At 42.7% G+C, this 288358-nt stretch overlaps 8 protein-coding genes and 2 long non-coding RNA genes across 43 annotated transcripts in view; 4 read left to right on the forward strand and 6 right to left on the reverse strand.

Annotated features, from left to right (window-relative positions):
- Window positions 1–1492: 1492 nt before the first annotated feature.
- LOC308470558 (uncharacterized protein) lies at window positions 1493–36037 on the reverse strand. 4 transcript variants are annotated; one of them, XR_013982476.1, is made up of 3 exons: window positions 33157–36037; window positions 31736–32006; window positions 1493–1830 (listed from the first exon to the last, which is right to left on the reverse strand). XR_013982476.1 is itself a non-coding variant. In XM_080993989.1 (2 exons), the coding sequence occupies exons 1-2, from the start codon at window positions 34014–34016 to the stop codon at window positions 31826–31828; spliced, it is 1041 nt and encodes a 346-aa protein (XP_080850115.1). In that variant the 5' UTR covers window positions 34017–36037; the 3' UTR covers window positions 29442–31825. The 4 variants fall into 4 exon arrangements, 1 of the variants encoding a protein (XP_080850115.1); XR_013982477.1 differs by lacking the exon at window positions 1493–1830 and adding an exon at window positions 29442–29988; XR_013982478.1 differs by lacking the exon at window positions 1493–1830 and adding an exon at window positions 29442–29988 and having other exon boundaries at window positions 30054–32006.
- LOC308470554 (ankyrin repeat domain-containing protein 40-like) lies at window positions 24715–106816 on the forward strand. 3 transcript variants are annotated; one of them, XM_080993986.1, is made up of 5 exons: window positions 24715–24825; window positions 101310–101458; window positions 102670–103158; window positions 104640–104815; window positions 106595–106816. In XM_080993986.1, coding segments are annotated over exons 1-5 (960 nt in total). In that variant the 5' UTR covers window positions 24715–24823; the 3' UTR covers window positions 106739–106816. The 3 variants fall into 3 exon arrangements, with proteins under 3 accessions (XP_080850112.1, XP_080850111.1, XP_080850110.1); XM_080993985.1 differs by lacking the exon at window positions 24715–24825 and adding an exon at window positions 58030–58229; XM_080993984.1 differs by lacking the exon at window positions 24715–24825 and adding an exon at window positions 96785–97222.
- On the forward strand, window positions 32807–37934 carry TOB1 (transducer of ERBB2, 1). Its single transcript, XM_080994011.1, has 2 exons — window positions 32807–33048; window positions 36044–37934. Exon 2 carries the CDS (start codon window positions 36188–36190, stop codon window positions 37184–37186), a length of 999 nt encoding a protein of 332 aa, XP_080850137.1. The 5' UTR covers window positions 32807–33048; window positions 36044–36187; the 3' UTR covers window positions 37187–37934.
- Window positions 49860–51000, reverse strand: LOC308470355. The gene is made up of 2 exons (XR_013982389.1): window positions 50866–51000; window positions 49860–50155 (listed from the first exon to the last, which is right to left on the reverse strand). It is a non-coding gene; the product is annotated as an uncharacterized lncRNA (long non-coding RNA).
- WFIKKN2 (WAP, follistatin/kazal, immunoglobulin, kunitz and netrin domain containing 2) lies at window positions 66604–73349 on the reverse strand. The gene is made up of 2 exons (XM_080993836.1): window positions 72712–73349; window positions 66604–68209 (listed from the first exon to the last, which is right to left on the reverse strand). Exons 1-2 carry the CDS (start codon window positions 72913–72915, stop codon window positions 66689–66691), a joined length of 1725 nt encoding a protein of 574 aa, XP_080849962.1. The 5' UTR covers window positions 72916–73349; the 3' UTR covers window positions 66604–66688.
- Window positions 106817–107970: 1154 nt separating the features above from the next.
- LUC7L3 (LUC7 like 3 pre-mRNA splicing factor) lies at window positions 107971–128310 on the reverse strand. 13 transcript variants are annotated; one of them, XR_013982451.1, is made up of 13 exons: window positions 128094–128310; window positions 124205–124271; window positions 122454–122493; window positions 122113–122257; window positions 120734–120811; window positions 120551–120655; window positions 119236–119397; window positions 117540–117817; window positions 116536–116696; window positions 110328–110468; window positions 110114–110222; window positions 109234–109334; window positions 107971–108632 (listed from the first exon to the last, which is right to left on the reverse strand). XR_013982451.1 is itself a non-coding variant. In XM_080993893.1 (12 exons), exons 1-12 carry the CDS (start codon window positions 128190–128192, stop codon window positions 109289–109291), a joined length of 1431 nt encoding a protein of 476 aa, XP_080850019.1. In that variant the 5' UTR covers window positions 128193–128310; the 3' UTR covers window positions 107971–109288. The 13 variants fall into 13 exon arrangements, 6 of the variants coding, with proteins under 6 accessions (XP_080850019.1, XP_080850018.1, XP_080850016.1 ...); XR_013982452.1 differs by lacking the exon at window positions 109234–109334 and adding an exon at window positions 109644–109799; XR_013982453.1 differs by adding an exon at window positions 109644–109799 and having other exon boundaries at window positions 107971–109334.
- A 2008-nt stretch (window positions 128311–130318) lies between these two features.
- ANKRD40 (ankyrin repeat domain 40) lies at window positions 130319–146743 on the forward strand. The gene is made up of 5 exons (XM_080993982.1): window positions 130319–131086; window positions 134663–134811; window positions 135321–135800; window positions 137916–138097; window positions 143296–146743. The coding sequence occupies exons 1-5, from the start codon at window positions 130953–130955 to the stop codon at window positions 143440–143442; spliced, it is 1092 nt and encodes a 363-aa protein (XP_080850108.1). The 5' UTR covers window positions 130319–130952; the 3' UTR covers window positions 143443–146743.
- Window positions 146744–149507: 2764 nt separating this feature from the next.
- ABCC3 (ATP binding cassette subfamily C member 3) lies at window positions 149508–232151 on the reverse strand. Of its 3 annotated transcripts, XM_080993584.1 has the most exons (33): window positions 231797–232151; window positions 230979–231144; window positions 228905–229057; window positions 205378–205554; window positions 201822–201947; window positions 197825–197962; window positions 195779–195904; window positions 194702–194763; window positions 191543–191674; window positions 186193–186411; window positions 183922–184099; window positions 181043–181204; window positions 179856–179948; window positions 176517–176720; window positions 173094–173240; window positions 172650–172737; window positions 171729–171795; window positions 169870–169996; window positions 169591–169767; window positions 167984–168151; window positions 167324–167507; window positions 166439–166541; window positions 166156–166303; window positions 165113–165320; window positions 163629–163939; window positions 159649–159848; window positions 159088–159214; window positions 156853–156954; window positions 156603–156749; window positions 154174–154332; window positions 152167–152333; window positions 151648–151842; window positions 149508–149984 (listed from the first exon to the last, which is right to left on the reverse strand). In XM_080993584.1, the coding sequence occupies exons 4-33, from the start codon at window positions 205498–205500 to the stop codon at window positions 149876–149878; spliced, it is 4497 nt and encodes a 1498-aa protein (XP_080849710.1). In that variant the 5' UTR covers window positions 205501–205554; window positions 228905–229057; window positions 230979–231144; window positions 231797–232151; the 3' UTR covers window positions 149508–149875. The 3 variants fall into 3 exon arrangements, with proteins under 3 accessions (XP_080849710.1, XP_080849709.1, XP_080849711.1); XM_080993583.1 differs by lacking the exons at window positions 230979–231144; window positions 231797–232151 and having other exon boundaries at window positions 228905–229063; XM_080993585.1 differs by lacking the exons at window positions 228905–229057; window positions 230979–231144; window positions 231797–232151 and adding an exon at window positions 220992–221145.
- A 3090-nt stretch (window positions 232152–235241) lies between these two features.
- On the forward strand, window positions 235242–259055 carry LOC308470683. Of its 3 annotated transcripts, none has more exons than XR_013982548.1 (3): window positions 235242–235407; window positions 252899–253069; window positions 258157–259055. It is a non-coding gene; the product is annotated as an uncharacterized lncRNA (long non-coding RNA). The 3 variants fall into 3 exon arrangements; XR_013982549.1 differs by lacking the exon at window positions 235242–235407 and adding an exon at window positions 237215–237677; XR_013982550.1 differs by lacking the exon at window positions 235242–235407 and adding an exon at window positions 248894–249495.
- Window positions 259056–260681: 1626 nt separating this feature from the next.
- CACNA1G (calcium voltage-gated channel subunit alpha1 G) overlaps window positions 260682–288358 on the reverse strand; it is a 327715-nt gene continuing 300038 nt past the window's right edge. For 6 of the 13 annotated variants that reach the window (XM_080993529.1, XM_080993524.1, XM_080993535.1 and 3 more), the window contains 11 exons: window positions 286866–286975; window positions 286481–286614; window positions 284592–284662; window positions 282623–282701; window positions 282387–282508; window positions 281595–281939; window positions 279476–279616; window positions 273650–273784; window positions 270482–270671; window positions 267676–267845; window positions 260682–261795 (listed from right to left, as the gene is read on the reverse strand). In XM_080993529.1, the coding sequence (XP_080849655.1) occupies window positions 260932–261795; window positions 267676–267845; window positions 270482–270671; window positions 273650–273784; window positions 279476–279616; window positions 281595–281939; window positions 282387–282508; window positions 282623–282701; window positions 284592–284662; window positions 286481–286614; window positions 286866–286975 (2361 nt within the window). In that variant the 3' untranslated portion in view covers window positions 260682–260931. The remainder of the gene's footprint in view (window positions 261796–267675; window positions 267846–270481; window positions 270672–273649; window positions 273785–279475; window positions 279617–281594; window positions 281940–282386; window positions 282509–282622; window positions 282702–284591; window positions 284663–286480; window positions 286615–286865; window positions 286976–288358) is intronic. The other 7 variants (XM_080993532.1, XM_080993530.1, XM_080993526.1 and 4 more) reach the window with 6 other exon arrangements.

The following is a 288358-nucleotide window of genomic DNA, read 5'->3' on the forward strand; positions in this document are numbered from 1 at the left end:
CATGCAGAGCTTTGAAATTCTCTATTATGTGCCTTCAGCAAAAGCAAATATTCAGGGAAGCATTTATTTAAAGCCAGAAAATGTCTGGCAGAAGAGAAGATGATTGAAATACGACCGCTTTGCAGAACCTGTTGTGGATTTTGATTATAACTTGGATCTCATTGACTACTATAATCACCCAGACAAATCTATACATGCCAACTCATATCTTCACTCCCCACTCCCCAGGTACACCTTTGACATGGTATTTAGAAGCAGACAGGTACATTATGAATTTCTTTGCTTTTGAAAATGCTGTACTGCATCCTTATGTGGAATTTTATGTAGCAGTTGAGCTACTTTTTTAAACGTATTCCCATACCCTCCATCTTTTCTCCAATTAAAATAGGGACATCCTATTCCATAATGATAAATTTCTACTTATACCCCACACATCTTATTGGGTTGCCCCAGCACTCTGGGCATCTTCCAGCATACATTAAAAAAATAATAAAACATTAAACATTTATTAAATTACTTATACAGGATTGCCTGCAGACAGCTCAGGGGTTGGATAACTCCATACAATCCATCATTTCTCCAATGAAAATACGGACGTTCTAAGGAAAAGTGGGACATTCCATGATCAAATCAGAAACCGGAACAGCTGCTCTAAATCAGGGATGTCCCTGGAAAATAGGGACACTTGGAGGGTCTGTACTTGCTAATATTTGATGAACACGATGATGAGAGGAAATATATGATCCATTGTAAACTTTCAGTACAATTCAATGCACGGTTTTTACTTGGGAGGGTAGTTAGATACAGTATGTCAGTGGCCTTTGTTGTAAGCATAAGAACAAAATAAGTGCCTGCTGCATGAGGCCAATGACCCATCTAGTCCAGCATCCTGTTCTCACAGTGGCCAACCACATGCCTGTGGGAAGCCTGCTAGCAGGACAGGAATGGCACAGCTTTTAAGTGGGGTAAGTAGGATTGATTCCTTTCAAATATTTTGTAAAATGAATATTTTACTTTGTGCTTGCTGCTGTTGTTATCTGATTTTAATGTCTTTGTTAGTTTATTTTTACTGTGCATGTCGCTTTAAAGCACTTAATTACAACATGTGACTAAAACAACAACTTGGATGTAAGCCCCTTTCTTCAATGAAGCTTAATATCCTAGTAAGTATGGACTGCAGGTAAGGTAAAGGTAAAGGGACCCCTGACCATTAGGTCCAGTCGTGGCCGACTCTGGGGTTGCGGCGCTCATCTCGCTTTATTGGCTGAGGGAGCCAGCGTACAGCTTCCGGGTCATGTGGCCAGCATGACTAAGCCGCTTCTGGCAAACCAGAGCAGCACACGGAAACACCATTTACCTTCCCGCCGGAGCGGTACCTATTTATCTACTTGCACTTTGACGTGCTTTCAAACTGCTATGTTGGCAAGAGCAGGGACCAAGCAATGGGAGCTCACCCCATCGTGGGGATTCGAACCACTGACCTTCTGATCAGCAAGTCCTAGGCTCTGTGGTTTAACCCACAGATGCCCTAATTTGGATTGTGATCACAGCAGAAGGAAAGGGTTAAAATTCCCCCATCTCCCCCAGGCCTCCTGCCCCAGCTGTTTACTTTTTAAAAGGTCATTCACACAGTTACATGAAAGGTGTTGCATCTAGCTTCGCCCTGTATTTTGGTGAAAATAGAAACTCTCAGCAGGGGATGTTTATAGGGCAGTCTTATAGTGTCATAACCTTTTGGGAATAAAATCCATTCATGGTGTTGCTTCTAGTAAGATCAAACACAGGCATCTGCAGAAGAATCAGAGTTCAGAAGGGGAAATCTGAGCAATACTGCCAAAAATAAAAATAAATCACTGTGTGAGGAAGAATGATATTTATTGTGTGAATGAAATTTGCAAGTGACCTGTCTAAGAAATTGCCGCTGCCACCATCCTGTGCTCTGCTTTTATAGTTGCTTTTTGGAGTGCTGGGCCCAACGTTGGAACACTGTGCTAGGTTAGGGGGCCTGATACATTCTGCACTGCAGGCAATGAGCTTTAATAAATAAATAACCTCCTGAAAAGCTATGGTTGTAGTTCAGTGTATTGCACTGGCAAATAATGAGAAACAAATTTCTATATCAAAGAGATCCAAAAATAGACCAGGGCCAGGCACAAACACAGTCATGAAATTATTTGTCCTTGATCTCCTCAGTACGTCAGATTCAAAGCCAGGCCTCCTGCTTCCACTCTGGCACCTTATCCTCTAGACCACATTGACTCTACAGAATTGTCCATATAAATTGCTTACAAATTGTTTGTCTTGCCTCCCCTGCAAATTTATAAGCAGGCCACACAATGTATTCTTCGAGTTAAAAGGAAATACCTGCAGAGGCTCCATGTTCCTTGCTCAGCAGAACATCATTCATTTTGATTTGGTTAGAACTTTGTGCAGAGGTCCTTTTTAATTTTAAAAATAAAGAGCTACAGGAGAGCTGTTGATGCAGGAGAAGTTCAACAATGAGCATTCAGCCTCTAAGGAAGTTTTATTTAAAGTGTACAGTCACAAAACGGTGTGGGCACAGGGTGAGGTGTCACTCCCAACGTCATCAAATGCTGGATAAGCCATTGTTTTCTAAATGTTTCTCCACACAGAAAACGTGACAGACGGGTAGAGGCGATTGGATTCATCTCAACTTAGTTCAGCAGACAGTTTAGTTCTGAAAGATACACCTAGCAATTTTCACAGTGATTTCTGTCTGAACCAAAATTGGCAGCCATTTCATAGAACTGCTATCTGGGTGGGTATAGTAGGACAATTATTGCCTGCACCTAACCACAGATATGAAAGGAAAGGAAAGTGGACATCTAATTTCCCTGAGAATTTTTTGTCTCATCTGTCATTTTCTGAGTCCCTAGAGAAAAGCAATGCATTCCATATGAGAGCATGGGAAATACTTTGTGCTGTTGTTTTAAAGCCAAGCTTTTTGTCCTCTGTATTTAAAAAAGTGGAACCTATTTAAAATGACATGGATATATTGAAAGTATTCAATGACCTTTGCAGGTCATTCTCTAAAAATGGATTTTATCCCTAGCATCATACCTATACATGCTCTGAGTCAGCATGAGTGGTGTGAGTGACAACTTTTCCCCACATAATGGACTGGAGCGGTGGAGAAGGACCTCTCTCTCTCTCTCTCTCTCTCTGTGTGTGTGTGTGTGGACTATTCTGCTGTTTCCAGCTTAAAAATACTAATTGCTAGAGGAGCACAGCAGGGGAGTGCATAGTTAGGAATAGTGAATCTGACATCACAGAACAGTATTTCATAGACTGTGGGCATCAAGAGATTCTTCTCACAGGTCAATCCTAAAAAGCTGAGCAGAGCCAGCTCTGCCATTAGTCAGAGTGAGGCAGCTGCCTCATTCAGCAGAAGCCCCCGAGCTAGCAGCCTCATGGCTGTGCTGTCTGCCCCACCACCGGTGCATAAGCGGCACTGGTATTGGCTGAAATCACACAAGATCTTGTAGAGCATGCAATATCTCATGCGATTTTGCTGAGATCTCATCCAAAGTGGACAAGATCTCACCCGAAACTGATGCTGATGGCAATGCCTCTTCTCTGCCAGTGGCAGAGGCGGCAGAGGTGATGGGGCAGGCAGAGAAGCGGTGCCAGCAGCTGCAGGTATGGAAGCACTGGCGGCGGCAGCAGCAGAACAAGGCAGCAATTCCTGTTTTGCCTCAAGCAGCAAAACAGGAGGTGCCGCCCTGGATCTGAGCATCTGCGGTGACATGAACAGTACTTTGCTCAGTAACAGCAACTGCCTAGGACTGGGAAGGGCAGTGCTGTCCTAGCAACTGGGATATTCACTATTAAGAAGAAAAGCTTTCTCTGAAAGCCCTTTTGGAACTGCAAGAACACCCAAACAAGCATGCAATGGGTTTGTGGAGGAAAATGTTGATTTAAGCATGTTAGGTGCTGACTAATCAATGGCAGGGCATCTGGAAAATACATTGCAACCTATGGAAGGGCAATTCTAATCCATGTTAATGATTTTGGGTGCTAAGCATGTATTAAACAATGACAGTGAAACAGACCTTCCAAGTGTCCCTATTTTTCAGGGACGTCCCTGTTAGAGAAGCCGTCCTGGTTTCTGATTTGATCCTGGAATGTCCTGCTTTCCCTTAGGACGTCCCTATTTTCATTAGAGAAATACTGGAGGGTATGGTAGGATGCTCCTATTTTCAATGGAGAAAGTTGGAGGGTATGGAGTTATCCGACCTACGAGCCGTCTGAAGGCAATCTTGTATAGGGAAGTTTTTAAATTTTTTTTTTGTTTTATTATGTTTTTATATATGTTGGAAACTGCCAAGAGTGGCTGGGGCAACCCAGTAAAATGTGTGGAGTATAGCTAGTAAAACTATTAATATGGAATGGGACGTCCCTGCTTTCATTGGAGAAATGTTGGAGGGTATGGTGAAACAGTGATGGTAGAGCTAGAGTTGGGGGTGTTTAGTTCAGATTAGTTCATACAAAAATAATACTGAAAATCTGCTAGGGAAATGATGCTCTGCCTAAGAAACTAATCTCTCTCCTTCTCCCTGCTCCATTAGTTACAGGACTAAATTTGATATAAAATGGGAAAAGAGGGAGGACCTGAGTTTGCATTGGTTGCTGGGGAATAAGCATCCCATTACCTATCACAGGTTTATAGATGACTCTCACCATTGTAGCTCATATGCTTATTACTACTCTGGCAATGCCTGCGAAGTTGCATTAGGAAGAATGGCAGTGCATCAGACACAGTCTTTTTAAAACATTACCGGAACATCCTATCCCTCAAAATATAGCTGCAAAAAATATCCATTGTGGAAAGACATGTGTCTGTGTCAAATGCTTCTTTAGGGAAGCTATGCCTCTTGCAGAGCAGCAACACACATGTGCAAACAGAGGAAGCAGAAAACACACACACACAACCCCCCACTGCTATTCTTACAAGTGTTCTGTGTCTCTCAGATGCTGAGGCTGCAGAAACAGTAGATGGTGCTGTGGGAGTGTTCCTGGAGATACAAGGGAGTGATTGTTTTTCAGCTGTAACAAATGCTGGCAGCTAGGATGTCCTTCCCACTACAAGTGGGCCTGGTAATGGATGGACATTGGGATCCCATGCTTTGAGACAGATGATATATTTCCAGGTTTCTCCTAGTCCTGAGCAGGCATGCTGATCTTCTTTCTATCATTCCATTTTTAGTTTGTGCTGCCAAAATGAGCACAATCCAAGCCAACAATATAATCTTCTTCACTGGATTTTGCATTGAACATTTTCCCCCCATAGCAGGCCTTCCACATTGTCACTATTGTGTTTGGGTTGGAAGATGTTCTCAGTTATGGAGCAATGTGGTTTTAAAAAATACAAACATGCTAAAAAATAAACAATTTCTCTTCTCCAAATGCCACAAGTCCACTTTTTATGTACCCACTAGCAGTGCAACCTAGTCATGGCTGAAGTGCAAACACAAAGATTCCAGAAGGGTTAGAGTTGCCAATTTTTGTCCTCAAAGAATCTGCCACCTTGAGGTAATCACCTCTAAACATGTCCAGAGTTTGTTTTCTCTATGGAAAGAATCTGACCTTGCTTCCGTTTCCAGAAGCTACCTGGTCATCAGTCATTAGATCTGGTATTCAGTATCTGTATTTGTTTGTTGTTATGTTATGTATTTTGTGTTTTTATAATGTAAACCGTCCTGTGATCTTTGGATGAAGGGTGCTACATACATACATATATACACCACTTCTGTTTTCCTGCCCAGGGCAAAGTAGCCACACAACTGCATTACAGGCCAAGAAGCAGCCTGGAATAAGATCAAGAGGCTTGGACTCTCTTTTAGGTGGTTGCTTTGGCTGGTAAACCAATGTTCACACTTGGTTCACACTTGTTGTAGAATAATTATTTTTATTTTTATTTTTACCCTGCCCATCTGGCTAGGTTTCCCCAGCCACTCATAAGATGTGACCTGCAAACACTATCAGCCACTTTCATACTTCTCTTTTTAATGGTTTGATCTTATGTGGTAGCATCATGCACATACATACACATTCTGAACACATAAATGCCCTATATACAAGCACTCAGGTACTCCCCACACAGTGCTTTTGTGTTAATGTGTTTATTGTGATAGCTCAGCTATATGTATCAATAGGAAAAGTGGAGTGGGGGGAAGGTCTTCTGGATTTTTTTCTCCAGCTCTGCATCCTTCAGTTATGATAAGAAGATAAAATGATGGCCCAGCTCAAGAAATTCTAGCCTGCTGGGAACCCTAAAAAAAGAATGTGAGACTTAACCCCTTATGATTCAAACCTCATTTATTAAATATGTGTTAGCCCTTATTAGTATGCTCCCTTCAGTTCTAATGATTTAAAAAAAAAACCTCATGTACTTCAGTTTCAGTTTCATAGAATATAATCATAGAGGTGGAGGCAGAAGAGTTTTCTATCTGATTTGCAATAAGTTCTCCCTGTTCTCTGGATGTGCAATGCAAACAGGCAAATCATTTGGTCACCTACTGACCCATGAAACACGGGTGCACTTCAAAGAGGAGTACTGTACTCTGCAATAAAGATTAGTTTCAGAGCAGCCAGAAAGAAAGAACGAAAGAAAGAAAGAAAGAAAGAGCAAAGTACAATGAGTGCAGTGCTCTGGGACAAGTTTGAATGAATGTTCTCTTATACCATAGCTGGACATCTCTAAGCACTAAAAGTGCAGGTCATTTGGAAATGTTCATTTTAACACCAAGTCCAACTGTGTCTAGGGTCATTGCAAGTCAATAGAAGGGGTCAGGTTTTGGGGGCCCAAGATGAGCAGGGGCCCCAGGCTCTCAGCTGTCATTTTTTAAAAAGAGAGTAAGCTGACCAGACGTTTCTCAAGAAAGTTAGTGCGCAAACCATGGAAGCAAGCACTTGGCAGGCAGCACTATTGCTAAGGACACTTAATCACTTAGTTGTTGTTGCTAAGCAATCAGCGAAAGGCACGTTGACCACTCCCACCTGCCCCCCTCCCAGAGCAGCAGAAGCTGAATGAGGGAGGATATTGGGGTATATTTCTTTAAGCACTTTCCTCATGATGTCCACATTTGCTCCCCAAGTGTGCTGCCTTTACAGAATAAAACACAACTGGCAGGTTTTAGTATGATTTACTTTAAAGTAAAAATAAGTGAGGTTGAAATGAGTTAGGTTTCCTCCCTACTGATTTTTTTTTTAAGTGACATCAAAATCATCATCTCCCCCCACCCACAATTTTCCATGTTCTCTACACAACCACAAGTGGTCTGCTTGTAATCACTGGGCTGTTATTTATTAATATACGGTAACCATAAAACAAAAATGCAAAATGAATCAGCACATACAATCATAAAATTATTAAACACCTTACTGATGCAACAAATTAAAACTCCTAGATTCTGTACTTTAACCCAAGGATGTCTATATTTCTGTACTGAGGTTGGCAAAAATTTTGTGCATATATATGTTTCGCTGAGAGTTGTGAAATTGCACATACACTTGTTCAGTTTTTGTGTTTTGGATTTTCCTCCCAGGAGTTCAAGTCTATGTACATTGTCTCCCCCCTTCACCATTTGATCTTCACAACAACCCTTTAGGGTTGGGTAGGAGAGTTGGCAGTTCAGGCATCAGAGTTGTAAAACCACACAGAGTACTTTTTGCTTGTTGTTATTTAATCAGGGTTCGTTTGGGTATTTTGCTGTAAATATCAGGACTATGAAATGTAGTCAAAGGCTGCTTTTCTAGCTTCCTTTACATCAACTGTGAATAATAATAATAATAATAATAATAATAATAATAATAATAATTTATTATTTATACCCCACCCATCTGGCTGGGTTTCCCCAGCCACTCTGGGCGGCTTCCAACAAAATATTAAATGACATTACTTAAGAATATAGGAAGAGCCCTGCTGGATAAAGCCAATGACCTATCTAGTCTAGCAACCTGTTCTCTCAATGGCCAAACCGATGCCCATGAAAAACCTGCAACCAGGACCTGAGCAGAAGAACACTCTCCCCTTCTGTGGTTTTAAGCAACTAATATTCAGAAGCATACTGTTCTAACTATGGAGGCAGAAGCATAAACATTGTACCCATTTGCCACTGAAAGCCTTATCCTCCATGAATTTGTCTTTTAAATCCACCCATTTTGGTGGCCCTTACCGCCTCCCATGGGAGCGTATTCCATAGTTCAACTATGCACTGTGTGCTATATATTTGCTTTTCCGCCCAGGAGCAGAAGGTTGTTTACATTTCCCTCCCCTCCCCACATTTCTGTTTGCAACAGCCCTGTGAGGTAGGCTAGGCTAAGTTAACAATTGTACATAAGGAGCAGCCCTTGTCCATAGATTGTAAGGGGGTGGGAGCAGAGTATAAGGTCCCTCATCCAAATACAGTATCAGTATCAAACTTTATTTTGGTCACAGACCAGCATAAGATAAAACATACGGATAAACTGAACACAGAAGACTTAAAACAGGTAAGGAATAAAAAACCTAGTAATAAAAAGGTGATTAGATCATACATACTTAAAAAGATAGAAACAGGGACAAACAGTTCAAAGTGACTATAAAGGAGGGAGTGTGAAGGAGCACAGGCCTTGCATTTTGGGCCTAGTTTGTGGCGCAATCCATCCTTTGGCGAATATCCATCACGGCAGCACAGAAACTAGCAACTCAGTATGCAACACCTGTGTTTTCATCTTGAAGTAACAGGGAGGTATAGAGTTCTTCTGTGCAACCTGGGAATTTGTGTAGTATAGGCAAGATGAACCTAGCTCGTATGTCTGTATAGTATTGGCAGTGAAAAAATACATGTTCTGTTGTTTCCAGTTGCCCAGAGCCACGTGGGTATTTCCTCTCCTCGTACACTCCAAATACAGTGTACCAGGCTAGGAAATCCTGTTGGCATCCCTGACACTGTCTGTGGTAGGCATATTCTTTCGTGCTGGCAGAAGAAGCGCTTGTCCGTTTTCAATTTGTTAGGCTAAAGTAAACAAAAGCTGCCTTTGTGGCGGAAAATACTAAAGCTGAGTGTGTTGGGTTAAGAGTTTTAGTTAGATGTCCAATGAATCTGTGATGAATTCCTTGGACTGATTTGTGTGAATTCAGTGCTCTCATTTCCAGAAAAGTTACCAGCGTGCATGTTTATCAGACCCATCATTTGGGCTGTAGCTGCAGGGGATTTTGCTCTTCTCTTGCTAGACTGATAGGCTAGGAGGACTGGTAGAGTTAGAGCCATAAATATAAGCATTGGTGCAGGCTACCCCAACCTGGTGCTCGCCATATTTTCTGGATTGCAACTTCCAGCATCCCTGACCATTGGCCATGTTGGCTAGGACTGATGGCAGTTGTACTACAAAACATCTGTAGAGCACCAGGCTGAGGAAAGCTGCATCAGCATGTTGATGTAGAAAAGTATGAGATGCCAGTGAAAAGATATACAGTGGTGCCCCGCAAGACGAATGCCTCGCAAGACGGAAAACCCGCAAGACGAAAGGGTTTTCTGTTTTGGAGGCGCTTCGCAAGACGAATTTCCCTATGGGCTTGCATCGCAAGACGAAAGCCCATAGGGAAATGCTGGCGGTCGGGAGCAAAGACTTTCGCCCACAGCCGGCCTTCAGAAGAGGACCTCTTCTGAAGGCCGGCGGGGGGCAAAAGTCTTTGCTCCCCCCCGCCTGCCTTCCCCCCCGCCTGCCCCGGGCGATCTTAAAATGCTGGCGGGCGGGAGCGAAGCGCTCGCTGCCGACCCCCAGCATTTTAAAATCTCCCCGGGACAGCAGAGAAGTCTCTGCTGTCCCGGGGAGATTTTAAAATGCTGGGGGTCGGGAGCGAAGCGTTCACCGCCGACCCCCAGCATTTAAAAATCTCCCCGGGACAGCAGAGAAGTCTCTGCTGTCCCGGGGAGATTTTAAAATGCTGGGGGTCGGGAGCGAAGCGTTCGCTGCCGACCCCCAGCATTTTAAAATCTCCCCCTGTCCCGGGGATATTTTAAAATGCTGGGGGTCGGGAGCGTTCGCTGCCGACCCCCAGCATTTTAAAATCTCCCCGGGACAGCAGAGAAGTCTCTGCTGTCCCGGGGAGATTTTAAAATGCTGGGGGTCGGGAGCTGCCGACCCCCAGCATTTTAAAATCTCCCCCTGTCCCGGGGAGATTTTAAAATGCTGGGGGTCGGGAGCGAAGCGTTCGCTGCCGACCCCCAGCATTTTAAAATCTCCCCGGGACAGCAGAGAAGTCTTCTCTGCTGTCCCGGGGAGATTTCTCTGCTGTCCCGGGGAGATTTTAAAATGCTGGGGGTCGGCAGCGAACGCTTCGCTCCCGACCCCCAGCATTTTAAAACGCTGTTCCGAAGCGGGGCGGGGGGCGGGAACACCTGCCCCAGCCGCCCCACTTCGGAACGCTGTTCCGAAGCGGGGCGGGGGGGCGGGAACACCTGCCCCAGCCGCCCCGCTTCGGAACGCTGCTCCGAAGCCGGGCGGGGGGCGGGAACACCTTCTGAAGGCGGGCGGGGGGCGAAAGTCTTTGTCCCCCCTGCCTGCCTTCCCAGGGGCTTTTAAATCGCCCCGGACAGCGGAGAAGTCCTCCGCTGTCCGGGGCGATTTTAAAATGCCGCCCGCCAGCATTTTAAGATCGCCCGGACAGCGGAGAAGTCCTCCGCTGTCCTGGGGTTTTTTAAAATGCTGGGGGTGGGAAGAAAAGCCCTTGTCCCCCCCCCCCAGCCTTCAGAAGAGGTCCGGGGACAGACTGTCCCCGGACCTGGTCTGAAGGCGGTTTCCCTAGGAACGCATTGATTGATTTTCAATGCATTCCTATGGGAAACCGTGCATCGCAAGACGAAAAACTCGCAAGACGAAGAGACTTGCGGAACGAATTAATTTCGTCTTGCGAGGCACCACTGTAATAATAATAATAATAATAATAATAATAATAATAATAATAATAGAGAGCCAGTGTGGTGTAGTGGTTAAGCGTGGTAGACTCATAATCTGGTGAACCGGGTTCGCATCTCCGCTCCTCCACATGCAGTTTCCAGTTCTGTGAAGTCTCTCAGCCTCACTCACCTCACAGAGTGTTTGTTGTGGGGGAGGAAGGGAAAGGAGAATGTTAGCCGCTTTGAGACTCCTTCGGGTAGTGATAAAGTGGGATATCAAATCCAAACTCCTCTTCTTTTCTTAATAATAGTAAATTTTATTATTTATACCCCGCCCATCTGGGTGGGTTTCTCCAGCCACTCTGGGCAGCTTCCAGCAAAATATAAAAATGCAATAATTTGTCAAATATTAAAAGCTTCTCTAAACAGGGCTGCCTTTAGATGTCTTCTGAAAGTCAGATAGTTCTTTAATTCTTTGACATCTGATGAGAGAGCGTTCGACAGGGCGGGTGCCACTACTGAGAAGGCCCTCTGCTTGGTTCCCTGTAACTTTGCTTCTCGCAGTGAGGGAACCGCCAGAAGGTCCTTGGCGCTGGACCTCAGCGTCCAGGCAGAATGATGGGGGTGGAGATGCTCCTTCAGGTATACTGGGCCGAGGCCATTTAGGGCTTTAAAGGTAAGCAACAACACTTCAAATTATGCCCGGAAACATACTGGGAGCCAGTGTAGGTCTTTCAGGACCAGTGTTATGTGGTCCCGGCGGCCACTCCCAGTCACTAATCTAGCTGCCGCATTCTGGATTATGTGTGGACAACATGATTAAAGTGAAAAGGAGCAGAAATCATTTGAGAGAAAACTGCTGCTTTGTTTTACTAAGGATCAACTACTTTTAAATTGTGTTTAATTGCCATGGAGACGTCACTGTTGCAAATCAATTACTTTGTTCATATGGAGTTGTCTAAGGCTAAAGAGCAGGAAAAAATATCCATGTTTCTCAAGTAGGGCCAGTACTTTCTTCCCCAGCTGTCAAAGTCATAGGAAAAGGCAGCTGAGGAGATGTTTTGAATAAGCAAGCCTATGACCCCATCCGCACTATATTTTTAAAGCACCATGGTGCCACTTTAAATAGCCATGGCTTGCCCCGAAGAATTCTAGGCAGTGTAGTTTGTTAAGGGTATTGAGAGTTGTTAGGAGACCCCTATTACCCTCAAAGAGTTGCAATTTCCAGAGTGGTTTAACAATCCATTTTCACAGGGAACTCTGGGAATTGTAGCTTTGAGAGGGAACCAGGGGTCTCTGAACAACTCTCAGCACCCTTTACAAACCACAGTTCCCAAGATTCTTTGGGGGAAACCATGACTGTTGAAAGCAGAATGATACTGCATTAGATGTGTAGTGCAGAGGGGGCCTATGATGTTAGAGGTGCAAACAGCTATTTCAAGTGTATGCATGTGAGGGCATGGGGAGTGGTAGTACAGACATATGATTATGATTATGATTACCAAAGTACAGCAGAAAGTGCCATATGACATTTACTGCCTCTTCCATTGCTCAAAATTTTGGAGTGGTATTCTCAATCCTAAAAACTTCCATGGATGCAATGATATATTTTGAGGGGTTTGCACTTGTAAAGTGCAAAGAGATATGCCCCGTTCCATCTTACTTATTTGCTTATACAAATTCCAGATGCTATTTTTCATACATGGCAGGGCTGTCTAGCTTACAGAGTGGATCTGCCTCAGAGGGTATTTTTGGTGTCCCTCCCAGACTCCTATAAATTTGACAGTTTAAAAACTGTTCTGCTGAGGTATCTCCCACCATAGTGTTGTAGTGTACCCACTCAGGTGCTTGCAGGGTACAGAACCAACAAAAGTTGGACACCTCTGTGTTGACTTACCTTGCACAGAAGCCTCTCCTCTCTTTGGTGCAGCACCACTGCAAGAAGATCCTAGAGCAGGCATGGCCAAACTTAGCCCTCCAGATGTTTTGGGACTACAACTCCCATCCTCCCCAGCTAACAGGACCAGTGGTCAGGGGTGATGGGAACTGTAGTCCCAAAACATCTGGCGGGCCAAGTTTGGCCATGCCTGTCCTAGAGCATATCTTTGGCTGGCTGCCTTCCTATATCTCCCCTACACACCACAGGGTGTGTCTGCTCACCCACCTGGCTGCTTGTATGGGGCATGTGCTGTCTGTATGTGTGCCTGCATTCGCCATGTCCATCTCTGGCATGCAGCCTTCGGAGGGGTGGCAAACTCTCTATGCAACCCTTGGGCCACAAATAGTGAGCCACCCCACATATACTTGAACATCCCTTCCACTGTTTATACTTGTGAATGGCATTGTTGTGTGAATCAGACTGATTAATCTGTGGAGTAAAAACATTAAAACTACGGTACTTAATTCTTTTTATAGTTTCATGGCTAATGTCACATTTTGTGGCAACAAACTCCATGCTTGCTGCTTTGTCAGTGACTCATGGAAGGCTGAGCAGCTTTAGTTTTCCACTTTGCATGAGCCCTGATTTTCAGAAGTGGCTGGCATCCTTTTCTCAACCCTGGGTATATATGTGTGTGCTTTCACTCTTAAATGTTGGGTCCAGATATATATATTTGAAGCATCTGCTTTGTTTCCTATTCCCTAGCGATACTGTGAAAGCTAGTCATTTTACAAAGTGCCATGGAGATGCATGTAGCTGTCTACATGAGCTGTACGTCATCAAATACGGAGATGAGTTTTGTTCTTTATATGAGTCATCATTCCCTTTCTGACCTACTCTTCTAATTGCTAGTCATTTATTCTTTGGGAATTCATTATCCCCGCCAGTAGCTTTTAACAAACAGGCAGCAGCCTGGAGTGGCAGGTATTTGCCTCTGAGGTACCTGATGTGTGTGACAAATTAAAAGTCGTTTAGAAACCTGACAGTACTTTGCCATGGTTCCACCACCAAAAATGATCCTCCATTCAAGCCTCATGCATTTCACATGTTGTCTTTATTCCAAGGTCAGCCCAGGGCAAGGCCATTTAACCGACTGAGAAAATTCTGATGCTGAGCAATGTTCTAGTTAAATAAGAGGCCTTGGGAAGGGATTCTCTTGAAGTCCCTTGTCTCTGTCCGTCTGCATTTCAGTCTCACTAACTGTGGTATCAGGGCAGTGATTGGACTGTGTGTGCTGAACATTGCCAAAGGTCTACACATCTTCCTTCATAGGTCTATTGCTCCCACATTCCCATGAAGGAGAAGATTCACAATATATGTTTCTTTCAGAGGAAGGAATACCAGAACTCTTAATGTTTTCAATAAACCTTTCTACTGACAAAAGTTACACAGCCGTGGGAATCAGGCGGAGACTGTTACTGCCCTAGGCAAAATCAGAGGTTATCCCCTTGCTTGGATTCATACAACCTCAGTTTCCCATTGCAGTTTTGCTCATGTCTGCCTCAGCTGCTTCTGTGGGTTCTGTAAGGGCTGCAGTCCTAACCCCACTTATGTGGGAGTAAGCTCCATTGAATTCAGTTGGACTTACTTCTGAGTAGACATGGCTAGGATTGCATTGTTAAGGGCACTTCGAGATGAAGGCAATTTAGCAGCACTTTATCATTGCTAATCTGCTTTAAGATGGAAATGGAATAGCAACTTTGCTTCCAAGCTTCTAATATGCTGTGGTCAAGTGGCAGGCTCCCTTTCCCTTGCTTGAAATATCAGAGGTGACGGTGGAGTAGGGTGAGTTATTTTCATTTTAGCCATTATATGTGAGAAAGGATTAAATGCTCCCCACCCCATGAGAAATGGCCAGCTGAACAACCCAGGAAATGGCTAGAGCAATTTAACAAGCTGCAATAGCAGTACGAGAGGACATCTATACCTGAAAAAATTGCACTGCTATTCCACTGAGTTTTGTTTTGTCAGATTTTCTGAACTTGGGGGGGGGGTCCAGAAGCTGAACTGGGAAAACATGAGAGTTGGATGTTTTGTCCCCAATGTTGTTCTTATTTCCCCTAAAAGTAAGTGAATGAAGCCTGGCTATTCCACAGTAAATGCCCAGTGTGGAACCAGGCTAAGAAACAGTCGTTTATTTCACATATCTGTGGTTTGATAAAAGGTGCAGAGGTGTTTGGAAGGTGCTTGTTTCCAAAATCCTGAAGCTTATACTGTACTGAGGTTTATACTGTAAACTGTGATCCTCAGATGAAGTGTGGTATATAAATTTAATAAATACTAATACGTAATAATATTCCTCCTTTTTAAAAAGAGTTTGCTGTGTACACCTTTAAAGCACACTCAAAACACTTTCCCTCAGAGAATTCTGGGTACTATAGTTTGTTAAAAAGTTGCTGGGAAGTGTAACTGTGAGGGGTAGATCTCAGGGCCCAGAATTCTTTGAGGGAAAGAAGATGCTTTGGATGTGCTCTAAAGATATAGTGTGCATACATAGCCTTTTTTTTTTTTTTTGGCTGCGCTATGTGTCCTTCACCAAGTTCCCAGCTGTGTCCTCATAATTCTGTCAACACAAGGACATGGTGATGTAGAGTGATCCATGCAAGAGGTTCCATGTGTTCCATGGCTAAGGTTTTATATACTCCTGTTGCTGTGCCATGATTAACTCTTGGGTGAGAAACCTTGATCATGAAGGAATCCTAACTTCTGATGATATGGGGTAGGAAAAGTGTGCTGTTGTTTTGGGCTTTTTACTGACTCCACCAGGAGTTTTTGAATTTACAATCCCTACTTTGCTGACACAGCATTAGAACAGGGCAGGGGTTACCTTTGAACAGGCATAGGATTTCATCTGAACACGATTCCATTTTTGCCACACCTCCGGCTCCACCCATTGGAGAGGACTGTTTGATGTAGTGTTCAGTTACATGACTGAGAAAATCTGGGTTCAATTCCACCTCAGCCATGAAACAAACTGTGACTCTCTCGGCCTGCCCCACCTTGCAGCAGTCTTGTGAGAATAAAAGTTGGAGACACACCACCCTGAGGAAGGGTGAGGTTAAACTATACCGTAATAAATAACACACCCACCCCTCTGCTCTGGTATTGTGTCACTGCACTCTTCCACTCATGTAACATAGGTAAAGGGTAAAGGGACCCCTGACCATTAGGTCCAGTCGTGGCCGACTCTGGGGTTGCTGCGCTCATCTCACTTTACTGGCCGAGGGAGCCGGCGTACAGCTTTCGGGTCATGTGGCCAGCATGACTAAGCTGCTTCTGGCAAACCAGAGCAGCGCACGGAAACGCCGTTTACCTTCCCGCCGGAGCGGTACCTATTTATCTACTAGCACTTTGACGTGCTTTCGAACTGCTGGGTTGGCAGGAGCAGGGACTGAGCAACGGGAGCTCACCCCGTCGCGGGGTTTCGAACCGCCGACCTTCTGATCACCAAGTCCTAGGCTCTGTGGTTTAACTCACAGCGCCACCGGTGTCCCCCTCATGTAACATATTGCCATGCAAATGTAGTTTCAATATGCAAGCATCTTTTGTGTTCCACTTTCAAAAGGGAATGTAGCAGTGATCCTGTCTCACCCAAGTGAGTAAAGTATGGAAAGACTGTAGCCCTGTACACATTTAAACAGCCATAGTGTCAGGCTGATAAATGCCTTGGTGTGATGCATTTCCAACAACAAATGTACTTGGCAAGATTAATGCCAAGTACAGCATGGCTGTTTTCTGCTGTGGTTGTGCTCTAAGATACACATCAACCAAGATCTGACCTCTCTGTTGACTGCCTGTGCATTGGGTTGTGGGCTTCCTGGTTAATGATTGCAGGTGCCCCTTCCCTCCATTATGCTAAGGTCATGGTTATTCTTCCACTCCCATTCCTTATGCTGCATTCAAAGCACAAGGTGCCTCCAGGGAGAGGTAAAAGGTCAGAGGGCTGGCATGCCTAATTGCTACAGCCAGCAGAATCTGAGATCTGTGTCCTTGCTGTTTATCTTTAATTTCATCAAGGTTGGCTGAACCAACCTCTAGGCACATACCCATGATTCTTAACATTGTTCAAATTAAAGCCTAGGCCAAAAAGAAAAATAAGTCAGAGGCCCCCTTAGTACTCTCCAAGCACAAAAGGAAAGGCAAAGGTTTTCTCAGCCAAGTGAGCTCTGCTTGTGTGATGAACAAACAGACCTTGTTCTTTCATTACACTTGAGAGTAGCCAGTTTGGCTCATTTCATTCAAAGAATCATACAAAAGCTTGATTAGGTATTTCAAGGGTTCATGTTTCCTCAGACTGCAATGTTCTTCTGAAGGGAACACACAAGGTCTCTGACATTAAGCATTCCCACTGCTGTGTTTGTTTACAACATCACAGCCCATGTTCAGTAACTAGTAAAGCCACCTATTGCACGGGATCCAAGTGTCTAAGACGGACCTCCTCCTCTAACAACATCCTCATTGTCATTACCTCCTCTTGACCATAAGATCGCAGGGTGGATTACAGCAATTAACCTGTCCAACAACTACAACTACAGTCAGAGACTACTAGGTAGCTGGGAAAGGGAAATTTTGGTCCGGTCCGACCATGAAGCAGAGTGAAGCATCTGCCATAAGCTCTGGGGCCCCTAAACTAGGATGTTCCTAGATGCAGTGGAAGTTGATATCCTGTCACCAGAGTTGAAGTAAGATTCAGCTGCCAGTTCAGTTGGATTCTGTATGTGGAATGTAAGAGCCCTATCTTGGCCTTTTCCTCAGGCAGCAAAACGACGACCCTGTTGTTTTCACATCCCTTTGTCATGCTCTCCACAGGGAAACCTACTCAGCACCAAACTTTTAGCTGCCAGGTAAAAACCTGCTTATTTTATTTTATTTTTAATAATTTTTTGTTGTTTTTTACACATATTTTCCAACATAACATCCTTTTAAACATCATTTAGAAATTTTTGGCTATCACAGCCTAAGACTTCCTTCAACCTCGACTGATGGTTTTCTAAAGTCTTTCTAATTATGCATTTTGTTACTATAATTATTGCTATAAACTCAAATTTCCAGTACATCTATTCTTAATTCTTTTCACAATAATTTATAAATTACTCCTTACAAAACTTCTTTTAACCCTACAAGCGATGTCAATTGGTAAAAACCTGTTTATTTACCTTAGCTTTTTTGTATATGTTCTGCTGAAGAGAGCACAATTTACCTTAGCTTTTTAAAATGGCTGGCATAACATAGCCTTTCCTCTGCTGCAGCCATACTTAGGTGCCCCATGCCTGCAATTTGCAGTTGGAGGGCAATTCAAATGAGGATGGTGACAAAAGCAAAAGCTAAAGTCCCTTTCCGCACATCATGGTCCTTATGCAGTTTATGCCCTCCCTCATGTACTTTCATCTTCTTTTTCTTTTTTGCATGCCATTTGTTTTTATACCAGCCACATTAGGGCCAAAGGCATTCACATGTCACATTTAATTGGGCCTTGGCTCTTCATATTTTCTCACTGTGTTTTTTTAAGCATCTGGTGTTATGTTATTGTCTTTGGTCTCTTGTTTTTAATTCCAAAATTGGAAGTGGAATATATATATAAATAAATGTGCGGATTCAGGATGTCTTAAGGGAAAGCATATAGGATTTTAAAGACAGGTTGATGCTGGCAAATTTGGCATATCCTTTCCTTTCTCTAAGCAAAAGGTAACAGCAGAACCTCCATGATTCTCGAAATTCCCTTTCAGCCACTTTTGCTGTGTCCCTTTACATTGCTCCATGTCAATACCATTCATGTAAGCAGTATTTGCTTTACTTCAAGATCTGATGGTTTGGATGTTACCCAAGTCATTTGGATAAATGAGGTTGAATTGTATAAGAATCATGGCTGTTTCCAAGCTAAATGTGAGTTTCACATGGCAAAGCATTCTCTCTCTCTCTCTCTCTCTCTCTCTCTCTCTCTCTCTCTCTCTCTCTCTCATGTTTTTGAGCATTGAAAACCCTCATCAAACCTGCCATTATAAATGAGAAGCTTCACAAATGCAAAATTAGAAGGTTACAAAAATATATCCTGGAACGAGGAAGGAGAGAGTTTGGGTGAGTCTGCCTACACAACATACATTTAAAGCTTATTTCTTCCCCCAAAGATTCCTGAGAACTGTAGTTTACGCCTCACAATTTGCAGTACCCTTAACAAACTATATGTCGCAGGAGTCCTTTGAGGAAGCCATGGGCTTTAAATATATGGTGTATACTACTGTCCCAACTGAGTGTGCATAGGACTGCAGCCCTGGGTTTTTGGGTTTTTTGTTGCAAGGTTAGAAGGCCAAAGAAAGACGATAAGCTTGGAATTGGTATAAAGGAAAGACTGCAGGGGATAGAACTCTACCAGCAAAGATAAGAGATGAAACCACAGATATGGGATTAAGCAGCAAATTGATCAAGATTCTGCAGAGGAAAAGAGATGTCTTAGATGGATTTAGCTGGATAGTAGGTGGATTTTTAGCATCCAATTCTGAGTTGTAGGAAATGGGACAGTGGCAAAAGAAAGTACATGATGTGTTTGTTTAGAGCACAGACAGATAAATAGAGAGCTTTCATCTAACATGAGGAGGGGGAGACTTTGAAGACAGCTTAAAATGCTTCACTATTTATCCTAATCACAGGGTGAGTCAGTGATAAATTATGTTTATCCAGTCCTGTATTCAGCTTTCTGTAATATGGTGAAAGAGCAGCTGATAATATAGTCATACAGTGGGAGCAGATTCTTACCCCTCTCTCCAAAAAGGGGCGGGTGGGGAGAATTGAGTCAGCCAAAATCATGTAATTATTATCTGAGGTAAGAAAGAGACATCATTTATTCCCAACCAGTTCTTAATGCAAAGTTATACACTGTGTAGAACTGCCCAGTTTTCTCTTAAGAAGCCCGTGCCAGCCACTGCTGGGCAAGTGAGGGAACAAATACAAAGGGAATAAGGAACTGAAAAAAATGAAGGTTTAGCTTGACTTGAAAAGTTTGCCATGACAAAAAAATGAAGAGAGCTCCTTATCCTTAGGCAGATGAGCTTGAAGATTTCATACAGGTTGACCCTGAATCTGAATTTATACTTAACTAAAGAAAATGCTTATCCAGATGCTAAAGTCCTGAAAGATAAAAAAAAATTAAAAAAAATTCCTTCCAGTAGCACCTTAGAGACCAACTAAGTTTGTTATCGGTATGAGCTTTCATGTACATGCAGAGTGTATCTGAAGAAATGTGCATGCACACGAAAGCTCATACCAATAACAAACTTAGTTGGTCTCTAAGGTGCTACTGGAAGGATTTTTTTATTTTTTATTTTGTTTTGACTACGGCAGACCAACACGGCTAGCTACCTGTATCCTGAAAGATACATAGCTATTCCTAACCGCCCTATGTGTCCATGTTGCAGAGGAAAAGCAGTAGCCATTAAGTCATGGTGTCCAGAAAGAAATAAGAGTAGGATGGTGTTTGAAAGTGGGGGAAGGAAATTGTTTAGTGCACTGTGAATGGTTAAGGCTAAGGCAGGGAATGGACGGCCAGCTTCTGAATTATAATGAAGTTGGAGCCATCTACCAGTAACAGCTTCATTGTTGTGGAACACATGCACTGAGGCATAGCCAGGACGTCCCACACAAAATCCAAAGGAAGAGGTAACATTGGCATGTGGGTTCCCACTCACCCTGTCTCTTCTCCATTTCTGTTGTCTGTTAGTATTTCACAAGACTAATCTAAGACGGCAACCAGAGGAGGGACTTTCCACTGGTGATGCCCTGTTCATGCAATGCCATGTAAAATTGATATCCTTCATGGAAGCCTCCACTTGGATCAAAGAGCTTCTAGGACTGATTACAATTGGGGGGGGGGGGGAGCAATGGCTAAAATGTTTTGATTTGAAAGACAGTTAAATTGATCATTTAATCTACTCCTTGATGGTACCTGATGACTGCTTATTTTTATTTGTTTATTACAAATATTGTGCATGTGTGTTTAAATTCTGTTTTCCCTCTGCGGGGTTATTGGGTTGTTTTTGTTTTTATTTTGTGATTTTATATTGTGATTTTATCCTGTGAACAGCCCTGAGACTTACGGGTTATAGGGAGGTATATAAATTCAATAATAAATAAAATAAATAAATAAGCTACTACTGATGTCAGGGAGTCCACCTTGAGTATGACTGACCCATAACAAATACATACATTTTCTCCCCCCCCCCCCACCTTGTATATTCCCCATCTTGCCCAGCTGAGTCACTCCTTTTGTTTTAACGATTTAGGAGTTTATACTCCAGAATCATTGTCTTCTTGCTCTTCCTTATAAATGCCATGAAGCCCCCTAAGTGGCTTGGGGCAACTTGCTGCCTATCAGCCTACCCTGCCTCACAGGGTTGTTGTGAGGATAAAAGAGTTAAAGTGTGCATGCCACCTTCAGCTCTTTGGACAAAAGGTGGGATATAAGTGCAATACTAAATTAACTAACTGCAATCCTATCTTGCGGGGTCGAAACATCATCTGAAGTCAAACACAATAAGATCAATATTTATTATATTCCTGCAAAATCTTCTCCTAGTAACCTAGCTGTACTTGCTATTAACCATACTTCTTTTACAACTCATTCTACTGTTTGCAGTTGAAAATGTATTAATTCGATTCTGGGTAATCTTTTCTTTCGCACATTAATTCTGTTGCAAAGACCTGCTGTTATTTCTTGTTTAACATTGCAAAAATGAAACTATATCTGCCTTTTGCTATAACTACAACTCTAGTTCAAGTGATTGTTTCTCATCTTGATTGGGTTAATATTAGGCCTGCTGGTTCCCAACTTTTCATCTTCCCCTTATTTCAGCTTTGCTGCTTGTCTGGGCTGCTGTTCTGCTCATGTGTTATCTCTTTTTTTCTTTTCTTATTTTGCTTTACTGGCCCCTTTTTTTCCTTTTTCCATACTTGCTATAAACTCATTTTTACCATTAAGGCCCGTCATGCTCTTGCGCCTTCCTTGATTTCTCCTTGTGTTCCATCTTGTTCTTCATGCTTTGTTTAATCCTATCTTCAGGCTAAGCCTCCAGCTTTCTATTGTCACTATCTTGTTGTCACTGATCCTGTGGGCCTAAAATGGTCTTTTAATAGATATATTGTACAGGTGCAGTATAAATAAAATGTAGCGACAATCATGAAAACAAGTTTTCATTTCTTTAAAAGTGAAACTGTGGCCAGATAACATTTGCCTCACCTTTATTAAAATTGTGTGGCTATATCTGTTGCTAGATTAAACTGCTTTGAGGAGCAGATCCAGGTTACACATACGAAGTTTTCTTACTCCAGGTCAGCTTATTTATCCATCTAGCCCAGTGTTGTCTGTTCTGACTGACAGCAGCATTCTGGGGTCTAAGGTAGGGGCATTTCCCCTCATCTGATGTTTGATTCTTTTAAGTAGAAATGCCAGGGATGAAACAAGATTTTATGCATGCAAAGCGTATATTCTGTCACTGAGTTATAGTCCCTCGCGAATCAATAGACAGGTTGATTATCCAATGCAGTAAGATAAGATAAACTTTAAGTATTGGTAGGAATTGAGGCGCTATTGCAGGCTGTGGAAGACACTTATTCATTCTGCTGTGTTTATTCAACCATGTGAAGAGTGAATCAGTAACAAACTGTACAATCTCGGAAATTCCTTTTGAAAAAGAGACACTTCTGAGCCATTTCAGCAACTGCTTTCTATTTTTCACTAGGAACTAAGGAGACATTGATCTCCATTTTGTGACCATTTATCTGCATTTTATGATCACACAATGCAGTTTGTGAACACATAAAATTCAAGTTCCTAAAATTTCCAGGCAGGTTTTGTTTCACCTTCATGACAGTTCTGAAATAGGTTAGATCCATTGAAGTCTAACAATGGTGGTTTTTTTAAAGGGTTTTGTCATCTTAATTGCTTGCTTGTTATATCTACTTCCGTTCTCATGCCTAAGGGATTTTATACTTCATTACAACCCTTTTTAAAGCAGATATATTTTGTGGTAAAGGTAAAGGACCCCCGACAGTTAAGTACAGTCGTAGACGACTCTGGGGTTGTGGCGCTCATCTCACTTTACAGGTCGAGAGAGCCAGTGTTTGTCTGCAAACAGTTTTTCCAGGTCATGTGGCCAGCATGACTAAGCCGCTTCTGGTGCAATGGAACACTGAAACCAGAGCAGCACACGGAAACGCCATTTACCTTCCCGTTGGAGCGGTACTTATTTATCTACTTGCACTTTTGGTGTGCTTTTGAACTGCTAGGTTGGCAGGAGCTGGGACCAAGCAACAGGAGCTCACCCCATCGCAGGGATTTGAACCTCCAACCTTCTGATCAGCAAGCCCAAGAGGCTCACGGGTTTAGACCACAGCGCCACCCTCAGCCTATGTATTTTGTGGTAGTTTCCATTGAACTGGGAGAAGCCACCATTGAGTTGAATCCATACTGAGTCGTGCTTAACCTTAACAGCTTAAAAATATATTAAAACATCAGCCATCAAAAACTTCCCTAACAGGGCTGCCTTCAGATGTCTTCTAAATGTTATATAGTTGTTTATTTCTTTGACATCTGATGGAGGGCATTCCACAGGGCGGGCGCCACTACTGAGAAGGCCCTCTGCCTGGTTCCCTGTAACTTTGCTTCTCACAGTGAGGGAACTGCCAGAAGGCCTCGGAGCTGGACCTCAGTGTCCGGGCTGAACAATGGGGGTGGAGATGCTCCTTCAGGTATACTGGACTGAGGCCGTTTAGGGCTTTAAAGGTCAGCACCAACACTTTCAATTGTGCCCAGAAACATACTGGGAGCCCGTGTAGGTCTTTCAAGACCAGTGTTATGTGGTCTGTCGCCGCTCCCAGTCACCAGTCTAGCTGCCACATTCTGGATTAGTTGGACTTTCTGGGTCGCCTTCAAAGGTAGCTTCACATAGAGCATGTTTCAGTAGTCCAAGCAGGAGATAACTAGAGCATGCACCACTCTGGTGAGACAGTCCGTGGGCAGATAGGGTCTCAGCCTGCGTACCAGATGGAGCTGGTAGACAGCTGCCCTGGACACAGAATTGACCTGTGCCTCCATGGACAGCTGTGAGTCCAAACTGACTCCCAGGCTGCACATCTGCTCCTTCAGGGGCACAGTTACCCCATTTGGGACCAGGGAGTACCCCACACCTGCCCGCCCCGTCTCCCCAAAGCAGTACTTCTGTCTTGTCAGGATTTAACCTCAACCCAGTAGCCGCCATCCATCCTCCAACTGCCTCCAGGCACTCGCACAGGACCTTCACGGCCTTCACTGGTTCCAATTTGAAAGAGAGGTAGAGCTGGGTATCATCTGCATACTGATGAACACCCAGCCCAAACCTCCTGATTAGATCTCTTGTTATGAAATTCAAGTAATTGCAGGTAGATCCAAGTGGGATATACCCTTGGAATGCTGGCATTGACCAAATGCATCCTTGGAAAAATCAGTGGGCTAACATCTTCACCTATGTATTATTACTGAAGGGTGAGGGAAATGCTGTATAGTCTGAGCACAGGAAGAGAAATCAGATCCTCTCTCCTCTTATCGTTGTTGCTTTCTATAAGTCCTTCGTCTCCTGTATGACTTAGTAGAATAAATCATTAGGGATGTTGACACTTTGCAAGGGTTACTGGGGCTATGGTAATAAGAGATGACATGTGTGCTGATCTTCCCCTACCATGCAATTATTAAAAGCAGGGTGGCTCCGTTGGGACCATGAGCTGACAACCATGTATATGAATGAAGCATGAGGTTGGTTCAAGTTTTGCTAATATCTAGGGAAGAAATAATTCAACACCTGAAGCCTGTGATGAGCATCACCATGACTGATCTCTCAACCTTTCCAGAATGAACACAGGAAGAGCTCTGCTGGATCACACCAAAGATCTAGCTAAGCCAGAATCCTATTGACTGCATTGGACAACCAGATGAGTCCAGTAAACCAACAAGCAAGACATGTAAGTAACAACCCTTCTCTTCCTATTTTCCCTCTTTTCCTGTAATAATTGGTATTTGGAGGCATAAGTTTGCCCTTGAACCTGCAGGTTCCATTTAGCTTTTCAGCTACTAGCTGTTAACCGGCCTGTTCTCCATTCATTTCACTAGTCTCTGTTTGAAGCCATTTAAGCCAGTGACCCTCACAATATCTAGCGGCAGATGATTTTGTCAGCTAATTATGTGTTGTGCAAATATGAATTTCCATTTGCCATCCTAAGTCTATTGCCAGTCAGGTTCACCAAGTGACCCCAAATTCTTCTGTTATGAGAGAGGAAGAAAAATGATCTCTTTTCACTTTCTACACACTGCACACTTTTTTTTACAAACCTCTTATCAGTTATTATTGTTGTTTTATTGATTTATCCCCTGCCTTTTTCCATGACGGACTCAAGGCGGCTTATAGATAAATAGAAACAGCCAAAAATATTTGGGAGGGGGAACAATCATTTAAAAACAATTGAATAGAATTAAAACTATATATAACTATAAAATATCTATTAAAAACACACAGGTAGTTACAATCAAAACTGCACGGCACCAGCCCTTTCTTTAAAAGTGGTCAGTTCCCCAAAGCCTGTTGAAATAAGAAGGACCTGCCAGCAGAAGGACAAGGAGGGAGCCAGTCTAACTTCTCTAGGGAAGGAGTTCCAAAATTTGGGAGCCACCACTGAGAAGGCCCTCTCCTGCTTTGACAGTTGGTATCCTTTTAGGCTAGAATAGGGCTGCTTTCTTAAATCAGGTGGTTTCAACTGGCAGCACACTGGCAATTCAACTCACACCACCAGAGGCATTCATGTAGCACTGGTGGAAAAGAAACAGCACCAGCGACAGCTAGCAGTGCTTATTTGTTACTATTTTTTCCACCAACTGAATGAGCTACTGTAACTGCAGAATACTTAATGCTATGCTGTTTTGTGGCACTTCCAAAAAACAACAACCATACAAATAATCCTGGTGCACTCTGCCCTTGTAGGTAAGCCTAACAACTCCATAAAAGCCATATATTTTCCAAAATTAGTAATCACTTATTGGAGAGGATGATTATAAAGGTCTTTACTGATGGATGAAGAAGTGGCACAGCTACTTTTAGATAAATTGTCCCTTCATTCTGTTGCCAAAAACGTCACTAATATTTTATTATAAAATACCTGGTTTGTGTGGACTCCTGAGATAACATAGTATATTAAGAACTTGACAAATGAAAAGTCTTTCCCATATGCCACAGTTTGTCATTAGTGGTATTAGTAATTATTATCATGGATGGTAACATAAGCACACACTTCATGTAGTCCAACAGTCATAGAGGCATGCTGAAAGCTTGAAAAAGTACTGGTATTAATTAAACTTGGATGACTACGTTATGTACTGCCATTTTCCCTCCACATGATTGACACCTGTGTTCACCAGAAAGACTGTCCAAGGACCACAGCTGATATATTATTACTGAAAAGAATAGCTATCATGATTAATCACATAGATGAATAACAATGATGAAATATCACCAGATAAAATGTGGTTATCATAGCATGTGTGAAATTAAAGTAGTTGACTTGAAGTTAACAATTTATGTACTTCCTTTGGGTGTTCAGTGTTACATTATTATTATTTTTAAAGTACTCTCCCTTTTCTGTAATACAACATTGGCTTTTCTTCCATAAAGAGGTCAAAATGTATTGCTCAGCCCACTTTATACAATGGGAGCAATTGTCAAGGTGTTCACAGTACACTATTGCTCCTGACTGTGAGGTGTTTTGAAAGACCAAAAGATATCTGGGAAACCAGGTAGGAAAGGGTAGCTAATAAACTTCAAGAAAAGAGCTGTGGCTCAGTGTTTAAGACAAAAAAAAAAATGTTTTGCATGCAGAAGGTCACAGGTTCAAGCCCCAGTGAGGAAATAGACATGGCTGAGTCCTTGAGAGCTCCAATATTTATAGTACTACAATCCTCTGGTTTGATATAAGGTGGCTGCGTATTTCCATAGTATGGGAGTTCAGAGATATGAAAATCCGAGTGACAGATCATAGGCTGTCTCTAGTAAGTTCAGTTATATCATACTTATTGCCCACTAGACAAGAAATAGTTGGAATTAACATTTTAAAAGGCCTACATGGGTAGCTCATTGGCTGACCCTGCACCAGTCATTCTCTTTTGGTTCGCTTAATCTGCATCAAAGTGTTGATGTAACAAAATGGTGGAAGAGGAAAGAACCTTATATGCTGCCTTCAGCACCTTGGAGATAGGGTGGTATAAAAATTGGGAAATTTCCAGAATCGTTATATTCATATGCAAATTTAAACAAATGTAATTGATTAAGGCTCAAATCTTAACTCTGCTTAATAGAGAATAAGTGTCATTGAAGACAGTGGGACATATCTGAGTAGAATTGCCCTGCACAATTTCTTTGATTAAGCAACTAAGATAATTGATGATAGCCCTGCTTATTTTCTTCTTTCTTTTCTGTCAAACTTTAGTTCCTAAGATCTTGGGAAGAGGGACCTTTTTTGCTTTAACGTATGGTATAAAACAAGGATAGGGAACCTGTGGCCCTCCAGATGTTGTTGGACTTCAACTCCCATCATCCCATTGGCTGTGCTGGCTGGGGCACATGGGAGTTGGGAGTCTAACTACAGGTTTCCATCCCTGCTATGTAGCAGGCACCTGGATGCCTGGTGACCCACCAGCCCTACTAATTCTGCTATGTGCAGTTCAGCTTGAAGTTTTGTATTTAGGAAGTCCTGATGCTGCTCAGGGACACAACACATGCCTTGCATGCAAAAGGTCCCATATTCAGTGCCCAGCATCTCTAGGTAGGGCTAGGAAAGAGCTGAAACCTTGAACAGTCACTATCAGTCTGTGTGCAAACAATGTTTATTTCAGAAATGTATTTCCCATTTTCTCCTCCTAGAGGAGCCACTCAAAGCAACTTACGAAATATAAAAACAAGCACAAAATAAAAACAAGAATTCAACATTAGAACAAATTACCAACAACAAACAAGACTAAAAGCATCATCAGAGAACACAGGGGCTAGAGCTAAAAGCAAGCAAGCAGGCAAGCAAGATACAGCAGAGTCAAAGGCTTCAAAGGCTGGCAGAGCACAAGAGAAAAAATAAGCTAATTTCTTAAGGCAGGGAATTCAATGTGCAGGGTGCTGCTATAGAGAAAGCCCTTTCATGCATTGCCACCCCACCAACTGTAACTCAGAAAGCAAATGGATGACACAACAGGGCTATGTTCTCTGAATACTGGTTGCTGGAAAATCACAAGCAGGGAGAGCAAGGTTGTGCTAAGGTCCTGCTTGTGGGCTTCCCACAGGCATCTGGTAGCCATTGTGAGAACAGAATGCTGGACTGTATGAGCTTGATCCAGCAGGCCTTTTATAAGTGACACATTCACCTTGGAGCAGACAGTCTTTCAAGTAGCTTGGGCTGAAGCTATTTAGGAATTCAAAGGTAATTACTGAGCCAGGTGGACCAGTGGTCTGACCCAGTATAAGACAGCTTCCTATGTAACACCAGCGTTGGCTTTTTTAATTTACAAAAGGAAACTTTTAAAAGTTGTACAATATATTATATGGTTATCCAAAGGAACTCACAGCTATACATCTCCTTCCTGTCCCCATTTTATCACCACAACAATCTTGTGAGGTTAGGCTGAGATAAAAGGAGGTTCCAACAACCCCACCCCCTGTATTCAAGGATTGTGCGAGGTGGGTTGTGGGGCAACGCAGGCTAGTCTCATCACTACCACACCCAGCAGCCATGCCCCTTCCCTGCCACCCACACATTTGGCATGCATGCACATAGAGATCCTTCATGCAAACATTGTGTGTGCACACATATCACCTGGCATGTGCCCCACAACCCACTTACACTTTCCTTGAACGCATGGCTTCCCACACCCCACCACTACCAACAGCACCATATAAACTCCCCAATAGTGGCTGGCCAAATCCTGTGAGCTCCCTGGCTGGATTAGGCGGCCTTGTCTAATATTTTAACCATTTAAGAATGCTGGCCTCATTTTTATGCTTAGGACATGTTTGCTTGCCTATGTACCCCTTCCAACGGAAGCAGTTTTACAATCCCCCCTCCCTTTTCTTAAAAACATATGGGTGACCACTAGTTTTCACAGGAGCACCACTCGTTTTAGGAGAGTTGTGCTTTAAATATATATTTTTCTTGAATTACTCTGAGGCCAGCTATCCTGGAGGGGGGGCTGTTTGCTCTCTCTGCCTCCTTCCACCACGTGCCCCCAGTTAAGTGCGTCCTTTGACGTTGCTGAAGCAGGTAAGTGAGGCAATGGCTTGCTGCGCTCCAGTCACGGTTATTTTCTTTCACAGTAACCTCCATTAACTTATTCGCCGCCATCCCCCTCCCAAAAAACCCGACTTTGACGTATTCCTCCTGGATACTGAGTGACCAATCAAGCAGTGACAGAGGAGGGAATGTAGCCAATCGGTCATCGTTGCTACCTGTGGGCAATATTTTTAGCTCAAAGGGAATTAAAAGAAGGGCGGCGAGAAGATGAGAAGGGAGAGAAAACAAAAGGAAGTATTTTTGCGCATACAACTGTAACGTTTTTGCGTACGTTTTATTATTAAAAAAACCCAGTAAGTTACGTATTACCGTGAAAAACAAAAGAGAGGCATCTATGCGCATAAAGGCAAAGAAGGTTTCAAATATGGAATCGGACACAAACGCAGAAATCCGGTTGCTTTTCTTCCAGTCTTGTTGGCGACGCTCGCACGATTCATAACCCCCACCCACCACCCCGGCCTCGCCTGGTTTTACGTGCTTTGCCTGGACGCTGCACAGCCCCATAAGTCCCCCATGCAGCACTTCAGGCTGATTTCAGTCATCTTCGTGGAGAAAGAAACCAACGCAGTTCCCTCCCTTCTTGCGAAGATGGCAAAGCTCCACAGGGAAGGGCTGCCTGGCAAACGGCAGATATCCTGCCTGGTTCAGCAAAGCCTCGCCGTCGCTACTACGGAAACCGGACCCCGCAAGTCCCTTCGCTGTTCCTCCCTTTGAGTGGCAGATTCCCGCGCCCAATGACTTTCTCTTCCTTCTCCCAGCTCCAACCAACGCAGTAAGACTGGAAAGATTGCGCTTTGCCTCCGCCTATAGAAAAGGGCAAAATTGCAAAGCGAAGTTTCCCTCCTCACCCACCCCCTCGTTTGCTTTACCTGCAAGGCCTCCCCCTCCGCTTCCTTTCATCTCTCTGCTTTAACTTCTCTTCTCCCGCTTCCTTTGCATTGCTTTTTTCGTCCCTAATAATAATTTTTAAAAACCCAGGGACTACCAGGAGCAGCGCAGACGCATGCGTTTCAGCAGCGGGGTGGGGTGTGCGAGATTGGCACGCAGCCTGGTCACCGGTGAGTGACCAGCTTGGGAACCAATGATAAGAGGAAAGGGGGCGGGGATTAGAATTGGTGGATCTAAGATTACTCAACCGCTGCTCTGTGGTAGGAAGCTTGCCCACCCAATGCCCCCCTCCCGCTTTCACTGTTTATACGTCAAAAAGAGCTAGAGATGAAGGTAACTCCCACCACCACAAATATCCCCGAGTTTTCCTCCTTTTTTGCCATCCCAGATCACCATCATCATCAACAATTAACTAGGCATGCTGGGTGCCTATTACCTTCATCATCATCATCATCTGACACTTTAGAAGTGTTACAATCAAGCGGTATATAAATAAGCAACACTAAATTATTTGCCACGCTGGATACTTATTCCCTTCAACATCATCATCATATGACGGTTTTAAGAGTTGTTACTACAATCAAGCGGTATGTAAATAATGAACACTAATTATTTACCACGCTGGGTACTTAAATCCCATCTTTTAAAATTCCTTCGCAAGATCCAAAGGCCAGAACTTGAATATATCCAACACAATTTTTCCAAAACAACACCAAAACCTTTGTGTTTTTCTATGAGTGTTCGTTGCGGTTGGTGTCTCGCTAGTAAAAATGTATGTCGCTATGACTGACATGGGTGTGTTTAAAGGGAGTGTATTATGCTATAGTGTATGTTATGTGAGGCAGTGCATCGCTGCGCCCATTGAGGAACACTGCACCACCCGCGGGGATCAGTCCATCCAGTTTTAGGGTAGGATGGAAGACAAATTAAAGGAGTGCATTTAGGAGCACTATTTGGGTGAGGATAAAATTGCTGCCTCCCTTTTGGGAACTCAGCCCGTGAAATTCAAACAACTTCCCCGCCACATAGCCCTGCCTTGGGATTTGTTTGTTTGACAGGTTTCTGAGTATGACGATGTGTTAGGAGCTGTGCTGGGTTTTCTTTTTTAACCCAATATAGATAGTAACTATAGCAACTATCGATTCAAATCACACCCTCGCTTTTTGATAAGCCAGGTTGTGGTTTTTTTTTAAAGGCGTTGTGCCTTAGGTTTAGGCTCTTCTCAATTACAGAGGACTATTTAATGGTCTGTATCAGTGGTCAAGGCTAGAGACAGGGGAAAGAACGCAGGTATTCAGAGTACAGTCGCGTTTCTTTGGACCCACGCTGATACTTTTGAAGAATCAGGAATTTTAAAGCAACGCAAAAGCCTGCAAAACCTGCTTTGCCAAAGACAAAAGGTGTCAGCAGCAATCTCCATTTCCATTTGCCTTCATTCCGGGGAGGGGGCACCGGGACCCCCTGACTGGATGTAGAAGCATTGAGTTTGCCTGGGATATATTCTTCGGGAATAATTACGGGCGGAGAAATCCCATCCCTGGTTAAACCAGGTAAGTCTAATGCTAGCATTGCTTTCTATCAAAGGTATGTCAGTGAATTAATTCTCCTCCCAAAAGGGAAGAAGCGCGAGTGCTCCCTGCCCGTGTAGTTAGTGTCGGGTCACCTTAGACAGGAGGAGGCTGAGGAGCTGTTGGCCTTTGATGCCTCGCAATTCTCCCTTTCAGGTTCGGGCACATTTTTCCCCTCGGTGACGTCAAAAATCAAGGAGCATCCTGGGAAACGTAGTTTCGTTCTTCCTGGAAGGGAGGGAGGGGGTGTGATCAAAGGAGAGTGACGTAGACGTTTGACGTAACCGCAAGCCTCGCAGCAGCAGGGGGTGGGGATGAGGGAAGGCGTGAGCGTAGCCGTAGAGAGAGCCCGTTTCCCATTGGCTCCTGAGAGGAAAGAGTGGGGGGGGTAGGGGAGGGGGAGGCACAGAAAGCAAGATGGCGATGAGCAGAATATATCAATACACTAAAGATGTGTGCATAAGAAGGGTGGGAGGGGGACCCGGAGCGGACGTATAGGCAGGGGAGGAGCATCTGCAAAGATGGGGAAGGAGGAGGCGGTGGCAGCAGCAGAGGACGACGCTGTTGGCAGGAGAGTTAAAGGAAAAGCAAACAGCAGAAGAAATGTGGGAAGAGGAGGGAACAGCTGCCAGAGGAGAAAAAGGGAAGCCTGAGGACGACGGCAGAAGGGAGAAAAGAAAAGGCGAGGCGTAACTCAGACCTCGAATGCAATGCAGAGCTACGTCACTGCCGAAATATTAAACAGAATAGAACAACTGGGCGGGGAGGGGGAAATGTGTGTCGCAAAGTGAAACCTACAGCAGAGAGACATGGGGAGGGCACTCTTAGTCTGGGGGTTGGGAGTGATCTGTGAGTCCACCTGGAGAAGGGAAAAGGGCAACGATAGGAACCCTCTGCTGGGGGGAGAGCGAAGACAAGGGGAGGGGGAAGTGGGAATGTGATGGGACCGAGGGGTTAGGAGTAGGTGGGGGAACAGAGGCGGGTGGGGACTGTGCCTTATTGGCAAGCCCAATGCCCCAATCAGGAGCAGCGCCCGGGACAGGGGACGGCCGATTGGTAGGTTGGTGGGTGGGGCCAGAGAGAGCTGTGGGCGGAGAGTGGGTGGGCGTAGCCACACGGGATGAAGGGGCGGGGCAAGGGAAGGCATATATAGAGGAGCGGCGAGCGCTCGGGCGCTACAAGAAGGCGTCTAGCAGCTGCTGAGGCGGAGCGCGCTGTCTCTCTCGTCCCGGGGTGTGAGAAGCGCCATCCTCCCTTTTTCTCCCCCCACCCTTTCCTAGCGCTCTTCCTGGGGTTATGGGGCTTCGGTACTGAGCTCCTCCCGCCTTTCCTTCAACCCCAACCCCCGGGACTGCCACCGGGATTTGTTTGCACTATTCACATCACCTTCTTCCCCCACTCACCCCGGGTGAGTATCTCTCCCTCCCTCCTTCCTTCCGTGTGGGGCGAGCGGTGGGGAGCTGCTGCTTCTGTCAAGACCCGGCTGTGAGGGAGGAGGTGGAGGTCGGCGACTTGCCATAGGCCGGCGGGGCTTGGAGGGACGACAGCGGCCGAGAAGATAGATTCGGGGGGGGGGGGTGGAGGAGGGCGGCTTACCGCACCCTCGCCTGGTCGCCCAGCCCCATAGAGCAGGGCCGGCGGTGTGCGTGAGGGGTGGCGGTGGGGGGCTTTTGTGCCAGCGCCTCTGGAGGAGGAGAGACTGAAGAGTTGGCGCAGCTCGACTGGGAGGAGGGGAGTATTGGGGGGGGGGGGAGAGGCTGGGGGAGCCTTCGTGGGGCCGCCCCACGGAGGTCGGCGAAGGGGGCGTCGGACCAGGGCTGGCTGGCTGGCGTTGCTGGTGCGGAGGCAGAGGGAGGGTGTTGGCAGAAGGGCTGACAGGGCAGCGCCGGCTGAGGGTGTTGACACAGCCCTGCAGAGGGAGGCGGGGAAGCGAGCGAGAGGCGCTGGCAGGCGCAGCCCCTCCGAGGCAGCGGCTGGGGAAAGGGGGCTGGCGGGGGGGGGGCGTCGGTGGCACAAGGCAGCCTCGTACAGCAACCGTGTGTCTCTGGAAGGGGGGGAGGATTCGGGTGCCAAGTGTGTGTGGGGGGGTTGTTGTTGGTTGGCACAGCTTTTCTCCCCCCACCCCACCCCCCAATCCCGCCGTGGCTGGGGAGGGAGAGGCTGCTTAGGTTGTCTGGCACAGCCCCGCCTCTGGGGGCGGGGGGAGGAGGCGGGGGAGGAGGCAGAAGTGTTGGGACGGCCCTCTTGAAGGTTGGCGGGGGAGGGAGGGGAGGCGCAAGTGTAGTTGGCACAGCCTGTTCGGGGAGGGGAGTGCAGTTGGGGTGGGGGTGGGGGTGGGGAGAAGGGGGTCGGCATAATCCCACCCAGAAGAGACATTGTTTGGGGGGTGATGGGGATTCAGTGCATTGGCAGCAGTCTTAAGATGGATGTGGTTGTTGTGAGGCTGTGGTGGCAAGGGCTGAGAGAGAGAATGTAGATTATAGTATGGTGCTGAGAGAAACACACCAGCTATAACTGGAGGGGGGGCCCTTTGGGCAGGGAGCCTGTCTTTACAGAGTAGAGATCCAGACAATACCAGGTCAGAATGGGAGAGCGATTATAAGGCGATAAGTTCCTACATATGTTCGATCAGGTTGAAAACTCACTTTTAAAGGTAGTGGTTGCCCTTCTGGCTCAAAATCTTGTTCCTAGCACAAGGAGATGAGAGGGAAGGCCACTGGGAGTGACACAGTGGAGAACTGGGCCTGGCTTGACCAGGGGAGAGAGGACTTGGCCAATCATCTTGCTTTTCATAGAAAGCACTTTTTCTCCTGCTGCTGGAGCTCCAAGAGCTGTGAGCAGAAATCTAATGAGACCCAACTGCCTGGTTATGTAACGCCCATATACCCCGCTTAAAAGTTCCACCTTTTCCCCTCTTGTCTCCAATTCCTTGACTAACGTAATTAACATATATAATTAATTTTAAAAGGTTCTTTTTTAAAAGCTAGAAAACATTTGAACTGTTGCAGGTTGTTTTGTTTAATCAGGTCTTTGTGCCAGGGAAAGGATGCCAATTTAATTTCTGTTCTTCTTGAAAGGGTAATATATTTCCTATGTGCAGGGGTGGTTAAACAGATGGATTAATAAATCATTTTGTATGTTTGATGTAGCTAGTCCAATCAGATCATCTGTACTTTTATATGTTGCATTTGTAAATATCTTCTGTTTGCCCTTGATCTTTCATTATCCCCACCCAGTGCTGATCCAGCAATCGTTTAAAGGTCGCCTTATCGTACAGCTGGTAGTTCTCTTATCATGTAAAGAGGGCAAAAGGAAAGGGAAATGTCTTTAAAAGCTGGGTTAACCTCTGAAAGCTAATTATTTAGGGCAAGGAAATAGAATCTACTCATTATGAGTGCATTTTTGCTTTCTAGCTTATGAACTTACTAGATTTCAAAACTACTGTTGCGATGCAATGCAGTGCAGTTGAAAAACAATGTTAATGAGTAAACATAACTTTATTAAATTTTGTAGTAACTTTTTAAAGATAGAAACCTTGTCTTTACAGGCTTTTAATCTGAGCAGTATGATTTTTCAGTAGTATGTTAATGTTATTGATTTAGCATTGTATTTTGTATTACAATTTATTATTAACTCTATAGAGCTGCTACATTGATTTCATTATAAACGAGAATACCATCTATGTAAGGAATTTGGCTAACAGCTTTTTCAATTTTCCCAGTACACTGAAGATTTTAATACATTCTCTTTATAGTGTAATGTATTCATAATTAAAAATTGGTTGTCTGGTAAGGATGGACTTCTTACTTGATACCTCATAATGAACTTCATGTGTGACTATTGTAATAAAATTATAATTCTGGAATTTTATGTAGATTTTTTTTTTTAAGTATCAAAATATAGGAATTACTTCTCTTTTCTTTGAGCTCAAGCAATTTTGAAATTCTACCAGTATTGAAAACTACATGTTACACTTCAAACTAAGAGTTTTATAGCCTCAAAATGAGGAATTCCTTTTTAGTCTATTAGCATTATTTTCAAATATCTTAATGTTATGGCTGGCTTCTGTCAGTCACCAAACTATAGGTGGTAGCAGAAACATTTACAGGACAACTACCACTGTTTAGTTTATGTCCTAGACTCTTGCTCTTCTCTCCACATTACTTAAGTACCTGAGCTGCAAACTCAGAACTTGAAATGCATCCATGGTGATCTTGCATTTGTTCTCTGTGTATTTAATCTGCTTAGCTTTTAAGTTGCATATACAGTGCCAGTGTGTTGCAAATGTCTGTAGTTGGGAAATATAACCTATTTTAGGGAAAGTGTGATGCTAAAATAAGAGGCCTAGTTGACTTGCTTGTGCACTTTCCTTATTTGGATCTTTGCTTTTGTTTTTCTTAAAGGAACAACACTACACAAGGTGAAGAATAATAATCTTCTAGAATCAGCACTTTGAACAAATTTTTGCTTTCCTGTGGTATTTTGAACATTTCTCCCATTCTTTGTGGTTTGAAACGGAGACTTTGTAATTCTGTGTTGTAGCAGCTATGCAGCTTGAAATACAAGTAGCACTCAATTTCATTATTTCGTATTTGTACAATAAGCTTCCCAGACGACGTGTGAACATTTTTGGTGAAGAGCTGGAAAGACTACTCAAGAAGAAGTATGAAGGGCATTGGTATCCGGAAAAGCCATACAAAGGATCAGGGTTTAGATGTATACATGTAGGGGAGAAAGTGGACCCAGTTATTGAACAAGCATCCAAAGAGAGTGGTTTGGACATTGATGATGTTCGTGGCAACCTGCCTCAGGATCTTAGTGTCTGGATTGACCCGTTTGAAGTTTCATACCAAATTGGTGAAAAGGGACCAGTGAAAGTGCTTTATGTGGATGATTCCAATGAAAATGGATGTGAATTGGATAAGGAAATCAAGAATAGCTTTAACCCAGAGGCCCAGGTGTTCATGCCAATTAGTGACCCAGCATCTTCTGTCTCGAGTTCTCCTTCGCCTCCCTTTGGTCACTCTGCTACTGTGAGCCCAACCTTCATGCCCCGTTCCACCCAGCCTTTAACGTTCACCACTGCCACATTTGCTGCCACCAAGTTTGGCTCAACCAAAATGAAGAACAGCAGCCGCACCAACAAGGTCGCCCGCACTTCTCCCACTAACCTTGGCTTAAATGTCAACGATCTGCTGAAACAGAAAGCTCTTTCCTCCTCCATGCACTCTCTCTATGGTCTTGGCCTAGGTAGCCAGCAGGTTCCACAACAGCAGCAACCACCACAACAGCAGCAGAAAACGTCTGCTCTTTCTCCTAATGCAAAGGAGTTCATTTTCCCCAATGTACAGGGCCAAGGTAGTACAAACAACCTATTCCCTGGCGACAGTCCCCTTAACCTTAGCCCTCTCCAGTACAGTAATGCCTTTGATATGTTTGCGGCCTATGGAGGTCTAAATGAGAAGTCTTTTGTGGATGGCTTGAATTTCAGCTTAAATAGCATGCAGTACTCTAACCAGCAATTCCAGCCTGTTATGGCTAACTAAAACAAAATACAAATCATATTGTACAAGTTGAAATGCACGTACCCAAGGGTGTATCTTTTCCACCTCTTGAGTTTTTTTAAAAAAGCTTGTAGTATGAATACATTCAAGCTTGGTTAGATAAGGACAACATGCATCATTTTTTCATTTGCCAACCAAGCACAAAGTTATTTTTTACTGACTGTACATTAAATATACTCGAGATATGGCCTCTTACAGTATTTAAGATATAGCAAGGACATGGCTGATTTTTTATATATATAAAAAATTGGCACTAATAAGTGGGTTTATTGGTCTTTTCTAATTGTATAATTTAATTTAGTACAAAGTTTGTAAAATATCAGAGTATATATTGTTTCTACAACATGGTATTGCATTTTTATCTTTTTACTACAGTGATCTGTGACAACTGCAGCAGCTTCATGTTGTATTTTTTTTACTGAAATTATAAAATTCATCTTAAAAAACATCAATTCTAAAAAGTGTGCAAAATATTCCTTAAGCGGTGGAATTCAAATTGTATGGAATACTTTTTTCCAAGAAAGAAACACAAATTGTATTTTCTGTTAAAAAGTTTAAAGATTTTTTGCTATATATTATGGAAAAAAATGTAATCGTAAATATTAATTTTGTACCTACATTGTGCAATACTTGAAAAAGGTATAAAAGTATTTTGAGTCAGTGTCTTATGTTAAAGAGAGGGACTGAAATAGTTTATATTAAGTTTGTATTAAAATTCTTTAAAATTCAACTGGTGTTGTGGATTTTTTAAATGGTCAAATAACATTGCAGTGTTAATGCTGGGTAGCAGCCTTTATTAACATGGATCTTATAATATAAAGCAGTCTGCTGTGTTGATGCAAGCTGATAATTTTCTGTGCTACTTACTATTCTAACACAGTGTGCTGTTGTATTAAGTTTATACTTCATCAACTAATTTTCATCCTAAAGCTCTTCCTATATGACTCCCCTTTCCATACTGCAATCAGTTAGCGTTAAAACATTTATTCCTAAACAGTGAAAGCTCTATATTATTTAATGCTGGATTTCTGAGAATAGTTTATTAAATCTATAGAGAACTGGGGAGGGGTTATAATGAAACTCATGTGAATCCAATCAGTTTTTTTAAATCTTGTGTTAAACTTTAGAGCTCAGAAAGCTACCTGAAAACATGCTTTTTAAGGAAAACCAGTTCTATAAATATATTTCACCATTGTTTGATCCATTCTGTTCTGATAAATATTGCAAGATAGAAATTGTAAAATATCATTTAATGGGTATTTGAAGAAACACACTCCCGCACTCCTTCCCTACCCCAAATAATAAGAAAAGGTGGTTTGTAGAGGCTAGTGAAATTTACACAGGCAGCTTAACACATAAAGTTAGTTCTGCAGAATTTCTCTGGAGCCTGTTTGAAAAGTAAAATATGGAGCAAGATAGCAGCTGTGGTTTTCCAAAGCCTGACAACTAATTTGACTGACATTTTCTTGCCCCATATTGTCATTCTTGCATTACACAATTCAGGGTCAGTTTTGTAGTATGTGTATATATAATTAAGTTCTGGTGTTCTGCAGGCTCCATTGAGATAAATGCCTTGAGTCATCACTGCTCCTGGTTTTAAGTTGGGATGGGGGTGGGTGTTTCCAAGTTCTTGGAACAGAATCAAGCATGCTGCTTAGCACCATTGTACACTTTGTTTTGGGGAGGCTGGAATCAGGCTGTGGAGGAAAAGAAGGCCAGCAAGAGTAGGAAGACTGAATCCTGACATAGATTTTACTTTCTGTGTGTGCTAAAGTTCAATAGCTGTAATAGGGCTTGGGATTTTTGTCCCTTTATCACTCCTCCTATCTGGTCCGCTTGTATCGACCTCAGGATCTGCTTCACCTTGGCATCCAGCAAATAGTACTGAATGTGTAAAGCAACTTTGTCAGATCAGATCTGGCATAGCATTGTCTACTTTCACAGGGCATAGCTTTCACACAAGAATCTTCCAAATCCTGCTACCAGAGATTATGCTGCATATGCCATGGATGAAGCTGTGGCCATCTTCCTGTGTGATAATTATGTGCCTTTCTGCACTCCCATTAAGCTGCTCCCATTTGCCCACTAAAAGCAACACGGTCATATAAATGATGGAGCTCTCTGTTAGCATTTAAATTATTAACTGAACAATGCCGTTATTGTTCAATTGAAGTTAATGTCCCAGGAATTAAGGTCAGACTCCTTTCAATTTGCCATATAGCACCAAGATCACTATCAGCTTAGCAAACTTCCATGACACAAATAATGACACGATTGGATAATGTGTTCATATAATCAAGGTACAAGATATGCACATGCAGCCTAGTTGAGCTAACACAAAAGTAGGGTTGAATTGCATCTTTTGGAGTAGGTTATTTTTTTATTCACCCTCTTAAAACTGAAGGCATTGTTCTAACTGATGTACTTAATTCTGTCCAGATCCATACCATACATTTATAGCACATGACAGTTCCCAGGATTTTTCAGGGCAAACCATTTCTCCCCCAGAGCTACAGTTCCCAGCACCTTAAACAAACTACAAGTCCCAGGATTCTTTGAAGTTTTGTGCTTTAAATGTACATTGGAGGTAGTGTGGATCTGGTTGGAAGAAAGACTGCAGATAAGGATGGGCAGTTTTGATGAATGCCTTTATTTTTCTCCTAAAGACGAACCCTTGGTGTATTATTTATGGCTGCAAAGTGGTCTAGAAATCCTTTAATAAATAAATGCTCAAATAAAAAAGAAAAGGTTTGAGTATTTAGGGCTTGCATTGTGAGTTTATTGTAGGTCAATGCAGAATTGAAGTGTGACTAATCACGAAGACACTATGATGATTACATATTAGATTCAACATAGGTACTACTAGGTTTTATGTTTTTGCTTAGGAAGAAATGCAGGGTTTCTGCTTAACCCAAGTAAGGTTCAGAGTAGTAGTAGTAGGAGGATTTATAGTCTGCTTATATACCACAATGGCTTGTAAGTGATTTACAACTATAAAATCAATACATAATTAAAATACACAAAAACAGTTCCATTGGAATGTTAGAGGAGATGTGTGTCAGGCAAGTTCCTTTTCCTCATTTTCTTTTGTCATTTGTGCAGTTGCATTAGTGTGTGTGTGTCCTTGCAATGTTATGCAATTGCACATTATTCAGATATTTTTCAGTTGGACCCATGACTTCTGGGCAAAATCTTTTCCAATATAGGTAGAAAATAAAATTAGGCTGAAATCAGGACCAGCCAATGCAATGTCAAGTTGGCCACTGCTGTTTGAACTTGAAGGATGTGCTCATAATTTGGCATCAAATAATAATTTGGAATCCAATAGAGAAGTGGAACATGCCTTCCTTAGCCTACACGTATTGTATCAGGAAAGTACTGTATAGTACTGTTGATTTCATCAGGACTTGATTTGTAATATGTTTCCACTTAATGCATTTGAGAACTTATGTCAAAATGTACTCTGTGCACCAGAAAGTGCTCACTTTTGAGATGGGAAATGTCAAATTGAATCATGCATTGCAAAATTATGCGACTTACCTGACCAGATTACTAAATCAAATGTCACTGTGGCTGCAAGTCCTGAATCTAATTACATTGCCTATGAGGTGGAACACTGCTGTATCCCTGTAATTTTTAAACAATGGCCTCATCTCATGAACAGTCTGCATTTCTCTCTCTGTGCATATTGTATCATTGGCAGAAAATAATACAGTGGTACCTCGCAAGACGAAAAACTCGCAAGACGAAAGAGTTTTTCGTTTTTTGAGTTGCTTCGCAAGACGAATTTCCCTATGGGCTTGCTTTGCAAGACGAAAAACGAAAACGTCTTGCAAGTTTGTTTCCTTTTTCTTAAAACCGTTAATACCCAGGGTGACTTCGAGGAGCAACTCATAGCACGCGGTGTGGTAGCCTTTTTTGAGGTTTTTGAAGACTTTGGTGATTTTGAAGACTTTGGGAAACCGTGCTTCGCAAGACGAAAAATTCGCAAGACGAAAAAACTCGCAGAACGAATTAATTTCGTCTTGCGAGACACCACTGTAATAATGTGCTTACTAATTTTGTGTTATATCAATCTCAATGTAATCTCAGGACTGCAGTCTTAAGCACACTGATCATGGACAGGGAGCAAATCCCACTGAACTCAAAGACAAGCTCAGGATTGTGCAGTATACGGCTGAGTTTCTCTTACAGCCTCCATCACTGCCATTTGGCTCTGAAATGTAGTTACGAAGATTAGTGGGAGAGAAATTGTAACTTGTGTTTCAAAAACTGTATAGCAGTACAGAGTATTTGGCTACTTAGGCTGCGCATGCATCATCTCTGACACTGCTCAAAGTAAGCAGGTCACTTTTTTGTACATACAGTGGTACCTCGGGTTACATACACTTCAGGTTACATACGCTTCAGGCTACAGACTCCGCTAACCCAGAAATAGTGCTTCAGGTTAAGAACTTTGCTTCAGGATGAGAACAGAAATCATGCTCCGGCGGTGCGGCAACAGCAGGAGGCCCCATTAGCTAAAGTGGTGCTTCAGGTTAAGAACAGTTTCAGGTTAAGTACGGACCTCCGGAACGAATTAAGTACTTAACCCGAGGTACCACTGTAATTGCATTTTATAGGTTTTTAGCAAGCTGTTTTAAAACAGAATCTTAGAATGGTAGAGTTGGAATGGGACCATGAGAGCCATCTAGTCCAGCCCCCTGCAATGCAGGAACCTTTTGCCCAACATGGGGCTTGAACCCATGACCCTGAGATTAAGAGTCTCATGCTCTACAGACTGAGCTTAAAATAGGTTTGTAAAAGGGTAGATCAGCCACGTGACTTCTAGCATGACTTGAGTCTAGTGTATAAAATATATTTCCTCTTACAGGAAAGTGTCAGCTTTTGACCTGATGTGCTTTCAAGATACATGTTAGAAATATATTTCCTCCACATTTTATTTTCTATGTAGTTACCAGCCCAAACTTTTTCGGGTGAAAGCACACACATGCAAAATTGACAGGCAGAGATACGCCAAAACTGAAGAAGGGCAAATCATTCACTGTCTCAATTGCCTAACCCAGATCTGTGGCCCTTGAGCTGCATGCAGTCTGCAGTTTCCTCCAGGTCTGCCCTTGGCTTTCTAGATTGTTGTTGTTGTTTAGTCGTTTAGTCGTGCCCGACTCTTCATGACCCCATGGACCAGAGCACGCCAGGCACTCCTGTCTCCCACTGCCTCCCGCAGTTTGGTCAGACTCATGTTTGTAGCTTCAAGAACACTGTCCAACCATCTCGTCCTCCATCGTCCCCTTCTGCTTGTGCCCTCCATCTTTCCCAACATCAGGGTCTTTTCCAGGGAGTCTTCTCTTCTCATGAGGTGGCCAAAGTATTGGGGCCTCAGCTTCAGGATATGTCCTTCCAGTGAGCACTCAGGGCTGATTTCCTTCAGAATGGATAGGTTTGATCGTCTTGCAGTCCATGGGACTCTCAAGAGTCTCCTCCAGCACCATAATTCAAAAGCATCCATTCTTCAGCAATCAGCCTTCTTTATGGTCCAGCTCTCACTTCTGTACATCACTACTGGGAAAACCATAGCTTTAACCATACGGACCTTTGTTGGCATGGTGATGTCTCTGCTTTTTAAGATACTGTCTAGGTGGCTTTCTAGATGCTACAAGCCTATTTTTGCCCTCAGGCTTCAGTTTCTTTTAGCCTCGTGTGTTTTTCCCAAGAAAAAGCAAACTTGAGCTGAACTGAGAGAAGGAAGGAGAGGGCTGAGGTTACAGTGGCCTGGCTGGTTTATACAGCGCCAGTGCATTGTGATTATGAATTCTGGGTACATGGCGGCAGCTCCAGGGAAGATGGTGATTTCTAAATCGAAGCAGAAATCATTCTGTGTGGTGTGTGGGTGTATGTGTGTTAAAAAAAGGGAGGGTTTGTTGTTCGTGTGTGTGAGGAACTACCTACCTGATCCCTACATTCTAAGCATAAGCAGAAATTGGTGGTAATGGTAAAAAAAAAAAAGGACACCATGCTATTCCCACCATAACTCCCCCCCAATTCTTTACTCAGAGCAAGCACTTCTGTGCAGCCATTCCCTTCCTTGTTCCAGAAAATGAGAGAGAAAATAAGTGGATCCACCCACCTTTGACCCTGGATTTGCCTTCCATCAGGTGAAGTCCCTGACTGATGCTTCCTGTAGGTCAACAGCCCTTCAAAGTTCTGTACCCTTGGTGTAGTCAGTAAAATAATACAGGTAAAGGTAAAGGGACCCCTGACCACTAGGTCCAGTCGTGGCCGACTGGTGTTGGGGCGCTCATCTCACTTTACTGGCCGAGGGAGCCGGCGTACAGCTTCCGGGTCATGTGGCCAGCATGACTAAGCTGCTACTGGCAAACCAGAGCAGCGCACGGAAACGCCGTTTACCTTCCCGCTGGAGCGGTACCTATTTATCTACTTGCACTTTGACGTGCTTTTGAACTGCTAGGTTGGCAGGAGCAGGGACCGAGCAACGGGAGCTCACCCCATCACGGGCATTTGAACCGCTGACCTTCTGATCAGCAAGTCCTAGGCTCTGTGGTTTAACTCACAGCGCCACCCGCGTCCCTAAAATAACATAGACACAGGCTTATTTCTTGGAAGAGGGGCACCCACCATGTTGTGCCTTTTCTCACATTCTAGTCAACAGCACTTACGTGTTCCACAGCCCTAAAAGGGGTACAAAAATCTGATGGTCAATACAGTACCAGGACTGCCAGGTGCCAGCAGGCTTATGTGATTCCATCCCCCTCCCCCTCCTATCCACTTCTCTCTCATCTCCACTCTAAAAGCCTCATTCGCTTATTTTTGCCACCGCACTGGCACATTCTGTCCCTTCTCCCCGCCATGCTCTGCATGCACACCTTCACCTGCCGTGAACTGTGTGCCACCATCTGTTGTGCGCAGAACCGCTGCCACCCTTGCTCTGCTCCACAATTTGAATTTCCTGCCAGTGCTGGTGTGAAGTTGAAATGCCAAAGGGAAGTTCTTCCTCTGACTCTGGTCACCGTCATGGCCCTCAGAGGAGCCACACCTTGAGACTGTGGGCCCTATCTGAGTTTTTGGCTGCTATTGCCTGCTGCTACCTCTGCACATCTGCTGGCGTGTACGGGGAATGTGGCTATCCCAATTAGCAGTTTTGCACTCTTTGTGCATTAACTGAAACATCAAAATAGCTGACTTCTGTACTAGCCAGTGGTGCTTTGGAAACAAGGACAGCTAGTTTATGTAGTATCTGTTTGCACATAATACGTGATCAGGTTGGTTTTAGAACTCTGTACTGTTCTATAATGTTTGAATAAGAAATACCTCAGAGTTTGTATGTCTCGTTTGGAAACCGATGAAGCAAACTGTCTGGTTCAGCACTCTCCCCCCCCCTTTTTTTTTGGTCATCAGCAAGCTGATTTAAATTGAATGAACAATGTTGACTGCATTCCTCTCGTGAGTAGCATTAAAAAAAATAATTGCTAAACTGTAAAATCCTGCTGAAGTGATTGTTCCAGAAAAGTGTAGTGGTGGCTGGGCATAGTCAAACAGACTGTGTTCCTGTGGCTTTTTGCCCTGTTGGCTTTATATATTAGTGGAGAAAGCTTGCTGCACAGAAGTGAGGGGGGGCATTTAGCAGGATAAAGCACACTGCCCTCAGTATTCTCAGACATTTACCTCACAGATAAAGCATGATCAGTGTGCAGAGCTGAGAACAGTTGTAAAATATTTTTAGAAAAATCTTGGCATGCAGCAACGCAGAGTTACAGACCCTTTTACCCCCCATCTCTCTGCCCTTGTTTTGTTACTTTCAGATTTGACCCAACAGGCTCTGTTTTGATTGGATTTGTGTAGCTGACTTTGAAAAACCAAGCTTCAGATGAATAATCTGATAAACTACTAGGCTGACCTCATTTGTAGAATGCAGGCCCCCATAGGAAAACATGCCCTGTCTCTTACAACAAGGGGCCTCAATCTCAAGGTCTTGCCGAACCTCTTCCAGGTTCATTGAGCACCAAGGGGCAGTCCATAAAATATATGCCCTTTATTATGTATGTGTAGTAGATTTGTGGAAAAGACATGACTGGGCAATGGTTAAAATAGGACCAAGCATGAGAAGACGATCTTTCTTTCTTTCTTCCTCTTAAAAGGATAACTTTCTTTTTGGACGGTCCCAAAATGCTGGCCTGTTTATAGGACATACAGTACACAGAATATGAGAATAACAGCATCCTTTCTCTGCTCTGTTTCCAACACCACAGCAAGGTGCTATGAGGACAGGTGCAGGAAGGACAGAGAGAAGCTTTAGGAAAGGCAGTGCTGTTGTGAATGGGAGTTGTAGTCCAACACTTGGAAAGCATCATGTTGGGTATTCGTGCGCTAACCAGTACACCACCCTGACCAACCTCACTATTCTTTCACCATCAGCTCAGCCTGATAAATTGGGTTTGATGTCATGTAATGCTGTTCTTTCTTGTTCTCTGTGTTTTGGATCAAGACAGCTGCCAAGGTTTTGGGCATGTCTATGGACTCTATTTGTGGGATGTGGCTATGGGCTTTTTGGGGGGGAGGGGGGAGGACTTTGTGGGGGGGGCAGAACTGACGTGATTGTTCAGTTAGTTAAATATTTCTATTGTTTTACTTGATGGGGGGCAGCTGCCCCTCCCTGCCCCCAGCTACTCCCATGGCTATGGTGGCTGTCAAAATTAACACCTGCACCAACAGTTCCCATTTTGCCACTGATAAAAAGTTGGCCATGGATCCACAGAGAGATACTCACAGTGGTGTTTGCATAAATCATTCTGTTTGGCTGCATCCCTGTTGACTCTATGCTTATGCTGTAAATCAGCTCCCTTGGGAATTTGGAGGAGGGTTTTGGAGATAAGACTGTACCTCACTGGGTAGAGGGCACCGTTTTCATGCCAAAGGCCCAATCTCATTCCCTGGCATCTCCAGTTTCAAAAAGTCAGGTAGCTGTTGATAAGAAAGAGGGCTGCTGCCAGCCAGAGTGGGTAATATTGTGTGTGCTAGATGGACTAGCAGTCTGACCTGCTTTACAGTAGCTCCCTTGTGCACCTGAGACTGATGTTCTTAGCCTGCAGATCACGAAGCACTGCAAATCATGACGCAGGATTAGAGTGGAATTACGTTACAGTGAAGCCTTTAAGTGATCTGCTTCATGAATATGGCTGTGGATGTGCGGCTAAGGTGTGCTTTTGGCTGTTTGTTACACAGACTCAAGTTCCACAGTAATTTTGTGGCTCACCTATAGAAATCAAGAGATTCCCCCCCTGAGCATCTTTCCATTTGCCAGAACAAGAGAGCTTGATTTGAGCAGCACATGATTAGGAAGCTCACGTCACACCCACCCACTGAATTTCAAATTGTCTTTTCTGGAAACAACAAGCTGCTCTGGGAATAATCTAGTCCTGGATGACACTGGAGAGTGCCACTCTGGCGTTTTCCTGTCAGAGGCCTTTTAGGCTTTTGTTGGATGCTGCAGACTATTTTCATTACAAGAGCAAGAGCTGTATACTTGCTACAATACGCTCGGTTTGAAGAATCATTTGGCTTTTCATTGACAAGAAGGAAAAATACTACAGTATACCGTCCCATTTCTAGATTATGATGATTTTCTGCCTGCTTTTATGGATGCAGAACTAAAATGTGCTGCTCAGTCTGTATATTCCTCATCAGTCAATTTTTAAAAATTCCCTTTTTATGTTAAAAAATGTAATTCAAATTCTAAATAACAAATGAGACCTGAAATAATGAGCTGTATCCAGTGCTAGCCCCAGAGTAGACCCAGTGAAAGTTAATGGGCACGACTAACTTAGATTTATTAATTTAGATAGGCCTACTCTGAGAACTAGTGATGTATGGAAGTGAGAGCTGGACCATAAAGAAGGCCGAAGAATTGATGCTTTTGAATTATGGTGCTGGAGGAGACTTGAAAGTCCCATGGACTGCAAGAAGATCAAACCTATCCATTCTTAAGGAAATCAGCCCTGAGTGCTCACTGGAAGGACAGATCCTGAAGATGAGGCTCCAATACTTTGGCCACCTCATGAGAAGAGAAGACTCCCTGGAAAAGACCCTGATGTTGGGAAAGATTGAGGGCACAAGAAGAAGGGGACGACAGAGGACGAGATGGTTGGACAGTGTTCTCGAAGCTACCAGCATGAGTTTGACCAATCTGTGGGAGGCAGTAGAAGACAGGAGTGCCTGGCGTGCTCTGGTCCATGGGGTCATGAAGAGTCGGACATGACTAAACGACTAAACAACAACAACACTCTGAGAACATGTTGCAATGTGAGGTGAAGTTGTTCAGTGTTTCAGCCACTCCAACCTCCCCACCCCAGTTTTCTGTCTCCCCTCAACCATCTGATAGCACCAGTGAGGTGCATGTTGGTGCAAATGGTGACAATGACCTCCTCCAGTGGCCTTGAGACTTTTGCAGCGCCTCCATTTTTTCTCCCTTTGGCTGTACTAGCAAGGCCAGATTAAGGTGGTTGGGGGCCCTGGAGGAATTCCAGAAATAGGACTCTCCTTCCCCTTCCAAAAGCAATGCATGAAATAAGGCACCAGAAAATCCATATTGATGTATCTTAAAGGCTATTGGTAGGATTCACCTAACAAACACCATCAGCAGAGGCCCTGCACAAGGCATCTGCATAATTGACTCTGGGGTGACTGGGGGAACCCCCAGGACAGTACATGGGGTCATTCTGTTTGGGTAACTGATAGGCTTGCACAGATAGAACATTAAACATAGTGTGAATTACCCCCCCCCCCAAATATTATTAATCAAACTTGCATTGACTACGAAAAAAAATACTCTGAGGCTGTACTGTTTCACATCTCTCAGCAAAACGCAAACATCTGGGCAACCTTAACAAACAAAAAGAGAATACTCTGAGCACATGCAGTCAGTTTCATATTTTAAATTCACTTATTTTTGTTCACTTCCCATCTTAGGTCAGTCATCAGCTCTCAGCCTAACCTACCTTACGTAGCTGTTGTGAAGATATACGACATGGGTAGGCAAACTAAGGCCCGGGGGCCAGATCCAGCCCAAATGCCTTCTCAATCCGGCCCACAGACAGTCCGGGAATCAGTGTGTTTTTACATGAGTAGAATGTGTCCTTTTATTTAAAATGCATCTCTGGGTTATTTGTGGGGCCTGCCTGGTGTTTTTACATGAGTGGAATGTGTGATTTTATTTAAAATGCATCTCTGGGTTATTTGTAGGGCATAGGAATTTGTTCATTTATTTATTTTTCCAAAATATAGTCTGGCCCCTCACAAGGTCTGAGGGACATTGGACCGGCCCCCTGCTGAAAAAGTTTGCTGACCCCTGATATGGGAGGAGGCAAAAAATCTCCACATGTAACTATGTGTGGCTGGTGGTGGTTGCCTTTGTTCCAATGAACTGATGCTTTGTAAGTTAATTTTACACTGAATTCTTAATGGCTACCTGGACCCCAGCTACTTATTGTGTAGTAGCATTTGCAGTAAATAACTTGTAGAGAGCATCTGATCTCTTATGAAACCACCATAGGACAGGTTGCCAAGAAGAAAGGAATCAAAGGGGAAATCTGGGCAATTCCAGGGATTAGAAAGGGATTCTTGCAGGGATTCTTGCAACATGTCAGCCAAATCAATTAATCACAGTTCTGACTTTACTCATTGGTTAAAAATACTGGAAGGCAAGGAACAGCCTGGCTGGCTTCCCTCCCAGAAATACAGTGGCTTAGAAGTATGCCTGTAGATTTCGCTTTATAACTTTTCTTCTAGTGTGGTTAGAGGTTTACTCTCCCCCCGCCCAAAGAAAGCTCAGAGTCTGGGTCCCCTTAAGGCATTGGCCCTGGTGCAATTAACTGCACATTATCCAGCTGATCACAGGCAGCAGGCAGGGGCCAATCACACCCTTTAAAAAGCACATAGAAGTGAAGAAGGAAGTGAAAAAAGGGCACTTCCTCTCTCAACTCCATGACCTTTTCCAGGCTGAGACCAGGACTCAACCTCCCAAGGAAATGTGGGGAAGGGGCCTGCATAAACGTTGAAAGAAGCAGACAGAAAAAGGTGAGGTTGTGGGGAGGGCAGCAGCAACCACCACCAACCCATTGCTATTGTGGGAGGGAGTGTGTAGCTTGTAGGTTTGCTTTTTTTTGGTTTTGCCTCTTGAGTTTCTCCCTCTCTCTAGGGCTGATTTTGTCTCTCTGGTTGGGTTTGTCTGTGTTCCTTTTTATTTTGCTAGGCCTGTGTATATTGGAAGAAGAGGAGTTTGCCTTCTGTAAAAGTGGCGTTCGTGTGGCTGGCCGCATGTAATAATATAAATTTTATTTATACCCCGCCCTCCCCGGCCAGAGCCGGGTTCAGGGCAGCTAACAACAGTAAAAATTACAGTAAAAACAGAATGGGGGGGGGGGAACCAATTTAAAATACAGGTTAAAATGCAATTTAAAATGCAGGCTCATTTTAAAAGTAGCCCATAGATCAAAAATGTCCTACTACCGCAGTCGTTTTGGTGAATGGGCAGCCCCCCAACCCATTAACAGTCATTTTTGTGAGGGTGCCCATGGCCCACTCCCAAGGTTGTAAACATGCCCATGGGCCTCAAATGATTTAATTAGGCTGGATTTAAAAAAAAACAAAAACTTTTCCTTTTTTTAAGGAGGAGGAGTGTACTTTATTCATTCATTTATTGCATTTATATCATATCTTTTTCTCCAAAGCGTTCAAGGTAGTGGACATGGCACTCCCCTTCCCCCATTTAATCCCCACAACAACCCTGAGAGGCAGAGCCTGGTGCAAGGTCACCCAGTGAGCTTCATGGCCGAGTGGGGATTTGAACCCTGGTCTCCCAGGCAGAGATGATGCGTCTCTCATTTGTGGGTGGTGCCATTTGGGCTACAGTAAGCAATGTCACTCCCAGCCTGGACACTGGAAATAGAAAGGATGGTCATAATCTCCACAGAAAAGTAATTGTTTACAATATGTAACGGCAACCTTAATATTTCCCCCTAAACTTCAGTCCCAATACTTGCCCAGCATCTCCAGCTAAAATATATAAGGTAGAAAGCAAAACTGGGAATTATCCCTTCATCAGAGCTTGAAAAAAAGACTGCTGCTCTTGTTTTAGACAGTCCTGGGTTTGATTGGGCCAATGGCGGATTACTATTTATATGTTCTTAGTATTAATCTTAGGGTAGCCAAATGCAAAAGAGAACATGGCTGCTGCCCCTTTAATAGTTGGACAGAAGAGGGGATTTCAGCAGATACAGTTCCCATTACAAGCTACACCTGCTGAACTTTCCTCTTTTCTACAACTATGAAAGGTGCAGGGCTCTTTTCCGGTACCCAGGCAGCCTAATCCTTCTCCACAGAAATGTAGCTGAAGTTGAGGACGCTAAGATAGGCACAGAGCAGTAGAGGTTGCTTGAAAATTTCAAAAACACCATTTGGCACTTTAAAATAAATCATTTACTACTTGTCATACCCAATTATCTAACAGAGTCAAAATGAGCAATTCCCCCCCAATTCCATTTAGGAAAAAGGACGCTGCTAAGGTAATGTCAGTGCTTCCTGATACTGGCTTTTCCTATTGATTTTAGTGCTTTTGCAAATAATTGGTACACTGTAGTGTTGCTTACCTGCAAGCCAGGTGTTAATTGTGTGCCAGATTCCAAATCCCATGCAGATAGTTGCAAAGGACTACTGGTGTGTGTGTCTGTGTGAGGGAGCAATAACAGAATCCACTGCGCAAAACTAGAAATGGTATCTCTAAGCCCCATGATAATGTGAGGCGCTTCCTGTTTTCCTCTCAGTTTTGCACACAGCTACTGTTGCTGGGGAAGCTGACATCTAGGAGCGCCCTTAGCAATTAAGGCAGGAGCCGGTATGGACACGCTTTCCCTTGTGTGTCACTAAACTCATTATATTGGCAGTCAAACAGGAAATAAAAGCCGGGCAAGCTTCTCCCGTTCCTCAGCAATGGAGTCACTGCAAGGAGGAGTGCTAGGATTAGGAAGAGCAGCCCAGAGCGTCTCTTTTCCTTTCACCTTCCCATAGACACAAAACTCAGAGGTGTAGCCGTGTTAAGTCCATTGCAGCAATAACAACAGTGGAGTGATTGCACCAGAAGCTTTCCTGGGCCATAACTAAGTTTGTCCAATGAATGAAGCATTACTCAAATTTGGCCCATTACACAAAACACCCTCACATGGGTGCGGAGGGGAAATGTTGTAAGCAGTGAGGGCGAAAAGGCCACAAAATGTAAGGAAGCAGAAGGCTTCTAAGATTGCTTTACAGCACCAAAATGTATACAGTGGTACCTCTGGTTACGAACTTCATTTGTTCCGGAGGTCCGTTCTTAACCTGAAACAGCTCTTAACCTGAGGTACCACTTTAGCTAAAGGGGCCTTCTGCTGCTGCCGGCGTGCGATTCCTGTTCTCATCCTGAGGTAAATCTGAGGTACTACTTCCGGGCTAGTGGAGTCTGTAACCCGAAGTGTTTGTAACCCGAGGTGTTTGTAACCTGAGGTACCACTGTACAAATTAGTGCTCTTGCTGCAGTACTAATTTAACATACAACAAAGGGTTGCTTTTCCATTAGAAGTGTTAAATTAACATAGGATAGCTGGCTTGGAACCATGATCTCCCCACCCTGCAATAAAACGACTCTTGTAGCTCAGTGGTAGAGAATCTGCTTCGTATGTAGAAGATTCCTGGTTCAATAACCAGCATCGCCAGGTAGTAATCAGAGAACTTCCTACACACGAAACCCTGCAGAGAGTCTGCTGGTCAGTGTGGACAGTACTGCGCTAAATGGACCAGTATTCTGACTCTGTATAAGGCAGCTTCCTGTGAGTCCTTTTCCAGGCCAAATGTCAGCGGATGCAGAATTCTTGCCATGAAGAAAGCTTCAGCTCTCGAATTTCCCCCTGCCATGCCATTGCTAAAGGCACAGGAACTCTGGCAGTCCTAGCCCCATTCTATCCTTTAACTCAGCACCACCCATATCTAGTCCTCCAGCCCTTTTAGTCAGTACTGCTGCACCCATTAGCCCTTTGCTTGCATGGATAATTCAGGTCGCTGTGATGCGAAGTAAAATGCTGGTGGCAGCAAACACAAATGGCCCGCATGCTTCTCAGGTTCAGGTTTGCTAGTGAACCAGAAGAACCAGAAAAGCTGCCAGATCAAGGTCCAGAAGACAGCAGAGGTGGACTTTCCCCCCTGTGTTTTTAAACAGGTCTGTAGGACATTCTTATCAGGTGGACCTTTAAAAAAGGCAATTAACCCTGGAGTGCTCAGTGTCCAAACCGCTGTGCACAGGAAACGGAGGGTCACTGCATTTTGTGAGGTTTTTAATCTCTGTTGAAGGGATTGCAGGATGAGGAGCTTAAGATGCAGGTTTTATTTATTTAAAAGGGCATTCCCTTCCGGTCTTAATGCTGTAGAAAAATAAAGGATGACCTCTCCCTGCCCCTTAAACCTGAACGTTAGTGGCGTCAAGATGTTTAATGAGTAGTTTTCGGTGGCATAATATACGAGAATAGTGAGGAATAGAAATAGAAAAGATGGGTAAATAATAATAAAAAGAGAAGGGTTCTACTTTCTAAGAATTTCTTTGGGGCTCCTCCACTGGCTTCTACCGCAGGTATACTCTGCAATGTGCTCTGTAACCTTGACACAAAAATAGGGCATTAGTGATGGATTTGTTCTGCTTTATTGGTTTGTTCTGGGATGCATCCCCAATGCTACCACATTGTTGCTGTCTGGAGAGGCTGTAATGCAACAAAGAAGCACAACCCACCCTGAACATCTGTGGTATGAGAAGTTACTGGATCTCAGCAGGAAATTGCAGGATATGCACTATTTGGAAACGAAGCAAGTACAACTGCCTGAAAAGAATTGCAGGCACAAATCGTACTGAAGGTGGGATCACAGGCGACCGCCCCGATAGCATTGTGAGCACAACTCATCATGAAGCGGTTTACACATTCCTGATTACTTTGCATTCAGTGCGCTCCTGCCAGTGCTGTGCACACATAGCATTAGCCATAATCCATATCTATCCTATATCTAACTTTTTGTTTCTGATGAAATACTGTGTTTTGATGTATTCCACCCCCCACCCCCCAAAACCAGCTTTGGTTGAAATGGAGTAAAAATGACGGAGCTACATTTTAACCTAGTGGTGTGAACACATCTGATGAGCAGGAGAATTTGGGGAAGGAGCCCAGCAGGTGGGGAAATGAGGATTCACATCCCAGGGAGGGACTGAATAGGCTGTTAGGGAAGCGTTCTGCCCCCAAACTATTGAATGTCCTGGGCCTGAGTTTCATGGCACCTTAAAGACAACACACATTTATCATGCCATAAGCTTTGCTGAATTCAAGCCCACTCCAACAGACACATTCATCAGTTTCATTGCAGTGTCGTATAAACTGGGACCAAGAAACATGAGCAAAGAGGTTGAATAAATAATGCCAAATATTAATTTAGAGATGCCTTGTTGCCACTCACACCTCCAGCAAATGCCAATATGTGTGTCCTCTTCTATACTGCAGACCTGAAAACAATAACCAGTCACTTTATGACTTGTATCTGGTTTTTATGTTTTACAGTTCTACAACACCCCGATATTTATGATATGGTGGTACGGAAACAAAACACCATTTATTTTCTTACAAATGGTACAAGCCAACAAATACTCTTAAGGGACAAAAGTGTGATCCAACACATAAGAAACACAAATGGATGATTTTAAAAATCAGTGTAGCTGCATTACACAAAATCTAAATAGTCCCATGCAGAAGTAATAGATGCTGTACTATAGTTCATCCTAAACAGACGGTTCATAGTCTTCAACAACAGGTTGTAGTGCGAGCTGCTTTGAGGCATAAGAAGAATCAGAGATCAGACGATTGCTTGCTCCAGTGCTAGTGGGTATAAGGAATATTAAGTCAGTGTGTCTTACAAAACTATATGCTCTTGGTGATTAGATATGAAATGGAGGCAGGGCCCTTTTGTAGTTGGGTAGAACTGGGAATTTTGGCAGGTGCAGTTTGGCAGCAGCATCTGTTGAGATTTCCCTCTTCCGTGCAGCTGTTAAAAGGTACAGAAATGCTCTCATCCTTTGCGCTTGACCATCCTACATGTATTTTGTCATAACGGGGCAGGGGGAGGAATTCCCCCTCGCTTCATAAACGCCAGCTAAAGAAGCTAATGAGCAAAATAGGCAGTTCTAAAATTTCCTCCAACAGTTACAAGCATCTCTATCTTGTGATGTCAAGTGCCACCTGGTGTTTGACTTAGTGAAAAGCAATGGGATGTGGGCCATTATTTCTCAAGCACCATCTTGTGTACCTTGCACAGAATACCAAGCACAAAAATTCCCTGTACAAGCATTTTTTTCTGTTTGGAGGGTAGTGGGGGGCTGGCCATCAGCAATGCTTACTCCTTGGCAGATGCCCCCTTTTGTACTGCAGCACTTTTAAAAAATGGTTGGAATGGAATGAAGCAACTTTTTTGATGCTCTATATCCAAAGCATAACTTCTGATGTATTTGATTTATTTGGTTTATTTGGTAAGTATGCCCTGCCTCTTGTCTTTAAAAAATAGAAGAGACAAGTCACATTTTTTCAACCCCATTTGCTTTCACAGCACGGCCAAATAATTGAGTTCATATGCACCAGGGGATGGAGAACTTGTGGTCACATTCCCTCCCGGGAAACCACCTATGGACCATATATGAGCGGTGGGAACTAGGACCAAAGACAAAAATGGGCAGAACAATGGATGAAACTCATTTGTACAGTAAACTGTATTCCAGCCAAACCAAAGTTAGAGGTTTACACACACACCCTCTTCATCCCGGCAAACAAGAGGTGTTATCACAATTCAAGAGACATGTTTCAGAGAGCCAGCGTGGTGTAGTGGTAAAGAGCGGTGGACTCGTAAACTGATGAACTGGGTTCGCTTCCTTGCTCCTCCACATGCAGCTGCTGGGTGACCTTGGGCTAGTCACACTTCTTTGAAGTCTCTCAGCCCCACTCACCTCACAGAGTGTTTGTCGTGGGGGAGGAAGGGAAAGGAGAATGTTAGCCGCTTTGAGACTCCTTCGGGTAGTGATAAAGCGGGGTATCAAATCCAAACTCTTGTATTAAAAAAGAGAGAGACTTGTTTCAGCCAAACAAAAGCACTCAAGGAGGGCACAGAGCAGGTCCAATGAATGCTGTGGCCTGGGAAGAGTACAGAGGGGTCTGTTGGAGAGGTCTCTAGGGCTGCATTTGGGCCCCAGGCCTGAGGTTCCGCACCCCTGATAGGCACACAATTGCCTTGAGAATTAGTTGGGCCACCGCAAATGGTTTCGTGACCTGACCACGATGGGTCACACGGAGGGATCATTTATACGAGTCACCGCTATATGTGATTGCTCCCCTCGTGATTCTTCAAACTGTGAGGTAAAAGTATTGTTTTCATTTGTGTAAATAAGCCCTCAGAATAATTCTGTGCCATCCAGCTCTTTTGAACGGGAACTATTAATTGCAAAGCACCTTTTAAGGTTGAATTGGCAACCATAGATTTAACTTAATGTTCCAGGGAGCTTTCAGTTTGCAAAATAAATGTACAAGTTTTTTTTACTGGCCCTGCTCCTATACCTTTCATAACAGCCTAATGTACCAAAATTTAAGTTTTTCCTGACATGCATGGAGGTTAATAGTGGAAAAATACATTTTACTGTTCCTTAGAGGTTGGGTTTTTTTTAATAAAAAAAATCACCTTAAATCTGAAACTGACAGACATCTCAATACTTAAGAGGGAGGGTAGATGGGATTCCTTTTACAATGCAAGTCATTTAGTTACCTGAAAACCTATTCTTCAGTGTGTGGATCCTATGTAGGTCCAAATCGGCCCAAATATACCCTCCCCTTACTCACATGCTTTGGCTGTGTGTACCCCCTACATTGAAAGCACATGATTTCCCCCAAAGGATCCTGGGAATGTAGTTTACTCCTCACAGAGCTACAATTCCCAACACTTTTAACAAACTACAGTTCCAAGGATTTTTGGTGGGAGTCGTGTGCTTTCAATGTATGGCGTCTGTGCAGCCTTCCAGCCTTGCAATTTGATCTGGTGATCCTTCAGAGTTCTGTGACAAAAGTGTGATCATATCCGCCTTAAGCAGCCTATATATTCCAAGTGTGTTTTTGCCTCAGAAGTCGTCTCCTTTTACTCAGCCCTAGCCATTTTGCTGCTTCTCCATAGGTGGGTGGTTGAGATCAGATCAAGAAGCAGCTGGTTAAAACAACACAGACGCTTAGCTTAGCTCAGCGCAGCCAATGCTATTTAAGTGATGAGCCGTGGGATAAAGTGAGGCTGTTGTGTGACGGTTCGCTTCTCTCTCCTGCAAAATGGTTCCGCTTGAACATTCTGCAGATAGCTACCACCAGCGCATACCATTTGCAGCAAACGGGGCACTTGGCACTGCATTTCGTAAAGATGCTCCTCCTTTTTCCCCTTTGGCAGCCAAGCATTTGTGGTTTAGCAGAACAGAAGGGAAAGTGCTTATCTCTAGTGGACCAGAAAGTGAATCTGAGGTCTGTGGGAGGATTGTGGTTTCATTCGCGTGTGGGTTCCAGCCCCAGATTTTCATTCCTTGGAGAGCTGTGAGCTCAAAAAAAGTGTAGGGTATTTAAGCACTGCACTCAGTCTGAAAGTTATTGCTATATTATAATCTGGCGTCAGAATGAATTCTGGAGTATAACAAACAGCATGTAAGGTTTGTAGGTTTTGCCACAGACCGTCTCTTGGGAAGGTCTGTTCCACTGTCAAACTACTTTTTCTGTCAGTAAGTTCTTCCTGATATTTAGTTGGAATCTCCTTGAATCCACTAGTCTGTGCCCTAGCCTCTGGAGCAGAAGAAAACAAGCTTGTTCCATCCTCCATGTGGCAGCCGCTTAGATATTTGAAGATGGCTTTTATATCTCATCTCATTTTTGTCACATACTCAATTCTCTTAGCTCAGAGCTTTCCAAATGTGTGTCGTGACACATAAGCCTGTTCCTCATAAGGCTTGGTTTCCAGACCCTTGATCATCTTGCTTGCCCTCCTCTGCACACATTCCAGCTTGTCAACATCCTTTTTAAATTGTGGCACCCAGAACGGGACGCAGTTCTCCAGGTGTCGTCTGACCAAGGCAGAATAGAGCAGGACTATGACTATCCTTGATCTGGACACTAGACTTCTGTTGATGCAGCCTAGTACAGCGTTAGCTTTTTTTGCTGCTGCATCACACTGTTGACTCATGTTAAGCTTGTGGTCTGCAAAGACTCATAGATCCTTTTCACATGTACTACTGGCAGTCCAGATGTCCCCCATCTTTTATTTGTGCAGCTGGTTCTTCCTGCCTAAGTGTACATTTGTCCCTATTGAAATCCATTTTGTTAGTTTTGGCCCAGTTCTCCAATCTGTTAAGGAGTGTCGTATGTGAACAGTGGGGAGAGTAGAGATTTTCTTTACTAGCACAAATGTAGCAAGGGAATAAGCCCTGAACATTTCCCCCTGACCCATGTTATATTCACAATATGGACAGTTATGATTCTCTTGTCAGAAGTGGATCTCCTGTTGAGAAGCACAATTTACTTAAGAAGCACACAGGCTAGCTTATCTTTAAGAATGGCTTTGCTGAGCTGGAGTGTAAATAGCTTCAGAGCTGAGAAGCTAATGAGCAGGGCATTTTGATGGCTCATAATCTAGTATTCCCATTTACTTGACTTAGCCCTGAACCTACCTCTGTTGTTTTTATGCAGCACAGGATGGGCCGCTGAAAATGAGCACAGGAGTCCACCTATAATAGATTGGTGTGTAGCAGAAGGAATTTACGCTGCATGGCAAGTTGCAGAGAAAATAATAAGAAGAAGAGTTTGGATTTGATATCCCTACCCGAAGGAGTCTCAAAGCGGCTAACAATCTCCTTTCCCTTCCTCCCCCACAACAAACACTCTGTGAGGTGAGTGAGGCTGAGAGACTTCAGAGAAGTGTGACTGGCCCAAGGTCACCCAGTAGATGCATGTGGAGGAGCGGGGAGGTGAACCCCGTTCACCAGATTACGAGTCTACCGCTCTTAACCTCTACACCACACTGGCTCTCCAAAGGGAATTTCATCCAAACTATCCTTTTTTTGTCGTGCAAATGACACCTGCTGAACTTCTATTGGCTACATGACTGGAACTGAAGGTGCAAGGAGCCCTGTCCTGTTTTACATCTGCCTTTCTTAGTTCCAGCTGCTGTTTCTTTACTTGTGCCTACACAACACACCAGCACAGTAATTACATAGTGACCTGAACTGAGACACAGTGAACCACTGTGAGTATTGGGGTGTGTGTGTGTGTGTGTGTGTAGAGGGTTGGAAATAACACTGCCCACTCCAGTAGTCAGAGCTTCAGTGCCTTAAACAGCTGTATGACAAGCAGAGCTTGCTCTTAAATGTTGTTTTGTGTTGTCCTTTGATTCTGCTCTGTTGTAGTTGTTCTTAATTGTATGTTGCTCCGTTGGTTTTATTTGCAAACTGCTCTCTCGGAGCTTAATGGCTCATAAGTAATTTAAATGCATAAGATTCAGCTGGTAAAAGGCAATGCTTTCTCCAGCTTGTAAATTCAGTGGTAAGGGGTGTGTGTGTGTGTGTGTGTGTGGAGACTTTACCTGCTGAATGTCTTCCTATCATACAACTCTTTTCCTGCAGTGGAAGGGTGGGGGCGGGGAAATAGAGGTGGAAACCTTATGAATACCTGTGACCTAGCAGAGAGGGCAGGATGGCTCACCCTGCATTTTATTTGCACATTGGTTGGGGTGTAAACAAGCTGATGGGGGGGGATAACCACCCCCCTCCCCGCAACTAAACAATTGAGGAAACCATTATGGGCCCTGGCACCCTTTGGAAGCCAGCCTTACAGTGCATTGCATGGGCGGATATTTTTAATATTTCATGATCCTGGCAGTTCTAGAATTAGAAAATGTCCTGGGTGCGCGCTCTCTCTCTCTCTCTCTCTCTCTCTCTCTCTCTCTCTCTGTGTGTGTGTGTGTGTGTGTTTCCAGGCCTGAGAGGAAACAGATAGGCATTTAGAAGAGCATGAATAGTAAGTTCAGGAGCGGGAACTGCTTCTCCCAGAGGGACTGCATTGCTGCCTCTTTCATTGCAGGGTTAACCATTTCCTGCCCCCTGGGCTCTTGAAAATAAGGTGAATAGCAGGCAGCGACTACTTCCCAGTTGGGAAATGAAGGCTGCCATTCTCAACACAGGCTGCCGGACACAACAGACAAATTACATGGGGGTAGTTGCGTTCAGATATATGAATATAAGGCATACCAACATGTGTTTAATTGGAGAAATGTGCATTGAATTTGTGTGATGTCTTCTTGGAAACAAGCAAATGCAATGAGAAGCTGAGAGTAACCCAAATGGACAGATCCATTTGGAGTAGGGGTTGTGGTTTGTGTCCCCTTCGCCAGTCTTGAGAGTGCCCAGCAAAGCCTGGCCTTGCTACCTTCTGCAGCTTGCTTTGGATAAAAGTCCAGTCTTTTGACAGGCCACTTTGCACCTTGCGTGTTTTTTTTCTGCAAAGAAATCAATCCTGCACCTATGTAGGAGAAATGTCCAGGTGCAGTTTTCCTCATCGCAGCACTGCAGTGACCTTAGAAACACCCTCCTGTTTCAGCAAAAGTCTTAAAAAACCTGCTCAGAATTTGAAGCTGGCAATTTGAAGCTCCTTAACTCTGTTTCAGGAGAAAACAAAAGCAGGTAGGTCCCCCCGACACACTGGTCTGGGTCGCTTCCATATGTGTTAGTTGGTAGTTTCCTGTGTCTGGGGCAGGAGGAGCAGGACAGGACAGGAACAGCACGAGAAAAGAAGCAGCTAGGAGGATGACTGCTTCTCTTTTATAACATGTAACCCAGTTTCCAAGCCTGGTGCATGTGTGGAGCAAGTTGCTCTGTCTAAGGGTCAAACTAGACCAGGGGTATAAGGAATCTGTGGCCCTCCTGGTGTTGGAGTTGGAGTCCTACAACATCTGGAGAGCCACCAGTGCCCCCACACCTTACCTAGACCATTGCTCACATGTACATGAGCCTATGCCTTTTCCTCTGCTACATGGCCTTTTGCCTTTTGGTTCATACTTAAAATTATATCCATGGTACCTGCCAAGCTTTCAGCCACGATTCTTCTGTTTGTTTGTCTCTAAATACCTGTACACAGGTAGCAATACCTGCACGCTGTCCCATAAGCTCTTCTTGGGCTATATGGCTTTGTATACAACTCTTCCCTTTTTGCAATGGACTTTACCTCTGTGTGCAGTATTTCTCAGCTTACGCTTTGGGATTTCGCACACCAACAACACACTGCACGCCCTCTTATCCCCTGAGTGAATCCATAAGGCGTGCCATCGTATTTTGTTTACCTAAATCCACGTTTGGTTTTTAAGGCTGCAGTTCTAAGCCTCCTTAGGGCCAGTTCGGCTTGATAACTAGAGTGCTGTGATGATTAAGATCTCCCATAGTTTAGAGGTGGTTTTGTCGTCCGTTTTCTTCGATGGCTGCCAATCGTGATGACTCTATTCCTCCAGGATCAGAGGCAGCATGCCTCCTCTGTACGCCAGTTGTGGGTTCCCACAGCAGAATCTGGAACACCACTGTGAGGAACAGGATGCTCAGCCAGGTAGGTTCTTGTTATGAACCAGAAACCAGGCTCTCCTGCCTAATAATAATAATAATAATAATAATAATAATTAGCAGCCTCGTGCTTTGCCGATCAGAGAGGCCAAGCTCTGTGAAAGGGTTTTAATCTTCTCTTTCTTTAGAATCATACAGTCAGACCTCAGGGATCTAGCCCTCTGCCAATGCAGGAGTCTTACTACTACAGCATCCTTGGTAGAGGATCATCAGTCTTATGCTTAAAAACCTCTATTCATTAAAATAAACAAAACCCAAAAACCAACTACTGCTAGCTTTGCAGGGAAATTAATAGCTGCTCTTGCATTCCTGCCTTCTCTTCAACATCATGTTTAACTTTCTTGCTGTTAATTAGCTGCTATTTATTTATTCTGTTAAGTGACTTAGCTACCATATTCCAGGACCCAATTCATTCCTAGTGCGGTGTAACAAAATTCTATAAAACCCTAGTAATATATAGAACCATAAAATTAAAACCACTTTATGCCACTTTCAAACCGAGCTGCAGCTGTTAATTGCAATAATTGATCAATTTTAAAAAGCAAATTGAAATGTCAATGTTTCTTTTAAAAATAGAGATGAGCCACCTGTATCTTCTTGGGACGTGAAAGCCACAGGCATGGAGACTAGAGTGGGAAAACCTTGTCCCTGGTACCTGTTAGCCTCCTATTGATGGGCCCAGAGAGCAGCTTCTTAGTAGTAGACCCTCAAGTAATTGACAAGTTCTCTGAGGGTTCCTCCAGAACAGAATTCATCCTGATTTGTCTGCACTGTACTTAGGCAGAGTTTTGACTGTATCTAGTTTTTACTGAGTTTTTACAGAGGGAAGTAATCAGACAATGAGCATTCATCCTGATTTGGTTACATAGTGTTTACAGGTTTTCCTGTCAATTGTCCATGTATTTCACACTTTTCAATGCATTTCCCCATCACTTTCCTAACTGCAAAAAGTTATGTTATTGTGATTTTTTTAAAAGGTAGATTTCAAGTGCCAGGGCAACAGAGTGCCTTAATCCACTTTTGTTGCCCGAACCTAATTTCCTTGGAATGCACTTGAATCCCTCCTGCAAAATACTCATTCTGGAAGCACCCTAAACTCAAATATGTTTTCCCCAAGCCAAATGTAACGGCATTGCTTGTTGGCATGACAAATGACAGTGGGAAGAATGTAGGAGAAAGGGAACGCCTACCCAGTGCTCCTTGCATACCTGCACCCTCGGGCCCTTGGAGGAGGTGCTGTGGGGGTGGGAGGGTGGGAAAGGTGCCCCTTCAAAAACAGGTGCAAAACGTCTTCATCAGGATTTCAAACTGCCAGGGGGCTGGACTTTGGGGGGCCCATGTGAAAGACTTGCTTCTTTTCTTAGGCCCTTCCCCCTGCCAAATCCTCCCCCTCCCCCTCTGCCCCCTTCCTCTGAATTAGCAAGTTTGTTCTGAAGCCTTCCTTAGCCACCGAAGGGTAAAACAAAGAGGCCTTATTCGCGGCCAGCGCTGACAACCGAGCAAGTCAGACAGCTGTGTTGGGCCTTTGCAGTTTGAAGTGGCCCATTATGGCCCATCCTCGGCCACTGCGTGCCAGAGCTGAATGGAGCTGTGAAGAGAACTGAAGTCCTTTCTCTCCAGCTCCCATGTTATTTCCTCCTTCCGGCAACAGAGGGAATATTTTTAGAGGAAAATGCCCATAGCAGACGGGTTCCATTTAGAAAATATCTCAGCTAGGAGGCTTGGCCCTGCCTATTGCCAGGCTTTGAGGGATGGGGGGGGGGCGGAATGCTCCAAGAGCTGGTGGCTGGGGGGGGGGGGCGGGGTGGATCGTGCTCATGTACAAGGCTGGGTCATTAACAGCAATGTCAGTCTTGTCTCTAATGCACTGGAGGAGCCCCCCCCCCCAATCTCCCACTGGAAGCCGTGATGTAAGCCTGAATCGGCTGAGGAGGATTCCTCCAGCAGCGTCGGTACTGTAATACAAGTACAGAACAATATGGGGCATCTTTGCTAGTCCCATGTTCTCCCTCCTCCTCACCAGGAGTTTGTACAATCTGTGATTCTGTATACAGTGGTATCTCAGATTAAGTACTTAATTCGTTCCGGAGGTCCGTTCTTAACCTGAAACTGTTCTTAACCTGAAGCACCACTTTAGCTAATGGGGCCTCCCGCTGCCGCCGCGCAATTTCTGTTCTCATCCTGAAGCAAAGTTCTTAACCTGAAGCACTATTTCGGGGTTAGCAGAGTCTGTAACCTGAAGTGTATGTAACCTGAAGTGTATGTAACCCGAGGTACCACTGTAGCGTAATTGCGGATCACAGGACATGCCTGCTGAGTCGTGAACCCCAACTTCGCATTTTTCAAGCTTGAGGCCTTAACCCTGGTGGGACACTGCCATTTTTTAAAAAAAATAACTGAAAACATGTTTCCTTGTTATGAAATTAACCTTTTACGAAAACAACTCTCCTCTTAAATTTCAGTCTTTGTGATCATTGCTGCTAGCCAAATAGGCTTTTTTTTATAACCTGAGGGGGTTAAAACATTTCCACTACATATTTAGTCAGTTATACTTTCCACAGACATTCCCGTGGTTCATGCATAAGCTGAATCAGCCTTACGCACAAAACACAATATACCTTCCTACACACTTTCTGTTCCCCATCTGGAATGCAAACAATGCCAGCGGCCTCCTGCTGTATCCTCCATAAGCTAGCAGAGGCTGTTGCAGAAAAATGCTTCTAGCCAAACAGTCCCCATCTTCCTCTTTAACTATGAAATGCCTCAATACAGATCACAGATGGATTAGCCTTTTGTACAATAGCAGAGGCAGCCTTTTGGGTTCTTCTAGACTGGCTTTCTTTGAAAGCTGAACAGGGAAGGAAGATGGCATGAATACCACATGCACTCAATATCAACTAGGCAGGTAGCGTCCCTTAAAGGTAAAGGTAAAGGGACCCCTGACCATTAGGTCCAGTCGTGGCCGACTCTGGGGTTGCGGCGCTCATCTCGCTTTATTGGCCGAGGGAGCCGGCGTACAGCTTCCGGGTCATGTGGCCAGCATGACTAAGCCGCTTCTGGCGAACCACAGCAGCGCACAGAAACACCGTTTACCTTCCCGCTGGAATGGTACCTATTTATCTCCTTGCACTTCGACATGCTTTTGAACTGCTAGGTTGGCAGGAGCAGGACTGAACAACGGGAGCTCACCCCGTCGTGGAGATTTGAACCGCCGACCTTCTGATGGGAAAGCCCTAAGCTCTGTGGTTTAACCCACAGCGCCACCCGCGTCCCTTAGCACATACCTATTCCTTGATAAAAGTTGGCAAGTGAACATGCTGAAGTTATGTGGGCCTATACTACCATAGAATTAATTCCCAATGAGCACTTACTTTGTCTTAAACTTGTTTAGGGTTGTAGGCTTTAACTTGTTTAACCGTCATTCCTTCTTCCCAAGGAATCCTGGTCATTGTAGTTCTGTGTAAGACAGAGGTGGGGAAACTGTGGCTCACCAACTCTCATCAGACCCAGCCAACACGATCAGTGGTCACAGCAACATCTGGAGGGCCCCAGGTTCCTCACCCCTGGTGTAAGAGAAGGATCTGTAACAAAATTCTCAGGAACTCGCTGAACTACAATTCACCAAGATTATCTTGGTGGATGAAGCATTGGCAGTTAAAGCTGGTTAACCCCAATGCAAACTAACCACGCTAAAAGTAAATTTAGACATTTAGCCTTATTAACACTCATTAAGTGATGAGAGTTTACCAATCTTGATTGGCTTCCTACTTGCTATAGCTCAGTCGTAGGGGATGAGGGGGAGAAAATAGATTTAGTTCATATTTTATACATAACCTACACTTTCCAAAACATGGTGTGAACAGAAACATATCCCTCCTTTGAAATTCATAAGATTTTCAATTTTGCAGCATAGCTCTCTAGGCTGAAAAGATTCCTTATCAAATTTGAAGCTCATGCAGATCTGGAAGGGGTAGCTAATACCTCAAAATAGTAGTAATAATAATAATAATAATAATAACCTTGACAAAACAGAAAACGGGGGTCGAAGTAACACAATTAAATTCAGCAGACACATGTGTAATGTTTTACATCCTCAACCCCAAATCAAATGCACAGGTATAGAATAGAGAATACCTGTATTGGGAGTAGTGTGTGTAAAAACAAGACCGCAGAATTGCTGTTCATCAGAAGATGAACGTGAGTCTGCAGTATTGTGCGGCCGCAAAAAAGACTAATGTGATTTTAGGCTGCATCGATAAAGCCGTGGTTTCCAAGCCATCAGAAGACCTAATAGTTTATTCAGATCTCGTCTAAAGTACTGTGGCCAGTTTGGTATTTGACGATTTAAGAAGGATATAGAAAAACTGGAACGGTCAGAGGAGGGCAGCAAATACAAGTCAGGAGGAGTATGGAAAATGTCCTGTGAGGAAAGATATGCTAGGACTGATGGGGGGATGAAAGCACTCTTCAATACCTGGAAGTCTATCCCGTGGAAGAGAGCACAGACTAGTTCTTTGCTGCCCCCGAAGGCAGAACTAGATGGAATGGGCTTCAGTTCAAGAGAGTATTTTTTGGCTGATCATAAGGAGAAACCTTTCAGCAGCGAGAGTAGCTTGACAATTGAACCAATTACTGGAGATGGGCATTCTCCCTCATTGGAGGTCTTTGGGCAGCCATCTGTTGGGGGATGCCAAAGCTTTGGATTCTATGCATGCAAGTATGGGTTAGGACTTGGTGGCCTACAAAACCCCTTTCCATCTCTATAATTCTTTTGGAAATAAAATTGGGTTTTCTGCAGTCTGATGGACGTCATACAGTTGCACTGTAATAAGTGAATTAATGTGACAATTAACATGGTAAATACCCTAGAAACCATTAGCCAGAGCCAGAGCTACATGGGAGCTAGCCAGGGGGTTTTTTTGCCTTGCAAAGCCTCCAGAGGGGTGCCACTGAGGCTCCCAGCCTGTGTGTGTGTGTCTCCCACCTGTATCAGAGGACCTTCCCTGTTAAACGTGGCACATTCATTTTTATTTTTGCGTAGGAAGGTGCAATGAGTCAGGTCCTGTGTGCAGTTTTGCCCCTAGGCTCCTTGTGCTCCTTGTCTGACAGAAGGCACTGAAATGATGCTGCATAACAGACATCAGTGTGAGTTTGGCTTGATCAGACACAATCCGCAGAAATCTGAAATTCCTATTAAATTTGCGGCTCTTTCCCTCTGGCTTGCATTTCAGATAGCAACACATTCTGCGATGGATTGGTTTAACTGGTATAATTATCATAACTATAGACAATAATGTACACTTCTTTCTCTCTCTTACAGCCTACTTAAATGTTTGTGATACATTTCGGCTGGTTTTCACACAGGTCTCCGTACTCCAAACGAGAACAATGATCGTTAGGTTGATTTAGGTCTGAACCAAACAGAATGCTACAGATTTGGTCTTTCGCGGTTAAAGCTGCGTTGGTATTGTGCGATGATTGCTGGGGTCGTTTCCAGGCAGATACATTTTCAAATCTGCTAATAGCGGTTTGCTGCTATTTTAAGTGCTTGCCTCCCCTCCAAAAGGCTACTGCCTCATTACTACACATGATTAATGAATTAATATACAGCTTCTGTGTAATACATAACATCAATCAGCAGAGATATTTTCTTAAAAAAAAAAAAAGTTTCCAGGCTAGCCTACCTTTTTTGTTAGCACTATATAATACAGGATCTGGAAAGCTGACAAGATACAAGCAGGATATTAGTGCAGTCCTGAGAACTCTTTTAATAGCTCACAGGTTTTCTTGTGGATTACCTCACGAAGCTTCCGAACGCGCCGGATGCTGGAGGCCCCCACAAAGCTGTCTGGCTGCAAAACAGCCATTCCGTTGTGGACGTCGCCCATGATGATGAGCTGACCACCCGCTGCAGTTATGTTGGGGCACGGGCAGCTCCAGTTCATGTTTAAAAGGGTGATTTCCAGAGGCTCCCTCCCCAAGAATTTCAGCCCCATTTTCTCGTCCTTTAAAATCTCCTCCACGGTCACCAGCGCGTGTCCCGAGTCCTGGTCCTCCGTCAGTTCGGTGACGCGGCCAAGAATAACAAAATCGCTTTTGCAGAAACTCGTCACCAGCTTTTGGCGCGGTTTGCAAGCCTTGCAGGCTTTGCAGTGCATGTTCCTAGGGAAAGGGCACATCTCTTCGCAGGCCTCTCTGCTCTCAAAGTTATTCTCGTTGCCTCCGCAGCCTCCGTATATGAAAGACTGGCATTGTTTCGTCAAGCTGTTGTACGCCCACCGGGGCTCGTAGGCTTTGCAGAGGCCTTGGAGGGCTGGCAAGTTGCAGATGTTGATCGGCCCATTCATGCAAGTCAGCATGCAGTTTTCATAGGTCTCAAAGTGGTTCAGGTTGCTGTTGCAGTTTCCGTAGATGAAAGTGAAGCAGTTGTTTTTCTTGGCGTCGTAGTACCATCGGGTTTGCTCCTCCCCGCAGTCTTCACTGTCCGGCTGCTTCAGACACTCGTCCGTTGGAAAGTGGGTTTTGTTCTGGGCTTCTTCCATTGACGTAGCTTCTCCTTTGAGGACCGACAGTGGGAAATCTGCCTTGAGAATCCCACCAAGGTTTTTGGCAGTGCAAGTGTACATGCCTGCATCTTGTAGTTGGGTGTTGTAGATGACCAGCTGGGCAATGTTTGTGACCACGATGTTCCCTCGGACGTGGTTGGGCCTCATGATGATTTTCTCGTTACTCTCGGTCTGCTTCTCCCAAGTGATTTCTGGCTTGGGTCGTCCAGTGACATCGCAAAGAAAGCTAACAGTCTCACCTACGTAGACAGACTGATGGGCTGGGTTGTTGACTAGTACAGGTGGAAGGATGTCAGTGATGGTTGTCTCTAAGTAGGCAGTAGTGGGGCGAGCTGTGGTCTCTGGCGGGATAGGGCTGGTGTTTGGCCATGTAAGGTGGTAGCGACAAGTCACCACGTTGAGTGTAATGCTTTTGGTACATGCTTCTGCATCCATGTAGCATTTGTTGTAATAGGTGAGGCCATCAGATGCGCAAGTAAAACTCGGCTCTTTTTCACACCTGTCTTTGCATTTGCAAACAGGCTGCCCATCCCAGATGTCGCACTCTGAACCTTGCTGAATGCACATGAAACGGTCACACGTTGCCTCTTTGGGCATCCCGACAGGTCCTTTCTTCCCTCTCACATCCATGTACCGAGCTGCAACGCAGCTCCTTGTTCCGCAGACATTAGGGCAGCACTTCTCAAAGGTCTCGCATTCCTAAGACAAAGAAAAAATAAGACCATGGTGACAAAATCTTTGTAAATTAATCGGAATCCCCAAGTAGATTATACTGCTTCTTAAGAGAGATGTCAAATTTGTAGAGTATTAGGAACACCTAATATTAGGCATTTTGAAAGGATATTTTGATATTTCAAAATATCACGTTCCCCAGAATCTCAGCCCACAGCCAGCAGGGCCCCCAGACTCTTAACTATTTATAAAGTAAGTTTCTAACCCTCCTAGTAGAACTTACTTTAGAGTAAACATAGATAGGCTTGTGCTGTTTTTTTAAAAAAATCTCTTGGGAAATCCCAGTGGTTGTACTTCTATGTTCTGGGACTACTTATAGCTGTCACCAGGGATTGAGGAATTATTTTTCACTAGGCCATCTGGAGTGGAGATTCTGTTGTGGTGTCTCTTCTTGCACTCCCACTTCCGTCTTGGCATTGCTCACTTCTTCACACCGGCGCAACCCTTTGCATGTCTCACTTTGAGTCTTGTTGTGAGCAGAGGGATTTACTCCCATGCAAAGGATCATGGCCTGAGTGCATCTTACAAAAATTCTTCTTTGTCCTACAGGACCTACACAGAGCTATGGCCTTGTAAGCCCTAGTTATTCCTCAAACCTTCTTTTCATGATGTAATCTAGATCGAGGGTTGCTTTAGCCACTTGAACAAAGTGGTTTGCTTCTTGAGGGGATGTTTCCAGAACTTCCTGCAAGCCAACCACATACGTTCCACTCTGGCTGAGTCATGACAGCTTTCTGGCCTGTCATTCATGAACATCCGTGAGTGGCCTCTTATTGTTCTAGCTCCAAGGCTCCTGTTGGAGAATAGAAAGGTCCTGAACCGATTGAGATTATCAGTCAGTTATATTGTTGGGTTTAGGCTCATCTGATAGGGTGTTAAGTGTGGAGAGTTTGTCCTCAGAGCCGTAAATTGGGAGGTTCCTGCTCAAATGTCAATTGCCATTTCGGGGTGGGGGGTGAATTTTACTGAGACCACAGCAAAGAGGGATGACTTAGACCTCCCCATATGCTGCAGGGCAAATGACTATCAGCCCATCCCCTCTCTTCAGCACCTGACATTTAATTTTTTGGGAAATGTCATTAGTAACAAGAAGCATTATGCATTTTAGCCTGGTAAAAACACTCAAGGGTGGTGAAAAGCAGAGCCACACCCCTGGCTTACAGGAAGGCACAGCTTTCCCCTTGTCGCCTCCATGCTGTTTAGCATGGCAGCTGGAATCATCCAGGGATTTGGAGTTAAATATGAGGATGACACTGCGCCCTCTCTCTCCTTTCCATCTGATGCCAGGGAAGCAATGGAAATCTGCAATCTGTTTATGGGATTGTGATGAGCTGCAAGTGAGCTAAAGAGCTGAGACAAGACGGAGAGGCTTCGGGGCTTTGGCCAATAGAAAAGCCAATTTGGCAATAAGAGTTCAGCCTGTTCTTGACAGTGGGACAGTCTGCCTCTGGAGTGTTTATTATTATCATTAAAAAGAAAAGGAAAAAAGGTTGCATGGTTATCTCTCAGGGATGCTTTAGATGCATCCTGTATTGTAACTTCTGCACTGAGCATTAAGTTGGACTACAGGATGTCCATATGGCCTTCCAGCTCTGTGATTCTGTAGGTGGGCTGCCTTTGAAGAGCGTTCAAGAACTACAACTGATGCAGAATATTGGTGCTTAGAATGTTCATAGAATTGTGGATTTGGAAGGGACCCCAAGGCAGACTGTCCCATTGTGCACAAGAAAGGCACAAATGAATCCCATTGAATTCAGTGGCGGCACACACATCCATTTCAATCTTTCTGTTTCTTTCTTTTAACTGGAATTGCATATTGTTTTGGGGGCTGGGTTTATGCCCCAGCTCTCTAAATTCCACTGGAACTTCAGGTAGTATGAAAAGTGGCTTGTGCATGTGCACCATGTAATATATCGACAGTGTTTTAATTGGGCTGAGGGACAGGGTCTATATGGAAGTCTGCAGATGGCACATTCAAATTTATTTATAGTGAGGAGGTTTTTGATTATTTAGTTTGGGGCCAGTAAACTCTTTGAAACACTTTGCAAAGCCTGCGGGAGAATCATTGACAATTGTTTTCCTTGTGTCTTGTGGGTAGCTGATGGAAAGTAGGATACGCCTTAGTTAGACATTTAGCTGACTGCGTGATTTGAGAGGCGCATTGCATGACAGGGCCCTCATCAAGCACAGGTGATTCTTGGGTACAGCTCTTGAATCTCACGCTGCTTCATCTGTACCCTAAAAATCTTCCTATTCCAAGCAATCGCTTAAGAATCAATGAAGAAATTGGCCTGGTAATCTACTTTGATCGTAACCACAACCTCTTGATTTCGTAAGTGGTACAATTTAATCAGCAGAATATTTTTTGTGTTCTAAAGCATTTCAGTCATATCTCCTCTCAGGTTCTCAGCTTGGAATCTGGGATGGGAGACACTGCTTGTCACCAGAACTGTCCTTTGTAACCAGATACTCTGGAAACATGAATAGCATGGAAATTCAGTGACTCTTGGGGGTCTGTTAAACTTCCAAATGATTTAGGAGTTTCTGCCATGTGTTTCTTCTTGCATCAGTGCCATTGGAGTGAATGTATCTGTTTGACAGAAGCTGTATGAGAACTGCCATGTTACCTTCCTCCTTGGGGGGGGGGGGGGAAGGCAACTAAGGTGCATATACAGTGGTACCTCAGGTTAAGTACTTAATTTGTTCCAGAGGTCCGTACTTAACCTGAAACTGTTCTTAACCTGAAGCACCACTTTAACCAATGGGGCCTCCTGCTGCTGCCGTGCTGCTGGAGCATGATTTCTGTTCTCATCCTGAAGCAAAGTTCTTAACCTGAAGCACTATTTCTGGGTTAGCGGAGTCTGTAACCTGAAGCGTATGTAACCCGAGGTACCACTGTAGAGTCATAGAGTCACCTGGTCCTACCCCCTGCAATGCAGGAATATGCAGCTGTCCCATACGAGGATCAAACCTGCAACCTTGGCGTTATCAGCACCATGCTATAACCAACTGAGCCACATCATGCTGTAGCGTGTTTTTACTTTACCAAAAACAAAAAGGAAGAGGGGAAAGGTTGCTCAGTCACTCTTTCAAAAAGCGAGCATCCACAAATTGAAATGTATCCTTTATTCAGGAGTGCTGCTTTTACTAGGTCACAAAGGTGACTGCACTGCAACAATACCTCTTTGGCATGTGAGTGCCGAGAAAGCTTTCGCTGCTCTTGGTACACTACAAACTTCACAGCATCCTGCAAGGCTTCTTTTCAGAGCGGCATTTGACAGAGACCACAAACTCAGTGAAGGCAAGTGCACTCTATTATTCCAGGCAGGTACGTGATGCAGAAAGAGCACAGGTGGGTGCCTGGATGCCACAATGAGCTGGCAGCGCTGGCCGCTGGATGAGCAGCCTTTTCTTACTTGCCAGCTCAAGTTGCATTTGGATCTGGAAGTGCTATGCAGGAGGTCCTGCCCAAGCTGTCATTTTTACTGAGTCATTTCTTCTGCCACTGCTGGGCTTTAAAATAGGTGCTGTCAGGGCCATGCCGTGCCTATGGAGGCAATTTAAAGTCCTGCCTTTAGAAGCAAGTGGGCTTCAAAAATAGGTGGGATTGGCATGGTTGTTGTATGCATTACCATGGAGTCCTGTGTGTGTGTGTGTGTGTGTGTGTGTGTGTGTCTAGTATTCTTGAAATGCCCCTGTCGAGGCAAGACACAATGAATACGGACACACAGTGAACGGCAGCCAAAGGGAAAAGTCCTGCAGCAAGCCCTGTGGTATGTGCTGCCTTGGCACAGATTGGCTTTTGACACTGTTGTGATTGTCAAAAACGGATCCCTGCTGCGGGGCCGGGTCTGTGCGTGTGTGCATTGCTCAGCATGTGTCTTCACACGATTAACTTTGCCACAGAACGGGACTGATTTCCATCTTCAGCTTTCACAGGAATTGGCCTGGAATTAGAGAGCTGTCAGCCCAACAGATAATCAGATCTCTGAACTAGCAACCAAGTAGGCGAGGCTATGCCTTTTACAGGACGTGAACGCCTTACACATCCCTCTCTTGCTGGCCAGGGTTTGGTTTAGTTTTGAAAGGACTGTTAACAATTACCGTATTTTTCGCTCTATAAGACGCACCAGACCACAAGACGCACCTAGTTTTTAGAGGAGGAAAACAAGAAAAAAAAATCTGAATCTCAGAAGCCAGAACAGCAAGAGGGATCGCTGCGCAGTGAAAGCAGCAATCCTTCTTGCTGTTCTGGCTTCTGGGATAGCTGTGCAGCCTGCATTCGCTCCATAAGACGCACACACATTTCCCCTTACTTTTTAGGAGGGAAAAAGTGAGTCTTATAGAGCAAAAAATACGGTAATGTGCGCTGCTATAGTAAACAAAGCAGCAACACACCCAGCCGCTATCATATTTAGGAAGGCAATTAAATTTAAACTTAAGAGGAGAAACAAAAATGCATCACTTACCAGGTCAGTGTCGCATTCTCTCCTGCAGGTGCTCTGTGCGTCAACCCAGAGGTTGGGATTCATATCATTTGGACATATCCCAGCGTGAGAGTACCGTATTGGAGGCAAGGCAGTGCCTTTGAGGGGGGCCTCCAGAAGCAATAGGATAAGGCTCTCTCCAGACAGCATCCATATCCATCGAGTGAAGAATGTGAAAAAGGACATTTCAGGACAGCTCCAGATAAAATATCCACAGTTGGATTGGGATCTGGGTGTGTCTGTGCCTGGATTTAAAAAAAAATCAAGCAAAAACAAAACAAAGGACCCCAACTACACCTGCTTTCTTCAAGTTCCTGCAGGCTTCCTTTTCCAACTTGCTCGATGGCGTAGTCTGCTCTGGACCGTGTTGGATTAAAAGTCTTGGGAAGGAGCCCCCTTATTTTAAGCAAAAGGCTCTCAGTCCAAGCCAGAGTTAGCTGTATTTATACCCTGCCTCTGTACAACAAGTTGGAAAAAGTAAACTCTATTTCTGTGACAGGCACACGCTTCTTATGTCCTGGTGGCAGTCGTACAGATTTGTTACAAGGGGGGGGGAAAAGCTGGAAAGACTTTTAAGGCTGGAACTGCCACGGTGGGACCCCTGCATGTTTCTGAATGGAAGGGAGGCCTTCTTAACCCCTTTAGACCTAAAGTACTTCCCTATGCTAAGAATGGCATTTACTTCTGAAAGAGTGCTTGTCTAAATAATATGAACCTACAGTCGGAGGGATTTCCCTATGCCAGGGAAATACATGCAACCGCTTGTTTAAAAGGAGCAGCTTAATAAGGCTGAAGCAATTAAAAGCTTAAATATAACTTCTGATTAAAAAGAAGAAAGAAATGTGGAGGGAGGGAATAGCATGTTTCAGCGTCGGATCTGGAAGGCAATACGTCTTTACAAATTACCCCCCGCCCCAAGTCCCTAGTCTGCTTTATTTATCTTTTCCCCCCAAGTTTCTTTCTTTTTTTCCGCTGCACTCCAACTCCACCATGGGAAATTTTTAAAAATTCCTTCACAGTTCACGAACATGAGACCCCTATTGTACGACTTTTTGCTGACCTCTTTAAGGGGAAAAAAATAGGAACAGTTTAACTCTATGGAAACCTGCATAAAGGAATGTACTGCATTTTTTTTTTTTTTTTTTTTTGCATAGAGGAGGGGGAGACATGGGGAAAAACACAATCAACAGTTAAGTTCCCTCCGCCCTGATCCTGATAAGGAAGGGTTTGTATTGCCCACCAAGAAGAAGGGTAATCTCATTCGAGAGAGGACACAAGCACTTGGAGAAGTCTGATAGTAAAGGAGTTTGGGGCAGGGAAGGTGGCTGCGACTCCCCACCACCACCACCGAGGTTTTTGTTCCCTCTCGGTGCCTGCTATGAAAAGCATGTGCTGGATGGAATCCAAGAAGCTGCTTTAGGTGAGGCAGAGAAGGCCTGTGCATGCCCAGTGGGACTTTTGATATTGAGCAGCAGACCCTTGTCAGAGCCTCACCGTGCAGTTTCTGAAACCTCTTCCCTCAGCCCCATTTCAAGAAAAGTTGGTCCTGTATGCCGTCTCCCCTACCCTCACCCACCTGTTTGGGAAACCCAAAATATGCAAAATATGAGCAAGCCAGGACTGAACTGATACTACCCTTGCTGGTACCTTTCCCGGGAAAATCAGAGGCTCACTATATCAGGTTCCTATTGGAAGACCGGACAAATGCTAGAACATTAACAGTGGCAAAGTTTTTATCGGTGGTTGCAAGAACCAATGATCCCTATATTCTGAACAAAATGCTTGTTTAACCTGGAGGTAGGCTGTATGAATTGTATATTGTGTTGTTTGGGAAATCAACGTCCATGGGTGCACAGAAGAGCTACTTCTTCACATCTATCTTGCTGAAATCGGAGGCTTTCTCATGTGTGGGTTTTGTCACGATGGCATGGTGTGGAACACATATAACGTATCTCCCCTGAATGTTTCGATCCTCTTCAAGTCAGGCTCTGGCTTGTTGACTTTGGATTTAAGGATATTACCTTCCAGAGTCAGGCTCTTCTAGTGGGAACTTGAGTTTTTGAGGCCTTTAGCTCATAACTGATGCAAGATGGTGGAGAGTAAGAGGATGGGTTCTGCTGCATTTAGGTTCTAGCGAACAAGCACATCTCAGGATGCAGAAGTTGCATTCCCCACACCACGGGACTGCCTAATATGATTCTACGTCCCTGGGGCACATCCAGGAGGTGCTGTTGCTTTGTCCTTGAACCTAGACCAAAGACAAGGCTAAAACTGATAAACCACAGTTTCATAAGGGTACAGTTGCAAAGAGAGAAGTTACCTATATGCCACAGCGCACTGTGCTTTTGTGCACAGTGGTAGAGACGATGTGTGGCCGGCTGCAGTATGTCGCCCATATCACAGACTAGTGCCACTGTTCTGCATAGTTCTGGACAACATGGTTTTCCAGATTGTAGAGCTTTGTAGTGCACTACCATGTTGGTATGTAGGCTGCAGGAGGTGCAGCCAAACTAAAATGTGTTGTTTATAAATCTCAGAAGTGAACTCTCATTACGCATTTGTCTCTGGTTCAGCTGTGATGGGAATGGTGGTGGCAGCATTGCTAGTAGTGCCCTTCCAGCAGACTCAAAAGGAATATATGTGTGTTCTAGATGTCCTGTTTCCTAGTCTAGAAGTGTGGCATTATGCTTTGGGTGAGCTGCTTCTCTGTATGCTGGCGTGGGTGAAAAACAGGCACTGCCATTTTCAAGGTGCATATATGTGAGCCAGCTTGCATCAGTAGATGTCTGGAATGCCAGAAGAACAGCATTTAACCATGTACGCGCTCTCCAAGGGGAAGTGCTATTGTCCTTCTCCTCCTTCCTCAATCTGTATGTATCTTTCATCCCCGTCCCTTAACCGGTGGCCTGACCTTGTCACAAAATCCAGGTCAGATCAGGAAGACTTACAATGCTTCTAGAAGATACTTTGACTTTGGTCAGCTTTCAGGGAAACAGAGTTCTGAAATAATATGTATAATATTTATTCAGTGCTGAAGGATGTCCCTTTTATAATTTGTGCAGTTTGGGTTTATAATGCTGAAAGCATAATTTTGTTGTCTGCATCTGTGATCTTCTATTGCATGTATCATCATATGATTACACCTCCCTTCCTCTGTTGCATACATTTTCCTGCATCTTCCTGTGATCCTCCATTGAATGCACATTAGCAAAAAAAAAAAAAAAAAAAGGCCGCCAAGAAGTTTATTGAATACATAGGTGGAAGTGTAGACAATGCTTGGAGTAAATAGAAGTTTGCTGACACTTTCCTAGCCAAACTTTTGTTTCATTTTCACAGTTGTGTACACATCAAATTTTAGAGACATGTGGGATGTTGGTCTTCATCATGGCAATTTACCACAATTCTGTACGTGTGCAGTTGCATAATCTGTGCAACAGTTGAGTAGTACCCCATTTTGTATATCACTTCTTGTATCAGCAAGAATGGATGAAATGTGCAAGATATGGACAAATGAAACATCACAAACTTGTCCTGTGTGTATCAGTTGGAATACCTGAGTACATATTTTAGATTCCCTGCCTTCTACTGCCAGGTCAAAGACTTGAAACCTGGCTCCTCTCTCTTTAGAAACTAGCCAATGCATCCAGGATTAGATTAACTGGTAAAATCATTACATTGCAACATATGGACTTCAGGCCCAGTATGATTGCCAGCCGTCTGTGTGTATGGTTCCCTTCCCTTAGCACTGCAGGGCATTTTTTAAAAAAACCTTCCATTGGTGGTTGTTGGTGGGACTCCATCGAACATATTTTTGTGTAGGTTGCAGGCTGTTGTAGGCAAGGTATCTGTTGGAATCCACTGGATGAAGGGAACAGTACAATTCTTTGAAAAATTAAGTGAAGAATAAAGGCAGGGCTCAATGTAGGGTGATATAGCTGTCCCCATAGGCGTCATTTTCTTGAACATATTGCACCACCATATGACTTGGGCTGCACCCACACCAGCGCTTGCGTCCTATACCGCTTATTATCATGGTTCTTATTTCCACGAAATACTTTGCAAGATCCCAGTCTGCACGTACTTCGTCTTGTCACATTTGGTGACCTGATCACATGAAAACGGGTTGGGATTGGTTAGTCTGCCTTAATTTAAATGGAGTGATTTGTGACACTGTGTGGCAGGCATCACAAAGAGAAGAATTGGGTCCAGTATCCAATGGGCAATCTACCAGGTGCTCTCCCCCACCCCTTAATGCGCTTTATCAGGAAATCACACTAGACAGAAGCTGACAGATTTTGACTAACTTTCCAGAACTGGCCCTACCATGTCTCAAGAGGGAAGAATCTAGGAGGAATAGATTAAAGCAGGAACTGTCTGAATGGTGCGGCAGTAATTTTAAAAATGTTGGTCCTACCATGTGCGCCTACCATGTGTGCCTTGCGTGCTCTGGTCCATGGGGTCACGAAGAGGCAGACACGACTAAACAACAACCATGTGTGCATGTGGGTGCCATATGGCATACCATTTAAGGCAGCAAAATGTCTTGGCCTGGCACCTTGATGATGACTTCCTGTCACTTTTGATCCACCTTCAGCCATAAGTTTCTGATACCTAAGTACTCCGTGCTCCAGAAGAAGGGCATTTTTCCTGGTCTTTCTGTGGATGCTCTCAGCACTTGTATGTATATCAATTCATGGTAGTTCATAATAGCACAATCCTTCTTATCTTTGAGTTTTGAAACAGAAATAGGCAGAGGCCTCTGTAGGTTGAGTGTTGTTGAGTGGGTTGAGGATCTCTGAAGGCTGTGAAGTGGTACCCCCAACTGGAAGGTTGTACATTTCAGTCTTAATCACCTTGCCTGTGGTGTACAGAAGCAAACATGTCATAGAGGTAGGCAGAGAGCAGTGGTATAAAATTGACCTAATGGTTACCAGGGCAAAATGATTTGCAAGACCCCACTTCAAGATTCAAATAGCATAATTATATTAAAAGATTTGTACCAGTGAAACCACTGAGCACACTTGCACATAGATTGTGTTCTTTGAATGTGTTTCCTGTACGTTCAAAGAAATTTATAACTGCTACAGCTTAATTCCAACGGTTTAAAACTGACTAGGAAGGGGGGGAGGGGAAAGGTTTGTGACAGACACTTTTATCACTCACCAAATGTTGATCTGTTATGAATCATGGTTGTTGAGTCATTTTCTATGACTCACTAAGAAAACTTGAGACTTGGTTGAAAACTCCTAGGAAATCTAAAAGGAACAGCTCGTCTCATGTTTATTTGTTAAAAGCTATTCTATATCACTTTCCCCATTTAATCCAGATCCACTATTTCTGTGGAAAATCTGGTAAGTAACCAACAGAAATAGCAAACCTGATTAAATGGGAGAAAATATGTGATGGCATTTTGATGAGGGCATTTTGTGGATGCTTGGCAAAACTTGCATGCAGGAGCAGCACCAGGTCCACAATAAATTGCTGTGTGCTGGCTTTGCCATAAAGCAGGCTGAGGCTGCCACCTCAGGTGGCAGAAACCCCCACGGTGGCAGCCTTGCGGGTGCCCTGCCACCAGCACAGAAGTATTGGCCAAAATAGTGTGAGATCTTGCCCAAAATTGGTGCTGACACAGGCACTGCTTCTCCACCACTGGGAAAGGCATCAGGGAGGGTGGAGAAGGGGTACCAAGAGCAGCAGGTGTGGCGGCGCCAGTGGGAGTGGCAGGGCAGGGCAAGGAGGTACTTCCTGTTTCATGTGAAGTGGTGAAGTGGGACATGCCACCCCTGGCTGTGTGAAGTCACTCCTTAACTAATACAGTGGTAAAAAGGTAAAGGTACCCCTGCCTGTATGGGCCAGTCGTGTCCGACTCTAGGGTTGCGCGCTCATCTCGCTCGAGAGGCCGGGAGCCAGCGCTGTCCGGAGACACTTACGGGTCACGTGGCCAGCGTGACTAAGCGGCATCTGGCGAGCCAGCACCAGCGCCGCACACGGAAACGCCGTACCTTGGGTTAAGTACTTAATTCGTTCTGGAGGTCTGTTCTTAACCTGAAACTGTTCTTAACCTGAAGCACCACTTTAGCTAATGGGGCCTCTTGCTGCCGCTGCCGCACGATTTCTGTTCTCATCCTGAAGCAAAGTTCATAACCCGAGGTAATATTTCTGGGTTAATGGAGTCTGTAACCTGAAGCGTATGTAACCTGAAGCGTATGTAACCTGAGGTACCACTGTAGTGTAGTTTCCTGTTAGACTATGTCTCATTTGGCTCTGTCTCCAGGCTCCACTATTGCACTCGCTACAGGCCCTGTACAGGTACTAGAACTGTTCATTTTAAGAGCTGGGCTGTGCTACACACTAAGAAGGGTGGAAATACACAGAGTCTGACTTAGAGTGTGCTCCCATTACTGCTTACTCCAACTCCATTGTGCTCCCACTGTTGCATTCACTCAACTTAGCCACAAAACACATTGATCCCGTAGTTTATTGACAATGAGCGGCTCACACCTTCTGTTGTGGGCGCCCTTTGCGGGACCACACGCAGCACCTCGGTCATGTGGCAACCATCAGCTGTTTGGGCTGGCCCGCCTCCCTGTGGTAGTCATTGGAGGTTCCCGCCAAACCTCAGCCAGTCAGCATCACAGGGAGGTGCAGAGCATACATGCACAGAATACAGCTTCATATGTGCCCATGGGGGCCCCCTCAAATATTATATTTATTAATTTTAATACACATACACGCAGCTAGCCAACCAGAGGTTTAGAGAAATCTCTGAGAACACTTCTGTTGACACCTACTGAAGATAATAATTTCATGAGACCTTTTGCAAATAATGCCGGATGTGTTTACCTCAAGAGAGAGAAAATATTCAGGTACAGGGGCATGAGAACAACTGAGCTTCAAATACTGAGGTAGCTACCAGCACTATACAACTTGAACGATAAGAAGAAGTGTATGTCGGGAGCTACATGTTGAAAACCAAACGAAACAGCGTAAAATTTGAGCTGCTTACACAAATGCTGGTACTCTATAGAGATTTATGGCTTCGGGCATGATACTATGGGTTACAGAGCATTTTTCTATTCACAGCTTTCTAAATATTCTTCTTGGTTAGCATATTATGCTGCTTTGAAGGGAACTGTATGTCATTACGGCATGTTAATTTCCAGCTAGGGCACATATATTATCAAAGTTTGCACCAGTATCCTCAGGCAGCCTTTGTTCACGACTCATCCCATAGATTCAGTCTCGCTGTAAATGATCTGAACAGTGTAAGTACTGTGTGTAATGCAGTTTGCACAATTGAAGCCATCATATGACCATCGGATGGCTGCCATTAACTAATTTGTGGATAATGTTGCAGTGGGGACAAAACAACACCGCCCCCCGCCCCCCACTCCTGTGACCCTGGCAGTGGGTTGCTCAGTCTCCTCCAGTAGGGTCTTTGTAGAGGTGTTGCTTGTCTTTGGGCTCAGAGATGCAATGTGCATACCCTGCGGGATCCTGCAGTATACATGTCCTCCCTGCACTTAAACCAACGCAACATACCGATGGGCATTTCGTTAAGTCCTATTATTATTATTATTATTATTTATTTAAAACATTTTTTATTGCCTTTCTTCAAAAAGACTTCAAGCCGTTAAAACAATTAAACCGTCTGAGTCCCTATATGAAGAGATTTGGAATAAACTGCTAATCAGTGCAACACTTTGCATCACTCATTCTTTCTAATGAATTTTAACATTTTCTGCTTTTTTCTGCTCACCTTCCACAAACTGTAAATTGAATGCATATAGTTGTTGTTGTTGTTGTTGTTTTCGAAAAGAGTAACCATCTCAGTTTTACAAGTAGACATCAGACAATATTTTAGGTTGCTTTCTTCTTTCAGAAAGATTACAAGCCCAGAAAACGCATGTAGAAAAACATTGTTGTAATCCAAATATTTTATTCATTAGCTTTTGGCACAGATATCTACTACATCCTGTGAAAGCTTAATTTTTTTTTAAAAAAGCAGCTCAGTATGACACATTCCCAGGCAGTACTTAAAATTCTTACAGCTCTGCTAACAACAAAGTCGCATGTATTGGTGTTTCAGTTGACTAAACAAAGATGCTTTATAGCGTAAAACGGTCTCCGAGAGGAGTTGTGGTAGAATGTGACTGGTGAATTATACTGTGGAATTAGAGACAAGTATATCATCATTGCACATACTACAGCAGGGCCCAGTTAACCTGCTGAGATTGAGAAATGGCTATAGAACGAGATCCTGTACAAACAGAGAGATGGAGTTAAGGGAGAACTGAGAAACAGCTGTTCATACTCCATGTGTCTTCAAGAAGAATGTGCTGAGGATTTGGGAGATGAATTCATTTAGCTAAACTTAGGCTACAGTCCTCTACTCACTTATGTCAGAGTAAGTCCCCTTGAACTCAGTGGGGCTTACTTCTAAGTAGACAAATATAGGATTGCACTATGAGCTGCCTTTTTTAAATGAGAAGCTTCTGGTCCACATGGTTGTGAAGAATTTAAGACATCTGGGTGGTATATGCTGGAGACTTAGAAATTTAAAGTAAGCTATGTTGCTGTGTCATTCACTAGTCTCACAGTACCCCAATCTCTTTTCTCTTGACCAAATCCACAAATTCTTCTCTACTTACAAGCCAAGTCCTTTCTAAAATAGTTTGAATTCCGACAAAATAGAAAGTGTAATAAAAAAGTGTTGCACATGTCATTATTATTTTTTTGTAATGTTCCTACCTTGCAGAATTTATACTCAACACAGAACTGATAGCTATGTTTGCCTATCGTGTGTGATTGGGCAGCCAGAATAGTTTAGCTTACATTGCACGTATAACCTAACACATTGCCATATGTGATATGAACTGGTTTTATTTTCCCCTTTATGTCACAATATGTCATCCTTCTAAACCTCTTCACTGGTGACTTAGTGATTGTCTTATACAGCTGCAAACCACAATTGCTTTCTTTTCTGCCCATCATCTTACCATATGATTGGTTCAGAGATAAAACATTTGCTAATAATGCCCCCAGTCCTTCTGCTGGAGGTAACTTGATCTCAAAGTTCCCTAGCTTAGGAGGAGAAGGAATCTGCACCTGTTCCTGTTGCCTTGCACCAGAGTGATATATATTCATTACATCATGAATGTCCCTGGCATGAGGACAGAGGCAGGCAAGGTCACACCCACCCCTTCTTCTCTCAGTGCAAAGCAATGTGTGAATGAATCCCAAACAAATGATGTATCAGACTGGCTGCTGCTGCTGCTGTTGTTAAAAGGCAAAGTCACTGGCTCCTTGGATAATAGTTATGTTTTCCTTAAATAGCTTGGTAGTTTAGTACAGATTTTCCTTTGTGCAATGCTTAGGCAGCTCCAGCTACTCTGTGGGATGAAGCCCTTAAAAATAAATGCTATAACAATCGTATATTAATTCAGAGTACATTATAGGTAAAAGGTAAAGGGACCCCTGACCATTAGGTCCAGTTGTTGCCAACTCTGGGGTTGCGGCGCTCATCTCGCTTTATTGGCCGAGGGAGCCAATGTACAGCTTCCAGGTCATGTGGCCAGCATGACTAAGCCGCTTCTGGTGAACCAGAGCAGCTCACGGAAACGCCGTTTACCTTCCCGCCGGAGCGGTACCTATTTATCTACTTGCACTTTGACGTGCCTTTGAACTGCTAGGTTGGCAGGAGCAGGGACCAAGCAACGGGGGCTCACCCTGTCGCAGGGATTCGAACCACCGACCTTTTGATTGGCAAGTCCCGTGTCCCACATTATAGGAAGAATTATAACAATACACTACATTATAGGTAGTGTATTGTTATAATTCTTCCAGGGAGTGCAATATTTTGTCCCTATATTACAGAGAGGGGACTGAGGTTGAGAGACAGGGACTTGCCCAAGGCTGTATAGTTGAGTGCATGGTAGAATTGAGTTTCAGTTCCGGGACTAACTGATTTGTAGTGCAGCTTCTTAATGCTTTTGCTTTGCTTGCTCTGTTTACATGACAAACGGAGATGGAACCAGGCGTTCAGGTGTGGCTTGACGATAGAAGCAACCTAAGCAGGTTTTCCCCCACACGGTGTCTATATTTTTTAAGGCTGAAGCACCATGTAGAGTTGAGAGGCACAGTTTAGGGTGGCACCCAGGTTACCCATCCTTGTTCTAACTTACACTAATTGATCTAAATTGCATTAAATTGTTGTGCTGCTCAGGAAGACTGCTGTGGCACTCATAGCCTGCTTTTGGGCCACTGGGAGGATGGATTGTGGAGACTCGATGGGCCTTTGGTGTGATCCAGCAAGGCTCTTCATATTTTCAGGTACATACTTGTGGCACAATTTATCACTCTACTTTCCTTGTCGCAACTTTGCTAGCCCCTCTCTTCCTCTTGTTGTGTGACATAACTTTATTAATGATCACGGGGGGGGGGGGCATGCCCCCAGGAAGCAGGGGAAGGACTTGTGCTTGAACTATTATTTCCTGGCAAACGATACCAGTATGATAACTTCACAGAGTGTTGGGAAGTTATGATTCTATGAAGTTCATATATCTCTGCAATATAGTATTTGCAACATGCTGCAGTCTAAAACAGTCTACCTCCATGATAGCTCGCTGTTAGTTCTATTTGCATGTAGGTTTTGGTCTCTGAAGATTTATGTTTGGGATGGATGAGGATGTTCACAGGAGGGTGATGGACAGAGGATAAAGGAACCTGTGTGAGAGGCAGGCCAGAGAGGTTTCCTCAGGATGTGAGGCTGAGGGGAAAGGGGGAAGCTCCCAGATGAGAGCTGGGAGGGTTCACTCTACTGTGTGTTTGAATAAGGATCAAGGTATAATTGTGATAGAGGGATTGGTATTTTAGATAGATAGATAGATAGATAGATAGATAGATAGATAGATATTCCTTCCTTCCTTTTCTATTATTTTTTTCTTTTTTTCTTTTAGATTAGTTTGGTTTTTATTGTATCTTATGTTGAAAACTCTCAATAAAATTATTATTAAAACAACATGATCTACCTTCTCTGCACTGCTGCTGTTGACTGTTTTGCTAATGTTAAATATATCAAGTTATATATCAAGAGATCATATTTAAGATTGACAAAGGTCCTCCCAAGGAGCCTTTGAAAGCAGCTGTTTGGCTCTCCACATCAGAAAATAATGCTTGCTGGCATTGGTTGGTTACTTTTTTAGTGCAAAGCAGAAACTAGCAGCAGATGAACGACCTTGATAACCTGTTATACTAATGGAAAACAAATTAACACCCTGTTTTAATGTTATTGAAAATAAGTGTTAGCCTTAGTATACTTAATTGCATAATTTAATAAAAACACACCAATAGCAGCCTAGCAAGAGAATGGTAGGGACACGGGTGGCGCTGTGGGTTAAACCACAGAGCCTAGGACTTGCCAGTCTTGTTTATTTAGGTGAATGACTAGGGTCCCCCCAAAACAGCTGCACACAGGGCCCCACAGACCATAAATCTGCCATTGTTCACCTACCTAAGCATTTTCACTCAAATGTGGATACTATAAGGAGAAGTCAGGGTCCTCTGTCAACTTTTTTCTATTTTCAGGGCAGGGCAGGGGTGGTGGTGTGGGGAAATCTATAATGCCAGAGAACTTATTATAATGTTATGAACTTCCTGAACACACTCACATTGTTTGATGGGAAGCAGTAATATTCTAGTAGGGCCAGACGGTTCCTAGCAGTATAATTTATGCTCCGGCAGATTGTCTCTGCTTGCATAGCTTTATCTTTAGAGAACAGACCTTACAAGTAATCACCATTTGTTTTCTCATTGTCTGCTAAAATAACCTGGCAAGGATGTCCTTGCCAGCTGGACGGTGGTTCATTAATACTAGGCTCATTCTTTCTGAACTGTAAGAGGCAGGTAGACTACAAATTCTAACTACGGGATGTGTGGTTCTGCTGAGCAGTGAATAATTGGTTTCAGTAGTGTAATGGATGCTGTTACATATTTACAGAATGAGAGGGGAAGAAGGCCATGCATTACTTGTGTCAAAGCTAATCCTGTCTAGCTGGGGAGAAATGAGGTAGCTTGGATCATCATGGGAGCTATTGGCTAGTGCCCTGGTAGGCTCACTTCCTAGCCAAGAGCAAAAAAATGTGACTGCTATCAAATTTTAGTTGCCTATAGCCAGCAGCGTAGCATGGGTTGTCAGCACCCGGGGCAAGGCAAGTAATTTGTGCCCCCTAACCCCAACCTGCCGCCGCTGCCAGCTTCTTCTTGCTGCTGCCTGGTCTGGTCTGGTGTGGTTCTCTCCCGCGCTCAGCGCTGCGCTGGGTGGCCGCTGCACTGTCCCTCCCCCAGATAGTCCCTCTCTCCGCACCGCACGCCTGGCACCCACCCCCTCCACAGTGGGCGGTGACCCAGTGGCTCGGATTGGATTCGCACAGCCAGCACTGCAGTGAGAGAGAGTGAGTGAGCCAGGTAGGGGCAGAGAGCTGCGAGTGCGAGCGCCCCCCCCCCAGATGTTGCGCCCGGTGCGGCCGGCACCCCCTTCACCCCCCATGCTACGCCACTGCCTATAGCAAAGACCAGGAGCAGTCTGGTTCTTGAGAAGGGGCAGGTGAAACATTCAGACTTGTGTAAAGCATGGAAACCCTAAAACAACGTGTGGTGGCCCTGATCTCCTGTGAGGAACTAGACTTTTCCAATATTCTGTGTTCCTTTAATTAATTGACTTTCTAACTTTTGTAGTTGCAGAGGTAAGCTCACCAATGTGTATTCTAAGACCAGAAACCAAATCCTTAATTTTTCAGTCTAATTATTTTAAACTATTTGAAAGGGGACTGACTCAAATTTCATACCAGTCTGTGAATTTCCCCTTTAGCTGTAACTTGGCACGTGCTATGTTAATACACATGATATACAAAATTCCAGCATATCAGTGTATGAAAAATAAATTTGCAAGGCCTGAGATAGCTGATAGAACAAACAAGCATGAACGATATTAAGGTTTTCAAGGGTCAGCCACAATACTTTTATGAATACCAGAAAAACAACAACTGAAACCCTACTAACTTGCTTAGGCTGGCCACCAAATTCCTGGAAGTCTCCAGAATTCTGTGGTGGATTTTGGGATCTGTTTGGCTTAACCCATTGCAGAATTCAATAATAATTCTATAGCATCTTCCATCTAGATCTAGAACGGTTCCCCATTGAGCCAGACTTCACTAGGTCTCCTTAGAGACGTCTAGGCCTTGGTGCCTGCAGATTACAGGCACATCTATGCCTGTCTATAGATTTTGCTATCTCTGCCAGCTCCTTAGAGCCATTGTGGTGGGGGTGGCAAAATACGCTTTATTTGTACTGTGTAGGCTGTGTGAATGACACCCATTACCATTATCCTTGGATATATTTTATTACAAAGGAACATGTTGTCATGAGAAGCTCCACAATTTAAAAAAAAATTTCATCTCATTTCAGGGCTTGCATGTGCGTTCTGTATAACTCAAATCCTTTAAATTATCTGATGTACATCAAGTGCTTTTTCTTTCTTTCTTGGTAAGAAATGAGGTGCCGATACTCATGTCTTTATGAAAGTACTGTGGCTGCAAGCACAAAATTACTGCCATGGGCAGAAAAAAAGAGGTAACAGTATAGTACTCTGTACTAGTGCATACTTCCCCCTCCCCCCACCACAAAAAAGCGCTGTGTAGATTTATTACAATGATATTATCATGACAGTATTTTTTCCTCCATATGCTACTGTTGGGTGATGCTGGTGCCAGTCATCAAAGACTTGGTTTCCATGTTCCCCATTGTAATTTATTTGGAGAATCTTGGGTATACTAAGGGTTGGACAAAAAAACAAAAACAAAAATCACCAAACAGGTTAACAAACAATGGGCGCTTTCACAAAGTCTAATCCTGATGACAAATTACTCTAACAAACATTTCTTGTGCCGCCAATATATATTATGTAAAACCTTGTGACTTTCATTAAGTGTCTATAATGCAGATTAGTCTGTTTGGGTGTTTGGTGCTGACCTCCAGTAAGCTTCTAAGCAGTTATAAGAATTTGCAAGTGACAGGCAGGTAGAGGTGCCGTTTTTCCTAATCCTATCCTATGAACTCCCAATACAGTAATATATATTCATAAGCAGTTTGCTTTTCTTTGCTCCATTCATTGGCTTATTTATTTTTCTTCTTGCTCCCACCCATGACTCTTTTGATCTTACTGTTACTAGGGCAGAGCATGACAAAGGCTGTGACCATAAAGTTGCCAAAAGTATATTATTTCACTGGTCTGGCTGGTAAATCCAAATTTTGGCAGGTATCCAGTGTTGCAGCCTAATTCCTGGTCCGTGGAGCAAATGCATTATGATAAAAACTACTGACTTGCACAGGCCAATTGATGATGATGATGATGATGATAATTTATTTATACCTCGCCCATCTGGCTGGGCTTCCCCAGCCACTCTGGGTGGCTTCCAACAAAATATTACAATACAGTAATCCATCAAACATTAAAAGCTTCCCTAAACAAGGCAGCCTTCAGATGTCTTCTAAAAGTCTGGTAGTTGTTGTTCTCTTTGACATCTGGTGGGAGGGCGTTCCACAGGGCGGGTGCCACTACCAAGAAGGCCTGGTTCCCTGTAACTTGGCTTCTTGCAGTGAGGGAACCGCCAGAAGGCCCTCGGCGCTGGACCTCAGTGTCCGGGCAGAATGATGGGGGTGGAGATGCTTCTTCAGATATACTGGGCCGAGGCCGTTTAGGGCTTTGAAGGTCAGCACCAACACTTTGAATTGTGCTCGGAAATGTACTGGGAGCCAATGTAGGTCTTTCAAGACCGGTGTTATGTGGTCTCAGCAGCCGCTCCCACTCACCGGTCTAGCTGCCGCATTCTGGATTAGTTGTAGTTTCCGGGTCACCTTCAAAGGTAGCCCCACATAGAGTGCATTGCAGTAGTCCAAGCGAGAGATAACCAGAGCATGCACCACTCTGGCGAGGCAGTCCGCAGGCAGATAGGGTCTCAGCCTGCGTACCAGATGGAGCTGGTAAATAGCTGCCCTGGACATAGTATTGACCTGTGCCTCCATGGACAGCTGTGAGTCCAAAATGGCTCCCAGGCTGTGCACCTGGTCCTTCAGGAGCACAGTTGTCCCATTTGGGACCAGGGAGTACCCCACACCTGCCTGCCCCCTGTCCCCCAAAGCAATACTTCTGTCTTATCAGGATTCAACCTTCACATGTTAGCCGCCATCCATCCTCCAACCGCCTCCAGACACTCACACAGGACCTTCACCACCTTCACTGTTTCCGATTTGAAAGAGAGGTAGAGCTGGGTATCATCCGCATACTGATAAACACCCAGCCCAAACCCCCTGATGATCTCTCCCAGCGGCTGCATGTAGATGTTGAAAAGCATGGAGAGAGGACAGAACCCTGAGACACCCCACAAGTGAGAGCCCAGGGGTCTGAACACTCATCCCCACCACCACTTTCTGAACACGGCCCAGGAGGAAGGAGCACAACCACTGTATGACAGTGCCCCCAGCTCCCAGCCCCTCTAGATGGTCCGGAAGGATGTTATGGTTGATGATGTCAAAAGCCGCTGAGAGATCCAGCAGAACTAGGAAACAGCTCTCACCTTTGTCCCTAGCCCGCTGGAAATCATCGACTAGTGCAACCAAGGCAGTTTCAGTCCCATGATGAGGCCTGAATCCCAACTACATCGGCTTGCATCCCATCTGTCACACTGGTGCATATCTGCTACACAGTTAGTGAATACACAAGGTTTTATTGATCATGGGACAACCACAAGCAGGACCTGTTTTGGGCCCGGGCTAGTCTTGATCAGGGTAAAGCACTCCGTGGTAGAATAAGTGTTTGTCCTCGGCCATACATACACTATTTCTGCAGAGCTAAATGGTCATGCATACAGTGACCACATAAAGCTACTATTGATGGTTTCCCATCCAGGCTTGCACACACTGCAAGTGCTGTCCCACTCCAAGGGCTCACCCAAGGGCCCTGCTGCTTTTCCTCAGAGAAAACCCACTCTTCCTCTGGAAGTTGTGGACTCTCCTTCCTTGGAGGTTTTTAAGAGGTTGGATGGCCATCAGTCTTGGATGCTTTAGTTGAGATTCCCTCATTGCCCAGGGTGGGACCAAATGACCTTTGGGATCCCTTCCAACTCCACAATTCTATGATTCTTTACTGCTGAATTGGAACAAATGGCAATCGGGTTTTCCTTGTCTTATGCCTGCTTGATTCAACTGTTCTGGCAGAAGGAGAACTTACGTTGTGTAGCAATGAAACTGTGCTAGCATAGCATTTGCGAAATGTACCAAAAGTGCAACACCTCCAGGGCAAAGAGGATGGAGGTGTTTTCTGGCCTGAGTAATAGCACAGTGTTATACCAGCAAAAGAGATAGTGTACATCAAAGCACTCATGGGGAACCCCAGACAACTGCCTGCTCCTGCCACCGCAAACGTGTTCCAATGAACCACAGAGTCAATCACAGTATAGCACCTGAAGTAGCTAAGTCCAGATCACATATTAAGACGCATGCCAGTGGGCTATGTCACTCCCAACATGCCTGCAGAATTGTGAGGGAGCTTGGCGAAAAGACACTCTGTGGAAATTGAGCACTTTGCACTTAGTCAGGCCGAAAACAAAATCAGAAGGGCAGACGAATAGCACATCTTCTCCTCAAATCCTTTCACACACTCTTCTGCAGAACTCTAGACACAAACACCCACCAGCAATCTCAGCTCCTCTCCTTGGAAGGAGAAATGCTTGCCATGTTGCCTCGCCAGAGAAGGGGAGCCCATAGTTCAGACTAGGACTTCTCAACACCTTTTGTTGCTCCCCCAAGGTGTCAGTGCACTCAAAATACTCATAACCACAGAGTGATTCCCTCCTGCTTTCCCTTACAGTATAATAAGGAAACTCTGATGGCTCAGACCTTAACCACTTTCCTTTCCTCCACACGTGGCAGCTGCTTGTGTTTGTCACACAGAGGAAGTGGGTGGTGCTTTTACCTCTAGGAGTCTGTGCTGACCACAAAGCCCACAAGCCACATAAGCTCCCACCATGCATTATGGGTATGGTGCCTTGGAAGTGTATCTGGAGGGGACATGAGAGAGTACCTTCTTTGTAACCACACTAACGTTATGGCTCTCTCTTAGCCACTTCTTGGTGGTTTTTCACCCCCACCCCCAACCCATGAAGATCCGCTTATTTCAACAGGCATTTGGCCTGTGGGGGTTTATGTCCTGGAATTTATAGTGAAGGCTGAGCTGCTGTTCCTGTCTCCTTTTATAGGCTTCTAGTTTTTGGTTGATTTGTTTTTAATGGTGTATTGCAAGCTGTTTTCAGTGTTTGTTCGCAGACAGAAAAGCAGGATACACATTTTATTTTAAATGATATCAGGGGGCCTACTAATGGGAGAGTGGGGAAGGGGGTTGGGGCATACAGAACCAAAGAGCACCTAGCCAGCCAAACCCTTTAATTACATAGGCATGACTCTTGTAATTAGTGTAGCTTATGTTATAGGAGAATCATGGCTACGGGGAGGGGATAATAACCCTATATTGCTTGTGTAAGACCTTCGTTTTATTTCTGCTTCCAGCTAATTGTGGGAAAGCAATGCCCTGGCAGCACTAAAGGGCTCTAGTGTGGAAGCAATCCAGGTCTGTTTTCTTGATTTGGGAGTTGGCCCCTCCTGATCATTTTGCATGCTCGTGCCTCCAATTCCGACATAATCATGTCAACGGGCAGCGATTTGGGATAGTGCATTTGCTATAACAACAGACACAAGGGACATTTCCTTTCCAATAAGCTTGTTTTTTTAAACAGCAAGGGCTTTGCATCATCACATTTTAGCTGTTATTTTCTTTTCTTGGTGTGCTGTATTGTCAGCCGGTCTTCCTCTTTCTTTAGACTTGGGGTCAAACTGGATGCTCAGTCACATCAATGTTCTCCCTGAGGTTTTTGTTGTTGTTGTTGTTGTTTTACCCAAAGCAGCTGCAGTAAGCTGCAATCAGGAGCAAAAGATCATTGGGAGGCGAGTGTGGCTTAACTCTTGCTTGAAATCTCTTCTTTTCCTTGTTAAAATCCCTCCAAACTCTGCCTTTGCCCTTCAAATATGGGTATATCCATATTTTTCCCCCATCAGGGCAAAATGAAAGCAGATTCTAGGGGGAAAGAGTTAGACGTTATTTGCTATGCTGCAGTCTTTGAGATTTTTATTTTGTCCTTCCTCCAAGAAGCTCTGGTGAATGTACGTAGTCCTCCCTCTCTTTATTCTCACAACCAACTTGTGAGATAGTTTAGGAAACTGACCTGATGACAGCTAGTAAGCTTCATGGCTTACTGGGAAATTGAAACCAGTCAACCTTGTTCAAGTCCAACACTCTAACCACTATTCTACAATGCCCTTCTTATAACCTTCTGGTCACATTGCAGCTTCCCTTGGCTGTTCAACAAACAACCCTCAAGCACCCATATCACACAGGTGGAGGAAATATCTACGCAACTGGGAATCTGCTACTTATTTTATAAAATTGTTTTCTATACCACCTAGTTTTTGAGGTGTTATATAATAATAATGACAATCCCAAATGTTTGAGGTCCAGCAATTTTTTGTTAGCGTAATAGTCGTGCCAGTAAATCTTCATTTTGGTGTGTGACATAGCAGCCGATAATACCTGGAAAGAGCATTTTGAACTGTTGATGACTTTAGCTTAGATTGACGGAGGTTGGCAAATTGAATTCCACATTCAAGGCAGATGCAATGTTTGTTTAGCGCACACATGGATAAATTGCATTTAGAAGAAAGAGCTGTGTAAGGAGCAAATACTTTAGAGAATAAGGCTGAGAGCTTAACTGAATACTGACCAGGGGGGGAAAAGGAGGCGGGAGGGAAGAGGCTCACAAAAAAAGAAACAAACATCTCGTGATACGGCACGCTTACTTGTGGAATGTACTGTGAGTTCTGGTTTTTAAGAATATTGGGTCATTTAGAGGATCAAGGCTCAGGAGTGAGTAGCACAGGAGTGGCAGCCAGCCGCCTGAAGTCAAATAAACACTCCACTAATCCTCTCCCACACTGACTTATGTGAGCGGGAAAATTGTACTGCCTAAGAAAAAAACTGTAATTAACAGTGCTGAAAGTGAACCTCAAAGGTATTGTGCTCCTTCAGATAATATGTGTATTGCTGGGGGGCGGGGTCCACACCTGTATATTTTAGTGACTCATTTGATGACAGGTGGGCGAGAAGAGCCTTAGCTGTGCATGTCGAAGGTTCAGTTTCCATCCTCTCCAGGCAGGGCTGGAAATTGATTCCTCTCCGACACCCAGAAGATACGCTGGCGGTCAGTGCAGACAATACTGAGCTCTCTAATGGTCTGGTTCAAGGTAGCCATCGCCACAGAAGAGATCCTGCATCTAGATGTAGTAGGCTTTCATAGATAGCATTCTCCGATAAGAAAGTCATCTGCCGAGGAAAAAGGGAAGTAAGGAGTTCACAGGCAAATGATTTGGGCAAAGGGAAAAAAAACATTGGAGAAGTACAGTCAAGGAGATACCCAGAGAAGTGACAATTCTGCCTCCGTCCCCCTGTCAAAATGATACGGCTTGAGTGATGTGAGAGCATGTGTGGCTCAGCGACAAAAAGAGTTCAGACAGCTGTGATTGTAGGCAAGATGCAAGAGGAGCCAAAAAGGGAACATATTATCAGATCAGAATAGTTACTCTGGGAGTAATTGCTGTCTGTTTTTATTTAAAAGCAGCATAAACACAGATGAGAGTTAAAATGGAAAACAACAACAACAACAACAACACAGGAATGATCACAAGTCTGTGATGAAGGCCCAAAATATGCTGGTGGAGATGGATAAAGATTCATAATACAATAGTCTAGCACTCCTAGGATTAAACAACAGCAACAATTTCAGTACTTAAATACTTAAAAATCCTTTAAATAAAAATGGTGAGTACTGTATTTTTCGTCCCATAGGACGCACCTAGATTGGGGGGGGGGGGGAATAAAGGGGAAAAAATTATTTCCACCCCAGGCGCGGGGCTGGCGCAGGGGAAGCCCGAGCTTCCCCCGACCCTAGCCCCCAAGAACAGGCTGCTGCCTGCAAGCCTTGTGAGCCCGGCGGGACTTCCTGCTGGGCGCGTGAGGCTTGCGGACATCTGCCCGAAGCACGGGGCATGCTCCGCAGCGCGCCCCATGCTTCGGGCTGCAGGCTGCTGCCCGCAAGCCTTGCGAACCCGGCGGGACCTCCCGCCGGGCACGCAAGGCTTGCAGATAGCTTCCTGAAGCCTGGAAAGCGAGAGGGGTCGGTGCGCACCGACCCCTCTCACTCTCCAGGCTTCAGCGAAAGCCTGCATTTGCCCCATAGGACGCACAGACATTTCCCCTTCATTTTTGGAGGGGAAAAAGTGCGTCCTATAGGGCGAAAAATACGGTACTTTTTACGTTCAGGTTTTCAAAATGGATCTGGGAGCAAAATTAGAAATCCTCATCAATATTTTGTTGCTGGACGATATCAGATATATTCAGTTGGCCACATTTTTACGGGCCTTTCATTTCATTATCACCAGGTGTTTTCCTGGTACAGAGATGGGTGGCAGGGAAAGTTCCACCTTCTGATTTTTAGTGTCTCAGGTCAAGTTGCAGGTAAGGTCACAGGAGGAGGCCTAATGCAACCCTATTCATACACCAACATTTTGACTCCTGACGAGATATAAATGCGAATTTAAAATATATGGCATTGCAATTTATTTTCAAAATTATATTCAAAACTTGAAAGATACAAACAAGGGTGATGTGGCTTTAAGAAAGAATCTCAGTAATTCATCATCAACCACTAAAAATACTGCTCTCCTCAAATATTAAACAGTCTGATATCTTAAAATAATTGAACAGGATTTGAACTAATAAGTTTGTACCATCATATTATAACAGGTCATACAATACATTTATAAATTGTTTAGGAGTGCACCCCCACCCAAAACACTTATGCAAATAAGTGTAAAAAAGCAGCTTTTGGTGAAATAGCAAGATGGGTGGTTTGAAATCTTTTTTTATTGTTCTCTTGTGACCTCTAGTGGCTTGAGAGAGAGGGAGACTTGCACATTGCAATCCCTTCATATAGCTTTGGAAAACAAGCATTTTTTTCACACATACCTCACCTAGAATGACAGCATCACTGCTCTGTTGTAGTTTCAGTTATTTTTATAGCACCGCCACTGTTTGTAGCACATTACAGAGCAATGTTAGCACTACAAACAGAACCTTGTCCTACAGAGATTGCGTGCACATTGAAGGCATCTTGCTATTATTATTCAGTGAAGGTTTATTCTAAAAGTCTCATTGCTCCTTCCAAAGTGCTGGGAAAGGCTACTTCATCACTGTTTAATCCAGAAAGTATATTATCATTATGTATCTGTATTCTATGTTACCTAAGACAAATGTTGCAGGGTATCTGCACCCCCTAAGCTAGCCTGGGACTGTTTTTGTTTAGTCCTGGGCCTGGGGTGGTTGTAAGGTCAGGAGGGAGAAAGGATACTTCCCTGCCCTTTCCCTGCTGTTCTAGGTTACATAAATACCTTACCAAAAACATAGAAGGTTCAGTTTTGAGGCTGGCCAGTCACAAATCTGAGTATGTTATTGCTATATACAGTAGTTGTGTCGTGGTAGTGGGGACTGGCTGGGAAAGAGAAGTTTCCTTTCTTTTTCTTGTAAAATGTTCCCATTTGGAACAGGAATTGCAGGTTTTTTAAAAAAGAAAAATCCATGTCACACATCCTCACACAACCCTAATCCCCACTTCCAGGAACTAACTAGAAGGTGTTAGAGATATGAACAGGCCATTTCCCTCTCTTCCTCTGTCCCCTCATTTTCCTTTCACTCCCAGCATTCCATGTCTTAACTGCTCTCAGCCAGCCTTCCATTCCTCCCTTTAAACTCTCTTTATTTTGTTGTAATAATAATAATAATAATAATAACAATAATAATAATAATAATAATAATAATAATAATAATAATAATAATTTATTATTTATACCCCGCCCATCTGGCTGAGCTTCCCCAGCCACTCTGGGCGGCTCCCAATCAAGTGTTAAAAACAGTACAGCGTTAAATATTAAAAACTTCCCTGAACAGGGCTGCCTTCAGATGTCTTTTAAAGATAGGATAGCTGCTTATTTCCTTCACATCTGAAGGGAGGGTGTTCCACAGGGTGGGCGCCACTACCAAGAAGGCCCTCTGTCTGGATCCCTGTAACCTCACTTCTTGCAATGAGGGAACCGCCAGAAGGTCCTCGGCACTGGATCTCAGTGTCTGGGCTGAACGATGGGGGTGGAGACGTTCCTTCAGGTATACAGGACCGAGGCCGTTTAGGGCTTTAAAGGTCAGCACCAACACTTTGAATTGTGCTTGGAAACGTACTGGGAGCCAATGCAGATCTCTCAGAACCGGTGTTATGTGGTCCCGGCGACCACTCCCAGTCACCAGTCTAGCTGCCGCATTCTGGATTAATTGCAGTTTCCGGGTCACCTTCAAAGGTAGCCCTTGTTTTAAAGACAAAGCATACATAACACAAACTAGAAATAAATATGGCGTTGCTCTCGTTCTCTGTGTGTGAGCAGAGAAAAGATTCAACTGTTATTCACAAATGAGAACAGAAGGAAAAACCCCACTTCTGTTCCCCACCCCAATTGGTCTTCCATGCCTTAACCGCTTTTGCCTATAGCCTAAACTGATAGGCTCACACAATTTGACAAACTTCTGATTCCTTTAGAACTTTTTGTTTGACCCCAGGTTGGAGAACTGGCCATAGAAAACAGTGGAGAAATCCAAGATTTAACATAGCCGTAATTTAGCAACAACATCCATCTCATCCCCTTCCATCCCATTTCCTGCCAATGGCAAATTAACTAAAAACAATTCAATAATGCAGTTTCTGACCGCTTCTGGGTTTTATTTTATTTTTTGCTGCTCACATTTTCCAAAACATTCAACCATTTTTGTTTCGTCATTTGAAGTGGAAAAACCTTCGCAATTGTCTTCTACACCCTTGGGTGGGTGTGTGTGTGTTTGGTCGCTGGACTTTTATATGTCTATTATTTTATATTGTTGTATATTATGGAATGTTTTTGGACTCACTGAAGTTAATGGGTGTCCTTTTTTCCAGAGATTCACTGACGTCTTCATATTATTGTCCAAACCTGCAATCCCTGTGCACATGTACTCCCATAAGACAATGAGACTTGCTTCCACGTAAACATGTATTAGGGGTTGAAATGCACTGCTTCAATTTGTACAATTAGGTTCCTTAGAGATGCAGTCTTAAGCATATACAGTTGGATATAAATCGGATTTAAATCAGTGGTCTGTTTAAGATTCCTGCATTGCAGGGGGTTGGACTAGATAACCCTTGTGGGGGTGTCCCTTCCAACTTCGCAATTCTACAATTCTTAAGTATGGCAAGGCTCACTGAATTGTGGTCCAAATCGTGGCCCCAGGTTTCTCTTCCAAGCGTGTAAATAAGGAGGCAGGTCACTGGCATGTGACGTGTTCATCTCATGCTTTCAGCAAGTGGTTTGTGAGGAATTGCTTTCCTTAGAAATGCTTTTTTACCCACTCATTGCCCTTTAAAAAACAATTTTATGTAAATTGTATTTACTTTTTTTGTTGTTAGCCACTCTGAGCCCGGCTTCGGCTGGGGAGGGCGGGATATAAATAAAATTTTATTATATTATCATTATAACAACAACAACAAAAACCAGGATAATTAAAATCAGTTGGCTATGGCAAGGTTCTGCACAAGCCTTCAGGAACAACCTTAGAAAAGCCACTTCAAGAGGAGCTCCTGCACATTGTTCAAACCCCTGTGTTGTAATTTGTTGCTGTTGTTAGAAGCATTTGGGCTCTGGCCGCGGCTGAGGCTCCTCCTGGTACACATCATCTCTCAGAATTCCTTCGTTGCCAGGGGAACGGGGCTCAGCATCACTAATCCGAGCGCGTTCTAAGAGGCGGCTGCCCTCCCTGCTCGCTCCTGAATCCCTCGCCTGCCCCCTGACACCTTCGGAGGGATTTCTCCCCGCTCTTTCCCCAGCCCACTTTCGACCGGCCCAGCTCTGCCTGGGCACGTAGGAACCAGAGGCTTCTGCCTGGTGTGTCACTGAGAATAGAGTCCCGCAGACGAGAGGGAGCTGGGCAAGGAGGAGCTGCTCCAGCGGCGGCGGCGGCGGCAGCAGCAGCAGCAGGAATTCACGCTCCCGGAGCGAGAGATCCTTGCAAGGGGGGTGCAAGGGGCACTTCTGGGTCAGCCCCCCAGGAAGGGGAAGGGGGGGGCAGAGAGAGGATGAGCAGCCACCTGGAGCTGGAGGAGAGGCTCAGGGAAGCTGCTGCACTAGGCGACCTAGAGGAGGTGCAGACGCTGCTCGACAAGGGGGTGGAGGTGAATGCCCAGAATGAGATCAATGGCTGGTAAGGCGCCTCTGCTTTTCTCTCCTCCCTCAGCCCCTCCGCGCTGTGCTCCTCATTCCCGTGGTTAGCAGTAGGGCAGCAGTCCTCGTCGCTAATACACATCCTTCCACCCCTTTCGAGGCTATATATGTTGAGGCAACCGCCAGCAACACGTTACACGCAAATGCAACTTCAGCGAATGTGTACCCTCTGTGCCCGTGTCCAAGAGCATCCCCCCCCCTGTGTATTCCCGTGCCCCCCTCCCTCAGGCTCTGAAATGCGTGTTTACTGGGAGTTCATCTTAAAGGCAAGTTACAGAAACGCTCCCCACGGGGGTGGGGGTGGGCAAAATCTCACCAGCATCTGACAAGAATAGATGGGTCAGATGTCAGTGCTTCATCCTGATTAGTGGGCTGCCTGGTTATGAAATTCTAAGCAGAAATTCCTTTCAGGCTTTGGTTGTAGAGACTCCTGGAAAAATAGAGCCAATATGAACAAATCACACATTTGCCAGCCATCAGTCACAAACCTTTCCTAATAACATCCAGGTGTGTGTGTGTGTGTGTGTGTGTGTGTGTGTGTTCCTGTTCAAGCGGCTTTAGCCCTACAAGGCAGGTCAGGATCACTGTTTTCCCATAATTGCAGACATTTAATAATATTTATTATTTATAGGGAACCTATGACTAAGTGCTGCTCAAAATGAGATAAACGTTGTTGGGGTTGAGATTTGGAGACTCCCGAGCTCTCACTCTGAGAGCCAGCCTTCAGTTTACTCAGGAGAACTGTGATGAATCTTCCAGCACATTGATTTTCACTTCTACGATGAGCCATTGTGATTGAAAGGGAGGAGTTAATTTGATCAGAGCAGCAGTGCTAGTCCCCTAAAGGACAAGGGGTTTATTAGCTTGGGGAATTGGTGTGAGGGGAGAGGTTCAAGTAAAACTCTTGCCCAGTGCCACTGTTCTGATCCAGACACACATGCACTTGAATTATTAGTCGAAAATCCCCTGCATAACTTGTAGTTATGCAGTTTGGCTCTTAGCCATTGTGTTATTCAGGTCACAGAGAACAGAAAGCAGATGACAAAATCCCGTGTTCTTCCCAAAGGATCAAGCACAGCTTCTATTATTTTCTAATGCAAATTCTTGTATGGGAGAATTCTTACAGGCTTTGAGCAAATGGGAACCCCTGTTGCATAGGAATGAGTCTGTGGACGCCCTTGTAGGAAGAGTGCCTGTACTGTTCCCATGAAAACTCCCCAAATCTGAACACATCACTAATGTTCTCAGAAAACCTTGCACATGAAGAAGCTTTACACAAGAGACAGAGCACTGGGCTATACAGCCCCAGTATGTCTAATCTGTGGTTCTCCAGACGTTGCTGGTCTACAGCTCCTGCTGTCCCTGCCTTTTGGCCCTGCTGGCTGGGATTGATGAGAGTTACAGACCCACAATATACAAAGAGCTACCACTGGATCTAGTCCAATATTGTCTAGAGAGCCACTGCCAGTTGGAATAGAGTCTTAGACACCTCTGCCTAAGCAAAGAATTGAACAGAACAGACACAGTACATAGTTAAACGTAGTAGAATTTGCTGCTGCAGAATGTAGTGATGATTGCCAACTTGGATGACTTCAAAAGGGGGTGAGACAAATTCATGGAGGATAAAGCTATCAGATACTAGTCATGATGGCTCTGTACTGTCTCCAGTACTGAAGGCAGTATGAATGCCATTGCTGAGGAACACAAATGGGAAAAGTGCTGTTATGCTCATGTGGGCTTCTCATAGGTTTCTGTCCCGCCAGTCTGGGAACAGGATGTCGGACTAGGTGGGCTTTTGGTCTGAAACTGTTACCGGAAAAATCCGAGGGCTCCCTTGGACAAAATAAATACACCAACCAGGATAACGTGGAGCAAAACAGCAGCCTGTAGGCTTGGCCTTTATTGAACTGTTGCAACAGGGTGTTCCCCTCACTTGCGAGAGAGAGGAAAGACCCAGAAAGATGGTGTGCAAGACCTTATAAAAACTTTTGAAATTCCCATCCTCTAGGTCAAGCCCACCCCCAGAAACATCATGCATACATTACAGAAAGGAGGGGTTGAGGGAGGAGTTGTGGTGGTAACCTGAGTGTCCTGTCACCTGGCTGGTTCCTCCTTTCCCCCTCCCCATGAGTCACTTCCAGGAGACAAAGGGGAGTTGGCAGTTTCCTGCCCCCAGAGGGAAGATCTGATCATTGTCCTTTGTTTCAGTCCATGCTGAATCCACTCCCATATGCAAGTTCTTTGTGATCTTGATGGTCTTCTGTCTAGGACCATCAGGGTTGGCATAGCAACTGGGCAGGGCTCCTGTGGATGTGCTGGGATGGTGAAGGGATTATGGCTGACCAGAACCAAGCCACCCCCCTTTGATAGTCCTTGTCATATGGAGTAAAATAAAAATGGAACAGTGCAAATCCGATGTATGGTTGATTTTTCTATGAATTTATAACAGAAGTGTGGCATATGTAGTGTGTGAGTGTGTGGAGTTTGTACAAACTGAATGATTGGGGTGGGGGGTTCCTGCTACATTCAGCAGGGCTCTTCTGTTCCTGTGAACTTGAGACTTTCTGCATGCAAAGTATACCATTTACCCCTGAGCTACAGTTCCTCTCTTATTAAATCACATCCAGTGAGCACCAGGATTTATGTGACGTGTGTCTTCATGATTACCTCTATATGATTGTGTGAGTGCAAGCAGAGGCAGCTTAAAAGTGTGGGGTTTCAGATTTTTCAATCTGTGTGATTGAAGGCAGTAGCTTTTTACAGTAATTTGGTCATTGAAGTAGTGAATCCTATACTGTTGCCATGAGTGGGTCTTAAAATTGCATTAAAATTGCAATTGGGTCCTTCAGTGCATTCATATTCAGGGCTTGTGGTCTGGCAACATATTAGTCTTATAATTATGACCGTCACTGCAATATTAGAATTGTGAATATGGCTTAGAAAATGCCCTTCCGATGCAGTTAATTGGTGCTGTACAATTCATTTGCTTTATAAGTTTAGTAAGATCATTGTCAAGTTGGCAGGCAGCAGTCTTCCTGCCCCCTCCCTCCCAATGTTCAGCTCAGGACTGGAGATTGTACTGCTGCAGTAACACCCAGGCATGAGATGGTAGCATACAGTACATATGGCTAATATTTGTTCCACTACAAAGGGAGAGAACGTGTGTGTGATATTTAGCAGAGCCCGATAGGGGCAGAGTGCGAGGTGTGTTCCTCTCCTGGCTTCCCAACATGGTGATCACTACCAGTAACCGAGAATGAAGGGGCAAAGTGTTGGGAGGGTTGCATTGGCTCCACTGCTGCGCCTGCACAATGCCATCCACTCCACTGGCTGCTACTGCCTTTAGGCATGTAGCCTTCTTGGCTGCAATACTCTTGCGCCTGCTTTATTGTTTGCAAAGGGTCGTGACAAAAATGACCCAGTGTGAGAGATACTGGGGTTGAATTTGATACTGAAAACAGACAATACTTTTGGGCCTTGGAATTTTGAGCAAGTGCCATGGGTGCAAACCCTTCAGGTTGCTTTTCCTGTGATGTGCAAATGAAACCAATGAAACAAAAGAAGCATGTATGTGCATCAAGGACAACTGTACCTTTATGAGCATCAGTTAGCTTAAACATTAACTGTCATTTAGCTTAAACATTATTCTTTCCCTCTCCAGCTTATAGTGTTGAATGCTGGCTCAATAAGCAAGCTTTGACTGCACAGTTAAATTGGGCCTGTTGATTTACAACAGAAAATAAACCTCAGCCTGGTCACAAAGCTTTCATTCTTCCATAGTAGTAACATATTAGATTGGATTCAGACTAGGTTTTAGTTGAACTTAGGTCCCATTGTAATCAATGGAAGAAATTGGTCATGACTTGAATTATATTGAGGTATGTGGAAAATAAGTACAACTAACTTTGTCTGGATCAATAGACAAGGTTTCATCTCTGACAAATTTGAGCATTTTTTTTAACAGCTCTGATGGTACACATCATGCAGACATTTAATGACACAAAACAGTGACTTTCAGAATAATAACTTTACAAATGCTTGCTAACAAATATGTTTAACTTTTACAGGACATGTTTGCACTGGGCTTGCAAGAGGAATCATACCCAAGTGGTTTCTTACCTGCTGGATTCTCGAGCAGATAAGGAGATTTTCACAGTTAATGGAGAGCTGGCAGCACATTTGACTTCAAAGAAAGAAATCAGAAAGCTTCTGGGAGGTATACTCGACATACTGAATTTGTCTTTCCAAAAATATACTATGAACTAATGTAATGCATTAGATGCACTGCATTTTTCAGACAAGTTATCTGCCATCTCTGATCTTTTCATCAGTCCCTGATAAGCTCCCAAGGAAGACAAGACTTCCTAGGAACACAGTGTGAGAACCGCTGCTATAGTTACAGGCAGAATATTGTGTGAGGCTGTTTGTGGGCTAGAGAAACTGAGGCTGCAGTTTTAATTTTATTTGTTTTAAGCTTTTATAGGCAGTTTTCCTATGAGGCTTAAAGATGTTAACAACGATTTTAATGTCACAGAAATTAAAACAGCTTTAAATGTAAAACAGAACTAGTCACATCAGCTAAAAGTCAGGGAACAAAACAAGTTTTTCATCCTCTGGGAAATCCCAGCAACAACAAAGACTTGCTCTGTACCTTAGGCAGGGCATCCCAAAGCCTGAGAGCTATGGCAGTGAAAGCTTTGCTCCTTACTGCTTGCCTCATCTAAAACAAAGGTAGAATTATGACCAGAGTTTACTGACCTGACTGTAATTGGGGAGCTGGCTGATATAGGAGTTTGGAGTGATCCCCTTGTCCTTTTTTGGACTTCTTTCTGAGTAACTGTACATAGGATCAGAATAATTTTAAAATAAATTGTTTTGCACAAGCTGTTCAATTAAATGAGAGAGCTGTTGTGCCAGTCAGATTCTGTAATACTTAGATTCCATTCCTTTGGTCATGGTGGCTTCTAGGAATTTGGACAGGTGGTCAAGCAGAGTACACTGGGAACCTAAAAATGTTCCTTCTCCAATACGCTCCAGAAAAGTATAGCCTCCCAAAACATCAAATTAAAGCTGGGTTACAGATTAGAGAGTGTTTCTTCAGCAATGCAGCTTTGGCCTGTATGTGTGCACACATCTTTTCACTTACCAATTCCAATAAGTAAATAAAATTTTTGCAGAATGTTTCTTCCATGAACCAAAGATTTGCTAATCCAACTCTCTGGATTGATTCTATATTTTTTTTGCCATACTTAATTCTACTCTGAAATAAGTTTGCTTTCTTTTAGCTAAAAACTAGCCGTTTATGATTTTAAATATATGTATTTGGCAGATGTTCTGGGTGGCATTAGAATTCTGCTTGCCATTATTTAAAATGGATTAAATTATTAAAAGATTCTATTTTTCCTTCCCACCCCATCCCCGTTGAAGTGGAAGAATGTGACAATCAAGAAGTGAATGACTTAAAGCTGTCAAATGCTGGAGACTCTCTGACAAACCCGTCATTCCCTTGTGTTGACTATCAAGAAAAGGACAATGCCCCTCATCTCTTAGCACCACCTGAGGACAACAGCACTGCCGTCTCTTATTTATCTGAGAGTGAACCTAGCCCTTGTTTATCAGCCACTCAGCTTGAAAATACTTGCACACCCATTTCCTTGCACGCTGAAACTGAACTTTCTGAAGACCTGCACGAAGGGGAGCTTCCTTCTCCCATCAGCTCAGGAGTATCAGAATGCACAATGCCTCGAGTCCAGAGCTGCCCTGTTTATCCCTCATCTACATCTCACAACAGAGCTCTCTTGACCTCAACTGTACCTAGACAACATGTACCTCAGCAAGCAAATGGCTGCTGTATGGGCACTGCACCACCCTTACAGCCGCTGCTTCTCACAGGAACTTTTTCATATAATATGCAAGGTACTGAAGAATATTTTTCCATTGTAATGCTTTTACTGCATAGCTGGAGACAGTGCATGTGTCTCCAGTAGACAGTAACTACCTTTAGTGCTTCATATCTGCTTTAAGAACCTTTTCTTCTTTTTCTTTCCTTAGTTGGTAGAGCTTTGTCAAGATAGGGCATTTTCTCTTAAATGCCACATGACTGGGATCAGTTTTGTGTCGTCATGCTTCTGTGTAATATGATCATAGGTTGTCACAGATCAGTGTTCATGAGGGAAATGAACTTTTGAGGAAGTAGTTGTTGTATCTCAGTTATTTGGAAATCTTCCTGGAATAATAGCAGAATTGTTGGTTGGAGTGCAATGGGTTGAAGGAAACGGTGACATTGCAATGAAGGAAATGGGCAGCTCTTCCAAACTACACAACTGCTACTGAAAAACATGTGCCCAGACTTCAGATTGGTGTGCAGGTGTCAAGAATGAGACTTGCACTGGCTTAATTGTTGGAATGTAACATTTCAAAGCAGTACGTTAATCTGCTTTTGATGGTTAACTCTAGCACATATAAAATTAGGATTGAGGCATTATTTATGATGTTTCATTTGTGCCCTGCTCTTCTTCTGAGCCCAGAGCAACTTATACGTGGAGCCTAGGCCGTCTTCCACCTACTTAGCTTCAACCATAAAACTAAATCACGCCTATCCTCTATGCATGAAAAAGCTGATCAGCTTTCACATTTAATTGCTTAAGTGTAGAGAATCATTAACTTTAGGGTTTCATTAAATCTGCAGATGCAGATATTTTGTTTAAAGTACACTTGGCACTAATCAGATGCTGGAAATATCAGTGTGAAGACCCAGCAGCCACTACTAAGCAAGAGAATGAGATGGGTAAGAAGACAAGGTGGACAGCTGAAGAGCTCATCTCTTTGTGGCAGTAGCCTGTGAATCACTTTTCCATCTTTAGTCCCTTAATAGCTTTATACAGCTGTCACAGCCCTCCACTCCACTTGCTTCTTCATTGTACTCTACACTTACTGATCTCCTTGAGTAATTTTATTGGACCGGGGCTGTTTGTCTGCAGTGCATGTGTGTGCATACTGGTAGACTTTTTTGCTACAGTTGCCTGTAGCAACATTGCCATAGCTTGTTGTTCTTCGTGTTTGTTCTCTTCTCAACCTTAAACTTCTCAACTTTATTATTCAGTCATTACTTATGCATGTATCTGAGAAGCTGTGGCCACACAACACAGCAGAGTTCATGACAGAGCCCCACTGCTTTACACTGGGAGTTTGCTGCTACTGACTTACACTGGATTCTCTTGAGTCTGTGCAAACAAAGAGCAAATACAAATGATAAAGGCTGTGGTCTAGTAAACATCTGTTAACATTTGTAGGGTATATTTCCAAGGATATATATTTGGGTTTGTGGCTGTCATTTCCGTTTCTCTGCATTTTGGCGATGATTTAACTTCAAAATACTCTTTCCTCTCCACATATAGAACTGGTACTTAAAGTAAGAGTTCAGAACCCTAAAGAGAATGACTTCATTGAAATTGAACTGGACAGACAAGAACTGACTTACCAAGATTTGCTCAGAGTGAGTTGCCATGAATTGGGCATTAATCCTGAACAAGTGGAAAAGGTTAGAAAGCTACCGAATACACTGATAAGAAAGGTAAGGACCATCATTTTCCTTCAAGTATTCCTATGTTGACACTCTTACCAGTGATGTTAGAATAAATCTGTGTCCAAAACAGAACATGGTCAATTTTAAAAGTAGCCTGAGATAATGCTTTGTACAGGCAACTATCTGCTAGTTTCTTCCGGTAATTTTAGGCAGCAGGCAGTCTCTAGCATAGGTGTTCTTTGACCCTTAGTGACTAAATTTGCCTCTTCTCCTTCCCAGTTCTTCGGCCTTAGGGCAAAGTAGCTGCTAAGCAGAGATAAGCAACTGATGGAGAAAGGCAGCCGGTGGCTCCTGCAATCCTGTGGGTGTAGCTGAACCTCTCTCCAAGTCACTCTACCTTTGGGTATGGGAGCCTTCAGAATTTTTAACATGCAGAGCCAGCCTGCTCTCAAGCAGTGAACAGAATGCAGAGTTTGGCTCTAATAACATATGCAATTTACAGAACCTTAATGCAGTTTCTTGCTGGACTGTATGTACCACTTAAAAGAGGAGGTGGGAGAATCTTTGTTTCTTGGTTGTACAGATAATGTGTTGCACATAAAATCTAGCATAAACAAGATAAAGTATAATACTTGCAGCATGTCTTTTAAATGGTCAAAGCACTTAGCATATTCAGTCATTTATCCAGTGGCTGAGTACCCCGATATGGAGTTTTAGGGGACTACTTGAAGAATAATGGGTGCTTCTTTTTAATTAGGGCTGTGCACACCTCCCCCTCATCTGATCTGGCGCTAGATCAGCTGCAGGTTGTTCTGGGGCTGACCTGATCCAGAACCAGGCCCTAGATTATGGAGCCAGCCCCAATGTTTAATTAGGGTTCTAAGAAGATGCTGTCTTCAGTCCTGCTGGGTGCTGCTTTGCCAGCACATTCTCAGTGCTGGTGTAGTTGACCCTGCAGAGGCTTTTACTCCGCCTTTTGTGCAACAGAACTTCCTCTTTTCTCACCATGCTCCTGAAAATCTGCTCTGGAGGGTTAGGGGAACCCGCAGAGCAGATTTTGGGGTGCATGGGGGAAGAGAGGGGTAGTTTCATTGTGCAAGTAGAATCCCTGTGCCAATGGGACAACTTTGTTGGATACAGCCAAACATTTTTAGATTTACAAGGGGTTGTATCCAGAATGTCTCTTTTATGTAACACTACTCCTGCTGAAGTAGTGCTGTTTGCTGGTTTCCAGTTTGTGATCCCTATCCTGCTTTGCCCCTTACACTGCTTGTTGGAGTTTCCAACTTTCCATAGAATCATAGTTGGAAGGTACCCCAAGGATCATCTAGTCCAACCTCCTGCAATGCAGGAATACACAGCTGTCCCATAGGGTGTTATCAGCACCATGCTCTAACCAACTGAGCTACACAGAGTGATAAGACACTTTACAGTGGGTTGTAGAGGAACCAGCAAGATTTGGCTCCCTCCACCTTCCTCAAGCACATTCAGAAAAATGCTAGATCCAAGCAAAAATGTTTATAGATATACCAGATAAAAGCTGGTATATCTTCCCACATATGGTAATGACTAAGTGGTCATGCTGTGGCTATTACTCTAGCAACCCACCATACTAATGCAGTTCTGTGAATGAAGTGAGTTAGCATTATAAATGTAGATTTGTTGGAATGACTTCCTACTCAACAACTTGGCACAAGGAATAAAAGTAGTTCTTTACATGTATTTGATCTGGTTATCTCAATACATCTTATCACCCTGCTTTGTTAAACTGATTTTATAAAGTTACTGCAACTCATCAGTTAATGATATTTGTGTCTTTCATTCAAGGATAAAGATGTTGCCAGGCTTCAGGATTTTCAAGAGCTAGAGCTGGTTTTGGTGAGAAGCATCAGTTCTCCTTTCAGAAATGCTTCAGCAACACTAATGGAAAGACCCTGCTATAACACTAAAGCAGCAAAGTTGACATACTAAAGTTTAAGACTTCCAGGAAGTTGGTATCTAAAAACCTTATACTCGTTAAAATTAAACCAAGATGTGTTTACTATTCAATATTTTTATATGCAGCATTTTTCTTAACTTTGGTTAATATTTCTTGAGTGGTGCTATCTCAAAGATGGCTCTTGGATTGCTCAAGCACTTCAGCAGTCTCATGTGTAGCCCATACAATGAACAAGCACAAGTGGAAAACTGTTTTGTGGGGGAAACTAATCACAATTGTTCCCTCAGTCAACTGGTGTCTGGCACCCAATGATATGTATTGAGTTAATATATTTTATACATTGTTGTCAGGCCAACATTGCTACAGAAAAACTAGTGTTGTCGTCTGGTCTTTTTTAAAAAATATATAAAAAGTACTGCTAGGTACCTTCTCTGTGTAACAGTAAGAGAGACAAATGAACTGAGGAATAAGTAAAAGTTCTGTTTTCTTGTCCTATGCTCTTTATGATAGAATGCTGTAAAAACGGAATTGTTTTGAGAAGATAAACAATGGAGAATCAGGTTTAAACAAGTGTTTCCTGTTACCAGCTTTTGTTCTAGAATATTGCTTGTTGCATAGTTAGGTTAGTTTGAGAGATGATATAGCAATGCTGGTAACTAAGCAAATCTATGCATTTAGAAAACTATTTTTGTAGTTTTATATAAAAAGGTATGTAATGCAAACCAAACCAACATAAAATGATGTATTTATGTGATGCTTTATCCTGTGAACCTAAGAACAATTTTCAATGGCAGCTTTATTTTTGCACTATCAACTTGTAACAGGGTAGCCAAGAGTTTTAACGTGGTTGTTAATTAAAATTTTGCTTTAGGCCTTGCGGCACCAGCTCATAATTCACCTGTCATGAAGCTGTGTGCATTTGCCAACATGTTTTCTAACAGTTGATGTAGGCCCTCATCTACTGAAGGTTGACTGGATTACATAGAGAAATACCGTGACAAGGTTATTAGTTTCCTTTTGTCTGGTTCCTATGGCTGACAATGCGTTCTACATGCTTTCCTGTATACAAGTGGGGGGTTACATAAAATGTGTGGCGTATCGGATCATATGGTCTTCTGTTCCTATTCTTGCTTCTAACCTGATACTTTGCTTCTCTCAAATATTATGCATGTCTGCCTTTGCCTTTGCCAACAAATACAAATATTTTTATACTTTCACTATGTTTCTTAGCGCATATCCAAGAAAGAACACAATCACATGAAAATTGCAGTGTTACCTCTTTATCTTTATTTACACTTTTTAAAAAGCTATGGAAACTACTGGGACAGAAATTGGTTATGTAAATTTTGATAAGAGAAATACCCCAACCTCTCATTTTGATCTGGGGTGGGGGCATGGGGATAGACAAGAATGAACTTGAACACATTTGATTTATTTGGAAAGAAGTCTATTTAATATTAAACACTCAATGACAATCAAATGTGTAACAGAAAGTCATAGATACTGTATTTCCATTAGGGTATATCAAGAAGCCAGGTATAGCTTTGTTGTAAAAATGGGGTTTATTTTAGTTGGAGTCACACAAAATACTAAACATTTATCCTTGTGTTTCAAAGTTCAAGAATGAAAACTTGCAATTAAACACTGAGCAAGCCATGTGTTCAGGTTATGTTGGTTTATCACCTTAAAAGTCTTATAGGAAAAAAATGATAACAGGACTTAAAATTCTCAGTAGCATGTTTGCTTATTAACTTCTCTCTGCATTTGGAGAGGTCACAACAGTCCTGAATTAATTTTTATTTTAAAAAATCTAACTGAACTTTATTTTTTTTCTATGCCACTACAGCTTTCTTTCACCTCATTTTAAAGCAGATCTTCGTATTAAGCAGTCTTCAGGCTTCTTCGCAGACTTGTCACGTGGTTGTCCTATAACGCAAAACGTTGTGAAAAGAGAGTCAGATAGTGGGAACAAAGATTATTTTCATTTGCCATTCCTAAACAGCGTCTGCTTGCTGCCCGCTTAACTCTTCAAAATCATCTCATAAAAATTACACCTAACACCCCTGTGTATTGGACAGTTAAGGACAAACATGACGTCACAATTCACCAACCACTGTTGTTGGGAAGCCATGTATTCCAACAGGGCTTGCACAGATGTCAAATGCAAGTACCACTGAAACGAATGAAGGGTGTGCAACATTAGTGCTCAGAGGATTGCACTGTATGGCTTAAATCCTATGCACATTTACTTGGAAGCAAGCCCCAATGAACACAGTGGAACCTACTTCTGAATAAGCATGCATAGGCCTGCACTGTAATTGGTTAGGGGTTCTTAGAAGATAAGCTGAAACTATATTAACTATGTTGCAAGGAAATCAATCAATCAGCTGGCTTTATTTGGGTTTATTCCTTACTTAAGGAATGACCCTGAGAAATCACAGGTCAAGACGGGGCAATTATTTATGTATAAGATTAGCTTCATTTATCTAACAATGTGGTTATATACATTCTTGCCATTTATATATACCTATTGGGTGTTTCTGACATTGGCCTTTATTTTCATTTGCCTCCCAAGTCTGGTATCAGCCAGTATATGCTGCTGTGTGCCATGGCTGCCTGGCAATTCTCCTACGCAGTAGGAAATTATAAACACATACCTCTTAAAGACTTGAAATGCATTGAATGTTACAAGGCGATTATTATGTAGTATTTATTGCATTTAATAAAGATATCTAATTCTGGGCAGCACTGCATCCCTACACACAGTTGAAAGAAAATTCCAATCAAGTTAATATCAGGTTAACAGTTTCACAATATATGCACAAAGATTCCTTTTCACTTTTTGTAAATAAAACACACAACAGTAAGCTTAAAGATTACAGGCAACAGCATTCAAACATGGATGTGGGTAGAGAAAGGAGTACCTGGCATGAGTACCTGCTTAGTTTGACTGAATCCTTGATTTTTAATTTGGCTTTTCATGGGCCGCTCACAACACCAACGCTGTGTGAGGTATGGTAGTCAGCTGCAATTATTCATAAACCCTACACTTCCATCAATCCAATGCTACTGGCTCTCGAGTTACAGAACAAACTGCATTAGAATGCAAGGCAAAGCAAAAAAACTAGAAACATCCTTGACAAAGAAATACTAGCAGTTTATATAAAAACAAAATAGTCCAACATGTGCCTCTAATATTAAGTATTAAAGCAAATGTTTCTGATGCACCAACACAATATGGACTTAATTACAAAATCAGTTCAAGTTGTTAAAAAAGATAATAAATCCCCTAAAAATAAAAAATAGGATAATTAACTTCTAAGGGACTAGATTACAAATATGTTCCCAAGAGGCACACTAATGGGGGTATGAGTCTGCTACAAAATAGCCGATACAAAACAATGTACCTCAAAAGATTTTGCAGGACTACACTGTGTTTTCCTTCAGAAGTTGCTTTAGCACCTCTTCTTACTTGTTGACTTAGCTCCATCTTCATCTGTACATACTTACGCTGCACTGTTAAACAGTAACAAAAAGCCCTAATCAAAGTTTGAAATAATGCACTTACCTCTGTCTGATCTGAGGTCATATCAGATCAGTTTTAATTGGACTGAGTGTCACCTTCAGATTTAATGTCTTCACTGGTCCCATTGACCTCATTCTTAGCATCGCCATCCTTGGAGTCCATGCTTGTGTCTTCACTCTGTTTTTCCCGACTACTGGACTTCACACTACTTTTTTTATCATCAGATCCCCTCTTTTCTGCCATGAAAGAAGACATTGACCATGGACTTCACAGTAAAGACACACAAGGTATCACGCTTTTCAGGGGTGAAGTATATGCCGAGACATCAGCAATTGGCTGTAAAATTGCAAACTAGAGATCAAAGTTACAGTGCTAATATTGAATAAAATATTCCACCAGAAAGAAGAAGAACTGAGTTGCTGAGTTCAGAGGGAAAGGATGGCACAGAGGGGGAGGCAGAACTGCTTAAGATTACAATGCAAAAGTCACTGACCTGTTTGATAGTTCTGGTCAAAAACCACAAGCCATGTACATGCTACCTAACTACCTGATGTAAAGGCTAGCGTAAAATATGTCTAAAACTACAGATTCATCATAGTATATGACTTTTAATCACTTAATTTAGCTCAAGACCATGTACAAATTTGGGGAAGGACCGTAGCTCAGGGGTAGAGCATCTATCTGCCTTGCATGCACAAAGTCCCAGCTTCAGCCTCTGGCATATCCAAATAAGGCTGGGAAAGACTTATTGTCTGATATGCTGGAGAGCCACTGCTGGTCAGAAAATACTGAGCAAGAAGGACTGTTGGTCTGACTCCTGTTGGCAGCATCCTCTGACCTCTGATGCCAACACCTAATCTGCTGGCCAGGGCGGAGAGCCTGCTGGATCAGGCCAATGACCCATCTAGTCGAGCATCCTGTTCTCTCAGTGGCCAAACAGCTGCCTGTAGGAAACCAGCAAGCAGGATTTGAGTACAAGAGCACTCTTACCTATTGTGGTTTCCCGCAATTGGTATTCAGAACATGTAATTCTTGACCTCTCAGACAGCATATGCACAGAACAGTTTGAAGAAATTTAATTTCTACAGGATTACGTATTGATCTTAGGTAACAAACCTTAACGTATAGGGTTAGATCCAGGCCTTACTTCATTTGTGGGGATACTGCAGCTGACAGAGGAAGGAGTGGTTTTAATTATTTCTCCTCAATGCAACACCCTGCGCCACCTCTAACTCTGTTCTGGAGGGTTGGAACATCTTCTGGAAGAACATGGGAGGTGGGGCTGGGGGCTGCAGAGAGGTGAATTGGCGAACGTTACCTCTCCTCCCACTCGGCTGACAATATGGATGGAAGGAGTCTCTTTCATCTGGGAAAGGCAAAGCCTGGATCCAAACCACAGAGCTGATTTTGATTTGGCTATTTGAATCAACTATGCATATTACTGCCTGAAGTTTTAAGGACATTTAAATTCTGTACTGTTTTTTTAGATCTGCATGCTTATCTTTTTGATAACCCATTTTCCCCAAACCTTTTTCTCCATGGCTTCAAGAACTATTCTCAAATGGTAGTGCCTGCTCTTCCCTCATTCTTTTTCCAGAGCCCATTCCCACCTCCTTTACCTTCATTTGCCTGCTATGCCCCATCACCTCACCAGGATTGGGGATTGTCTCCCTACTTGCCAACCACTGCCAAGAAGAGAGAAAGTAATCTGTGTAAGTGCATTATCAGGCTGATATTTAACAATCCATGACTGCCGGGAGCCAAAAAAAGTAACCTTCAAAGCACAATAGGTTTCCAATTCTCATTTTCCTATCTTGCAAGAAGATGCACTTAATTTTCATGTTCAAAACAATTACAAGTTACAAACTTGACAAAGTTGCTTGAAATTGGGACACTAGGTTAATGGGACTCATAGTTCACTGAAAACAGGTAACTCTAAATAGCAGAGGCAGCTATAAGAGAATCTGACAATGGATTGGCTGCCAATAAAATTCGTAAAGCCAGAATAATGAGTTTACCTGGAGAAAATAAAAAATTAAGACAGCCATGTGTCCTTCTCTTATATTCAATGCATAGCCCTTTACGGTGGGCAGTTTCCATATCAGACATGGTTACCAGGTTTTTGTCCCATTATATATAACATGCATATAGTGTAAGTCGTGTATGCTGTACACTGAAATCACTTGGGTATTTCTCTCATCAACATGATGAATCAAAATTCTTCTTTAAGCATCCAGATAAAATATATTAAATGTTCTGAATGGCGGTATTTAATGCAAGAGCAAAGAATAAAGAACAGGGAACAAACAGAAGAGACTGTCAAAGCTGCATGGGTGAAGTTTCTGGAAAGGCATACTTATGGCCTACTGCAGGAGCAAAAGATTATTTTGATGTTTGTTTCAATTCCTTTTATCAAGAAAACTTAGAACAGCTTTATTATGCAGATAACAGCCAAAAAAGGGGAGGGGGGAGGAACTACAAAGGAACCACTGCCTAAGGGAAAACACTCAATATGTGAAGCTGAGAGAAAACCAGTCACCACAGTCCAGTTAACTTTGGAACTCTTAGAGGTGTCTGTTCCACGTAATAATTGCCTGGACAGGTTGCACTAACTGACCTTTTTGAAAGTCTTCAATTTTTGCTTTATTAGGTATCGCCGATTCACATGTAGATCCACTGAGGAACAGCAGTCTTGTTGCCCCGCAGAGGACTAGCTGTCAGTCCAATAAGCTTATCTTCTGTCCTATGTAGATACGATAGAGCTCAACAGCCCTTTAAATGGGCAAAATATGTAGATTCTCCGGAAGGTGTTTTATTGCTTTGAGTTTGGACAGATTGGGGGGGGGGGGGAGGTGTTTTTCTTGGCAACTGTTAAACAGTGATTGACCTATTGGCCTGTGAATTAAAATAGGAAGCTATACTATGAAAACTTTTTTGTCTACTCTACGCTGAAGTAGTTTTATCTTTGATTTGGTAAGTAGAGCTCAGGGAATAATTCTATTTGTTGAAAGATTTGTTACCCACCCCCACAGCATACCTGTAAGGAGTATAATCCTTATACCTATTTCTTGAAAATTGCTTTTCTGATCATAAAAAGGGAAATAAAATTGGCACACACAGTACAAATGCTGCAGTGCCATCTGTTCAAATACTGACTAGCTGTGCTTAAGTAAGAGAAACTTAACTGTTTCACTGGACAGGGTCAGAAATCGGGGTGGGGTGGGGGTGGAGTGTTTCACTGACAAGTTAATAGAACTGAAATTTTATTTTGTATTTTTCAGTTTCTCTCAGATCTGGGGGATTTTCTCACCATGAAGCTCCAATTTGTAAGGCAATGAGCAAGTTTTGCTTAAAATTCCAGTTCCACAATACCAGACCAGTTGATAATAGCTGTACTCATATCTTCACTGAGGCTTTCTTCAGAAAGGTCCTATGTGTAATTAACTTAATAAACTTAAAGCATGCTTTCATAAGTACAACAGAATAGAATATAGAACATGTAAGGAGGACAGACATTCATACAGCTGCTTAACAATGACTAACAATTTTTTTTTGCCAATGCTCAAGTGACATGGAAGGAAGTCAAATTCCAAGTGTAACCACAATCACAACACCCAAAGAGTTGTAGGAGAGAAAGTGGAAAAATAGCAAGAATAGTATTTAAACACACCCTCAGCTGGTGTATGCAGTGTAGTTGAGTCACACCACTTTTTAGTGTTACAGGGTGACTGGGAAAGGGGAAACAAGCTGTATATTCTGCAAACTAGGAGGTTATGACTTCTGGGCAGATACCTTCCCGTGTTGGATATAGATAAATGTTATTTAGCATTGCATACCATTAAATTGTGAAGTATTCTACTAAGCTACAAAACCATTAGTTTATACCCAAACTCAGTTCTTTGAAAATCCAGACAAAAGGCATTGAATAGAAGAGAATGAAGCAGTCCAAGATTATTTAAATGGCAGCCCCCTGGAGATAATAAGATCACTATTTATGCAAGAAGTACATTGTTATTTCGAGTCACTGTTGTCTTCTCTAGAACCAATGAATGCCATAATAGACTCTGCAGCCTATTCTGATGCCCCATTTTAGAACAGTACCTACACACAGCTGAGTGCATCAGGCTTGCCTCACTGGGTCAGAACCATATACCCATGTACCATTCCCATTACTCTGCTTTTATTAATCACAGTCCTGGGAACTCTGGTAATACTTCCTTGAGCAGGAATTCATTCAACTTTGCATTAATAAAAAGAAATACACAACCAACATACTAAAATGAAAATTATTTCTAGAGGCGAATAACAGGCAGTCATATCTAATTCATGACCATCATTCTATACATACAAAAGATGCATAAAGCAGTAAAAAAACTCCAAGCCTCTCTTCAGTAAGGAGACCTTAAAGGGATTTATGAAATACTATCCAAAACTGAGGCAGTGAAGCTTGAAGAGACTGGCTTGCTGATGACCATTTTTAAAGGCTTCCTTTCAATGTGGGGACCACAAAGCGTTATGCAGAACACTAAACATTCATATTGTTCACCACTAAGGCGGCAATCCTACATACCTACCTGGGAGTAAGCTCAGTTTAACTTTGGGGCTTACTTCCCAGTAGACAGGCATATGATTGCAGTGTTAAGTGACCCACATGCTGAGAAGGGAGATTCCAGTGTATCAAATAAAATAATTTAGCGCGGAGCATGTATACTAACAACCCCAGGTGAAACAGGCCATTTCCCAAATTACTTTGATAATGAGCTTGAAAATGGGAGAGGTTAACAGACATATCTATTATCAATAGAAGAGTACACTGAAAGTTGTTCCAGAGGCCAGAAATTTACCCAACATCTTTTAGACAAGAGGTGTAACTCTGACCTTCGAGGTTTTGCAAGTATCCCATTACATGGCTGTATATGTGCGTGTCATTTAAAAATCGGAATTGAAGCTAACATGGATTCTTAATTTGAGAGATTGGGCTTTCATGTTATTTCTGGGTGGACAAAGTAACAAACAATGGAATGATTCACAATGAGCTGCAGTCTTGTGTGCTCGCCTCTCCTGTGTGGTCAAGAGGAACAGTTCAGAAACTTTTGCTTACTGTGGCTGCTGTGTCACCTGGAGTGATATACTGTGGTTTCTGAAGCTGGCTTGTTGAAACCAACCAAGGTTAGTCCTTACCACAATTTCATATTCAAACAACATGGCAAACTCTGGTTAACTAAAAGCAGAAGCTTATGAATTCTTTATCTCAGCTTTGCAGGAGGAGAGCATACGAGCCCAAAATTTGCTAAAGTCCATCATGTTGCACTAAAACTTGATTACCATTATATGCTAATGCAGACAGTATATCTGCAAGAAATCAGCCAGTGCAGTATCCAGCACAATAAGGAAAACTACTACAGTCATTAGCACTGATTTTAAAAAGTATATACTTAACTTAATACCTGAAAAATAAATAACAAGCCAAGAGCAGACTTTAGTTAGGCTCTTTCATATTCCTAAAGTGTTGGAAATGCAGACGAGGATGAATAATAAACCACAAGGGCTGAAGAAAAAGTGTTCACCAAAGGGAAGCAACTGTAACTGTACATAAGAACATGGAACAGTAGTGACATACCACCTTTATGCACCATGTCTTCAGGAACAATTTAAATATCACACCAATTTACTGTTAGTATTGTTGAGTCTGCAAAATGGAGGGGTGGGCAGAAGGCAGATCAGGATTGACTGGTAAATGTCTGGGTTATTTACAGATCAGGATTTCTGACTCCTGCTTGTTTTACAACCACCACCAAAAACATGGTTCTGAATATACTGTTGAAGTGTGTGTGTGTGTGTGTGTGTGTGTCAGGGCAATGAAGTCTGTTTATTTCTGGTACTCAAAACAAATAGCTGGTCTCAGAATGCTTAAATTCTCATTTTATTTATTGCACAGCGTAAACCAGGCTTTGGTTGGTGGATTTCAAGAGTTCTAGCAAAAAACAAGTAGATCTGCAAGCCTGATGCTTCCCCACCCCTGGTAACGGACACCTAAAGACAGTAACAGAAGACTCAACTGAATTTAAGTTCACAGATGTAGAAAAACTGAGGTAGTATGGGGCCAAGAGACACTCATCTACCTGGAATCTAAGAGTTTTATATATAATATGCTACAGTACTGGAAGGGAGAAGGAAAGGTGCATCAAGTATTTAAAAGTTTGTATTTAAGAGTTCAGAAGGAATCTATGGGGGCAGGAATCACTGGAAGATCATGGCACAGCTCTGCAGAAAAACTATTCTTCACCAGTCATATGAACTGACCTTTTTCCTTAGATTTCCTGTCTTGTTCTCGCTCTCTGCTTTTGCTTCTGTGCTTGTAAGATTTCCGATCCCGACTCTTTGACCGCCTTTTGTCCCTGCTACGTGATCTATGTTTTCTGTCTGACCTATCATGGCTTCTGCTTCTGCGTCGATCTCGACTCCTAAAAATGTAAGAAGAATGGGTGGAATTCAACCTGGTGCTAATGTGAACATTCCACCAATGAAAGGATTTCTCTTTGCACAATGGGACACCCCCCCCCATGTCCCTAGATATATTCCAGGGGTTCCCTCAACTCTCTGGAGCAGATTTGGGGATGGTGTGGGGAACGGACAAGGTGGGGGGGCAGTGTCTCATTGCACAAGCAGAAGTCATTCTGCTCATGCAGTCATTTCGTTGACTATCCCCAATAATAGTTAAAAGCACTTCCCTAAATTTATCACAAGTAAACTTGACATAAAAACTTGACACATCCACATATGGATCGGCAAAATTGGGGGGAGGCACATTCACAGTTAAACGAAGCTTTGATATAAACTACAGTTTTGCTGCAAAATGCTTAGTGTAAAACTGCCTTGAGAAATGTAAGCCAAAGTTTGTTCAAAACTGGTTAAACCCTATTTATGCCAAGTTTTCAGATACAGTGGTACCTTGGGTTACATACGCTTCAGGTTACAGACTCCACTAACCCATAAATATTACCTTGGGTTGAGAACTTTGCTTCAGGATGAGAACAGAAATCGTGCAGTGGCGGCACAGCAGCAGCAGGAGGCTCCATTAGCTAAAGTGGTGCTTCAGGTTAAGAACAGACCTCCAGAACGAATTAAGTTCTTAACCCGAGGTACCACTGTACTTGTGAGGAATTTTTAGTACTGAAAACCTCAAGCAGTTTCTCAGGAATACAAAGTATACACCTTTAGGTGTTCTCTCGACTCATCATCCATTTCAATTTATTCAATTAACTTCAAAGAAATATAATGTCCTTAGCCCCTTCCCAGACAGGTACCTGCTTCGTCTTCTGTCCTTGCTTCTTGATCTTTTATGGTCCCTTGACCGACTACCCCTCCTGTCAGAAGTTCTGCTTGAATGTCTGCTTCGTGAACGACTCCTCTTTCGTCTCTCTCTATCACGAGCCCTCTCTTTTTCTTTTTCTTCTTCTTCACGCCGTCGCTTTCTTTCCCTTTCTTCCCTTTCACGTTCCCTCTCTCGCTCTTCACGCTCTAGTTTCTCTTTTTTTAACCGATCATCGCGCTCAGGCTCTTCAGTTCTCTTTCTCAATTTTTCCTTAAAAAGGAAAGTATTACAGAAAGGTTACTGAAATCATAGAATTGTTGAATTTTAAGGCACCATGAAGATCATCTAGTCCAACTCCCCTGCAATGCAGGAACCTTTTGCCCAATGTGGGGCTCAAACCCAAAACCAACTGGAAGATTTCATGCTTCTTAAGAAAGGGCAATACTCACTACCATGACATGAATTTGAAACACTCTTTAACAGTCTATTTCAGATAAAATTTAAAGCATCTCCACTATCTGGTAACATTAATGATAACATATATACAAATAGAATCATAGAACTGTAGAGTTGCAAGGAACCCCGAGGGCATCTAGTCCAACTTCCTAAAATGCAGGAATCTCAACGAAAGCATCCATGACTGATGGCAATCCACCACAGAGCAATAGGCTGTATCTCTGCACACAAAGAACATATTTTTGAAGAACCCTGCTCAATGCAAGAACAAAATTGTACTGAACACCTTGTCCTCAAATGTACCTTGATTTGGCAGATTAGAATCTCAGCTAACTACAGTTGGATGCATTATATGTATATATTTATGTGTACGTATAGTGCTTAAAACTCCACAGAATAGGCCATCAACCAAGCAAAACCATTTCAGACACCACTTCTTAATTGTTGGTTAAAATCTGGATACATTTATCAAGATATGTACCTAAATTATGCATAGAAGTGCCATGAAAATATAACATTTTGTATGGGACAGTTCTAAGACTGTCAATGCTTTTTACTGAAACTCGTGGAATAATACCAACTTCTGTCTGTCTTAGCTCAGTAAACAGATCTTAAACTACAAAGACCTATATCAATTCAGTTATTTTTATCTTATTACTTTCTCATCCTATGCCCGTGGCTATTTTGATATATTGTTTAACGTTTGGTTTTCCATTCCCCATAAATAATAATTGACACTGACCCACTTTGCACATAATACCAAGCCAAACCAGAACTAAACATGAGCAAGCAGGTTTATTCTGTGATAAATCATAGTTTACTCATGAACCCAGGTTTGTGATTTGCCTGGAAGAAAATGAACCATGAGTCCTGGTAGTTCTGAGCAGACCAGAAGCAACTGCCATTTTTGCTGTAAGTACCTGCATACTTGCTTGCTCACGCCTAGCCATGGTTTGGCTTAGGGATATGTATGAATCAGGTCAGTATGTACTTTAACCTTTGTGTAACATGGATGAAAATAAAAATAAGTCAATACTTTTATCTGTTGGTAGTATTCAAGAATGTAAGCTGAGAAGTTCACCTACTTGGTATCACAAGGTTCTGAGTATTTCAGTTCATAATGGCACATTCTAAAATCATTTTTTATAGTGGCATCGCCATATACATAGGCTATATGTTGACAGTATTGCCAAGCACATACAGATCTAGATATACATGCAGATTGAACATACTTTTAGTTCTTCCACTGTAGCTTTAATTTTTGCGTAACCCATATGCTGTTTTCCCATCAAGTGATCATCTACCCTGGATTGTGCATCTCCTACGATTAAAAATGCTCCACAGACTTCACAAACTTCCATCTGCTTTTCCTGAGCTGCAAAGCTCTCAATTGTCTGGAAACAGAAGATACTTGTTAAAACAGATAGTTACATTAACACTTTATTTATTATTTACCTAGCAACAATACAACTTAATTTTTCAAATTCTTAACCTACCCCTTGGTATGCAAGCAGCTAACCAATTGCTATAAAAATACACACAATTTCATGCCCAAAGCAGATCACAAGATTGGTCTAACTGCATTATAATTCAAGTGCAGGTGCACCTTTAAAACAGACCTTCGTGCAATTCTATCTGCAAAGCAACTGACAAGCATATTATTCCAGCTGCACACAATATAGCATTTAACAACCCCTCTAAACCCAAGGCTGCCATCTGATAATAAGAAACAAGTCATAATCTTCCATGGTGTTAAATTCTACTGGCTTCATTTCAACTCCAAAGGCTTATTGAAGTTCTAAGATGGTCTCTATCCCTTAGTAGGTCAAGAACAGGGATGTGGCCAAGATCTCCCTTTTTCAAAGTGTTTTCTGCATTCCTGTGTATCTGAGAGGATATTAACCCAGTGAGGGACACATTCTAGCAACATTATTTATTCTAAACATAAAGCGTTGTATCCTGAAAGCACCCCTCCCTTCTGGAACAATTGAAGGGGGGGGGAGGAAGAAGTGAAAACTGCCCCCCTCCCTGTTCTGCTACTTCTGAAAGCCTCTGCTGGATCAAAGAGCTTTGCACCAGTGGAACGAAGCCACTAGAAACAATCCTCCAATTTTTTTGGCCCATAAATTGATTTGCCTTTATGCAGGCTATTACAGTCATACCTTGGGTTGCAGACACTTCAGGTTGCATGTTTTCGGATATGGACGCGGCGAAACCTGGAAGTACCGGAACGGCTTACTTCCAGGTTTCGGCACTTTGCGCGTGCGCAGAAGCACCAAATCGCAGATGCAGCGCTGCGGGTTGCGAACATGCATCCCGCACGGATCACGTTCGCAACCCAAGAATCCACTATAATCTCATATACGCATGGTTAAAGCTCAATGACTAATAAAGTATGAAAATATTTTGGTGGCAATCAAAGAAACTATTTATTCAACAAGTTGGAAGAATACAAGCTGGAAAAATAAGTCTTTTGTGAGGTCAAGTTTATTTGACTGTATTCTGTTGGGGCTTCCAGACTTAGAGAAAAACAGGACTCTTACTTACCGAAGTTGTAGATCTTAGCAACTCTCTTTCCTCTTTTAACTGTTCAACAAGTTTCATCATGCCTTGAGCCTCTTCCACCTTTCCTTCAGAACCTAGTTCTTCAATCTAATAGAGAGAGAACAAAGTTAGTATAACGTCTTGATCCAACTTTATAAACATTTCTGTATGATTCAAGACAATTACCTGTTGTAGAAGTACATCAATCTTGTCAGTTAATACTTGAATCTTCTCTTCATTTTTACCAGTAGGTCCTGCTGCTTGCTAAATATTAAAATAAAAGTGACAACAGACACCTAAAAGTTACAAGTGCAACAAAACACTGTTCTGCTTTGTCATGTCCACAGCACAACTCATATCGAAGAGTAAGTTGTAAGAAGAAAAAATTCCACAATAAGTTCATCTACATCAGAAGTGGAGAACCTTTTGGGCTCCATGGGCCAGATCCTTATCAAGAGTGGTCTTACAGGCCAAATATGACAGGCGAGTGGCCCTGTCTACCTGTCAAAATCCCTTGCTGGAGCAATGTTAAGAGTGATGAAACTGCTTCATGTAACGGTTTGCCAAACTGCTCTCTGAAGCCCCTCCCTGCCATTAAAGTTTGCTCCTAAAAGGTTAAAAGGGCAGGGCCAACAGTAAGGGGAATCTCACTTAAGCGTTGGAAATGGGTGCACCAGAGATTCCTATTGAGTCTGAACTCAGAAGGATTGCTCCCCCTTTGCAGCAGCTGATGTGAAGAGAGTGATCCTGCTTAGCACCGTGCAGTGCTTTGAAGGCTCCTGAAAACCAGCTGGTTGTCAGAGATTTGGGGAGGTGCACAAGGCAGATATGGGCAAGTCCCACAGGTAATAGGATGACATCAGATGTAGGGCAGGTAGCCATGGCTTGCCCCAAGGCCAAAGGGGGAGGAAGGCCAAGTCTGATCCACAGACTGGAGGTTCTCCACCTCTGTTGTACATGGTGTCTGTGCAGTCCCAAATATGGGTTCTGCACTTGCAGGGTCCCTTTCTGGAAATTCTGAAAGCTAAGCTTTCACTCTCCACACTGTGGCTTCCACCTATCACTCAGTTATCTCTTAACCACCAGAGCAACAGCACACATTTAGAAACTCAATTCTGACGAGTTCAAAAGTTAGCTTCAAACAGCACATATATTAGTTTCATCTAAGTGTGGCTTATGTTGTATCCTGCTATTCTTGTATTTGTTCAATTTTAAAGAACTTATAAAGCAATAAGTGAACCGTATATACATTGAGAAACACAGTTAAGACAGGTAATTCAAACATGCTATAACTCCTGGTCAAGTATGTGTATCTATTCTACTTTAAAGAAAACTTATAAGAAAATACAAAGGGTGGTATCCAACATCACATGAATGGGCACCCGCATGTGCAATGAGACTGCTCCTCTTCCCCTCCCCTCTGCAGGCTCCCACACTAGAGTAGATTTGGGGCACATTATAGAAGTGTAAAGGAGAGAGGAAAATACGTTCTGTAAACAGTTCTGCAAAAGGATATCACCCAAAATACCATATATGTTTAACGTGCCCTCTGCTTTTGTACTTACACCTGAAGCCTGTTGAGTCTGAGACAATGCTAAACGTGCATGACCTCTTCGAATTCGGCGTTCCACCTCTGCAAGCAAGCTCTGTAAATACCGAAGGAAGTCTCTTTCATAGCCTACTTTCATGAATCGAGAACTCTTCTCATACCTGACAATGTTAAAAAAAAAATGATTACATTAAACTTCAGATAAAGGTCATCTCCATATTACCTAACAACGAAAGACTATACGCTATCCACCTCGTGAAATTTTAACTGAGGATTTTTTAAAACCTCATTTAAATGCTTGCATTATTGCTTAATTATATTTATTAGCTTATTAATTATAACTACTAACACACTCACTGTTTTCTGAGGTTTTCATCATGAATTTTCTCACAAGGACCTAGAAATAAAAGCAATAATGGTGATACATTCAAATGACTTTCTGATAACACTATGCCAACAAAGACCTGGATAAAGTTCAACAGTTTTTAACCAAACTAATGTACAGATTAAAACTGGGGTGCCTTTCCACAACAGTACTAACAGTTCTAAATGACTTTCTAGTGTATTGCGATTAGGCTGGCATAGTACCAGAATGACTGTAACCTGATCAATATTCCACCGACACACCAGAGCAGGGCTAAGATTTAAAATCAAGAGTCATTTGCTCAGAGACAAAATGGGGTGAGGTAGGGTACAGATTCGCAAGCCTAAGGAGAGTGAAGCAATATATTTCTATGAAGATTCAAGTGTACTTGGCTTCATATTTGTTTTTCAAAGTTTGAATGGAATCAGTGACAGCACAAGAACAAGCGCATCACACCCCTGCAACATTTACTGAGCTAATAATGAGTGGTTATGAACCTCTGAAATACAGAAGCCCATGATTGTTGAGGCAAAGAGTTCCAGAAAAAGAATGTACTGAAGAGATCTTACCTATCAATTTAGAATGCTACAACAATTCCAAACCTTGTTGGTGACACATCTTTAAAATACACATGCATGAATATCTGTGATATTGTCCTGGTACAATTTTGGTATGATCCACATTAAAAATCAGAGTGCTAGTGGAAGTCTTAGGAACACTGCCGTTGGATCTGAAATGTGAACTAGAGCATGACAGCACTAAAGCTGACAGTATATAGTTAGCTATGGAGTAAGGCCAGAAATGAAGGAAATATTGGGAAACTATTGCTAAAGGGTTTTTGCAAGAACCTGGAAGTTTACATTTTGATTCTTTGACAGAAGCCATATACAGGCGTCCGTCCACTTAAGCGCAATCAACTCACACACAGCTGTGTATACAGGTGCCACCAGAAAATAGATAATGTAGATTCAAACTGGGAAATGGCAGGAGAGCTAGAGAGTCCTCAGAGCTCTTAAGGAGCTGCTACTGCTTTTCCATGCATCCTTCAGCCAGCCCCCGAGCTTCGACTCTAGTTGAAGAGAGTTGTGTGAAAAGAACTGGAGAGCAGGAAAAAACAAGTTTTTATAGGCTTTTTAGAGGGGGCTCCCCACTTACATGATTTTCGCTTATGCACATGGGGGCCCTGGAATGTAACCCAATCTGCTATGAATAGGAATGTGAGGCAGAACATTTTCCAGTAACTGAAAATGTTCCCCTCCTCCCCAGTGCTTCATTTTCTTTTGAAAATTTTCTGTTTTATAAGCTCATTAGAAACAATGAACAGATCCCAACTGCAATGAATGTAGAGAACATTAGGTAAGCTTTGCAGTTTCTTTTGCTCTATTTACTAATTTCAAATAAAATAAAGATACCAATTACATCACTCTCTAGAGCACCAGAAAATGTTCCAAGGCAAATTACCCTAAACAGCATATGAATTTCTTTTGGAAAACTTTCTAAAGCAAAATTTTCTGGAAAATTCACATTACTGGCTCTGAACTTATGCAAATCTAAGATTTTTAGTCATCTTAATGAGATGATTTTGTGACTGTGTGTGTGTGTGTGTGTGTGTGTGTGTGTGTCTGTCTGCCTGTCTCCATCCATACATATAGGAGGTAAACAAAGAAAATATTTATTCACAGCAGCTTCTATCCATGACCTTGACATTTGCTATAATATAAGGAAAAAAACCAAAGGCACTTACCTAAGTCAGAACGGGTATTTGTGAATAATTCAGCTGGACAAAACCCACAAAGGTAATATTTACAAACCTGATTGAGAAGAAGAAACTTAAGTTACTTTCCTTACACATCAAATTTAGACAGACGCAAAGCTGTAAGAGAATTAAGTAATTTGCTCTTGTTCCAATTCTCTTTTTTTCTCTCTCTTTCTTTTTAAACCAACCTTACCCATCAGTGCTAATTTTGGCTGCATTTAAAATATCCTAAGCACAAACCATCTAGGTAAGCTTTACAGTATGGATGAGTACTGACTCATTTCTTCAGGCCCTTTTAGAGGGCTGTCAGAAGAGTAATAGCACAATCTGTCCCTTCAACAACAACTTTTCACCTACCTGCATCAATTCCTGGTTTCCTACGGCTAGTAAGTAAATTAGGTAAAAACCTATACAATACACTCTTCAAGAATTTCAGTCAAGAGCTGTTGATGACTATGCTCTGCCTCCAAAGTCAGAGGCAGCGATGCTACTCAATACCAGTTGCTGGAATTCTCTTCACCCAAACACAAGATGCTATATTTTGGGGTTCTGGTGTCATAAAAATGAAAGAAACTAGCAACTTGATCTCAGTTCTTCTCATTTAAACCATGTATGGAAGCACCTGAGGCTATAATCCTACAGTAACGTAGCTCAGGGGCAGAACATCTTCTTTGCATAGAGGTTCCAGGTTCAATCCCCAGCCCTTCTAGGTGAGGCTGAATTCAGTTTTGAAATCAGGGACAGTCACTGCAAGTCAGTGTAGACAATGGTCTGACTCAGTATAAGGCAGCTTCCTATGTTCCTCAGTAGACAGCAATGCAATCCTAACTCCTAAATGCACCATCTGAGAGAAATTAGGATGTGGAATATTACCCTATCCTGGACTTAAACTGAGCAAATGACTCATCTTGGCATAAAATAAGCCAGTGGAAGTTATGTTGGCGTAACGGGCAAAAAGAGTGTATGTCAGGGACAAGGAGAGGGAATCAAGAGATTTACACTGCATATTAAATCCTTTCATTCACTGGTTCCGCCTCCACAGCATGCCACCAAAATATAGGTGCAACTAAAATTCATCACACAGGAGCCAATGGAAAGGCAGAAAATGAATGTCTACACTGTCCTCCAACCTTGCCCCACCTCCAGCCTAGATCTGATAGGCTGCAGCTTACCGGTAACTATGCTGGTGTATCTGTCTGGCTAGGTTTGCTCTGCTCACACCAGTGAACTTAGTGAGACTTACTGCAGAGTAGACAGGTAATGGATTGCTCTGTAAGTGAGCAGGAAATAACACTTTTTCAATATATTGTTAAAGAAACGTATATACTATGTGAGCCACTATTTGACTTCTGGGGCGGGGGGGAATCAAGGAACAGCTTCTATAAACAGGGGCCAGTGAAACAATGTCTGCAGATGACAGATTGCCCATGTGTAGTGCCGATATTTGAGGAAGATATTGGTACATTTCTCTGGAAATTTCCTAAACACTAGGTTCTAGCACGTGGAAATCAAAAACGTTTTCCCAACTGCACAGAGGTTATTCAATTTATATATTGGTTATATCAGTGAGTTGCTTTTCTCAAAGAGCGACCCTTAGCAACTTACATTAAAACCAATTAAGAACATCCAACAACAATCTAAAAATACAGCTAACAGATACAACGGATGATGAGTTACTGATCCCACCCCACTAAAAGAGGCCACAATGCCACCTTTCAAATTAAGGAAACAGAGGCAAGGTAAAGAGAAAAGTATTTGCCTTGAGCCTAAAAATAAGATAAAAATGGTGCCAGGCGTGCATCTCGTGGAAGAGCATACTACACCCTCCAAATATCCTGTGGAGGGGGGCACACAACGAAGGGTCTCATATGATGACTGAGGGCTTCAGGGGAGCAGTGGTTCTTGAGGTACTGTGGTCCTCAACTACATATGGCTTTAAAGGTCAAAACCAGCACTCTGAATTGAGTCCAGAAACTGATAGCCAGTGCAGTCATGCCAAAATCAGTTATATGCTCAGACAGTTCTATCCCAGTCAACAATCTGGCCTCTAAATTCTGCACCAGTTGCAGAACCATCTTCAATGTACAGACAACAACAATTTTGCATGTGTTTGATTGGTGTGTGATCGCCGACATGCACACTGTGGTCCTGAAAGGGGGCTGAACGGGGTGGGCTTACAGTACACATGTTCTGCCGACATGGGGAGTTGCCTGTATAACACATTGCAGCAGTCCAACTTAGATCATCAGAGCTTAGACACCAGAAGTTAGGTTGTTCCTGTCCAAAAGGTGATGCAGCTGAGCCATTGCTCAAAGCCATCAAGGCCACTTGAGCCTCAAGTGATAGTAATGGATCCAGAAACACCCTCAAGTTAGGTACCTGCTCCTTCAGAAGGAGTGTGACTTCAACACATTTTAGGCAGCCTGCCCAGAGTTTCCTAAGGCAATGCCATAACAGAGGAGCAAAATGCTTCTTGACATTATGAAATCAACAGCTCTTTATGTGTAGAGATAGCAAAAACTGTGTTGGCTGTTAAGGGGGGAAATGTACTCTTTCAATGTAAATGAATGTTCACTGCTGTCATGAGTTAAGAAGCAAAGCCTCTGGAGAAACTCAATGATCACAAATCCCTAATTCCTGCAAAGTCTGCAGGAATTGTCTCACATTCTTTAGAAAAGCAAAATTTTAATTTTAGGAATATTGCTTCTGATTCTAAGATGTGGTGGTGGCCAACAGTGGGGTTGCTTGGTTTTGGCTGGTGTAATCACAGCACTGTTTGTGGATAAGGTAGACCTGGCTACAACCACAAATGGTTCAGCTACATTCAGGCTGGGCAATTAGAGTTTGTGGGGCTGCCTTTGAACAACAGTCCGAAAACTTCGGCTGGTACAAAATGCAGCGCTTTGATTTCTGAGTGGGGAAGATGTGTGCAACCAGGATACCTAAAGGGCCAGTTCCTCTCCTAAAATACAATCAGTTACTAAGTCAAGTGCTGAGACTCTTGCCCATGTGTGGCCCTCATCTGAAGCACAGTTGGTGGGAACAGGTGGCAGGACCTTTGACTGCAGCACTCAGACGTTAGAACATCCTGCCCCAGGTGTTGCATATCTCCAACCCCTCGCACAATACTTTAAATAAATTTGTGTTTTTGCAGACCTTTGGCCAGATCAATGCTCGAGTGTATTTCGGTCCCCCGCACGTTTTAGTTTTCAGCTGTGCCTGAATTTTGCAGCCTTATTCACGTCGCCAGATAGTAGTATTGCAATGCTTTCCGGTTGTTTACACTCTCTCGTAGGCAGCTGTGCTTCGTATTAGAAGGCGGTGGAACAAGCGATCTTAAAAGCATCACACCTTAAAGAAGAGTTGAAACTACAGGATCGGTAGGCCCTTTATTAGAGCAGTGGGTGCCTCGCCCTCCCCAAAGGCTTCAAATCTCCCTCTCCGTGCGCCCCCCCCCCCAAAGGCAGACGCCCCAGATCCAGAGGTTTAGCTCTTGTTCGCTTCAACCACAAATCCTCAGCGTGAACATAACGGGGGTACAACGTTTCCTTGTTTGTCCTTCAACCCCCAAGGACGCGAAACGCAACCCCGTTTTCCTCCCGCAAAGGCTTTTCGAGGCTCCCTGCCCATCGCGCCCGCTACCCGCTGCGCAGGGCCTTAAGGTGCCCTCACCTCTTTGCCTGCAAGCTATTCTAGCAGTTAATAGCGGAGCGGCTCCTCCTCCCCATTTTAGGTAAACCTGTTCCTCGCCCTGCTAACTGGCCCATCTTCTCTCCCCTCCACTTTACCTCCGCCCCCCAAAGCGCGCGCAAAAGGGCCTTGACCAAGCGAGGGCCGGCGATAGAGGAGGAGGAGGCCGCGTCTCGGCCATACTCACGCTATCGTGGTCCCACCGCACGTTGCTGCGCTTTTCATCCGGGGCCAGGTTCCTGTCCCGGCCCATAAGCTCGTCCAGAAGCTGGGCGGCCGAAATCATGATGCCCCGCTCGTCAAGTCCGGCCTCTCCGCCGCGGCCTCCAGCGCTTTCTTTCCTTCCCGCCGCCGCCCGCCCCCCCTCCTTCAATAACACCCAAACCGCGCCGCTGACGAGAGTGACAGAGACAAAATGGCGGCACCCTCAAGCCCAGGGCGTCCCCCACAATGCACCGCGCAGATCTCGCGCAACCGCCCAGGGTCTTGTGGCCCAGGCCTAGTGCTCGCCTGCGCGCGGATCTCGCCTGGGGCGCGGGGCAGGGAGTCGTGGGAGGTGCAGCTGCGTAGCCTTCTTTTCCTCTTGGATTGCGAAGGTGCAAGCTGACAGTTACTCCTGACTAGAGCAGCCCGTTATAAAAAAGGGTGTCCTCCGCCTTCAAGAGCGAGCAGCGTTCAGTTTTGCACAGAGCATCCCCTCTTTTTGATAGAAATGCGCAAGAGTTTGCAACCTCTTCACAGAATTCGGGAAATAAAATTTTGAAACGACTTGATCTGCTCTTCTATATATAACACTGCTGTATTTTAAGTCGCTTTGTTGTTCTCTTTTTTTGTAAGCCGCTTGAGTTTTTGTTTCTGAAAGAAAAGAAAAAAGTGACAAATACAGGAGATATCTCAGTCGGTGGAGCAGGAGAATCGTACTCTAGGTCATGGGTTTGAGCAAAAGATGACCTTTGTGGTCCCTTCCAACTGTACAAACTATAAAATCCAAGTCCCGTTACCCAAGCCTCTCAGAGCCTCAATACACAAACAATGCCTCTATTCAGCTTTGTTTTAAATAATCCTCTGGTCCCACATTTGCTTAACGAACCTTCAGTCCTGCACCTGTTACTATTAGAACCCCAATGGGAAAGGCAGTGCGTAGGTGTTTCCCCACAGCTCAATAACACAAAGAAATTAAATTTGACAAGGAGTACTTTAAAAAAATAGTCTCATGCTGTGAGACAGAATCATTATACAATCACTTGATAAAATATGGCCAGTTTTTGTTTATAAAACATCTGACACCTGAGGCTGAGTACATGAGACTCAAACTGCAATCCTAAATACTAGTCCTGAGCATAATGGGATATACTTCTGAGCTAAGTCAGAATTTCCCCCAAAAGAGAACTATCGTCAGCCAAGTATTGTCCTGAATTTGTGAACGGGACACAGAAGGGAAGTCATATTTGGCTCCTTCTTGTTTATATGAGTTGCCAACCTTTCGTTCTCTAAAGGCTTCTCTGCCTATCATATCAACGTACCTGTGAAAAAAACACACAGATTTTTTTCATGGAGAATCCCACCCATTCCAAGTAAATTTCCCAGGGTTTAAAACATTTTATTTTAGTTGAAAATGACTGTTAGATCTGGGCAAGTGTTTGCTTCTGGATCAATCAATGTGAACTTTTATTATGCAATCACAGTACAGTGTTCAGTGCAAAAACAGTATCATTAAAACAAAAACAGAACACAAAATCTTAACCATTAATTATCCTGCAAAACAATGGTGCGCATTTGTTTTACTGCTAGAAGGAACCTGGCACTAAAGTTTTGTTTATATTATTTATTTTCCCATATTTTATTAATATATTTATGCCCCACCTTTCTTTTTTAAAAAGACTACTAGGCACCTTAAACAATATTGACTCATTAAAAAAACACAACCAAAATAGGGAAAGTACACCTCTGGCAGAACCCCCTACAAACTGTCAAAATAGTGACTCGGTCCTACTGCACTAAAATATGTTAAGTAATGGGGCAGGCCAGTAGTGATGGACTTGAGTGGTTTTCCCTTAGGAGAGCATTCCATGGCTATAACGCCCCAACTGAGAAACTGCTGCCCTGTGTGTCTGGCCATCATAATTCAGACAGCAAGCGCTCTCCTGTTCCATTTTAAGAAGCAATCTGCAACATGGACTCTAAGAAACCTTAATTATATTACAAAATGTGCACATTGTAATAAAACTGGGGACAGCATTGGCAGATTACTCGGGAGACATAAATTTACCAAGTCCAATATTTCAAAAGGGCTGCTCTACATTGTATTTAGCTATTTTAGATTTACCGCTGTAGCCTGTTCTGCATCCGTTTAGAACTGCTACAGTTTTTTTTTCTGGGCTCCAGCATCATCTCTTGACGCCTCATACCTTCCTGTTTTGCAAGGAACTGGCTCGCTGTTTTAGTACGTTTGGATCAGTAGTGTTAACAGATTTGTTTGCAGCGTACATCGCGCTAGGAATCTGCCACCGGGGAAGGCAGGGAAACTGACGATCCTTTTCAGTGGAAGCACAAGCAATAAAATGCAGAGAGATCTGGAGCTGGGATAGGTTGTGGTATAAAGTAGTGATCGCGAGAAAGACTGCTTATATTTTAAATAGCAACACGTATGAGCAAATGGGGAAAAAATGAAAGTGTTCTGCAAGATTGCAGGAGCGCGTGAATGTTCGCGTGCCGGACTGTTGGTAGGAACTAAATATCTAGGTCATTGTTGTCGCATTTAATAGAGTCCCCCTGCGAGAAGGAGGAAGCCGTATCCGCTCTAGACTATGCAATTAGGGAAAAATGGCCTTCAGAAATGTGAAACTGTTTGATTTATGAGCCATAGGTAGGAAACAGCCGCATATGAGTTTAAGATGAAAAAGGACTAAGGCGTGAGACTTTTCTTTCAGGACGGATCGGATTCTTCCTGCCTCTGATGGACTAGTTTTATAAGATGATCCGTCGTTCGCAGTAGGCGGCTCCATTCGACAATCCCAAAGTTTTACTGCAAAGATAATTTTGTAACATGAGCTCTGCAGCAGAGGAAAAAGAGCTTCAGGAGCGACTGAGAGAAGCCGCTGCTTTGGGGGATGTTGAAGAAGTTCAGCGATTGGTGGAATGTGGCGTCAGTGTGAACTCTCAAAACGAAATCAACGGCTGGTGAGCATTTAGCAAGTGAATTGCATCGGCAGCTTTTGGGCAATACCATACGTATTGGCATTTTCAGAGAGCGGTGTGTGGTAGACTTGGTTACGGAGTCTGGAGTGATATTTTAAAAGTCTTTTTCTTCTTGCTATTCAGCCATTCTAAAATTCCTAAAAGGAGGGTCAGACAATGCATTTGCTGTTATGTTTTATTGTGTTCAAAAGTTTATTTTAATCTTGTTAGCAGTGTCTACATCACACTGAAGAGATCTGTTTGTCTGCTTGTTAGATCACAAGTGCCTTTCTCTTTTGTTGGCTTTTGTGAGGTGAATCTCACATTTTAGCAATTATATTCTTATATTTCTAAAAGTTCTCATAAAGTAAAAGTTACCATTTTTTTGTAATATAAATTGAATGTATGGCCACTGTGCTTTCTTTTCTTCTACTCTTGTTGGTTGGTCTTATGGAAATGTATTGTGATTTTGGTGTGACATGAAGTTGCCTTGGAAAGGGAAGGAGTGAATTAGTGAGATTTGCATGTGGCACAAAATTGTTTTGAGATTTGTTCAGAGTAGAAGAATATAGCAAAACTTTGTCAGAATGATACAATGATAGATAACTGCACAATGGAGAGAAAAAAACCTAACAATATTAATGTAGTTATAAATTAATTGTTATTAATTAATATACCATCCTATAACCAGAGAATTATAGTACAGGACTGTACAGTAAACTATTGGCAATCTCAAAATCAGTATTGTATACTAAATATGTTAGAAAATACAGAAAATTTAACATTGGTTAGAGTTATATGACTTCGTTGACCATTTAACAAAGTCTGCAGTACAGTAGTCTCAATATTCAAAAAAGAATCTTGAGAGCACACTGAGATAAAATAAGTAGTAATGAACTAGGGTGACCAAGTGCCCTGCTTTAGAGAGGACAGGATTCTCTTTGAAGGTGTCCCCCTCTGTTTGAAGGGCTGTCAAGTCCAAGTCTGGTTTAAAGATGAACCTGAATAAAGGAGGGCAAGAGCTTTGACGTTACTCCATCAACAACTGGACATCAGCCAAATGGGTCACTTGATTGTAGTTGTCTCATCTAGACTGAGATGCATTGTATATATTTTAAATTATAGTAATTATTCTAAACCTGCATCAATGCATATACGTTATCATATGCAAATCTATGTCCTTTTCAATTATGCCTGCATACTTTTTTTGGCACTGCATAACTGGGCACTATTTGTTGAACTGGAAAAAGCGTTGAATTTACCGGTAGATTATAGAGACTTGGAATCAAATCCTTGCTCACTTAGGCATCTCACTGGATGGTCTTACACTCAACATAACCTACTTTATTGGGTTGCTCTTAAGATAAAAATAGGATAACCTGATGTGTGCTGTCTTGAGCATCTTGGAAGAATGAAGGTAGACAAATGCACTAAACAAAGAAATAGCAGTTTTGCAGGATAGTAGGGGCCATGCTTGAAAAGGTCAATATCACTATAGGCTTGCCCACACTTCTGCTTGTGCTGTACCTAGAAAGCATGGGTCCAAGCGGTTTTCTAGACATGGGTTCAGTTTTCCCCTTGCCCTGCAGCAGGACGTGTAGATAAACCCTGAGTCTTGATTGGATGGTCCAGCTTCAGTTGCTTCAAAGGTGCAGAAGAATTACTTGCCCTCACTGGACATTGTTTGGAAAGGGGCAGGGTAATAAACCATACAGAGTTGCAGGAGGAGGTCTCCTCTGCCCCACTGGAGCTTTAATTATCACCATTCCTCATACAGTGGTACCCCGCAAGACGAACGCCTCGCAAGACGGAAAACCCGCTAGACGAAAGAGTTTTCCGTTTTGGAGGCGCTTCGCAAAACGAATTTCCCTATGGGCTTGCTTCGCAAGACGACAGCCCATAGGGAAATCTCAGGGACAGCGGGGAAGCGCAGCGGGTCTTCCCCACTGTCCTAGGACCTCCTCCGAAGCCTGGCAGCGGGGCGGGGACACCTCCTCCCGCCGCCGCCGGGCTTCGGAAGGCTCCTCCGAAGCCGGGCGGTGGGGCGGGAACACCTCCCGCCGCCGCCGGGCTTCGGAAGGCTCCTCCGAAGCCGGGCGGCGGGGCGGGAACACCTCCCGCCGCCGCCCGGCTTCGGAACGGTGCTCCGAAGCCGGGCGGTGGGGAGGGAACACCTCCCGCCGCCGCCCGGCTTTGGAACGGTGCTCCGAAGCCGGGCGGTGGGGAGGGAACACCTCCCGCCGCCGCCCGGCTTTGGAACGGTGCTCCGAAGCCGGGCGGGGGGGAGGGAACACCTCCCGCCGCCGCCCGGCTTCGGAACGGTGCTCCGAAGCCGGGCGGGGGGGAGGGAACACCTCCCGCCGCCGCCCGGCTTCGGAACGGTGCTCCGAAGCCGGGCGGCGGGGCGGGAACACCTTCTGAAGGCGGGCGGGGGGCAAAAGTCTTTGCTCCCCCCTGCCTGCCTGTCCCGGAGGGCTTTTAAATCGCCCCGGACAGCGGAGAAGTCCTCCGCTGTCCCGGGGCGATTTTAAAATGCCGCCCGCCAGCATTTTAAGATCGCCCGGACAGCGGAGAAGTCCTCCGCTGTCCCGGGTTTTTTTAAAATGTTGGGGGTGGGAAGAAAAGCCCTTGTCCCCCCCCCCAGACTTCAGAAGAGGTCCGGGGACAGACTGTCCCCGGACCTGGCCTGAAGGCGGTTTCCCTAGGAACGCATTAATTGATTTTCAATGCATTCCTATGGGAAACCGTGCATCGCAAGACGAAAAACTCGCAAGACGGAGAGACTTGCGGAACGAATTAATTTCGTCTTGCGAGGCACCACTGTATTTACATAGTCAATTAGTGTGTGTGGATCCTTTTGTAGTCACCCTGGTGCCATCTGCACACAACAGCAGACTATGGGAAACTCCCAAGGTTTGCAAACATACAAAAGGAAAAAGTTCTGTGCCTTTTTATCCAAATCACCCCAAATACACTAGACTTGAACACGAGAATTCTGTTTACGAAGGTATTGCCTGACTGTGGATTTGGGTATATGCAAGACTGCCTTTATCAAAGCAGTAGTTTGCTGTTACACTGAGATGTTGTTTGGAGGGGGAGGAAATAAATGTTTTGTATTTATACCTTGTCAACTTAAGTAAATTAGGTAATTGCATTAAATCAGTGAAATCCTTTCTAAAAATGGGTTTGGGCTTGTTTGTTTTTCCAGGAAGGGGAAATGTGCCTCAAATCTGAATTCAGTTGTTGTTGTTTTTAAGTGTGCCCCAGATATTGGAAGTTTAGAGTGTGGGCTCATCTCTTTGGCCTTGCTGCTAGAGAACTGCATGTGAAAGCTGTGAAACTAGAAGTACTGTAATGAACTTTGAAGCGCAGTGATTTGCAATAGGGAAGGATTCTGCCAGTAGGTGTCACTATAGGAATGTATAAGAAATATAAAAAATCTTTAAGAATAGCAAAACTGCTCAGCTTAAGGTAGGCTGTCATTATTTTTCAACGGATATAGTACATCAGTTTTTATTTTTATTTAATGTAGTGTGTTTGCACCCCCCCAAACTTAGCTGTTACATTTGCCTTGTGCAGGACTTGCTTGCATTGGGCCTGCAAACGGAACCATGCTCAAGTGGTATCGTACTTGCTACATGCTGGCGCTGATAAGGACGCTCTGACTGTTAAAGAAGAAACACCAGCCCAGTTAACATCAAAGAGGGAAATTAGGAAGATGTTGGGAGGTAAAATGATCGGTTGATACTAACAACTGTCTAGAATATTTTGGTGCCGAAGGGAATCCATAGTGATTTAATGAAGATGAAACAGTATGATCTTCCTGCCCTTGTAACTTTCTCCCCTAAGTCTCCTTTAATCCTTTCGCTAGAATCAGCATTGATGTGTACAGATACTGATTTGGAAAAAGGAAGACTGTAACCATCAAAAATTGATTGCTGAACTTTGACTTGGTTAAAAATGTAGTCCCTCGTTAATCCCAGGTGGGGATGTGCAGGGATAATTTTTGTTACATTTAATTTAATATCTAACTTCATAATAGAAGTATCAAATGATTGCATTTTATTATAGCATTAGAAATGCTTAATTTATTTTTATGTGCACATTGTAATTTTAACATGTACAGCTAGCTTAGCAGTGCTAGTTCTGTCTCTCTCTCCCCTGCCGGGTTACTCACCAAACCTCTGTATGTTTAGTTGGAAATTGCCTTTATTTAGAGCTATTCTTTATTTTGCAGTGGAAGATGCTGAGGAGCTTCCAGATGAGAAGAAAGATTCCGCCTTGCCCATTATCCCCAATTACTTGGCTAACCCACCTTTCCCTTATGTGTATAACTCCATGAGTAGCAGCACTACCAGCACCTCAGCTTCCTCTTTGAATGGAAGACTTTCCCCTTCCTTAGAACAGCACAATGAAGACTGCCCCATTTCTTTACCTCAAGTTCAGGCACCTGGCACTACCATGTTGCAACATGAAAAGCTTTCCCCTCTGGGGTCCAATGGGGACATGACAAGGGCAATGGCAGCGGAATCCCCAGAGCCTGCAGTCCAGAATGGTCACGGTCACCAGATGCCTCTTCCTCCAAACAGGACGCTCTCTTCCCCTGTTGCAGCTAAACAGCCTGAAACACAGCCACCAAATGGTTCCTGTGCTGGACCTGTCCCAACATTTCAGCCCTTTTTCTTCACCGGAACATTCCCCCTTAGTAACATGCAAGGTAACCTCAGCTGTTAAGCTTTCAAGATAACTTAGTGCTGCCTTTTGGTGAAAACAATTAGAATAAAAACTGTGTGTAGATTGAACAGAAATTGGACAGGATAACAAATCAATTAGCACAGAGTTTGGTTTGGTTTATAATCTTCCTTGGTCAGAAGTCCCTTCCTGAATTTTCTGTCACTTCATACAACCTAGTGGTCAAGACAGTGATCCCTAAATGAAATCCCACAAAGTTTCTGGGGGAGTTTTCTAGCTGCCTGGGAAACAGTCGCATAAGCAATAATCAGACATTTATCTGAAGGTGTATAGAAGAGGGAAGGCGGCCCTAACTAACCACTATGTGCATTCAATGTAATGTCTGGAAAATCTATGGGGAGATAAAACTGCGTGTAGGCCGTGTCTGCACAATTTATATATCTGTCAAACAGGCAGAGTCCTCGAATCACATGGGAAGAGCCTACATATGGCAATTATTTCCAGACATGTTATCAAATGTGCTTGGATGAGCCCAATCATTATCACCGCCCCCAGGCACATTCATATGAGCGTTGAATAGTGCTAAATTATTCCCTCTCACACCAAGCAGAGGATGGTCAGTACTGTGGATTTACAGAACTCATACCCATTGCCTATTGATTATATAAGTGGCAGTACCTTGGGTTGAAGTAGCTTCAAGATAAGTATTTTCGGGTTGCGCACTGCGGCGACCCAGAAGTAACGGAGCGCGTTGCTTCCAGTTTTCACCGCTCGCGCATGCGCAGACGGTCAAAATGACGTGATGCACATGCGCAGAAGCAGCAAATTGCGATCCGCGCACACGGGTTGCGTTCGCTTCTGGATGCGAACAGGGCTCCAGAATGGATCCCGTTCGCACCCAGAGGTACCACCGTATATTTTAGTAGTAGAAATTACTCCTTATGTTACGAAACTAAATGGATTCTATATCCCCCTGCCAAATCAATTCACTGTTTTTGTTTGGCCTATTGCAGATATAGAAAAATTGATTTATTGAAGTTGTTATTCCTGAGCTCTAAATGATAGCGTATCATTAGGGGTACCATAGATTCCTCTTTCCCCACAAACAATAATGCTTATTTGCCTTAATTGCTGTTGCTTAAATTGAATGCGTATCTAGGCATATTACCGAAGTAGTATTATTTATTTCATTGTTTTGAGCCTTCAAAACCTTATTGAGGCAACTTACAGTGCAAAAATACTTAAGGCTGGTTCTTTCTGCTAAAGGCAGAGATAGCATGGCCATGAGGAGGGTTATATCCCTGCTTTTTTTCTGCCGCTGCTAGGCAGCTCTGCAAGCATCAAGCAATAGTAGACTTGGCCCACATTTTCTGATGGAAGCCCTGATACTCATGCAGGCCCCATGAGAGCAACCACCCGAAGCTGAACTGTGAAAAGATGCAGATTTGCTGTTACACCATGGGCCGTGTTTGATGACAGCGGAAATGTGTTTTATGGCTGCACCTGCATATTCAAGGACCTTGTCAATTACCTGCCTCTCCCGCTCCCTCTCCCCCTGCCCCCCTCCCCAACTCGAGGGTTTCATGTGATGGCAGGTTTGGTCTAGCACGGACTGGGGAAGCTTTTTCAGCTTAATGGTTACATTATATTCTGGACCACATTCCAGTGGTGGGCAGGGCCTGGGGAAAAGTGGGCAGATCAGTGAATGTAAATGCTACCTTTGTATAGTAGGTTAGTATCTACTCACACACACCTTGCTCTACGCAGACGGTTGAAGGAGACCATGCAGCCAGGCAAATACACTTGAGGAAGGTGGCAAGCAGGGCTGAGGAGCATTCTGAGGCTCAGGGAGAGGTCTGGAGGGCTGAAGCTCTCCATCTCTAGTCCAGGAGCCTCACTGCTACTCCATGGCAAGCATCACGTTGAAGTTGTTATTGTTATTGTTATTGTTATTTATTTATTAAATTTGTATACCGCCCTATACCCGCAAGTTGCAGGGCGGTTCACAAGTTAGAAAAAGGGATTGCCAAAAGGGAAACAAGGCAACCTTTTGAAATTTAATTACTACCCAATAACATTTGCCAAGTGCTTATTATTAATGCTCCTAACAATTGTGGTTGTGTGTGTCTTTTAAAATTAGAACTGGTGCTTAAGGTCCGAGTTCAAAACCGTACTCTAAAAGAGAATGATTTCATTGAAATTGAACTGGATCGGCAAGAACTGACTTATAAAGAATTGCTCAGAGTAAGCTGCTGTGAGCTGGGGGTTAACCCGGAACACGTGGAGAAAATAAGGAAACTTCCAAATACAGTATTGAGAAAGGTAAGATCCTCATTCTGTCCTCGTTCCTCTGTTTCTTTTTTTATTCTTTTTCTTTTGCTGATGCCAGACCTGTAGAATGACACATGAAGCTGAATGCAGTCCAGTGGCTATATCTGATTCGTGTTTCATAACTTCCCTGGGTTTGAACCCTGAGGAAAGCAGCAAAGGCTGAAGACTTTTTGATTGACCAGGGTTTTCACCTGACATACTGCATTTAGCCTGGGTTCTGCAGGCCTGTTTTATGCATTTAAGAGATTGTGTGGTGGGGTGCTTAAGATACCTGTATTATTTCCTGAGACTTTTAAATCAGAAGTACCACAGTAGCATTTCAGCAATGTAACTCTGCCTGGACAAGAATAGGTCACTTAAGTGTGTAGGTAATAGATTAATTGATGGGTCTTATTTCTCCCCCAGTGATCAGTTTAGATTTTGGAGTTCATATTTGACACTGGCATTTTGGTGCTAATGCTAATGTCAAATTTTGGTGCTGGAGCAGATTTCTGTGGCAATAAGACTTTGTTATATTCTAAATATCAATTTAGAAAATCGGTGCAATGATGGAAATTGGATACTCCAATAAAAATGACTAAAAGTCAAAAGCACTGGGTGCAAAGATTCAGTGGAATCTCTCTCTCTCTCTCTGTGCTATGTTGAATTTTTGGTTGCATTACATGGCTAATGAGTAGGACAACTGTGTTCCCACTCCAGGTCTTTTTAAAATTTCAGTCCATGCAGGAGGGAGCTTTGTGTGTGCAGAATGGCAGCAAGCCATGTGCAAACCTACACTGCATGTTGCATGTTATGTGCAAGAGGATTTACCATCTGTGTAGTTTGATACTGGAAGTTCCTGTTCTCAGATGTAGGTATAGATATTCAAAGGGTTGGAGAAACATATATATCCAAATGCACACAATCTATATATTCTCATTTGCCCCTGCTCAGGGCAGGTGAAGATAAGGGTTTTCCATCCCCAAGTAATGTAATGGAAATGCTGTCCTGATACAACTTCTGAGGCCACTATGTGTGACTTTTCTTTCTGAGGTTCTTATTTAAGTAGGTTTTGCACATAGCTACATCTAGATTTGGGCCAATGGCTTTCAGCTGCATACCTGAGAGCTGAAACTGGGCCCAAAGTTATTCAGCATCACTGCTTCTGTATCTCTGACATTGGTTATACCAGTTTCTGATTCCTTTTGCAGTTGCAGTTTAGTATAACCCATAGGTTAGGACTGGGCAACACACAGAGTCTGTAAACCACATGGATTCAAAGCGTCCTAGAGTTTAGAGCTGGAAGGAAACTTGGACGTTTTTGGTCCAACCTCAACGTGCTGGATGCAGCTACAGCATCCCTGACAGATGGCCATGTGATGCTTGGTGTGCCATGCATGTTAGAATCTTGACAATTCAAGGAATTGAGTTGTCTCCCTGGATTCTCCCTGAGGCCAGTACAAGATGCTAACTTCAGAATTTGCAGGTCAGAATAGTATAGGTGTCAGGGCTGCCTCAAGTCTCAGCTCACAAAAGACCAACGCCAATTTCTTCTTATATACAAAAGTGTTTATTGGAGTTCATAGTTTGCTTCACATCCGGGGCGCGCAGCCCCACGTCTGTTACCCTTAGACCGTTGAAGTCCCCTCTGAGTCAGTCCCTCCCCTGCACCAGTTTAAGAGGCTTGCGCTGCTCCACCTCTTCCTCTCTTTCCTTTTCCGCAGGGTCTTCCTGCCCCCTGGGGTTTCGCCCCTCCTGGATTCCCCTGATGCGGAATCCCCAGATTGCTCTTGCCCCCTCCTGCGGGCTTTGGGACCTGGCTCCTCCTCCGGGCTCCCTGTACTTCCGCGTGCCTCCACATTTGAACTTGGCGCGCGCGCCCAACCTCTAACCTTCCTTTTGACAGTTACACTACTCCCTTCACTACTCCCCTCCCCTTCCGGGAGGGTGGCTTGCTCCGACCTCCCTCCCTTCTCTGCTGCCGGAGCTGCTTCCCCTGATACACTGGAACCTCCACCCCCTTCGCTGCACTCTGGCGGGGAGGCTGGTCCTGACGCCCAGCTGCCACTTTGGGATCCCCCGCTGGCCCCCTGCTCCTGACACGTCCCCCCTGGGGCTCCCCTGGCCTTGACCACCGGCGCCCCCTTCTGGGAATCCTCTGATTCGCTGGAAAGACTCATGGAATCTCTTGAGTCATTGTCATCCTCTTCCTCGCTGTCCTGGGATTCATCCCCATCGCTCTCCATCTCCTGCCTACCCTGTGCCTCTGTCCCTGAACCCCTGACAATAGGTTTTTCCTGTCTTCCATACAATAACTTATTTGCACAACTGCTGGGCACATCAGCTCCGTGCTAGCTAATGGCGAGCTGTTGTAGCCACACGCATGACCAGTCTTCTTGCCTACCAGCTGTAGTATCTGCTGTAGTATCTCCTGCTGCAGTCCGAATCCCCAGCTCGCTCGCTCTTTTCCTAGGTTTTTTGTTTTGGGTGCTCCACCCCACATAAACATTTGCTTTGAGTTAAGTGCGCTGATTTCCCCTCTGTTGGGTTTGCAGTTCAGATTGTAAAATCTTAGCGCACTCATCATTGCTTTTTCCAAGCTGTTAATAAAAATGCTCACTAGTGCTGGCCCAGGGCAGATCCCTGTGGAATGTCATTTAGCTCCCCAATTCAAACAATAGCAATCCACTAATAGCTACTCTGGCTGAAATCCACAGCATGCTGGAACATCTTGTGTGTAGCTTCCCAGCCAAAAGTACACCTGCCTCATGGCAGCATGTTCCAATTCACCCTTCTCCAATTTACTTGTAAGAGTAGCATATGGAACATTATCAAAAGCCCTCCTGGAATTGAGATATTTTATCCATTTGGTTCCTTTTACTAAAGCCAATTATCCTGCTGGAGTAATAACCCAAGCTGGCTTTCATTTTCTCAAAAATATTGGCCGCTAATAACCAAGACCCATTCCTTCAGATATTTATTATAATTTATGATTATTCAAGCCTTCATACTATGTTCAGGGTAATTATAACGGTATCATCTTCCTCCAACCTGCATTTACGGACACTACTGTTCTTACACCAACATTTCTTGACGTCAGTGGGACTATCCTGTAGTACACATGTTGCCCACAGCAGTCTTCATAAGCATCTAATCCCTTGTGAACGTTTCATATCTGTAGTTTTAAACCTTATGTTTTAAATAAAGAACACTTTCTGAAAAGAGATGCTTAAAAAGAAAAAGCCCTCTTAGAATTGGAATCTCTGCCTGCACTCCTCATCATGATAGAATGAATGGACTTTTCCTGTGCAAATAATACAAGGTCAAGATATTCCCGTGCTATTCACTAGTCACCATAACCCAGGCATGTCCAAAGTCCATTTCGGGGGCCTAATCCGGCCCGCTGGTCAGTTTAAACCAGCTGTGATCCACTTTAGTGCTAGGTGATTAAATAGGAAGCACTGCCTTTCCTCCCCATTTTACAATGTGGTACTGTCTGCTTTATTTTTGTAGCCTGGCATGGTGAACTTAATTTTGTTGATATAGATGTTTCAAATACCTGTGCTCTCAGTTGCTCTAGCCAAGCTGAACTGAATTGGAGCACAAATCCTCTTAAAGGCTCTGGCTCCCAATCCAGTTATACAGATGTAGCCCTGGTCAAATCAATCAACTCTAGCCCCTGCTGCCTCCTCTGGAACATCTGATTGGCATTCTCACTGATTTCCTGATAGGACGACATATATGGAGTCCCAACAGGAGGGGAACTGCATTCATATTGATAACCCTTAGCTGGTTCAAAGTACTTTGCCAGCAAGCAACATCATCAGAATAGGCATTTTAGCTTGGACTTTTTTTTTAAAGCAAAATTCATTCCAGGTGTCTAGAGGGAACTTTTCATTTATCTGTTTAGAAAACTTTTTGAACAGTTCAATTTAAAAAAAGTGAGTGGTGTACATAGAATAATATAAAATAATAATAATATTCACACTCTGTGGCAAGGATATAGCACAAGTATGCACTCATTCTCCTTCACACATGCAGATAACAACATAGTTGCTACTACTCATATTTAATGCAAATAGATTTGGATAGAAAGTAAAGGCTTCACTTGAACAATAGCTGCCCACAAGCATTAACTTCCTGTTGTACTGTTTGAGCTTATTTCTCTCTGGCAAACTAAGGCTGTAATCCTATGCACACCTGCCTGTAAGTAAGTTTCAGTGTGTACCATAATACTTATTTCTGAGAAAGCATGCATAAGTTTGCACTGATAGTATGAAAATCCATTTTTGCAGCATTAAAAGTGGCAGCCCTTTGGTTTGCTGTATTTCTAGAAGACTCAAGCTATAGCATAAGAAATTTCTTAATCTCTTAGCAATCTCCATGTAAAGACCCTCACAGAGCATAGGCTGGCAAGAACACATGGAAGAACACAGGCCATAGGTCCAAGAATAAAACATTGGGTTGGATCCAAACTGTTTGTTGAAGATAACTCTCGTTGATTTCAATATCAACTATGATTGATTTTTCACACTGGTTTCAATGGGACAACTGCAACTAAATTGCTCTGGATCTCTCAACAACAGTAATCATTTATAAAAGGAGTCCTACCACCAGAACCCCTACAAGTATTTCTGCTAGCACAACAAGGCTTTCCCCCCATCTGCTCTCCCCATAACCCCACAAATAGGCAGGGGATGTTGGGAGAACACCTGAAACAGCATGCCAGCAGAGGAGAGGGCAGATTTCTCTGTCAGCACAAGTATTTCTGTTTGCCTGGTGAAACAACCTGCTTAGTACTATGTTGAATTCATCCGTTAAAATCTACTATGTGCTGTGTACAGATTAAAAGGAAGGTAGGCTTACAGTCTAAAAGACACAGCACAAAAGGAAATGGGGATGGGAAGGGCAGAGCATGCAAACTCAAAACACCATTTCTTAAAGTTAACAAAGTTCTTAATAATGATCAGCTTGAATGAAAACAGTTCAGGGAGGAGAGGAACCAAAAGGGCAACTGGTCTCTCAGCCCAGACAATGGCGTGGATCCTGTTGTCCAGTTTCTCTTTCCTGCAGTCAGTTGGAACATCAAAATTAAATATACAAGATGTAGTGCAACACAAAGGTGAGCCGAAATCGTTGCATCATTTGGACTAGCATGCCTCATAATAGTATAGACATCGTTTTTAATTTATTGTGTTTATTTCTTTCAGGACAAAGATGTATCGAGGCTTCAGGATTTCCAAGAACTGGAGCTGGTTTTGACGATGAGTGATAATGACTTTCTGTTTAGAAATGCTGCACCAACGTTAACTGAAAGGCCTTGTTACAATAAGAAAGCATCAAAGTTGACTTACTAGCTATTCAAATGAAAAACCTGTCACTAGTATTTAACAGTTAAACCTAGGATTTTGCAAGGGCTATAACCTCAGATTCTACTTTACCTTGGAAGACAGAGTTAACCTATAAAGCACACTTACTTGGAAGCAAGTTCTGCTGAAAACATTTGGGCTTGTTCCTACTTAAGTGTCTGTAGGATTAGAATGTCCACTTAGAGTATCTGCAGTTAATTTTTGAGTAACCTGGCAGTGAAGTAATGTTTTTGGATAGGATACTAAGCAGCAACAGATTATTGCCTCTCTCTCCATGCAGCAGTGTTTCTTGCTAGGAAATCATTACATCTCTGAACACTGCAGAGTTAGAAGCTCTCAGGGAAAGACTTAAATTAAATTGCTCTAATAATTGCTACTTATTAAAAAGAGCAGGAGCACTTACGTTGAAGGAGAGAAGCCGGAACACATTTAACACTTGTAATTGGATACTTAGCATGCAGAGACTCCTAGTATAACCAGTGTTCAAATGTGTTAGCTTGAGAATAAGCTACTTTTGCAGGAGAAAGGGTAAGAGGAAGAAGGAGAAACCTCAAACAGTAGTTACACTGGCCTAGTGCAGGAGCGGCTATCCTGTGGCTCTGCAGTTGTTGTTTGACTTCGGTTCCCATCACCCCTGCCTGTTGACTTATCTAGCTTGGACTGATGGGATTTGGAGTCCAAGAGTATCTGGAGGGTCACAGGTTAGTCACTCTGGCAAAGTGTTTCAAACTAAAGCTGATACAGCATCCTTTGGAGAATGGCATGTTGCAAAACGGAAGTGGGATATATCTCACCACTTACGCATGTCACGAGGAATGTCAGGGTTGTTAGAGGCAGAACGGTAGCCTGAGATGGTCCCCCTAGCCTCACTGCTACTAATGGGACAAGCCACCTGTAAGCTTCCACAAGGGGAGAGGTCTATACAGTTTGGAACTGACAAGCAGGGAACGACTCTCCTCCCCATCCCATCTCCCAGTGGTACGTTGTGGCCTGGGAGACTGGACCAGTCAGGTCCAGATGCCCATTCCTTTGGGGAGGAAGGCTTAAGACTTCTGACACTTTATTTGGCTGAGTTAAAACCGTCACCAAGTGGCTAAATCAGCTGTGATTTCTTCAAGATGGTGCTCAGGTCAAATATTTGAACATATTTACCGTGTTAACCCAAGCTGTAAATATGTTGACCGAAACCGTTAGGGTGTGTGTCTAACTCATTATTGCTTGCCAGTAAACAATACAGAATGGCTGGTAGTATCTGGTGATGGCTGGGGATATTATTATTATTATTATTAATTATTATTATTATTATTACTGGAGAGGCTTCCAGAAGGATTATTAAGAACGCAACTTCACTCCAGAGCCTGATGCCACACATGAAACGAGCACAACCCCCCTTAGCCTCTTATCCTAATTATCCTCTGATCTTGAAACTATTAACTATTTAAAGGAAAGTAATCTTGTAGCATTTTAAATAGCAAAAATTATTTTTAATACCAAGATAAATTAGTAAGGAAATCTTGGCATTTCTATGCATTTCTGACAGACTTGCTTGCATCTCATATAGGCATGTCCAGCTTTTCATCTTCTTGCTAGTTCACTTTCTGTATAAATAGTCTGCTGTCAAGTTCTAGAATTAAAGAGTCTGGAAAAGCATGGAACATAACATTTTTGAATAAAATATAATATACCTAGTTTTAGGATTATGTGTACTAGTGAAGGGATCTCAGTTACTCTAACTGCAGCACAATGAGTATGTGCTTCAAGTTGGTTGGACTACCCAGCTAGATGAATTAATTAACAGAAAAATATTCAGCTGCTGATTTCAGTGCCCCCAAGTCAGGCTCCTAAGCTTCAGATTGGGGCAAACGCTCATGTGCTCTGTAATCCTAGCTTCGAGCCATGGCTTTCTAAGCAACGGCCCTGACCGATATTACAGAATTACGAGCAGCTTTGAAGGGAAATTTATGTCCACAGTAATGCACTTGGAATGGGTGGTATTCAGCAACTTCCACTTGCTGAATGGGACTTTCCCCACTCCCCTCCACCAGATGTGCTCTAGAGGGAAAGGTCATTTTTCTGGAATGAAGGTCCATCACGTGGATTGTAGCGCCACCGGTTATCCAAACGCCAGAAATGCACAGAATTGCAAGTAGTAGGTGTGCCATAGTCCTCAAGCTCAGAGAAGAAAAATGCACAGAGGACAAGCTGCTACAAACTGCTTCTTCAAGAAAATAACAGGAGAGTGCATATAAATGGTCTTAACTGAAAATACTGGAGGAACATATTGGAAGAATGCAAGCAAGATAATTGAAGCAAACACAGAGAAACCCTTCCATGGATTAGGTAGCTACTCAGAAACATATAGATAGGGAGAGGAGGCTGTGATGGAACTTCATCTCAGAGAAGTGTCCTTCAGGTAAGGAACCAATATTCCCTTCTCCATGTCAAAGATGCAAAACCTTTTGGGGGGGTTGATGGAAAGCGATGGACTACAAAAGGATCTGACAGAGCAGGTCCCTTCAGAAGACACTGTAGAAAAGGATGAGAACCAATGGAGGAGGATGTTTAGGTGGCCAGGACTAAAGAAATGGCACATACTAAAGTGACCTGATGAGGTGAACTTTGGCATGGAGGAGAGACAGACTGCAGCGGCTGGGGAAGGCAGACATTGGCAGCTGGGGACCACAAAAAATAAACAGCAGGGTTGGGAGAGCAAGCAGCTGTGGCCAGGGAGAGCAAGTGGCTGTGGCCAGGGAGAATGAACAAGTGGCTGAGGCCAGGAAGCTGTGGCTGGAAAGGGAAATTGGCAGTAGCCAGGTGAATAGATGACAGCGACTGGAGGGAAAAAAGGGAAAAGAAAAGAAAAATCTACTGGAAAAGAGAGGGAAGCAGAAGGAAAACTGGAGACAGAAGAATCAAAGGACAGAAAACGGGGTTTTTTGAGGGGGAATCACAGGAAACAACGGAAGATGAAGGTTAGTAAAGACACATGGAAAGTCATGGAGGTGAAGCTAGGAAAGACGACAGCTTCAGATGTTAGGTAGGAAATAGACTAGGGTTGAGGAGGGCTAAGCCACACCTACTTCGTGTAACTTGAGTAGATGTGCTACCTTCAGATGACCGGTGGTGTGATGGACCTTCATGCTCTTTTTAGATGCTTTAAACTGGGCTAGGCTGGAAAGAAGTGCTGTTCTGTGCACTTGCAAATTCCAGAAACCTGGATCTTATTTTGCTTTTCCAAGAGACCCATTTATTGCAACGGGATGCAAAGATGGATGCCACTAAGGGGGTCATTATTCCAAGCAAAACTATTACTGTCACTAAATGCCTGGGTAGATACCATAATATTTCAGTGCATTTATAACCGACATGTAAAGCAGTTATTTGACTAAAACATTTAACTGTTTAATAGCTAACAAATATAAGCTACCTTATGCTGAGGACAGCCCTCTGAATTTCTTTATCCCTTTAAACAGTGGCCAAATTGAGTCATTGGCTCCTTGCAGGAGCCAAGAAACCCAGACTCAGCTCTTTAGGCTCATTATCCCTGGTGACCACGGGTCACGGCTCCACAGAGGAAACAAAGTCTTTTGTGACAATCCAGGATAGTTAGCATGGGTCTAACATGCTCGCACAGTGCCGTCTCAAGGTAACAATTCCAGCATAAGACTCACTGAAACTTTACAGTGCAAGCAAGCTTTTGGTTGTCATGAGTCATTTCATTGCCTAATTGTAGAGAGCTAAGATATCCCTCTGCCTGATCCAAGGCTTAATGCACTGACATGGCCAATGCCACCTGGAATGTGAATTTTGAATTCCTGTAGGCCTTAAAACATTAGCACAGGGTTTAGAAAATGCTTACTTTCAATGGAGCACTGTGGCAACACATTGTTTTTGTGGTACAGCCGAAGTCAGAGGCTGCCAGTGTGGCACTAGTGGGCCCCACTGTACCCGCCAACACCTCCTATGGGTCCCCAAAAGTTCTCAGTAAATATTCCCTCAAAAATCCACAATGCATGAAAGACTGTTTGCTCTTCCTGCTCAGTTCCCTATTTGCACCGAATCAGCCTGTCCTATATTTAAACATCGCCCCCTTAAGCATGTCCACATTTCACCCAGTTCCAAGATTGGACACCCCGCCTCTCTTCAATTCTGAACAGAGGAGTGGCTCATTCTGTGAGTGAGGTGGCTGATATAGGAGCCACTGATGGGGGAGATGGAGCAGGGGGCATCCCTGCAACATTTTGTGGTCCAAACTTGTTATGCCCTTTTTGATGCAACAGCCACTTGGTGTTATGCCACTTTCCCACGGCGATCATGTTGCAACTAGTACCCATGTCACTTTCTAAAAATTCCAAATGTGCCCCCTGACCCAAGTGCTGGAGACAAAGCCATTGGCAGCATATTATATTGCTGTGACTCCTTGTTAGGGTTTATTCAGTCTTGCCATAAAATTAATGCATTGAGATAAATGAAAATATTGCCACGGACCGTGTTCCAGTGTATCCAAATTTTCTGACAGGTGCCAGGTCAGGATTTGCACAACATATTTAAGGTGGCAATTCTCCCCATCCCCTTTTGATTTTAAGTGTGTGCCTAAAATCAACACACACCGTCAGCTTCTCTGGAAGTGCTTGAAGGGAAATGTGCTTTTGTGCTAGAAGACTTGGGAACAAGGTTCTTAGAAGAGGAAGGCCACAATCCAATATGAAGTCAGTGGGTGTGCCCCAGACTGCTGGATCGTGGCTGAAATGCCTTTGGGCTTTTCATTGAGAAGCAGATATCCACAGGCATCCACAGGTATCTAGTATGTGGGTAAACAAATTGACATGCTCTATTGATTAGCCATAGTATTAATTAACATATTACAAGTCTGTTGATTATACTGCACAGTTGCTGGCATCTTTCTATGCACTCAGAGGATTATTTTTATATTGTATAACTTATGCAATTTATAACAGAGGATTTTATTAGTGTTACTAACCAAATTATTAACCCAATAACAACTGTGTGGTACTTTATGATATCAGTGGAAATAAAGGATTCAGAACTTCATTACTACACTGAAAAAAAAACATGGTTATAATGAAGAATTAACCAAATGATTTATGTTTGAGTTTCTTATTTCCTATATGTTGTGCCCTTTTTACAATTAATAAAAGTTTGTTGCTTTTAAAATGGGAGATTTTGGTTTGTTTTCTCTCTCAAAAGGGTGCTTGTTGTAAGCTTTCTATGTAATGAGAAATTTGCTGTCCTGGCTGAAAGTTAAAATTCTGAATGAATATTTTGCCTTAGCAGGTGTCAGCAAACTTTTTCAGCAGGGGGCCAGTCCACTGTCCCTCAGACCTTGTGGGGGGCCAGACTATATTTTGAAAAAAAGAATAATGAAAGAATTCCTATGCCCCACAAATAACCCAGAGATGCATTTTAAATAAAAGCACACATTCTACTCATTTAAAAACATGCTGATTCCCGGACCGTCCACAGGCCGGATTTAGAAGGCGATTGGGCCGGATCCGGCCTCCGGGGCTTAGGTTGCCTACCCATTCCTTAGAGATTTTTTAAAAGGAACTTTGCTCCTATTCTACATGCCCTGGTAACTTTTTGATCTTACTACTACATGTACTACTGTACTTTATGAGGAGCAGCCCTCGGAATAAGTCCAGAAATTTCTGGTAGTCCTGTGTCTGGAAGTACAACTTTTGGCCCAGCCAACCAGTAACCAATCCTGCTTCAGAAGTGGTATCAAGATTTTAGCTTTTAAATAAGGGCTCCACGCACTGGGCCTCAACTGTTTGAAGAGAAGAACCACCCAGCTAAAGCTGTGCAAGTCCCCTTCTGTGTGTGCAGCGCCCCAGGCTGAATGGGAGATGTGGGCTTTTAAAATATATATTTCCTCATGTACACTGTATTTATTCTGGGGTGGGGAGTCCCACACATTTTGCCTGATTTTTAAAACACTGCTGCTGGGGGTACATTGTTGAAAAGTGGGCTACAGCTTTTGTTTTTTTTTTTTAAAATCAACTTAATCCTGGAAACAGCACCACAACTCAGCATTTCATGGATTCATTTTACTTAATAAAAAATGAATGGACGGATAATGCCAGTGCTTTTGTATCGCTAGCTGTAATTGACTATATAAGATTAAAAAAATACAGTTAAGTGCTATGCATACACACATTCACATCCATTTTCAGTAAGATGTCAGGTAAAAAAAAAATACTGTATGTAGAAAATATTTTTAAAAATAGAAAAATTAAATTTTCTGGTTCTCATAGGCATATGAAACATTTTGATTCCGTATCGCAAAAAATAAAATTAAAATGCTGTTTTGAAAAGTACAGTACATTCAGGTATTGCTTGTGGGTTTTTTAAAAAAGAACCCCAGTAACTAGTCCTTTGGTGAGATATAGCAGCTGTCCTGTTATGCCAATCCTGCATCTTTTGCCATGCCATAGAAAATTCCTTTGGATGCTATAAGACGCGAAGGCGTGTCAAATTCAGCAATTGCTCCTTTTTCTAGAACAAGGACTCTGCAAAACAAGAGGGAAAGTAAAATGTGTTTCTAAACAAGAATTGCTTATCCTAACCGGCAGGGGAAGGGGGCAGGAATGTCTGTCGTCACAAGGTCTACTAACTGGAGAATGCAGCAGCCTTTTTAGGTCCTCAAGATTTTATTCTACATACTTAAAAAAAAAAAAAAAACCCTAGAGAAAGAGCAAAAATGTGCCAGCTCACAGGGGACAAGTACAATGGTACCTCGGGTTAAGAACTTAATTCGTTCTGGAGGTCCGTTCTTAATCTGAAACTGTTCTTAACCTGAAGCACCACTTTAGCTAATGGGGCCTCCCGCTGCCGCTGTGCCGCTGGAGCACAATTTCTGTTCTCATCCTGAAGCAAAGTTCTTAACCCGAGGTACTATTTCTGGGTTAGCGGAGTCTGTAACCTGAAGCATATGTAACCCGAGGTACCACTGTACTGAATTTGAATGTGAGAAACCTAAGTTCATGTCCCGGCACTGCCATAAGACTTGCCAAGTAACACTTGGCTTTAGCTCCTCACCTGGGAAACTGAAATACCCCTAATTGCGTCATGGCACTGTTATGAGGGTGAGCAGAAAAGATGCAAAGCACTCTGCCCATTAGATGTGTTAGAGGTTAACTTTCATATGAATTGCAGTGCTGCAGCCACAGAATTTTAGTTTCCTCTGTAGTGTCCTCAGAAGACTTTTCTGTGCCTAGCGAAATTAGCTGATTAATGGCTTGGCTGCAGAGAAAAACACACTTGCTATAGTTTAGAGTGGGTTTCCTATATGGGCATCCCCATTTTTCTGAGTCTGTTGGCTCTTCCTATGCCACCCTCCCTTCTTATACCTATTTCGCCCCTCTTTGTTGCCATTGAAACCCATTTGATAAAGAGTTAATTTGATCTCTTACCATAGGGTAAGTGGCTAAATAAGCAATCCCACCTTTGACTCATTCAAGGTCCTTTCTGGTGGGAAAGGGAAAAAGCAAGCGACCTCTCTCTGCATTTCCTCCCAGAATGTTCATACTGCTCTTTACAAAGCACAGTAGCAACATTACTGATGAGTAAGCACTCCAGCCTGCCATGTGAAGCTGTGGTAGAACTCTTTCCAGCCACCAGAGCTATTCTAAGGATGTGAACAGCGTTCCTCAAGACATTTCTATGGACGTTGCCTGGAGCATCACAAGAAACCAAGTCCCTCCTTAGGGAGGGTCTCAGAATAGACCAGGAAGTGAAGCACTAGCCAGTGAAAACCTGGCAGGGCAGGGAACCTGTGGCCCTCCAGATGCTGTTGGACTCCCAATTACATCAATGACCTAGGGCTTGGGACAACCATATCATATCTGCCCTAGAAAAAGAAGTGGGTACCAATACATCCTGGGTTTCATGTTCCTACTGGATGCCACAAATCATCTGTAAGGCTGGCAGTGGATATGAATTAACTGATCCAGTATAAAAGAGCCAATTGGTCTTTAAAGATATGTTCCCAGAAAAGGTTGAAAGGCTTTTAACACTTTTTTTTTAATCTGATAGTGGGATTAACTGCAGGCTCTATATTAGGTTCACCTGTTTCCTTGGTTTAAGATGGGCAAATGCAAGTCAGGAATAGTCATACAGATTATTTTTAGGGTGCCATAAGCTCAGAGCTATGCTCTTGTCCTTCATAGTTACCTGGTGTAATCCATAATTGTATTCAGCCTATGTGCTATTGTCAGCACAGTACAGTCTTCAAACTGTGTTCTTATTGTCATCTGAATGAGATCATCCGTCTCAAGGTCGATTGCTGCAGTAGCTTCATCCAGAACCAGGATTTTGGTTTTGCGGAGAAGAGCTCTTGCTAAGCAAACAAGCTGCCTTTGGCCAACACTGGAAAAAGAAGATTAAACTTTTATTTCATTTCTTTATTCCGCCTTTCCTCAAAGAGGTTAGCAACAATAAATTAAAACCATCAAATACTAACAAAAACTGCAAAAGCATAAAAGCAGCAGAGATTAAAATAACATAAAGAAAGAGCAACCAGCCAAACACTTAAAACAACTTCTAAAAAGCTTTAAAGATTTAACAAAAAAACCTTCCTAAAGGAAGGTCTTCATAATGAAATGAAAGGCCACTAGAAAGAGGTAGAAAGGTAGCAAACCATTTTGCTGTAGGTTTCTAATGGTATCAATTTCTTGAACCGATTTCAGTTACCTAAGGTTTTCTCCTCCTTCCGAGCATTCGTAATCCAGCATGGCTGGCTGGCTGCTGACAAACCTCTTCAAATTGGACAGTTCAAGAGCTTTCCATATTTCCTCCTCGGAATATCTATCAAATGGATCCAAATTCAGTCGGAGTGTTCCAGAAAAAAGAACAGGGTCCTTAACAAAACGAATACAATTCCATCAGCATACAGATAAAAACAACAACCTTGAGCTATTGAGGAACACAGAAATAAATAATGAAGTATTGCTTGAATAGATTCTAACTCACTAATGTGGTTAAAACAAGAAATCATTTCTGTGGTCTGCATTACACTAGGAAGTGATGATATACCCAGCACCAGTTTTGACTCCCAGTGAGTGCTTTACAGTTGAATGGACACAATGTGGTCATATAAGCAAGACTTAAACCCCATGGCCTTCTGGATTTGCGGCGTTCGGGAGACAAAACGTTCGAGTTGCAAGGCATTCGGGATCCAAGGTACGACTGTAGTTTGTTTAAAGCATGTCAAACCAATTTAAAAAACAAACAAACCATTGTTAAGATTAACTGGTTTGTCCATTTGGAAAAAAACAATAAACCAGAGTTAAGCAGAAGTGGAAGCGGAAGCTTCCAGACTTCTCTTCCCAGTTGCACAGTGGGCAGAGAAAAGTGTGAAAGCCAAGGGCTCACTGCAGCACATTTGGCTCTTTCATTGTAAACTATGGTTTAGCATGATGTGCAAACGTGGCCATAGTAACACCAGGACACAAAATAAGTTGTATTACATATTAAGAAGGGGAGGATGGAATTCAACATGAAGCTACAATTTTCAGTGACAGGCATGCTGCTTATAACATATGCTTCCATCCTAAGAAGTGAATTACTTGTGGTTGCTTGCACTAGTGCAGTGGTTGGAAGCCTCTGGCCCATGGGCCTAATTAGGCCTGCAAGACCTCCCCATTTGGCCTACAAGGCTATTTCAGCCAAGCCATGCCCCTGCTCTACACCTGATGCCATATATGATGTTGGGTGTGGAGCAGGTAAAGACTTGCTTCCTGCCCAAAAGTGGCTTGCAGGCACTGCTGATTAACTGATTGACTATGTTTACCAAGGCACATGGCTTTGCAAGCAGTGACCAACAGCTGAAGTCAGTGCTTGCATGGCACTGTGTCTTTGCCTGCTTAGTTTGAAATCAAAGTGCATGTGCAAAGGACAAATGGGTCCCCTGATGTCACTGTCACATCAGGTGACTGATGGCCCACGGGATGGGTGGGGATCCAATCCCCCACCCCGTACACTAGTGTGCCGTAAGAAGCTGCTTTATGGCCTCCATGATGTTATTCTGATGAGTGTCATGACCAGTGCCATTTTGATGGGATTAAATTCTGTCACGGAGTTACAACTTTCTTTTAAGTTCTCCCCAACCATTTAAAGGAGTGTGGGAAAAGACAAAAACAAAGAATGAAAGTCTATTTTCCAGAAGCAAGGCTACACCCAATCCCTCACAATACATGAAGATGAGAATATAGCACCATTGGTGCTAAAGCTGGGCCAGTGATACAAAAAAAACACCTACTTACCAGGGATGGAGTATACAGAAAGATATAGCTGTGCTGCCCACTATAAGCTTTCAGAACAGGAAATATCAGACTAAGAAAATAAAACTAAGAGTACTAGGCTACAGCTGTGAAAATATGAAATCTCTTCATTTTCTGAGGGATGTGTATGCCTATGAAACATAGAGAGCAAGAGAAAGCTTGCATGACCTTAGCAGGGATTGCTATAATGTTGTTCCATTTTTACAGCTCATTCAAATCCTTCCTCTTGGGTTCCCTGTTTATTCCTGTCCCGGGGCACAAAAGCAACTATTATAAAGCAAATCGTGTAACTACTAGCCCTAGATACACAGCCTGACCTACCTTGCAACCGTCTCACTTTACAAAAACATAACAAGCCCGGTTTGTTTGCCATATTAAGTTATATTTAGTGTATCTCTCAGGGCATAGGTCAGCTTACCTGAGGAATTATAGTCAGCTTGGATCGTAAGTCATGAAGGCCAAGCTCTGAGATTCTTAACCCATCGATTTTGATTTCCCCCTCCACAGCTTCTAGGATCCTGAAGAGGCAGAGGGTCATAGACGATTTGCCAGCCCCAGTTCTTCCAACAATCCCAACCTAATTCACGTGTTTGAAAAATTAGGTTCAGTTAAATACCAGGACGTGTTTAGTTATCTTATGATACAGTGTTTCACTTAAAAAACAAAACAAAAATTACCACTATCCTGATGTAGGTGAATTTTTTTTGAATAGAAGAGAATCAAAAGATTCTTGTTAGACAACTGAATCTGTTCTAGGGAAGAAGTATGCTTCTTTCTGTGAAGAAGTATGCTTATCAGTCAAGAGATTTATTAAAGGGATAGTTAGGCCTCTGCCTATTAAAGGACTCTGCAGGGCTCTCTTCCTCCTCCCTGAGAAAGGGCCTTTTCTTAAGACTGAAGCACTCTGGGCAAGGCAGCCAGAAGAGTGTATATGCCACAAAAGGGAAAAGGGTCCCCCTCTACTCACAGCTCTTTCTTCACTCTCTGTCCTCTAGCCACGCACTTTCTTCTTTCTCTTTACTACACTGTGCAAACCTTCTACGATGTTATAGGCATTTTTTGTTTAGCAATATATTTTCAAATAAGCTAATTTTGTATTGGCCTAATATTAGTGCCTGAATTCCCACTTCCCGCTACTTTTGGTTGCCACCTTTTTTGGGAGGTAGGATACATGAATATTCTTTTTGTGGAATAATCAGCTTCATATAACCAACATGCTTAAGCCCAAATAATGCTGGAAGGGGTTTACATCTGTCCTGCCAGGCTTATTTCACCTTGCGAGACCCTAGGTAATCAAGATTCCCCCCCCCTTCAGTCTACCTGAGAAGCTCAATGTGCAGCAACCAGCTCAGACCTGATGGCTCTTACAAGACACGCTTGAGTTCCCATCCCAATAACTTAGGAACTTTGACAACTTTTACTGCCTGTGCAACTTTTTCTGAATGCTGTATGGGAATGCTCATGAATCTGACATTTGGAGCTTTTGTAAGTAAACCATTCTTAACTTACCAAATGTAAGTCTTTTCCTATGCTATGGGAACAGGTTTGGAAGTTTTAGAACTCACAAGGTCTAACAGCCTATATTCCATGCTTTACCTTGCTGCATATTTTGTGATTTACATCTCTGCTGGGGTTCTTTCACCAAAAAGCACCTGCCCCAAACCTGGATCTTGGCATCCAGGAAATTCTCCTTTCTATACCTATAGTTTCCCTTGCAACCAATACTTTAAAAGTTTTGATGTTCTTCTTTCTTTCTGTTACTGACCTAGCCGGTCTTTTTCTTTAATGTAGCCTTATACATTTTCTATTTCTGCACACACATTTTTCATTGCTTAAGCTTCTACAATTTCTTTTCTATTTCAAACAATTACTGCTTGCTGAATGTGAAAACAACAGTCTTTTGTCTCCTTAAAGACCAATGCATTTATTTTGGCATAAGCTTCCATGCACTAGAGTTCACCTTATCTATGGTTTCTAATTTAAAGTGCCACATTTTCTGTTCCTATAGGAGGGGCTTTGTTCATTTGCAATCTTTGTCTTTCTTTCTTTCTTTCTTTCTTTCTCTCTCTTTCTTTCTTTCTTTCTTTCTTTCTTGCAAAGTGATGTTCTTCTGCATACCTGGGGTGCCCTGAAAGTATATAGAGGCTCCACCTTGTATCTAGGTGGCTCTGTTTCATTTCCCCACTGGTTGGTGTAGGGCCAGTTAATTTGTAATAGCTGAAAGGATGCTGATGGCATGTGTGAACATTGACAATGAAAGTTGTTACTGGAGGTGGAAACAGAAGCGGAAATCACAGAGCAGATGGGATTCTGCGGACAGGAAGCTGTCAGTTGAGGAAGATGCAATTCAGAAGTTGCTGCTTCTCCAAGCAACACTCAGTGCCTTCTTACAGTGGAGATGGGGTGAAAGCTAAATGGTAGAACACACACTGCTTTGCATGCAAAAGGTCCCAAATTCAGTCTCTGGCATTTCTGGGTAAGGCTGGGAAAGGCTCCTGACCAAAATGCTAGAGCCCCCCTACCAATCTGTGTTAGCAATACAGTGGTACCTCGGGTTAAGTACTTAATTCGTTCTGGAGGTCTGTTCTTAAGCTGAAGCTGTTCTTAACTTGAAGCACCACTTTAGCACTATTTCTGGGTTAGCGGAGTCTGTAACCTGAAGCATATATAACCTGAAGCGTATGTAACCCAAGGTACCACTGTATTGAGCTTGATGAACTGACCCGGTACCAGGCAGTTTGCTACAGTATGTTCCAATAGATGCACCAAATGAACTGAAAACAAAGTCTGCAAATTCAGGTTACTGCACATATAATTTGATTCTATCCATGGCAACTGTGATTGTACCTTTTCTCCACCTTTCACATTGAGGCTGAGGTCTTTCAGCACCAAGTCCAAGCCTTTCCTGTACCTTACAGAATAGTTTGCAAACTCCACTTCGCCCCGAGTGGGCCAGTCTTCTGGTGGTCTTTTGTCTTCAATTATCCAGGGAGCCTAGAGGAGAGAAAGAATTACAGCACACAGTAGAGAAAGAATTACAGCGCGCACACACTGTTTCCAGAAGGAACCCTTCTCATTCAGACTATTAGGAACTGACCTCAGTTTCAGTTTCAGAATATTCCTTAACTCTTTCTACGGCCACAATGTTGCTTTCTAAGTCTGATGTCATCCTTACCATCCAGTTCAGAGACATTGTCACCTAAGAAACAACAACATGTTACCTGTTTGAGAAAAGCACTGTCACAAATAAATAAATATATTAACCATCATATAGTGTGTGTGTGTGTGTGTGTGTGTGTGTGTGTGTGTGTGTATTTACCCACAGAGCAAAGGTGGTGCCCATTGGTGTTCAACTGGACTCCCTCTCAGCCCCAGCCGGTGCGGCCAAGAGTCAGGGATGATGGGAGTTGCAGTCCAACAGCAACTGGAAGGCACCAGACTGGCCTCTTCTGCTACAGACCATCCTTGAAATGCAGGGTCGAAATTCAGCTGACATTACGCTGAGCTGAACACAAACCATAACAGGTGAAGCTTTGAGAAATTAGGAAGTTCTGATATCATCCCCATTTGTATTGCTCCCCTTTTGGACCCGGAAGAAGGCAGGACAGGAACATAATGGGGGTGGAACAGGGCAGGGTGCGCTTATGTGCGCTCCAACGATATGCATGGGGGCTGGGAATAAAACCCCCACCCCCCGCGCAAAATGGCCCATCGCCTGTATTGCTCTCTTTAACGTCTCAGAAGACATCACCTTTCTTCAGTTGCTTCCCCTCCTTCATAGAAGGATACAGCAATAAGAAAAAGGAAATACTGTAGCTTCCCATGCTTACAACATCACCATTTGGGTAAGCCTAATATTCCAGCATCTAATTTTATTGCAAATCCCTACAAGCAAATGAGCCTGCACACAGTACCTTCAATTTCCCTGAAACCTTTGAGGGCTTATTATAAACTATCAAAGGTATCGCTATTTCTTCTATTCCACTGAATATAAATGCACCGTGGTAGAATTCATTGCTTTGCCAATTTTAATGTGTGATCCCACTGTTACTTGGGATAGAGATTCAATCAATATGCCTCTCCTTTCTACAAAATCAGCATTCATAGCTTTTAAAGCTGAGATGCAAAGCTCAAATCTTCTGATCTGACCAGATGTAATAGTATAGGACCAAGAATTTCACAAAGCAATTTCTCCATCAAAGATTGTTTCTTCTGATTGAGGTACGGCAGTGCACTTTTTAAAGTGAAGCCCACTGTTTTGCTTCAGGATTTCATAGCCATATCGAATCTAACCCACCCTTAGTAAAGCTGATGACCTCACACCTTATTGAAAGGGTGCTTAAATCCCTTGTAGATTGCCTAAACTGATGGCTACCATAATATGCTATGCTTAACTAAATGCCCTGCTGTGGGAAATTTAGCAGAATATAGTGTTAAAACCTTGGTGTAGTTTCTCCTCAGTTACCAAGAACACGAAGCACAACACTGCCACCATAAGCTTCCTGAAGGCTCCCTTCACACTGCGAGAGCTGCAATTTCATCTGGCCCCCTCCTCTCTGGAGCTACATGGGGCAGGACCTTTTTGGCCGTGGCACCTTGCTTGTGGAGCTCTCCCCACCCTCCCCAGAGGCTCACCCAATGGTACCTGTGCCACTATCTTTTAGGCACCAGGCAAAAACTTCTGGTTTCCCTAACCTCTGAAGATATTTTGATTGCCTTGCTGTGAATGGTGTGGTGTGTTTTTTTTATCAATCTGTAGTTCATTGTAGTTTTATTGTGTTTTTATTAGCTATTATAAACAGCCCTTGACATTTTGCACTGGCAGGCAGCGTAGAAACTGTTAAAATAAATACAGGGGCATATATGTGCACATGAGCAGAACCAACTGTGGGAGCCATTCCCAACCAGCTGGCACCCTGCCAGGAGGGAGAGTGATATTCTTTTCCTCAACCAGAATAAATATTGCTTGCATTCAAACGCACAGCTAATGCATTGTTTTCGCTCTGCACAGAATCTGATTAACTCTGTGATTGGGCTTTTTAATATGGAGGGAAAAATCCCCCAGACATGTAAGCTGACAATCTTAGATGCAATCTTCCAAAAGCATTTCCTTTTATTCCTCGGTTTGTTCTTTATTTTCTTCCCATTTCTCTCAATTTTCTTTCAACCAGTCTTCCACACACCCACACCCTGAGCCCTTATTCGCCTGAAGGGTAGAAATGCCGCAGAATTGTGCAATTAAAGCCCAAATGCCTAATGAAAAGGTCACACTATAATGATATTTCAGTTCCGCTGTTCAGATGAGCTCTCTCCTGAGACACATTCTACACACCTGCAATGCATAGGACACGGAAAGTCCAACCAGGCCAGGGCTCAGGCTGTTTTTACTTAACACAGCAAAAAGGGCTGCAAAAAATACGACGCAGTTCCCTACAAATTCAACTCTAATTCCCAGCCACCTATTAAACGAGAAAACATAAAGAAGTAAATAGTACAGAACTCAAAATGCAACATGTGAAAACAAGTGGGATCTGCAACAAAATGCTGCAGTATGGAGTGCTACCCTTCAAGATACTCCATTCCATTACCCCTCCATTTCTTCCCCAGCATCAGTCAGCCAGCATTCTGTGGTTACTCAATACTCTCAGCCCTCACTGGCTATTTTGGGAGTTCCAGCTCCTTTAGGATTTTAAAAAGATTTTATGTACTTCTGCAAACTTCTGCTGATGCCTCCCTCTTGTGTTGGGTGGTGCTGTTTTGGCTACATAATTAAGGGCATGCACAGCCCAAACATCAGAAACAGACAGAACGAGGAAGCTGTTTCTCTAGTTCAATCACTCAAATTATTTCCATTAACTTTTTTTTTTTTTTTTAATTCAAAGATTGATTTTACCTGTTGGACACAATTGAGGGATAGTGACTTCTCTGGTTGTCATTCACCTTCATGTCACTGAGACGAACAAAAGCCTTTCCTCTTCTATAAGCTCGGATGACGCTTGCTCCTGTGACAGTTTCCGAAAAATGAGAATATATGGGAGACCTGCTGACGGATTCCAGCCGCTTCAATTGGCGAGAGGTAGCTACGTAGAACCGCTGCAGTTGTTCGGTTCAAAGGCAGACAGGTAAAACAACAAAACGAAACAAAGAAACGTGAAACCTTTTAGATATTTGAGCTGAACTATTAATACACTGTGCCATGTCTGTGCGACGTAAGAGTGAGAAACACCCAGGACGGGGAAGCATTTCCTATTTCCAACTCTAAACCTAGGGACAATTGATTAGACACCAGAATCACATGGTAAAGCTTTTCCTAGACTATCTCACTTTAGTACACAAATAATGCTCGCTCCACCACAAAAACTCCCTGTGCACAGAAAAACACAATGTCTGGGAGGACAGTCTTCTTCTGAGACATGTGGGCATCTTTGTGCACATGGAATTTATTTTATGGAGAAGCACTGAAATATATAGCCCCTGCACTTGCAGCCTGAAGAAGGAGAAGAAGAGTTTGGATGTGATATCCCGCTTTATCACTACCTGAAGGAGTCTCAAAGCGGCTAACATTCTCTTTTCCCTTCCTCCCCCACAACAAACACTCTGTGAGGTGAGTGAGGCTGAGAGACTTCAAAGTATGACTAGCCCAAGGTCACCCAGCAGTTGCATGTGGAGGAGCGGGGAAGCGAACCCGGTGCACCAGATTACAAGACTACCGCTCTTAACCACTACACCACACTGGCTCCTAAAGTGGAACAGTCTGAAGAAAAGCACTATCCCTCAATGATTGCATAAGCAGGCTTCTATCCTGCAACTCTGAGAACGCACCCAATCATCAATTTACTGCCGTGTCTACCAGCCAGCCCACTGAGCTGAGTTTTTAACATTATAATGCAGACGATTGCCACTGTTACAGGATGACTTAAAGAACTATCCTACACTGGCAGAAAGGCAAGCTTGCCAACAAAAAGAGCAAAGGGAGGTCCTGCTGTGCAGTTATGATGTTCCTATTGCTGCTTCCTAATGTTTCCTAAGGGCTTGAAAACATTTCTTGATTAACTGGTGCAATTGATCTATTCATTTGGTAAATGCAGATTTTCATCATCATTGTCATCATCGTTATTTTTAATCTGAGCTCCCACACAATGCATTTCTTCATTCGGGTAGTGCTTTTAAAATGGGCTTTAGAGTATTTTATGCTTAGAGAAACTGTCATTAAAATTTACTCAAAGAGAATGCTCTACCATTTCAATTGTTAAGTGATTGCTTAAAAGGGAAGCTGTTAATCAAATAGAAATATTCACATTCGACTGACAGCCTCGTGGCCTGTGTGTGTGTCACTTACGGACGCACTGTTAAGACCGTGTTCATGGAAGGCAGTCTTACTTGGCTACGAGTGATCGCCAAAGAAGAAGTAGTGTGTGTTTTGTGTTTGTTCCCAGCAACATGCTATCAGATTCTGGGGCTTGAATTGGGAACTTCAGAGGCTGAGATTTAAGGCCTGCGGGTACTTTGGCCCAAAGGCTATTGTTAGATACAAAAGGGAATGTGGTATGGTGAGTTCTAGATGGGTTCTTCATGGGTGGGTCTAGTTGGCCAAATCTTCTGCCCAAGGTTAAGGACTTTTCCACAACTGTAACTCTTTCTAGGGGAAAGTTTCCACATGTTTTGAATTGCTCCTTCAGGGTATGGTGAAAGGTGAGGGCACTGCCTCTGGGGTGATTGTTTGTGGATTGACTTGCTCCTAGATGAGAGACTGGAGCTACCCAGGGAAGAGGGGATGTGAACTAAGCTGGCTACTATGTGAGAGGCGGAATGCTGTAGAATCACAGAACTGTAGAGTTGAAAGGGACCCTGAGGATAAACTAGTCCAATTCCCTGCAATGCAAGAATATGCAGCTGTCCCATACAGGGACCGAACCTGCAACCCTGGCATTATCAGCACCACGTTCTAAACAGCTGAGCTTTTTTAAGAGTATGAATTCAACTCATAAATGTATAGTATACCCAGTGTGGTAGGTGGGCACTTGGTTATTTTGCTATTTTATACTGATTTTGATTGGTTGCTTGTATTTATTGTGCTCTTATTGTATTTTTCTTTTGTATTAATATTTTGTCCACCACTTTTGAAGCCTCTGAGCTGGAGGGGAGTATGAAGCCTTGGGATTTGCAGGCCTGGTATCATAAAAGATATATGGTTTTCTGCTTGGTCAATAGAGCAACGACCGTGGAGATAACAGAGCGGGGGGGGGGGGAATGTGTGGCCCTCCAGATGTTGCCGGGCTGCAACTCCCATATTGATCACTAGCCATGCTGGCTGGCGCTGATGGGTTTTCAACTCCAACAACATCTAGAGAGAAATAAGTTCTCCACCTATCATAGAAGAAGTCATGGGTTGCCAAAGCAGTGTCCATGGGTGCACCTGCACTGGTTTTATGGGTCAGCGTTTGCTAAACTATGTCTAGTTAAAAGCTGTCTCCAAAAGGAATACCCCTTTGATAGAGGGATGGCTATCTAAAACGGGGGGGGGGAATGCCTCCATCAATTAAGTTAGTATTTTTCACAGAAAGTTTAACTGATTTATGGGTTGTGATTTGTAAGCTTCTATTTCTCAATTAATGAGAAAGCAAACTTAGAATCATAGAATCATAGAGTTGGAAGAGACCACAAGGGCCATCGAGTCCAACCCCCTGCCAAGCAGGAAACACCATCAGAGCACTCCGGACATATGGTTGTCAAGCTTCTGCTTAAAGACCTCCAAAGAAGGAGACTCCACCACACTCCTTGGCAGCAAATTCCACTGTCGAACAGCTCTTACTGTCAGGAAGTTCTTCCTAATGTTTAGGTGGAATCTTCTTTCTTGTAGTTTGGATCCATTGCTCCGTGTCCGCTTCTCTGGAGCAGCAGAAAACAACCTTTCTTCCTCCTCTATGTGACATCCTTTTATATATTTGAACATGGCTATCATATCACCCCTTAACCTCCTCTTCTCCAGGCTAAACCTGCCCAGCTCCCTTAGCCGTTCCTCATAAGGCATCGTTTCCAGGCCTTTGACCATTTTGGTTGCCCTCCTCTGGACACGTTCCAGTTTGTCAGTGTCCTTCTTGAACTGTGGTGCCCAGAACTGGACACAGTACTCCAGGTGAGGTCTGACCAGAGCAGAATACAGTGGCACTATTACTTCCCTTGATCTAGATACTATACTCCTATTGATGCAGCCCAGAATTGCATTGGCTTTTTTAGCTGCCGCGTCACACTGTTGGCTCATGTCAAGTTTGTGGTCAACCAAGACTCCGAGATCCTTTTCACATGTACTGCTCTCAAGCCAGGTGTCACCCATCTTGTATTTGTGCCTCTCATTTTTTTTTGCCCAAGTGCAATACTTTACAATACTTCCCTTAGAATATATGTTCTTTACTCTGTGGCATTGCAATATTATGCTCTTGTCTGCCTTTTCATTAGTGATTACTTTATAAACAACAAAAAAAGCAATTAAAAGGAGAGGATGATTTGAAAACATGCAAGAGCTGCTATGAAAGGTCCAGAGAGCCACAAGAGTCTTGTCTAAGGCTGCTGGTGAGTTAGCCACCTCTCCTGTTCTATGTCTCCTACTCCCTTCTTGCTGTGCCTAACAACAACTAAATGTTGCAAAAGCTATTTTGCAGAATGTAAGTGACTTCAGACAATCCTACTTTGGATCCTACTTTGAATACTCTGCATTCAAAGTAATTGCATCCAGTATTCACACACATATTAAGGGATGCACACTTGGGGCTTGAAATACTAAAAAATAAAAAGATTATGCCAGCCACCTAACATTCTGTTAAAAAAATAAAGAAAACAAGCAATGAAGCCAAAAAAGGTACTTATCCCAATTACCTGGGCAAAGAAGTATAGGATTGCCAGAGGTATTATAACCACAGCAAAGAGTGGGGTGCTTGCTATGATCACAATCATCGTTGACACAGAAACAAAGAAGGTTCCCAGGAACATCAAGATAGTTGGCGGTATCACTTCATCGATCACGTAGATGTCTTTTGAGAAGCGGTTGATGATTCGGCCAATTGGAGTTGTGTCATAGAAAGACTGTGGGGTGTGGAGTTTGTTCTCCAGCAATCCGGTGTGCAGAGTACGAGCCGCTCTGATGCCACCCATTGCCAGAGTAAAAGAGGAGATCAGCACAAAAACCCCTGTTTGCAAAAGGGATAAATAAGCAGAAGACTTGAGTGTACCAATTGCATGTGGCCCTGTTCTAATCATAACTTTGCAACTCCTCTAGCAGGCTATACAAATTGACAGTATCACCTCGTGCATCAAGTGATGGATGGCAGGAGGTTGCATATAGAGAGATTAGACTGTGATTTTTAAATTCTGCAAATATTTTCTGGTTGGTTTGATTGTAATTTTATATGATATGACTTTTGTTTAATAAAGGGCAGGATATACATTTTACAACTAAACAAATAAACCAACTTTTATTGTGTCAGGAGTAATGTAAGGTAAAGGTAAAGGTAAAGGTAAAGGTAAAGGGACCCTGACCATTAGGTCCACTCGTGGCTGACTCTGGGGTTGCAGTGCTCATCTCGCTTTATTGGCTGAGGGAACCAGCGTACAGCTTCCGGGCCATGTGGCCAGCATGACTAAGCCGCTTCTGGCGAACCAGAGCAGCGCACGGAAATGCCGTTTACCTTCCCGCTGGAGCGGTACCTATTTATCTACTTGCACTTTGATGCAGTGGCGTAGCGTGGGTTGTCAGCACCCGGGGCAAGGCAAGTAATTTGCGCCCCCTAACCTGTGGATTTTAGCACTCGAGTGCAAGCGCGCCCCCCCAGATGTTGCGCCCGGTGTGGCCGGCCCCCCCTGCACCCCCCATGCTATGCCACTGATTTGATGTGCTTTCCAACTGCTAGGTTGGCAGGAGCAGGGACCGAGCAACAGGAGCTCACCCAGTCACGGGGATTCAAACTGCCAACCTTCTGATCGGCAAGTCTTAGGCTCTGTGGTTTATCCCACAGTGCCACCCGCATCCCTTAAGGAGCAAGACATCCCTATTTATGATATAGGAATATAGGAATAGACATCCCTATTTATGATATAGGAATATTTGTTCCTAGGGTAGAATTTGACTTTGTGTTGTTGCAAACCTTTAAGCTTGCCAGACAGAATGATACAATTAAACTTCTGGTTCTTCACTGTTTTCCTCTGTTCCTTTCAATCCATTTACCTGAGAATGCCATCAGACCTTTGTCCTAGACCACTGTTTATGAACCACCAGTAAATTCCATACCACACACCATTTCCTCTAGCTCCGCTAGCAAGGTGGATTTAAATCTATAGGAGCAGTAGCAAATAACACACTTAACCTTGCAAGAGACCCAGGGCAGCATAAACTCCGACTCGCTTGCTCACGTTGCGCTGAGTGCCATTTATTACCGGTTCATTGGTCCAGTCACTGAGCCACACGTTGGCCCCGACTGCAGAAGCATTTTGACAGCAGTACAGGAAACATATAAATAAAGAAACTAGGGGGCCAACAGCCTTCATATATTGCCAGAAAACAGTCAGTTTGACCTGCAGTTTGAGACAAAATAGAGTTCGTTTAGTTTATAAAAACTAATGCCTTTAATTTCACAGAAAAACTAGCCACTTGCCAGAGTCAGAATTTGTGCACAGAGTGAACTAGGAATCACCAACATGAAATCACATTATGCAGGCAATCCTGAAGGCAGAAAATGTGGATGTCCAGAGTAGGGTATCATATGGAAAACATAGAACTGTTACAGAAATAGAAGCAATATATAGCCAGGGAGGATTCATACTTGATGAATCTAAATAAAGAAGAGTCCCATGTAATGGGAAAAAATATATATGTGCTGTGTGTCAAAGAGCAATGAGAAAGTGTTAAGTGGTGTTTCAATATATTATTGGGAAAGCCCTTTCCGTCAACTGCAAGCCAACCTTCAAAGGACCACATCTGACTGATGGGCAAGGCTACCCACCCAGAAGCTCCCCACTGCCACAAATTATGCAGCTGAGTTTCCTGAATTTGTCTGCTCCTATGCTAGGTAAAGGTAAAGGGTCCCCTGACTATTAGGTCCAGTCGTGACCGACTCTGGGGTTGTGGCGCTCATCTCGCTTTATTGGCCGCTGGTCATGTGGCCAGCATATCTACTTGCACTTTGACGTGCTTTCGAACTGCTAGGTTGGCAGGAGCAGGGACCAAGCAATGGGAACACACCCAGTCGTGGTGATTCAAACTGCCAACCTTCTGATCGGCAAGTCCTAGTCTCTGTGGTTTAACCCACAGCGCCACCCGTGTCCCTCCTATGCTAGGTACTTTTTAATAAATTAGGAAGCATCTTTGAAGAAGTAAAGTGTCCTTATTGTTTAAGCAAACCTTTCTTACCGTGCCAGTTTCAGCAGTTTCTGCCTCAATGAGTTTGTTAGGACTTTTCTTGGGTTGAGTTGTCTCAGGTGGCTTTTTATCACACACTCTTCTTTTCATTGACATTTTACCAGGGCATTCCCCATCTGAAGATATTACACTGAGCTCTCTGTGTTTTATATATTAAAATGAGTGGGGTGGAGGAGAAAAATAAGAATTATGGTAATTATGCAGCTGAATGACAGAACAGGCAAGTTCGCTCAATTTCTGTAGTAACGCCTTTAAAGAGAGGTTCAGGGTTTACCTTAGGAATTGCTTACGGACTTCGTTTGTCACTGGTTCATTGTCTGCCAGATCTATGTGGTTGCTGAGTGTGTCTTCAGCAAGCAGGACCTCCTCATCTTCCACTAATGCAATGGGATAGGAAATCTTTAGCTTATTTTGGCTTTTTGCTGAGCCAATCTTTTAGAAAGGTTTTGCTGAGTGTACAGCTTCCCAAGCCACAAAAAAGACTGAAAATCAAGAAGGAAGTTCAACTCTTTAGGGAAATTTAAGAGGGCTTCGGTGTGTTTGGGTTTCTAGGCAATATCTGAATAATCAGGCCTGGGATGCCAGCTTTGACACAAGGAGTGGGGCTAATAGGGTCCCATGATACAGCATTGTGAACCTTGTGAATTATAACAAGTATACATGCAAGCATGTCTGGAAAGAAATAGGATTGACTGATGATTCCATGGCATTATAATTATACAAGTGTAATGAGGAGGTGGGGGAAGAAGGTAAAGAAAAGCCTCATCTCAAGGAAAAACCAACCTGCCAACCTACAGCTAGCTACTTCCAATCCTAATTCTTAATCACAGCCTTTCCCCCTAGTAATAAACAGAGTGATGGCACTGCCTAGACCAGGTTGCAAGGATCCCCTGGTCCACTCAGTTTCAATTCTCTACAAAAATGGGGGGGGGGGAGAACCCCAATGTTCTTGAATAGTAGGCATCTTTGTGTCCCCCCCCCCCAAGTTTTTTTTTAAGGGCTACATTTATACTTATGTGGGAAAGTGCTCATCATTTTGTATGCTTTTTCTTTAAAAAAAGATTTAAACTCAGTTCCAACTGCTCCTAGCATTTCAATCTGGCATGATGTAACTAACAGTCTGAGGATAAATTTGAGACAGGGAGGTGGGAATCCTTACTTGTAGGTTCATCTTCTTCTATGTCTTCATCAGGTGCAAAATTGCGGAGGAACTCTGCAAAAGCCTGGTTTTGTTGCAAAAGCTCTTGGTAGGACCCCATTTCAGAGACTTTGCCATCTACAAGTACAACAATGTGGTCCACCTGTGGCAAAAAATTGATGCTGTGGGTCACCAGAATTCGAGTCTGTAAAGGGAAACAAGACAATGGTCAGGCGATACTCATCCTGCTTTTGTTTTAGCAAGGTAAGAATTAAAACAGGCAGTTTGTCAAGAAGCTGCAATTTGCGATTACTGCAAACAGTCGTGTAAGAATGAAACCAGTTAGAAGTCATCTAAGCCTGAACAAAATAGGATTGCTTTTCTAGCTGCACATTAGTGCAAAGCTGCTGCTATATAGCAACATATGACTGAGAATGAGGAAGTGGGCTTTTTGGGGGGCAAAGGAGGTCAACTTCCACACTAAACATGTTTTGAGATCATGGCTTACATAGTTTCAATCATTTCTCCTTTTAATAATTTTAGGAGGACTAGAAACTTTCTCTGCTCTTCCCTTCCTTTACCCAAAGAAAAGAAAAGTTTCACACAATTCTACATGTTCTTGTACAGTACTATGCTGAAGTGACTGCAAACATGGAGAATTTTAGATGTTTGTTAGCTCACTTTTCCTTTAAGCATTCCTTCTGGTCCAATAACTTTGTCAAATATGTGTTTGGCCACATGGGAATCCACAGCTGAAAGGGGGTCGTCTAGCAAATAAACATCAGCCTCGCTGAAAACAGCACGGGCAAGGCTCACTCGTTGCCGCTGGCCACCTGAGAGATTGATGCCCTGTGAGATGGGGAAAAGAGAAAAAGCACACCATAGCTTTTAAATTCAACACTGCTATCAGCTTCAGCAGAAGCAGGGTGAAAAAAACCCAACTACAATATCTGTATGGTCAATAGCTCAAACATTCTATTACAATATCCATGGGCTGTTTGTTATAAATCAGTGGATGTTGATCTAAAGTAAAAATATTAGAGACAGTCCCTGTGAAGAAACGGTGGAGAAATTTAAATGTAAAAATGTTGCTTGTGACAGTTTTCTTGCAGTTAACTGAAGGGAGGTGGTACTCCTAGCCGTTCTGCGAGAGATGCATTGTATTGGGGTTCAAGTGACAATGACAGTGTTCCTGAAGATGGTTAACACATCTGATGATGGTTATCTTGGGAGATTTCAGCTATATCAAGTTGTTTAGAGAACACTACTTTTATATGATTCAGTGGAAATCAAAAAGGTCAGAATATGATAGGTCCTTTTGTGGACATTCCATTCAGATCTACAGTATTGGCCTGAATATAAGCCGCACCCACTAATAAGCCGCACCTTTAAAATTCAAGGGGAAAAGAGAATACCCGAAAAGTTACAATAGCTAAAATAGCAAATCACTGTTCAATTGCTACAATAATAATAATTTATTATTTATACCTTGCCCATCTGGCTGGGTTTCCGCAGCCACTCTGGGCGGCTTCCAACAGAATATTAAAATACAATAGTCTGTCAAACATTCAAAGCTTCCCTAAACAGGGCTGCCTTCAGATGTCTTCTAAAAGTCTGGTAGTTGTTTTTCTCTTTGACATCTGGTGGGAGGGCATTCCACAGGGTGGGTGCCACTACCAAGAAGGCCCTCTGCCTGGTTCCCTGTAACTTGGCTTCTTGCGGTGAGGGAACCGCCAGAAGGCCCTCGGCACTGGACCTCAGTGTCTGGGCACAACAATGGGGGTGGAGACACTCTTTCAGGTATACTGGACCGAGGCCGTTTAGGGCTTTAAAGGTCAGCACCAACACTTTGAAATGTGCTCGGAAATGTACAGTTCCGCAGGCACTCACACCCCTAAGTGGCAAATGTAGAAGAAAATCCTACGGGTACTAGAGAGGGTTAAACAGTCTCAAGCTTGCAAATCGGCAATAAAACATTTTTTGTTCTGTTTTACCATATGTCTGTTTCAGCAGCGATATCGTAAAAGCCAATTTTTGTAAGGTTGCGGCTTATATTCAGGTCACTATGGTATTAGTCCATAATTATAGGCCAATGGTGTTCTGAAACTCCAGTGAACCTGGTGATTCATTGCAGGGTTCTGGCTGGAGAGGGCAGGCTTAGCACTAAGGTCAGTCAAGCCAATCAGCTTGACTGCATCTGGAAGGTTGTGAAGACACTTAGTGAGGAATGACTTGTGTCCTTTACCACCTTGGGCAACCATCACCACCTACATTTGCTGTAAATGTACCTTCTCGCCTATCTCAGTCTGATCTCCCCCTGGAAGCATCTCGAGATCTTGCTTCAAGGCACATGCCTCTAAGACAGTTTGGTACTTCTTCTCATTATGAAGATGGCCAAACAAGATGTTATCTTTCAAGGTGGCATTCTGGATCCAGGCTAGCTGGGGAACGTAAGCGACTGAACCCTAAAAGGAGGTATCAAAAACATACATAAAGCAGATCAGTTTGCAAGCCACAAATATTTTCCAAATGCTCAAAATGGATACAATGCTGTACTGTGAACCAACCTTCACGGCCACGTTCCCATGGAGCTTTTCCATGTCTCCAAGAAGAGCAGACACCAAGGATGACTTCCCACAGCCAACATGTCCAACAACAGCCACCAAAGAACCACTAGGGACCAACCAATTGATGCTGTAGGGAGTAAAAGAAGGTAAAACTGAGGATGGACTAATTTGCTGACAAAAAAAAAATACCTAGTTAATGTAAAGATAATAAAGCCAAGCAGAATCCTGTGGCATCTTAAAAATATTGTGACATAAGCTTTTGTAGGTCATAACTGATGTTATCAGATCTTTTGAGCTGTTTTTATTGCACTAGACTTAAGATAGTTACTCTCTGGAATTTCCATCATAAAGTAAAAAACATGTCTGTCTTTCTTTACGTGCTGTGTTTAAGCACAAGGTATGTACTCTCCTTGGCAGGAATTCAACACAGCATTCCACCAGAGATTCTGTTTAATCAGCTTTCCCCAGATTTGGTCATGTGCTCAGGGAAAGAATAAAGAATGTTGACTGGAGAGTTAATGCCTTCAGAAGAGGGAAGCCTGAAAGATGTCATGACAACACATAGGAGTCTTATAGCCAACTTAAAAAAATAAAGAGACACAATTAGATTCCATTTGTAGTGAGTTGCAAAGAGCTCCCTACCATTTCCCAGCTGACCTTTTTCAACTTTGGGTCATATGTCCCTTTTTGTATGTGTTCAGCTGAATGAGATTTTACTTTTGCAGTGGTGCACTAAAACAGAGCCATGATTTATTTACTTACTTACACATGTTCCTGTTGCAAGTCACCACATTTCATAAGTTGTCCGTGTGCGCACTAGATTTGATGAGTCATGACTTGGACAAATACCAAAGCTTTTCACAAGACAATTTCAAGGCACTAAGAAGTGCTGAAAATGTCTACTCATGCTGACTTGGCATCTGAAAGGCAGTCATGTGTCCCTCCTCCACCCGTAGGTTCCCAGATGCCTTAAGCATATAGGCTGCCTGTAATTTGTGCCTAGATTAAGATAGTAACTGTCTTGGCAGCTGCATGTAATGCTGGCAGAGATACTGCCAGATAGATTTGGCAGATAATTTTTTTAATGCAGCAGGTTGCTTCACAAGTAACCAGAGTAACTCTATATCTTCAGTGCTTTCCCCATGTTTACGGTTGCCACACATCCGTATTTTCCCAGACAATACCAGGATTTCAATGGCAGAAGTGACGTCCAGGGGGAATTTCCGAAAAGCAGCGGTTTGTCCTGGATCTTTGGCAACACAACTGAAAAATCTCTCCTTTTTGCTCAACAATTTGTTTGTGTTCGGATAGCTGCCTGAAGCCCAGGGAGCGCAGCGGCAGTTGACGCTGCGCTCCCCGGGCTTCAGGCTTCAGGCTGCCATCCGCAAGGCTTCGGAGTGCTCTGAAGGCTTGCGGATAGCTGCCTGAAGCCTGCATTCACTCCATAGGACGCACACAAATTTCCCCTTCATTTTTGGAGGGGAAAAAGTGTGTCCTATAGAGCAAAAAATACGGTACATTTTGAAAATGCAAAATTTCAGTGTATAAAGCAAACAAAAAGCAAAAAGTAGAAACAAGCATGGACACAATCCAGTCAAAGCTGCACACTTTTATGTCCCATTAATTCTAGGTAACCATGTGTTTAATTATACCTTTGAATACTGAATACTCTTGCCCCATATTTGGCAAATTTATGGAACTGTTTAAAAAAAAAGGTAACGGACCCCTGACAGTTAAGTCCAGTGGCAGATGAGACTGGGGTTGCGGCGCTCATCTTGATTTACAGGCCGAGGGAGCTGGCTCCAAGTTATAAGCAGTAAGGAAATTCCAATATGTACAAGTGAGTAAAGCTTGCTTACTCTTTCAGAGCTGGCTCAAGATCCTTTGCCCAGCTGAACGTTCCATCTCTTACAGTAACAGCATACCCTGTATTTAAGAAAAGAAGACATAATCTAATGCTGCAGTCCTATACATAATCAAATTCAGTGGGACTTCTGAGCACGCGCATCGGATTTCACAGTGGCTAGGGGGAGTGGGCAGGCAGAAATCTCAAACTGGGCCTCTTTAATGAGAAGGAAGTGGTGGGGTAAAGGACTGGTGAGATGCATTTGTTGATGAGCTATGGGGAACACAAACGTTTTCTTCTTTTTTGTTGCTCAAGCAGCACTCTGTCACGTGCCCGACCACAAGTCATGCAGTTGAGGTCAGTGCCAGATCAACATTTCAAACTACTTTTTTTGAAAAAACACCACCACCACTTTGGAGAGCTGGTAGATGTGGAACGCTATGGACTGACGGGACTCTGCAGTAACGTCCATAATCCTCTATGCAGCTGTTGTGTTTATGGAATAAGAGGGGAAACTTTTAAAATAAGAGACATCCAGCAACCACAGCTTAAATATTTATCCAGTTGCAATTACTGAAATGCACACTTGTTTATCTCCCCTAGCCAGGCCTGGCCGTTCTCTAGAGATTATACCCAAGTGCTTTGTGCAGTCTAATTCTTAGCAGCTCAAGGACAGCTCAACACTTCCTTCCCCCCTTTTCCTGCAAATGGAGAGGCTTTCTCAAATGGAGAGGCCAACAAAGGGCCACCTGGGAGGGTGCTTCACAGGAGCAGGCATAAGTCCGAGAAGCTCCGACTTGCTGCCTTGATGTTAGAGACACGCACAGGCTTCAACTGTGGGGCTGCATTAACCAAATACGAGACTCCTACCATTTCTTCCTCCTTTACTATCCAGCTCCACCATACAAATGAAATGACTCCAGTGTATTATTACCTGGAGTAATTAACTTGGTTTCAACACAGCCTGGATCAAGTTCATCATTCGACAAGAAGTGCTGAATCCTCTTCAGTGAAACGCTCGTCTAGCAGAACAAACAAACGAAAAGGAAAAAAAAGAAAAGAAATGAATTTTCATTATTGCGGTCCTAAGGGAAGAACTGTGCATTAATTCAGGAGGTTATTTATCTGCCGCTCAAATTGTTTTGCTGGTGCAAATAGTACAAATGGGCAGTTAATTTGCATCAGCCCTATGTACAGTGTGCTACTATAGTCTGGTTTGGAGGTGGCCCCTACATGACTGGGGTAGGGCACTGGATTTAAACCAACAGGTTGGTCATGGTCACGTCTGGCTTGGTTCAGACACCCACTCCTTAAGTTATGTTTACATTTGGTATAGCCTTTGCTTTTTGTTTAAATAAAGGACTGGCAGCATTCTTACCTGTGCGATGTTGCTAATGACCTGGGGGAGCATATTGAGTGGGAACCTGAGGAGATTAAAGAGGGAGAGAGACACAAAGGCTTTTTCTGCATCAAGGATGTTGTTTTCATTTACGGTGACATAAACGGCAAAGGTGGTCAAGGCAACCTGGAAGCCAGAAAAATAAATTGAATAAACAACACCTGTCGGCTTGATTTTTTTTTAAAGGGAATCAAATGTAGCCTTCCTGGAAATATAAGATCTGAAAGGAACAATCTGTATGGGATGAAGGAACAATTGGTTGGATTATTTGATATGCTAATACGCTATGGAACAAGAAAGCATGGCACCACTCCACAAAAATGCAAATATAATACAAAGGAGTACAAGGAATTCAGCCTCCAGAAGGTGTTTCATAATAGCAGCAGCAACTCACTATTCTATAACAACATTGAATTGGTCCCCCTGACCACTGTAGATCTGATATGTAGAGCATGGGGGCAGAAGATTTCCCTGTTCTCCTTTCTCCTAGTAAAGTTGGGAAATTAATCTTGCAGAGCATTCTGCTACAAGGAGAACTACATGAAATAGCTACCCTTTCTCACAGATCTTCTAGTGTACCTCAACTCCACACTGAACAGTGTTACCTTAAAGAATGAGGAAAGCTGGTGTAAACAAGGTGAGGCAGGATAGTTACTGCTTGTTGTAGAAAGTCCACTGTGTCATAAAGGCCATTCCTAGACACCCAAAACTCAAAATTACCGTTTCAGAATATAGTCTGCTTACTTAAACCAGAATCTCAGCTGCACATTATAGCATGTTGAGCTCTTTTAACTTGCCATTTCCTGCCACGTAGGCACAGTAGTAAACTCATTTCACAGATATAGAAAATATTTAGGAGAAGTGATGACCTTCCCCCCCAAACTATCATCATGCCATGGTATGATTCAGTCAAAGAATACTGTGCAAAGTTTTGGTTGTCCTGTCTCAAGGAGGGTATCTATGAGATTGCAGAGGTATAGGGAAAAACACAATTTAAAATTATGAGATGGGATAGGAACAAAGCTAAGCCCTGTTCAGAGTTCCAGCCAGCCATGCCCTTTTCTACAATATTCCATTCCAAAACTTTATGGCAATTGCCTTTACGTAAGCAAGTCATTCAGTGATCCAAGCAAATGGTGGAACATTCCATACAAAATATAATTATCCTAATCACACAATCCATTTCAATATCCAGTACTGTATCTTTTACAATAAATATAAAAATTACAATAAAAAAACCCAGACTCCCATTACATAAATGGATCCTATCCATTTATTATTTAATTTAACACTTTGGCAAGAAGAGTTGGCAGATTTCTACTATATGACATTCTTCATCCTCCATTATTCTTAATCCTGTAGGCATTCAGTGCATTCCCTTTTAATAGACAAAACTGCAAACTAGCAAGATCAAATTAAATCATTTCGAGTTCCTTTGCACTCTTGTCTAATCATTCTAATTGTGGCATCTTGTGCTTTTCTGAACCTTGTAAGACTTGTGATGTACAAAAAGCCTGCCTTATTATTGTTTGACTACATATTGCAGTAGAAGGTTAAAACACAAAAAAGATGGGATAGATTTATTCTCCTCTTAAGCTCGATTCAGTCTCTGACCTTTTCTCTCTGTTTTTAGCTGAGCATTCTTTCTGTTAGTGTTGAAACCACACTTACAGAACATCTTTAAACTTAGGAAATGATAACATACACTTTAGATAAAGAGTTTGAGGAAGGCTATCTGATTAGCTACTAAAGATAGTATTGTTAATATTTTCTGCTTATGATGTAAATGGGTGAAGATGAATATCTTTGGGAGTGAACAGAATTTAAAGCACTTCATGGTTAGGTTAACAGGAAGGGGGCTTGAGGGTCAAAGAAAGGGAACTCAGTCATGATATAAAAGTCAAGCATTTTGACCTGGGAATGTAATTGATTTTGGAGGAGATGCTGGAAAATAAATATTATTCCCAGATAATAGCTGGAAATCTTGATAAAATTAATTGTCCACTGTTATAGAATGCTGAACTTAGTTCCTATTTTTTTTATTAACGGTGACCATTTCTCATTTTTTTAATTAAAAAAACATATCTTGTCAGTGTAAATTCTGTCGGAACACACAATGAAGCTCAAAGAAGTACATTTCTTTCTTAAGAGATCTTATATTGCCTAGTTAGTTGATAATCTAGTCCTATCTAAATACTGGGGGTAAGATAATCTTTTAGGAGGATGGAAATGTGACATATTTGATTTGTTAGCAAAAATACTAATAGGTTCTGTATCACCCAGTCCATTGCATCTATCCTAACAACAGTGAAACAGCATTTTATAGCACTAGAATTCAGGGTCACTGACTGGCAACAGCTACAAGATAAGGCAGGGAAATGTATTTCTTCATACACATACTCAAGTTATGGAATTCACTGCCACAAAATACTGGGGATGGTTACTAGCTAAAATGATTTTTTAAAGCCAGGGTGGATAACTGTGGCCAGGTTTTACTTTCTTTCTTTTTACTCTTAACTTCCACCACTCAGCATGGGTGATTAACAGGGATGACGGGAGTTGTATTTCAGCAACACCTGCAGGGCTATAGGTTCACCATCCCTGTTTTAAAGGATTATACACATCTATAGAACATAATGGCTGCTGGCCAAATGCAGCTTTCATGTTCACAGGAGATACTTCTGATACTGGGGACAATGAACAGGTACAGGATTGTTTTTTCCATCATGAGCTTCCCAGGCATAACTGACTAGTCCTAGTTGAAGACAGAGTGCCAGACTAGATGGAACTTTGACCACCAATACTATTTTTTTTAAAGTAGTTTAAAAGTAGTTTCAGAATTTGGCAATGTGAAGGATAGCCTACTACAGGCTTAATATTTTTTATTTAGCAAGTAAGTAGAAAGCCCAGGAAAGTCCAGATCAAACCAATCTTCTCTCTTTATTATGCTTTCCAGGAAGAGAATTATAATTACATTATTATGAGTAGCAGTAAAAATTGCCATGCTTAGAGTAAGGATGGAAAACCTGTGACACGCCCCCCTCCAGATGTTGAGTCTGCAACATCCAGCATCCTCAACTGGCTGGGGTTGATGCGAATAGATGTCCATCAAGGTCTGGGTGGCCACAGGTTCCCCGTCTTTGACTTACGGAGAACTCATGCTCAGTCATCTTTCCTCTCCTGTAGCACTGCATCTTTTTACAGGGCTTAGGCCCCTCTCCCAGCAGCCACATCCTGAGAAGAAGTCAAGCCATGCCCATTTCTTGCATTGCATGAACAATAACTCAGCAACTGGACTTTTCACAGAGTTTTCATATTTTCCCTGGTTAAGTTACAAGGACGGTCCTGCCAACTTGCAGACAGTTCCTCTGACAAAAGATAAGGTACACAAACAAAGCTTACCAGAAACGGTGCACTGATCCATGCAAATGTTGACAAAGAATTTAGGTAGGCTGATTTCTTCAAAACCTGCAGTTCATTCTTCCTTATCTCCAGAACTTTTTCTGCAAAGGATGGTTCCCAAGCATAGAGCTTGAGAACCTTTATGCCATTTAGAATTTCATTCATTAGCTTGATGCGGGAGTCTTTGTAGCGCATCTGTTGCACCTAAACAATGTTAAAGATCACCATTAACCAATAGCCATTTGTGTAATAACTTGCACTGTGCTTCCCGTGTCCAGGTCTCCAAGGAATAACAAAACAATACTTTCATAAATTTAGATACTATTAAAATACCACACCCACTTTTCTGTATGGATGGTGTACTTCTACACAATTGTAAATAAGTAGGTATGTTCATTGCAAGAAGAATAAGAATTTATTATGGGTTGGGCATGTGAACAATAAAGAAAACCCCTCTTTAACTCACTGTATCTGGTCAAGGATGTTGATTCAGTTTAGAGATCATATGTGGGACTAACATGCTTATATCCCAATTGTTTACTACTAGTAGCCTCATGAGACGTGGGTGGTGCTGTGGGTTAAACCACAGAGCCTAGGGCTTGCCAATCTGAAGGTTGGCAGTTCGAATCCCCGTGACAGGGTGAGCTCCCATTGCTCAGTCCCTGCTCCTGCCAACCTAGCAGTTCGAAAGCACGTCAAAGTGCAAGTAGATAAATAGGTACCGCTCCAGCGGGAAGGTAAACGGCATTTCTGTGCGCTGCTCTGGTTCGCCAGAAGTGGCTTAGCCATGTTGGCCACATGACCCAGAAGCTGTACGCTGGCTCCCTCGGCCAATAAAGCAAGATGAGCGCCGCAACCCCAGAGTCGGCCACGACTGGACCTAATGGTCAGGGGTCCCTTTACCTTTACCTAGTAGCCTCATACCATGTGTTGCCTGGGAATTCTAAAAAGCCAAAAAAGCAGTACAGCTTTGACCTCGCTTCAAAATGGCATACAGCTCTGTCCAAACATAGATAAAATCCCGCTCCTTGATCTCAGGAACCATAATCCTTTTTTCATTGTCTAGGACTGCCATATTGCACTGGTACTCACTGCACTTTTATTAAGATAGGAGTACTGGCTTCTAGTTTTGTTTTGTTGTTACCCCCCCCCCCCAAAAAAAACCCCATTAGATACATATGCACATAATCCATTTCATTTTTATTTTTTAATCATTAATATTTCTCTACTCTGATTCCATTTAAAAGGATCTGAGGCAGGACGTTCTAAGAAAAACGTCTGCAAGAGACCCTAGAGAACTGCAAATTATTCCTTATGAGCTGTAACTCATGATTGTTTGGGTTTAGTGGAGAAAGAGAAACATTTGTCAATAAGATCTTATTTGAACTCTTCCTTAGCACTGGCCATTGGCTACTTGATATGCAATAATTATAGGATAGGGGAAGGGCCACAGCTCAGTCGCAGAGCATCTGCTTTGCATGCCTAAGGTCCCAGGTTTGATCCCCATCATCTGCAGGAAGGGCTGGGAGAGATTCCCTGTATGAAACCCTGGGCACAATCCCAGTGGGTGTAGACAATACTGAGCAAGATGGACCAATGGTCTGACTCACTGTAAGGCAATTTTCTCTGTTCCCAATTTTCGAATCTGTTCAAGATGTAATATGTGAAGCTTAGCCCTCAGTCACTAGGACACAGGTTGCATTTTAATCTTTTTGTACTTAGAACAAAGCTGAAACCAGCCTGATATTCTGTGTGTGGTTCTTTTGCAGGCAGACTCATCGTCATAAAGGAGGCAGAAAGAAAAGCCATTAATCACTCACTGAGGCTTTTTTCTGGACTCTTTCCATCACATTTCTGTCCTTGCTGGTGTTACAGAAACCACTGTCAAGCAGCCAAGGGAAGGAATGTGGTTCCTATTTACTATTTAGGTGACTTTTTAAGGTCGGTGGAGGGGGCAGTGGAGACATGGCAGCCTACAGCATCAGGCAATTCACCATTAGATGGTGGTGGTTGTATTCCCCCCGCCCACAAAAGAAAATTATCTTTCACTGAATTCCTTTCATTGTGTGCTCTTGTTCAACTGACAAGCCACAAAAGAACTGCACCATGGAAGTATAAGGAGAGTGAGGAAAACAGAAACAGCAGCAGCTGTAGAGCTAAAGTTCATGCTCAGCTTAAGTGAAATGCAGTGCAGAAAATAAGCAGCACCAACACAGGATCACTAAAATGTAAATAAAAATCAGATGTTTTTAAACATCCCCTCACAATTAAAATGAGTCAATTATTAGCAGTCGGCGAAAGAAAAGGAATTTTAGTATCACTCCCATTAGAACTGGCCGTAAAACTCTTAATGCTGCAATCCTACATGTACCTGGGAATAAAGCTGTATTGAAAGTTTTCGTTGCAAAGGCATCCATTAATGGTGCTCATGGCAGTATCCTTAGCATATATGTGTGAATATATTCCAAACACTTGTCTAATTGCTCTTGGCTTCCTTTGCTCACTGTGTAGGGCATGTTATAATTTCGATAATAATCACAGGGTAGGATGTTAAGCAGTTCACAGGACTGATCCAGATGATATCCGAAATCTGCAGCTCTGTGATTCAAAACTATACTGAGTGGAGGGCACAGTGGACCTCTACTCTATGGGCAATCTCACTAGTCATGCTCCTTCTGAGCAGAGTACAGTGGTACCTTGGGTTACAAACACGTCAGGTAACAAACACTTTGGGTTACAGACTCTGCTAACCTGGAAGTAGTACCTCGGGTTAAGAACTTTACCTCAGGATGAGAACAGAAATTGTGCGCCGGTGGCACAGCGGCAGCAGGAGGCTCCATTAGCTAAAGTAGTACCTCAGGTTAAGAACGGTTTCAGGTTAAGAACAGACCTCCGGAATGAATTAAGTTCGTAACCAGAGGTACCACTGTATTGGCAGGAAAAATAAAGCACTGTGGAAAAATTTTCTACTACCCACTGCTCTGGAAAAAAAATGGGAAATCTGCAAGAAGAGGTTTTGCAGAATCTGTTCTAGACAGGAAGCAAATGAGAATAAAGTCCAGGGCACAAGATAATCAGGAAAAAACAGACAGGAGAAGGGCTTTGAGCAGGCAGCAGCTCAGGTAAAGTTTCACGGTGAGATTTGAAGGCAAGGCAAGTCAGAAATCCCAGGGCAGACAAGCAGGTGCAAAGAAGCCATGCTCTGCACACGGTAGTCAAATTGCTCTAAGATCTAAGTGCTGACTAATCTGCCAGCACCCTCTTTCTGCTTCCTTTTGCAGGGAGCCTCAGCTAGACAATCCAAATTAGTTTGGAATGGATGTACTAGAGTTTACTTACCTGGAGTGCTCTGGTTTTAATGGCTATTACAGCATTAAATGGGATGAGTAAGACCATCACAGCAACTCCTGCCAGCACAGACGGCCCTAATTCCTTCAAAACGATGCAAAACACATCAGTCATTATTTTATTCTCTTCCAATTAATATTTTTTAAAACTGGAATTTATTGTATTTATACCCTCCTAGAAGCTCAAAGTTCCATACATGATCCTCCTCTCATTTTACTTGCACGTGAGCTGCATGAGGTCATTTAAGCTAAGCGAAGATGACTGGTCCAGTGTCACACAGGAAGCTATGTCCAACACTCTAACCACTAAAGCACAGAAAGGTTTACATGGCTAAAGTTGACTAAATAGATTTTCAACATGAAGTGCAAGAACCTAGAGAAGCTCTGCAAAATCCTTATGGTACTTCTCTTTTTATCTGCACGAAGCAGTCACATATGTGTACTTGGAAGCTAAGGAAGGAATGGAGGACAGGGGAACAGAAAGGGTGGTATTCAACAAAGTTTGATTCAGAACAGACCCATTGAAATTAATGAACACGGCTAAGTTAGCTCTGCTAATTTCAGTACGTCTACTCTGGGTAAAACCTAATTGACTGTGAATTCAAAATCTTTGGGTATTTATTTATAACCAGCACAGGCACTGCTAAAAATGGCTCCTTGGATGCTGTATACTGGCACTCTACATAGCTGGTAAAAAATGGTGCCATAACCTGCTTCACAAATGCACCAGTTTATGTCAGGCACAGCATTATACAGAGACAAAAGCAGACAAAAAATGAACCTGAGAAGCTGTTTTTTTATGTTTATCATTAGAGATCTCTTTTATTGAGCTAAGAGGGAATTGAGGACTGCAATGTTCTACAGCAGCTTTGCAAATAAAAACTGAGATAAATAAAAACCATCCCCTAAACTCATCTCTAGGATCCTTCTCCCATTATACTCCTGCTATGGCTCTTTAAATCTAAGGATATTGCAGCTCACCTGAGCTCTGCATCCTCAGTTATTCATCTGTTCAGACAGAACATTCTAAAGACAAGGGCTTGGAATTCTGCTGGGAGCAACAGGTTGCCTGCAATATGACTTTCCACAATCCCTTTCCCCCTTCAAGCTGGGTCAGCCTTAAGCTTACTAGCTGCACATTGTGCCAAATCAGAGAGAACAACATAAGTGACTCTGTACCTGCCAGAGAAAGGCTAAAGCTAGGCATATCTGGAGCGGCGCAGACCACACCATGTTTAGGAAGGTAGTCAGATCCATCAATCTTTGGGCATCCACTGACATCAGGTTGACAATTTCTCCAACAGTGGAAGAGCGCTTTGCTGAGTTGGTGATGACTAAAGACTGGAGAGACAATGAGAGAAACTCCCTTATTTAGGCATATTTCCTCATTTTGTAACATCTTGATCCTGTACTTCCACCACCCCAAGAATCAGGTTTGCAGCTTAGAGATGCTGATAGATCCTGGTCTGTCATTGGAGGCTTCCATGCCTTGAAATACCTTCCATTTGCTTCAGTTGGTGTTTTATCTGAATACTATTCTGGGCAGATTGCCTGGCCACAGCTATCCATGCTCTGGGAACATCCAGACTGGACTACTGCAATGCATCAGTCCTGGGGCTACCTCCAAAGACTATTCAGAAACTTCAGTTACCCCAGATTACAGCTTGGACTGGCTGTTGGGAACATATCTCGCTAGCTTTGTGGCAACTTCACTGGTTCCTGCTGTATTTCCAAGCTCCCACCAGAAATCCCACCTTCCATATTTTTAAAACTCTTATTTTCCAGAACAGAAAGAACATCCTCTCTGCCACTTCCCAAGAGTACTGTATCCCATGCAGTAGAAGCACATATTCTATATAAACTATTCCTCTTATCAAACAAAAACTGTATTTCCAAAGATCCCCATGGGATGCCTGTATCCTTGTTGTGTTTTGGCAGCATACAGGTGAATTAAAGCTGCCTGACTTCTTATTACTTCTTTGTTCCTACAATTTGTTAGTTACTTTTTCCATGAGCATCAAGTCCCAGAGTTCCATAAACCATGGCTCTTGTATTTAAAGACCTCCCAAACTTCGCTGTAGTATGTCTTGCAGCCCTCATGAGGTCTCTTTGGGTAAGATACTGTGCCTCTCCCTCATAAACAGGTAATAAAGCAGTTTTTGGATCTAAGGCAATAATCTGGTTAGCAATCAGCTGTGTCTTGCTAAAGACTTTAGTCCAAAAGGAATAAACAATAGGAAAAGATTGCCACATGCAAACCTTCCATATTAAGAGTTTTGAATTGAAAGAAAGCTCTTCAGGAAATGTATATTAAGGATCAGTTCATGTTACGACCACTATTATATAGAAGCTACTTTAACAACACTATCTTATGAATGTTCACTAGCAAGTAAGACTTTACTGTGTCCAATGGGTCTTACTTCCTTGTAAGTGAGCTTGGGTCTGCCAGTCTAAGACCCTCCCTCTGGCAGCTGTTCTGCGTAGTGGCTCATCATGTAAGATTTTCCACACGTAAGATTTTTCCACAAAACAAAGATATGTCAAAACTTGGTACACAGAGGGTGGGGTGGGCTGGGCTTCCATTATGCATTGTATTGTTATATTAGCCACTCGTTAATAACTAAAGATATAAAATTGTTCCAACCACTACTACACTCATTTGAGTATGCAAATATAAGCAAACTCAAATACAGTCTTGTTTTTTAATATATCCTGTTTATACAAATGACTTGGGGAACTTGCAAAACAGAGGAATAATTAAAATAGTTTGGTATGGAGGAGAAGTATTTGTGAGGATTTCACAAGCAGCTGTAGCTGGGGTACCAAGAATGCAAACACATGATGCACAAATAGAGCTAAATGTGCACAGTATGTCATACACCAAGCATCAAATCCACTTTTTACATGTGTGCAATGGTTAGTGTTACCAGTTGAAGAACTATTCTTTCAAGAATGATTTTCAGCTGCCACAAATTCGTTTAGCTTTTACACAATCGCTTTTAAGCAAATCTGATTAATAAAAAAAGCAAGACAGTATGGCACATCTATCAGGCTAGTACCATAAAAACTCAGCATGGTGTATCTGGTGTTGAGCAGGTAGCAAAATGTGTTTTCCTGCACAAAAGCAGGCCTGTGTTGGGCAATACCAAGGGCAATTTGGGTTACATTCAAAAATAACAAAACTGTGGCGAACATGGTTAGGATGGTCCTAATTATCCAGTTACAAACACCAAAAGAAAATGGGTTTATATTCATTCTACTTGCTAACATAATATTAGGGAGTCCTTCACAAGCACACCAATTTATACAAAATCCTACATATCCGTGTGGATCTTTTCCATCCAGCTGGCACTATGCTGGAAGGAAAGCAATTAATGGGTGGGAAAGACCCACACATTAAACCTCACCCGCATGCCTCTGGTAATCTCACATGCAAAGACTGCAGCCACATCTGAGCTTGCTTCCACATGGCTGAATGTGTGCGTGTGAAGGGAGCCCAAGTCTTTGAAGGAGATGTCAAGTGGGGGGGCGGGGGGGGGATAGTTGAATAGTTGCAGGATTGTTCTTGAGATGTCAGCCACCCAAGCACTGGTTGATGAGAGCCAACTAAGAAAAAGGGCAGGATTAAATAATGATGCCAGAATTATGGAAATGCAGATAAAAGGACAGTTCTGGACTGGGGGTGGTCAAAGCTGGGCTGAGAGCTAGATTAAAAATCCTTAATTCTTTAAGATTTAATGTTGCAAGTGGCAACAGAAGCATTTATGAATAAACTGCAAATGACAGAACACTGAGAAGAAACATGGAATGTGTATGTGCAGGATTAGAGATAGTTGATGTAAGTCTTTTCCTGACACTGCATGCAGTACACAGTCCAGGGCTTGTGCATTTGAATCCTCCCTCTCTTTCACTCCTCATATTCAGTGCATTGCCAAGTCCTATTGGCTCGTCCTTTTTACAACATTAAGAAAATATGGTGCTTTCTTTCTGCACCCTCAAGCAAAATCTCTTGTTCATATTCACTGCCTGTGCTTGCAAAAACATTAGCCTGCTTCTACCTTTCTGTAGATCATCCCGATGATGCCCGTTCTCAGTCTCATCCCAGTAACAAAGCAGTACTGGAAATGCTGGTGAAGGATTATCGTCTGAAGCACGGCAGAGGAAAACATCAAAGCTGCAGTCAGATATCCCCACCATAAGGGAGCGCTTTTATTCTTAATGAAGCCAATTAACAGACTGTTTAAGAAGGAGATGAAACAAATAGACAACAAGGGGAAGAAACAATGAGATTAGTGGGGCAAAGCACAACACACTATTGATTCTTACCCACAGCAAAGTAGAAGCACCAATAATTCAAACCATTCTTTTGGGCACATGCCTAGAAGGCATAAGACAGCCTCAAACATCTTCTTAATTGTTTTATCCACTTCATTTTTCTACAGCAATCCAATTTAAAAAAATCTAAAATAAAAAATATTGTGGAAAGTAGGGGAGGGGCGGGCAGACATCTGTACATTGATTGGTGTTGTGTGTTGGTCAAATGGCATACCTGGATTTCACTGTCCCAGCATAGTGTGTAAAGGTAAAGGGACCCCTGACCATTAGGTCCAGTCATGGCTGACTCTGGGGTTGCGGCGCTCATCTCGCTTTATTGACCAAGGGAGCCGGCGTACAGCTTCCGGGTCATGTGGCCAGCATGACTAAGCCGCTTCTGGAGAACCAGAGCAGCGCACGGAAACGCCGTTTACTTTCCCGCCAGAGCAGTACCTATTTATCTACTTGCACTTTGACATGCTTTCGAACTACTAGGTTGGCAGGAGCAGGGACCGAGCAACAGGAGCTCATCCTGTCGAACCACCGACCTTCTGATCGGCAAGTCCTAGGCTCTGTGGTTTAACCCACAGCGCCACCCGCATCCCAGCCTAGTGTGTAGAGGGGCTGAAAAGCTGAAGCAAGTTACAGCTACATAGTACATGCAAGGCACGGTAAAATGGGCCAGCTCTATCATGAGGCAAAATGAAGCAACTGCCTCGGGTGGTGATAGGAAATTTGTGCCTCCTCACAAAGCTCTCTGCTAGTCTGCCACAAAGATAGTCTGGCCACTTTCCTGTCTTCTATACTGTTTTCTAGCATCATCCCCTGCCCTCTTCTTCTGCACAGCCACTACCTGGAGATGCCAAGGATTAAACCTGGGACCGTCTACATGCAAAGCATATTTCACTGAGCTACAGCCCTTCCCTATCAAAAAGACAGATGCAGATCCTGCCTCAGGCAGCACAATGTCTTGTGCTGTCCCTGACTGGAAAGCATGCACACATGTAATCTTTGCATCTGCCAATCAACACACATAGATGAACTTTTGTGTGTTGTAGTTCAAAATGGGATTCTTTCCCATGTAGACACGCAAGTGTGAACTGGAAAGAAATATGGTGCATGGAGGAGATACCTCCTCCATTTAGTCATGTTAGTGATATGTCTAAATGAAAGCCTCCCTTGTTTCCCACTCAGTGTTCTTATGCAAAACTAGTAAACACATGAAAACCCATTATGTATTTCCTCATTGACAGCCTTTCCCTATCAGACTGCCATTCTCCCCTGCGATTCCCCGCATCTGCTATGCAGATAGGCAAGGACTCAGCACAGGATAAAATAGGTGTCCTGCGACATGCAGGGAATGGAGTGCAGTAAATGCAAAAACCCCAAAAGCTTGCAGAAAGCAAGTGGCGCCTTAAAACTATTACCTTTTCACTAAAAGGTAAAGGTAAAGGTACCCCTGCCCTTGCGGGCCAGTCGTGTCCGACTCTAGGGTTGTGCGCCCATCTCACTTAAGAGGCCGGGGGCCAGCGCTGTCCGGAGACACTTCCGGGTCACATGGCCAGCGTGACGAAGCTGCTCTGGCGAACCGGCACCAGCGCAGCACACGGAAACGCCGTTTACCTTCCCGCTATAAAGCGGTACCTATTTATCTACTTGCACCTAAGGGTGCTTTCGAACTGCTAGGTGGGCAGGAGCTGGGACCGAAAGACGGGAGCTCACCCCGCCGCGGGGATTCGAACCGCCGACAATGCGATCGACAAGCCCTAGGCGCTGAGGTTTTACCCACAGCGCCACCCGCGTCCCTTTTCACTAGCTATTCACTAATGCAAGGTTTCCCAAAATAGGGTTTCCAGCTATTTTTGGACTACCATTTCCATCATCCCTGACCACTGGTTCTGCTAGCTAGGGATGATGGGAGTCGTAGTTCAAAAAAACAGCTGGAGACTTATGTTTTGGAAACACTGTGCTAATGGATCATGTGAAATGAACTTGAATGAGAGTGCAGAACTCACCCTAGCAACTTGGGGTTGACGAAAGACAACAGATCTTGAATTAATTTAAAGAAGGAGCCAATTAAGAAGTATGGGCCAAAGGTCCTGATTAAGGCTTTGAGAAAAGAGGGTTCTTTCTGCTTTGCGTTACTACTTATCAGGATTTCTGTTTCCTCAAGGCCATCACCAACATGGTTCTCTATTTGGTTCGAGCTTTTTGTATAGGATATATCTTTTTTCCTAGGGGAACAAAAAGACATTGTTAAAGTCAGCTGAAAAAGTGGAGGGTTTGTTAGGAATGTTGAATCTCTTAAATAATAGCAGCCTTTGGGCCTCAAATGTGGCCTTGCTTCTGTGAGAACTGCTATGTTTGTAGGATATGGGCCCCACATTTTAGTAGCCAAGAGCAGGGAGCAGTTTCCCCCATGAAAAAAGGGGACCTCAGTTTGAAGTACTGTCTGTGTTAAAATCGGTACTTTATTTAATAACTACGTTAAAGCTGCATATTTAAATTATAGTGACATAAGGCAGCACATTTGGAACCTGATTCACAAATTAAGTCGTATGAGATATTACTACTGCAGTCCCTCTGCTTGGTGTATTCAGGCGCAGAAACTTCCACATCAACCTATCAGATCAATTGATTTGAGTGAAGACTGGCCAGTTCATGGAGGAATGATTAAGATTAAATTAGTTTAGTTTACTTAAATAAAAAGCTGTAGTCTAAAGCTTTGGCTGAGGCAAATACAGCCTTCGGCTGAGGCAAATACAGCCTTCGGCATCTGATAATTTCCCTTTCCTGTTCAGCAAAATGATGGTGATGATGGTGGTGGTGGTGGTGATGGTGATGGTGATGATGATGACATACTTGCTTTGGAAAGCAGCCACATTTCAAACATCAACATTTTTTTGGTTTTATGGTCTTTCAAGAAATAAAACTAATGGGTGATAGCTTTACTCAGAAGAGACCAATTGAAATCAAGTCACACAAGTAATTTAGGTCCATTGATTTCAATAGGTCTCATTTGAGGTTGGATAAAACCTACTAAATTATTTTGTTTAGTATTTTATGAATCAAAAAGCCCTGTTACCACTACAGCTATGGTTTTGCCATGCATCTTCCAGTATTTTTACCTCAATTATTTTATGTCTAACAGCCTATAACTTTATAACAGTTTTGACTATCCTTTCACCGATTTTGCGCCCAACCAAACCGCTATTCCAGTGACATTTCAAGACAAGGGCACAAATTAATGGAAGTCAGGTATTTGCCCAAACACATGAAAGTTCAAAGCGTGGGGAAGGGGGTGCATGCGCCAGTCCCACACCACACACCTCTCAGTCCCTGCCCTTCCTCCTGTTAATAGGGAAAGGCCCACAGGGACTTCTGTTCCTGTTTACTTGAACGCAAATTGAACCCCTTCATGTGATTGGGGAAACTGATCCTTAACTTAGCTTAACTCACGACAAAACATCAACAGCGACCTGATCTTCTCTCTCTCCCCCTGGTATGCTCACATAAAGAGAGAGCTGGTATAGGGGTGATTTCAAACAAATGATCCACTATGTACACAACATGCATTCTGAGGTGGAAGGAACTGTACTGTATGTCTTATCAGGTATGCATGTGATGGCTCATGAGCCATACACAGCTGAGTGATTCAGCGTACCAGTTATCTCTCCGGATAAGATAAAACCTCAGACACTCTGCTATTTACAGATATAGAGAGCATTTATCCTCAGTGTTCTTATTTTATTAATGTTCTGCCTTCTGCTTTGCATACAGGCAAGTTTAAGAACATTTCACATAATGAAGGTATTTGTCCCTGTGGGATCAGAGAGACAAAACTTGTGGGTCATTTTAATCTATATATGACAATTTGTATAATAAGCCCAGAAAGAAGCTCATTGTACCTTTACCCGGAAGACCCACTGAAATAAGGCTATCTCTTGTTTAAATGATTCCTCTTCTTACATTACTGAAAATGTAGCTAAATTCTTCCTATCTAAAATATAAATTAAGAGCCAGATGGTAAAGCAGGAACTCCCTTTTGGCCCCTCTGTGAATATCAGTATTTTTATTATAGTTATCCTGTTTGCATTCCCTTTTATTGGTCTGTAAGCATAACAGATAAGTCATCATCACTCTGCTAAGAAGTGTTTGTAGTATGTGACCTAGTTTAGATTTAAAACAGAAAGTAGCTTTCTGCATTTTAACACTAGCAGCCTCATACCAGGCATGGCTCAGAATTTCTAAGAAACAAAATCGGCACAGTTTTGAAATCAATGGTTAAAAACAGTGCAGTTTTGAAAGGTTCAGTCATCCATCTTCATTGTATCCAAAAACAGACAAAAAGCTGCACCTTGATCTCAGGAACCACATGCAAAAATAAGTTATGATCTCTTAAGAGGTGTCCAATTCACAGTGAACAAACAACTTTCCAAAATATAGAGGCTGAATCAGAGAGGGCAAGAGTTACAATTTCAATTGAAATCCAAAGAATGATACGGAAGCATGACAAGGCATAAAGGTAAAGGTAAAGGTACCCCTGCCCGTACGGGCCAGTCGTGTCCGACTCTAGGGTTGTGCGCTCATCTCACTTAAGAGGCCGGGAGCCAGCGCTGTCCGGAGACACTTCCGGGTCACGTGGCCAGCGTGACAAAGCTGCTCTGGCGAGCCAGCACCAGCGCAGCACACGGAAACGCCGTTTACCTTCCCGCTATAAAGCGGTACCTATTAATCTACTTGCACTTAGGGGTGCTTTCGAACTGCTAGGTGGGCAGGAGCTGGGACCAAACGACAGGAGCTCACCCCGCCGCGGGGATTCGAACCGCCGACCATATGATCGGCAAGTCCTAGGCACTGAGGTTTTACCCACAGCACCACCCGCGTCCCATATGACAAGGCATACACACATGTAAATGAGGCATACACATATGACATGAGGCATACACATACACATGAGGCATACACATACACATGAGGCATACACATACACATGAGGCATACACATATGACAAGGCATACACACATGTAAATGAGAATACAGAACTCCTTTGCAGTGTGCCAGATGGTTAGTATGGAATTAGGTGACACTGAGAGATGCTCAGCTAACATGCTTCGGTCTGTACCATCTGTTTCTTCTTGGTTCAATGGAAGGCTACACTAAAATAACTTTTTTGGTTCCTATGAGCAGACCAGATCATTGAAACTTTCTGATGGAAAATGATGTGTACACTGACAATTCCTGCTCTCTCTCTCTCTCTCTCTCTCTCTCTCTCTCTTGCATTGCTCTTTATTATACAAGTGAAACTCAGAAAATTAGAATATTGTGGAAAAGTTCATTTATTTCAGTAATGCAACTTAAAAGGTGAAACTAATATATGAGATAGACTCATGACATGCAAAGCGAGATATGTCAAGCCTTTATTTGTTACAATTGTGATGTTTATGGTGTACAGCTGATGAAAACCCCAAATTAACAATCTCAGAAAATTAGAATATTAAATGAAATCAGCAAAACAAGGACTGCAAATAGAGCAATATTGGACCTCTGAGAAGTAGAAGCATGCACATGTATTCAGTACTTGGTTTGGGCCCCTTTTGCATCAATTACTGCCTCAATGCGGCGTGGCATGGATGCTATCAGCTTGTGGCACTGCTGAGGTGTTATGGAAGACCAGGAAGCTTCAATAGCAGCCTTCAGTTCTTCTACATTGCTCGGTCTCATGTCTCTCATCTTTCTCTTGGCAATGCCCCATAGATTCTCTATGGGGTTCAGGTCAGGCAAGTTTGCTGGCCAATCAAGCACAGCAATCCCATGGGCATTGAACCAGGTTTTGGTACTTTTGGCACTGTGGGCAGGTGACAAAGTCCTGTTGGAAAATGAAATCAGCATGCCCATAAAGCTCGTCTGTGGAAGGAAGCATGAAGTGCTCCAAAATCTCTTGGTAGATGGCTGCGTTGACCCTGGACTTAATGAAGCACAGTGGACCAACACCAGCTGATGACATGGCTCCCCAAATCAAAAGTATCAAAACCTGGTTCAATGCCCATGGGATTGCTATCTCATATATTAGTTTCACCTTTTAAGTTGCATTACTGAAATAAATGAACTTTTCCACAATATTCTAATTTTCTGAGTTTCACCTGTATGTATGTCCAGTTCTTATGCATTTAGCTTCAGTAATTTAATTCTCTTTTTAATGCATTAGACGGATAATCTTAACGCAAACCCTAACCCTCTCCAAAAAGCCACATGAACATGGTGGTGGGTATTCCACAACCATTCCATGCAAGTATGGGTTTGTTCTGAGAATCTCAGCTTTCCAAAGGGATCCCACACAACCCAGAGCCAGTGAGATATGTCTTCTGAGAAAGAGACATGGAACACCTTATGGGGAACAGCAGCACAACTGAGGAGCTGGAAGAACCCACATTAGTCCCAAGGCAGCCTGATAACCGCTCCGACCGCATCCCAAGCCGCATCTTCATCCCCAGTTCTCCACCGTCACTACCTGGGTCTCAAGAGCAAAAGCAGCAGCAGATCCAATGGGAAATCTGGAGCTAGCACAGGAATGAACAAGGGTCCACTCCAGAAAAGGGAGATCCCACTGTAAACAATCACCCAGCAGAGGAAGAGGAAGAGGAAGAGGAAGAGGAAGAGGGAGGAAGCTGGCAACAAGGATATTGACCTGTTTTTAGGAGGTAATTTAATTATTGTTTGATTTTATACTAATGTTACTGTATATATCTGATGTTAGCCGCCCTGAGCCCGACTTCGGCCAGCGAGGGCAGGATATAAATAAAAGTTGTTGTTGTCGTCTTCATCATCATCATCATCATCATCATCATCATCATCATCCCTTCCAGTTCTCCTCTAATCTCTTGCTGGGTCAACAGCTCCCTACGGTCCAGCTCATTTGCTCAACTCCAGCTCCCACACAAGGTCCTGGGGGCCTGGACACGCTTTTTTTCTCACCCCTCCCCCACAGAAAAGTTATAGTTTTTATTATTATTAAGATAATCTTGAAAGTGTGATAGAAAATGCAAGTAAAATGTGACACTAGAATGGGGGTTGATTACTGGTTGTTCTGAGATACAGTTTCAGTGCCTTGAGGATCCTTGCCTCATCCTTTGATTAGCAAAAGCCTAACAAATTATGCAAAACAAGCAAACACGTGCACATTAGCTTAACATATGCACATTAGCTTAATTATGCGTTTTACACAGTTATCATTTATGTAGGCTGCAATATATTTTTTATATATTTTTTGGACACATTACGATGGCACACAATTTTGGTGATTTTCTAAAGCACAGTTAAAAAGCAAGAGTTTATGCACAAAAGGGAGCCTAAGAGTGACTTACTGTTGCACTTCTTGATTTTGTTTATCCCACTCTTTCTGCAGCTTCTGTACTATCAGTTCAGATTTATCATCCGCATTCAGAGACCATAAATCTTTATCTTCAAGAGGCTTCTTATATCCCTGGATTGCCATACTGTATTGTTAAAAAAACAAAAAAGGACGTTGGTAATCAGTTTGGACACACAATTCAAACTTTCTCAAGAGAGTACTGCAGTGTTACACGTAATGTGCAAAGACCTCTACAGACAGTGCATGTGAGTACACACACATTTAATTCCTCCTTCTTCTACACTAGGCGTCCAGGACAACTTCCCCAGCTACTGGATGGCAGAAGCTGTTGTACATTTCCCTGCTCCATATCCCATGCTGCTATCAGTGGGGTGGGGACAGGGGACATGTGCAATGTTGTGGATACAGGTAAATTGTTCTGGAAGTATCAGGTAGGGAGGTGGGAAATAAATACATATTTGCTGTTTGCAGCAATGGCCATGTGTTTAACATAAAATGAATTTTTGGTCTGACTGCAAGTCAAGTACAAAGGAGTGATCAAAGATGAGTAAGACCAAGTTTTTCTAGTAAGGGGTGAGCTCTGCTTCCCATCCACTCTCCAATGTTCACCTCAGTAATGACACACATATAGCCTCTGGATGCACTAGCGTCCTGCCCTCCTCCACAATCCTTCAAGCAGGCAGTCTACTTTGTTTTTCTGTCTCTGCCCACCCCCATCCACACCAACACCTTGCTTGTATTTTTGCTCAACACCCTTTAAAAGTGCTCTGAGAAGCAGAGGAGGTGGCATTGTGGCTGTCACAAGGCATAACTAATCAGCACCAAAAGGAGGGATTTTGCTTCATGATTGACACAAACACTAGCCAGTCAGTGCTGTGCTTTGGTTTTCTGATTCAAACCAAAACACAAGGTTTTCCCTGAGTTCAATCTGGGAGTAAAAATGGTAAGTGCACAAGATGAGGTTAGCACATTTTCAAAGCAGTTTCACCATGCAAATATTGTATGTCTGGTACCAGAACTTCAACTCCATCACACTTTTTAGCACTTCCTTGATGCCTCCAGTATTATCCCACCATAAATGTCTGCTGTGCTTTTCCATCACCTTGGGCACCCTCAAAATCCTGTCCAATCTTTGGCATAATACATTACCAAAGTATTGGCAAACAAGAGGTTCTGTTCACATACAACTCTGTTCACATACTTTCATTTATTACAGTGATGATATCCACAAACATAAAGGAGTTTAGTGGTTGAACCTTGACCGTAGCCAACCTTAAATGCATTTTTTTTTCTGGCTCCCCGCTCCTGCTTTTCCCACATGGCAACAAGATCACTACTGACGTCAATGTAACTGCTGCTGTCAGGGATGTTAAATAGCTCTCTGTTGACCTCTTGTCCTCCTGCAGAAACTCAACTGAATTTGGGAACTGACTACAAATGCTACAAGTTCACCCATCTCTCTTTAAGTGGAAAAACTAGGACAAAATGATTTAAACCTTGGTAGGAAAGTGGCATTTTAAGTTGACATCAAACAACTATCCAACCTCGGCAAACAGAATTGCTAACGCTTGGAAGTCTCCAGATATTAACTATTTTCCTTGAGGCCTTAGTTTTTCATCCATGCATTTGCCATTTGCAGCAAAGGAGGCAGCTGAGCCTCCTGTTGCTAGGTGGAAAGTCTTTTATTCAGTTTCTAAGTGGGAATCTCTACGGGATGATGTGGCACAATGAATAGGCTGCTAGGTTCAGAACTAGGGAGAATTCAATTTGGTCTGCCTTTTTAAAAGTGAGCCAACCTAATATGCATCTCCTGAATTAATACGCAGACTGGAAAGTAATTATCATTAAGATTTTGCACATATCTAAAATTCTGTGATATGGTTTTTGGCTTTAAAAAGCAGCCATCATCACAGGCCTGACAAATCTGGAACTACACTTGACAAACCAATGACAGCAATATACTTTACTTTACTATGGTAATAACTTTCGTTTTTGTTTCTTTCTTTCGTAGCCCAGACCTTATTACTCAGCCCATACAGTAAACACGCTTGACTTTTTTTTTTTAAAGGGACAGAAAATGGGTGGGTTTCTGGGGTGAAAGACTTTCGCCATCCCATCCACCATTGCACCCAATGTGTTTTGATGATACACTTTTGCCTTTAAATGCTATCCCCGGAACGTAAGCCCCACATAAGTTGAGAGTCACCTGTATTCAAATACAATTTTTGTACAGTTTTTTTTCCTTTTTTAAATCACAGATTAATGTGGAAATCAGATGGAATAGACTTATGAATGAAAATGTGCAAATTGCCTCTCAGAACTCTATTCTCAGCCCTGTTTTTTTTAACAACAACTGTTGATGTCTTCTAATTGCAAAGAGAACCTTGAAGATAAAAGCTTAGATTTTGGCAAAATAACCCTCCTCAATCTTGCACAAAGTATGGCTTATTAAACTAATCTCCCTCTTCTTTGGAGAGGGGGAAAATGCAATTTCCCCTTCCCTTTAAAAAAAGACATTTTTTTGAGAGCTGATGTTTGACAAAGATTTGTTTCATCATGTTACACACGAGACTCAAGTTTCTTTTCCTGCTGCACAGTAAGAATAATAAAAAACACCCTATAAAATACGATTCCAACAGGAAATGAAACCTGAACCTTAGTTGCCAATTCAAACATCACTGTGCAAGTTGTTCACAGTGTTAGCTAGCATTTCCAAACCTGGAATTAAGCACACAGCACTCCAGTTTCCCATCTGTGAACTTAGCTGCTGTCTCACACTTCCTGCACCTCAGTTCTGAAAGGTGATCTACACCAGGGATGGGCAGACTTGAGGCTTGCTGCAACTACAGTACTTCGTTTTCTGCCAGAATCCTGAGATCCACCAACCAGCCCATTGTGCAAAGGAAATATATTTAGAAGTAAATATACTTCTAAAGCTCAGGAATTTGTTCTGAGTACTTTTGTTAACCTCTACTCTAATAAGCACAAAACATCTGGGTGTGGGGTAGAGGGAAGAGCATGAATGAATGCTGTATTGTATAGGAATGTAGCTAGGCAACCAAGAGCACGAGGGGAATCTCTTGTACGGGTGCCACTTCAATATTGCTTTCAGCAAAATAGAGGTTATCTACGAGAGCTCAGTAATGCTTACCTTGTAAACCACCAAAATGTGATCTTCGAAAGGAAACCAGAATTTAACTCTGGACAGGGATTCTACAATAAAAAGTTGAAGACATGAATTTGTTGTTTTTTAAAAATCCAATATTTTAGCCAAAGCTAAAATATTTAGCCAAAGCATTCAAAATCATTTGGGGATATATCCTGGGATGTATATATTAAGGATGTGCTGGAACTCCTGCCAATTTCCTGCTCCCCACCACCTTCCCCCAGCTCTGAGTGGTGTTTGAAGGGCTATGGCTGGATTTCACAATCTGATCTCAACAAATCCTGCTAATAGCAGACATAAAAGCAAGGAGTGGATGTGTGTTTTAGCTATTACCAGATAGCAAACACAGGGGATCCTTGCTGATGGAGCAGCCAGGCCGGGGGGGCGGGGGGGGGGAGAAGACACAAGGCAAGACAATAGAAAGCCTCTCTGTCCTGCTGCCAGCAGACTTTATTAAGACCAGGTTGTGGCAGAATGGAAAGAAAAGCTTTTTCTCTTACTGTAGAATCCACAGTCAGCTTCCAGGCCATATGAAAATAAGGTACGATTGGGCCATTCTTTCACACACAGCCAGCTACTAATTGTCACACAAAGAGACAAACATCCCAAAATCCCACCACCACCACCAAAAATCAACTACTTCACCAGGCTGCTGTCCCAGTTTCTGCCCTCTCCCTCCACAATGTCCTTTTAGCAAAGAACATCACACATAAATTAGCACCTCATTAAGTACAGCCCTCTCACACATGACTTCTTCAAAGCAGGCTAGCAGTGAGTCCAAACTCACACCATGCCTGCTTTGGGATGTGTATAGGGAGCAGGTCGTCATGGGGCTGGATTTGGTACATGAAGCCTACAGTTGTTGATGTCTAAGGTAAATACTTTCCTTAAACATATAGTCCAGAGGCAGAACCCTAATCAGAGACACTTAAGGTGAGATGTAGTGGTTTGTTCCAAGACACCTTCCAGGAAAATCAGAGGATGTGGACACGCATTCTTAAATTAGCTTGGTTGCTCATGAGAAACTATAGAAGGCAGTCAATGTAAGAAGGACTTACTTACAGGGTCTAAGTTAACCGGAGAGAAAAATGGAGGCTTTTCTTTAAGACACGAAAGAACCAACTCTACAAGGATCAGTGCCAAGTATAGATAAAATGTGATAATCCGAAATCTGTCTTCCATCGGGTTCTAGGGAGAGATACAAGATTCTGAGTCAATACACAAGGAAAGTGTTCTACACTAAAGGCGCAGGGAAAGGTTAAATGGTTAATGAGAGGGGAAAGTTAATGAGGTCAAAGGAGAACTTGGGTAAAACAACAGACAAATATAGTGCTGTATGTATATGCTCCCCTTGAGGGGAAAAAAACAAATTATTTAATCAACTCATGGGGTGAAACACTGACGCTGTCTCCCTAGGACACTGATGAGGAAAAAGACCATTCGAGTAATAAAAAATTATTATTAAAAACAAATATTTAATATTTCAGGTGGAGGTGGCTATTAAGTGCAAAGCCTAATAAAACTATTTAGGATCCTGTGTGATAATAAATCTTGCTCTGGTGCCTTAGCTGTTTCCCACTGGAATCAACTGCAATCCCCACCCTCTTCTTTTGTGAAGAAGTATGGAAGATCCTGCCTTCTGGGCTAGAAATCTGAGCCTCAAGGCCTCCCCATTTGGCCTGCAAGGCCATTTCATCCAAGCCATGGTCACCTGCCCTGCACCTGATGTCAAGTGCTTCCCAGGTGCCAAGCGTGGGGTTTGCAAAGCCCCTTGCCCAATTTTTCTCAAGCACCCATCAACCAGTTGATTGTTTGACGTTTGGAAAAGGTGGGGGCGCAGCAACATTGTCCAATGACATTCGTGGTGTCACACCATGGCCACTGGTGTGAATGAAATTTAACACGACATGCCAGTATATTGGTCCAAAAGTCACAGTTCCCTAACACAACAGGTGAAAGGAACAATAGAAAATGGGACAGGAGTACCAACATTAAAATCAGGAAAACTAATGTAATATTCTGCCATGTCTGCAGGCACCCTTAAGACTACAACTCCCATCAGCCCCAGCCAGAGAGGGGCAGGGGGTTGACAGATGCTGTAGTCCAAACATTTGGAGGACAGTAGAGTGGTGAAGGTTGTCATAGACATTCTAGATATATGACTCCCACCTTGTTGGATTTGAACTATTTTCTGATTCACTGCTGGACAAAATGCAAGGTGCTGATTTGGATCGTTAAAGACCTAAATGGCTTGGGACTTGGATTCCTTAAGTACTGCCTTCTCCCATTATGCTCCATCCTGCATGCTTCATTCAAAGTCTGAGGCCTTGTTCCAAGTGGCACTGCTGAATGAGATATGGCAGACGGCCACTAAGACCATGCCCATTTTAGCAGTTAAACCCACTTTATGGAATGCTTTCCTTAAGGAGGTTTGCCAGGCTTTGATACTTTATTATTTCAGGCAGTTGGCCAAAACACGGCTGTTTCAGAAGGCTTTTAGAAGATTAGCTTCCCTAGATTTTGTTGCTCTAGCTTCGTTACCTCAAATGATTGATGATGTTTTGTTTGTGGTATTTGATTTTGGTGGCGGTGACGATACTGTATTTATTTAATGCATTGCATTGTTTTTCATTAAGTGAGCTGCTTTGAGTTCACTTTGTAAGGAAAAGTGGGATATAGGTCACTAAAGAAATAAACACAGAAATAAAATCTGAACACACCGATTTTCATTCCAGTATCTCCTTTCAAAGACACATAAGACGTGAGACCTCCCTATCTTCCTGCCTTTACAGAGGAGCTTGACTTTCCTTCCTTTTCTCTGAGAAGAGGAAACACTCCTCTCTGCAGTGCAGTATCCCCATAGCCTCCACTCACATTCACAGTCCATTAGCTTGCCTTTATTTGTATTTAGTACCCTGTGAATGTCCCAGTCTTGGTGTTATGGAAGAGGCAGGCAGCAGAAAGTAACACAAGCTGCTCCACCCTTAACTCCCATTAGATCTACCTCTCCCCAAGGAATGTCAAGCCATCTCCCTCCCTAAATACTAATTTTGGGAAAACATGTCATAAATGTATACATTCTGAATAACATAGACATATCCCATTTACCTGAGCTGCAGTACCAATTATCTTGGACCGTAAAGGGCTCACAGCACACAGCACACACAAGAACCAGAAGATGATGAGAACTCCTGAGGACTGAACTCCATGAAGCCTCTCATATTGGATGAGCAACATGGCTAACAGCTGCAGAGAAAGTAAAGGTGGAACACATGGATTACAGCTGTGAATGAATGAATGCCTCCTTATCTCTTAGCTTGCTTTATTTTTTTATTTTTTAAATATTTATTTATTCAACAAGAAAAAAACACAAAAAAAACACAAATACCAAATTACACACAAATTACAAAAATAACCATAGACACATAATTTTCTTGGCAAACAATAAAACATCTATTGGTCTTAACACTAAAGACCCAACTTCCCGTCTATTCCATATTTCTAATTCATATTACTTATTGCCAATACACATTTTTTTCATAATTAAACTTATTCTCAATAAATCTAATTTCTTCTATCTACCTAGCAACTATTACTGAAGTTCCTCGAATGCTGCAATAGAATTTAAATTACTATATTTATTTTTCAGATATTCTTTGAAAACCTCCCATTTAGAAACAAATTCCTGTTTTGATTTATTCTTTATTTTTTCTGATAAACCATCTAATTCGGCATATTCTGTCAGCTTTTGGATCCAATCTTGTATAGAGGGAATTTCATTACTCTTCCATTTTGCTGCGATCAAAACTCTTGCTGCCGCCGTCGCATATAAAAAGATACCCTTCCTCTTTTGTGGAATATCCAAATCTGTTATTCCCAGGAGGCAGGCCTCTGGTTTTTTATTGAAAGAGATCTTTAGCATTTTTTGCAGCTCTGCATGTATACTCTCCCAGAATACCTGTATTTTCCTACATATCCACCACATATGGTAGAATGTTCCTGAGTCTCCGCATCTCCAACAATTACTTGACACATTTTTATACATTTTTGAAAGTTTCCATGGTGTTAGATACCATCGATGTTGCATTTTTTGAAAGTTCTCTCTAATCGTGTAACAGTTTGTGAATTTCCAATTGATTTTCCATAAATTTTCCCATTGGGCCATGGTTATTGAATGGCCAAAATCTTGGGACCACCTCACCATTGCCACTGTTACCTCCTCCTCCTTGACTGTCCAGTCAAGGAGGAGTCGGTAAGTTTTGGAAAGAGTTTTTATTTTAGAATTTACAAGATCAAATTCGAATCGGGAAATTTCTGCTGAGAACCCCTTTTGTTTGTCAGATTTAAATTTTTCAAATAACTGATGGTATTGGAACCAGTCTGAAATGTGTTCTCTTATTTCCTCAAAGTTTTTAAATTTTATTTGGTTATCCTCATTTTTTAGAAGTATTTTATATGTTGGCCAGCTTTCCTGAGTATTTTTCCGTTTTACTGCTATGGCTTCTACTGGAGAAGTCCACCACGGGACTTTAGGCTCCATCAGGTCTTTATATTTTTCCCATACAGCAAAGAGTGACTTTCTTATTATATGGTTGGTAAATTTTTTATGAATTTTCGCTTTTCCATATATTAGGTAGGCGTGCCATCCCCAACGGTTGTCAAAACCTTCCAGGTCCAGGAAGTCCGGATCCTGCAACGTGCACCAATCTTTTAGCCAGGTGAAACAGGCAGCCTTGTAGTAAAGTTTTAGGTCGGGTAGGGAAAAGCCTCCTCTCTCTTTTATGTCTATTAAGATCAGGTGTTTAATCCTAGGTTTCTTCCCTTCCCACAGGAATTTGGAAATTTCTCTTTGCCATATCTTGAGATAACCTGCTTCACCCAGTATTGGAATCATTTGAAATAAAAAGATTAATTTTGGAAGCACATTCATCTTTATAATGGAAATCCTACCCAAAAATGTTAATTTTAGTTTACTCCAGGTTACCAAGTTTTTTCTAATCTCTAACCAAGTTTTGGTGTAATTATCCTGAAATAAGTTTATGTTCTTGGGGGTGATCCAAATACCCAAGTATTTCGCTTTTGAAGAGATTTTCAGGCCCAATATTTTTTCTAAGTCGTCCTTTTCTTCTGTGGTTACATTTTTAACAAGCATTTTTGTTTTTGTTATATTCAGCTTAAAGCCTGCCACATCTCCAAATTCTTTAATCAATTCCAGCACTCTTTTCAGACTTTCTTTACGGTTTTCAGTCATAACAAGTAAATCGTCCGCAAAAGCTTTAATTTTATATGTTTTGTTTCCCAGAGTGATGCCTTTAACAAGCTCATCCTTTCTTATCTGATTGTTCAAGACTTCCATCACCAAGATAAATATCAGTGGTGACAGTGGGCAGCCCTGTCTGGTTCCCTTGTTTATTTTGCACTCCTCAGTAATTCTTCTGTTGATGATCAATTTTGCATATTGTTCCGAGTAGATGGCATTTATTCCTTTACAAATATTTTCTCCCAGTCCGATTTCTTCCATTAATTTTTTCATAAACTTCCAGGACACGTTATCAAATGCTTTTTCAGCGTCCACCAACATAATAGCTGCTGGTTTATCAATTTTAATATCCAAATATTCTAATATATTAATCACACATCTAATATTGGATTGCATAAATCGTCCGGGAAGAAATCCGGTTTGATCTTTATGAATTATCTCTTTCAGCACCATTTTTAATCTATTTGCAAGAATGTCTGCGAATATCTTGTAATCGTTATTTAGCAGTGCAATGGGTCTGTAATTGGTCATGTTTGAGGCATCTGTCCCCTGTTTATGGATAAGAGTAATAAAGCTGTCCTTCCAGGTTTTCGGAAGCTTTCCATTTGCCAGAATATTATTCATTAGGTCTTTCATGGGAAGAAATAATGCTTGTTCTAACTTTTTATAGTAATTAGCTGGAAGACCATCTGGGCCCGGTGTCTTTCCTAATTTTGATCTCTGTATAGCTTGTTGCACCTCCATAGCTGTTACTGGTGAGTTCAAGATTTCAGTTTTTTCCTTAGGTATTATTGGTAGTTTATTTTTGCCCAAATAATCAATTATTTTTTCTAGAGTCTCTGGACCATGAATGTGGCCATAGTTCCGTTCCCTCTCCCCACCAAAAAAAAAGCGCTTTGCTTCAGAACTAGATAACAGCATAATTACTGTATATATAAAAAATAAGGAAACAGCTTGGTTTTTTTTTCCTCATCCAGGAAGACATGGCTATTGCCTTTTAACTCAGATATCCCACATTTGTGTTTTCATGTTCGTTTCCATCATACAACCTCTAGATTTCATAGAGGCTCACTGAAAATATTATTTGCTTTCTTGCCACAAAGGCAAGGAAAAACTTTGTGCAATGCAGAACAGTAAAAATGTCCCTTCCTCCTTTGCTTATATGCAGAATTCTCCAATGCTGACTTTTAAAACGGGACGAGAAATAGACAGTATTAACTAGATGGAAAAATTATACACTTTAAGGATATGATTGCTTCTTATTATCATCCAAAGCATTATTTTGTTCAGAATTTGGCTGCTGTTTCAGAAATGCTGATCTTGTACAATCCAAGATAATATGACATATTGTCATATAACAGTAGCCCTGAGGACTCCACAGATAAATAAGAGGATGAAGAATGGCAAAAGCAATTTGCAACGCACATCTTCTACCTTCTGTCAAAGTTCTGTCTCCCTCCTCTATGTCAAGGCCTTAGCTCAGTGACAGAGAAATTGCTTTGAATGCAGAAGGTCCCTGATTCAACCTCAGATACCACAAGATAAGGCTGGAAAAGACTCCTTTCTGAAACTCTGGAGAGTTGCTGCCAGTCAGTGTAGATAGTACTAAATTAGAGGGACCAATGGCCTGGCTCAGTGTAAGGCAGCTTCCTATGTTTTCCCATAATAATTGCCATCATTCTCTCCACTAAATTTGCTGCTGATAACCAAACAGTCAATTCCACAGCCATCTCTGCGATTCTAAGAGGCAGCCATGCCTGATCTAAGAAACTTAATTCACATCACGTTTCAGCATCAACATTGACCCCCATGCAATCAATAACATCAACAGAAAGGCATACTGACCATTGTGATGCCAACAAGTAAGGGTGTAACAAAATATACGGGTGCTGGGGTTCTGCTCTGAGCAATTCCATGGAAAGCGTAGAAGAGATTGGCCCAGCAAACACACCAGAGAACAAAAGCAAAGACCTTCAAAAGAAAGAGAGAGAAAATAAATTCATCTGCAAGAGTAGCAATGTATTCAGTCAATGTATGTATTCAAAGAGCATTTAAACTGCAGCATGTTCTGAAAGCAGCCTTGCAGGTTAGCCATAAAAATTACTAGTCTCTGCCTGCCCACACCTACACATGGCAGTTGTTTGTACAATATTGATGGCCTGAAGAGGAGAAAGAATTATAGAGTTGGAAGAGATCCGCAAGGGCCATCTAGTCCAACCCCCTACAATGCAGGAAGCTCAACTGAAGCACCCATGACAGATGACCATTCAACCTCTGCTTAAAAACCTCCAGTGAAGGAGACTTCAACACCTCTCATGGGAGTCTGTTCCACAGTCGAATAACTGTCAGAAAGTTCTTCTGGGTGTTTAGTCGGAATCTCTTTTCTTGTAACTTGGAAGTACGTTTCTGGGCACAATTCAAAGTGTTGGTGCTGACCATTAAAGCCCTAAATGGCCTCGGTCCAGTATACCTGAAGGAGCGTCTCCACCCCCATTGTTCCACCCGGACACTGAGGTCCAGCACCAAGGGCCTTCTGGCGGTTCCCTCACTGCGAGAAGCCAAGTTACAGAGAACCAGGCAGAGGGCCTTCTTGGTAGTGGCACCCGCCCTGTGGAACACCCTCCCACCAGATGTCAAAGGAATAAACAACTATATGACATTTAGAAGACATCTGAAGGCAGCCCTGTTTAGGGAAGCTTTTAATGTTTGATGCACTATTGTATTTTAATATTTTGTTGGAAGCCGCCCAGAGTGGCTGGGGAAACCCAGCCAGATGGGCGGGGTTCATGCCCTACCCTCCAGAGCAAGAGAAAACAATCTTCCTCCATCCTTCATGTGACAGCCCTTTACATAGTTGAAGATGGCTATCTATCTCCTTTCAGTCTCCTCTTTTTCTAGCTAAACATACCCAGCTCCTTCAACTGTTCCTCATAAGGCTTGGTTTCCAGACCCTTGATCCCCTTGGTTTCCCTCCTCTGCACACATTCCAGCTTGTCACCATCCTTCTTAAATCGTGGTGCCCAGAACTGGACACAGTATTCCAGATGTGGTCTAACCAAGGCAGAATAGAATGGGACTATTACTTCCCTTGATCTGGCCACTATACTGCAGCCTAGAATAGCATTAGCTTTTTTTGCTGCTGCATCACACTTTTGACTCAAGTTAAGCTTCTGGTCCACTAAGACCCCTAGATCCTTTTCACATGTACTACTGGCAATCTAGATGTCCCCCATCTTATATTTGTGCATCTGCTTCTTCCTGCCTAAGTGCAGAAAAAAAAATGCACAGGTTTTTATTTCAGTTTGCAAGCATATGCTTTCTTGCTGCTCAGCCAGAGGTGATTCGTACTTGCCACAGCCTACTGGCAATTGGCTATTCACAAGCTTGTCTTAAGAGTACCAATATCCTATGCAGAGGCAACTACATGTACATTTCCAGACATGTGAGCAATGACTGGGGACATGTCTGCACCAGGAAAATCACAGGGCAGATGGTTTGCTATTGCACTTTTTGCACAATATTTTTGCAAGTCCCATATCAATGACAGTGGTGTGATGTTCTATCTGCTTGCAGTACGAAGGAAACTATTTGTGCTGCCATTCACCCTGGATGTGCCCTCCAACACAAGGGAAGGAAACTACACAGTCAGGGTGCCAGTGCTTGGTATTGCTTATGACAACAAAAGGCCAAACTCTTACCTCGCAAACGTACATCACTCTGTGAACTTTAAATCTTCTGCTGGCTTAGGAGCTTAGCACATATCCTGGCTTTGGTACCAGAGCATTTATTTAGAAGTGGCAAATGGCAGTGAGGTTAAATCTTTGTAACAACCCATCATTTCATGAATTTCTTTTAATTGTTGCCACTTCTTAGAGGGCTGTATGCTTTTATTCTCTTGAGTTGAAGGGCACATCTAAAGTGAATGGAGGCACAGCGGTTTCACGTGTTCACAATGTTCAAATATCACCTGCTGCAAATCAACATGGTCAGATGGTGCTCTTTGTGGATTGCTTAAGGGAAGTCATGAGATGTTAAATTTGCTGTGAGCTGGAAGCACATTGTTTCAGTACAGCTTTAAAAATCTATAAAGATTTGGCTGTTGACTTCAATAGGTGATGGGCTGCATCCATCTAATAAATTGAATAGATTCCTCCTTCTCTTGAATTTATAACCCTGTCAAATCACGTGAAACTCAGCAGAAAACAAAAGTAACACTTGGGTCAAGAGATTTTCTTAATTATTAGCAACAACGCCACCAAAACAGAACTCTCCCCACCCCCCAGAGGACAGCTGAGATTAAAATCCAATTAAAAATGCATGCCTGTCACTTAATCATCCAAACGATTGTTTCCAAAAGTGGGAAAAGGTCTTTAGCAGCAAAAACGGATAGCTGCACAGAGTGATGAAATGCAGTAACGGAATGTGCGGCGCAGCAGAGCTACCCTCCCGACCACAGCGTTGCTGCTGCTTCCCTGGGTGGGGTTAGGCGGCGGCAGCAAGGTCAGGTCAGTGAGAGTGCAGTGGGGAGGGAAGCACTGCTGCCAATGCAGTGCTCCCACTGGTATATGTGTGCAGCCCTGACTTTGCTGCCATGCTGCCCCATCCAGGTAAGTGCCAGTGATACCAGCTTGGAAGGGTGTTTCCACCTCACCACATGACGTGCTGACAGATGGGAATGTAGAGTGAAAGGAGGAAGGCTGTCTAAAGAACTAGTAAGTGTGCAGAGTCTGGGAGACCAGAACTCAGAAAATAAGGAGTCTAGCTAACTACGCAAGAGGCAGAAGCTCTTCCCCCTTTTTCTCCCAGCCCCACCCAGAACCTTTGGAAAGGTCTGCTCATGCTTTTGGAAGGGCTTTAGCTCAGTGGTAGAGCACAAGCTTTGCAGGTTCAATTCCTGGCAGCTGTAGGAAATGCTCCTGCCTGAAACCCTGCGTCAACAGTACCCATCTAGAGGGACCAAGAGTCTGATAGGTATGAGGCAGCTTCTTATGTTCCTTTTGTTTAAAAAACACACACAAAAAACCGCATTCCTCACCTTTGGGTCCCTAGATGTTGTTGGACTACAACTCCCATCATTCCTAGCCAGCATGGCTAGTGGTCAGGGATGATGGGAGCTGTAGTTCAAGAACATCAGGGGACCCAAGTTTGAGGAAGGCTGCATCAGAGCAGTAAGTCTATCTTTTTCGTAAAGCCAAATTCCATGCTTCAAAAACTTATCTGACAGTACAAGGGTAATTTGCAGATTATCACAATCATGTTATTTCGTGACATTTTGAACGGAGGGCATATGATTAAGTTTCCCCCCCTAGCCATTTTCTCTCATTAGGAACAAAACTCTGCCCTTATCTGCAGTCAGTGTGTGTGTGTGTGTGTGTGTGTGTGCACGCGCGCCGCATCTTACCGTTTTAAACCTGCTCAGCACAGACAGTACAATGTAGCCTCGGTTGTTGCATTTTAGATAAAGGAGATAAAAGGGCAAGATGCACCAAAGATAGAAGCACGGGACCCACGCCACAACAGTCATCTGGAAACATGGTGTTAGGTCTGGGCTGTCAGTATGCAGCGTAAGGTTGGGATCCTGGAAAGGATAGGGAAAGCATTAGTGGACACAACAGGGATACTGACTGCTCCAAGCCTCTATCACAAACCAGCAAAGAGCCAAGTGACTCTGTCCCCCCCCCCCCCAGAAGGAAATGCAAAGCCAAATATCCGAGCACTTAATGCCCTCTGAGCCTACTTGTACCATAATGCAACAATTCACCATATCAGCCCACATTCTCTAATGCAACACAATGCACTCTTTCATCTCAGCCCTGACACACCTGATAACCTCCTGCCTTTTCATATCTCTGAGTGGAACTAGTTATACACACACACTCTCTCTCATGTGCAGCTGACTGCCTCTGCCACTTAATAAGTACCATAATATGAAGCCAGCTTGTGGGGTGGGATGGGGTGCCTTAAACATTTTTTTCTCGCCCTAGTGAAAGACTATTCAAGGTCTTCCTTAAGCACCCAGAGCGTATTGTGATATCACAGTGAGATGGAGACCTATGAAGATCCTCAGATAATGCTAACTTCTGGCATTTATTTTATTTTCATCATTTATTACATTTATATCCGACCTTCCCTTCGAGGAGATGCACGTGGTTCTTCCACTCTCCATTTTATCCTCACAACAACCCTGTGAGGTAGGTTAGGTGGAGAGACAGTGAATGACCCAAGGCTGCCCCATGAGCTCCAGTGCTGAGTGGGGTTTTGGACCATGGTCCCATCGGGCCTGGTCTGACACCCTAGCCACTCCACTGACCTTTCATGGTACTAACTCCCTATCATGAGGTCAACTTCCTCTGACTCCATCACACAGAACAGGAACGAGGAACCTGTGGCTCTCCAGATGTTGGGACTTCAAATTCCATAATCCCTGACCATTAGTCATGCTAGCTAGGGCTGTTGGCGGTTTGGACTTCAAGAACATCGGGAAGGCCACAGATCCCCGCAGCCTTGATGTAGATGATGTATTTTTTTAAAAATACAATGAGGTAGAACTTTCTGATAAATTGATGCTAGTTAATTGATCCTATTAGAAGCCACTGGCTACAATCTGCTCATGGGTGGATTTTCTTGCACCCTGGGCAATGTTGCCCAACCCCTTAAATTAGAAATGAGAGTATATATGCCAGTTACACCTAAACACTGTGGTTGGACAATTAAATAATTAAAAGGCTCTTATGAGCTCCCAAATACTGACACTCCCGGCAACTCTATTCTGACCTTTCAGTCAACCTCTGCTCTGACCAATCTGTTTTGCTACATATTCCTCCTCCCCAACATCTTGTTTGATTCAAGGGAAGCAATAGTCCCGCTCTATTCTGCCTTGGTCAGACCACACCTGGAATACAGTGTCCAGTTCTGGGCACCACGATTCAAGAAGGATGTTGACAAGCTGTAGCACGTGCAGAGGGCAACCAAGGTGATCAAAGGTCTGGAAACAAAGCCTTAGGAGGAACATTGGGTTTGTTTAGCCTGGAAACCAGGAGACTGAGAGGAGATATGATAACCATCTTAAAATATCTAAAGGGCTGTCCCATGGAGGATGGAGCAAGCTTGTTTTCTCCTGCTCCAGAGGGTAGGACATGAACCAATGGATTCAAGTTACAAGAATGGAGATTCTGACTAAACACCAGGAAGAACTTTCTGACAGTAAGAGCTGTTCGACAGTGGAACAGACTCCCACAAGAGGTGGTGCATTTCAGGGGGTTGGACTAGATGACTCTTAGGGTCCCTTCCAACTTTACAATTCTATTATTCTATCATTTCTCCCATCCCGCAGAACTCTGACTGCACCTCCAGCATCAACTCCAGGACTTCCTGGGTACCAGATGCATACCTTCCCAACCCTCTGGGAATCCCTTCAAGCTCCTCCCACCCTGTTTCCTGATTTAACCAGCGCCTCCAAGATATCTCCATGGGACTCATGACAGTGAATATAGTGGATGAGTGGCATTATAGGACTCCTATCTCTGTTCTGCCCCAGCCAATGTGGCCAAAGGAAAAACATGATGGGTTTTCAATGCACAACATTTGGAGGCACACCACATTGGCTACCACTGGTGTAAGGACTCTCATCTCTTGACCATGAGGGAGAGAACTATGAGAAGTCAGCTCTGCAAATGAGGGTGAATTTAAAACCTACTAGCTTAACTCTCTCATAACCATAAATAAATCCTCCTTCACTTCCCTCTCCTCCAGTGAAGGTGGAAGGAACAGGAACAGAACAGGCTTTAGATACACCCCTTGTTTACAGTGCCATTTGCACTTCCAAGTGGAACTAATTGCACAGGGTGTAGGCTCCTTCCATTGTCTCCATTTCTATCATCAGGGGGATTCGCAATTGCGCTACAGGAGGTGGCATACCAGGAATGCCACAGGTTCACTACAAGTCAGCCTTTGGAAGTCTCAATGAAGGTGCATGAGGAGGAGGAAGAGAGGGAGATTATTCCCTTTCCTCAAGCCTGTATACTTAACATTCCTGGAATAATTAAGAAGATAAAAAAATGACTAACCATCCTGATTTCAGCTGGATATGTGCAAGAAGAAAAACAGGGTTGTCCACTGTTAGTGAACTTGTGAGTTACAAGGATATATTTTTTTAAGTGACTGTTAAAAGCTATCAATGATACTCTGCTACATTACTAAGCCAAAAGAGGACAAATAAAGTTTAAATTAGATGAAAACCATATCACCAACTTCATTAAACAAAAAGAGAGCCGACTCAGAAACAAGACAAGAAATACACACAATTTGTTCTCAGTCCTTTATCTTAATGGTTGGGATATTTACGCAGCGTTTATGTTATTTGCACAATAATCAAGGTTATTAATACTCCATTATATTGTCATCATGGGTTGGATGCAACTAACTAGTCTCACTAGCAGAAGCCAGCACAATGACTTTTACTAGCACAATGTGCCTTCTCCCCCAGCTTCCCCCTGCACTACCCAATTGGGTTGGGAGAACCCTAAGTAAACCTCCTTTGCAGAATGCATTTAATTGGCGGAAAGATGCACACACGGGACTTCTGTAAGATGGGCTTAGTGACCTGTTTGGAAGCATTTCAATAATAGTCTTCCTGCATGCCCCTGATTGAAGCTAATAAGGGCAGGAAGAGGAGAAATGCAAAATATACCAGTAGACTAAGGGCTGCTTCACATACTATGCTGGAAAACACATATGTTTCATATATAGTAAATACAACTAGGAACCAGGGTCAACTGGGAGATCCCTGCAACACATTACATATCACACATATTTTAGTCATGTGCTTTAGAACACCAAACATTACATTTTAAGGTGTGTGCAATGTGGAAACATGGCAAAAATGCAATGCAAGATTTTTTTCTTAACAGTGGGGCAGTAGTCAAGGCTTGCAGTGACATTTCACAGTAAACAAGCTGCTAACCACACTTAGTGCACACCTGTGAGTCAATTATACACATTAGTCTCTTGGCATTCCTAAAAATCAATGCTAAACCTCTGCTAGGTAGTAATTTTGGGAAGCGCTCACACATTTTGGAGCAAGACCCTGAAAAGGCAGTTTGCCCTTCATTCTTATTTTGCCCACACATGCTCCATTGATTTCTAAGTGCCAACCGCCTGACTCATTTCCTTCAGATACTTGTGCACGCAAATAAAACCAGGTCACAGATAAGAACATTATACCTTAATGCCTGAAATGGCATTGTCACAGCCTTACTTACTGAAGGCAGAGGTGGATGGTAAAGAACAGTTGGGTTGCTGTAAAAACAAACTCAGCCTTTTCTAAAATACTGTGTGTGTGTGTGTGTGTGCGCGTGTGTGCATGTGTGCATAGGATGTACATAGGTACATGTCCAGTTTGTACATATATGCTTTGGACCATAAAGAAGACGTTAACACCACAGTGTTTCCTATTATTTTGAAAACCCCCACACACCCAACCACAGAACTGGAAGCCCATGAAGACCGTGTGGCAAAGGCTTTCAGTGTATAGCAGCATGCACTCAATCCCCAAGCACAAGGAAGTGCTTGTGGGGAAACTGAAATACCCACTTCATACTCTTCAGCTTCCCTCACTTGGAAAAAAAGCTATGAATGACAACGGAGACTAGTCACTAATGTCCTAACACAAAAACAAAACCCTGCCATTAACAAAACTGATGACACTTAGCAATTGTGTATGTTTGTTCTGACTGAACTGTGTTTGTCAACAACAAAAAATTGTTGATAATAATCACCACCAACTAAGTTGGACAAAAGCACTCTTGGCCGCACCCATCACCTGGGATTCCAGGTTCAAGGTCAGATCCAAAAGCACCCTCCCAAAGTGAACCTGAGTTTTGAAGGGGTTTGCTATTCCATCTCAAACAGGTTGGAATTCTATCCCCAAATTGGTAGTTCTTTCCATCTCCATCTTGTTTGGATGAAGTGCCAATTCACTTGCCGTCATCCAGCACATTACTGTCTCCAAGCAATGGTCCAGCATCTCAGCAACCTCCTTGGAATTTGATAGAATGAAGAAATAGAGATTGGTGTCAGCCACATACTGGTGACTCCACACTCTATTTCTCCTGATGATCTCTCTCGATAGTTTCATGTAGATGTTCAGCAGCATGGGAGAGAAGTTGGAACCAGGAGGAGTGCCATAGGTCAATAGCCCTATGTCAAACTGGTATTTTCCAGCATCACCTTCCAGGAAGGTTTGGGAGCAGAACAAGACCCTGCCCCTTTAGAATCACCCCATCCAGGTGGTCCAAGAAATGGTACTGAAAGCCATTGAGAGGTCCAGCATAACCAACAGGAATGGACTTGACATTCTAGTCCCTGCCACAGATCATCCACCGGGGGGACCAAGGCTGTCTCAGTCCCACAACCAAACATGAAGCTGGGCTAAAAGAGATAAGCTGCTTCATCCAGGAAAACCTGGAGCTGAGAGGCCACCACATACTTGAGCATCTTACTCCTGAATGAAATAATAGAAAACGCAACAAATGGTGCTTTTGAATGTGGCTGCACATCTTCATTCACAAAAAAGGATGCATCTAGTCAATTCAAAAAGACGTTGACTGAGAAACACAACGCAGCTGAGATGTGTATGTAGATGCACATTCACCTCCACTGGCAGTACATGATAGATTTCTCTTGCTGGATTTGGGCAGTTTATTGAGGGATGGAGGCAGAAGTTAAAGAAACTTAATATATGGAAAGTCAGTCCATTTACTTCTCTCCATTGCTAGTGCTCTAGAGATCTTGTCATGTCTAAAATGTCCCATTGCCTAAAGTACTTAATGGGCAAAACAAACCTATCCCATTGTTTCCTATTTAACTCGCTGGATTGAATGATCAATCTGGTATAGAAATGTAGGAAACCTGGGGCCATGGAGTAACCTCTTTTCAATTTTGGGCTAAGAAACTTTGCGCTAAGCCAGCACAAAATAGGCACCTTCTGTTTCTATAATTCCCCTGTCATCTACATCATACAGGCCTGCTCATTAGCAATAAGAGAGGCTGTTGTGCTCCAAGAAAACCATTGGCAAGAAGCATCAATACTGCTTGGATGATCAGCCCACCTGGCAGGTGATAAGAGTGATCAAGCCAGACAGATGGATTTTCTTTGCCTTGCCAACATCACAACCAGTGGGTGGTGAATTATGTGCCAATACAGTATCCAAAAACCACAGACCATTTAGTGTAACTCAAGTGGCTTGAACAGCCTTTGAAACATTCGTTCCAAGCGCTGACAACGTTAATCAAATTGTACACCCAATCTTACAAAGAGCATTTGAAGGGAGTAAAAAATAAATATGATAGAGGTTCGAACAACACAATTTGGTGGAATATTGCAATGAGGATCTACTCTGCACAAACACTGCAAATATGTTCAAGTGTAAATCTGATTCATCTAACTGAGCTTGACTAATTTACGTAGGACTGTAATTGGCATGCCATGAAGTTTGTTGATTGAAACCCTAACTTGGATTTTAACATCTGGCCATGGCACATGGATAGGCACTCCAACCTACAGGATATTATTATTATTATTATTATTATTATTATTAACTTAATTGCAAGTAACTCTGTTGCTGTCACACATATTTCTAGTGCTATAGAACAAGGTTTCTCACTCACAACAGCAGAATTAAAAAGCACTAAAAAATTATGGCTTAAAAATAAGATTTATTCTGCAATAAGGGACATAAAGCAACCCAGCTAGAAAATATTTTATTCCCTACTGTGTTTTGATATAATAGCCAATAAGCTGATTGTTCTGGATGCTGACTCAGCATCCTCAATGCTGATTAAAAGGCTACAGTTAGCAGCACTTGATAAAGGGTGGGGGGAGGAATCCTCTGCCTGGACCACGGTGGGAAATCTCAAGCCCAGGGACCAAATTCCAGCCCTCTCTGTTTTGCCTCTGGGACTATCGAGACCACGCTCCACACCTTTTCTCCCTTGGGGCCACCCACGGGCCTTGCTCCACACCCTTCCTGTGTGCTTTTACCTTGCTGGAACAAGTTCTTGAAGTCTGATAATCCCTCCCACTTGCCTGAATGGAGGAACAAAAGAGGTGCATGTGTAGAATGCACAGTGTAAACATCGAAAGAACCTGTGGGAGAGAGGCCTTCTGCAAAGTACTGTGTCCCAAAGCATTTTCAGCAGTAATTTTTGGCAGGCAAAACACTTCATATAAGCATTGTTAAGTTCAAGCATTTTAGTGTCTTTCTTTCTTTCTTTCTTTCTTTCTTTCTTTCTCTCTCTCTCTCTCTCTCTCTCTCTCTCTCTCTCGTGTATCTATATATATATTAATGTGATGTGATGTGATATAAAAATTGCCCACACAGTGTGGTTAGTTGTTACATAATCATCTCAGGATATTGAAGTGAGCCCCAAAGCAAATGAAAAAAAAAATCTTAATATAATTAGATTGCACCAGGCCAAGTTTCTGCCCTGGATCCTTGCAAGAGATTTTTATAAGTAATAAACAACTCATTTGTGGCCTAAAAGGGTACTGAGGCTATACAGTTCCAAAGAAGTAAACTGATTAATGATTTCCTCCACCCCTTCCTTGCAAAGGCCACATGGTCAACTGAGGCCACAGCACAGGTGGCTCCATGCAAAGCAAGAAGATCTGCAGGTGTTACTCACTTACAAGATTTAGCTTTCCTTGAAGACTTTTTTGTACAGACTTTTTATGCGCAAAAGCTGGAGAAGAGAATAATCCAGCTAGGAACTGCATTCTGATACGCAAACAAGTCTGGGAGTGTCACGTGCAAAAAAATGGATCAAACATCTTCCTCCTCCACCCCATGGCAACTAGCTGCATGGGTGCACAATTTCAGCCTGAGAAATGCATTCTGAACATGCTCCAAAAGACTCTGCCCAAGATGCCTGAAACATCGACCACAGAAGATAGCAACACTATACACTACTGCAGGGGGGAGGGGAAGAAGGACATAATTACAGTATATACAGTTAATCTCATTCATTATACAAATGTATTCTGACCTGATGCAAATTTCCCACCAAAATGGTTAGGCAGTGATGTAGATAGGGTGTGGAACTGGTCTTGCAACAAACTAAGGACTGTGTTGGAAGTGGTTTGCTATTTCCCAAAATGATTGCGCCAACATGACTAGCAAATCCACAACAGTACAGAAATGCAAAAGCCTATTCAGGATGCAGAGGCAGTTTCAACATACCTCATCCTCATCAAAGTTACTTTATGCAACATGTTGGTACCAAATTAATGATGTGGGGATTCTGAAGCTCTGTTGTTTTCCTTTACTGCTTTTCACTATTGCCCAAGCAGAATTTTGCTGGGTCTGGTATAACCTTGCAACACCTCTTTCTTCTCTTCCCACAGTTTCATTGCTCAAACTCCAGGATTGATTGGTGTCCTTTAACTTCTAATAGTTCTCTTGCTTTAAGTTGTTGTTTGTTTGTTTTACATTTCTGGCTACTTGATTTGTATTTATGATCAGATATGCCAGTATTGCATGGACATGTGTTCTGGAACATGTCCAGCACAAGGCAGATAGGATGGCGAGGGCTTTTGAAAACCCAGCCCTATGGGGAATGGTTGAAAGAGCTGGGGATGTTCAGCTTGGAGAAGAGAAGGTTAAGGGGGGGTACGATGGTCATCTTTGAATGCCTGAAGCGATGTCACATAGAAGATATTCTCTGTTTCTCCAGAGGGCAGGACCAAGGGATTGCAGGGAAGTAAATTTCAGCTAAATGTTCAGTTAATGAGTTCTGTCAGTAGAAGCCCTGCACAAATATTTCTGCTTGTGCAATGGGGCTTTCCCCCGTGCTCCTTGTACCCCCAATAATTGGCGTGGGATGTGTGTGTTGTGAGAACCCCCAGAACAGCATGTAGAGGGAGGAAGGGGATTTTTCCACCTGGCAAGTTGAAAAGCAGGTGTTGATAGAATTATTTCTATAGCTGTGCACTGAATTCTTCCCCTAGGCTGTGTACATTTGTTGTTGTTTAGTCGTTTAGTTGTGTCCGACTCTTCGTGACCCCATGGACCAGAGCATGCCAGGCACTCCTGTCTTCCACTGCCTCCCGCAGTTTGGTCAAATTCATGCTGGTAGCTTCGAGAACACTGTCCAACCATCTCGTCCTCCGTCGTCCCCTTCTCCTTCAGCCCTCCATCTTTCCCAACATCAGGGTCTTTTCCAGGGAGCCTTCTCTTCTCATGAGGTGGCCAAAGTACTGGAGCCTTAGCTTCAGGATCTGTCCTTCCAGTGAGCACTCAGGACTGATTTCCTTCATTATGGATAGGTTTGATCTTCTTGCAGTCCATGAGACTCTCAAGAGTCTCCTCCAGCACCATAATTCAAAAGCATCAATTCTTCGGCCTTCTTTATGGTCCAGCTCTCACTTCCATACATCACTACTGGGAAAACCATAGCTTTAACTATATGGACCTTTGTCGGCAAGGTGATGTCTCTGCTTTTTAAGATGCTGTCTAGGTTTGTCATTGCTTTTCTCCCAAGAAGCAGGCATCTTTTAATTTCGTGACTGCTGTCACCATCTGCAGTGATCAGTACCTTTAAAGCACATGCCCCCACCCCTCCAAGAATTCTGTTCACTGTAGTTTGTTAAGGGCTGCTAGGACTTGTAACTCTCTGAGGGGTAAAACTAAAGGCGCCAAAATTATTTGAGGGGGAAATGTGCTTCAAATGGTATAGTCTGTATTGTACGCAGCCCGAGAGATAAGAAACTCATTGTTCAGAATACTGCTTCTTCACATCTAACCCTGCTTCTAACTCCACCCTATATAGAAGCAGGCATATTTGCATCAGCATCTCCAACCATCACCTTGCAGAACAGGAGCAGCACCTTTCTTGAAAGAGAAAGGCAACAATAGGTCAAGCCTAGAAAAACGGTCCACTCTGGGGGTGGCAGTTGAATTAGCTCGTGGATTTACCAAACAAGAAGAGGCACTCGCTGTTTTGATCAGAAGGCTGCTTGTAAATTAACTTTCACAGAAGCCAGTCATTTCATCTAGAACTTTCTGGCCTCACAGGATTCCTGAACAGTTAAGCAATCCTTTCTCTTGGGATGATCAACAATGTATTTAAAAACTGGAATGCACCTAATAAATGTTGGTTACATAATTTCCTGGTTGTTCTGTATGCAGTTCTTGGCAACAGTGTTTATGGGGAAAACTCTTCCTATTTACTAACACCTTTGCTTTTTTAGGTACTTCTCTAGGATGAAAATTTCTAAATTAATCAGGAAATTTAGTTTAAATCTAAGATTGCTGTGAAAGAGATGTCCAGTAGGGGACTCCACCACTTTCCACTCACATCAATAGGGGTTCAGCTCTGATGTTTGTTTTGCTTGCATTATATTGTGATGTCATAACAAACAAACACTCTCTGTACTACTTCTTTAGCTCTTGATGACTGAATGCAAAAAGTGCTCACCAATGGTTCATCATCATTCTGGGGAGAAAGTGACAAGTGGGGTGCTACAGGGTTCTGTCCTGTGCCTGTTGTTTGTTCAACGTCTTTATAAATGACTTGGATGAAGGTCTTGAGATGATGCTCAGCCAATCTGCAGACGCTACCAAACTGGGAAGGGCAGCTAATGCTGCAGAAGACACAATTAGGATTCAATTTGACCTTAACAGAATGGAGAAGAAGTCAAAACCAACAAAATGAATTCCAATAGGGACAAATGAAAGGTTCTGCACCTAGGCAGGAAGAAATATGAGATGGGGTACACCTGGCTTGCCAGTAGTACATGTGAAAAGGATCTTGGGGTCTTAGTAGACCACAAGCTTAACATGAGTCAAGAGGGTAATGCAGCAGCAAAAAAGATAATGCTATTCTAGGCTACATCAACAGAGGTATAGTGTACTGATCAAAGAAAGCAATAGTTCCACTCTATTCTGCCTTGGTCAGACCACACCTGGAATACTGTGTCCAGTTCTGGGCACCACAATTTAAGAAGGATGTCTACAAGCTGGAAGCTGTGCACAGGAGGGCAACCAAGATGGCCAATGGTCTGGAAACAAAGCCTTACGGGGAACTGTTGAGAGAGCTGAGTATGTTTAGCTTGGGAAAGAGGAGACTGAGAGGAGATATGATAGCCATCTTCTAAAGGGCTGTCACATGGAAGACAGAGGAAGCTTCTTTTCTCCTGCTCCGGGGCTAGGACCTGAACCAGTGGGTTCAAGTTACCGGAAAGGAAACTCCAACTAAACGTCAGAAATACCTTTCTGACAGTAAGAGCTGTTCAACAGTGGAACACCATGAGAGGTGGCGGACTCTCCTTCACTGGAGATTTCTATAAGCAGAGGTTGGGTGGCCATTTGTTATGGGTGCTTTAGTTGAGATTCCTGCATATCAGAGGTTGGACTAGAATATCCTTGGGGTCCCTTCCAATTCTATGACTCTGAGAGGGGTTTTTATTAAGCAGATACAAAGAGGGGAGAGCTGCCCTTCTATTTCTAGACAGAATAGCCTTTGCAGAATCTACTTTTTGTGTTACCGGCTCCATTGCTTTCCAGTCTGACATACTAAAACCAAGAAAGCGTTTAAAGCTTGCACAAAACTGTTGGGCCCAATATGAGGCTAGCTCCCACTAGCCTGCAGTATACTATTGGCATAAGAAACTTTTATATGCATTAAACAAATAATAATGTGGCTGTCAGTGTCAACATGAAGTACAACACCGCAGATCAAGACACTCCCTAAACTGGGGCAAAGGTAAAAGGGATTGTTCTCATGTTCCTTTTGAAAAGCATCATCTTCTTATTTTTAAGACACTCCCTTTAGCCAGCAGCTTACTATCTAGCTTTGGAACCAGAGTGGTGGTTCTTCTGAGTGTTGACCTAAGACAGAAAAGAACTAGGTTCAAATTTCTACACAGCCGTGAAGCTCACTGGATGACCTAGATAAGTCACTATTGCTAGGCCTAATCTACCTCACTGCTTTGTTGTAAGGGTAAAAGTGCATGGGGGAACCTTGTCCACCACCCTGAGGAAGTGAGAGATAAAAATGATAGTAAGTACAGTGGTACCTCGGTTTAAGAACAGTCTGGTTTAAGAATGAATTGGTTTACAAACTCCGCAAAACCAGAAATAGTGTTTTGGTTTGAGAACTTTACCTCGGTCTAAGAATGGAATCCGAACGGTAGAAGGGCACTGGCAGCGGGAGGCCTCATTAGGGAAAGCGCGCCTCAGTTTAAGAACAGTTTAGGTTTAAAAACGGACTTCCGGAATGGATTAAGTTTGTAAACCAAGGTACCACTGTAAATAAATCTTAGGAGTAGTCCGAGCAGAGTGGTTACCCTTTAAGGAGGTGGAGAGTTTCCTCCAAACCAATAATGGAAATGAAACTAAAGTGTTTTGTTTTTGTTTTACTATGGATACCCAAAGAAGCCTCTTATTAAGAAACATGAACCACTCAACAGCACAGCACACAGTGTACATTTGAGAAGCACATACATATCTGTTAAAAGGTGAGGCAGCTTACTGCAAATTCACAGAGAACATGTGTAAGACTCCAAGAGTATTCCGTTAAGTGGCTAACAGAATGGACTTATCTTTGTGTTAAACTTCTGCTGGGCAGAAGTCAGTAGCTACAAAGTCTCTTTGAACCATCAGACACAAAGAAACACGGTGACATAATGAATTTACGCATTGTGGTAAAGGTGGTTGGGCAACAGCTGACTTTCAGAAGGGCTGTGTTCCAGGACTGGTTGAATGTGGTACATGGGAGTATGGTCTGCAATCAGTCCTACAATACACAGGATTGGAGCAACCCTTGTACAGTGGTACCTCAGGTTAAGAACTTAATTCATTCTGGAGGTCCATTCTTAACCTGAGGTACCATTTTAGCCTCCTGCTGCCGCCACACTGCCACCGCGCAATTTCTGTTCTCATCCTGAGGTAAAGTTCTTAACCTGAGGTACTACTTCCGGGTTAGCGGAGTCTGTAACCTGAAGCATCTGTAAGCTGAAGCGTCTGTAACCTGAGGTACCACTGTACTGATATCATGTTACACCTACATCAATGCATTGAAACACTTCCATTGGAGGCAATGGAGAGCCGCAGCTTAACAGCCCCACACACATGAGAGACGGGGGGGGGGGGAGGGGGAGGAAAGAGTTCTAATCAACTCAGTAACCAACTGGAGAGCCAAACTATACAAGATCCATGATAATATATCCCAATATTTTATTTTCAAATTAAAGCAACCACTGATGGTTCTAATTATAACTGGAGCATTATCTCTGGAAAGGGGTAATGCTTTTCCACAGTGCTGTTTTCCCATTATATCTAACAGTAACCCCCCAGAGTTACTATTAGCCTTCGGAAAACAAGGTGCTCACACCTCTAATAGTGCTCCTGAATATAATCCATTTCTTCTTCTTCTTCCCCTTCCCTGCCATTACGCTGCGGAGTGGAGAGCTCTCAAAACGTTCGTAGAAAGGGCCCGGGTTTGACATGCTTATTTTCTGTTGTGCCTAAGGGAACAAGTCCATCGTATAGTTCCCCACACCTGCAATCTGGTTGTACAGTCCAGAAAACAGGAAGTCTTCCTCAACCATCGTCGGTGAGAACTAGGCCTGTGCAAAGCATCACTTGCAATAGTAATTACACGACATATTTATTTTGCATAAATAATTATGATTGCAAAATCATTGGATTTTTTTGTACAGACTTTCCTAGACTTAAATCTTTGAATGACAAAGATATCCTCCTTGGTATCTGAAAAAGCCACTACAAAAGCATTGAAGAAACCACGAGAAAAGCTAGGTAAGCAATGCCAGCAATACATTATTCAGTAAAACCAGTTATTACAAAGCACTATACGGCAGTGACCCTCTTGATGCTGCTGTGCTCAAACTCCCATCAGCTCCACCCAACATAATCAATGGTCAGGCATGATGGGAGTTACAGTCAGCCATAGGCTCTCCATCCATGCTATACCGTTATAGCATGCCTCCAGGGCAATACATCACGAACTTGCTTCTGCAAATCAGTGACCTACCATGGACACAAAATATACACAAATGTACATGTATATATTTCCACAGATAACCATTTCTACAACACACAAAAATTTAGGCTATGAACCAAAATATGCTAATTAGGGCAAAACTCCCATTGAACTCAATAGGACTATATAATAAAGCATTTAAATTTTGGACAAAAGTGCAAGAAGATTCTCTTCTCCTGAAAAATGCTCAGCCTTACTCGGTTTTGTAATTTGTGTCAGTCTCCATTTCATTCCTCTGGGGCACAATGTATCTGACAGAGTGAGTCTGCATGTCTGCTCAGAGGTAAAAGCCCATTGAACACAATGGTGCTTCCAGCCAAGTACATAGGTCTAGGAATGCAGCCTGTGATACTTCCATTTCTGTGGAGGGAACAAGGAATTGCTGCACAATAAACAGCTGTATAACAATACAGTGGTACCTCGGGTTACACACGCTTCAGGTTACATACACTTCAGGTTACACACTCCACTAAGCCAGAAATAGTGCTTCAGGTTAAGAACTTTGCTTCAGGATAAGAACAGAAATCGGGCTCAGGCAGCGCGGCAGCAGCAGGAGGCCCCATTAGCTAAAGTGGTGCTTCAGGTTAAGAACAGTTTCAGGTTAAGAACGGACCTCTGGAACAAATTAAGTACTTAACCCGAGGTACCACTGTATGCTTTGGTCCCCCCCCGCCCAAAAAAAGCAGGACCCAAGTATCAACATACATCTTCCAGTGGACAGAGATATTCTCCAGGGCTGGAATGAGTAAGACTCCAACTTTGAAGAAACAGCCACATGCTCTAACAGCCTCTAACAATTGCCTTGCTCAAGCTTGTGTATTGGTTTTGCCCAGCATTAGAATGGTGTGGCAGTTAAGGGATTGGAAAAATACCTGTCTAGTCAGGTTTGCAGCACCAGGGAGTAGCCTCACCTGCCTCACCTTAGAAGTCAGTAGGGCAGAGGTTTTCTTTTTTTATTCCTATAAAAATGCAACTGTTTTTCGGTATGCCAGCAATGTGTCTGAGTGCTGAACACGTTCCCAAGTACTTCATCGATTCCAGTGGGAATGAACGCACGTGCATCTGTGTGAGAAGTGCTGCTAGTTTTTAACCCGGCAGAAATATGCAAGCACGTGCCATTCATGGGTTTGAACCTGCCTCCGGCAAGTTTTTGTTTAGTCCCTCAATACACAGGGACTGTTGGCATCCATCTGTCTCGAAAGACAGGAGCGCGCCTTTGGGGGATGAATTGCAACATTTCATTTTGGGTCCACGCTTGTTTGATAATACGCTGAGAACTGAGAAAGATGACCCCCCCCCCCACGTTTCTTTTCGTAACTCCATTATATTTTACTTGGAAGTTTTGGGATGCGTGAGGCAAGTCATCTCCGCGAGTTTCTGCCCTCCAGGTTGCAAGGTTTGGGTTCCACGTGTACGCGTGACTGTGCTCATCTACGGCAAGGCTGCGCCTCCAACCAGGTCTGCTAACCCACATCGCATAGCTCCTGCCTTCTCGCCCTCGGCAACCCCCCTCTGAGGAGTCTGCATCCCCGCGTCATGCTGCTGGTCCACACACACCTCTTAACTCTTTCTCCCTCTTTTCGGGTGCTTTTCTCCACCCCAGACTCTGGAGGCAATCCACCCCCATCAAAAACAAGAACCCATCGGCAGGAGGAGAGGTTGCGCATGCAGAAACTTAAAGACTCCCCTCCTCCCGACCTTTCCATGCCCCATCCCTTTAAAGTTCACTGAAGTGCCCGAAAGTTGCAGCCTGGCGATGCCCGATGCCCGCGCCTGTGTTTCATTAAATGATCGTCCTTTCTTGAAACAAGAGACATGCTCTGAAGGCAGATGAGCGGAAACTCCCTTGACTTCCTTACTTATTTGGGGAAAACGGGAGGGATGCGCTGGCCTCCGAGGGCCACCGGGTGATTGGGAGGCGGCGGCGGCGGCGAGGAGGGAGGAATGCTTACTTACCCAGAAACTGGATCCGCAGAAGGCGTCCATGGTGCAGCGGCCGGCCAGAGCAGTCTGGCGACCGTCCCTTTCGCCGCGCTGCCTCCGCTTCTTTCTGAGCGGCTCCTGGCTCGCCTTCTGCTTCCCTTCCGCCACGCTAGGGCGGATGTTTGCCTCTCACGGAAAGGTGGGCGGGGAAGGGCTCGCCCAGGCAGCGCCGGCGCCAGGCTGAGCCGCGACAAGGCTGGGGGGTTGGGGTCTTTTACTGCTGCGGTCTTACTAAACTTCCCTTTTTGCGGACCACCTCGGGCAAGGCCCGCGCCTGGAAGGGAGAGAGCGCGCGCGCGCGCCGTAGGGGGGCGGTGGGTCGGTGGATGATCGGGCCTCGGCGTATGAGGGGAGCGAGGCCACGGAAGCCCGACCAGCTGCTGGGAGACTTGGGCCCCCCTTGGGTGGCTGGGCGGTGCTCCGTGGTACACAGCAACACACCACCTTTCCCCTCTCTGCAGCGGGGCAGCTAGGGCTGGACCTCGAGCGAGGGGAGGGGGAAAGGTCCAAGGACCACCCATCCCGCGAATGACCACCCAGAGAGCGAGCGAGCCAGGTGATATGGAGAGCTGCGAACAGGCCCCTCCTCAACACCTGAGACAACATGGGCATCCTGCCAGGACCCATCAAACCTGGCGCTGGCTGCCACAGCATCCTTTTTAAAAAGCAGTTTATAGTTAGGGAACAGCTGGCTGGGCATGTACTTGGTTATACATACAGTGTTGTGAAGTGTTTTTGTGGGGCGGGGGGGGGGGCTTCCCTTGGTGAAGGAGCCAGGCAAATTTGACAGTGAGTTAATGGGCTGTAAGTTTGTTAGTATAACAAAGGAAGTGGCTTTGTGCCAGAGGGCAAATGGGTAGACCCCACTCCCTCACCTGGCCATTAGCAAGAGTTGAGGTGTGTGTATGAGAGAGAGAGAGCGCTGGGCTGGAAGCTGACTGCCAGCAGAAGCCTGAGAGTGAGAGACATGCCTGATTTCTGTGGCTATTGGAGAAGCAATACCTTCCCGGCTCTTAATGCTGTGTGCCCCTTCATAGTAGGCTCAGGTTGTTTGTGTGTGTAAATAAAACAAATATTATACAGACACCACAGGCTCTGCTTCCCTTCATTTCAAGGAAACCGAACCCTGGAACCCCTGGAATCTTGTACCGCTCGAGATTGGGGATGGCGTACAACACACCATGATGTTCTCTCTCTCTCTCTCTCTCTCTCTCTCTCTCTCTCTCTCTATCTCTATCTTCCTACAACAAAACACACTGCTTATCCCCAAATATGCTTAGCATTGGAGAAGTTGAAGCCAATAGTGTAGCACAGGGCCCCCTCACGATAGTCACAGCCAGGCCCCCTCACAGTTATGCCTCTTCTAAGATTATGCCACCTGGTAAGATTATACAGCAATCTTACACAGTTATCTGATACAGTGGTACCTCGGGTTAAGAACTTAATTTGTTCCGGAGGTCCGTTCTTAACCTGAAACTGTTCTTAACCTGAGGTACCACTTTAGCTAATGGGGTGTCCCGCTGCCGCCGCGTGATTTCTGTTCTCATCCTGAGGTAAAGTTCTTAACCTGAGGTACTTTTTCTGGGTTAGCGGAGTCTGTAACCTGAAGCGTCTGTAACCCGAGGTACCACTGTAATAACAATTAGGGATGCCTTGCAAAGATTAATTCAGAACACCATGTGCAAAATCACTTAAAAGGGCTCTGGGTACTATGTACCTTGACACTCAGAGATTGATGCCATTTGCTGCTCTTCTTCAGGTGTCAAAATGATTTGGGCCAGCCCTCTAGGAGTATTGGAGCCAGCCGAGTGGCTTATGAGGGTGTGTGTGAGTGAACCAGAGAAGACAGTGGCTGCCCTTCCTGTTACTTGTTCACCTTTGGTTTCTCTGGACAGTACACGAGGGAGGGGGGGAGGACTGGGCCCTGTGAAACTGCCAAGAGTAAAGGTTGTTGCCTCTGCTCTCTTGGTGGCGTCACAGAGAAGATGAGGCCCAAATTGTCCAGTCCACCCACCAAGGCTTCCAGTGGGAGTCGACTGCATGTACAAGGAACAGTCTTTCCCCTCACTCACCTGCACTCTCTCGCATATTGGGTTCAGGGAGAAGGTTTAAAAAGGAGGGTGACAATGGGCCACACTCTTGCTCACTCAACTGCTTTCTTCTGCTTGGCTTAACAGTTGAGCCCAACCTTCCTTCTTAGAAAAAAAAGAGGGAGGGTGAGCAAGCAGTTGTCACGGGCCTCAAGGGAAGGAGAAGAAATTTGACTTGGTTCACATTTTAATGCAAAACTTCCTAATCCACAGTTGGGGAAACAATGTAGAAACTGAAACAGTTGTTCTCAGAAAAATCACACGTCTCTGAATTTTGCAATGCAGTTTCTCTTTTTTCAATTTTGCAGCTCTTTAACAAAAATAATGTGTAGTAAAATGCATGTATTAGGGGAATAACATGCATAATACTGCCTATATTAGTGAAAATAACATACAAAAATACATTATATTATGAGAAAGTGCTTCCAAAAATGTGCAAATTAGGAAAAATATGGTCTGAAATGTTGATGCATTTTCTTGAGGTACTTTTTAAAATTACAAACTGATGCAGAAATGTGGAGAAACGAAATTTGACAGATTCCTTTATCCCTAGTAAGGAGCAGCTGCTATTTCCACCTACTGTAGGACCCAATCCTCCCTACTGCACTGCCCAAAGAGAGAGAGCTAAGCAAGCAGGCAGAGCCTTTCACTGACAGAAGGCATGCTGAGCAAGAAGACTAATTACTGCCTCCTCTTGCCTTGCCCCCCCTTTCTGCGTGTCTAGGTGGGGGGGGGAGTATTAGACACATGGTTGCAAGAAGCAGACATGCTGCTTCCAGTCATTTGCATTATCCTCTGTCTTTGGACAACATGTTAAGGATGCTGGGCAGCTGGGCCCAGTGGAGTGCCAAGGGTGACTCAAGTGATCAGAAGCACAACCTCTGTCTTTGCATGCTTACCTCCCCCCTCCTTTAGATGGCCAAGTAGGGAGACTTGGGCTCACTGGACCCAATTTTCACCACTCCACATCTGAAAGGAGAGAGCAAGTTTTCAGAGATAATTGCATGTGCAAGGTAAATCACGACAAGTTGAGTCTCCCTACCTTTGCACATAACTTTGTGCAAATGTGTGTTTATGCTGTGAAATGTGTGAAACGGCCTTAAGGCACAAAAGCACAGTGCTTCAGCGGGAGAACTTTGTGCACATTCAGTCACCTAGAAACGTGTTTTAGAAAGACAGAAAATGCAATTATTGGGTGGTGGGGACAACAATACTCTTCATTAACAGACTGACATAAATTCCAGAATAATGGAAGAAAAAAAACGATGAGGACAAAAAGGCAAGAGCAAGATCTAATGGGAAGTGTATGTGAAAGGAAATTAATAGATGTGAAATTCATATGAAACTGCAGTATATAGAGTCATTTAGCTCAGTGCCTGGCAGGAGCTCTCCAGACAGGCCTACCTGTAGATGCCAAGACTGGCTGAACCTGGAACCTTCTGCACAAAAACCATGTGCTCTGGCAGAGAGCCACAACCCTTTGCAATTGCCTTATTGAAAGAGCACAAAGTTGAGCAAGCACGTATATATATGCTCTTGTTCATTTCAATGTGGCTTACAGAAGAGCCTCCCAGTAGACCAAGCCCAGTGGTTTAAGTTGTGGGAATGTTTGAGTCAAGATCCATGTTAGATTCAGTAACATTGGTTAAGAAAGTGAAATACCTAGGGGTTAATATGAAATGTTGGTTGGAAGTGAAAAAGGATTTAGAAATATGGTCAAACTTGAAGTTATCACTGCTAGGCCGAATTGCTGCGATAAAAATGAATGTATTGCCAAGGATGCTGTTTCTGTTCCAAACATTGCAAATTCTGGATAAAATGGATTGTTTCAAGAAGTGGCAGAGAGATATTCCTAGATTTGTCTGGCAGGGCAAGAAGCCTCGAATAAAATTTAAGATATTAACCGATGCTAAAGAAAGAGGCGGATTTGCCCTGCCAGACTTTAAACTTTACTATGAATCGGCCGCGTTTTGCTGGCTGAGAGAATGGCTGCTTCTTGAAAATACTGACGTACTGGACCTAGAAGGTTTTAACAACGTATTTGGGTGGCATGCATATTTGTGGTATGATAAGGTTAAAGCACATAAAGCATTTAAAAACCATATTGTCAGAAAAGCACTGTTTAATGTCTGGATAAGATATAAGGACTTGCTTGAAAATAAAACCCCAAGGTGGCTGTCACCAATGGAAGTGAAGGCTCAGAAAAAGCTCAATATGGAGGCCAATTGGCTGAAATATTGGGAAATTTTGGATCAAGAGGGAGACAGATTAAAATTGCAGAGTTTTGAAAAACTAAAAAATAGAGTGCGAGATTGGCTCCATTATTACCAAATAATGGAGGTGTACAATTTGGATAAAAAAATTGGTTTCCAGGTGGAAAAATCAAAATTGGAAACAGAACTGTTAGATCCCAAAACTAAGAATTTGTCAAGAATATATAACTTGCTGTTGAAATGGAATACTCAGGATGAAACGGTGAAATCAACTATGATTAAATGGGCACAAGATGTAGGACATAATATTATGATGGCTGACTGGGAACAGTTATGGACCACAGGTATGAAGTTTACGGCATGTAATGCCTTAAGAGAGAATATAATGAAAATGATATACAGGTGGTACATGACACCAGTCAAGCTTGCAAAAATATACAGTGGTGCCCCGCAAGACGAATGCCTCGCAAGACGGAAAACCCGCTAGACGAAAGGGTTTTCCGTTTTTGAGTTGCTTCGCAGGACGAATTTCCCTATGGGCTTGCTTCGCAAGACGAAAATGTCTTGCGAGTCTTGAGATTTTTTTTTTGCTTTTCCCCCCTTTATCTAAGCCGCTAAGCCTTTAATAGCCTTTTAGCAGCTAATCCGATAAGCCGATAAGCCTTTAATAGCCGCTAAACCGCTAATAGCGCTAATCCGCTAATAGGGTTGCTTCGCAAGACGAAAAAACTGCTAGACGAAGACTCTCGCGGAACGGATTAATTTCGTCTTGCGAGGCACCACTGTACCACTTGCCTGATAATAAATGTTGGAAATGTAAAGAGACTGAAGGCACATTTTTTCACCTTTGGTGGACGTGCCCAAGGATTAAGACATTCTGGGAGATGATTTATAATGAAATGAAAAAGGTATTTAAATATACCTTTCTGAAGAAACCAGAGGCCTTTCTCCTGGGCATGGTCGGCCAACTGGTGCCAAAAAAGGATAGAACTTTTTTTATGTATGCCACAACAGCAGCAAGAATACTCATCGTGAAATATTGGAAGACACAAGATCTACCCACCCGGGAAGAATGGCAGATGAAGGTGATGGACTACATGGAACTGGCGGAAATGACTGGCAGAATCCGAGACCAGGGAGAAGAGTTGGTGGAAGAAGATTGGAAGAAATTTAAAGCTTATTTACAGAAACATAGTAAAATTAAGGAATGTTAGAAGGATGTTGGAATGAAATAATGTGGTTTTAGCAGAAATGCTATAAAGGATTAAGAAAAAATAGATTGCTAAATGGTGAAGGAGGGAAAGTAAATTTATATTATATTAAGATAAAATAGAGGACAAAAATTGGAAAAGATGGAAAGGACTTGCTGAAATAGTTAACTGAACTAGAATACAAAAAAAGGAGGTGTGAGGAGGTCAAGGAAATAAGCAAATGAAAGATAAGTTATGGGAAGATTCTTTGTATTTCTTTTTTTTTCCTTCTTTCTCTTTTTTCTTTTTTATTATTGCGATGTGATGTTTTGTATCTTTTTAATATGCTGTTTTTTAATTTTTTCTTTTTGTAACTCTTTAAAATTAATAAATATTATTTTTTAAAAAAAGATCCATGTTAGATTCAGGATACTTTCTAATCAGATGAACAATTAGGAATGGCCTAAAAATGTTTTAGAAGCTCCATTTTACATTTATGAAGAAAATATTGGACAAATCTATTGGATGTAGTCAATCTTGCATCTATCTAAGGAAGATGCATTTGACATTTATATCTGAGGGCACTTCTGGTGCTATGAATGAAACAATGCAGAACGATCACTGGGAATAGCTTTGCCTGCCTTTGAAGACCGCATCGCCTTTATGATGATTAATATGGAAAATCACAATGGAATTAGCAACATCACAGAGCATTTTAACTTTCAACCTTTTTTATTACTGAAAGTGCATTCTTCATATTGCAAGTGATAATCAAACTGCCAATTGGCAGGTGGTTGCTTTTGGCAATATCTATACTTTTAATATCTTCAGTTTTGTGATACTTTCCAAACTTCTCTTTTCCCCTTTCCTTTTTAGTAGCAAATGAGCTGGCTTTCCCCCTGCTTTCTGACACTGCACTGAGACGATTCGTGAATGCTGTCTCAAAGTGAAGATTCAAAGGTGACTGTTGCCCCTCAAGGTGTGTAAGAAGTGCAAGAGTTCGGGAGGGCTGCTTTTCTTACGTTTTTACCGAAGTGTTGTATATAGCGTATTGTGGTTTTGTTTTGCCACTTTTACTACCACTTTTAAAACCAGTGTCCTGGTTCACATAACATTTCCAAGCAAATATGTGGGTTTCTGGAGAGCAGCTCACAAGCACTTTGCTCCTACCTGGTTCGTTTTCCTCCTGCGCTGCAGTGAACTGAGTGAAGCCAAGCCAATGTTTAGCTTATCCTGTCATCTAGCTGGGAACTTGTGGTTAAGCTCTCTCTGCAAGGTTTGCTCCTGGCTACAGCTTCTGGTAAGTGTGGTGAGAGCTTAACGACGAGCCCAGTTCAGACAGCTGTGAGTTCCTCTCTGAGAGCCTGCATGTCAGGATGGGCTGATTTGTCAATTTTGGGTTCAGTCAGTTTCTCATTTTTCCAGCCTTATTGAATTCTCCACAGCGGTTGTATACCTCAAGAACATTCTTCAGCATATTAGTATGGTTTTTCCCCCTAATATACATATATTTTGCTTTATACACACATTTTTGCAGAGCTCGTTTCCCAAATATAATGTATGATATTTTCACTCTTGTGCATATTTATACACACAATTCTTTAAAAATGCATTTTTTAACACATTGCTTGCTTGGAGAACTGAACTGCAAAATTTGTAGAAGTGTGAATTTCAAAGTTGCGTTTTGGTTCCCATATTGTTCTGGAAAGTACAAATCTGGCAGCTTAGCCTTTAAATGTTAACTGAATCAAATTTCTCCCCCACCTAGCTGCATGTTTAAACAGTCATGATGAGTCATAGTGTGGCTCACCATGTTGCATAAACCAAACTAGTGATTAGTAACCCTCTAATTTTTGCCTTTAAGTTGATAGCAATCCAACTATACAGGATGATCACATTATGTAACCTCTGAAGAAATCCATGGAATTTTGTCACACTGTGCCAAGAGCTTCTGGATGAAGAAGAGGAAGAAGAGTTTGGATTTGATATCCCGCTTTATCACTACCCGAAGGAGTCTCAAAGCGGCTAACATTCTCCTTTCCCTTCCTCCCCCACAACAAACACTCTGTGAGGTGAGTGGGGCCGAGAGACTTCAAAGAAGTGTAACTGGCCCAAGGTCACCCAGCAGGTGCATGTGGAGGAGCAGATTACGAGTCTATCGCTCTTAACCACTACACCACACTGGATCTCTTTCACTGCCCTGTAAGGTAAACTACCGAACTACTGAACTTGATCTGGGCTGACTTTGCCCATCTTAGATGATCTTTGGATCCTTCCAGGCATGAGAAAATATAAAGGGGGATTCCTGCTCCAGCTGAGCTTTGTTAGAGAGCATCAAGGTATTTCTGTGCTCATGTATGATCCTCTTTTCTTTGGTTATTCTCTGATCCTACCTTCTGGTTTGTGCTTTGGTCCTGACGTGCTCTTCAGTCCTGCTGACTGTCTCCAGTGTCAAGTCTGCCAAGCAGTCACAGAGAAGCACACAAATCTGCAAACATGTTTCCTCTTGCTGTTGATTTTGTTGTCTCTTACATTCTGGAGAAATTCTGAAATACCACATTGTATGGACAAAAATAGACCCTGGTTAGTCATAACCTGTTAAACAAGAGTTCAAAACAATGTCTTGACAGCTGAATTACATCGCTGAACTTCATGGGATAGGAGGACAGAGCTGACACAAGTTCCAAATGAACTTGAGGCTGTAGGCCAGTGGCCGTAGGCACAGAAAGTAGGACACAGAATTGGAGATTTTTGGACATAAAATCCAATATGGTCTACAAACAAGATAATCTCATGTTTGCTCAGAAGATCACATACTTTCTTTTTTTAAAAAATAGGCTGCATTACTGTTCCATATGCTCACATTAGTATATTGGTATATACCAATGTTCAGTCAAATATCCATGCTGAGTGCTAAATTAACCACTCAACTGACACACAATTCTGAAACAGACTTTGATTGGAGAACTGAACAGAGTGTTTTGTTATACAGTAACTGCTATGGCAGGGGTAGGGAGACTTCAAGCCTGTGGACTGAATGAAGCCTCTCTCTTCAGCCCTCAGAACTCTGCTCAGGCCACATCCCTTAATGGGACCTCCAAGGTAGCAAATGATTACCTGAAAAAAAAATCCAAGGCAATCAAGCCACATAAAGTAAATGGGCTGTATCCAATGTGCCTTGGCAGTGAGCTCCTGCACAACCAAGTTTCTGTTTAGGTGGAAGCCAGGTATGCTTAATTAGATTTCTACATTGCGACAAGTAGGTGTATTTTTGCGGGTTGCTAGGTGACAGAACTGAAAGCAAATGAGAACAGGCATTTATCTGGTACAATATTTAGATTCTACCTTTCTTTAAAAACACTAAAGGCAGCCTGTGGTAACGTAATAGAAAACCATGTATTCAAAACAATAAAAATAAAAGAAACATCATGTGTATTTGGAGAAAAAAGCCACAACAAACTGGGGGGGGGGGGCAGAATCATAGCCCAAAGGCTTTCCTGGAAAGTCAGGCTTGGGCTAGACACCGAAAGGTCATCCATGTGATGGATATTGGGAACTATTCCTAGAAAGTGCTCCACAACTAGGTATTGTATCCAATAAAGTCCCATCACCACAAGGTCTTCTGCTTCCACAGTGGGGTTTTCTCTAGCTCACCTCAACAAACATTCTCCTTGCTCCTTCCAAATCAGTTTTGGGGGCTTCCCCAACCCTCTGGAGCAGATTTGGGGGGCACACTGTGAGTGGAGGGGGGGAGTGTTGTTGCACAGGTGGAAGTCCTTGAACTAACGGTATGACTTTGTTAGATGCAGCTTACAGTGCTGCAGCTGAAAAGTCTATCCCATCTTCCCACTGTACTTTGGGTGGCAGAATAGCCAGCTTCCTCCTTTCTTTTTCTGTTAGATCACAAACACAACGAACCCGTCTGTTCATGGAAGGGAATATGGGATCTAACCCCTACCCAAGGTAAATTCAGTTGTACCTCCTAGCCAGCAAAATCAATTTATTTGTCATTGTTTAACATGGGCTTCCAATTTCTTGTACATTCATTTTGGAGCCATTATCTCTTACTTATTTTTCTACTTACAGTTTTGGGAGGATGGGAGGAGCGAATGAGAAAACAACAATGAATTAGCACTTAAAGCTATCCTGAAAACAGGTTTGGACTTCCATTTCACTGGCATAACAATATATACACCGCTAATAAGTTTTTAAAGGCAGATTTTGGAATAGCTTTTAACCATGGACTTTTCGGTGAAATCTTGTCTTTGCAGAAACCAGAGGGTAAAATTCCCCACAACACCCATGGTTTTAATCTAGAACAAACTAAGATAGCACTTGCCAACCTGACACTCTTCAGATGTTTTAGTCCAAAGCACTTGGAGGGCACCAAGTTGAGGAAGGCTGTCTTAGGCAATTGCAGTACTCATCTCAGTTACTTGTCCCCCTCTAATTTCATTTCATACAGACCTTTAGGTGTGTCCATTAAAAATGGTGCACTATTTTTATGAATATGTTGTGGACACAGCACTGGGCCCACAGGCACTGAATATATCGTTACATCCAATTTTGCCCATAAAACACTGCAGACTGCAGGGAACAGTGCACCATTGGGCTCCACCACTCAAAGGAACATCTGTTGCAAAAGGACATCAACAAACAAAACATCTGTCAGTCATGTCCATGCCTCCTGCTAGGTAAAACTCAAAATTTAAATTTACATTAAATGCCATTAGTGCAGAAACTTCCCTCGATGCCATTATCCTTACAAAATGCTTCCCCTCCCCTCTGCCCTGCCCCTAGTTTTCAAAACTGGACTGAAGAACAACAGACACCGTAAAGGAGCAAGATGAATCCTAAATATTTTCTTAGGAATACATCTAACAGGCCATCAGTTGCCACAGCATTGACAAAAATAGATTTGGCTGTTATGAAACCTCTTAAAGATGTTTGATCCAGAAGAGGCCATTTAAAAGAAGCTGCTTATAAAGGCAGAACATCTCCAGAAGACACACAGCCATTTATCTCTGTTTTTGTTTTGTTTTTTGTTTCCTGAGTTGTAACACTACTTCCAGTAGTATTTTTTTTTAATTTAGACTGGCTATGCCATATAGAGGTATCCAGCTTTCAAATGTTGCATTGGAATGCTTTCCTTATTCATATTCAGTGTAACTGTATACTGCTTTAATAATAATGGCCCACATTCACCTGTTTTAGGTGCATTTAGTAGAAAACAGTGCTAACCAACATAGCCTAACACAAATGCACAAAAGTAGCTAGGTACATACTGTTCTCTTGGGTGCATGGCTGCGTTCAGTTCGTGCTCCTGATGTGCACAGAATATCAGAAGAAACTCCAACATAACTGAATTGGACACATTGGAGGTCCATAAGTGAACAATCTCTCAGGTTACAATATAGTTCACTTTGACCCCAATGTATGACAGAGGCACGCCAGTCTGGTTGGATCACTGCTATAATGGACTGACCAATGTTCTGTCTAGGTCTTCATTCTGCTTTTGCCATTAATCTAAAGAGTAATCACTTCAAAGGAAACATAAATAAGTTAGATGTTCTTCAGTGACAATCTGAGATTGAGAAAGCTTATCTCCCTCCTACCAACCATCTTGTTCAATCAGTGGGCAAATTTCAGTATGTTTGGTCTATTTCCCACCCTCAAAGATCAATAGTTAATTTACATTGGATGGAAGCATATTTCCTTCCATTTTAAAAAAGTACTTTTGTTAAATCGGCTCATTGACTCCCAAGTTTGGAGAAAGACCAAGTTCATTTTCTCCCTGCCTGTCATCACATTCAAATGATTCTATTATACATCTATTTAGTCAGGCATTGCTTTTCTAAGCTAAAATTTGCATAACTCTAATTCTAAGATATTAGGGCCTTTGCTTATTAGCACTTGGACTTAATGTTTCCTTTTATTAAAAGCATGCCTTCCATTTTCATTATTGAAAAGCTGCTTTGAAGGCTGCTCTGACATCTTGTGATATATTTCTTTAAATATATACTTACAGCATAAACATTCAGTGAAACAGACTATTGAATATATTGTTAATTAGACATATCATCAATTGTGCACATGTGGGTGTTGACAGACAGCGTCAATCTAATTCACTTGACACAGATATTGGCTGACACCTCCAGCTCCTTGTTTGATCTTAATTTTAGAATCTGTGCATGAAGTCAAAGGGAAAACTTTCCCAAGCTAAGCACTCACTTCTTAACCTAATGGATATTTGCTGAAGACTTAATAATAATAATAATAATAATACAGTTTCTCTTTCTCACATTGCAGTCATCACCAGAGTATCACGCACCTAGTGGTAAACTAGTGCATTCATTAATATTTTTTTAAAAAAGTTTATTTCCTTATGCCATCAGTATAAATAATTGCAAAATATCTCATAAACTATAACCTGTTTCATATATTTTTTACAATCAAGTGGTGTATAAATTTTAAGAAACAAATAAACAAACTATAAACAGGGAATGTCTTATCAGTGCTTATCAATAGCTTCCTACCTTTTATAGCGCAACTCAATAAAATGTTAATATTAGCAGGTACCGAGTAGCTGTCACATGGTACAGACATTGCCTATTAGCTGTGTCTGCATTACATTCATGATCATATATATACCAATCAGTGTGTGTGTGTGTGTGTGTGTGTGTGGGCACAAGTTGCATGTTGTTGTCTGTCAGTGCAGAATGACTCCGTAGGTACAGAACTGGATTGCAGCTCATGGCTGTGCAGCGGGTCTGGATGTGAAATTATGGTTCCCATCATCTTCATCATCTTTTTATTTTCATTTAAATTGTACCGATTCTGTACATGTTTCCTCAGAAGTAAATCCCATTGGATTCAATATGGCTTTTCCCCAAATGAAGGTGTGCACTATTTCAGCCTTAAGAGTGTTTAAAGGGCATATAAACATTAAAAAAACACACATTTACAACAATGTTGTAAGGTAGACCAGTTTTTAGACCAGGCCATATTGCAGATTATGTCAGCGTGCTAAGATTTGTCTGGCTCACCTTCCATGCCAGAGCTAAGCATTTGAACTTGGGGCTTCCTGGTTCACAATTTAGTGTTTTCCTGTGCATGCCTACTAATAATAATAAAATAATAATAATAATAATAATAATAATAATAATGGAAGTTTTTAATGTTTGATGTTTTATCATGCTTTAAATATTCTGTTGGGAGCTGCCCAGAGTGGCCAGGGAGGCCCGGCTAGGTGGGCAGGGTATAAGTAATAAATTATGATTATTATACTCAGAAGTAAATATTATTACACTCAATGGGGCATATTCCCAGATAAGTATGTATAGCATTGGTAATCTTAATTCACTATGCTATAGTAGCATGTTGTTAGTAACTGTGGCCCTCTTTCGTAATCAAACATCTGCTGAATGTTTATACTATCTAAACTTATCTAAATCCCGAGTGCACAAAGACATACTTGTGGCTACATCTTTTTTTTTGTTGGAGATGAGATTCCTAATTTTTTGTTGGCATCCATTTCCCTTTTGTGGTGCAGTATTAGCTGAGTCACCATTGCATATCATAAACAACCCCTCACCCATCCTAGTTCCGTCTGCTACTTTTAGAATACGCTGGCCATTCTTCCATCTACTCCCAGGCCAATGGATCAGCTGTGGACAGGGGTCTTCAAATGTTGGTGGCTCATTAGGTAAAGACGAACAAGCTTGCGGTAAATCTACCCCGCCCTGCATTTGCCTCCTGGAGAGCAAAAAGAAAAAGAAAAAAAAAGAATGTCAGGGAGCTCCCTGCTAAGTAGTCTAGGTCAAAAGCTGTTTCAACTGCTGGCAGGTGTTCCCGCTTCCACACCCAGGAATACACCTGGTGATACACCTAGCAGCATATTTAAGTCTTGTGAGGCAAAGGTGAAGCAAAGTTGGACTGATGTAACTAACAAAGGGAAAAAATATATACTGGTTGGACAGCTCCATAAAGCTGTTTTATTATTTTTATTCACCAGAAGAATGGAGGATTCAGGCAATGAAGCCAGAGCTACTATAACTAATCTGTCATATCTCCTTTTCTACCTTGGCTTGTTGGGGAAATGCTATTTAATCATTTAATTTCATGAAACGTATACACAGCTTGTTTGCTTAAAAAAAAAAATCCTCACTGTTGGGTGTGTGGGTGTGTGGGTGTGTGGGTGTGGGTGTGTGTAACAGATAAGACAGGAAAATCGAGAAAAATTTACGGCCCTACTTTAAAACATAAAAAGAAGTTAAAATACTAAACCAGATTAAATTTACTTCAGCTTTCTAAACAATTGGGTAGACTTCTCTAAAACAAGAATGATTTCAGCAGGAGATATTATGGGAAGAATCCGTCTCTTGCTGTTCCTGTCTTCCTTAGAGGATATCTTCTAAACAATATTGATTGAAACTGAGGTGTGTTTGTTTTGTATAAAACCTGTGTGCCCTGAGAGAAGGATAAGGCCAGGGCAGGGAGCACATAACTGCCAGCTTCCGGCAAAACCATCAATGGCCTGAGAGAACAGTTGGAGCAGACTCAGCCCTGCTTTTATTGGGGCTGATTTAAAAAACAAGAACAGCTGTGTGACCTGAGGGAAAGTAGAAACCAGGAAGCCCAGGACAAGGAACAACTTAGGCCCAGGGTACCTTTGAACTCATATGTCCCAGTTCAATAACTGGGATAATCTTTTAATAAATATTATTAATTAATAATAATAATAATAATAATAATACCACCTTTATTGTCAATGTACAACCTGTGTACAATGAAATTAACTGAGCCTCTGAGGAAAAATCTCTGGCTGTCTTCCTGAAAACTTTTTTTTTATGCTACAAGGAGTATGCAGAAGAGAAATTTCTTCCTGTGATAGATGGTGAGCTATGTTTTCAGTTTTTATGAATGTGTGTGCATGTGTGTTTATTTATATATATATAAAGTTAGGGTCATATACCTATCAGCTCCTGAAGAGCAAGCACATCAGTAAGCCTGAGAGAACCCTTGTTATTCTATATTTTGGACTATTTGTTTGTCGTACTATTCTAAAATGGTTAGCTGCCTTGTGTGCCTTTGCCGAAAGATAGTATATACGACTGCAACAAACAAACAATCTCCCTCAAATATAAAGATAATAATAATAATAATAATAATAATAATAATAATAATTTATTATTTATACCCCACCCATCTGGCTGAGTTTCCCCAGCCACTCTGGGCGGCTCCCAATCAAGTGTTAAAAACAGTACAGCGTTACATATTAAAAACTTCCCTGAACAGGGCTGCCTTAAGATGTCTTCTGAATGTCAGGTAATTGTTTATCTCTTTGACATCTGATGGGAGGGTGTTCCACAGGGCGGGCGCCACTACCGAGAAGGCCCTCTGCCTGGTTCCCTGTAGCCTCACTTCTCGCAATGAGGGAACCGCCAGAAGGCCCTCGGCGCTGGATCTCAGTGTCCGGGGAGAATGAAGGGGGTGGAGACGCTCCTTCAGATATACTGGACCGAGGCCGTTTAGGGCTTTAAAGGTCAGCACCAACACTTTGAATCGTGCTCGGAAACGTACTGGGAGCCAATGCAGATCTCTCAGAACTGGTGTTATGTGGTCCCGGCGGCCACTGCCAGTCACCAATCTAGCTGCCGCATTCTGGATTAATTGCAGTTTCCGGGTCACCTTCAAGGGTAGCCCCACGTAGAGTGCGTTGCAGTAGTCCAAGCGTGAGATAACTAGAGCATGCACCACTCTGGCGAGGCAGTCCACAGGCAGATAGGGTCTCAGCCTGCGTACCAGGTGGAGCTGGTAGACAGCTGCCCTGGACACAGAATTAACCCGTGCCTCCATGGACAGCAGTGAGTCCAAAATGACTCCCAGGCTGCGCACCTGGTCCTTCAGGGGCACAGTTACCCCATTCAAGACCAGGGAATCCCCCACACCCACCTGCTCCCTGTCCCCCCAAAACAGTACTTCTGTCTTGTCAGGATTCAACCTCAATCTGTTAGCCGCCATCCATCCTCCAACCGCCTCCAGGCACTCACACAGGACCTTCACCGCCTTCACTGGTTCTGATTAAAAGGAGAGGTAGAGCTGGGTGTCATCTGCATACTGATGAACACCCAATCCAAACGCCCTGATGATCTCTCCCAGCGGCTTCATATAGATATTAAAAAGCATGGGGGAGAGGACGGAACCCTGAGGCACCCCACAAGTGAGAGCCCAGGGGTCTGAACACTCATCCCCCCCACCACTTTCTGGACACAGCCCAGGAGAAAGGAGCGGAACCACTGTATAACAGTGCCCCCAGCTCCCAGCCCCTCTAGACGGTCCAGAAGGATGTTATGGTCAGTGGTGTCAAAGGCCGCTGAGAGATCCAGCAGAACTAGGAAACAGCTCTCACCTTTGTCCCTAGCCCGCCGGAGATCATCAACCAGTGCGACCAAGGCAGTTTCAGTCCCATGGTGAGGCCTGAATCCCGATTGCAAGGGAATAACCCAAATATGTCAATGGCGGCAAGCAGGAAGGAAAAAGAACAGGACATTTCAGTGTGAACTTGCTTGCTCCCTTCCCCACAGGCAATGGAGTGGACTGGACTAGCCTGCAATAATTTGTTAATAATCTTCCAGGGGCCACCTACAAGCGCTGGATGGCAACAGAGACAAATATGGGTGGAGAATTAGACTGACTCTTACCTTTGTATGTTAGTATGCTTTCTAGGAATAGAAAAGTCAGAGATTTGTACACCCCATATCTCCATCCTTGCAGATAAGAGGAATTATCTGTAGGGCAACCAGCCCCATATAACCAGCATGGTGGTGTCTAATTAGTGCCTAAAGGGTTAAAACCATAGAGTCAGCTGTACTGCCAGGCTTCGCCTATGTCACTTCCCCTCACCTTGGGAGGAAATGGGTAGCCAAGCATTTAGTTTTTCTCACCCTACATGTGGGTTTCATTATGTAAGGAGTACTGAACTGATTAGACTATCCACATGGCTTTAACCAGCCTCTCTTGTTTCTGACCAGAATGGAGTCTGAAATTAGGATTTTTCTCTACCAGTAGTTTATAAATTTTTACCTTTTGTAACTCATCAACTGCTTGTCCATTTTTTCTGACTGCTATATGGAAAAGAACAAGAAACTGGCCTTTGGAGGGTTTGTAAGTAATCCATTTTATAACCGCCCAAATTATGTGGTCTATCTCTGTGCTAGGGAAATGTAAAAGTTTGGAAATAACTTTTAAAGGGGACATTTTAAAGGTTTTGCAACCTAAATATGCATGCTTTTCTTTGTTGCATGTTTTGCAATGTTAAATCTCTGCTGGGGTTCTCTCACCAAAGTGAACATGCCCCAAACTTGGGCCTTGGCTTCCAGGGCTAAGGGCAAAGGCAAATTACAGACTAGCGAGAGCATTTGAGGAGGGAGCAGTGCAGAACCAGTGAGCGGTGTGGTCCTCTGTCTGTGATTCCCAGTAGTGGGGCCCCACTGGTGGTGTGTAAATCACATCAGTTCCAATTCTAAGGCCTTGTACTTATGTCCCCACAACTGCAAATCAGTAGACTTTTTTTTTTGCTTCACTTGATCACTTACAGCTTCATCTGAATGTTGCATATTCTGTGCATGTTCTCATTTATGACTTTTGCAGAATGTGGCATTTATCAACAGTTCTGCTAATTCCTAATAGTCAATTAGTAGCAGGATATTGGACTTGTTCCCCTCGATGGAATTCAGGCTCTCATAAGATGCATGGTGTTGTCTCACTGTTCCAATTTATATCAAAGCTTAATGCTCATTGTTTTCCTAATTGCACTCTTTGCACTTGCTTGATGTTATTCCATTTTCTCTTCTGTGCTGACGATCATAGCTAGAGGACGAATGAAAACAGTAAGTTGTCATGTCAGGTTTCCACTTAATAGTTTGGCTACCATGGGACCGTAATTAAACCCCCCAATTTCAAATGTTCCAAAATTCCCAGCTGTCTCATGGTGCAAGACAGGATACAGTTCACATTACTAAACAATGGCCTCAGTAGCTATTTTGACCCACGTCTAGACTGATAAATTTCATTATGTGATTAATAAACTTTAACCCACTTTAAGTAGCCAGGCATTTTGTTGACTGTTTTGCAGAGTATCTAAATTTTAAAAACCAAGAATGATACATCTAATGAAATGGACTGTAGCCCAAGAAATCTTATCCCCGAGCAAAGATTTGAACCCTTATCTCCCACTTACTAGTCCACCATGCCACACTGGCTCTCCAGAACAACCTGGCTACACCTATATGGTGTCATTTGCCATCTCCTGTGACCTAGCAACCTCACCAGGTCTAATGGGCACCAGCCGCAACTGATTCAAGCCATCTGTGTCTGTATCTAGCAAGAGCCTTAATATGAAGGTTGTGAGGAAGTAGCAGACACTGAAATGAGGTTGTTTCAGGTGCTTTACAGCTGTCAGGTTGCACCCTGGCCTCCTGGGAAAAGCCACTTAATGACTAATCCCTTCTCTCTGCAAATACAACACCTGACTGTTATTCACTTCTGCCTGGAGGTAAGAGCACATGCAATTCAGCTGCAGTGATGGAGTATGGATAGGGATGAAGATCACAAGCAGGATTCAGTTTGGGGTTCCCAGTAGGTTTATAAAAAACACTCACAGATTACCAGTTTTCTCCTGACTACCATGATGAGCCCTTGTCAGTGTTCCAAATTTTCCTTGGTGTTCCTTCACTTGTATATATTTGTTCTTCTGCCTGTCATTTTGAATTATTGTAACTCTGTCTTTGGAGGTTTTGAATATTTCTGAATAATTCATTCTCTCTGCTTTCCCTGGGATGCCGCTCAGACTGCTATTAATCATACTGCATTATTTAGCTGTGAGGAACTTAGGTGCTCTCCCCTCCCCCTCCCCCCAATTGTGGTTTTTCTCTACTCCACAAAGCAGCAGGACTTCTAAAAAGCTTTGACCATGAAAAAAGGCTTCTTTATTTAGAGCAGAAATCCTATACACACTTTTCTGGGAGTAGGTCCCATTGTGTTCAATGGGACTTATTTCTACTTAGGATGGCAGTGTTAAGATCTTTGTTTCTTAGTACATTTTGAGAGAATGTGGAGGCAGGCTCAGAAAGGATGAAAACACGGGACATATTATGAGGGAGGCAATATTTAAAGGGCGCATCGTCACATAGTGGAGAAGAAGTAAGCGAAAAGTGCAAGAGACTTGTTTGCTTTTTGCTCTGAGAAAACCCCACTCAGAGTTTTGTGTGACCACCTACACTACACCTTCTCCATGAAAAACCATGAGGGCAAGAGATAATATTCTTTTCCTTAATAAAAACAAACTTATTTGTCTCAAATTGATTGCATGTGTCATCTGCATGTGGTTGTGCTTTTAACTTGACACTGCTAATCTACATTCAGGGTACAAAGAGCCTGTTCTGTGTGTAGTGGCACTCCCATTCAACTGACTCCCCACAATTTCAAACTGGCTTCTGGCAGCTACTATCTACCCCATGGGAACTGAATCAACCTTAAACCAAGGCTGATTACCCAGGATATAGAGATGGCAGAGAGCTCTGCCCCAGCAGGAATTCAGACTGGAAACCAGAATTCTAGGACAATGAGCAGAGTGGACTTAGGGTTTGGGCCTGGACTATTCCAGAAACCACCGTATTTTTTGCTCTATAAGACGCACCCGACCATAAGTCGCACCTAGTTTTTAGAGGAGGAAAACAAGAAACAAGAAAGTGACGCAAAGCCTCTTGAGCAAAGAGGGAGGAGCGCTCCCGCTGCGCTCAAGAGGCTTTGCGTGGCTATCCCTGAAGCCAGAAGAGTAAGAGGGATCGCTGCGCACCGATCCCTCTTGCTCTTCTGGCTTCAACGATAGCTGCGCAGCCTGCATTCGCTCCATAAGACGCACACACATTTCCCTGTACTTTTTAGGAGGGGAAAAGTGCATCTTATAGAGCGAAAAATACGGTATTTGATGAAAAGGGGACTTGACTATAATATGTATTTCTAGCACCACTGCTACATTCACGGTGCGATCCTATGCAGACTCAGAAGACTCATAGAGTTCAATGGGGCTTGCCATCTTTTGTACAGTGGTACCTTGGGTTACAGACGCTTCAGGTTACAGACTCCGCTAACCCAGAAATAGTACTTCGGGTTAAGAACTTTGCTTCAGGATGAGAACAGAAATCGTGCGGCGGCGGCAGCAGGAGGCCCCATTACCTAAAGTGGTCTTCAGGTTAAGAACAGTTTCAGGTTAAGAACGGACCTCCAGAACGAATTAAGTTCTTAACCCAAGGAATGTTCATTGCATAAAATGAACATTCCCTAAACTATCAACCACCACCTAGTGGTGGACTTTGGGCTCTCAAATTTCATTGGCGCCCTGTGCTACACTAAACTTTGGCACGTGTGCCCCTGCGCTTCATTCAATAGTATTGTTGTGATGCCCAGTGTGGCCAAACCAGTTGCACTTCCCTAAAACTGCCTCTGCACCACCCCTTTCTGTGGCCTTAGCAGTAGTTGCAAGCAAGGAGAAAGCAGAGGCCTGGCTGAACAAATCTCTGAATACTTGTAAGGTCTCAGTGTCACTTGATGGATTAATTGCTTGCTTGTTGTAACTGTCTTAAGAGGTTAATTAAACTCACAGCAGGTGTTAACATACCTCTGGCCATAGGAGGTCTTGCTTCTGTGAAGGGAGATTAATTGGATGAATGAACAATTGTAAGTCAATGGAGCGTATCCCTTCTGCTGACTTGAGGGGTTTCCTTCATTTCAGTTGTGGAAGTCATCCAAGCTGCCTTTCCTCAGCTCACATAGGCCTAGCAGGATAGGTTTGTCACTTTTCTTTCCCCAATGGGACAGCCAATGTTAATTCTTTTCCCCGCTTAATAACAAAATGGCAACCTGCAAGAGTATTGCACTGAAAGCAGTATCCCTGCAACATAAGGCACAATCACTAAAACATACCCTCCAGCCATTCTCCGATGAAAATAGGAGACCATTCCATAATGACCATTTTACTATTTATACCCCACACATCCTACCGGGTTTCCCCAGCCACTCTGGGCAGCTTGCAGCGTACTGTATATAAAAACATAATAAAACAGTAATTATTATTTTTTAAACTTCCCTATACAGGATTGCCTTCAGACGGCTCAGGGGCTGGATAAACTCCATACCCTCCATCATTTCTCCAATGAAAATAGGGACATCCTAAGGAAAAATGGGGCATTCTGGGATCAAATCAGAAGCCAGGGTGGCTTCTCTAAATCAGGGATGCCCCTGGAAAAAAGGGGAACTTGGAGGGTCTGCTAACAGCTGGAGTGAAGATAGTGGTAGTATTTTAAACAGCTCCCTGGAGGTTCTTCATCAAGAGCATTAACCAAACATTACAAGTTCATACAATGCTAGAACTCGTGGACATCCAATGAAGCTGAATGTTGGAAGATTCAGGACAGGTAAAAGAAAGTACTTCTTCACATGGAGCAAATTCCATAGTTTAACTATGCACTTACAGGAGGCAGTGGTGGCAACCAACCTTTATATGGCTTTAAAAGAGGATTTGGACCAATTCATGGAGAGAGAGGGCTATTGATGGCTACTAGCTGTGATGGCAATGCTCTGCCTACACAGTTGGAGGCAGCAATGGTTCTGAATACCAGTTGCTGGAAGCCACAGAAAGGGAGAGCGCTCTTGTGCTCGAATCCTGCTTGTGGGTTTTTCTCACAGGCATCTGGTTAGTCTTCTGGTCTTAATTTACAGCATAAAATCTATATCAGCAAGACAACACTGACACAGGCTTGCCTACCTCCATACGATACAGCTATATTTTTGAAGAATGCATTTATAACGCAGCGATACTTAATGAAGGATGCATTTATAAACAAATGTGAGTTAATGCACATTAGTTTATAAATGCACCCTTCGTTAATGTGGTTTGACCTTCATGTTGAAACAAATATTTACTTGGAAATTATTTTTTTACTGGAACATTTGCAGCTATTTCAAAACATGGCAACTTCCCTTTCATAGTTGTAAATTGGAAGAAGAGAAATAGAAGACATTGGAAAATTAACACACTTACTTGAGCACACGAAAACCGCTATGTGAATTCTCTTCCAGTAGACATTCAGCTGGTGTCCTCACTGTTAACCTTCAGAGGACATAATGGTGGGGTTGTCCCCAAGCACACTGAGGGCCAATGGTAGATACAGTTCTCTTGAAGGCCACGGGTAGTCAAAATTGGTGCTGAGGTTTCCTGCATGGATGTGCAGGCTAATGAGAAAACCACTTAGGAATGCAGCCTTTGGGTGGCCCAGTGGCACACACAGAAGAGCTTTAGGTATCTTATATAGTGGGACTCAATTTGAAGTACACATTCATGGAATCAGGTCTTCCGAGTCCCACATTTTGCTTCGGGCATCTATTTCTAAATAGGATCATGAGAAATATGAGGTTTAAAGAGTTAGGCCCCCAAATACGTTATTCTAATCTTCCTCTCATACTCCCTCCAACAATATTCCAGATAACCAATTTATGTGGTGTTAACTCTTTTCAGACTACTTTTTAGAAGAGCTTGAATAATCTTATCTACATTGTGGCAGTACAAAGCAATGAAAACACAATAAGTAATTAAACAGTGTTTTTTTTAAATAATTAAAAAAAACCTCTTTCATTCTCCCTGCTGTAGCTCCAGGGGGACTTTTGTTATATTATGCAGTGTACGAAGTTAGTTAGCAAAAGATAATCCATTCAGGCCCTTTGAACGCTTGCCAATTATAGCACACATTGACTTTCAGCAATAATACAATAAAAGAGCAGAGGAGCTGCAGGATTACATATTTAATTTACTTTAAACACATCCAAAAGGAATGAATTTTAAAACATTTTATCCAGTTCTAAAGTAACTTAAATGTCCATGAATCTCAAATGTCAGAGCACTAGAAGGTCAGGGGCTTTAAATAAAAGGAGTCAATACAGCAAAGGAAAGCATTATGCCACACTACAAATTCATGCAAATCTAGGAAATAGGAAGTTTGGCATTTTCAAAGAGCCAATCAAAACCACAGCACAGCCCATCCCTTGTTGCTAGTTACAGGCTGAATATTGTTGCCCTCTAGTGACCAGCATGTTCTTCAGCCGATTGCTTCACTTTGTGTTACCTCATCACCTCTATATGCCGTTCGATGCAAGAGGTGCCATTTTGGTCGGTTCAGAAAATAAAATATAACTGGAACATTAGGGTAGAAAAGAGATATACACGGAGACCCTCCCCTAGTGTAGCAGACCAAGGCTACATTCCCAAGAATACTTGCTATCACAGCTGGGAGACCAGAGGCAAATAAAGCTTTTCAGAAGTAGGTGGATGGAGGTGAAATAAGGCAGGGATGAACTCCCTTGGTCCCTGGTGTGACTCTGTTGAGCTTCTAGGTGCTTTCTGGCCATCTGCAGCAGTACGTAGGGTTGCCATATGTCCTGATTTCCCTGGACATATCTGGAATACTGTAGTCAGCAGCAGTGTCTGTGCGGACATCAGGGAAATGTCTGTGAAAATATCGACATATGGCATCCCATGTCGACAGTGGCGTTTTTGCTGTTTTTAAAAATAGCTAAAAACAAAATGGTAGGCCAGTACTCTAGTAGAAGCTTTCACATGGGTCAAAGTGTAAGAGAAAGGCTTCCAGATTCTGACTGCCACAGTTCCTGGCCTGAGACCTCCCCAGCATATTACAACTTATCAGAAAATAAGTTCCTTTGGGTTCAATAGCGTTCAATATATACCTTTAGGGTCAGCCTGCTCATAATTTAACCCTGGATGATTTGCATTCCTTTACAATTGGCCTCTGGGTGCCAACTTAAATAAAATATTGGGGGGGGGGCAGGTAAGTCCCACCCCACTTAATCGATCACATGACACAGTGCACACACACTGTTTGAATGGGAATGCCCATCAACTTTGTGGGGACCCAGCCCCCTAAAATATTTTATTGTTGGGGCTCCTGTGATTGGCCTAGTTTATTCCTGTAGCAAATGTTTGGATTTGCTGACTTTGAGATATTTTGATAAGGGCTGAGAAGGTGAAAAGGAAGGAAAGGAAACCTAGGAAATATGCTTATTTCCCCATGCAGCTCACTTCATCCCTGTCCATTGTCCATGCTGGTTCCTTCATTTCAGTGGGGCCAAAGTAGACCCTGGTGATACGGGAATTCCATGTTTTGATTTAGGTAGGAGATTTGGGATTGTTTCCCAAAAGAATGGCTTCAGTCAAGATGTCAAAAGCATGCCCAGAACAGATACATTGTTTACTGTACTAAATTAATGGGACAGAGCACAGTAGCTAATATCCAGTACAGACTTTAGCTAGTCATTCACTTTCTTGCTAATGTGGTACAGCAAGCCAGTCTCCCTGGCACCTGTTAAAAGAAAAGCCACATTGCAATTTATGCACTAATGTGTAAACACAAGCAGGATATCAAACATTTTGAACAATTTTTGGAATTTCCCACTGTGATTTCAGGTTCCAGGGTGCCAGTTCAGCAGAACCGTAGTTCTCACAAAGGTATATTCTCTGAACCTGCACTTTACTACCATTGGACTAAAGCAGGGGTCAGCAAACTTTTTCAGCAGGGGGCCAGTCCACTGTCCCTCAGATCTTGTGGGGGGCTGGACTATATTTTTTGGGAGGAAATGAACACATTCCTATGCCCCACAAACAACCCAGAGATGCATTTTAAATAAAAGCACACATTCTGCTCATGTAAAAACACGCTGATTCCTGGACTGTCAGCAGATTGGATTTCAAAGGCGATTGGGCCGGATCCAGCCCCCGGGCCTTAGTTTGCCTACCCATGGGCTAATGGCTATGAAGCCTTAATGTGAACGATTTTAAATAATGCTATTTATTTTCTTTCATTTTTAATTTCACAGGTTTATACACTGCTTAATTGTAATAAAACCTCTTAAGTGGGTTTTTTTTATTAAAAAAACCATTAAAATTGTTAGTAATAAAACAGTTGTGTCAAAACATTCAAAAGATATTGAAGTCAATGGTAAGAGATTAAGACATGTCAGCATTCTGGTTAGGCACTGAAAATATAGGGTTGCCTATAAAAACCAGTACACCCCAAAAGTTGAACCTTTTTAAAGAAGACCCTAAAATTGTTGAGCCAAAAATGATTTTTCCATTGACTTAACTAAGATCCAGGACAAAGCGCTGCCTTTTGGATATTCCCCCAGACGTTTTGGAAATCACAGTAATGTAAAGGAAAATCTGGACGAATGGCGGCTCTATGAAAATATTACTGTGGAGATGCCTGCCTGGTGTCAATAGGTGAGGAGTTCTAAAGTGTAGGTGCTAGGAGATTGATTTCTTATAAGTGCAGAATGATTATTATGTTGCACCAGTTCTGCAGATTGAAGTGGTGGAGTCGTCTTATAGGGCAATCCTACAAGTAAATTGGTCCAAGCTTTGTACACCAATAGCAACACCTTGAACTTGGTTCAGTAACAAATTGGTAGCCAATGCAGGTCTCTGAGCACAGGTGTTGTATGCTGACAGGGTCTCAGTCCCATTAGCAACCATGCCGCAGTATTCTGCACTAACTGCAGTTTGTGGATTATGTGCAAGGGATCAAATGATGGCCACTCATATTTCCCATAGTTTTTGATTTACTTAATAGCTACCACCGTTTCCTCAATGTGCTCTGCTGACTGTGGCTAGGCAGGCTACATACCATTCACTAAAGTCCCTATTCCTTAGCCAGTTGTTCTTTCCTTCCTTCAACCAATGACCTTTCAGACTTCCAAACCATTAGTACCCCTTCCCCATGGGTGGGTGGCCTGTGACCCACCAATCTCATTTTATGTAGCTCTGTAAAGGTAAAGGTAAAGGGACCCCTGACCATTAGGTCCAGTCGCGAACGACTCTGGGGTTGCGGCGCTCATCTTGCTTTATTGGCCGAGGGAGCCGATGTACAGCTTCTGGGTCATGTAGCCAGCATGACTAAGCTGCTTCTGGTGAACCAGAGCAGCGCACGGAAACTCCATTTACCTTCCCTATTTATCTACTTGCACTTTGACGTGCTTTCGGACTGCTAGGTTGGCAGGAGCTGGGACCGAGCAACGGGAGCTCAACCTGTTGTGGGGATTCGAACCGCCAACCTTCTGATCGGCAAGCCCTAGGCTCAGTGGTTTAGACCACAGCACCACCTTCATTTTATGTAGCCCCAGATGCCTCCAAAAGCTGCCTGAATATTCAGTACCATCAGACGTTTCCTCTTTATATTTTCTGTGCTTTAAAAATTGCCCCCCCCCGTGTAGTTTCAGGGCAATCCTAAGGGACTGTTATTTGTTCAATAAAAATAAATGGATTGGTTTAAAACTGTTTTCTGGGTTGTATGGCTTCGGGTAGACTTTTCATATCTAGATCTAGTATGCAGCCCCTGACAGATTATTCCTAAAAGAAGGAGACCTTTGGCAGAAGAAAGGTTGGCCACCTTTGCCCCCACAACCTCATTCAGGTGGGGAAATTTTCTACTGCTAGATTTTTCTACTTAACAGTTTCCATTTCTAGAAATATATTTTAATAAAAAATAAAGAATACAAAGCCCACACCCACAGTAACGTTAGTGTGCTTGTTTCCTTTCTGTTTTGTTTACAATACCACCTATGTCCAGGGTGCTTTACAAAGAATGCTTGGACAGGTTTCTGCCCCAAGAGGCATACAGTCTAAAAGTTGACACAAGGGAATTGAAGGAAGGGGAAGGAAATGGAAGCAGAGATTAAACAGGGGAAGAATACATGATGATTACAATGGCATATCTTTAGTTTAGTTACAGTAGAGGGTATTGAATCTGAGAGGTTACTCCAAAGGCTAATTATGGGTACAGTCCAACCAAGACAGGACAATTGGCATGAATACAATACAACTTTGATATTAGATATGACTGGTAATTAATTTTCCCTGCTGACTGTTCCTGTGAAGCACATGTATATAAATAGCTCTTCAGACATGTGCCAAACTTTTCCGGAAAATCTACACCACTTCCTTCTCAGTCCTCATTCAGCTGGGCTTTCTGCCCATCACCCACCATACCTACCTTTTCTTCCCACCCAGTCCTGCCAACAGTACACAGACTCTTCATATCCCCAGCCAAATGGAACTTTCATTGCTGCCATAAAAGATGCATCTTTTGTTACAGTAGATTCTGATGCATCTCCTTGAGGCGTTGGAATGTTCAGGAACATTATTTTGACCTCACAAAAGAGAGAGAAAAGAAAACAACAAAGACTGATGGAAGCAAGACAAGCACTGCTGGCATAGAATTACTTGATTGTCCTTTTTGCAACCCTTTCCTTCAACTCATATAAACATTCTTAATTTGTTTAAGTACTTTTATTTGATATTTGGTACTTCAAGTTGGCTACCTTGAAGTCTTTTTGAGGAGAGGGGGAATAAAAATGATAAAAATGATTTTAATAAAATAAAAGATGGGATTTCACAAAAGTTTATGCCCTCTCACTTGGAAGCTAGACTCTTTGAATGCAACAGGAGATTTTGCTCTGACTAAACATGCAATGGCTGCACAACCAGTAATTCTCCAGCATCTGTTTCTCAAAGATTCCATAATAATATAACATCAGCTCAACTGGTTGGTCCATAGCCCTTATTGCTGCAGCTGCCAAAAGGGCCTTAGCACACTTTAGATTTTTCTCTGTTCAAGCCTTGAATATAAACAAATGCTGTGCCGACTTTTTTCTTTCCTTCTTTTTTAGTTTTACATCCATGTGAATAAATATCAGAGAGTGTCTAAGATTAAATGGGCAGTTTACTCCTACACATCTCCCTCTGCCCCCCTGCTAGAAATCACACAGTTTTGCATCATCCTGCAGCCCCAAACACTTGGGTTATCTGGAAATTAATAAATATTGCTCAATTATCCATGCAAGAAAAGTATTTGGTTTTTAGGAATTTGGGGAAACAGAAAAGCAACGAGTCATTAAATCAGTGGACAAAGCAGCTGCAGATACAAGTGCAGTGAATAGTGAATGCAGGCGCCACAAGACGCACTCAAATACAAGTGCGCACCAATTATGCCAAACGTGTCTTATTACAGTGAAGTGTTTCTGGAGAAAGGAAGGAGGTACGCTCTGAAGGGTTCTGTTCAAATTGCATGCAACGGTTAAGGCTTGTCTCAATCACCGACAAGGCTGTAATTATCAGAATAACGCAACCAATATTTTTGCACTTGTGGAGCACTTCAGCTTCCCCACAAAGAACTGTAATTAGCCAGCAGATGGCGCCAGAGATGGAGAGCAACCTACTCTGAAAAGGGCCAGCGAGAGGCAAGATGCAGAGGGTTCCGTAGTAATAGCTTGTGCTGGTGACTGAGCTAAAAAGAAAAGGCATTTAAAAACAAAAAACAACAAAACATGCATGACCCCAGGGAGCAGGAACTGTAAGGAAGCAGGGGGACAGAGGTCTATGGGGTCAATCTACCAGACTGGGGTCAATCTTGAGTGTGAAGTTGTTACGGAGCAATGTTGCCTGAATGTGTTGCACGTGTTGGCTCCACACACACCCTGAACAAATGATAATTTAAATTTGGAGGTGGGGGGGAGGGGTAGTGTTTGCCAGAGGTGCTGGATTTATGAGATAAGAACCCCCTTGTTACTGTGTTTGTGCCCGTCGTTTAATAGACTGATACACTTACCGGTTTGTCCTTCCCTCTGAGGCTTAAGCAGCCACTTCCAAAGTCCGTGCCAGATTCTGAATCTGGCCATCTGCTTCCTTGTGGGGAAATGCTGAGGGCTGTACTCAGGGTAGGGGGGCAGGCAGATCACCCTCATAGCTACTACAGTATTTGCATGAGGAGAAAACACCTCACTGGAGAGTCTCACACAATTACTGCTTTACCTGCAGTTACCGCTTCTGCTTTACTTTGCTTTGACCACTCTGAAATGTTGTGTAAGTGAATAATAATAATAATAATAATAATAAATATTTAGACTGTGCTGGAACCATGCTATCTTTGACTTAGGGGTTGAAGCCATGAAAGCCAGAGTTGGCCTAGACAGGCAGTCCCCACACTGTCCAATGACTCCAGGGCAGGTTTATCTATCCTTGCAAAATGGTGCATCTGAACAGGACTAGCATTTTGTTTTCTGTATGAACTATATCTGTCTCTCGTCAGAACAGTTAAAATAAAAGCAAAAAACCGTCTCTCTCTCTCTCTCTCTCTCTCTCTCGGAACAATGCTTCAAAAGGCTTTTCATTTTTTGCAGACCTGCCTTGACACTACAATAAAAATGAAAGGCACTGTCAAACCCTTCAAGTTTCCCTATTTTCCAGGGAGGTCCCTGATTTAGAGAAGCCGCCCGGCTTTCTGATCTGATTCTAGAATGTCCCACATTTCCTTAGGTTGTCCCTATTTTCACTGGAGAAATGTTGGAGGGTATGGAGTTATCCGACCCCTGAGCTGTTTGAAGGCAATCCTGTATAGAGAAGTTTTTTTAAAAAATGTTTAATGTTTTATTATGTTCTTGTATATGTTGGAAGCTGCCTAGAGTGGCTGGGGAAACCCAGTAAGATGTGTGGGGTATAAGTAGTTATGGAATGGGACGTTCCTATTTTCATCGGAGAAATGCACGGTTTGAAAATACAAATTGATGAAAGGGTAGAACTGCAACAGGAAAAGTGCTGTGCAACAGCAGACGAAGGCCAACTTAGGAGCTGCGCCATGTGAATAGCTCCAGATATCACAAACGTTTCTTAACCATTAACAGAATGTAAGCCTTGAAACACACTGGGTTTTCATACTTTACGCCAGAAAAATGCCCCTCATCCTGACTGATGGGTGTGTGTGCAAGGCAACCAGATTATCACAGGACCCTTGTATGTATATTCTCATTTGCTCTGTACAAAGACACAGTACACCTTCATGGCTCCCAGTTACTGGAGGCCAATCTGCTGCCCCATATGCATTTTACCTGGACTGCAATTTTGGCAGCATTTTTTTTTTTACCTCAAATGACAGCCTTATGTGGGAGAATAATGAAAGCAATACCAATAATAAATAATAATAAATAAAATAATAAAGCAATACATTCATTAGGAGAAGTTGACCCTGGTGTCCTATGTAGCAGCATGTCTTTCTTTTGGTTCTGTGGGAAATGGCAGTTGGGGGTTCCTAGCTAGATGGATTCAGCCCTTGCTGAACTGGTTATTTTATGTTAGTGTTTAATGGAATTAAACAGCAACTCTTAACTAAGCAAGCGCTGAAGATAAGCTTATACGGCACGATTCCTTCAGTACCGGTAGTGTTTCTGCCTTATACTGTATTGCCTTGTCTTTCTTTATATAATTTAGTAAAATATAATTATTCTACCCTCTAGATGGCAGCAATGTAACCTACATTCTTGCTGGGAAAGGAAGATCTGCCCCCCCCGCCCCATAATTTTGTAACATTTGGACCTACCACTGGCTACTGAAATGGATGGTAGCGTTCAGGTGGGAAGGCCCCATATGGTTCTACTGTTTGTATATTTACCACACTTGTGGGATTGTGTTATGGCCCCCTGGTACATGGGTTCACATTTACTTGCTTAGTGTGTGAAGAGGTCCTCAAGGCACAACTTAGAGGGAAAACTCACCAGGAGTGTGTAGCACTGTGTGGCCCTTGAATTACAAGGCAAATCAGGGTGATTGGGGGAAGGCTCTCGCGTTTTTGAGTTGAATTGTGCTGTTGACAAGCCATCTTGGGGTAGATCAGGGACTCCCTAAGTTCCTGAGTCACTTCCTTGGCTATCCAAAAAATATGCTCTGAGATTTTTTTTCCTTCTGAGAAATGAAACTAAGCTGATAGGAGAAACACCCTGAGTTTGAACAGGGAGGGTATAGATAGGGGGGGGGATCTTTAATTTTGACAGACAGGTCTAGATTTTAATCACATTTCCCCTGGGTATTCCACTCCGAAGAATTTGGTGGAGAGGTTAAAAGCTGTTTGTTTTGCACACTAATCTATACTTTCTCCTATGGAAATCAGTGGAGAGATCTACCTTTTCCAGGGAGAAGAGGCTGTAGCTCTCAAAATCTATGATGTGGGGAGAAGCCGACCCCCACCAATGACCTCTGAGGCAGCAGCATATTTGCTGGATTTGAGTTCATGCATGTGTGTGTGACATTTTAAAGAGCAGCTTTAAAACAGATCAGGCTGCTTCTCAAAGCTTCTGACATAGATGGAAGTCAAATTGTATGTAACGTTTATCAGTTGCAGTGCAGTACTGCGTGATAATGTGTGCATGCAGCTTAAAATAATAATTTTATTTGCAAAGGAAACATTTTATTTGTCAAATAATTTTGAAGAGAAATATAAAAGTGTACACGCAGCTTATGATGCCATTAAAAAGTGCTGATGGTTATTTTTCTGAATATGAAGAGCTATACAAGTTTAATTTTTTCTGCTCTGCTGAACAGGGTGGTTTGTCTAATTCATAGCCTTTTTTTGAATCTGACCCTTCGCAGCACCCTATACTCACTTTCCTGGGAGTAAAATTGTAATCCTAATACCATTTACCTGGAAGTGAACCCTACTGAATTCAATAGGACTTGCTTTTTAGCAGACATGGTTAGGATTGTTCTGTAAACCAATGGGACTTATTTTTGAGTAGATACAGGATTATCTCTCTCTTCCCATCCAATGCTATTTTAAAAGCAATTCGGCAGTGCTTTCTTGGGTGCCACTGCTGTTGTCTGGCAGATTGTGGGGACGGATGGGGCAAACATAAGTTGCTTCTCTGGAGGAAGGAAGGGGAACTGGCCTGCTCACTCAGCTGCCGTGGAGGCAAGGGGCACAGGTGCTTAGGGGGTTCAGTTGACAGTTACATCCTGGAAACATGGGGATGCTGCCTGAAGCAGGGTCCTTCACCTGATGACCAGGGGAGATTCTTGCTCTCTAGCTGTACTGTGTCATTTTTCAACCTGTGTGGTACATTGCACTGTCAGAACACCTGACACACAAATGGAGAGCCCTTAATGGTTCATCAGAAACAGACCACATTTATTCAAGTTTTCCTTCTATGTTAACTCGTCTGCAGAGCCCACTAAAACCCCTGCTCCACAGATAAATATGTGGAGAGAGGCTCTGCTGAGAACAAAATTGACTCACCTTTTTCTTCTTTTATGTGATAATTGTATGTGTCATTGCACTCTCAGTTGTCTCCCAGGTTTCCCCTCCCCTCTGTTTTCTCATTTCATGTTATTTTTCTATTTTTATTGTTGATTGTTACATTCATTATTCATTCTGCATTTTGTATGTGTTTATGTCAATAACAATTCTTTATGAATAATAATAATATACTTTTTTTTTAAGGCCATAGCATTTTTCATCAGCCAAAGGCGCTAGGCGAGCCTCCCCAGGGAGAGCCTTCCAAAAATGGGGAGCCACTGCAGAAAAGGTCCGTTCTCGTGTTGCTGTCCACCAGACAACGCACAGCAATGATTCAAACCTACTTTGCAAAAAAATAAACATCCGCTCCTGCGGGTAAGTGTTCCTTTAAGTTGGCATGCAGAAAGATCAATTGAAACGTAGTGGCACAGGTTTCACCACAGCTCTGTACTCTACGAGCAACATTCACGACCAAAATAGTTCTAATTATTATTTGCCACAGTACATTAACAAAACACCAGACAGAGGTTCTGTGGGAGTTTCAGTGCATCATAGGAACCCCTTGTTGTTGACAGTAAAGAAATGTTTGGATCATTGAAGCCGACTGCCTGTTTCTACAAATTGATGTGGATTATTTGTAGACTGACACTGATCATGCCTAGGTGTTGATAATGGATATGTGCTGTTTGCATATACAGATCAAATAACTAAGAATAAAAGAATCAGGGTTCATGCCTTTTCTTTTCAAAAGCTTTTAATAGTACACATTTGTTTTTGTCATTTGTAAAGATTTACACTCATAAAAAAAAAAACATTTTAACCCAGTATTCCCCAATAGTACCATCTTTTGTTGCCCTCACCAAACACCCAATTTTAGGTCTCTATACCTGATACAGTTTAACAATATATTATCTATTAAATACAAAGTTCTAAAATAGTTACTAGGTTGTTAATGGACATTGGTACTGCGGCTACTCTAGTAATTTTTGTGAAAGATTCTATGTGGGTTATTATAGTCAGTGAGGCATTGAAGGGGAAACTGAGGCATACTTTACAATTATAAACCCCCCTTTCCTGTCCAAAACCAGATTTTCTGTTGAGTGCAATTTACAGAAGCCAAAAACATTGTATCTTCTTCCAAATTATCTACAGTTTAAATAACCTGTAATCTACCTAAAAGTTATAGAAATACCATGTGCAATGTTTGCAAGTATGGAATTTACATTTTTCTTTTTCCTCCCTCAGACATGGTAGCAAGTGTTTACCCTCATAATATACACTGGCAAAAGCAGAATACTCTCTTCCTACCAGTATACAGTAAATCCACAATATTAAAGTGCTGGTGTGCTTTAAAACAAACTGGATAGCATTTCTCGTTTGGGTTTACTAGGGGCAATATGCTTTAAATTAGTATGTTTTAAAATAACAACAACAACCTAACAACTAAGAACTGCAGCATCAAAGAATAGGAAAAATCCCGTTCTAAACACACTCAGATGCACCAGAGTCCCAGTGAAGTCAATAGGAATCACATACATATAAATGGCAAATTCACATAACTGTCCCCACCCTCTAATGATTGCAACTTGCAATCATTTGAAGCACCCATTACTTGTCAGTAAGGCTGTCAATAGAGTCAGAATTTTTATCTGATCAATAATAGACTTTAAAACAGATGGCGGATTAAATGTTCATAAATTAGCATGTTACAAAAACCTCATTAGTATAGCATTTTTCTTGCAAATAAAATTAATTTGTGACATGAAATCTTAGTTAGTTGCTCTCTAAGCTAACCTACTCGTTTTGTTCAAATCCCAGTGATATATATTCAGAAAGCTCATTGAATTCAGTGGGACTTACTCAGTAGAAAGTGTGCTTTAGATCATAGCCTTACTGTGTAATTCTTTACATGCCTACACTCAGGGTAAGTGTGTAAAGGATTGCAGCCTTGTTCTACTAATCACACTGAAAAAAATGACTGAAGTTTTATAACCCTCATCAGCCATTAACAAATCAGTGGAGAAAAGAGCCATGAATGTAGCTGAATTTATTTCGTGGGTGCATGCAGTCCACATCCAAATGAATTCAGCAGGGGGAAAAAATCTTAATGCTTGAGATGCAGTCATTTCAATAATAGCTGCTGAAATGAATGATAGTTGGGCAAGAGCAGGTTGCTTGTGTAGTGCATCTACTATGAAATTGTCAAGCGATTGGCCTCTTCAAAATGTGTTTAGAACAGGGAGCTAAAATTAAGTTCTCAAATCCTTACCCTTGATATTGGAAAAACAGGTAAAAACACGTATCTCAAAACATATCAGCTCTGGTCTCAAAAACCTCAGACTAAAATGCCAGAACTTAGGCCTCTTCTGTTTCCAAGATGCTTGGCAGGCTTGACAATTGCTCTAGAGATTTCTACAAAAATATATATTAAAAAATCAGCATAACCATTCTACAGAATTTGTGTATTTCTCTTTAGAACCTTTTTGTTTTCTTAAAAAAAGTCAAATTATATATATATTTCAAAAAAGCCCATCCCAAAGGTATTTAAAATTCTTCGAAGATTATTGCACATGCTTTAGTACTGTAATTGGATTTTCAAAAGGGCAACTAGAAAATATTTGTATCACAAAGTAGTTTACATGCATTATTTTCCTGAACGCATTAGGTTACAGTAAGTTTTGTATTGATCTTTTTATTGAATATGATTTTATGAAGCAAATCTTTGCTTTATTGATATGCACATGGAGTTTCTGAGTGGGAAAATCCCCAAGCGTTGAAAACAGAACATCTTTAAACATTATTTTTTTTTAGGATATTGTTACAGTTCTTGAGATTTCAGTGTACATTACATTTTGCACCACATTCCCCTCTGAAATATTGCACATTATGCTCTTTGTCTGTAGTCTTTGTAGATTTGATTGCAGCCAGATCAATACTGTACATTTTAACAATTGCTGAAATTGTGTACCATCATTTTATTGACACCTCGCTATTCCATTATCAGAATCCCTTTGCCAGGGGTGGGGAACCTGCAGCCCTTTGTGTTGTTGCACTCAAACTCCCATATTTCCTGACTAATGACATGCTGAATGGGGCTGATGGGAAATATGGTTGAATAGCATCTGGAGAGCCATAGGTCCCTCACCTCTGCTGTATGCAGATGTTTGAAGCTAAGCATAGTGAGAAGATCAAGACCATGTTCCTTTGCATGACTCACTTCTGATGTCTGTGTATTACTTTGCCATATTTACACTGTAGCCTATGCATGCAGAGGCCAATGAAAGTCACCCCTGCCTGCCATCTGTATATTCTAATATTGGGTACATAGATTGTGAGGTTGGGAACGACATGTGTTGGGCTCTATGTGTCTAGCCCCCTACGCACACAAGTTGGATAGATGAATATGCAAATGGCAGGGTTGCCTGTGTGTGGAAGTGGGAACAGAAAAAAGGAGCATGGTCCCTGATACATTGTCCTTGCATAGCTTTGAATATCTGCATAGGGCTTTGGTGAATGAGAAAAAACCTCAAAACCAAAGCAAAGGATTAAACATATTTCCATCTTACTGTGCTGTCTTTTAATCCTCCCCTCCCCCTGTTAACCAGAGAAAATTACAATGATAGACCGGTTTCTAAGAATTGCACTAATTGTGGTAATATGGTCAGTAGGTCCAAAAATCATAACTTTTAGTTGATGAATTTGTAGAATTCAAATTTTCACATTCTATTTCAAACTCAATGGCTTGGAGAAACAAAAGCATTGGGGTGTTCAGGATATTGCACAAGCAGGGATGATACTGAACCAAGATTCTATTGGCACAGAGAGCTATGTAGGATACATGGGTGTTAATTCAGATATGTTGCAAAATTATACAACCTTACAGTGATTTATACCATCACTTGGTGACAAGGTCCACATGAAATGTGCTTTTAGGTAAGGGTCCAGTATGAGGTTGTCTAATCTAGTAATCATACTAGTTCCAGTTTTATTCTATTTTATTTTTAATATTATTTTGGAATTTCAAGTATTCAAAATCTGAGTTTCAAAATATTGTTTGCCTTTCCCTTTAATCAATCTTTAAATACAGTTCCAGGTCTAGACTGAATGTTTGATCGAATGAGGACCATAGGAATGCATGGCCTAGAATGTCTTTTAGCCTTAATTGGATTAACAACATATGCCAACACTGCAGTCCTAAATATGTTTACATTTACACAGAGGCAGGTTAAACTGAATTCAATGGATCTCTTCCAGCAAAAACAGGAGCATGTTGTTAAAAGCAAAGCCATCTCACCACGAAGGAGGGGCTTTCTAAAGGTGGGAAGCCTGGACTGTAGAAAAAAAGGCAGTTACCAGTGCAACAGTGTGTATGTGTGTGTGAGAGTGCATGCTTGGACGCTGCAGAAGCACCACTAATTGTGCCAGTGCAACCCTTGGGATCCTTGGAAATAATACATTTACAGTGGTATCTCTGGTTACAAACTTAATTAATTCCGGAGGTCTATTCCTAACCGTAAACCGTTCTTGACCTGAGGTACCACTTTAGCTAATGGGGCCTCCTGCTGCCGCTGTGCCGCTGGTACTCAATTTCTGTTCTCATCCTGGGGCAAAGTTCTTAACTCTTATGTACTGAAGTTCTCACCCTGGGCCAGCAGGGGGATACTGTAGATAGTTGAGGTCCACGTATGCAAATAAGGGATCAAAAGGGACGTTCAGTGATTGGATAGTTACAGAAAATGGTTACTGTTGCGTTCTAGTGGAGCTCTATATAAGCAGGCTGGCTGAACCCTTCAGTTCAGTTCTGTTCTGGCCTGTGAATAAACAAGAGCTATTTGAAGAATTGCTGTGTCGTCTGATATGTTCACCCACAACTTAACATTACCCGAGGTACTACTTCCGGGTTAGTGGAGTCTGTAACCTGAGGTGCTTGTAACCCGAGGTACCACTGTATTAACTCATTCTTTGTCTAGAGGGTGATGCTCTCTTCACTAATATATATAACTGAATTGCGTGCCAAAGGCATAGGGAAGAACCAGCCCTTCCTACTCTTGTGATCATTTTGTCTAGTTAGACCAGTGCAAAGAACTGCTTTTAGTGGTAATTTTTTTTCCAGAATTGTGAGCTGCAGTAAAACATTTTTTTTAAAAATCCACCCCTTTCTTCAACCCTTTTGCACTGTTTTAACTAGCCAAAGCTGTTTGGAGGATGAGCCAGTGTGTGTGGCGGCTTCAGGATTAAGCAGTTTGGTACCATCCAGGTTCCCTTCCCGCCCAGTAGTGAAACTCACAGGTAGCCATGGACAAATCACTCTCTTTCAGCCTAACCTACTTAAGGGAGTTGTTGCAAGCACAGAATGCACGGAAGCAGCAGTGGTTAAAAACAGGTTAACAAGAGACAACATGACAGCAGAATCCATCTCTGTGTATATAAATCCTACAGAGAATGTATTATGCTTTTTACAGGCCCCATGACCGCTACCTGCTAACATATTGACTGATGAACAGGGAACAGGTGCACAGGCAACAGAAAGGTAGGAGAGACATTTTTATATATGTAAAATAACTGTACACATTAATTTCTGGAGTTCTTGGTTATAAGGGCATTTTTTCTGGTTTATTTTTGGAATCATTATCAATTTCACTACCACTATAAAGAGAGGCCCCCCCTTTCTTAAGGAAGAGGAGCACGGCAGCAATGCTGCGGAACCTAGAATTGCAAAGCAAAACATGTCCTCAATGTAGCCACTGCCAGTCTTGGTTTGGGCTCATATTAAGCCCACCATGTGAATGGAAAACTGTTTGGCTTTAGCATTCAGCATGTGGATGAAGACTGGGTTCTGCTAGACCAGTTTGGGTGATTTTATTTATCAAAATCAGCATGCTACTGAACTGTAAATAAAACCCCTAAGCAGCTGACAATGAACAGAAAAGATCCATTAAAATCTGATGATTCCAGGTTTACATAGAGCAGATGCCTGATCATTATGCTGAGAAAATTAGTCTGGGGTTGATCCTGTTAAGACTGATGGGAGGCTAATACAATTTAAAAGCACTCCTAAGATGATCTTCCTGTTACTGCAGGAATTCTTTGCATTCTTTGAATTTACAGTCGTACCTTGGAAGTTGAAAGGAATCCGTTCCGGAAGTCTGTTCGACTTTCAAAACGTTCGAAAACCAAATCGCAGCTTCTGATTAGTTGCAGGAAGTTCCTGCAGCCAATCAGAACCTGTGGAAGCCCCGTCGGACGTTCGGCTTCCAAAAGAATGTTCGCAAACTGGAACACTCACTTCCAGGTTTGCGCCATTCGGGAGCCAAAACGTCTGAGTTCCAGGGCTTTCGGGATCCAAGGTACAACTGTACTTTATGGGATACACCTGCAAACCTCAAATAGGTTCTTTTATATAGAAATGGTTCTCTCAGCCACTGAAAGAAATTGACATACTAGGTTTATTTGTAGCACTGGAACCTTTTTACTTGCCCCTATCCTTGTACCTTTAAAAGCAACCTGACACATAGATTGTTAGCAGCTTGCTAGTGTGGAGCTGTATGGCAAGAAAAGCTTTACCTGCTCAGTTTAGGTCAACCTTAATTTTCAACCAGGCAAATCACTGTCAGTTGTTAGCTTAAGCCCTTTCTTGGAAGCACGTTCCACTGAAACAAAGGGAACTTACTTCTGAGTAAATGTGTTTAGGATTGCAGTATAAATCTGAAAGAATTTAATTGTGCATTTAGCCACTGTATGGCTACCACTAGAGAAAGAGGGATTCTCAGGCAAGTTGTTTGTTCAAATTATGTTCCATTGCACCACAGATGTACAGTATTGAACAAGGACAAATGCAAATGATTTTCCAGACCCTTAATTTGCTGTTTATGGCAGTCAGGGGTGAAATCCAGTTGCAGTCATTATGTGAAATGTCTGATCCCACAGAAAATAAAAAGAAACACTGCCATTTGGCAGTGGGTAGCTGATGGCACTTTAAGGCAGGTGAAATGGATGGACTGTACAAGGTTGGATTGCTTTTGTAAGCAGTTGCTGCCACTGCTGGGTTTTGTTGTCCCACCAGAAGAAGGGGAGAATGATGAGACTTAGTAAAGCACCAGGGCCAGCCCAATACATTTTGGCACCTGAGGCGAACCACAAAGTGGTCTTCCCACCTCCTTACTAGGGAAGGCAGCGTGGGGAGTGAAGATTGACATCAGGAACAAAGGGCTGAAATAAAGATCTACATCAGGATCTGCTGCCCCTGTTGATCCTGCCACCCAAGGTGGTTGCCTCACCTTGCCTCATGGGTGGGCCGGCCCTGTAAAGCGCACATGATTGTCTTCTATGAGTACCAGATCATGACAACCCTGCAGCATCACAACCTTTTCTCTGCCTTTAGGTCATACTCTGCATATTTAGGAAGGGCAATGGAAGAGGACAGAGGGCCTCACCTTAGGTGTTCACGCTCAGTATGATTTTAGGGATCACCGAAGTAAGCAACAGCAAATATCTGGCACATTAAACAGTCTTGTGTATTGCTAAGAGACTGCTGAATTCTCTCTATAAGAAACCTTCTTTCAAGTCTATCTGCTTATCCCATATGCTCTTCAGCTTGTGCACTTGCTTTTCCTCTACAGTGTAATAAAAATCATTTTGGATATTATTTTATTCTTTTTTTTTAATGCCAATACAGTTGTAAAAAAAATATCCAAATGGCTATTTTCTACAGAAAATAGTTGAGGGGTCAGTGAGTGAAGTACATTATAATTGCAAATATTCTCATTTCTAGTTGACCATGGGACACATTTTCTCAGTAATGCACTAATGGCTACATCTTGTGCTTTGCAAAATGAAAAGAAAATAGGGGAGGATTAAATATGTATTTTTAAAGGTTAAAATATTCATTAAAAAAAACCAACGCAATCTCAGGAATATTCTGAGATACATAAAACAGAAGAAAATAAACAATGTCTTTAAGCCACAAAATGTACTACATCCTGCAATACTAGGTTCAATTAATTTAATAAAATAGAATATACATATAGACTCTGAACAATGTATTGCTTTTACCCAAGCAGAACTTATGCTTAAGTAAGCGTGATATAGCTTAACCACTCTTAAAACCAGCTAGCTCTTTAAACTTTCTTTGGATATTTTTTTTTAAGAAATCAGTGCCATTTTAGAATGGAAAGGTTTAATTTATTACACGAGGGAGAAAAGAAACATTTGGCACCAACAACGGAAAACAAACTAACTCAAGGGTCCGCATCTGTTTGATCAAAGGAAAAGCTAGGAAGAGTCAACAAGTCTTTCTTTGGGGTTGGAGTTAGTGACATACTGTCTGGAAGGGCCGAGTCCCCTGCGTCCACTGAATCCTTGGAATCCCAGGACGGGGCGCGTCTTCGCAAGCAAACGTCTGCACTGGCAGGCAGTGTGGCACTGCGTGGCCCCCTCAGTAACAAACTCTGTTCATCAGGTGGGTCTATTGATATACACGGGGGACTCAGTTTTTTCTTCTGCCGCGTCCCTTGCAAGCCTTCCATTTCACTTAAGACCTGACTTATGAAGCCAGAAGAACTAGATGTGGAATGATGCTGAGGGCTGTTTTCCATGGAGCAAATCTCTATGGAATGTCTCCTTTGATCATCTAACCAGGATGATGGTTTTTTAAGAAGACCCTGTGTATCTACACTGTAGCACTTCTTCAGGTCCTTCAAAGTGACATTGCCACTGTTGCCTACGTTTCTCTTAGGGGTCTCGGGCTGAACCACTGAAGAGGCACTCATGGCTGAACAAGTTCCTGAAGTAAAAGAGCTATTTATTTCTGATACTTCTTGGTCCATCGGGTCTCCAGGCAGTTCTTGAAGGGAGTCTGTACAGGCACACAAATCCGGCACATGCATGGAAATGTTATACTGATTGCGGGAATGTTGCTGAGTATGAACGCTCGATCGCCCCCAGCCGGCTGAGTCTCTTGCTTCTGAGGGCGTCAGAGTGACAGACAGATCCTCAGTGGATGGAGCTGACAAATTTGGATCACAGAGCTCACTCACCTCGGCATGGATGTTCTCTCGGCTTTCTGAGCTATGGGTATCTGAGGAATCATTCCTTATTGCCATCTGTACGGAAGTGCCAAGGAATTGGAGGGGAAGAAACATAGAGGGAACAGGTCAGTATAGGCAATGCATAAGCAGTAAGCGATACTCCAAAGGTGACAATGGAAAACTCCAGTTTTGAATGCAGTAGAACCTCTAGCACCTAAATAAATTGCAGCCACCTGGTTAAATGTACTCTGGCAGCATCAGTGCTTATCTCCCAATTTCTCTCATACCACCACCACTGGTCACATTATCATCTAGGCACATGAAGTCCAGATTATACAGCTACCTCTCCAACTTATGATGTTACGCACTACTACATCCTTATTACCTACAGGTGCAAATTGTGCCGTTGTGAAACTGTAGGTCTGGGAAGGATAGCGGTGCAACATGCTGGGAACGAATATAGCTGTCTATAATTGAGCAGTAACCAAATATGACCCATCATTACAAATTAAAGACAATGGATGATTTCAGTGTTTCTTTCCTAACTCAGATGGTGTAATGAGCAGGTATGAAAAACCACTTTTTTTCAATAGCACTTTGGGAGTCATTGATTTTATGAGCTTGTTCCTGGGTTGAAATTATACTCATTCACTTCCCTCTTTTCTTGCATCCTTTACAACCGTGAAAGAACTGGCTTTAGATCAGCCTCCATGGGCCCTTTGGATCAGAGCCAATTTGTTCTGGAGAAACACTGGGAAAACTAAATAGATCCTGAGATTTTATCCTTGAGAGTCCTGTTAGGCACCCAGGAACTTATGCATCATTGACTTCCAATAAGATATACAGTCCAGTACTCAATATACGCTGCCTTAATAAGGCTCTCTACTGCACCAGTTCCTGCTCTGTACTTAACTGTTTTTTCAAGCAACGTAACCAGACCTAGGAAAGGCCTTCTATGGCAAACTGTTCTACAGGCTTATATTGTTACACCTGAGACCAGGAGGGGACTTTACAAAAGCTACATTTAAAAACAAACAAACTGGTGTGTGTGTTGTTTTTTACCCACACTTACAATAAGATAAAGGTCAGTGTTTAGCTCAGACAGACAAAGCAGTGTCACTTTTTTATTTCAACTGAGTTTGCTGTGTGTGCGTGTGTGTTTTATATTAAGTATGAAAGCGAGATTTGGGTGTACTAATACAAAGACAAGTGCCTTATTTCCTTAGATGAAAGCAATGCTTAAATTATCAATACATCTCCAGTAGAGAATGGGAAATGAAGATGTGCCTTTTAGGACTGCAGGAAGCTTGCAGGGTGGGCAAAGATGTTTGGAGCTAAGTAGTAGCTAGGGCTGGGTGATACCTGGTTAGCATGATATATCACATGCTAACCATTGTGATATACTGGTATATCATGATGTCAAGGTCCTGGGCTGTGGAGGGAGGGAGTGGGCAGGAGGAGCAATCTCTCAGCTGGGCTGCCTGCCCTGGCGCACCCAGCGATTACTCTGGCATGTCCTTTCCAGTGAGGGACAGAGTGGGCAGGTGTAGTGATACCCACTTCCTGGTGATCGCCCCTCACAGTGGCTGGGCAGGAATGCTCTGTTTTAAAACTCCCTCTGGCAATATATTGCCATTCTGAAACTGTTACCACACTCTGAACTTCAAATCGGTTTCAGACAATTTATTGATATACCGCCCATCCCTAGTAGGAGGAGCTTGTTAGTGCTCCTGGTGGTGAATTTTCAGCGTTACAAGTGGTGGACTTTACTGTGAAATTTGTAACTGAGCTTTCAATGTATGCCCGGTGATGCCATCACACATAGGAATATTAAGTCCTTCCCCCATCCTGGATGTATTAATTAATTAATTGGGCATCTTATTTTACTATTAACTGCAAAGCAGTACACAGATGTATAAGCCCAACACCACATTCCTACTTGAACCTCAATATTCTCAACAGCTGTCATGGAAGAAAATTGAAATATTACAGGTTCTGATCTCATGTAAAGATGTAGGCAAGATCTATAGCAACCATGGTAATAGTGTTGAGGGAAACGATTGTATGTACAGTTTTGAATTTTAATTTGCAGAGCATTTGATAATACAAGTGATTATTGATTTTGGTTATACTGTCAGGCATCTTTGGCTGTTGATAGTAATTATAATCCTTTTTTTTTTAAAAAAGGTCTGAGTTCACCCCCAGAAAACCAACTGCTAGGTTGATCCCTACGAAACATTTTATTAGCAGTAGAATGGGATTGTTTTACACCTTTGTTTTAGAGTCCACCCGACCCACGAACCAATGAATCGAAGTAGAATTCTTCTGAAGAAAAGCACTCTTTATAATGCACTGGCAGGGAGCATGTTCCTGAACAGAGAACAGAGCTTTGTTCTTTTAATTCACTTGATGGACTAATCTTCACCAGGGAATTAGTCATAGTCACTAGCTGCCAGGCCTTCCAGGATCTATGGTTTTAGCTACAGCAGGGGATTTGGTCCATTCTACAGCACTGAAAAAGGTGAGGGAAGTTGAATGACAGGAGAGTCAGTGACTAAGGAATGTGTATGGGCCAGGGATGTGGTGAACAAGATTTATCTAAACACAGGTTAAGGAGAGGACATAAGCAAGGAAAGGAGGGAAGGGGGGAGAGAGAGAGAGAGAGAGAGAGAGAGAGAGAGAGAGAGAAGGAGAGATAAAATCAAATAAAAATGCATGCGATGAACAAACTTAACAAAGCAGTTGGCAGATGTATGTACAAATATCCTGTTACAACATCTTTGAGACTAATACAGTGGTACCTCGGGTTAAGTACTTAATTCATTCCGGAGGTCTGTTCTTAACCTGAAGCACCACTTTAGCTAATGGGGCCTCCTGCTGCCGCTGTGCCGCCGGAGCACGATTTCAGTTCTCATCCTGAAGCAATGTTCTGAGCTACCATTTCTGGGTTAGCAGAGTCTGTAACCTGAAGTGTATGTAACCTGAAGCGTATGTAACCCGAGGTACCACTGTAGTATAACAAGATGAAAAAAATATACTACCAAAATGACTAGAGAAATAGCAATACTATTAATCTTGATGAGGAGGAGAAAATAGTCAAAGACCCATTACTTGGATAGACTAACGTTTAAAAAAAGAAAAGAAAACAACCTCTGTATTTTAAAAGTATTTGTGGGTATGTGGCACTAAAGGTAGGTAAAAAGGTAAAGGACCCTTGGACGATTAAGTCCAGTCCAAGGCAACTATAGGGTGTGGCGCTCATCTTGCTTCAGGCCAAGAAAGCCGGCGTTTGCCCACAGACAGCTTTCAGGTTGGGGGGAGATCTCAGGTCCAGGGACATGCATCATGATGAGCATGCTGCTAATCACTCTCATTATTTTAATCCATTTCCCTTTCATGGTTGGCAATGGCAACCATTGTTAGAAGGGGACCATGAGAGGTGGCCAAGAGGTAGCCTCATTTGAGGTACTTGGGAAATATTACTCACAAGCTACAGCGTGGGCAAGACTGGCAATTTTAAATTTTCTCTTGGGTTACCTTTTGCCCCAGGGGGCTCATAGTCTCCTTACTCTCATTTAGTAGATGAAAAGATGAGAAGACATAACAGACTAAATAAATTGATACCAGAAACACACACCCCTCACACAGTCTCCGATGGAATCCTAGTAACAAATACACCATCCAATCTAAAGTGTAGTACAGAAGTTTCTGTATCTTCATTAAAAGCCCTTAAGAATGTTCTAGGACATGTGCCAACCTCTAGTCATTGGATGCCCTTTTTCAATTCTTAATGTGAAGCCAGTATCAGTGGCAAGAAGGGGAAAAAATCTGGACTAGAAAGGCCATAGTGAAGATTGCATTGGGGAGGTGGTGGTATTATTATACAATCACAATTCCAAGTTATCCACTCAATGCAGTCAAATGTCTTCTGTGATTTATCTCTTATTGAAAGACTAAGCCCATGACAATGACTCAAAAGCACCAAGGACCAGGTTTCAACCTAGTTGCGGCCAAGGAATTGAACTAGCCATTCCGTCATGAATAATGCCTTCCTCAAACTATAATATTCTGAGACAGTGAAGTAGTGGCAGTTCTTTGTCTGGTACTTCATTAAGTACATACTTAGCACTGGGCAAACTGCTAATCATTGCCATAAAGCAACATTTTTAGGAGGAGTACAACTCCAAAATCTAAAATAATATCAATTCCTTTATGAGTGTCTTCTGTATAGTGACTCTGGACTAAATGGCTGTCTAGGGTACTTCCAGTTACAGATAGGTAGCCGTGTTGGTCTGCCATAGTCAAAATAAAAAAATCCTTCCAGTAGCACCTTTAAGACCAACTAACTTAGTTGGTCTTAAAGGTGCTACTGGAAGGATTTTTTTATTTAGGGTACTTCCAGTTAATGTTTCAGCACAGAGAAAGATGATGGAAGAGTTTGAGGAAAAAGAGGTATGGTATTGGGTCCAGGTATCTTGCTTCAACATTATGCCTTTCCTTGGGTAGACTGTGGCACTTCTGGACGGTCAGGAATTTCCCAGACCCACTTTGCAAATTAGGAATCAGAATGGACTTTGCATGACTACTGAGTGGCTTCACATTTTGGGTGTGATTAATTAGTGCCCTCCTGGGCCCCAAAAAAACATATTTAGGAGTCCACCAAAATGAAATAAAAAGTATTCTACCTGCAAATAATAAGTATTCTACTTGCAGCATCTGCACATTTCAAATTCTGTCACTAAATGCTTCTTGAAAATGCTAGCCTAATTCCTTATGTCCAATTATAATCTGGCGTTGAAAAATGCTTAGTCCTCAGCAACTAGTTTTAACGGCTAAGAATGAAAAGAAGACAGCTAAAATGATCACTTATCACTGCAGCACTGATTCAAAAGGATTGGACTGATATCCCTTCAACGTCAAGGAGCATATTCATAGGCTGGAACCATGAAATCAATTAGATTCTTTGTTAGTGTACATTAGGCTGGCAGGCTAGCTCAGCATCGACCTAATACGCTTTAAGAATTTAGCCTGTCAGTTGAATACTCCAGATTAATGTAAACTGCTCACCTTGGAGCTTCATATTCATGTGGAGGGGCTCAAGAAATTAGCCACATTATTTTGTCATTGAAAAGGAATGTAATGGCCTGAATAAACGGGGTTATTAAGTAATCACTCGCATGATATGCTATTTCAGGAAAATGAAAAATAGCCTTTTGCACTTTGTATTACATAATATCAATCTAGCACTGAATCATTCAAGCTCTTAAAAATACGGAAAAAACTGTATCACCCAAAAGAGTTCCACTGCCAAGCTGTCAGCCCTGATAAATAAAATGTTTGGGGCAATGGAATCAAATCATTCATGTTATTTAAATAATAGGGAGTAAGTACAGAGGAAACATCCAGTTTTTTAAATGGAGTTGTAATGTGATGCAGACCTGCAGGGGCCTCGTTGTAACTCAGATGGCTGAGCTGCTGACCTTCAGGAGGCTCATGCGACTTGATCACATGGTCTGAGCAAAGTCAGAAAAGGTTAGGAAGCATGATGATAATGGATATAAAAGAGTAAATTCTTGTTGACGAGGCCAATATATGTCCTTTGTGCCACCTCCCAAAAATATAAGGTCTGTGCTCACTTTAGAAAGCCAGTTGTCTGGATTGCACATACCATGCCAGCAACACCACCTGCACTGATTTACTAGAGACTTAACAGATGCTGAAATGCGCTGCCCATGAAGCACAGTGAAGAATGGAAGTGGTGTCACAGCCCATATAGCTCCTTAAGTTGGAATGATCTTGACATGCTCACAGAATCTACCACCGGAATCAGAATCTCCTCACAGGTTTTTCCCTTTTCAAAACAATTTTGTGGCTAGTTATCATTTCTAAGGCCCTGATTGGTAGTATACATAGACATAAGACTTGTTGCACGATAACATCAGCAGCTCAGCTTACCTGTCTGCGAAGTAACCGTTCTGCAGAAGGAGAATGCACAGGTGGAGGGGCTTTGGATTTGCTTTCCCAGTCAGGATTGTATTGGGGCTTGAGGTGGTAGAAGAGCTCTCTTGGGATTTGTAGGAGAGCATCAATGTTTGCAGGTTGAGATTGCACTGATGTCGTTGAGCCTGAGGAGGAGAGGATGGGAAACTCAAACTGAGTTAAATAAAATTCTGTACATCATGGATGAGGATAGCATAGCCTCCCATAATTGCTGGACTCCCAATTTCTATAAAATCACTTCTGAGTTGGTTATGGAGCAATCCACCAATGTCATATTGTGTGTATTCCATATGCATTTTTCTCCAAGCTTCCTCCTTGTTCTTGGGTGGTGAATTATAACCTCCGTGAGGAGCCTCAACCCTCTCCATCAAAGCCCAAAGCATTTATGTGATTCAAAACAAAACCAAGAAGCTATTCATTTAATCTGGACCATCTCCCACAGAAGGAATCTCATTTGTCCTGGAATATTTCCCAGACTATCTGTTCTATTATTCAGGGTTATTCAAATAAACCTTCTTCTAAGTTTACTGACAACACAAAAGTTATTTTCTAACTTGAAATGTTACGTTACTCATATTCCTTATTGGTGATGTACAGCTTTTACAAACCTCACAGCACTTTAGAGAATTGCATATATTTAACAGATGCCACTCCACTGAGTTCTGAAAGGCAACTATTTCTCGGTGCTAAGTTATTCTGAGGAACAGAAGTAATATCTCAAAAGAGAAAGTGAGGAACAGTTATGATGATTCACATATGCAAACTGGTGATTTATTTTCTGCACCTCATATATCCAATGTACGAGATTGTGTAGAACAATGTAAACACCATTTTGAGGTGGATCCACAATAAGCCTCCCCAAATTGGGATATCTGTTTTATGATCTCAGTCACTTAAAAGAAGAGTTGTGGATAAATGGCTTCTCAAAATTCTCCACCCTATTTATAGCAAGATATTTCTTTTTAATGGGATCTCGCTGAATTTCTGCAGTGGAAAGATAAATTATTCTTCAGTGGCAGAAGCATGGACTCTTTCTTCCCCTCCCCAAAGTGATTTTGCCACCATTTGGATTCTCCACAATGCAATTCACCCCCTGATGTGGGAGGAGAGTAAGATGGAGAAAGAGAAGGGGTACCTGCACACTGATGACATGTGCCCCCTGCCCTGCCAGATTACCCCTGAAGGAATGAGGACCATGAAAGAAAAAAGCTGCTCCATCCCTAGCCTAGTTCAAAGAGGGATGGAGTAGTCTGACCATGATCTGATCTAGAGAGGCTGCACATATGTTCTCAGGCAAGAATGCTTGTGGGAAGCCAACAAGCAGGACCTGGATGCAACAGCACTCTCCCCACTTGTGATTCCCAGCTACTGAGAGTCATAGTGCCTCCACCAGTGGAAGTAGAATATGCCTTTACTTTGTATTTTTGAACTTTGTGCATCATACACCTTAAACATTTAAAGTATGGTGATGGGCAGTGGGGACTGTAGCCCTCCACATGTTGCTGGCCTTTAACATCACCCCTGACCATTGCACGTGCTGGCTGGGGCTGGTGAGATCTGTGGTGAGAATTGTGTGGATGGTGCCAAGTTCCTTACTCCAGCTGTAAAAACCATTACAGTGGTACCTCGGGTTAAGTACTTAATTCGTTCTGGAGGTCCATTTTTAACCTGAAACTGTTCTTAACCTGAAGCACCACTTTAGCTAATGGGGCCTCCTGCTGCTGCTGTGCCGCCGGAGCACGATTTCTGTTCTCATCCTGAAGCAAAGTTCTTAACCCGAGGTACTATTTCTGGGTTAGCGGAGTCTGTAACCTGAAGCGTATGTAACCCGAGGTACCACTGTACTGAGTGTTCAGTTGTATTGCCAGCTAGCCTAATACTGCCTGGGGCACTCACTTTGTCATGCTTTCTCAAGTTATAGAAGAAGGGCCTGCCTAATGAAGGGACAGTGTCAGCACCAAAACTACCTGAATTAGGGAGCAAGGTCATAATGTCTCTGTCCCTGCTGGATCATGCTCTTTTGAGAGGATCTGAAATCAAGTTATCTTGGATCTTAAATTATTTCATGCTATGCTAGAGTGCCAAGCTACACTTGCTCTGCCTGATAGCGATTGTTCCCGCTTTCCCCCCATTCCTGCTGCTAAACTGTAAATTTTCCCATTACTATGCAAATTTCGATACCCTTTTAGTAACCTCTTCATGTTTTGTATCATTCTGAACAGTACTCTGAAATTATGTGTCTGTGGGAAAGCCCTGGATGATGGGACTTAGAAGGATTCTCCCCTCCCTTCTTGAACCAGAAAGATGCTTCTGTGAGAGAAGTTAATGTAGATAAAACTAGATTTACAGACCAATCCTCCGAAGCATTTTTGCTAAGAAACATGTCCCACTTTATCCAATTGGATGTCATTAAAGATTGGGGTGGCATCAGCAAGTGAATAGAGTTGCACACTTGCAACTCTTTAGATGAAGGGTGACTTACACAGTTTTATATGAAATGTTCCGTTCAGTCCTAAGAAAGACAGTTACGGCAATTAAGTTGCCCAGACTCTCATCCAGTTTTGGCCAGAAGACTCAAATCCCCCATTTAGGAAGAAATGAGATAAAGACTGTAAAGTTTATCAGAAGTTCCCATGTATGGAAGAAAAACCTCAAAGCCAAAAAGGAAAAAGAAACCTAGCCAGTATCAAGACTGAAGTCTTCTGTGGGCAAGTACGCACGTCTGGGGATTACAAAATTTTCTGAGGAAAACATTTTGTACCTGACTGAGATTTTTGATGTGATGTGTTTCTTTCTCCAGAAGAATCATTGTAGATGCCAGTATCTGGAGCCTGAAACATATAGCTGTCATTTGGCAAAGAATGGGTGCGGCCTACAGAAGGCTTCCTCACACTTAGCAGATCTTTGCTTGGTGAGAGAGTCAGGGGGTCATTTCTAGAGGGGAGATTGGCCTGAAAAAGAAAAGAAAGGGCGGATATCAAAGAATGGAAAAATATGCTGTCCATACTGGATCTTGTCGTGATAACCACTGCAACATACAGGGGACACGGTGAGCATGCATGTCATTTGGGTGTACAAATTCTACAGAAACCAAATGAAATTTGCACAGATGGGTTGACCAGGAGGTAAAAGCCCTACTTTTACACTGTTAATAAAACCACCACACACAGAATGAACCACATTTTTAAAAAGAACAAAAAAAATTACAATACAGGGAAACAGAGAAACAACACTGCAATTATAAACCATGACTATTTCAGGAGTCATTGAACAAGCATCATGCCTCAAGGTCTTGTATAACAATTGCATGCTTTGCAAAACTTTGGTAATTAAAAATGAGGAATAAAATCTCCCACCACCCTGACCCCAACCAAGTGATATTTTTACAGGGGTATGTACATAATATAAGCCTAGTGTAATATAAACAAGTGGGGAGGTATGTGCATTTTATGGAAGACAAATCCTTATTTGACCTTCATTGACTTTGTGTTGATAAAAACAGGCCGCATAGAAAAGAAGAATTATAGAGGGATGTTGCTGTATTTCCAACAACAAGAAAAATACATCCTTTAAATATATGATTAAGTTTTAAATGCTAAAATAGGCTATTACAACACTGTTAAATGAAGACAATCTCCAATCCCATGCTGCCTTTTGTAGTTGGTGAAAATTTATCTACCAAGAAATCTTTTGTATTACCGTACAAATCTCCTAAGGAATTTCTAATGTATTTCTCTAATGGTAGAGCAAAATATAATTAGTGTGCATGGTAAAACAAGATAAAACTAAAAATATAGTATTTTTTTAAAAGAGAATAAGAAGAAAAATTAAGGTTAGCCAGTCATATATGACTTCCCTGCCATGTCGAATGAATTTCACTATTCTTTGATGATTTTAGATAGGAAATTCATCTGTATCTAAGAATTCTCGTGAACATATAGGTCTACCTATACCAAGAGGGTTTCCCCCTCGAATCTTGATACAGAAGACATCCTATTACAACTGGTGCAATGACATGTTTTCACGTTTCATTGTAGAAACTGGCCCATGCTCAGATGGCTTCAACAAATGTATTTGAAATTTGGGTGGTTTTCTGACAAGATGAGATTGATATATCAGTCATAGCTGGGATGCATAGCATTGCAAAAAGTACCCCTCCCCTTAATATTTAGGGACATCAATGTAAGGTTAGTTTTATGAGGCACTAATTTTGGCGCTAGAAAGCCAGCTGTGGAATACCAATTGGGGCATTGCATGAGACTAGGTGTAGACTGCAGAAGCCATTCACAATATTTGCTACTGAAATTCACATGAAATTTTGGATGGTGCAGCCATGTCCACAGTTTTCTAAGCAGACTCCAACTCTAGTGTACTATCTGACAACATTTTTAAAAATCATAAATTTGTATTTTGATGAATTTATCACAAAATTGACTCTCTATCCAGATGTCACAAAAACTGTTTTAATGGCAATTTTTTTTAAAAAAAATATCTACTGATGTGTGCATTTTCTCAAATGAAGTACAGTGTTGAAGCCTAAATGGTGTCATATCAAATGGAGTTGCTCAGCTGACAGTAAAGTTTCTATCACTGGAATGGGAAGGAAAACAATATTTTGCAATTCCCCCTTCCCCTGCAGCCCCACCCTCTAAAATCTGGATTGGAGGACCCCCCAGAGCAGATTTAGAGAGTGGCTGGGGGCTGCAGAGGAGAGGGAGAATTAGCTGAAAAATGATTTCCTCCATCCATGCTCTGCTGATGGAAGTCTTAGGGTCAACTGAAAGGCACCAATGGATTCAACCCATTGAACTTAACTCATTACAGAAAATGTTAAATACTGAAGGTATGCACACTTTATTTTTCAAATTTAAAGTTCTCTGTACCTGTGGATATCTTTTTGCAAAACTGAAATGTCTTGCTATGGCCACCAAGGGACTTGACTGATATATGGCCTCATGAAAGTAACCTGTTGAAAGTAACCTGACTGTTAGGGTTCTCAGATTCAGAAATCTATTTTTAAGACTTATGTTGATGGAGGTCAGGATGTTCTCTCTATTCTAGTATCTCAGTTTGAAAGAAAATGGCCCATTTAAAAACATTCATTGTAGCATTCTGAGTCTTTTGCATATGATGCCATGAAGCATGATGGGAAATACTGTCACGGTTTAAAGATGTGTTCCAAATAAGTAATAACTATGATGACAATCTACTAGAATGGAGAAAATTCATCAACACAACGCACAGCTAAAGCTAGGTATGTGAACAAGAGAAAACAAGGATGAATCCACTAAATGTTGGAAGAGAAGTTATGTCTGTTGTACAGCAGAAATAAAGCACTTTATTGCTACACATTAGCTATAAATGTCTAATGTTTCAGGAGGAGATAGTTAAAGCAGGGCTCAAAATACTGGTTGCATGTTTCATAATGGAAAAAAGTCACTCTTTATTCTAGAATGTCTGATCAAAGCGGTGACCAAAAAGTCTACAACACAAGCAGCAATGCCAAAGATTCAAGTCTGATAGCTTATGCTTGAAAATTGTAACTGGGATTTGCTGCCACACCTTCTAGGCATCTGCTTTTGGAATCATTTTAAGTTCAAAGAAGCAAAACTTAAGTGGGATCCTTTGTGTCATGGCATTTTCCTTAAATCCATAAACAATAGAAGATCTCTCTGATGTTGCTTGAAATACTCTCATGTTTAGTATGTGAAATAAGTAAAATAAAAACATCCGGGAGCCACCTCAGAGGTAAAATTGAATGTAAGCCCAAATAGAATGGTACTACAGGTATTTTACTTGTTCAAATAAAAAAAGTTATGTGCTGGTTAGAAATATTGCTTATCTGAAAATGCCATAGCTATTTCCCACTTGAGAACAGTATTTAGAACCCTGTAAACATCAGAATATACAGTGACCAGTGAGTATGTACATTGCTCTCCAGGGCATTAAGTAAGAGTGTGTTATTATCATCAGGAAAAGAGTCATCCGTCAGAGCTAAGGACCAGGAATTTTCAGAGAGAATATCTGACGTCAGAGACAGAGCCTCCATCTCAGCTAGAGGGATCTAAACAAGGGAGAGATGATCAAACATAAGAAACCAGGACACATGTAAATGTCTTTGAGAAAAGAAATGCTATTATCATCACCATTACCACCTAAATACTAAGGTAGTTCCCCTTCTAAATAAGTGCATTTGTATTGTGTATATTATTTTGTGGATAAATCTAAAAGGAAATGAAGACAGTTTAATTTTCTAAAAGTTCTAAACAGGCTTACATATAATGCAAGATGGAAATCACCAACTGCACAATAAAGATGCACTGATTAATATATAGTCTTTTGAGGAGCTAACTGAGGGAGCTAAAGCTTGAATTGAATTACTTTTTAAACCATGCCTAATTACATTTAAATGTTCCATGCTTCCAGAAATTCTACTCCTAAATGTTATAATAATATTCTGCTTGTGTTTGGTCAGTGGCTCTGAATTTGTTGTTGATGTTGTTGTTGCTGCTGCTGTTTTTAAAAAATGAATTTTGCAAGCTGGGGTCCAAACAGCTACTTTATTTGCACCCCAAGTAAGGATGGTCAAATTTATCAATTTTGGATTCTCTCCTTTCCTCATTTTCAAGACATAAGTCCACTTTTCCACATCTCCCGTTCAATGTGCATTTTTTTTAAAAAGTCCTCAAGAACGTTCCCTAGCATTTTAGTGTGAATTTCTCCCATGAGTTTGTATATAATTTTGTCTGGCAAACACATATTTTTCCAAAGAATTTGCCCCTAATATATAATGCATTTTTCTTTGCTATTTTCATTAATATATATATTAGGCAAACCTTGCCCCAGTATATTCATAGAGTACAAAAATTAAATTTTCACACACTTTTGCAAAATTCAGGGAAATGCAAATTTCAGAGTATATTGCTTCAGAAAGTGAGTTAGGTTAGTCTGCCTTTAAATTCAAACTGAACTGAATTTCTCCCCCATCTCCACATGTACCTAGGATCAAGTTTTGCTAGCCAAAAGGCACAACTTTCGCTGTTTAAATAGCACACTTTTTCCTGCCAGTTTCAAAATTGCTTGCTCAGTGGCAGAGGGAGCTGGAGTTCAAGTTCGACAACCCCAAAGCCCCCTTGGGCATTCAGAACTACTGAGCCTAGCTCTTTGGATCCTGAACCCTGCTAGGTGTTCAGTATATTATGTCTTCTCAATTTTAAATGCTATAGTTGCATTGCAGATCTACTTTGTTGTGGTGAGATTACCATCTCAGGAGTACTTCTGTACCCTAGTTTAGAAAAGTCTGATGGAATCAGTGGAACGGCTGAGGAATTGCTGGCTTTCATGGCTCCTTAGATTTATTTGAAGCAATTAAGCAAAACAAATACTAGTGGACATGCACTGAACATTTTCTGTGTCACATTCAATAAAATAATAATGTACTGCTAATCCCTTTTAATCTGAGAATCAGCTGTTTCAAACCAATAAACAAGCAAACCTAAATGCTGTCTTTAACAGTATGGTTTAAAAATTGGATGTTGAGATTCCTGCATTGCAGGGGGTTGGGGCTAGATTGAGGAAGCAAGCCAAAGAGGAAGCCCTCCAGCTCGCGCCTCCGTTAAATGGTCCCGGCCACACACCCCAGCCAGCGGATTGGCTGGCTGGGCCCTGAGGTGTCCGGGATCCCCTGGGCAATAGGGGACTACATCCCCCGCCCCCAGTGGGGAGTGGGTGGCCACGTGGTCCACCACAACTCCTCCCCACTGGGAAGTGGAGTAGATATAAAAAGAAAGGGTTCTAATCTACGTAACAGAGGAAGTAAAAGTAATTCTTTAATACTGTTTAATCCAAAGAAAATTGGTGTATCCTTCTTGTATACACCATTAGCAGACTTGAGCATATCAAAGCTGAGGGATATCAGTCCAGCTCTTTCCACTACCGTTAATGGGATCATGGTCTAACGCTGTCACTTACTTGTTTTAAAAAATGAAATCCAACCCTTTATTTCAAAGTTCTCTCTAAATAAATACAATTTAAGATCTCAGAGGGGCCCTATAACAGATCAGTGTCAAATGAGCCTGACTCCCTCCTTTCGCAATCTTCACAGAACCCTAGCCCAATGGTTGCCATCAATTTGATTTGAATTAATTTTATAATGCATAATTTTAGAATATTGTACTATTTTATTGTTCTTAGCCGCCCTGAGCCCGGCTTCGGCTGGGGTGGGTGGGATATAAATAAAATTTATTATTATTATTATTATTTGTAGTTTATGGACCATTTTTAGAATCTATTGCAAATATCATGTCAAGGTGGCCCCATTAATAAAGGAGGCCCACTGCTGCCATCATCCTCAAACAATATGCTTATTGGTCTTAATATGGAGTGTTAAATTTCCAAGTAATTTTCTCAAAGCTTGGCATCTTATTTATAAATTTTTATGTGCGTCTTCACAATAACATAGGCTTTTTTCATTTTTGCAGGAAACATTTATCGTGTCATAAAACTGGCTCATACCAATGGCCACTATTACATAAAGATATATGTCTATTCCATGTCTTCCAATTCCTCCTTTATCTCAGCAGTTCATTTTTTATGCCAAATAATTAGCGCTTTTACTTTAAGTGCTCAAGCCATCTGTGTCCAATGGTAATGAATCTTTCAGGATGTAGTGTGGAGACCAGGACTAGTTGTATCTAACCCAGAAATGTTAGAGAATCTCAAAGAGGGCTAGGGAAGACAGCAATGGTTGAATTAGCCTCATTTGATTTCAGGAAACAGCATATTTATAGAAACATCTATAAATCTGGTCATTTTCTGAATTTAAATATTTTGATCTTGAACATGTTAATAAATTCAGCAACACTGTGTCCAATAGCTCTCTAATAATAAGAATGATAGTACTGGCATAGCATGTAGTCTTGTGGTATTCTAGCAATTCTGTGTTGGTTGTGAATGGAACAAATACTATGCAAACAACTTTGAACTATCACAATGAGAAGGACTTTCTGGGAAGAATTCAGCATTGTGCAAGGCAGTCATTCTAGCAAATCAAGCATTTTGGCTCATCATATGGAATGATCCCCCCCCCCCCACAATTTAGCTCCACCCTGAGTCAATGTGGGAATGAGGGGGAAGCCCCATTGTTTAGGACTTCCACTGGGAAGGGACTCATTAGTTGAATCCCACCCTCAGGCTCAGTAAAAAAGTATGAAATATTATCACTAATTCCATGCCACCTAATGAAAGTGTGATAGCTAGAAGAGGTGCAGGGCCACAGTTGATGTGGCAACGAACAGATTACTGCTTCGATAGCTCATTGCCAAATACACAACTATAATGTGAGAACCTAAATGTGTGTATCTATCTCAGAGAGAAGATCCACATGTTCCTTGCCAAACACCAGGGACAGGGAATCTGTGGCCTGCTAGATATTGCTGCATTTCAACTACTATCACTCCTGGTCATTGACCATGTTGACTGGTGCTGGGAGCTGGAGCCCAGCAACACCTGGAGGGCCATAGAATGCCTGTTCCTGCCATGCATCAGACACACAGACAGGTAGAAAGAGAGAGGGGGGAGGGATTTTAGTTTTCACAACATTTCTCATGTCTCTTCAGATATGGGAGTAGCTGGCAAGAGCAGCTGAATGTAAAATAAGAAAAGGACCACACAGCTTAATTTTAAATACAGTTACAAAGAAAGTTCCTCAAATTCAATAGGATTTGCTTCTTAGTAAATGTTCTAAGCCTGATAATTGCTTCACACAAAACAGAAAAAAAGATCCCATGGTGGATACCATGTTTTCAATAGAGAGAGCTCCATTTACAGAAATGCCAGTGGCTAGGAGAATCAACAATAATAGTTTACATGTGGAAGAAAGAATGTAACTTTTGGTATGCGCTATTTGCCAAGAGACAATATGGCAGGCTACACTGGAAGTCTCCTTTCATTATTTAAAAATACGCCTCCTCCTTCATCCTTGGGAGAAACCAGTCATCCTAATCTTCAACCTAATGAGAGTTCCAGTGTGATATACTGTGCTGGGCAGTAAGAACTAATGACGTAGGTGGCTGGTTCCATGTGGGAAAATAATAACCATTCAGCTGTTACAAGTATGTGACGCCTACACTGCAGGGCAATCAACTGGCTCAGACCTGGAGCTATATAGATGCCTCCACCTTTTTGAACCACTACCACATCCTACACCCATATCTACAATATATTTACCCTACCCTAAGAGACAAGGAAGTTTCATTAGGGGGCTGCTTAAAAAGCTGTTAAATCGAAACTTAACTAGAAACTTAAACCCATATTAAGGCTGCAGTGCTTAGTCAATTAATTGGTTAGAATAATTAAAAAGCCTGAAAATGTTTAATTGACCAGAAATGCCCCCTGGTTAATTTGGCACTGTGTGTTTGTGTGTGTGTGCCAGTACTTACTGTAGATGGCAAATCTTAAAAGAGGCAATCTCCCTTTTCTCTCTCACAAGAAATGCCAAAGCTACCCTGACTTTCCTGATTAATCAGTATGCCCTTTTAATATGCTATCAAAGTTTTAATTGATTATAATATTTTATATTATAATATTTTGGTTCAACCTGGAATTGGATTTGAACAAATACACCTTTTGAACAAATACACCTTTTATATTCACATGGAGCTAATCAGAAATCAGGTACACTGATAGTACATGAATTGTCCTAGGTTTTAAATTACATAATCTGCTTTGACACAAGGAATATACTAAGCAACGTGACAACCCCCATACACATACCGAACTATCTTCACATCTGGTTACACACAGGCCAGCTTATTTTCAACATCCCAAAGTGGTCCATGAAATTCAACATAGGCTTCCATGCAGATGAATGGAAATGTTCACAAGAGCAGCATCTCATCTCTACGCTAACTTACAGCACAATCCTATACATGTCTACTCAAACGTAAGTTCCCATTGAGTACAATGGGGCTTACTGCCAGGAAATTGAGTGTAGGATTGCAGCCTTAATGACATTCTTATAAGCTTTCCAGCTCAATCCTATGCATGCTTACTCAGAAGTAAGCTCCACTGTATTTAACAGGGCTTCCTTCCAGGTCAGTATGCATAGGATTGTAATGCCAATGCACTAAATACTTGTCTAAACATAAATCTAGCTATGGTTATAGTCCTATACATACTGATGGAGGAGTATGTTCCACTGAATTCAGTTGGCTTTCTAACTGAACATGCATAGGACTGGGTGGTAAATACTAGGGATGGAATAGGAATTTATTTGGTCAGCATTTTTAAAGTGAATTGACCCACTTTGCTGGTCCTAAGCTTAACTGCAGATTGAAATCTAATGTCATTTTGGTTCCAAAAATGGATACAAAAATGTGCAAGGAAAATGCATATTTTATAGGGGGAACATGTGTACAAAATGCATTCTTTAGGAGAACATGTGGACATTTTCAATTCACATTTTTCATGGTGGGTTGTTTTTTTTTAAACACAAAACAGGGGGACTGGTCCTATGATTGAACACGTGAAAAACTGACACAGAATGACAATAGGCTGATCCATCCATCCCTAGTAAATACCCATCTCCTCTTAAACAAATAGAAATGCATTTGCCATTCTACAAAAGTAGTTTTTAGTCACTTTCGGCCTTGATACGCCTACTTTAGATAAAAGTAAGAAAACCTCTCTCTCTTTTGTAATAAAGGTTTCAATCTAAATTTAGATAGAAACTTTTCAGGAAATTAGTAATATTAACCTGTTTCTCAGAGTTGTAATTGTCAGTAGCTGGAAGGGCATAATGATGGCACACAGAGCCTGATAAGTTGTCCATCAGCTTCAACTCTCCTTCTAGAGATTCCTGGATCAGCAGTGATATGGTATCAAACAAGTGTCTTTCCTGGGAGGAGTGCCATATAGCATGCAGAAAAGGATAAGCCAGGCCAAAAGAGAGAGGCAGAAGCGGGGCAAGGTAGGGGGAGTGGAAGAAGAGAAAGAAGAGAGAATGAATGCATGAGAGACAGAAAAGAGGAGAAGAGACAGAAAAAGAAAAAGAATGTTTTCAGACAGAACAGCAGTTGTTGAAATGGCCAGGAAGGGAAGACAGAGACAGAGAGGGGAAAAAGAACAGTGCAGTAATACCACAGTCAGAACCTTTCTTAGACGTTGCTACACACTAGACCAAAACTAAACACGATAGTGCTCTAAGACTGGTGGGACACATTACATTCATTCATTCATTCGTAAGTGGCTACTGATAGAAATATTTCTACTTTGCAGAGCCATCCTACTTGATAGCAGGGAACAAAACTGCAGCATAGCTAAACAACAATATGCACAATTTAAAATGGTGGTGGGGATGGGAGCCCAGCATTAAGCCTGAAAAAAAATAATCCACACTTTGGCATCACTTAACCATGTAAGAAACAGAAATGGCCTTGAGAGATGCTGGATGATTTGCAGTTGTGCTCGGTGACTCAAGTGTTGGCCCCTCTGAAAATTAGGCCACTGATTAAATTTTCAAAAGCACAAAAAGTGACAAAACTCAGTGGATTTCGACTTCTGCTTTGTCTGCTGGTGCTGTTATGCATAGTGCTTGCAGTGTGGTTGGTATTTCCCAAGGCTAGGTCCTATACTGTGTAAACAATCTTTGAAGGCTGGAGTCGCTTGTGTGACAGATCACAGCCTGTGTGATAGATCACATGGCTGCCAGTGAATCTGTCACCCTGCATCAGATCACAAACACAGATACGAGGAGTACCTACCTGAGTCTGGCACCCAAATGTCACTGGATTGTTGTAGGATCCATCCAGACATGGGGAAATGACAACCCAGCTGATTTGGAAATCTGAACTACACCTCAGGCTTTTGCTACTAGCTGGGGAAAAATTCAATTATTCTATACCGCAGATGAAATCTAAATACTCTGATTTAAGTTATTCATGGCCATAACCTAGTTCCCTTTGACTTCCATTATGATTATTAATTTTGGGGTTTGTGCGATGCTGAATAGTCCAGTCCTATGCATGCTTCCTCAGCAGTAAGACCCACTAACTTCAATGGGACATATTGCTGAATAAGTGAATTTAGGATTTTGTAGTGCCTGAGATAGTCCAGCAGGAAGTTTGGGATTCGGAAGACCTATGAGCTTTTGAAAATTTTAACCCAAGTTCCAAATGACAGGCTCCCAATTTCAAAAGTGTCTTCTCAAGTGCTTACACCTGAATATTAATACATAGCATAAAAGCTTCTCAAGCAATATGATGGCCGATCACTTAAAAGCAGTACTCTCTATGCAGGCAAGTATGTATGATGACATATACCCTTATGAGCACAGTGCATATACTTTACGGAACATGCAAGCAAAGAAGCATGCTGCCAGTCACATAACTTTGCATGGCTACATTTTAGGAGCTGTATTCCTCTTTCATCATGTGCTCAAATAACCATGTTAACACATAAATTTCCACTGAAAAAAGAGTTCTGTGGGGCGAGACAGTCACTCATCCAAAGTTATGGCTGGGACACATCTGAATAAATGTATTATATGTATACCAGACGTATAGCTGAGAGAGTGAGTGGGTATCTTGTGCCTGTTTAATGCACTTCTTGTAGCCACCTGCTGCACATCCCTCATCTCCCATCAGCATAACCTGCCAACTCATAACATGCTCTCATGGCTCTCATCTTTGCAATCCTATATGGACATTCAATTTCATGGTCTGCACTTGGCTGAATAGGGATTTTTTACTCACAGGAAAAAAGGAATACAACTCCCTTATTCATTAATACACTCAAGACTTTTTGGAATCTGTGCAAATGCTATCTGAGGAAAGTACTAGCTACTCCCCACTTCACCCACCACCTAAGATTCTCACCATAGGATGAACCAATGAGAGTTGAGAATCCACCTTGATTTGCATGGGATTGGCATATCCTCCGGGGCTCTCAGGTCTTTCTCCTGCATTACTGCCTGCCCATATGAAAGGGTCAGAGGGCGGATGCTGGCCCGGGGTGATTGTCTTCATTTCCATCTCCAGTTCCAATTCCAGTTCTGCTTCCTCTTTCGCTTCCTTGTTACTTTCCTCTAGGTGCTTCATGAGTACAGCAATCACCACATTCACCAGGACAAACTGAGCTGTCAGCACAAATGATACGAAATAGATTGGCGAGATGACGGTGTTGTAGCAGGTGGATTCCTCATCGCAGTCTCGCAGCGTGTCCTAAAGGAAGGAACAGAGGGACGGGAGGTGGGAATAGTCGTGGCTTATGAGAGAGCTCTGGGCAACTCTATCCATGAATCAGATTGGGCTTTTCAGCTTCAAGTCCAAAAGGTTTTTTATAGGGGTGAGCAAAACCCACTGTAGAATCTCTTCAGGTTAATTTCCTTCATCCTCCACAGAGTTTATATGGAATTTCTGGAACTTGTTTACCGATGTCGGTAAACCTTTTCTGCCAAACTTAGCCTTCCTAAACACCCCATTATCATGTGGAGGGCAGACAAAGGCTTCTCACTCATACAAATGGCCAATGCACACAACCTTGCCGCAATAGCTGATTTCTGTGCAAACATCAACATGGAACTATTCAGCACTGTCCTAGCATGAATTCCTCAAACCATAAGAACATCTGTCTTACTATATCAACACTCATTCTAATTTGGATTTTACCTTCATTATCCCATTCCAGTTGTCTCCTGTGGATACACGGAAGAGTGTGAGAAAAGCCATCCCAAAGTTGCGAAAAGTTGCATGCCGCCCTAAGCCCTCACAGGGATGAGTATCGTCACATTCTGTATGACCAACCAAAAATAAAGGCAATTTAGCTATTTGTTTTCTTGACAAATAACTACGTCACTCTGCCTTATCCAATTCTATGCAACAAACTGGTGGAGCAGAGAACTTACCAAGGTCTCCAAACAGCTCCACCCCAAGAGCTGCAAATATGAAAAACAACAACATGAAGAGAAGACCCAGATTCCCCACCTGTAAAGAGAAAAGAAAAGGAGGGAAATAAAAAAATCATTGATGTATTTCTCTTAAGTAACCCCCATTATCAGAGATGCACCACATTAGCCTCCATTGTATAGGCTGCCTTTGTCTCTTTTCCCTCAGCAACTTTAACAACTCCTGTCTAACCACTAGTAGTAGCCCAGTCTCATGATTTACTGGGCCAGTGAATAAATACAAAAGCTTCAATCCTAGGCAGGTGGAGAAAAAGCATACAAACAGATAGAAATAGTTTCAAGAAAGTTTGTATTGTTACCTGGCTGAATAGTCAAAACCTATTTCTGATGGAAAACTGGCTTCCCAATTCTACTGGGCAAACAGTTTTAGTAAAAAAAAAAAAAAAGATTATGCATTTAAAACTTTATAAACAGAGTACATAGTCTTGCCCTGTCAAGGACTGTCATTTAATGTTGCGCACTGTCTGCTGCACAAGCACAAGACCAGATCGTGCACAATACAGATTGTTGCCTTATGCCCACAATGTTGCATTGCCATTCCCGAACAGTTCCACCTAGAACTCCAGGGCTATTCAATTTCCTCTGGTTTTGAGAGTTTCTATCCCACCTCTAAGAGAAAAGCAGATGGCCATTGAAATTCCATTCCAAAGTCAGAGTAATTCTAGATGAGGGATAGCCAACATGGTGGTGCTGTCCAGATGTTGCAGAACCCCAACTCCTATCAACCCCAACCTGGTCAGGACTGATGGGAACAACATCTGAAGAGCACCATGTTGGCTACCCTGCTCTAGACTATCTGATTTATTTGTTTAATTTCTGCTTAGAAAGACAGCAAATACCTTGTTCAGTCCACCACATTGCAAACTGCTGTGGGTCACACAATACAGTCTACTTTGAAGTTCACCACTCTGAAAGTTAGTTCACCCTTGAAGTGCCACTCAGTGACTTCCCTACAATGCCTCCTGTTCATGAGGAGCACTGATCCTGCCATAAATCATAGAGATGGAAGGGACCACAAGGGTAACCTAGTCCTGCCCACTGCAGTGCAGGAATCTTTTGCCCAAAGTGGGGCTCAAGCCCACAATGCTGAGACTACGAGTCTCGTGCTTTACCGACTGAGCTACCCTGGCAGTCATACGTAATGTTGTCTTTATATTTTCTCCTGCTCCAACAATTTAAAAGCAACCCCATGTATTAATTTCCTTTTTCTATGGTTCTGTGGTTTTTAACACTTGATTGGGAGCTGCCCAGAGTCGCTGGGGAAACTTATTATTATTATTATTATTATTATTATTATTATTATTATGATGGATTGTTTCTGACCGTGCACGACCCCAGCCATTTTGCCACAGGGAAGTTTCCTCTCTTACTCCTTTCTGCCACTGTTCATTGCATTGAGCTGCTGGTTTGTTTTGAGGTGTATGCAGACAGCTGTCAAAACATGTATTTAACATGAATTTAGCTTTAAAAAATAAAATAAAAATAAATCCCACGACTGAGAGGAAGAAGCATTCATGTCCTGCTTGTGGGCTTCCCATGCTGGTTGGCCATTGTGAGAACAGAGTGCTGGATTAGATGGGTGGCCTGATCCAGCAGCATTCTTATTTGCTCCAAACATATGAAAGGCAGCATGTGAAGAATGAGGCTGAGCAGAGGATAAGCTAAACTAAACTGAGATTTGAGCAACTGTGATAAAGCATCTTGCCCAATCTGGAGGTCCCCCAACCATTAGAATGAACACTTACTAAATTCATAGTAAAGGTAGTTCTAAGCACAGAGAAAACACACATAAGGGAGATATGCCAAAACAACAACAACAACAACAAACAACAACTCACAGATTTCGCAAGAAAATTTGAAAATGAGGGCAACTCAGCAGAGGTCTTTATGATCAAGACACAAAGGTTACCTGAGGCAGTGCTTGCATCACTGTGTCCAGCAGAGCTCTCATCCCTACAGCCATCTTCAGCAGTTTCAACACTGCAGAAAATGAAATGTCCTCTGCATTATTGTCACACAATCGGCATGTGAAAAGGAAATAAATATTTCAGAAAGCATATCGGGCTCCCCAAGTGATGTGGCAAGCATCCTTCACTAGAGGTGAAAATGCAAGGCCGCTGTCAGAGCTGCTTCCAGATCCTAGCTCACAGAGGATCACGCTAGCCAGCGATCATTAAATAAAAGTCTTTATTGAGTTACAGTTTCCATTCTCAAGCTGCTGCGTGCAACTCTACGTCTCATGGTTAGATCGGCGAAGCTCCATCTGAGTCTCCGCCCCTTGTACACCAACTTAATATCCTAGCCTTGCTCCACCTTTTCCGCCTGACTGTTCTTCTCTGGGTCCCTCTGCCCCCCGGGGTCTCTTCCTTCCGGGATTCCTCTGACGCTGACGCTGACCCCCCTGACTCTTCTCCCTCCTTTCGGCGGGCTTTAGGACCTGGCTCCCTTTCCGGGCTGCCTACTGCGCCACCTTCCTGTGCATTTGAACTTGGCACGCGCGCCCAACCTTCCACCTTCCGTCTGACCGTTTCTTCGCTCCCCGATGGAGGTGTGGCCACTCCTGACTCGTGCCCTCCCCCCTGTTGTGAGCTGCCAGCGCTTGATCCCTGGCGCCCTTCCTCTTCCCTGCTCTCTGGCGGTGACGCTGGTCCTGATTTCCAACTGCTCCCCTCTGAGTCCCCTCTGGCTCTATCTTCCTGGGGTGTCCCCCTAGGCTCCCCCCTTGCCCTGGCCACTGGTGCTCCTTTCTGTGAATCTTCTGATTCACTGGAAAGACTCGGAGATCTCGGGTCGTCGTCATCACTCATCTTTTCTTCTGCCTCCTCTCCCTCGCTCTCTGTTTCCTCCCTTGCCCTTGCCTCTGCTCCTGAACCCCTGACAGCCGCATTATAATGAAGCGCTCTGTTGTTGTCAGAATGTTCATAACAAGTAGAAAAACCTGCGAACATCATGGCCATCTCCTTCACTCACTAAATTGGGTGCTGCTGACACTGTGGCAGGAATACAAGAGTGACCTTTTCTCCTGGTGGTGACTACCGCTGCTGAGTAAAGTAAACTGGTTTGGAAAGGTCAGAAATCTATCTGATATACTGATGACAGAATTCAGCTTCAAGCTAAAGAATTAAGAAGCCAAGTGTATCCCCATCGATTTCCATCACAAGAAGACTGGATAAGAAATAACATGAACTCATAACCTTCAGAACTAAGCACTTCATAAGCTAAGAACTAATGCCACCAGCTCCAGACATTCTTTAGTGCTTTGTTGCTTGGAGTTGGTACCACCACCCTACTGGGAATATAGATGGCAGATGTTCATCTAGAGTGCCTGAAGGCCAAGCAATTCTGGTCCTTCCCTGTATGTAATGCCTGCCACACAACTAACTGGTCATAGCAGTGATGGAAAGAGCTACTTCTGAATAAACACAAGACTGTCAGTCTAGGACTAGAATGATCCATGTTCAACTCCCCACGCAGTCACAGAGGCCACTCGGTGACCTTGGGCCAGCTGCACTCACTCTCTCAGCACAAAGTGTTGTTGCATTGACAAAATTGGGGAGAATCAAACCTTGCACATCACATTGAGCTCCTGGGAGGGGGGGGGAGTGTGATATAACCCAACCCAAAATGACTTGCAGGTAATAGCAGGACAAAGCACATTGAGGTATCTATTAGCTAGGCAGTTTATGCTTGGAAGTATAGCTGTGTTGCATAGGAAACCTTACAATGCCGGGAATTAACAGTTCCACTGGGAACAGAAACTGTGTGGCTGGAATGCCCCAGGAGTAAGGGGAGACTGACCTCGAGCAATCCTCAGGACCCTCATGATGCGGATAATGGTGGGGTTGATAGGCAGTGAGGCATTCACCTCAATCTCTTCCAGCGTAATCCCCATGATGGACAACAGCACTATTGCCAGGTCTAATTGGTTCCACCTGAAAGCGACACAAAAATCAAGCAGAAAAAACTGCTAAAATATTTGCATTGGTGACAAAAGGATTCCAGTCATTTCAGTTATTCCGGAACTGACTCATGCACCGATGCACCACCTCAAGCAATTTTTGTGATGAAACACATCAAACAATTTTAAAACTATTATATAGAGTACTATTATAGAGTTAGTCAAGTCTGGATATATCACTGACTAGAACAGAAAATGCAAAACCTAAAATTCTTTAGGACTTACCTGTCTTGAAAGAACCGACGAAACCCAAATGCAATCAGCTTGAAAACAGATTCCATGACAAAGATGACCGTGAAGATGTAATTGCAAATCTTCAGAGCTTCATCAAGAACCTGTAATGTGGAGACAACTCACAGGTTATTGCAAAGGAGGATTTTGCCCCCTGCAGTTTTTGGCCTTCCTGCTTTCAACAGGAGCCATTATTATTATTTTAATCTGAAAAGGCAAAATGAAGAAGGGGCAGGAACGCAGGCATATCACAACTCCTGCACAGTGTTAACATTTAAACTGCTGCTGGCTTTCCAAGTGGCAGTGACAAAACCAGGCTCTCCTATTTTTCATGAAACCTTATAACAGAAATGATTTGCAGCTGGATAGGAGCTGAGTTGCTGTACAGCTGGATTGATTTCTTACTATTTCAGAGGAAGGCGTCCTGGATCATGGTATCAGTGCTGCTTTTGAGCACAAGAGAAAATGTGATTTTGTTCTTTGGAGCACATGCAGTATTTCACATGTTGCATTATTTAACACATATGAGAAATATCGCCTTCCATGCTTGCAACTGGAGATACGTATCTACACTGGGCAATATTTGATAATATAACATTATTTAGGATTGTGCCAAACATATCTATAAGATATACAAAAACCATAAAATACAATTAAAACCAAAACCTTAGTACTAAGCCCTGCCCCCCCCGTCACCTGCTATAGTCTCAGCTGACTTGAAACGATCTGGGCTGGGAGTGGGGAGAATCTAGAACACAGCACTGAAAGACAACCAGGAGGGCAGGCAGCAGAGCACATTAAAGGTACATGGAATTAGAGAAATGTGTAGCAAGACTGGCTGATAGAATTAATAAAACTAACTGTGTGAAAAGCAAAAGCTAACTTGTGCCCCTCTGGTTCATAATCAGTACATGCCACTGAGCAATGCTATAGTTCAGAACACATCTAACATTAGCACAAGGTAATTGGATCATCTAACAAGCTTCCCATAGTATTTACAAGATGCTCCTGTCACGTGGGTCATGCACTGCCACCTTAAACATGGCGTTTTCTCCCGTTGATTTCTTTTTAATTGTTTCACATTACACATTCAAGTACTATTTAGCTACACTGACTGATTCACCTTTGCTTTCGTCTTGCATTTATTCCTTGGCTTCTCAAAGTAGTAGGGAACAAAAATAAGCAACTCTACGCTAATTGGCAGCCATTTCCATCGAGCTATCATAAGCAAGTGATTTGGCAGATCATTGCAAGCGGTTTGCCATTATAATTTGAATGTGATCCTAAATACAGGAGTTTGGCATGCTAATGTATCAGGGACCTGCTGCCTTGCCAAAATGCTGAGTCACCACAGCAGAAATAAAGAGAGGCAACTGGCTTTTGGTCCAGCTGCATATTAAATCCCTCAGGCTGCCGACAGATCTAATGCAGTAAGATTTGAAAGATTTCAGGATTTGATCTATAGATCATTTATTATTAATATTATT

Source organism: Podarcis pityusensis (assembly GCF_964106645.2).
Source record: "Podarcis pityusensis genome assembly, chromosome: 2".
Taxonomy (NCBI): Eukaryota; Metazoa; Chordata; class Lepidosauria; order Squamata; family Lacertidae; genus Podarcis; species Podarcis pityusensis.

What these genes read in the sequence shown, in the direction of transcription:
- ANKRD40 (XM_080993982.1), top strand. Translation starts at nt 130,953, where the DNA reads ATGAGCTCTGCAGCAGAGGAAAAAGAGCTTCAGGAGCGACTGAGAGAA. An exon ending in CCCCCTTAGTAACATGCAAG is followed by an intron (nt 135,801 to 137,915) that starts GTAACCTCAGCT and finishes TTTTAAAATTAG; the next exon opens with AACTGGTGCTTAAGGTCCGA. An exon ending in CAAATACAGTATTGAGAAAG is followed by an intron (nt 138,098 to 143,295) that starts GTAAGATCCTCA and finishes TATTTCTTTCAG; the next exon opens with GACAAAGATGTATCGAGGCT.
- LUC7L3 (XM_080993891.1), bottom strand. Translation starts at nt 128,192, where the DNA reads ATGATTTCGGCCGCCCAGCTTCTGGACGAGCTTATGGGCCGGGACAGG. An exon ending in AAATACCCGTTCTGACTTAG is followed by an intron (nt 122,494 to 124,204) that starts GTAAGTGCCTTT and finishes TTTTATTTCTAG; the next exon opens with GTCCTTGTGAGAAAATTCAT. An exon ending in CAGGAAATCTAAGGAAAAAG is followed by an intron (nt 110,469 to 116,535) that starts GTCAGTTCATAT and finishes CTTTCATGGCAG; the next exon opens with AAAAGAGGGGATCTGATGAT.
- WFIKKN2 (XM_080993836.1), bottom strand. Translation starts at nt 72,915, where the DNA reads ATGTCCTTTTTCACATTCTTCACTCGATGGATATGGATGCTGTCTGGA. An exon ending in GAGAATGCGACACTGACCTG is followed by an intron (nt 68,210 to 72,711) that starts GTAAGTGATGCA and finishes TCTTTGTCTTAG; the next exon opens with GAATGCGAGACCTTTGAGAA.
- TOB1 (XM_080994011.1), top strand. Translation starts at nt 36,188, where the DNA reads ATGCAGCTTGAAATACAAGTAGCACTCAATTTCATTATTTCGTATTTG.
- LOC308470554 (XM_080993984.1), top strand. Translation starts at nt 97,098, where the DNA reads ATGAGCAGCCACCTGGAGCTGGAGGAGAGGCTCAGGGAAGCTGCTGCA. An exon ending in CAGAATGAGATCAATGGCTG is followed by an intron (nt 97,223 to 101,309) that starts GTAAGGCGCCTC and finishes TAACTTTTACAG; the next exon opens with GACATGTTTGCACTGGGCTT. An exon ending in TTTTTCATATAATATGCAAG is followed by an intron (nt 103,159 to 104,639) that starts GTACTGAAGAAT and finishes CTCCACATATAG; the next exon opens with AACTGGTACTTAAAGTAAGA.
- ABCC3 (XM_080993585.1), bottom strand. Translation starts at nt 221,021, where the DNA reads ATGGACGCCTTCTGCGGATCCAGTTTCTGG. An exon ending in AGACTGAGATAGGCGAGAAG is followed by an intron (nt 168,152 to 169,590) that starts GTACATTTACAG and finishes CCCATCTCACAG; the next exon opens with GGCATCAATCTCTCAGGTGG. An exon ending in CCGTGTCCTATGCATTGCAG is followed by an intron (nt 156,955 to 159,087) that starts GTGTGTAGAATG and finishes GTTGTTTCTTAG; the next exon opens with GTGACAATGTCTCTGAACTG.
- LOC308470558 (XM_080993989.1), bottom strand. Translation starts at nt 34,016, where the DNA reads ATGTCTCTTCTGGGTGGGATTATGCCGACCCCCTTCTCCCCACCCCCA. An exon ending in CCAAGCCCCGCCGGCCTATG is followed by an intron (nt 32,007 to 33,156) that starts GCAAGTCGCCGA and finishes CTTTCCTCTCAG; the next exon opens with GAGCCAATGGGAAACGGGCT.